General features: G+C 37.7%; 1 protein-coding gene across 3 annotated transcripts; it reads right to left on the reverse strand.

Moving 5' to 3' along the window:
- Nucleotides 1-52,069: 52,069 nt before the first annotated feature.
- Nucleotides 52,070-216,549, reverse strand: NEK7 (NIMA related kinase 7). Of its 3 annotated transcripts, XM_028120167.2 has the most exons (11): nucleotides 216,260-216,549; nucleotides 178,227-178,294; nucleotides 147,080-147,164; nucleotides 126,685-126,825; nucleotides 112,817-112,879; nucleotides 111,128-111,238; nucleotides 94,055-94,163; nucleotides 93,061-93,168; nucleotides 78,000-78,094; nucleotides 73,735-73,848; nucleotides 52,070-55,101 (listed from the first exon to the last, which is right to left on the reverse strand). In XM_028120167.2, the coding sequence occupies exons 3-11, from the start codon at nucleotides 147,134-147,136 to the stop codon at nucleotides 54,991-54,993; spliced, it is 909 nt and encodes a 302-aa protein (XP_027975968.1). In that variant the 5' UTR covers nucleotides 147,137-147,164; nucleotides 178,227-178,294; nucleotides 216,260-216,549; the 3' UTR covers nucleotides 52,070-54,990. The 3 variants fall into 3 exon arrangements, with proteins under 3 accessions (XP_027975968.1, XP_027975967.1, XP_027975969.1); XM_028120166.2 differs by lacking the exon at nucleotides 178,227-178,294; XM_028120168.2 differs by lacking the exons at nucleotides 111,128-111,238; nucleotides 178,227-178,294.
- Nucleotides 216,550-288,358: the final 71,809 nt, after the last annotated feature.

Raw genomic sequence — 288,358 nt, forward strand, 5'->3', positions numbered from 1 at the left:
TTGTCCTTTTTTAATATTTTTCATTTTTACTTTGATTCCTGCAAGCAATTTGCAGTTTATCAGTAACTTGAAGCCAAAATAATCTCTCTTGCTAAACTAGGAAAAGTTCAAACCATCCCAGTGAAAAGCAAAGAGATAGAGAAAGAGATGTCAGTTCAGTTCAGGCTGTTCTTGTGCATCAGATTAAAAGAATGGGCCATTCCTCTCCTTTGCAGAAAAGAGAAAGATGGTGCTAAGCAGAGGGCAATAGAAATTGCTGGGATAATTTCGCGGGTCCTCCTAAATTAAGATTATATAATGATTTAAAGTTTGTTTCCTGAAAAATTTTGAATGAGAACTCAGATGAACTCATTGTCATAAGTAAATGGCAAAGTTTATTTCAAGCCAAATACAGATCAGTTATTTTGGGGCTTTTCCATAATTTAAGAAAACTTTGTACATTCTTCCTCTCCATTACTATGGAAAATCATGTCAGTTTAGGTAGTAAAATTAAAAATCATTAGAGATGCTTGTCTTGCACATATTAAGTAAGAAATTGTCCTAAAATTTTCAATTCTCAATCATTCTCATGAGTTGGCTCATCTTTTCCCAAATAGAATCTGAGAGAGTTAATTAAAAAATACAATCAGCTAAGAGAAATAAACAGCTGAAAAAAGCTGGTTGGAGAGAAAATGAGGGTAGAGAAATAGATGAAATTGGTATCATGAGTAATACGTGCTGTGAATCACGCATGTTCATATACACTTTCCAGTATTACACTGGGAATTTGATTCCGAGCTCCCTAGCATCCAAAGCAAAGCTGCAACAGTTAAAATCTACCAGGCCATGCCACGGGATTGATTTTCCAAGGACTAAGATAAATTCCTTCCCTGAATCTTCATAGAAAGGGACACTAGATACATGGTAACATTTTCCACCATGTTTGGTACAGTGCCAGAATTCCATTCAGTAAAAGAACTCTTCACAAGGGCAAGTTCATGTCATCCCATCTGTAGCTTTCTAATAAACTAGATGGATTCAAGGACGAATTTTTAACTACCATGAATTAATAGACGGCATAACCTTTAGGCAAGCCACACAATGTCGCAACCAAACTTCTTAGCAATGGAAAAGAGTCATCTCAAGGGTTTTGTTTTGTTTTGTTTTCCCAAACTGAAACCTGAGTGCAGGCATTCCCTTTACCAATTAATAGGAAATCCATGGGCTTTGACGATCATCCAAAGAGCAAGCAGGATTTTCAGCATCTTCTTTTTTAAAAAAAATGCAGGCTCCTGACCCAGATATGTGGAAGAAATGGCCACTCAGTTTCCACAGGTACCATCTAGCCTTATTGGATCAATTCTTAAAGATTTGCATGATGCATCTCTGGCTGATAAATTACAACTGATTGTAGGTACCCACCATGCAAAGACCATGTCAGATAACTTAAGTCTGCAGATATGAGAAACAAAAATATGGTATTTTTAATAGTCTTTTCTAACCTCTCAGCACTTGGGAATTTTTCCTCCTATGTCCCCTAGGCAGTTGAGCCTTGCCTACTACAGCATTTATTACACAGTATAATAAATAAATGCCTGTTCATTTTTCTGTTTGTATCCCAGGCAGGAACTATGTATGCTTTATTCACTTCTGTATCCCCTCATGGCTTTGTCACATTGTAGGCACTCCTTAAGTATCTGTCAAATGAATGAATAAATATCTCCTGGGCTAATTACAAAGATTAGAGTGAAATAATATGAAAATGCGTGGCACATAGTAGGAATTCAATAAATGTTTCTTTTCCTCAGTTTTAAGCAAAGGAAACTCAGACAATTTTCCAACAAGAAGTTTTCCAAAGAGTCTAGGGGGAGGAGGGGCAGAATTGTCATCAAACTTCTCTCTCATTTCACTATATTTTGCCTCAAAGTTTATCATGCCAGCATTGTATAGAGCTTTGGATTCAGATCTTGGTTTCCAAAACTGGCTCAGTCAATATAGAGAACTGCATTGTTTAATTCTGCATTTTGTCATCTGTAAGATGTAAATGACATAGATACTTACTTATTTGAGTTATTATCCGAGAAAAACATGAGATGCTGCATTTACAGTGCTTGGCACACAGTATGTCCTAAATGAATGTTGATCATCATTGTCTCTGTCCCCATTTGGCACAACTGTCTCTACTTCTGTGGTCTCTCAGGCTGCCCTCCATCAGTCCCTGGACTAAGTATAGCATAGCCATTCCATCATGAGTGCAGACATAGTCCAAAGGTCCAATCCATAGCTCTTAGAGGTGGGAGCTTATATGTTTAGGAAGGGGACTGGGAAGCCTGAAGAGATGAAAATATCTGGGCTTCTACTCATAAAGACAGGCTAAGAGCAAACAAAGGATACAAGAGTTGGAAAAAGGATAGCTCTAGTGAGTTTCCTCTACACATCTGAGCCTTCCACAGACTCACTTTGCGCTTTATTCTCTGCCCCTCTTCTTGAAGAATACACAAAGGATGAAAACCCTCCTGTTTTTCCTAAAAAACCACGCACCCACACATAAGTGGTATTTCTATACAAAATTAGTGCCATGGACTTATTCACGCTCTTTTGTTAAAAGAATAAAGCATATATGTTAGAGCAAAGCATTTACAGTACTAACAAAATTCTGGCTTGAATAATCAATTTTCAGAAATATATTCATTCCATAAAGCAAGATACACTGAACCATTTGATCCCTGTTGTATTCATCTATTATCAGTCATGAAATCTGTGTCATACGGCTGCAACAAAGTATTTCTGAATGAAACAGAATGTTCTGGGGCATACGCTGGATGGAGAGACTAGAAGGCAGCTATGCTCACCACTATACCACCAACTTCAGCCAGATGGAGAAATCGGATTCATCCTCACATTTAAAAGATGGAGTCAAAGTCCCCAGTAGAGTGGGGCAGGGGCCACTCGAGTACTTGTGGGCAAGAGCAGTGACTATCCTCACAGGATCCAGCATAGTGCTTGCCACGTAGTTGGTCCTGCCTCTATATTTGTTATTTAACTAAACTGGTAATGAGGGAACAATGGACCTAGAAAAATGGAAATACATTGAGGACTCAAATTCAAACTCCTCATTTTATGCATGAAGAAGCTAAAATTTTTTGAGGTGACTTGCCTGAACTCACATTGTTAGGAAAGGCAGTCTTATGCATACAGTCTTTTGACCCCCACTTGGTGGAATAAAAGCGGACCTTCCACCTGGAACACATTCTTACCAAGAGATAGAGTCCTCCTAGTCTATGCTGGGCTTATCATCCTGTGTAGGAAAGTCTTTCCATGTTTCAGACTCAACATGTGCTCCTTGGTTCTACTTAAGTGTGTGTCTCCTATGGCACCTGGCCAACCCCACTGCTTTATCTGTCTTTTGTGGGGATGAGGTCCTTTTGCAGCAGCACAAGAGCAGTGTAAGCAGGCCAACAGCCCTACATAGGCAGCTGGGAGGGACCTGCTGCTCATGGGCAATCGATGTCTACTACCGATCATGCTCTGTCTCTTCTCTAGGTGAGTAAAGTGTTGTTCTATCTAGTGCTCGACTGCACTGTATTTTCCTTGGCAATTGTGATTCCAAGATGCAGTGGGCACAAGTGCTCAGACTTCTACTTCAGACAGTAGACAAGAGCTGCCACCTGCTCTGCACACATAACTTACTGGTTTGCAGAATCCGGTATGGTCGGTAGCTCCCTATGGTCATTTCCTCCCAGTATTTATGCCTCTGTGCAGTCTCTTCCTTATTAGTATGAGCTGGGCCCGGTGACTTGTTTCTAACTCATAAAATACTGCAAAAGTGATGGCATGTCGCTACTGAGATTGGTTTGCAAAAAGACTCTGGCTTCTGTTTTACCCACCTTGCTCTCCCTCTCTTGCTCTCTCACTTGACTCTGCTAGAAGCCAACTGGCATGTTGTGAGTTCCCTATGGAGAGATTTACGTGGAAACAGCCAGAGAGAACAGCCAGTGAGAAACTGAGGCCCTCAATTCAACAATTCATAAGGAATTGAATCTTGCCAACAACACACAAGTGACCTTAGAAGCAGATCTTCCCTAAGTCAGGACTTCAAATGAGACCACAGCCCAGGTCAAGACTTTGATTATAGCTATGGGAAAGACGATGAGAACAAGAACCCAGGCAAGATATGTGTGGACTCCTGATGGGCAAAAACCATGAGATCCTAAGTTTTTAATTTTTAAGTCAGTAAGTTTTGGAGTAGTTTGTTATACCACCATAGATGACTAGAACATCAGTATTAGGATTGGATCTGAGTGTTTTTCTGCTTCAACATCGACAAATTTGCTGATGATATTTAAAAACAAAAAACTATCTTCTGAACATATTATCCCAGTTATTTCTATTTTTCTGCGTATTTTCCATTTATTTTAAAACTTCCTCTTTATAAAGTCAGTCTATGTATTTTACTACCAAGAGAGTTTTTTTTTCTTTTACTTCTGTTGGCAAAGTTCAAGACCAGTCCTGTACTCTCAATTATAGACAATGGAAGCAAGGCACAGGATGCCAAAATGTGTATCCAGGGACCATTTTGTTAGATACATGTCAGATACATCTAGTTTAGAACTCCATAAAGACTCAAACAAGCTGAAAAACAAGAAATAGAAAAGATCTAACATTTCACCCATACGGTATATACCTCCTTCCTCATTTCCCATTGAAGCTGTGCTCTTCCTTAGGTTTTCACCAGACCTTACATTTAGTCGGGTAGTTTGAGGCTTCCAGGAAGGGATTCTGGGTTTCCTTTTATTGATTTGGTATCTAACCTTGGGCAAGTCTGTTAGCCTTGCTGTAACTCTTTTTTTTTCCTTCTCACAAGTAAAAATAATATATCTTGGGAGAGAATTTATAAATCTTTGGAGAAAAATTATTGCTGAAAAAAAATCTGTTCAATTATCTTGCTAATTATATTATATTATTACAAAAACTCATGACATTGTAGTACTATGGTTATAGTCATATTCAATTGCTACATCAATTGACAGCCCCTACTAAATTTTTTGAAAAGGTGAGAAGCTTCTTTTCCCTGTGTGTTCTGTATACTATTTACCACATTTTAACACAAAATGTATAAAAGCAGATTTTATCATTGACCATAATATATCAGTAAATTACATCAATTAAGAAGTTAGGATGTGTGATCATGATACATTTTTGACCAAGGTTGGCCCAGCCAAAAAATTAGCATATTATTTTAATATTAATAAATAATAGTTGGGTTTTAGAATACTTGTTGTTCAGATAATTCCAAAATGACCCACTCCCTTCATTTATCATATTTTTTTGAAAAGTAAAGAAGTGGGGAATAAATGAAGTTTATTGTTGGAAAAGGAGATAAGAATAGATTTTAATTTGATTTTAGATACTTCAAAAAAGCAGTTCTTGAAAAAGATCACCTCAGTTCATATAACCAATGTATTGACGTACAATATATCTGATTACGTGGAATGTAATCACAACACAATCTTATTTTCTCTTCCTCTGCCCCTTTAAAATGTATTCAGTGGAAATAGTTTTTTCTCTGTTCTCACTTGTGGCTTTTCTGGTCTATCTTGAGAAACAGAACATCCTACAATCACAAGTCAAAAGCACAGTCTTGTTTAAGGCAAAAGTGTCCAGGCTCTGGTAATAATCATAACTTCATACTTGATATAAAGGAAAACTTTCCTCTTTCCAGGGTCCTAGATGTGGGTTTGGGTCCTACTGTGGGCCTGCCATTACTATAGAGGAAGGACGTATGGTTCTTCCCTCTTTCTTGCTACCTCATTCCTACTAGTTGTTTCTGATCCATCCAGGGGCCAAGGAAGGGGGTGGAGAAGTAAAGGGGAGGCAGGATGTTCCTGACTGGGACTGTTAGAAGCTGCCTTGGTGCTCCCGGGGCTACTGTTGTCAAAGCTGACTTTCTCCCACAGTTCTTCTGAGTCCCCCTTGCTTTCCTAAGGCACAAGGCCCTGGTGCCAGAAGAGCACAGATTGACCCGTTTGACTGGCTGCTCCTGACATTCACTATGTTTCACCCCTTCTGAGTCCCACACTGGGAAAGCCCTTTGAGGTAGGTTCTCCTTCAAAAGGGACCTAACAATCAGGTTAAGGGTCCCCCATCTAGTCCCTGATATTCTCTCAGATTTAACCTGCTATGGGAAGATCATGTTTGCGCTCCCAGAGGCAGCCCTCAAATCTGGGATCACAGGTCCTTAGCGGGAGTCAGGCACCATTGTGCTGCCCATGACTGCAAAAGACACGTCCCACACTCTCCAAGTGGTCCCTTGAATTCCCCTCACTAAGCTTGGTAAGCAGAGGGAAATGTCTCCTACTTTCCCCTTTGTCAGAAGACCTCAGAGCTCAGTTCCCTCTGAACAAGTTTTCTTTATAAAATCTTCATCAACCAAAACATTTTTACTCCCCTGGAATGGATGTGGGCCAAGACTTGTGAAGCTGTTTTTTAACCCAGTTCCTTAGAAGAAGTTACATACTCACTTTGGAAAAATCGTATATTGTAATTTGCTTCTTCATCAAAATTTCCAACTTAACATTCCTGATAGAATGAGCTGAACTCTAATGAAAAACTGGAGTGGTAAGTAGATCCATGATTCTATAAAACTCAGATGTTCTCATGTGTCCTTGGACATTGGAAGCTGCTCTACTGAGAACACACACATTGAAAAAGACATAAGGTTAGTTCATACTTCTTTGAGCCGATTACAGGATAAACATAAAAATGCCCCCTTCTGACACTTTAGACACCCAGGTTCAGCCTCGGTCAAAATCTTATGGCTAAGTTATAAATTGCAGGAAAGCATTATTCTTGAAGCATTGACACAGCTTAAAAGAGAGCTGCTGAGCAGGGCAGTGGGAAAATAAGGAACACATCCAAAGCCATGCAAGAGCAAACTGTGACACGTATCTAACATTGGATTTTTAAGATTATAATGAATGTTTTATAGGCATCATATGTTGGCAGTCTCATTGCTAAAAAATACATCATTCGGGACATCATTTTAAGGCTGATTTAGGTAATCGTAAATGGGCTCTTGAGTGTTCCCATTATCCTGCTTAATAAACCACCTCAAAACTCAGTGGTTTAGACCATGAGCATTCATTGAATCATAACTCTAAGCAAGGCTGGGCTGGGGAAGGAGTTTCTTCTTCTGGTCTAAGTTGTGGTCACTCATGTGGCTGTAGTCATCCAGTGGTTATAACTGGAAATACAAGATGGCCTCATTCACATGTCTGTCACCTTGGCTAGGGTGGTTGGAACAGCTGGAAATATGCTGGCTATCTCTCTCTGTCTGCATGATCTCTGAAGCAGAGTGGCCAGAACTCCTTGTGTGGGAGCCTAAGGTTCCAAGAGAATATAGCTGGAAGCCACCAGGTCTCTGAAGGCCTCCACACAAAACTGGCACATTCTATGAGTGAACACAAGTCATAATGCCAGCTCAGATTCCAGGGGATGGGAAATGGACTTTACTTCTAGACGGGAAGAACTGCAGAGGATTATAGCCGTCTTTATTCACCAGTTTTTAAAGAAAACAGTGGACTTTGTTATCTGTGGAAAATACTAGCATCAGTGTTGATGAATACTCTCTCTAAAATGCTGGCCAACTGATGATCTCAGAAATCAATTTCAGCAGCATTTTTCAGTAAAAAGGAGAGAGATGTCATACAAACAGATGGTGATAGTATGTGTGAGACCTAAGGAAAAAAATAAAATACATACATAAGGGATAGTTAATACTGGAAGAGGCAAACAGTGCATTTCTAGCCATCTCCAACTCTGCTTTTCTCACACATTATCATTATCATCAAATATCCCAAGCTCCATCACCCTAGTAACAATATCTCACTAAGTCCTTAATCTCTCATTAATCCATCCTTCTATTCATCTGTCCACTGTGCTAGACCTCAGTGATATAAAAACAAACCACACACAGCCATTTCCTTCAAGAAACCCACAATTCTATAATTACAACAAAAGTTTAGGAGTGATGTAACAGAGATAAAGAGGGCTCTGCAGGGCCGTGGTGTTAGATTAGAGTCCATAATCCAGTCTTTTGAGAGATGAGTAGGAGTCTGCTGGGCACATAAAACACATACAAAGTCAGGGAGGCAAGAAAAAATTTTAGTGCTTAGTAGTTCAGTGTGAAGGGAGGACATAGTATGTATAGGAAATAAATTGATGATAAGGCTAGAGATATAAACGGGATTTCATATGTCATTCTAGGAGACTGTATTTTAACCCGTGTAAGTAAGGAGGCACTGAACAGGAGAGGCCCCTCCAAGCAACCTAGTTCTTGAGGTCATTTTCTTTCTTTCTTCTTCCTGAGCACCACCCGTCCTGGCGTCTCCCCCCTCAGTGAATAACACTACAGACAGATGCTGTATTAAATGGTTCTCAATGCTATCAGTTGTCATTTAACTACTGCTCTCTAAAATCTTTTCCTAATTCTCAGTTTTAGATGATGGGGACGCTCTGGCTATTTATGCACAGTGATCTAATGTGTGGGTTTACCTGGAGGCAGTTGTTACAATTATTAATGTCCTACATAGAACTGGAATCAGTGGAATGGAGGCAGAAAAAGTGAAAGGAGCAGATAAAATAGAGAGAAGGAGAGGGAAATGTGACATGCCTTAATGTCAAAGGCATAAAAATCAATTCCTTTGTTCTTCTCAGTGAAATACAGAGTTGGTTGTTTAACACCCCAGCAGAACAAACATAATGTGTGCAGTAAGAGTTAGTGAAGGGGTAATTGAGGAGGGCAATTCATAAAGACTCAAGTGTAATTTACATTAATTAACACAAGCCATATCCGTTGTCTACCAACTATATCCCTGGCACATTAACAGACACGAGCCCTATGTATAGTGACAAATGAAATAGACTTGTTTCTGTTCTCTTGGTGCTTACCATTCTTCTCCCAATTGGCGTTTGATGGAAACCTTGGAATTCATTGTCAAGACCTGATTTTCTTACTAACAAAGTGAGAGGTAAGGAATGGCACTTTTCATAGGGAACTTGAGAATTAACAAAATCTCCTCCTAACCTTGGGTTGGCTGAGATGTTAAGACTTACACATTGTCACTACCTGGGGCTTTTCCTTTGTCTGGAATAGAAGACAATGACTTGACTAGGAGAAGGGAAAGTCAAGAAAACTATTATTGAAGGCTGGGATGGAATAAGGCTGAGGACTAAGGCTTCTCTTCTGTGCCCTATAGGAAAGAAAACTCTCTCCGAGTGTTACGTTATTGCAGACCTAAACCTAAAGTATACAATGGCAAGATGAATAGGGTTGTTAAGGAGGTACTGCCCTCTAGCACACATTATTCAATGGAAATTAAATACTATAAAGTTTCTCAGTCTAAGAAGTCTACAATTCTTCCCACTTCAAATGGAATTTAGAATCTAGTTTCAGTTTATTCTTTGGAACTCAGTCCCTCATTTAGGTACAGCTCATTGCCAAGACCTGTCTGCCCAGCGATTAAAGATTAACTTTAGGGTAATGGTTCTAGAAAGCATCTTCCATTTCTAACCAAACTGCAGGAACCACACAATTGGAAGCTCAATTCTGATGTTTTGTAAACATAGATCTTGGGGATACTAGTTGGTTGAGAGCTTGAAGTGTAGGGCATCAATCAGTGGAATGTATTGAAGGACAGAGATGATCCTTGAAAACCACCCTCCTGGATCTTGATATCTAAATCAACATATGGGACTTACCGGTCCCCTCAGAATTCTTCAGAATTCTCACATGTAGGCTTCTCACCACCTTTAGTTTATCCAACTCTGCTTGGATGTGATCAGAGGGACATGTAGCTGCTTTTCAACCAGGCATTAAATATGAATAATCTATTCATTTTGGAAAGTTTGGGAACACAATGAGAATTTAATGACTCTGCTAAGATCAATTAAAATAAGACATTTTATAAGATTTTCATTTCTACTCCCAAGCTCTTTAATCTAGCCAATTTAGTATAGGACTCCACGCTGGAAGCCAAACTTGTAATTTGGAGGTAAGATGGGCTTTTCAATTTAAAGTCCCCCACCTTCCCCCTTTTTTTATTACAGGCAAATGCAACATGCTGTTTTAAGATTCTCTGGATTATAAACATTTATGTCCAATCCTCTTTTAAAATTATTTTCTTTTCCAAACTTTAAGAGGCTAGACCTATTAAAAAGTTTAAAATTTCCTAACTCTTAGTTTAGGAGGAAGAACAAAAATGGTTTCTACTATTCAACCTTTTGCATGTACAAATTCAAGGTTCTGTTTTTACAGAAGAACCTTTTTCCAAATTTATTTCCAGCTACTTTTGTTTTCCTTGAGGGACCTTTGAAACACTATATTGCTACTTTTCATGTTTTTTATTTGCCCCGTGGAACAATAAAAGCTCAAAGGTTCATAAATATGCATTCTGTAAATGTATTATGCTGACAAAGTGTTGCTCAGATAGCTGTTTTTGCCTTTGGGGAGTGAACAAGTTTACAGCATGCTTAAAGAGAGAAAAGAAAAAAGAAGAACAGAGGAAATGGGAAGAAGAGGAAGAGAGAAAACTGGACATAAACAAAAAAGAGGGGAAAGAAGTGAGGGGGAAATTAAAGAGCTACAACAACAGATGAGGGGAAGTGAATGAAAAATGCAAAAGCGAATTAAAGACCAAAGTGCAACCATATTTTATAAACGTTTTATAATGTCGAGGAAGAGAAAGAGATCTGTTTTTCTAGCAAAGATCTGAAGTTGTTTTTTTTTTTCCCCCTCAAAAGGATTTGAACTGAGCAACATGCCATACCTATATCTCATTTGTGTCAGGCTTTTCTTAAAATAAAATTTGAACACAAGGTTTTTGTCCTTATTAATTCTAATTCCCTCTGGAATGAATCTAGTTCTGCTTCATTCAACTCAAATTAGATAAACCATAGGTCTGATGATTATCAATATGCAAGGAGTGGAAAGAGGAACACATTTCAATGACAGAAGTGAGAACACCTAAATACACTAATCTCTAGTGAACTGTGCTAATGAGCGTTAAGTGCAGATATTGGTGAACTAAAGCTCTGATTTGGATTAAGTTAGTCAGGTGTAGAAATGATTATTGGTTAATCCTATGTTATCAGTTTCTGCTCTCATTAAGAATTAACTGTGCAATTTAGAAATTCTTTGCATTTTTGAAATAAAAAATTTTTATACAAAAAATTAATTAAGACTGGAAAGAAACGTGAACAAAATGACATTTTTAACTTAAAGGGGAAAACATGTCTAAGAAATAGTAAAATTACTGGGGAAGAAAGTGACAAAATATTTCACTGGGCAGTCTCTAGCCCATCAGTAATTATTACCAACAGTTTTATGCCACAGACATTTTTATCACTGAAAATAATCAGTGAAAATATTGAAAAGTAGCTAGTAATCTTAATTTAGATTTTAAAAGATGAGCAGTTTATTTAAAATTTTTTCACCCTCAGAACTAACCACCTATCATTTATCTACTTCACATCCTACTCCACCATGGGATTCTCACCAATGATGGCTGGGTAGAAGCTCCTTCCCAATCTAATGCCTTCAACGTGTTGCTTCCTCCAAGATTTCCTCAAAATCCCACAATTATGTAGTCAAAATAGTTCTTCGATAGTTTACAAAAGTTATTATTTTATTTGTGTTTCTTTTCATTTATTCAGTGGATATTGAGGGACTGGCATCATACTTGGCTGTTCTCTGAGGAGTTTCTCATCACAGAGAGATGACACACTAAATATACAGGATGTGCGAAGTGCTCTGAGAGAGAAAGAGAGATCCAAAATGCAACCGGAAGTGCTTACTTCTGCCTGGGAGGAACATAAAGATGATGATATCTGAACTAGGCCTTAATGGTTCATCAGGCAGAGAAATGCGGTAGAGGCATGAACAAAGGCACCAAGACATAGAATATGTTCAAGGACGTGTGTAGGACAGAAGGCAGTTAGTAATATGCTTAAAAGAATGAGGAGCAAGAGAGACAAGGCTGGTAAGGATATTTGGGAAAACCCCTATAAGCCAGGCTGAAAGTGGGCTTATCCTGTGGCTTTCAAAATTCTGATCACCACGCAAAAAAGAAATTCTTAATATATGCAGCCCAGTATATACACGCAGTAAGTAAAGTAAAAGTTTCACAAAACAGAATGACAGAGGAGAGGTGGTTTGGAAAATGAAAGAACTGGAATCAGGATGTCTGGGAAGCACAGTGGGGAAAATGGCTGGAGGAAAAGAGCTAGAGTTAAAATAGTAAAAACAAGCAGAGTGTGTCTTAATGTCAGATTTGAAGAATTAATTCATACTAAGGGTTGGTGATTTGTTACATTGCTACTCCCGGGATTATTTCCATTTCAAAGTAGGCCTTTAAGAAAGAGAGTTGTTAAGACAAAGGAGTAACTCCTCAATAAGTGAAATAACTTGGGAGCACATCCTCCTGGATCTACTCAAAATTACTTCCTTAGGGGAGCCCAGGTGTATGATCTGGGCTTGAGCTATGCACAGTTGGGGGGGGAGTAGCTGGTACTGGAAATAGGTATTTAGAAGTAGGATGAAACCATGGTGATGCATGGTTTTCCCTCCCACCCGCACCCCCCCACCTCCCATCACCCCCCGGGGTTTTCTCTAAAGAATCCATCTCTCCTGTGTTGGGGCAGAGGTCCCCTCTGACAAATTGTGAGTGTGAGTAATCTGTCGTCTCAATATTTTCAAACTGGGTGTGGAGTGAGGACTTGACACACCGAAGGAGGAAGACGCCATCCTAGCATCTGTGTGTCAATTCTTTATCACCTTGTAAAAACTGTATAAATCCCATTAAAAGAATATGAAGAAAAAGATAGTCATTGTCTCTAACATCTCAATTATTTCCTCTTTTTTTTTTGAGTGGTAGTCAGAGGATATGTACAATTTGAATTCCTCTTTTCGCCACCTTAAACATTTCCGAGTTGCTCTATGAGCTTCATAGAATTGAAGCCAGAGGCATTTTCCAGTTTCCATTTACAAAGCATTTATGAATGTCCCCCATTTTTCTCAAACTCAGCTTTAAATGCACACATCCGTGCAAACCCCAATTTCCAAAGGAAGGAATAGATTTGAAATGGGAGACATACAATGTGATTCACCTAAAGTCTCTCAGAAAATCGGTTCTAGAATTCAACGTTGTATTCATATCACATCTTTCCAACTATAGTTCAAGGTTGAGCATTTCCTGCATGGCAGGTAGACGGAGATTTCAAACTAATGCTAAAGTCTATACGGACTAAATACAGTGGAAATTAATTCTTTATTATACTATTTCATCTCGTCTAAATGAGTATTTCGATCAAATGCAAATCCTCCTTGTCAAGCAAACAGCTCTTTTCTCTTCAGGATGCCAGTTTCTTCTTCAAAGGCCTTTTGTTTTACGGGGTCTTCGATATTTCTCCATTTCATCCACATCCCATCCCCTAAGCCCAAATCACATTCCTTAACAGATGAGCCTTTTATTATAATTTTTTTCTTCTCTCTTACTTTGATTTCATCCCCTTTTACCTTTTTTCATGCTTTCTGAAGAGAGCCATCCTCTTCTGAAGCAATTTCATCACATCACTGAGGCTTCTTTAAGGAAACTTTAAAAGCCAGCTTTCATGTGCTCCCCATCGACTGACCTCTAAGAACCCAACCAAATCAGCTACCGCTGTGGTTAAAAACAAATCAAAATAGGCCCCCAAGCATATCTTATTTATTTTTTATATTTATTTATTTATGTGTTTTGCTTTGCATTTAGAAGTCGATTCCAAGAATTTTTCTTGATTCTAGGACAGTCCCGGGTATGGATATTGAAAGAAAATGTTACTAAATGAAGAAAAGAAAAGGAAAAAAAAGTAAACTGTCACCCAGGATTCTATCAGCCAGGAACGTCTGTTAACAAGGATGTGCACATTTCTCAGTACACTGATAATCCATTACCATAATGATGGGTCTGAGCTACTGCAAGTTTGCAGAAGACTGTCTGAGTAGTCAAAGATCATTACGTGCAACACAGTTTCACAAAGATGTTCTAAATTCCTTGAAAATTAGTTTTCCCTAGATCCTGTAGGTGAGAAATGTATATACTTTTATTGCCCACATATTCAGACACTTTTGTAAAAATCCAAAAATAGCAACAAAGAAAACATACCATGTATTGTGTGTGTATGGATTTACCCATTGACTCATTCGTAAACTAAATGATTATGTTTATGTTAGTTTCATGTAAAGCTGTCTATGCTCAAAGCTTTAAATGTAAAGCTCTCCATCCTTAGTTCACCCTTATAATCTCATCTCTAGCACCAATAGTTTATTCTATTCCCATAAACGTAGCAGGTTCTCTCTTATCTTCCACTGCCTACACCTTTATCAGCTCTGCCTGGAGCCCTGTTCTGCCACTTCTCCTTCTCTTGTAGGTTTTGCAGACAGATTTCTACTTCTCCTTCATACTTCTGTCTCAACTAGGTTGCTTCATTAATACAATTTAAGTTTATATATTTTATGTTTATATATATATATATTTTTAACGGTATATGCATATATGCTATCCTCAGCCTGTTGGAACTGAGATAGGTTTTACTGGGCTTCCTCTGTTATTCTTTTCCACTATGTATTTATATAATTATATAATATATGTCCCACTGCATATTCATATAGTGATAGTGGCATTTTGAACTTCCCATTTACAAAGCATTTACCCATTCCCACCTCGGCCCACCATTTTCTCATGAGTCTCATTGACTCATCAGTTATAGGTATAACTTAGGTTTAAAAAAAAAATTCACACGAATCAGCAAAACTTATCCAGAGAATTGACATTGGTCTGCCATCAAAAGATTGCTGAATGAATGTAGTTTTAGATATTTTAAGTAAAATTAAAGTTTTGTGTTGTACAGATTTTTTTAATTTTTCCTCATATAAATTATTTTTTTCATTAATCAACAATCAGTGTTAATTGGATTAGATCAGAGGACTTCTGCTATATTATTATTAAGAAAATGAGAACCAAATAGCTTAAGGCGCTTGTCCAAGGATGTCATCTAGCATAAATGGGGCCAAAGCTCAGCCTCAAATCTCTATGGATCCAAAGCCAAAAGCTCTTTCTATTATGCCGCACTTTCTCTTGGTTTATAAAAAGAACTTTGGCCAAGACTTACAGTTGCATGAACATAACTATTTCATCTTAATTCCTCTAAAAACACATTGATTTCTATAGGATTAATTCATGTGAACAAAATAAACCTAAGACCAATTTTCCAAAAGATAGCCCTCATTTACCACGGAAAATTAAATTACTCTTAAAAAAAAAGAAGGAAAGAAACCAACTGTTCTCCAGGTGCAATTGAATTTTCCCATTTGGCCGTTTCTTTCTCATTTAGAAAATGTAAGCAGTCAATACGGAGCATAACTAAGCCCAACTATTGACCTCAACAGGTCGATATGGATGTTCAATACTAGTCAGACATAGCTCAGTTGTCAAATTTGCACTTGAGGAAAAGATTACTGTTTCAGTTCTTATTACTTATTCCAGGAACCAACTGATTCCCTATGGTCTTCTATGTAACCTATCTGTCATATTCAAAGCAAAGCTGCCTTCAAATGCAATATTGACCTTAGAGAGCAATCCTGTAGGACAGAGAAATTGTTCCTGGTCTGAGTATTTGTGCTTCAGCCACAGACTTATCCTAATCCTTGTCAATCACCTTGCTTTAGGGGAACCAGATACATGCAATATACCAACCAGGCTACACAGCGGGGGGCATGAGCCACAATAACGTAATCCTACATTTCCTACACTTACTATTTAATGAAATTTGACTATGCCTTTCATTCCAAAAGTCAGCAAATAATTGTAATATTCAAATGAAAAGACTATAGAAACGATTTAGATAGACCAATGAAAATGCATGCTCATCTTCGGGAAGAAGGAGGATGAAATTTCCTCTTCTACAGACATTAAATCTCTGGTGTGTAGCTCTGAGAAGAAGGCACCATGCCTCTCCCTTTCCCCAATTCACAAGCACAAACATGCACACAGGTACTCACTCAGGAAAACAACATCAAGGTGATGTATCTGCGCATGCTAAATAACACAGCGCAAATTACATGTTTTAAGAGAGAGTCATGACAGAAAACTATGCACGACAATGTGACTTACTCTACAAACTGTAATAGAAGAATTAAGTTTATTGTGCCAAATTTTGGAGAAGAAGACAGGCAAGTTTGGGAAAGCATTCACGATGGAAAGAAAATATGGGTTCCAAGATTTGTGTCCCCAGAGATCATCTCTTCCCGTAGCCCTGCACGTAAAACTATCTGTCCTAAGTCTGCCTTCATCCTGGATCTCTCAGACACATCTGATGCTCGCTGGCTGCTCCCTCCCTTCCCAACAGAATGGGGAAAAAAAAAAACAGGGAATGCCTCCCCAAATAAATCTCCCTAATCTCAGGGTCTAAGTGTGACACTGGTTAGCTATTTCCACTTTCACAGGATAGTTATGTAAAAATTAATAATAAAATAATCTCCTTGACGAGTTCAGCTGTGATTATATGAAAGAATATCTGGCAACTAATCGATAAAGTGAAAACATGTCAGTTAATGCTCGTTAATGCCAGTTCATGAAGCCACAGTGCCATATGCTGGGTTTTTACTGGGCATCTAGTGTGTGCTGGTAATGAGATAGGACACAGCTCCAGGCTCAAAGAGCTCCATGTCTAATGCAAGTGACACACATATAAATGTAGCATGATAGCGCAAAATAGGGGCATAAACAAGGTGGGAAAGTCAGGACACACTTCAAGGAGGAAGAAAGGATCAAAATTAGGTCTTAAAGAATAAGCAGAAATTTGTCAATTGGAGAATAGATAAGAAGCACAGAGACAATTATTTGAAAAGACTTAGAGTAATGAAAAGGTTTGGTAAGGTAAGAAACAGCGGAATAATGGTGAGGACTGACTGGTAAGAGAGAAGGTATAGGAAAGGGTGGGGAGAGAGAGGAAGGAAAAAAGGAGGGAAGGAAGGAAGGGAGGGAGGGATGAAGGAAGGAAGGAAGGAAGGAGGGGGGAGGGAGGGAGGAAGGGAGGGAGGGAGGGAGGGAGGAAGGCAGGAAGGAAGGAAGGAAGGAAGGAAGGGAGGAGGGGGGAGGGAGGGAGGGAGGGAGGGAGGGAGGAAGGAGAAGGGAGCGGAAAGAGTTGAGGCTTAGTCTGAAAGACCATATATACCACATTGAGGAATTGAGTTAGACATTTATCCCAGAGCTTAGGACAATGCAGCAGAAGTTTATAAGCTTGGGAAAAGGGGAGACATTATCAGATATGTTTGCTGAAGAGAGATCCTAGCACCATGTTTGGCACTAACAGGCACTTCATATGTAGGTGATGATGGAAAAGGAATATGAAGCCTGTATGGGAGGGGAAATGCCCTGAAGAGAGACTAGTTTTACAGTTATTGAACTACAGGTGGCAAAAATAAGGGCATCCTATAGGCAGGAACTGGGCAAACTAGCAGGAAGGCCTGACCCAGCAGCACATGTTAAAAAGTGTCACTGACCCGACTAGTTTACAGGTTCAATGTTAAGGAGAGAGGAAAGAGAACTCCTGGATTTCATGTTTGTGGGTGGCGTTACTTATAATGGAGAGAAGAAAGATAACAGAAGGATCAAATTTCCATGAGAAAATTTGTCACTAACCCTTTTATAATGCTATATGTATTTGTGAAATATCTTCAACGTGCCTCCCTGTAAGGTTTAAATTCCATGGATGCCATGACATACCGCTTGGTACAGACTAAGTGCTCAGTTCTATTTATAGAAGAAAGAAGGAAGGGATCGAGGGTGGGGGGAAGGAAGGAGAGAGTTGAGAGATGGTAGTAGAGGTGGGTCTAGAGTTCAGGAGAGAAGTGCACAGGTCAGCAAATAGGATCATTCTCATAAAACCCAGGCTTGATTTGAAAGCTATTGAATTAGTGCTGTTGAGTAAATGCAGCTTTAACTCCTCCATTCCAATACAGATTTTTGAAAATCAACAAATTTATTCCTGGCTGAAGGGCATTTTTACATGTGCATATATATTTCCAGTGAAGTTGCATCTCCACGATTAATTTTTTTAAAGATTTATTTATTTATGAGAGAGAGAGAGAGAGCAGAGAGAGGAGGAGAGAGAGAATCTCAAGCAGACTCCCTGCTAAACGCAGAGCTCAATGAGGGGCTCGATCCCACCACCCTGGGATCATGACCTGAGCTGAAACCAAGAGTTGGATGCCTATTGGATTGAGCCACCCAGGTCCCCTACAGGATTAAGTTTTAAAGTACTATCTGTAACTGAAATAGATTCTACCTCAATTTTAAAGCATCTTGAAAATGTAGTGACCAATTAATGTTTCCTTGCCTTCCCATATGGAGGACTGCAATGTCCTCAGTAACACATTTTCACTGTCCCATTTCAAATGATAAGATATAAGTATTCAGTAAACTGCCGACATTCTAACAGACACAGTCTGAGAAATGAATCCCTGAAACTAAGGGTTTCAGGATCTCCAACAAATGCACCCATACCATACTTAAGCAACAAACCTCACTTGGCTAATTTGCTGCTTAAATATTGAGCTCATCTCTGATCATTTTGACACTGTCTTTACCAAGAATGTTTTAGAATAAGGATAGAAATTATTAGCATATCATAAGAAGAAACAAAGAAGGAAAAATTACACCGGGTAAGAAACACTCTGAATGTTTTTTTAGTGTGTAGAGTCAAATATTATTTTACACTTAACTCAATTTTGTCTTTAATATAGGCCTGACTTAATATGATACGACTGACGTACTCTCCTTATTTCATCTATTGTAATGTTCTTCAATCACCCGAGCATTCCTTAATCAAAAGAAGAGTTCCTTGCCACCCTTGGATATCAAAGGAGAAGGTTTCTATAGCTATCACCGAACCAAAGAATGATTTTTTGAAGAACCTAAGGTGCAACATTGAAAAATCCTTTCGGGATACATCTGAAAAATGCCACATGTGTGTTTCCTCCAAGTATCTGGTGCAATCCATCAAAAGACTAATAAAAACACAGGCCCACACTCACTTGATACACGTATTCATTTCTCCTATTCTCTCCCGTTTTCTGTGTGGCTGCAGATCGACTAATCTTACTCATGCGGAGTATAGCAGAACTGGGTAAAAATGCCAGCCCTGATTAACGAGTCAGGTGAGGAAATGACCTCTGAAATGCTTTCATTTCAATAAACCTTTTATGCTAAGGAGCCAGGCCAGGGGAGGAGAGACATCGTCATGGTAGAGCAAAAGATATGTAACACACGAACAATAGTTATGATTTCCCGCATTGAGGCATGTCCTATCTGTGGCCATAATGTTACTAGGGGAAAGTTATTTAATTACTTTGTTCTGGAAACCCCAGCCTTTTTGGTTCAAAAGAAGGCATTTATAAAGACTACTTGGAATTAAGATAATTAGCACATACCTCATTATTCAAAAGCTCAATCCTGTGAGAATAAATAATTATAAAATTCGATTCAGAAATGACTAGACCTTTTTTTTTTAACTGTGGCTGGTGAACAGTCTTTTTTTTTTTTTTTTTCTTTTTAAGATGGAAACCTACCCATTTGAAAACAGAAGTTGTTAACTTGCTCCTTGAATTTAACATCTGGTAACATTTTCATCTTTTGCAAACTAGTAAAATGTTATAGTATTTTTGACAGTGAGAGTTCAGTGCCAGAAGAAATTTTATCAGTACAAAGAGACTACAAAATAGGTTTCTTACTGGGCCACAGGGTTTCTTAATCCTTATCTTACAACATAAAAAAAGCACTGCGGGGAAGGTGCTATGTGCCCATAATTTCTCTAGGAATTAATTTAGGGAGAACTTAATGGCAAAGAATGGAATACAACTATTCCCCTAGATTGCATTAATGCGTGGAGTGAAGTCTGCTGTTGTTTGAATCTTTTAGTGCTTGAAAGATTTTACGAGCACTGCCACTTCGGGGTAATCATTTCTCCCTCTTATTCTATCAATCGCATCTATCTTTTATTGGAACACATTTGTCATTCAGTGATTTGGTTTTGAAAACCAACTTAACTTCTATTACTGTGTGCTATCCAAAGACAAACATATTACATATGCCCAGCAAACTTTTAATATGGAAAAATGAGGGGCGCACCTGGGAGGCTCAGTCGGTTAAGCATCTGCCTTCCGCTCAGATCATGGTCCCAGGGTCCTGGGATCGAGCCCCGCATTGGGTTCCCTGCTCCGCGGGGAGCCTGCTTCTCCCTCTGCCTGCAGCTCCCCCTGCTCGTTCTCTCTCTCTCTCTCTGTGTCAAATAAATAAATAAAATCTTTTAAAAAAGAAAAATAAACACACGCGGGGACCATTGAGCAGAAAGCCATCTGAGAGTGCTCAGCTCCGTGCACACCGTGAATGAGTAGGAATGAGTGACAGCCCACAGAGCTGGTCGCAGAGGGGTGCCGGTGAAGGAAGCACGTGCTATGGATAGAAGCATCAGGATGTAGATTCTGGTTCTGGCACTTACAGAGACTTGCTCCAGTCCTTTAAACTCTCTGAACCTTAATTTTCTCATCTGGAAACTGGGGAAATAAGATGTAGTCATTAACATAATTTGTGAAAAGCAACTGGCAGAGCGCCTGGCAATAACGTTCACCAACAGACGTTATTTGCATTGTTCCTGTAGGGGGCGCTGTCTGAAGCATAAATTGACAGGAACTATTTTAAAATACAGACCTGTACCCCTGAAACAAATAATGTTATATGTTAATAATAAAAAATGTTTTAAATATCAGCCTCCTTATGATTTTGAGCAGAAAGAAGCTAGAAATGCATGGGTGAGCACACACACAGTGAGTTTATATTTGACCATAGTCATATAACATAAAAGTGAAACATTTGTCTATTCAATTTTTCAAAGCCTCTGTATACAAATAAATTATTCAGCAAGGACTTGGAAGCACAAATTATTTCTCTGAGGACAAGGAGGGTTATACCCAATAAATGTTCTGATTAAAACGTTCTGGCTAGGTCTGATTTTTCTGTGGTATTATAGAAACAACTTAGAGGGCAGAAAGAGAATTAACACCTTTTCAAAAGCAAAACAAAACAAAAATCATTAAAAATCTTGGTTACAGATAAAATATTTCTGTAACCCAAATGTTCTATGCAGTACTCAAATGAAAATGAAGGAAGAAATTCATCTGAACAGGTCTTACCTACAAAGAAAAACATCATTTGTTTGTTATTAAAATAACATAATTGCCAATATTGTTTGAACATTTACTATGTGTCTGGCATATGCTAAGTGCTTTTTATGAGTTATCTTATTGAATCTTTACAACTCTGAAAGGAAAAATGAAAGCTTAAAAAAGTTAATAATTTATCCAAAATCTTACAACTACAAAGAGAAATAAAGACCCTGGCCCCTACTCAAGGTGTGTCTGATTACAAAACACCTCAGCCTGAGGTGTGTCGCTAAAATCACAGTATTTTTTAAAGTTATGTGAGATTAGAACAACTCAGATAGCTCCAAAAACAAAAACAAAAAATTTCCTTCAGAAATATCTAGCATTTTCCCGGGAAAGAGAAGACAATATCTGTACATCCTTGTGATTAATGTACCACAAAGATGCATGTTAAATATATGAAAAATGAAAAACTTAAAAATGTGCCGTTAGGTTTGTATTTACAATAGACAACAATTACAGGAACGAAGTGTGCCAAGAACTCATGTCACTAAGTTGGAAAATGGGAATAGATAAGGTTAAACTTATCTTCAGAATGTTGTAACAAAAACAAGACAGCTTGCATGGAAAGCTTTATCAAAACCATAGATCTATAAGGATAAATCCCCCTTTCATGTTACATCAATAAGAATGAAACTTCCCGGGGTGCCTGGGTGAAGTCCGTTAAGCATCTGCCTTCACCTCCGGTCATGATCCTGGGGTCCCAGAATCAAGCCCTGCATTGGGCTTCACACTCAGCGGGAAGTGTGTTTCTCCCTCTCCCTCTGCCACTCCCCCACTTGCGCTCTCTCACTCTCACCTCTCTCTCTGTCAGATAAATAAATAAAATCTTAAAAAAAAAAAAATGAAGGGTGCCTGGGTGGCTCAGTCCTTAAGCGGCTGCCTTCTGCTCAGGTCGTGATCCCGGGGTCCTGGGATCGAGCCCTGCATCGGGCTCCCTGCTCCGCAGGAAGCCTGCTTCTCCCTCTCCCACTCCCCCTGCCTGTGTTCCCTCCCTCGCTGTGTCTCTCTCTGTGTCTCAAATAAATAAATAAAATCTTAAAAATAAATTAATTAATTAATTTAAAAAAAGAATGAAACTTCACTCACTGATTTCACAACACAAAAAAGAAAACTGTTTGTATGTCAAACCTGAGCGAGGGAAGGGAATGCAAAAATAACATTTTAGGCTGGGAAATTGAGGAATCCCTGCACCTGGGCTGTCCTTCATCAATAACCTCATCTTACAGGAGAAGAAGCAGAGCATCATGGTAAACGGCTTGGGAGGGACTCCCAGCTCAGCTCAGTACATGTGTCACTTTTGGCAAGTTACTTACCCTCCTTGTGTGTCAGTCTCATAATTTATAAAATGGAGAAAATAATAGTATCCACCTCATGGGGTTTTACTAAGGATTAAGTGATTCGTAAAGCACTTAGAACAATACTCAGCCCAGGGTAGATTAGTTTTCTGTTAAAAAAATTTTTGAGTTGCATATCTAAATAAGAAATATTTGAACTCTCGCTAATAATAACTAAAATGGATTGACTGCTTGTCATGCGCCAAGTGTTAAAATAAGCCCCTCGTATAGGTTAATTTTTTTAATTCTTATAATACGTTTTTGAGGTAGGTACTGCTCAGATAAATGAGATAACAGGGTCTCACGGCTGATAAACTGTAGAACTCAGAGTCAACCCAGGCCATCTGGCTCCACAGTCCCCATTTTTAATTAGAAAACATAATTATTCTCCCAAATACAGGAAGGAAATCTCATCATTAAAGGCAGAGGGGATTGGTTAATGATAAGTATCAAATGAGTTCTTAAACTGGCTTATTTTTACAATTAATCAAAATAAACTGAGACAACATCTTACATTGTCTTTAACTTAAAAGGAATATGTGTGTTCTTAATTTGTCAGAGATCATTTATGTGAGTCCAAAATATATATCCAAACCCTTGCACTTCCACTATTGATTTAGTTCACTATAAACAGACAGAAAGAAAGTAGCCACATAGATTAACTGTGACCTAATTATGTTAGCCTTGTTCCCTACAGGAACTTTCCATCTTAATTATTAGCTCTATATTGGACTAAAAACAAACCCTTTTATCCTTTGTTATCCTCAAGCTGTGCTCTTGGAAATCCACAGATAATAGCTATCATTTACTGAAATCTATCATGTTCCATGTGCTACACTAGCCCAAGGCTCCCCAAACAAGGTTTAGGTAAAAATATTCTATGGGATGTAATTAGGTGATCCACAAGAAAAAAAAGAAGTCCCAAACAAATAACTTGATATGTTTACCTGTTAGCCAGGTTTCCTTTTTTTAATGCACATTTTCTCAGAGCTATTAATATATTTGCCAGCATGTGTATTGTGAACCTCCAAGAAGGGGATTTAGTAAAGTAGTTTTTCCTACATTTATATGACCATAGAGACTTTAGTTGTTAGAGCTCAGATTTATATCTCCTGAAAGTAGGTGATCTCCAGAACACACTTGAGTATAATGGCACTTTAATATTATCTCTGTTTTACACATTACAATTTTCAAAGATAGGTAGTATTATCTCCTTTATGCAACTGAAACTATAGCTAGAGATGTCAAATTACTTGGCTGAGGTTGTATTTATAATGAGGCTGTGACAGGATTCGAACTCAGGTCTAACATGGTACAAATGGTTCTGCTCTTTCCACGTCCCCATACTGCTTCCCCCACAAAGAAATGGAGCAACACGCTCCGGAAGGTCAGCTGCCTCCACGCTCCCCATCTTTCTTCCTCCCAGAACTTCCGGTTACCACCAGCATGAACCTGACATTTGCATGAAGAGAAAGAAAACTTGTTTCCTTGATTCTTTCCTCCTCCTCTTCCTCACCCTCTAGGGGAAAATATGCCCCATAGATGTGAAATATGTCAGAAATATGACTCTGAGATGGAAGATTTTAGAAAAAGTGAAATTTTGATCCACCAGAGCATGAGTTCAAAAATCCCTTTCAAAGACCACGAGGAGCCCCCAAGCCTTCCCTCTGGAGAAATTCAGACCTTTTGTTGCCTGGTTGAATTATAACAGTCAGACCTTGCTATTAGTGGGGAGGTTGGGATGAGGCAGAATGCAATCTAATGTCACTTAGGAGCTCATAAATCATACATTTACCTTTCGTAGCTGCAAGAATCTTATTTATCCCTATGGATATAGCATGTCCTTCCTTTGGATAAATAGAAGTAGTCCTTCTTTTTCCTCTAGCACATCAAGACTTCTTCTAATGAAATTGGACCCCTATTTCACACCACTCAAAAATAACTCAAAACGGATAACACTTAAACATAAGACCTGATAACATAAAACTCCTAGAAGAAGAAAATATTGGTCTTGGCATTGGATTTTGGATATGACACTAAAAGCACAAACAGCAAAAGCAAAAATCATCAAATGGGACTACTTCAAAGTCAAAAGTTCCTGCACAGCAAAAGAAAAAATCAACAAAATGAGAAGACAACCCATGGAATGAGAGAAAATTTTTGCAAACCATATGTTGGATAAGGGGTTAATATCCAAAATATATAAAGAACTCAATTTAATAACAACAAAAAAAAAATACCAGTAAAAAGTGGGCAGAAGGACAAAATATAGATTTTTCCGGAGAAGACATCCAAATGAGCAACAGACACATGAAAAGATGCTCAACATCACTAATCATCAGGAAAGGTAAATAAAAACCACAATGAGATATCACCTCACACTTGTTAGAATGGCTATCATCACAAAGAAAAGGGACGGCAGATGCCAGGGAGGATGAAGGGAAAGGGAACTCAAATACACTGTTGGTGGGAATGTAAATTAGTTCAACCACCGGGGAAAACAATGTGCAGTTCCTCAAAACATTAAAAATAGGTCTATCATACAATCTAGCAATTTTGTTTTGGGGTATATACCCACAGGAAATGAAAATAGGATTTCAATGAGAAATATGCATTTCCATGTTTATCTCAACATTATGCACAGTAGCCAAGAGATGGAAACAACCCAAATACCCATCAATGGATGAATGGATAAGAAAGATGTGGTACATACACATAAGGCAGTATTATTCAGACATGAGAAAGGAGGATATCCTCCCATCTGCAACAATGCGGATGGACCTTGAGCTAAATGAGGTAAGTCAGACAGAGAAAGACAAATATTGTATGATCTCACTTACATGTAGAATCTAAAAATGTTAAACGTATAAAAACAGAGAGCAAAATGGTTACTGAGGGTTGGAAGGCAGGGATAAGAGTCATGGTGTTTAAGGGGACAAACTTGTAACGAGTAGTACAGAAGGCATAGAGATCTAATGCATGGTATAATATAAATATAGACAGTAATATTAAACTATAATGATGTAATGTGATAAATATTTTAACATCAGCAATGATATTACAATATATAAGTGCATCAAAATAGCATGGTGTACCTTAAACTTGCACAATGCTACATGTTAAATTTATTCAAGTTTTAGAAAGACTTTTTCTAATATGCTCATAAGTGGACTGTTTATTGCATATACAAGAATCACATAACCGGGGCGCCTGGGTGGCTCAGTCGGTTGAGCGTCTGCCTTCGGCTCAGGTCATCATCCCAGGGTCCTGGGATCGAGCCCGGCATCAGGCTCCCTGCTCGACGGGGAGTCTGCTTCTCCCTCTCCCTCTGCCCCTCCCCCCTGCTTGTTCTCTCTCTTCCTCCCTTTCTCTTAAATAAATAAATAAAATCTTAGTAAAAAAAGAATCACATAATCATTTCTTTCACGCTAATATCATCCAAACTTTTCTTCTTTCTACTACTTTCATCCACTCATTTAATACTATATTAGCAATGAATTTGTTGAGCTTGCACTGTGTACTTTACATATTTTTTCTAATCCTCACAACTCAGCAAGATATATAAAAGAAAAGAATTTATTTTTTTTAAGATTTATTTATTTGACAGACAGAGACACAGCGAGAGAGGGAACACAAGCAGGGGGAGTGGGAGAGGGAGAAGCAGGCTTCCCGCGGAGCAAGGAGCCTGATGCGGGATTTGATCACAGGACCCTGGGATCGTGACCTGAGCTGAAGGCAGACACTTAACAGCCACCCAGGCGCCCAAAAGAAAGGAATTTCTTAACCCTCTGAGTAAATTAGGATTTAACTTACTTGTGAAAAAAAATTTTTAATATTTAATACTTGTCTCTTCTACTCCAATTCTTGATTTTTGTGGTTGTTTATTACAGGAAAAAAAAAACTTATAAAAAATACTTCAACAATTTGTAAAAATGAACAACGCAGATTATTTTCATTAACGAAGCAAACCTCATGGTCATTTCCATGCATACAAGTAGTAGTATTCATTTCTAGGTAACTGGTATAAGGGCGTGGAATTATTCAGAGTCTGAACCACCCCCACAGTCCTAATTAAAAAGTATGCATCCCCTTCCGCTCCCTCTCGAGTTTTCATTGATGTATTTACTTCAGTCAAATCAGTGCAGTCCTTTCTAAACTGCAAGGTAACAAGAACCAGACCCTAATCATTATGTAATAAAATAAATCATTTTCCCTTCTGTTTAGTTCTTGTCCCATGTGTCTGACATGGCTTCGCCATATAAGAAGGTGACATTTCTTGTTTTCCACCACTGATCTGTCCTCAGCTTCTGAAATTTTTGAGAGCAAAGCCTCTTGAAATTAGATTGGGAGTAAAGGCTGGGAAAACATTTAAGCAACCAAACTAAGCACAGATCCGTTTCTCAAACTGCTCACTTTCAGGTTGTCATCTAAATATCTACAGCTTATAATACACAAAAAAATTAGGAAACAGAGTTTGTGCTCCCTTAAAAGTAAACACAAAATATTTTAGAATTTGTCCAACAAAAAACAGTCCTATATTTGGGTGTTTGCACAGTAGTCAATCATTGTGTGAATATAATTAAAGGAGTACTTTCCATAAACACTATTGTCAACACCTATACATTTTGGTAACTAATAAACATTGCCCAAAGATACTTCTTTTTTCATTTGCTGATGTCAGCTTTGGGGAATAAAAAGATGTCAGAATAGTGTTTGAACTTGCTAAAGTGGGTGGAGAGGGAAAGGGCTGGATTCAGCCACAGTTTGATGAAAGGTTGGAGTATGCGTTCTGGATTGTTCAGTTAAAAGAATAAATAAAAATAATAGGGTAAATGGCAGAAGGTAGAAATGAGAAGTACAGAAAGAAGCCATGAATTTCAACAAGGGATGTTGACAACTCCCACTAAAGCTCCATATTTAGTGAATAAATTCTTCTACTCTTAGGATTTATAAATCTTCAGGCAAAAATTTATTTTAAATAAATTCATGTCCAAATATATATATTTATTAACTAATAGTAATTATTTTTTATTTACCCAAGAAGACATGTGAGCCATTCATGGTAATCTCACTTTCAGTACATAACTGGTATGTTTCCTTTTTTTTTTTTTAAAGATTTTATTTATTTATTTATTTGACACAGAGAGACACAGCGAGAGACGGAACACAAGCAAGGGGAGTGGGAGAGGGAGAAGCAGGCTCCCCACTGAGCAGGGAGCCTGATGCAGGGCTCGATCCCAGGACCCTGGGATCATGACCTGAGCCGAAGGCAGACGCTTAATGACTGAGCCTCCCAGGCACCCCATAACTGGTATGTTTTCAAACCCAGGAGAGGTTTGTTGACATTATAACAACAGATTTGCAGAGGCGGATAGAATACTTTCCTATCAACAACACTCCCCAGGGCACACAAACCACAAGAGTAAAATACTTTTCTTAGGGAAAAAAAAATTCTGAAGATTGAGAATTTTCAAATGAAAACATGAGATATTCCTGCTTTCTTCATTGGGAGAGATCCAGGAAAAAAAAAAAAAAGAAGAAAGAAAGAAAGAAATAGATAAAGGGTAGCGGAGGTGATGGGTGAGCAGTCAGAAAGGCAACTTTTGCTTTTTCATAGGATTTAGTAAAATTGCCAGGATGTCTACTCTAATTTTTCCTTCTTCTTCCTTTCACTTTTGAGTGAGATGGCATGCAGTGGTTGCAGGCATTTTTAGGGGAAGTTGAGGTGTTAATTACATTTAAAAGTTAAAAGTTAATTACATTTAATTTGGGGTATCAGTCTGCATCAAATCAGGAGATAAAAATTACGGCAGTTTAAAGTGAGAAGACTTAATATAAAGAATTATTAAGAATCCAAGTGGATTGGAGTGAAAAGAGATTGGCCAGTAAGAAAGAAAATTCTAAAAAATATAGGAATGGTGGATACAAGGAACCACCACTACCCCTAGGGCTGAGATAGAATGCCCAAGGAAGAACCTTCCACAACTGAAGTCCAGACATTGCTGGAAAGGGCCTGGTCGTGGCGCCCTGAATGGCAGAGAAGTCACCATGGTGCCACGTTGGCAGAACTTAAAAGAAACCAACCCTCAAGTGAGCCAGGGAAGGCTGTGTATGGGAAAGAATCTTGCTGGAAGCACTCCACTATGAAACCACCCTCAGGGAGGGAAGCCATTAACTGCTGGGCGAGAATACTGGGGAAGCCTCTTACTGCCAGGTGTCTCTGGTCACTGTGCATGCGGAAGAGCTCCAGGAGCCTGATGGGCAGAGACCTTTGCTCCACAAGAGCTGAGCCCTGAGGAAACTGCCCAGAGAGCATACCAGAAACAGGAAACAAAACCCTCTCTTCCTATAATGTCTCTCCAGCACCCTCTACTGATGAAATTTAATGTTGTTCCCGCTGACATCGGAAAAATAGAAACAAAGGGCCCAGATCCATTTTTATAAAGCCGGCAATTAATTTGGAGCTGAGAAGCAATAACTCGGTAACTAGCACAGTCAACCCCTTTGGCTGTTCAGCTTCTATATGCACTCTCATTTGCCCACATATTTGAATTCCTGTGTATCAACAAAACAACTCTCTATTTCCACGTAAAGCAAGATGTCTTATACATAAAGATGTTCTCACTCCTTCCTCAAAATAAGAACCACGGTCCCAACAGTCATAGTATCCATTGCTGCCTCTATTAATTATTGCTCATATTCAGTCCCTGTCCCAGTGCAAATTCCATTACCTAAAAACTAAACTATAAAATTAACATTCTGCAACCTGTATATAAAGTCAAAATGGAAAGGAGAAAAAAGAAAAAACAATGCTAGGTGCCCACACGTGCACACGCACACGTAGAGGAAATCTGGAAATCTCCGACAGCCCTTGTTTTTGTACTTGTCCATGAGGCCCTAGTTGCCATCTTTGGATTCTTTCTTCCGAATCTACTCTATATTTCCCTTGCCTTCAGCCAGAACCTCAGCTGTTCTGTGTTCATTACCTGGTGCAGTGATGCAAACCTTCCTTCCATAAAGGCCTGAGCACTTAGTTGCCCCGCCTTTTTTTGGTTGCTCTGATCCTCCATGACCCCCGACTCTTGGGTGTGGAAGTACCGAAGGCATCCCAGAGTCCCCTGTGGATTCCAGAGTGCCCTCAATCCCCCATTCTGTAGCAGCCACCTAAGTTGTCCTGGATAAACAGGTATAATCACTTTAGCTAGAAAATGAACCCCTTCTTGTGTGCCTGTTAGTTCAATGCAACAGGAGCCCCACATGGCCGCGCATCTGTTTCACCTTCCAGTTCAGTGGCAGAATTGCTGTGTCCCCCGCCCCCCATGGAAGCATTTCCCTTTTGTGGACTAGGAGCTCTAAAGCAGCCGAGCTCAGGTTGCCTTCCTAACTATCTGCTCCAAACTGGCAGCTCTATGAATGACTCCTTAGATGAGTTGAAGTAGCACATTCAGATGTGGCATCCAGTGCCTCCAAAATTCAAAAAGGCTTCTGTTTGTCATAGACGGCCCAAGGTCCAGCAACTTGTTTTTCACTTTGGAGAGAATATCTTGGCAAGCTCCAGACTATCACACTCTTGGTAACTTTAACTGAGGTGGTAAGAGCCTGAACTTTGGTGGGGTTTCCACCCTCTCATTCACAGCTGTTGTAGTAAGGCATTTCAAGTGTTTACTAATTCCTGCTCATCAAGTTCAATCAATAAAATGGTGTCAATACAGTGGCCCAGGTGGTATTTTGTGGAGTGACTAGATATACTTATGTGGTTTTCAGTCACTTCCATGTTTAGTTGGCTGTCTGCCAATCATTTTTTTTTTTAAGATTTTATTTATTCATTTGAGAGAGCAAGAATGAGAGAGAGAGAGCACATGAGAGTGGGGAGGGTCAGAGGGAGAAGCAGACTCCCTGCTGAGCAGGGAGCCCGATGCGGGACTCGATCCAGGGACTCCAGGATCATGACCTGAGCCGAAGGCGGTCGCTTAACCAACTAAGCCACCCAGGCGCCCCTGTCTGCCAATCATTCTTATAAAAATGACTCTCAGGACTCACTGTGCCTATTCAGTAACTGTTGTGACACAAGGGTGCATGGCCAAATACCACACAAAATGGGAATTGTGGCAACCAGTATTGGAAGTGAGTGAGCCAAGAGAGGTGAAGAAGACACAAGGTGTAAAACACAAAAGGCAAGCTCATCTGTGGAGAAGTAGAGGATTCAGCTCTCATAAATTACTTAGTCACAATAGAAGTTCTCTCTATTATTTGATAATGAAGCATATACAATTATAAAGCACCATGCAAAGTTTTTTTTCTTTTTGATGATATTAAAATGAAATAGAATCTGTAAGAATCCTTTTGTTCATAGGGCACAAGCCTGTAGCAGTATATACATACAGCAAAACATTATCTGTGAAATCCCACGTTCTACGCCTGTCATCTAACAATGATAAAGAAGTTTTACTAACGATGTAAGAAAAAAGACCAAATTATCTTTCTATTTTCTCAATTAGAATTGTGACAAATGTTTGTCATTTGAAGAGGAAAATCAAGAGTATCCAAGCAGCTAATTAATAAAAATAGTCTGGTTTTTCTGGATTTGTTGATGTCGGTGGTATTTGTCAACATTTTAAAATTTTGTATTTCCAAAAGGGCCAGTATCCTTATTTCCCCATGGAGTAATAGAATCCATACTGCCAATTCCAGAAAACATCAGGAGTTTGCCGGATGTTTGAACTCTGTTATTACAGAGCTGAATTATATCAACATCTTAAAGAGGAAAATGGGATGGAGACACCTGCAAATGGCAAAGCCTGCCAGCGGTGAAGGATGACTTGAGGAGCTAAAGTTTACTATATTGCGTACATATTTGGGGCAGAATTTGATACAAGATTGTGTAGCTATGTTGCCTGGACTGGTTTTTACATTTTTAAAATATTTCAACTATCTTTTTGTTATTAATTGTAAAATTGGCACGTATGTAAAAAAATATACGTTTGAAATTTGTCCTCCCAAATCACACAAATTTGTTTTATGGTAAAAAGATGTTCCCTCTGGAAATGTTTTTTGAAAAATTCCTAGGCTTCTCTTTGCCAAATAAAACTATTAAAATTTCAAAAAAAATAAAAGAGAATTTTGTGTTTCTTGTATGTTCTTCATTCAATTCTGGATACATATTCACTTTTGTGTTTAACTCTATATTGATAACTTTATACATTTCTATTTCAGTTTCCCCAAAGTATACAAGCTTCAGGCCCATCTAAACTTGTATGGACCCCTGAGATGAGACGAAGACGGGTCTTGTAACTTGCCAAATTAAATGTGATGTTTTAGTACTCCCATACATTTATTTTATTTTTAATTTTTTTATTCATTGGAGAGAGAGAGAGAGAGAGAGAGAGCAAGCAGGAGCAGGAGCGGGGGTAGGGACAGAGGGAGAAGCAGGCTTCCCGCGGAGCAGGGAGCCCGACCCGGGGCTCGATCCCAGGACCCCGGGATCATGACCTGAGCCGAAGGCAGACGCTTAATGACTGAGCCACCCAGGCGCCCCCCATACATTTAAAATCAAGCATTATCTAGATAGGTATTTACATACTAATGCTTTAAAAAAAAAATCCTAAAGCTACAGAAAAAAAAAAAAACCTAAAGTAAAAGAAGCAAATTTAAACTTCTAATTGTTATGGAAATACAATGCTCCATCAACAAAACTATACTCTGCACTGAGACCAACTCACAAAAACAAGATCTTAGATCTTGTTACAGTGCTGTATTTATTAACAAGAGAATTTAAACTTCATTAAAATCTAAACTAAAAAAACTTGGGTTTTCAAGCCTCACCTCAGGGCCCCCATAAACAGCCGTGTGCCATTTAGTTATAGATTTGCGTATCTATTATATTTTTTCCAGTAGGTGGCAGTAAAGAGTCTTGCTCTAAATCAATTAGTATATTATAACAATTTCTGACAGATGAAAAGAGAATGTCTTGAGGACAGGGATACCTTTTTTTTTTATATTGACAAAGGTGCTTATATCGGCTTGCAGTCATGCCAGACTGTTTCAGTTATATGAAAATTCTAACCTAAAACTCAGATGCAAATTTAACTCTATGACCTGGGAACTTGGAAAGCTACTCAAAGTTGGGGATTATTCTACCTCGGAACACCTGGGAGGAGGAGGGGCGGGGACACAATTGGCAATAATGTTAGTGTTTCTGCAGAAAGAATCTTGTAGCTTCCCTAGTTGGGGGGGGCGTGTATTTTTCTGGATCAAGTTAATAACTCTTGGAAAAGACTAATCTGTTAAATTCTGATGGTTGATAGCTCTCAACCAACACATTGACTGAATAAGATTAAAAATATTCAAGACTATGTGATCTAACTGTGATATCAGTTTGGACCTGCTATTGGTTTTACTTAAAGCTCTCATCTTCCTTTTCACATATATCTGATTATATATACACATAGAACGATAGGGCCAGGAGATATATGGCTTAGAAACCCAGAATTTTCATATGTTAATAATGAATGCATGGTCCTATAAAAATCAGTGTTTGTATAGTATTATTGTAAGCAATGGAGTAAGTACTGAGAGAACAGAAGAGTTAAAAACCAAAGCTGACAAACAGCAGGAATGGCTCGCAGGTTGAGACTTAAGAGGCACAGTGCAGCTGAGAGCTTTGAAAAATAGCATCAAGTGGAAACAGTAACAAAATGATTTTGAATAGCGTAAAGGCTTACACATCAACCTTAACTAAAAGACCATGAATGGATATGCTGGCTCAGTTATTCTTTTAACTGGAGATTAATACAAGTTCCTCCATTATTTTAGCTGCAGAAGATACCGACATATTTGATACAGCATTTGTGGGCCTGCAAGACTTGACAGATTAGACTAAAAAGTCTCATTTCAAACTAAAAAGCATTATAATCCACATTGAAGATATTTGACAGGGGAGCACCTTTTTGTGAAGTCATTTTTCTTGTGTCTTAAAATTTAAGAATGGTACAAATTAGACTGTTTGTACTTAATTTTCGTCTTTGACTGGGAAACTTTAAAAGTTTAAAGAATCTATTTGCCATTGATTCAGTCTGTCAGTCAATAAAATAGACTTACTTCAGGGAATTTTCTGTCTCTCCCTGCTCTTTTATGATTCTACACCACGCAGGATTTTTAAACATCAAAAATATATATTTTTCCTGAATAATCCACCCATTCCATTACTGTACTCTCATTATGCATACACAGTGTGAATTTTTGTTATTGTCTTTTTAGGATGTGGGGGGGCGTGTGTGTGTTGGGGTTTTGGAGAGGGTTCTTTTCTTTTCTTTGGGTTATTTATTTGAAACAAGTGCTTTAGCCACATGTGAGATTTTACTAAGTCAGCCTGACTTTGTGGTCATGAATAAACATCGCCTTCCAAAGACTACTACCTATTAAAGTGTGACCCCATCTCTCCCAACAAATAAAAAGTTATCCAATGTAAAATTACCTTAGATATGCTTACTTCATGAGTGTTCAGCAACCACAGGGCAGTGAAGTTAGAAATATGAATGCAAGTGGCAAAGTGTGTGCCATTGAACAGGGAAGGATCACGGATAAAACAGGAAAATAAAGATATTTGCAAAATCTTTGAGATAGAGAATGATTTAATGAAGGGCTACTTACTAAAGGCAGCTGAGAGAGGGCTGGATCAAGGGGTTGCTCAGAATGCCAGAGGTCCAGAAAGGATTGTCTTAAAGATATTTATCAGGATAGGAGAGTTGTCAACATCTGCTCAGTATGCAAATAACTGGACTATATGATACTTAAGGTTCTTTGTTTTGTTTTGTTTTAATTAAGGAGCTCCTTGGAATGCAAAATGGTCTACCTTAAAAGAAAAAGACATAAGGAGAGAGAAGTGGAGGAAAGTAGAGTGAGAGGAGAGCAGAGGATAGGAAAGAAGAGAGATCTGTAGCATGGACAGCAAATAGAACAAGTTATAGAGAGTGATGGGTCTATAAATTCTTGATTAATGTGCTAAATTGGGCTGAAACCAAGACCTGGCTTATAAATTATCTTCTTCTATTATCTTGAGATCGGCAACTAAGATCCACAAATGAAAGACACATCCTGAGATAAACACCAACAATTGGAGACAGATACCACTTGAAGGACATGCTAAGAGCTTCAGAACTAGCCCTACCGCAGTCAACGCTCTTCGCAGCTCCCACCCTCATCTCTGGAATTCATAAGTGAATGGTTGAGGAAAGAAGGAAAGAACCACCTGAGTTACGGGCATTCCGTCTGGTAGAGAATTCTGAGGCAGACAGGTGCTTCTCTTTTCCTCTCCCCCAAAGCACAAGAAAGCGATTGGTGAAAATTAGGATGTCTGCAAGAAGAAGAGATTGGCATTCTTTGTTGATTGGACTCATGATGGGTTTTGTTCATCTGTGCCCTGCACTTACTTGAGTGAAGAAAATAAGAAGAGGGAATCAGAGAGAGAAAGAGTGGAGGGGGAGGCTGGGCCAGCAGCTGATTAGCAGCCGGCGTTTTCTAGACAGTTCCGTGAAGTGATCTTCCCATGGGTCAAATGGACAAGAACAGCGTCAGGTCTTACAGGATCCCCACCCTATCCATGAGGACTGTCGAGTCAGTGAAGAGAGCACCATAGCAGGGGACTCTGAGGTAGACCACCAGAGGCAGGCACTAGCTGGGAGTGTGGGGAAGCGGCATCAAACCCCCAAGGCTGTAAAATGTGGCAGTTGGTTTGCTCTGACAGGCCCCTGAGAAAGTCACTATTTGGATGCTTGTCACCAGAAGCACATTTTTCATGAAGTTAATAAAGCTTAAGCTTCCAAAGTCTGTGAAGGGGGCTGAACACTATATTAACAGAATCATGTGGGGCTCTTTTGTTTTGTTGTGTCGTGTTATTTGTTTTTGCCAAACTTACAAAAGTGGGATATTTCTGCAAGAAAATGTAAGGTTCATGAGCTAAATAAATGTTGGGATTAGGAGGAGAGAGCAGTGGAGGATGATGACATTTCTAGCTAAGAAGACTGCAAGAGATGTTGGCATTATTAAATGCTACAGAGATAAAAGGTAGAATGCTGGGCTTGGGAATATGATTAACGAGTTCACATTTGGATATGTTGACAAGTTTCTTTCATGTCAACTCATTTTCATTTATTGCTTTCCTCAGTCCTTGGTCCTACATCACCCCCATTGCTAATCTTTACTTATTAAACAGACCCTCAGGGACTCATGCTCAAAACTTAAGCAGAGAGTGGCCGGGGGTGGGGGGGAGTGCTGGGGGACGGGGGGCGGGGGCGGCATGACCGTAAACACTGGCTCAGTGTGCTAGACGTGCTAAGGTTCCACCTGAGTATTTAGAAGTCTCATCTGAGTGGTTGGTTCTGGACTTAGTAATATATAGTAAAAGTCTGCGAAGGGGGGCAAGTTGACTGTGATCTGCTTGACCTATCTTAAAAGCAAACAAGTCTCTAGCTTAACCCGTAATATAACAGCTACTGGGCAGAGGGCTTGTGTTACCCTCACAACCAAACTGTGAATTAGGGATTTTTAATTCCCTATTTTAGAGATGAAGAAAATGAGGCTCAGAGAAATGACCCAAACCAAATAGTTAAAGGTGGCAGAGAAAGAAGAAAAAGCCCAGCTTGTCCAATTCCAAAACCATGCTCTTTCCATGATAGCCTGTTAGAAATGTTTAGCTGATGCTAAAAAGGATGACATCCATATATTAGTAACACTTTGAGAGTATGGGTAACCATTTGAATCATGTGCTTAATTTTTCTGATTAACCCTCGTTCTATAATAGTAACTCCTAACTATAAAAGTTTTACTCTGATTTTCCCATTGAACCTATTCATAAAGCCCAAAGCATTTTGATAACACCTTCGGCATAGCACAATCATTAAAGAATGTACGTAAATTATTTTAAAGACATAATAGATCTCCAAGGACATTCTCATAGATTAAATGTCAGAGATGAAATATTGCATTTCAATTTCATAGGTCTTCTGGAGTAGATGTGAAGACAGTAATTGAGAGTCCTGTAAAGTGCAATTTATGATACTGTGATTCTGGAAATAACAATTTAACAAAACGTGAGAGCTGACCCCATAGGGTTGACTCTGTTTCAGACCCTGTCTCCTGATGATATCCCAAGCAATGAGATTACATTTGTAAATTTAAGGGGATTGACACCAATGAGCTTCATCGCCGCCAAAGTCTCCATGCTTTAGAAAAGGGTATAATCTGTAGTGGAGTATTTGGCAAACCACTTGATCGCATTTCAAAACAAAAGGATTCTTTGGAGACATTGATGCTAAAAAAAAAAAAAAAAAAAAATGTGTCTGTAATAAGGGGAGGTTGACTTTGGCTCATGGGCTGGTCTTCGGGATGCCAATCACCAGCATGGCACCTTAGATATAAATGGGTGAAATTATCAAAGAAGAAATAAGGTCCATTCCAGCCTCCTACCCCGGAAGGCAATAGATGAATGCCTGTTTGCTCAACTTCTCTGTATTCAGAAATACATACACAAAGCCCAGTAGTCTCTGGGCAGCAGGTGATCTGTAAATTCCCTCGTCTGTTTGGTTCTGCTCTAAGAGCAGCCTTTTTGAGCTCTGTGATATTGCTGTTTCACAATTTCCTATACTGCTTCTTAGCTCTTCAAAGAATAAGGAAATCAATAAAGTTTCTTCTGTTTGTTTATTGCAATTTGGTATACAGTCACTTCAAAACCTCCTTTCCATGCTGGCTCTAAGAGCTGAGGGAGGGTGGACGGGTAGAAAAGCATTTCTTTCTTCAGGAGCTTCGTTATTTCTTTCCCTATTCCCTGTGGCTGAGTACAGGATGATTTAGCAACATAGCGCAGTGAGGGGGATGTCATGATGGGCTCTGACATTGCCTGCCTGGGATGAAGGCGAGGGCCTGAATCGCCGTGATCGCTGATCACACGGGAGAGAGGGTGTGCAAGCATCTCGACAACTGGACTGGTTTGCCAGCAAATCTTTGGCTCTCTTTTGGATTTGGGAAGATTGCATTTCTAGCAGTAACTTTTTATTTTTATATGTTGTCAGGTTATTCAACCAAATAAACAATCATTTTTTATTGTTGCTGAGTACTCTGCCAGCCTATGGCTAGCAGAAGCTTTAGAATAAAAGAACCACCAGAGCAAATGGCTACTGCTTATAAAACTAACCCCCCCCCCTTTTTTTTTCCTGTAGGGTTAGGTCTTATGCCTAAGTCCCACTTGCCATTTTAATTTTAAAAATGTAAAATCTCATCCTCTGCGGAATTCTTTCTTTGGAAATAAATAAATATACTTGACTTTAACCTGATGTTAATTTTTCATGAAGAATGGGGCAGGAGGGAGAAATCATGGCCTTGCACCAGTAAATAAAAAATGAAGAGGGAGATGTTCTCCCAGAGAGAGACATGGCACTTCCTGCCAAAAAATCTGCTCCAATATTCAGTGTTGGTGGCTAGCAATATAAGGTTCTGTATAGTTGTGGGGATGGAGGCCGACTTACTATGCACCTTGTCTCTAGCTACAAAAAGAAGACAGAAAAGGTTTTCTCCCTTACCAATATTTCACCCTAGTCATGTATAATTCATAATTATATAACCTGTTTATGCTTTAACCAGCACCTAAACGTTTTCCTGAACTTCATCTTAATTCCTTAGCTAAGGTCTTCCAAAGCTTCACCCCCTATCTCCGTGATTAGCACTTCTCCTAGGCAGGTACCCCAGGCTTCTATTCAATAAAATAGTCAAGATTTCTGTCCTCCTGTCTCTGGACCTTTGTGTAGTTCAATTAAAATTAATGGTGTTTCTTCTGCCCAAAATCGTATTCATTTCTCAAAATGCCCCATAACCCTTGAGGCTCAGTTCAGATGCTCTTTTTCATGAAGCATTCCCTGACCTTCTTAACAAGTTTCAATGATTATTTCCTCCTACACTTCTAAAGCTTTTCATATGGCCCACTTTAATAGCACACACATTCTTCTTTTTAATGTATATGATCAATGTATGATATCTCCCGTGGTTGAAAATAGATCCCTTGCCAATGATGCCGTGCCTTACCCATTTTGGAAATGTCTATAATGTCTAGAACTAACTTGTTCATAATGGGTCCTCAAAAAGTGTTGAATTTCATCTTATAAGCAACTTACTTACCCAAGTATGTCACAGATTTAAAAAAAAAATGTGGGGGAAATACTGAACAGAGGGAGACTCTGTTTTAAAATTTACGTTTTACTATAATCCAGGCATGGTGAGGCCAACAGATTAGGCGATTCCTGTCATTGGAAAGATAATTTGCTACTCAAAGTTCCCAAGAGAAGGAGGCACTCTCCTGCAGGCCATCCCCCCGCTGTACCCCCTTTTTTCAAAAACTGAAGCATACCGTATACAGAAAAGAGCACTCATCCTGCATGTATCCAGCTCTATGAATTACCACAGGGTATATGCAAGGGCCACACACGGAAGCGCTGGGGGCAGTGAGGGGTGAGGTTGGAATCCTGAGCAAGAAACTTATTCATGGCTTTTTCAGTAAAAATTGGAAGAGGCAGGGTAAACAGCTAAGCAGATTTAAGATTGGCTAGTTTCGGTAATTTCAGTAGGTGTAGGGGTTGTCCCCAGTTGCCTGATATCCAACGAGGAGATGATTCGAGCAGGGAATGGTGACCCCAGAGTGTAAGAACCTGACAAGGATGTTTGGGGGGTTATGGGCTCTGGATTGGTTAGTTTGCATATGAAAGTCACCCTAGCTGATGAGTCATTTGTTATCTCTAAAAACTGGCTGGCAATAAAAGAGCAGTCTATCCAGGGACAGCAAGACTCCAGATGTCAAAGTGTTGGAAATACAGAAACTGAAAAGGCACGACTCATTCAAGGTCTTCCTGCCCACTGGAAGCTACTTCTTCCTCACAGACACCAATTGCCTATCTCCATACCTCTCCATCTGCTTGTGAATAAATATAGTTCAAAACACCATCAGGAAAATATGTGTTTTCCCAAAGAATTTTGGTTAACTTAGATTTAGCCTTTTAGGTATCATGATATTCCTCTTATTTCAAAACTGAAGCATACTGTATACAGAAAAGAGCACTCATCCTGCCTGTATCAAGCTCTATGAATTACCACAAGTAATGACATTTCTTTTTACTCCAATCATTTCATGAGACCCTTTTTGAAATACATCACACATTTTCTTAGAGTGTTGCATGGTGCTTAGTGGGGGAGAGTCTAGTCCTATAATGTCTGGGTTCAAATCCTGGCTCTGCCGCTTCCCACCTGTTACCATCAGGCATGACACTTAACCTTTCTGTTCACCTTTATCAATTTCCTCATATATAAAATGGGGATAATAACACCAGCGGCCTTGTAGGATTGCTGTGAGGAATAAATGTGCTTAGGACAGTCTCTGGCATATAATCGATCCTCAGCAGTAATATTTGCTTTTATTATTACTGAGAAGTAGTACATAGAACAACGATCTAACTTTTCTTCACAATACGCAATGATGATAGACTCAAAAGAGGTCTCCAGTTGTAACCGACTGCCCTTCTCTGATAGCTACGCTCTTGGAATTCTACTCTTGGCTTTCTGTAGGCTTTATGTCTTTTTAATAAATCTGGCTGTTTGCCAAAATCCATTTTTGTTTCTTCTCATTTCTATATCCTTAGTACCAAGAACAGAGCTTAGAATTTAATACCTACCCAACAAATATTTTTGAAAATAAACTGTCTTTCCTTGTTTTTGCCATTATACTTGTGTCCAGCACCAAACAATAACATTTGCTGCTTGCAATTTGCTAAGGGCAGGAAAACTGAATATCCCAAAGTGGAAAGGTCCTCACATGAGCCTCAGCTTGTATACAGACATGTCCAAATACAACCAAAAATCTATTTTTCCAGTAGAAGAAAAAAAATCTCACTGTCAGAAAAGGATGAATCAAACACAACAAATTGATCTATTTATTAAGCTTGACAGCACCTTTTTGTGTTTGTAACTTGATTCTGACCATGATCCAGTCTCATAGACTCATGTCAGTGTTCTACAGAGCTAAAAATAAATACCAACAACGCTATTTACTTGAAACCCTGTACAATAGATGCCAACAACACAGTCCTTTCACCACGTATAGCCCAAAATGGGGTGAGGGGGCATTCTCTCTTTCCTCCACTTCTCTCCCATTTTGTCACACATCCCTTTGAAGCTCTGGCCCTTGGAGGATTCTCCCCTATCCTCATTTATTGGTGATAGTGACCCTTAATGGTAGACCAGTGACCTGGTGGAGTAATGATGAACAGCGGCAGAGGTACACAGAAAAAGAGGGAGCAAGACTCGTCAAAGCAAGGGATTCTTAGGAAGATTGGCAGAAATGCCCATTGGAAGTGGTGGTGTTCAGCTGAGGTGGTAAGTGTTGCTTAACTAATGGTTAGAAGTAGCTGACTGGATTTGGTGATGAAAATTAATGAGGTAGTTACAGGAATGTTTTTCATCTGACAAACACTGTGGTAGGCTCCCAAGGATGTCCATGCCCTAGTCCTTGGAACTTGTGAATGTGTTATGTTACATGGTAAAAGAGACTTTGCACATGTGAGTAAGATTAAGGAGCTTGAGATAGGGAGATTTTCTTGGATTATCCAGGTGGGCCCAATCTAATCACAAGTCCTTAAAAACAGGCTTTCCCAGCTGCAGAGAGATGGCAGCATGAGAAGGACTCTATGTGCCATTTTGGGCTTTTAAAGATGGAGGAAGGAGCCACCCACCAAAAAAAGCAGGCAGCCACTAAAGAAAAAAAAAGAAGGAATCAGATTCTCCCCTAGAGCCTCCAGAATAACACAACACACTGAGACCTCAATTTTAGACCCATGACATTCACATGAGACTGCTGATCTATAGGACTATAAGATAATACATTTGTATTATATAAGCCACCAAGTTCGAGGTCATTTGCAGCAAACAATAAATGAATATAGTCTTTATGGAGTTCCATCGTGGACCAGCATCAAACTAAATACTACAGCAACAAGTGTACAAAGTATATTCAATTTCTGCCCTAATGAGGCTAGGGTCTAGTATTTGCAGGGTTCTAAACCCACTGATAAGTACAAATAAGTATAAGGTAGAGAGGGAGCATCTTGTTAAGGCACTTCTACCATATTACTATCTATATTAAGTGTGCAAACCATGTTCTGAATTATAAGAATAGACAATTTCTGAATCAGTCTTTCCTACCTATAAATTGTGCTCTTGACAAAAATTTATTGTATTTGTGAAAATAACTTCAGAATGTTTTACTACTGAGATAAAGTAGTACTCAAAAACTTTTTTTTTTTTTTTTTTAGAGATTTATTTGAGAGAGAGAGAGCACAAGCAGGGGGAGCAGCAGAAGGGAAGGAGAAGCAGACTCCTCACTGATCAGGGAGCCCAATGTGGGGCTTGATCCCAGGACCCCAGAATTATGACCTGAGCCCAAGGCAGCCACTTAATCGACTGAGCCGCCCAGGCATCCCTCAAAAACTAATTTTAAAAATGGTAAACAATTCTATAATATTGTTTAGTAAAAACTGCCAGAGGCAATGGGTGGGATGAATAGCCAACAATTAACTTGGCAGAGGTAATAACAACAAGTGACGTGTGGAATTAAATACAGATGACGGCCAATATTTGTCTAGTAAACTGTTTATTCGTAAACCACTACAAAAAATACAACTGCATATATACATATAATACATTAATTGACTTCAGGTTACAAACAGCTTAAGAAAGGAAGCACATCTTTTCATTATTTGACCTCAACTTTATGTTTTCCATTGGATTTAATGCAAAATATTAAAGTGGATGATATTTCCTGAGACATAAAATACCTTCTTTTTTGGTTGTCACCAATAACTCACAGGAATGAAAGGAAGGTTACAATGAACAAAGATACTACTGCCTATTCATCTGTTAGCTGGAGAGACCAAAAAAAATAGAAATATCTGGTTATTTTTGATTTAACTTCTTGCTGGAGATTAGCATTCTCAACCATACCATGTCTCATTGTAGAAATGCATCCTGATTTATCCAAAGATAAATTTGAAAAGAGACAAAGGTCCTTATAGATGGTAAACTTAAGAGAATGAGCCTTCTGACTTTAATAAAAGACAATTTTGTTTCAAGGACAAGTACAGGAACCATTCTATATCAGCTCTCACTCTGATAATTTCTATAGACACTCTCTTCATGTAGGAATCCAACTTAATTTCGAATTTCCACCATTCCATGATGCCTCTCTGGTGTCCATGAGGATGTCTCAACCTCAACATTATTGACATTTCGGGTAGGACAATTCTTTATTGTTAAGGGCTGTCCTGTGCATTACAATATTTAGCAGCATCTCTGGAATTTACCCACTCAATGCCAGTAGTATCTCCTCCCCACTTGCACCCCCCACTCCTAGTTTTGACAATCAAAAATGTCTTTGGGACACTGCCAGTGCCCGCTGGGGGGGGGGGGGGGGGCAAAACCTTTGCAGGTGAGAATCACCAGCCTAAGTGATGACTAGTAATTAATGTAAACTAAAATAACAGAAAAATATCTTTGAAGGTATGAAGTCACTTCGTAATTCATGGTTGTACTTCCTGTTATTGACTTAGTGAAGAAAAGAGCTTCCATTAGCAGAGCATGGGGGGATTTTCTCAGGGTTAACTTCCTAACATATTGATCATTAATGTAGCACAGACTGATTTTTTATTGCAATGATCAAAGTCCTTTATCTTCATAGCCAGCACTAAAATAAAACTTTAAAAATACTATAATTTCTAGGGGGAAAATACCCTAATATTCTGTTAGCCACTCTCCCAAATCATTTTGTAGAACCCATTTTAGTTCAATCAAAAGACAGCCATATATGACTTACACAGATAAAAACTGTAATTACATGAATATTGTATACATCCAGAATGACGATTCAAAACATTGCCAAACAGTAGATACAGAGAGACTTAGAAAGAATGACCAAGTTTAGTCCCTTGTAATGACATAGGTGGATGATTCAATTATGTGGGATGCCAAATCACGTAAGATGTCAAAGATACAGGAAATTCTGTTTTTATTTTTATAAATTTACTTACAAAGTTCTTGGTATCCAGGGAGGGAACAGTATGGGGCGGGGGGAGGAAAAAGCATTTCTAAAGGAACTGCTGAATTATATATCATTTCTATGCCTTCTATAACCAGAGCAACTTTGGGGTTTATTTACAACACATAAAGACAAGGGTTTTGAACAGTGGCTTGTGCTTGGTGTTTTAAAAGAAATAATATTAAAGAATCTCTAGGTTCTTTAAAAGGGAAATAACATATCCTGAAAAGGAAAAGTATCATCATATAAAATTTGAGTCTCTAAAGTTTCAGTCTCTAAAGACAAACCATTGAATCAACCCGCATAAAAAGCAAGAACTGACTGATCTGTGTAGTTCAACCGGGTATTCCTGTGAAACACTATGGAGAAAATGTCTTTGGCTTATTTGAGCACATGTATATTCAAGAGAAAGGATAAAGTATATGAAGCTCAAGATAAGCTGACATAGTACTACCATTTGCATATCTAGCTGTCCTATATTCACTGCAATAAGATTAGTATCTAGATTTGTTTTCCTTACTGGAGTCTCACAGAACAATTTTGGGGAAGATGTCTTTTATTTGAAATTTTATTGAAAGAAATTAGATTCCTAGATTGATGACTTAGCAGAGATACAAGTCAATATATATATATTGACTATATGTATATATATATATCCTTATTCACACTTTGCCATCGAATATACACAAAAAGGAGAACACGGTTTCTGTAATGATGTGGATCAAATTTGTTTGCTCATTTTACATCGCCAGCCTTAGACTTGGAATTCTACATTTCAAGGAATCGTGTGGTGTGTTTAAAGAACACTAACCCCACTTCTAAAGAGCAAATACTTTTTGAATTCCTCATTTTTCATTTACCAGGTGAATTCCTGTGGTTTAACCTACGGAAAGACCAGATCTCAGAGCACAATGCGTGCACGCACGCACACACACACACACGCACACACGCACGCACACACACGCCAGCTACATGTTCTTTCTGCCCTTAGGAGATTGAAATTTGATTTCCCAAGCTAGTGGACAGGTTGGCAATTGAAATCAAACTGCTCTCTGCTTCTCAAAACACTAGGCATGAGGGTCGTTTCTTCTGATTGGTTATCCCTGGAGAGAAGTAAAGAGCAGAGGGAGAAAATATTGTGGCCAAATGCACCTGAGCTAGCTGCTGGATCAATGGTCAGTATCAGCGGGGCTCTATTTAATGAAGCTTACACCAGTGTCACCGCCTTGCTGACAACAGTGGGTCGCTCTGGTGCCAACGCAGAAGAAGCGGAATCCATTGGAAGACAAAATAATTGCTTCATTTTGTGGTACAAAGATATAAATCTGATTTTTGTGTACATAAGAGCTAGCTTTAAATCCTTAACTGGAAGAGAGCCTTGCACAGAACACAGAGGAAAACATGACAGAAAGAGATTGTGCAAGGCTGTCTGGTCCACAGAACTCCGGGAGAATCGCTAAGAGAGCTTTATAGTCAAGTTGCTCTCAGACTCTGTCCACAAACACCCACCCAAAAGCATGCTGTCTCCGTTACAGAGAGAAAATCGTTGTTTTCGTTTGTGCTTTTCTGTGATAAAGTGTTTTGACAAGTCAATAGAAGCAGGTAAAAACCCCACTGATGTGGTTTACACCTAATTTATCTCATTATTGCCTCATTATTACGGGGGAGCCTCAGCAGGGCACCTCTCCCAAATGCTGTATCTGGCACACACTTGAGAGTAAAAAGGAAAAAAGAAGTGACGGTCCTAACTCAGAATATCCGTGTCATGTTTAAATTTTCTTGAATTTCCCTGAACAGGCTTTGTGCTAGCAGGTAAAATTATGAGGCAGTTATGTCCTTTTAAAGACTTGTTTCTAAGTGTTGGTGAGATTAAAATTAAGGCATGATTTCTCTGAAATGTTAACACAACACAGCCTAAATTAAGGAATTCAGATGATATCTATAGCATGCATGCCTATTTCAGGTTTCTACATCATAATCCACCTTATTGCTAATAAAAAATGCATTCTGCTTGTTTTTAGGCAGTAGGATAAATCCATTCTTCACTAGATAACTGGCAAATGGCTAAAACAGACCTGTCTTCAAAGCAACCCCATTAAAATAAGTAAAATAGTAGAGAATTATACCTATTTTTACAATCTTAGTGGAATAGAATGTGAACTCACGAAGGCACAATCAACACTTTAGAGCCATTGTCCTTTTAAATGAACCAATTCCCTGAAACTTTTATCAACTTCCCAATATTTTTTCCCAAATCCCCCTTTTTCTTGTCTTCCTAAATTTTTTTCATGCATTGATTTTCCCCACAAACATTTGCTTTGAGTGTATCATGAACTGGCGATGATTTTCTCCCACCACTTCCAGGCTCTGTGACCTTGGACAAGTCAACATTTTGAGCTTAATTTGAGAATTTGTTAAAGTTGAAGATAATATTGACAACTACTTAAGTAATTGAGACAATTAAAAAAATTAAATAAGGGATGTGTCTGAGTATTACACTTGGCAATTAGAATATCCCCACTGAAAACAAGTTAAATGTAAATACACTCCATTTTTTAACCTCTTTGATCACCATTAACAGAGATCTTCATGGAACGATAAAGAAGTGCCTTATTGAGCTTTCTTCTCAATTCCCTGTTCCACTAGCTCAGTGTTAAAGCTACCACTTCTCCACCCCCCGGTCATTCATTAATCAAGTGCTGCATCCAACACACATATGTAAGCAGGCTTTCCTCCCTCCCAGGAGGCCACAAATAAGAGAAGGACAATAAAGAATAGAATAAATGTCTTAACTCATCTATATTTTAGCTCTTTCATGCAACTCTGGGTTTTCACCGAAGATTCCTCTGTAGTCAACATGACAACATGAGACTTTGAGCAGAAGAACTAAAATAAAATCTGATTCAGTGACCTTGGGAAAACCCTTTATCTTGTCAGGGCCTCAGTTTTCTCAACTGCTAAATGGGGGCAATGACATCAAACTTGCTGGAATATTTTTAGAAATACATATAAATGAGTCCATGTATGTAAATATTCATTCCACGAGTATTTATTGGGTACTTACTATGTTCTAGGTGTTTTGCTAAGCACTGAGGATGTAGCAATCATCATGACAGACGTTGCCTCAGCTAATTAGGGAGCTTATAACTTTGCATGAAAAGCAGACTTATAATAATGACAGAATATTTCATTATAAGAGTGGCACATGCTATAAAAGAGAAACATGGTATGTTAACAGAGTATATGCCAATGGTTAGGAGTATCAGGAAAGGTTGGGTAAAACAAGGATTTGATTTCAGCCTCATTTTTAATACTTGATAAGAGCAAGGTATATAAGAAATGAATTTTATTTTTCTGGATCCAGGACTTATATAACCATTAAAATGGAGAAATGTCTCCTGATTTCTCAATTTACTTCATTTTTGTTAAAAAATGCATTATGGCATGCCTGCGTGGCTCAGTTAAGCTTCCGACTCTGATTTCCTCTCCGATCATGATCTCAGGGTCATGAGAACAAGCCACACATCAGACTCTGCACGAGGCGGGGAGTCTGCTTCTCCCCCTCTCTCCCTCTGCCCCTCCCCCCACTCATGGGTGTACACGTGCCCTCTCTCTCTCAAATAAATAAATTTTTTAAAAAATAAGAAATAAAATTAAAAAATTTAAAAATGCATTGTTTAAATTGTCGATAGCATCAAATACATGCATGATGATTGAGGTAGTTCAACATACATTTCAGGCTGTTGAGGATATATAAGTAAATGATAAAGAAAAATATAAACATTGGCCAATAATATATATTCCTTATGCATTAACCAGGCAAATTTGATTCGCAGAAGCTTTCAATATGTCATGCGTTCATACATTTATCTATTGAAAAAGTATTAAGTGCCTCTCTGCCAGGTACTTCATCCCATCTTTAGGCAAAACAGCAGAGACATCTATTCCGTACACACTATTAATTACAAAGGAAAAAACAATAACTTTATAATTAAGGTCGTCAGCTTAAGTGACGAAAGTTTGCACCAACAGTAATGGGCAAATTGGCATTCTTGCTTCCTGGCGTGTTGTATGCAGATAAACTCGGCCTTGCTTCAGTAATATTCTATTACATGAGAAAACATCAGGCAAACCCGTATTGAAGGTCATTCGACAAAATAACTGGCTTGTACTTTTAAAAAATGCCAAGGTTATGAAAGATAAAGAACAGACTGAGGAACTGTTCTCCATTGAAGGTGACTACAGAGGCATGACAACTAAGTGCAACCCTTACTGCTTAGATCCTGGATGAAAATTAAAAAAAATAAATTTTGCTATAAAGAGCAACTGTTCGAAATTTAAATGTGATTTGTAAGTTAGATAATAGTAATGAATACTGCTTTCCTGATTATTATGGTTTTACTGTGGTTATATAGGAGAGGGTCTTTTTTAGGAAAGTGACAAATATTTGGGGGTAATAGGCATCTTGTTTGCAGCTTACTTTCAGTTGGCTCAGAAAAAAAGCTATATAGAGATTTAAAAAGAAACTATAAAGCAAATGTGGCAAAATATTAATATCTGAGAAATCTGGGTGAAGAATTCTAAATTTGTACTAATCTTGCAATTTTTTTTGTAAGTTTGAAATTATTTGTAAATTAAGTTAAAAAAAAGAGGTACAGACTCAGCATAAAGTAAAAGTTATTTTAAGTAGGAAAAAATGTCCATGCTTTTGTACTGAACAAAAGAAAAATATAAAGAGGTATAAGAACTATATTGGCTTAACTGTCTTTGTTGCCCACGCTCATACGGTAACCAAAGTTAGCTTAGTTTGTGTTCTTCCTCACCTTTCTCCATGTTCAAATAAATGTACACAAACATATATACCTTATAGTTTGTTTTTAAAGATTGATTTATTTATTTGAGAGAGAGAGACAGAGACAGAGAGCATGCACACCAGAGGAAGGGCAGAGAGAGAAGGAGAGAATCTCAAGCAGACACCCCGCTGAGCACGGAGCCCGACGGAGGGCTCAATCCCAGTACCCTGAGATGGTGACCCAAGGCAAAATTAAGAGTCAGTCGCTTAGCCAAACTTTCCTCTTTCATATATCAAGTTCACATAATACTTCTTTGTGTATTTGATCTTCTTATTTTGTTCCACCATTCTATTCCCTTGTTCCTCTGCCAAAACCATACTGCTTATTTAAAGTACCTTTATGGTAAATTTTAATATTTGATAAGTCAAGAGCAGCATATTTTTTTAATGTTCTTGACTATTCTTATAGATTCATTTTTCCATATGAAATTTGACATCATTTTATCTGGTTCCAAAACATGTGAGATTCAAATAGACACTACATTACTAATATTATAGAGTACTTGATTTTTATATGAAACTTCCCATCTGGAACACAACCTCTTTCTCCATTTGTTCAGTATTTGCTTTGTGTTCTTCAACAAGATTTTATAATTTCCTTCATATACATTCTATGTGTTTCTTGCTCAATTATTTCTAAGTATTTTTATCATTCCTATTATGAATTTTTATATTACTGATTACATTACTATATTACTTTATTATTACCCATTACCAATTATTGCAAATACAGAGAAAATATACATCTCTAAATCTACCTTGCATTCCTCCATCCCAACTCACCCACTCTCACCTGTTGCTTCTGTTAGAGCCCCGCTAACTTCCCACAGGCCAGCAGGCTCTTCCCCTTGTTTGTTCTTTGGCTGACTCCTTTTCATCCTTTAGGTCATTTTACTTCAATGTCCTCTCCTCAGTCTCTCTTTTCCTCCATAGCACCCATAACAATTCGCATTTATATATTTCTATTTCTGTAGATGTGTCTCTTCCTGACTTGATTTTAAACCCATGAAAACAGGAAACATTTTGCTCAAGACTATATATAGGATCTAACATTATGAGGCTACACGGTAAACATTTGTGGGCTTAGTGGATAAATCCTTTCTTTCTTATCATCTTATATACTCCCTGTCCAATATCTTCAGTTTCTTCTCCACATGCTACCTCTCCTAATCTTCAAACCATTTTAAGTTCACTTTATCTTAAAACTTGAGCCATGACTCCTGGTCACCTTCTATTTTTCCTTCATCTGCCAACATCATTCCTACTTTTACCCGCATTTGTTTTCCACTCCAGTCTCCTACTGAACCTGTATCACCATGACCTCAGGAAGTCCAGGAGCCAGGTGTCAATCCCTATTATCTTCAGCTTCGTCATTTATGGCAACTGGTAACTTAAAATTTTTCTTCTAGTTTAGCTTGTGTTTGCTTCTCTTATCCCCTTACTTGCCCTCGCCTCTCCTGATTTCTGCTGGTTTGACGTCTCTGCACAGTCCCCCTGAAGCGCCCAACTCCACTTACAGCATTAAAATGTCCATTTATTAATTCAACAAAAATAAGTTGAGTGACTACCAATAGGGCATTGTGTTAAGTGTTGTGCATCACATTGAACAACACAGCAAGTACTTGTCCATCTAGAGTTTAGGTTCTAGTAGGGAGATCGAAAGTAAACAAAGAATCACGCAAGTAATCATTTGGCTACATACAGTTGGGTTAAGTGCCAAAAGGAAAAGTACAGGATGCGGTCTGGGTGGCTCCTGAAAAGGTACATTTAACGTCGGTCATGAAAGATTGATAGGAATTTTTTTTTTTTTTCCTAAACGGGAGAGCTATTTAAGCTTTATTGGACCTAAGGTGAGAAAGAACTTGGGATCTTTAAGAAACCATGCAGTGGCGCTAGAATGGAGAGAACAAAGCAAAAATAGATGAAGCTAGAGCCAGAGAAGACACACGTGTGTTTTTTTCTACACTACAATACTACACTGTAATAGTTCTGTTGAACAAGCACCCACTTGGTAGCGGGCATCACATTCAGTCCTTTATAAAAGGTATTGTAATTCTCTTTAGAGTTAGGAATTTATACTCCTCTTTACATTAGAAAAAGGACTAGAGAAATTAAATAATTTATCCATAGGATTATGCTTCTAGAAAGGAGTGGAAAAGATTATCTTTATGCATTGTAACACGGTGAAAATAATTTACTTTTTTATTTTTTTTAAGATTTTATTTATTTATTTGACAGAGAGAGACACAGTGAGAGAGGGAACACAAGCAGGGGGAGTGGGAGAGGGAGAAGCAGGCTTCCCGCGGAGCAGGGAGCCCGATGCCGGGCTCGATCCCAGGACCCTGGGATCATGACCTGAGCCGAAGGCAGACGCTTAACGACTGAGCCACCCAGGCGCCCCAATAATTTACTTTTAAAAAACCCCTGGTCACAAAGCCAATCTTTAAAATTTCCTTTTACTTTATTTTTACCTCCTAAGGTTTAAAATTAGAATTAGAGACCCAAGTGAACAAGAAATGGGTAAGAAAACCAGAAAGAAACTCCTTCAAGTAAACCTCTCAAAGACAAGATACACATTGCAAACTTTTGCATCTTTCTCTAATAATTAATCTGATGAGTCTGTTTTAGTTTGTCATTAATTGTATTAGAGACCTACATGTAATTAAAAATAGATAATGTAACTCCGTGGAAGTTTTTTGATTAAGGGTTTTATTGCAGTTGTCATCCTTTTGTACCAATTCAGTGGTAAATATAGCTGCACCAATTAATAATACATTAAACATATCTGCCCAGTATTGACTTTTTATACTAACAAACATACTTTTGAAATAAAATTTGTAACTAGTCAAACACTTTCTTGTGGTTAAAATTTACTATTACTATACGTGTGTGTGTGTGTGTACATACACACAGTCAGACTAAAGGTTCTTTCATACAAATCACAGGTTATAAAATTAGCTTTTCTTCACCACAATCTATTTGGAATGTGATCCTGATGTGAAAGGTAACCCATCATTCTACCATCAGCCTGGAGGATTTTACCCCTAAAAATCTTTTAGCCTCAACATTTCCAGCTGTAGAAAGTAATCTTTACTTTTTATGTGAAAAGAGCATTCAAACTATTTCTAATATTGTTAGCAGTGTATTACGGTGATAGGAATGGAATCTGTTGCCTAAACTTTGGACTTATAATTTGAGAGGACTTCTCTTATTCAAAGACAGAAAATGATGTGCTGAAGAGCAGGAACATGTGAAGAGGTACCTTAGTTTAATGCATATTTATTAAACTACTTAGCATCTGTCAGAGCTCCATTATCACCCTCAACTGTTTGAAGTCTTAGGCCTCTCCCAAAATGGTAAAGTCATGGAAATGAACAAGAACTGTTTCTTCTGTAGGTTAAATGTTAAGTGAAATAAACAATGGCCGACTTTAGGAGGGGAAAAAAATCACAGATACACAAAAATTTTATTGTACCCATTTTTTAATTTTATACTTTTATTTATATTAGGGTATTATACAATTTTCAAATCTAACAACAGAATCTTCTTAGTATGTGTATCTGAAGCATAACAAAATAAAAGTATTTCACAAAAGAAGTCCATATTACAGTACTATTGAAATATGAGGCATAGGATAATTACGCATTTGTGGGTTATAACATAATACATTCATTTTAAAGAAAAAACATTTAATATGAATAACATTTTGGTTAAAATAAATATCATGTAAATGTTAACAGCAACACCTGAAGTATATTGATACAAGAAAGGTGTTTTGTAATAGGTATTATGTAAAATGGTAAAGCATTCATGAAATGGCTGTAATATCTTACTAAATTTACAATCATTGCACATTGTTGAGCACTTTATATAGGAATACCCTTCATCCACCATTCCTAAACCTCAGCATACAAAACAAAGTTACCCCACATTTTCTTCTGGGGAACTGGTACCAATGTCTAAATAAGGTTTAGAATCCCATGTACCTTTCATTTTACTGTTTCCCAATTCAATTCAAATGTTTTACTTAATCAGTACAAAATTTACTTATAAACAGAAATAGAGAGAGAATATTTCATAGGTGAATATAAAAAATTAAAACTTCTAATCATCTTCATAATTCTTTGAAATGATCTCATTCAAAATTAAAACTTGTTGTTTACACAGTGGTTTCCTCAGGAAAAAATATGAACACTTAGACAGGAAAAAGATACAATACCCAAAACAAGAAGTTTCCACATGTATAAAATAATAACGGATTTCCCTGATCACTAAATTCTTCTCAGCTATTTCCTTCTAGCAGAGAGATTCACTGAAAAGAAAAGCTTAAATCTTTGCTTAATAGTCACTGTGAGGGGTTAAGCAAATGAATTTTAGATTCATGTATTTTTAAAGATTGCAAGAAAAAGGGAGATTATCTGTTCCAACTACAGAACAATTTCCTCTCAATTATATTATAATAAGATGAACATGATACTAATGGTCAACAAGAACAATTCTACTTGTTCATACTTCTGGAGACAAATCTATGCGTGCTCAGTGTAAAAGTTGTAAGTAACTGGAATCTGGTAAAAACAATGTATCCGGCCCTCATTTAAAGGACCACCCAGGTGCCCTCTGTCTATCCCAAGATAAAATTACCCTTCAGACACCATAACTGATTACATTCTGGAAGAAAAAAAAGTTTATACTTTTTCCCTTATAAAGTTTTACAAATGACTTGTAAGTACTCAAATGAGTGTAAGAAAAATACTTATATGAGAAGACAAAACCAGCAGTTACATCAGCCAAAGGTAAGTATTCTCCAAACATGAGGTTTTCACGTTGGCAGGATTATCCATCCCAGGGTTTTATAGGGTGGCGCGGCTTCCTTGAACGGTGACTGCCACTCGGCCTTTTGGCTTTCACAATTCTGTGAAGAAGTGGTCACCACTAACATGAAGGCATTCAGGGAAAACATCTCCACGACAGCATTTACTAAACTCGGCCTATTTCCTTAAACTAAATGAAGTGTTACCATCTCTGTCATCTTCATGCATGAATACAGTACTTTGCCTAAAAGCTTCTCAACAGAAATGTTAATCTTATAAAAATTCTGGCTGTGGTAATGGCCAGTTTTCATTGCTTTAAACATATTCTAAAATTACAACCTGTCAAATGCATTGAAACTGTGTCAACATTCACAGGTACAGTGCAACACACATCCTTTCTTCCTCTCTAACAAGACAAAATACACACATACAGGGTGGCCCAAGTTTTAAAAAGTTAAAAAAAAATGTTTTTAATCCAGGAAAAGTGTTGGTATACTAAATATTTTTAAAGGGTACTATGTTCTCAGAAACTCTGAAACATAATGGATAAAATGCACATACAATATAAATAAGAAAGTAACTTGAAGAATACAAAAAAATTTCTGAAGGGGACCAATTGGAACTTCAATAAAATCTATGAATAAAAACATGCTTACACGATAGTGTACAATTATGAAGAGAGAATTTAAATTTATAAACAACTTGAAATATAGTACTGCAAGATTATTCAAAGATTTTTCAAAAGTACAAACAATAATAAAAACACACAAAAAAAAGCCTCGGGCAATGTGCAACTTTCAAAATTACTATCACACCAGCCAAACAAATCCTTAACCACTTTTTAAATGGATTCATTTATACCATTGTAATGCAAAGAGACTATCAGAGATATTAAAACAAAACAAAATAAAGCAAAGAACTCTTCAGTGTCTGACTCACATTTTGTCCCCCAATTTTTTCACATTTAAGAGTTGCATTTTGAATGTATAAGCTAAGAATTTTAAGTGTTTCTCAAATAGTTTATGTCTACATTTACCTTATTATATTTGAAAGCTACAATGCTAAGAACTAAAACACATACTTCAAACTTTTAAAAATAAAATAATCACAAAAGTTCACAATTGTGTTAATCTCAAATGTCCATAAATGACAAAAAAGCAAACAAGTCACATGTTCAGATACTTTTCCTCAGGTGACAAGTCTATCTTGATGAGTGCCAAGCTACACCTTCAATATTTGGCACTGAGAGTCTATCTGAACACAATTTATCAGCAAAAAAACCCAAAAAAACAAAAAACAAAAACTAAATAATTCTAAAAACCTTTAGCCATTAAAAACCATTAAGTTTCATTTACTCTCCTAACATGCAATCTGACTATCCAAAGTCATTTGGGGTTTGCAAGAAGGCGACTTAAACTGGTACAAAATGAAGCTTATATGAAAACTGGTTAAGGATTCAAAGCACATTAGCTCTGAAAGATTCATCTTAACACCCAGACAAAAACGGGGAGGTATGATTTGCACAAAAATACTTTAAATTATTTTGGTTATGTTCTTCATGATCTTCCACATATTTAGCTGCTTGCGGTGCACGCGTGCATCCTCTTGGCTACGTCATAAACATAGGTGATGTCTGGTCGCTTCTCTGGATCTGGGTTGATGCACATATTCACTAACTGTCGTAGCTACAGAGAAAGAAAATACAAAATGCTTTAAAAAACCATTTCAGTTAGCTATTACCAATACTCTGACTAAATAGAGATTTACAAGGAAAGTACATTTTGTGCCTAAATACTCCATATGTGGAATTTGGGAGTCAAAACAAATGAGCAAAGGAAAAAAAAAAGACAAACCAAGAAACAAACTCTTAACTACAGAGAATACTGTTGGCGGGGGGATGGGCAAAATCAGTGAGGGTCCGGATCAAGGAGTGCACTTATGATGAGCATTGAGTAAGGTATAGAATTGTTGAATCACTACATTGTACACCTGAAACTGACTGTATGTTAACTATACTGGAATTAGAATGAAAAAACTTAAAAAAAAAAAAATATATATGACTACTGTCAACAATTTTACAATTAGTTGAAAAGTCTAAGAAGTATGTATAGTCACTGGTTGAGTATTAATGTCAAGCAAAAAGTAGTGTCTACAGTAAGAGGCTTTAAAATGATTTTACTATTTTTCAAAGAAGTTTATCAGAAGACAGTAGTCATGAAGGACAACAGGTTTTTAGCTCTGAGGCTCTAAATTAACTGTAGGTATGTTATACATATTTATTTGATCTAGAATGTACTACATTAGCCTTGATTATAAGTTTAAATTTTCATAATTATATACAATATATCTATAGATCTAAATTTATATGAGGCATAGGGTAGATTAGCTCTCATATGCACTTATCATAAACCATTTTATATAAATATAAAATGTTTTTATTAGTTTCTTATTAAAGAAAAAGCACTCTTCTAAACTTAGAATAATAAATTATAAGCAAGATAAATTACGAATAGTATTCTAATACTTAACTGCATGAAGCAGTATTAGCATCTTCACTTTATAGATGAAAGAGCTGAAGTTTACTTATTTACATTACAGAAAATAAGCACACTTCAATAAATTAAAAAAGAAAAAAATCCTTCCATCTAGTCCTAGAGCCACTGAGTAGAAGTATATGGAATTTCATTTTCAATTCCAACTGCCATCAGTTTATGATACTATGTGTCTTCGTAACACTGTATGTGGTCGTTCACAGATGATAAGCCAAATAAAGAGGAAGAGCCAGATTCTTTGGCTTTGTATGCATGTCTTGAGGAATAATTTAGATATTTTGAAAACTTGCATTAATTCTTTCTGGCCAGTTATTAGCATGTAGTAAATGTTAATGGTAATATTACACCCACTGAGAGGGTCTGAGGATTTCAAATTATATTCCTTGCAATGCAGCAGACAACAGCATTAAACATCCTTAAGGGGTACAACAATACACAAGGCATTTTATTATGGCGATCTAAGAGAAATTTAAATCAGAAAGAGGTTGGCATTTTACCCATTAAAATAAAAACAAATACATCCAATTATACACAATACAGAAAACAGGAGGAAAAGCATTTATAATACTTGTATTTAAAAAGATAATGTATTCTAACAGGTCACCCAGTTGTCAGATATTTTGTTTAGAGATAAAAATGACAAAAGCAGCAGAGAAGATGATAGAAAAAGATAACTGTGGTACAAAAATTCATTCTATTTAACCAGGATACACATAGATGTAATGGCAATTTTTGACTGAATAAAACTACCACATCCTTCAAACCGGTCCAGAAGCCTCATCTTTCCAGCCTAATAGGTCAGAATTGGGTGAAATTTCCAACCTACTGTAGCAAAGGGTCCTCAAGTTCTCCTGTCCAGAAAAGAAAGTGCCCAAGAGGGGCACCTGGGTGGCTCAGTAGTTAAGCATCTGCCTTCAGCTCAGGTCATGGTCCCTGGGTCCTGGGATCGAGCCCAGCCCCAAGCCCAGCATCGAGCCCTGCATCGAGCTCAGCATCGAGCCCCGCCATCGAGCCCCACGTTGGGTTCCCTGCTCAACGGGAAGCCTGCTTCTCCCTCCCCCCACTCCCCCTGCTTGTGTTCCCTCTCTCACTGTGTCTCTGTCAAATAAATAAATAAAATCTTAAAAAATAATAAATAAAATTTTTTAAAAAAGAAAGTGCCCAAGATTAAAGATAGCTGGATATAAATTTAGTTGAAGAGGACAAAGATTCTCCGGTTCTCCAAAGTGGAAGATGAGAACCAGATGTAGTAAAGAATACAGTAAATGGGGAGGGAGTGGAGAGGGCGCCTGAGCCGTTGCTTTATTACCCCTCCTTCCGGACAGCCTTCCTAAGGACTGACAGGAGAGTCAGAAACACTACAGTAGACAGAGCCAGAGCAATACCGCCCTTGCTTTTCCTCTTTCTTATGTGGTTCGATCTTCATCTGAAGTGTAGTTCATTGTGTCATAAAGATTTATCTTTTCCAGAGAAGTTTCTAACAAGTCACGTAGTATAAAATCATATACGATATAAAATATGCATACCTCAGTATATTTATGAATCAAATGTTGATAAATTTTTTCCTAAATTATCTAATAAGCAAATTAATAAACTATGAAAATAAGATCCTTTAAAATTAAAATATGCTTTTAGTAGCGATTCTCACTCATCTAGAGTAGAGCACTGTGCTGGCATCTGGGGACACTGAGGGTAAATCAGGGTAAAGAACCAGCCCAGAAAGGAAGGCCTATTGTCCAGGATGGGGTGTGAGAGAATGACTCATTTTCCTTCCTGACAATCTGACCCCTCTTTCCTTTCTACCTCTCCCTTCTCCATTCATTCAGTCATTCAATAAAATCTTATTGAGCATTTATTATGTGCCAGACACTTTATTACAATGGTAGTAAGGATAAAGCAATAAATGAAATATACATGGCACCTGCCTTTGGACAGCTTACAATCTAGTGGGGGAAGAAGAACTGGCAAAGAAGTAAATGTGAGACTGAGGGAGACTGAGGAAATCATATAACTAATTCTATTATAAACTACAAAGTGAGAGGTATCTCAAGAGATATTTGTGAGATAGTTAGAGGCAAAAAGACTGTAGATGGCTGCCCAGAAGAGACAATCATTACTTTCCTCTTTTTCCTTCCATCTACCTAACTCCGAGTTGTTCCATCTCATTCACTGAGGACATCCAGCTAACAGCATTCTTCATCCCAAGTACAACAACCACACCTTTGGTCACTGTGACGCCCATTTGGATCCTCTATCCGAAACAAACTTTTTGATTACATGGCCTTAATCTTCACTTTCATTCCATTTTAGTCTCTGCCTCCCAGGGGTACAGCCTAAGTCTTACAATGTCCTATGTCATGTAAGAAATGTGGGCACAAGCTCCTGCCCTTCCAGGGCTCACACCTGTCCCCCAGTATGGTTGTGCTTTGATCTGAGACCATTTCCAATACCTTTCCTCCTCGTCAATCATCTGCTTCTGGATTTACGTCATTCATTTCCAGGCTAGACCTCATAGCACAATCCTTTAACCACTTCTTTGGCAGCACCATTAATAATCCTTTGTCTTTTCACAATATCAACCCTGACAATTGTTTTGTTTGCTTCTCTACCAGGATGTGAAGGACTGCTGGAGAAAACTGCAGACTCCGTATAGTCTGGAGTCACCAGATTCATGGTTCCAACTGTAGTTAGACCTTAAAAGCTGTTCTGTAATCCAAATGTTTTGCCTGATAAACTCCATTTCCCACAATGGCTAATTTCAACCTTCACTAATCTGTAGTCACCGTCCTCAATTCTTTTTCACCTCCTACTTCACAGAGAAAAATCAACAGTTAGGTTTAAGCTTTCCTCAGTATCTCAACCTAACCTATCAATATCTGATCCATATCATCTCTGTTCTAGCATCAGAAGAATACTGTTTTCCTACTACTCTCAATTCTATCACTGGGATCTCTTCCAAGAAATTATACATTATACACCATTATACATTAGGACCTGAAATATAGTTTGCTACGAATGAGTATTCAATGAGTGAATATTCTGTCTATTATTACTCTTCCATATTTTCAACCTCTCCTCATTTGCTGATTTCTTCATCATAGTCTGTAAGTATAGTCAAGTTTCTCTTCCTAACCACTGCCCCATCTAATGTATTTACTCTACAGCCAAATTTCTTCGGGGTGGAAAAACAAAAAAACAAAACAACCCACTATCCTTACTATATCAACTTCCTTAATCTACTTATCTAAGCCAACTATAATCACTTTTTCATCTCCTCCACCCCCCAAGAGTACTCCATTGAAATCACTCTGGCAAAGCTTAGCAGCATTTCCAATTTGCTAAATCTAACAAACTCTTTTCTGTCTACCACTTACTCAACCTTTCTGCCTGGCTGATGCTTCTGATCACAGCCTTGCTGGGAGTTGCCTCCTCCTCTGGCTCCAAGACTCCATATTGGTTCTCTCATTTCTCTGACTTTTCCTTCCTTTGGAGGTTTAGCTTCCTCTGGCTGTCCCTCTACTGTCAGCGTGCTCCGAGGTTCATTTCTTTCCTTAGCTCTTTTATCTTCTCTCTCTCCCCCTTTCTATCCTATACAACTTTTACTTACTCCCATGGCTTTAATAACTGCCCACACAACACGCTGAGGAACACACACCCATATGTATCTTCAGGCCAGACCTCTTCATGGGCTCTATTCATATATTTCTGCCTGGCTTCTGAGCATATCTATCTATGAATACCTCATATTAAACATGTTCGGAACTGAGATCTTATTAATTTCCTCCCCAAACCAGTTCTATCTTGGCAGTGCCTCCAATTTCTCAAGCCAGAAATCTAAAATTCATAGGAGACACTTCTTCATACTTCCTCCCCCTGGCCCAACAATCATCAACCAAGTCTTACTGTTTCCTGACTGTATTTCTTCTTGCCTTAGGCTCCACTGCTTACACTCAAGGGATAATCTTCCCACTGACAGTTTTACCTCCAGTTTCTTCCAATCTCCCTATCACTGCCTGTAAACACCAAGTTGACCACACTTCAACATTAAACATTTCAATGTCTCCCCACTGCCCTCTACAAAGTCTAACCATTAGCATGGTTTATTATGGGCTTCTAACATCTGGCTCTTGCTTACCTTTCCAGCCTCATATTTAGCCCCAAACCCCTCCTCCCTCCAGCCCCACTCTACACTCTAACCATAACAAAGCGTTCAGTTCTGTGCTCACCAAACTGTTTTATGCCCTGAATCTTTGTGTATGTTGCTTCTCTGCTTACAAAGCCTGCCTCAAAATCTCCTACTCTCTTGCCTGTCACCTACTCATTCTCTAAAGCCTTTCTTAATAACTCTGTCGCCATGCAGAACTTATATATATATATATATATATATATATATATATATATATAAAGCTCCATGCCCAGCGTGGAGCCCAACCTGGGGCTTGAACTCCTGACCCTGAGATCAAACCTGAGTTGAGATCATGAGCCAGATGCTTAATCAATTGAGCCATCCAGGTCTCTCAGAACTCAATATTTTCTATTTGCCCTCCATCATACCCTTCACATACTTTTTTTTTTTTTTAGGTACAGCTGACATTAACATTATATTAGTTTCAGGTGTTCACGTGCTTTAATTAAAGCCTTTATAACACTTTATTGTACTTCATTTAATATCTGTGTTCTCCTATTAAACTGAAAGACCTGGAGGATGGATATTATATGAACAGTAAGTGCTCACTGACATGTTAAATGAAAAGAATGAATGGGTAACTTCTGAGTGAGGGAAAATGGAATGGTTTTGTGGTTGCGGCAGCTGAGCGAAGGTCCAAAGCATGAACATAATTTTGATATATAAAAGGGTAGGGAAGATTCTAAGCAGAGGTAACAGACTGAACAAAGGTGCTGAGCTAAAGAAAGTGTGAGATGTGTGAAGCAACGGCTAGTATTTCTGCATGACTGGGGAGCAAGCAACAGGGATGAAAATGATAAACTGAGGCTAAATAAAGGAAAGGCTTAAGGAGTTTAGAATCTATTGCTATAGGCCACAGGAAGTCAGTACTTAAGCCAGGAGGGAGAGGTCATTAAAGGTGCACTTCAGTCCGTATTTTCTTGGAATAGAGCAAAAAGAGAGCAATGCCAGCAGAACGCTCAATAATGTTTCTGTAAGATTTCAGGCAAGAAATATTGTTCATCAGAAGTTTTCACCAGGGAATGTGAAAGAATGTTGTGTCCACTAACAGAAGTAGGTGACAAAGAAGAGAGAGTGACTTTGCAGGGGCAACAGGGCCACTAAGTTTTGAAGGTATCACATTTGAGGTATGAACATATTGCAGTTCGGGTGGAACTGTGAATTCCTGAATTTGGGGTTTAATTCTGAATCTATATCTAAATAACTGAATTCTATATATTAAACAATTTTTGTGATTCTTCCTATATCAAGATCATGAAGATAAAGGAGACAGCTTTAGTGAAACGTTATTACCTATACTGAACATAATTTTGCACCATTATCGTTCTCTTAAATATTCATGTGTTAATTTGGTCTTAAAGGCAGGTATCATTCTGGACTTTAAAAAATCCTGTATTTATATAGGATTTAATATTTTACAAAATCTTCCATATCCTTTTAAGTACTGTAATCTCTCATAACAATCTCAATTTACAGAGAGAAAAAAAAACAAACCTAAGAACCAATTAAAAAATTGATGGTGAAACCTGAACTGGAACCCAAGTCATTTGATTTTTAATGCAGGCCTTTTCCATTTCCCATTGTTGAGAGCTTGCCCACTTTTATCTAACTTGGCCTTTTGGTTTGAATTCCTCATGACAACTAATGCAGATCTGCATGCATAATGATTTCTAATTGGTTGAATTTCAAATCATTACCACTATAGAGGGATATCACTTAGTCTGAGGTATTATCTGAGTTCCCATCAAGAGAGATGAGTTACTAGGTATCGATAGAAAATACTAGTTATGTGGTGGCCATCACAGAGTAGAGAAGCTAGCGTCTCAGGTACTTTATTCAAATACTCAAGAGGTTGGTCTGACTTCCATCCAATGAACACAATCATGAGATGCCTCAGCTTTAATCAACGGTGTCAAAGCTGACTGGCTGTTTGTTTTCTCTTAAGCAAATGAGAAGAATAGAATCCATCATTCTAAATCCTTGTCAAAGAATATTTAACGGTGTGTTGAATACTGAAAAATCTGAATGTTCAAAGAGTACTGAAAGGTGTGCTACATAGCTCCTATGAAACTCCTGCTAAGAAAATGAAAATTTAAGGAAGACCCTGTATAGGATAAGATTCATCTTTATAACTTTGGATAATCTTAGCTCTACCCTTTAATCAAATTAGGCCACGAGAAGCTAAATCATGGGAGCACAATGGTTTATCCAGCTGCCAAATCGCCTTTCCAAAACCATGCTTTAATGTTTGCTTTTGACTTTTATCAAATACCATGTAGGTATTTTCTGTATAGTTGCTACTAAAAATACTGCCTGGTACATTACTCACAGATCCTTACAGGAGATGTTTCTATTATAATTTAGTGGGAGAAAACTTTGTCTTCTCTGAGGAACTGGTATATTTCCTCCCTAAAAACAGAAACAGCCCTTTGAGCCCTGACAGAAAGGAAGCAATAACTAGATGAACAGCTCAACCATGGCAACTCTGCTGGTCAGTAAGATAGGTGTGCCTCCATTCTCTTTAATCCTTGGTTCTGAATTTGTACTTCCATTTCTATTTTAATAACTTGTTAAGTCATGTCTTTTTTTTTATTTTACTTTTTAATTTTTTTTTAAAGATCTTATTTGAGAGAGCGAGCACAAGTGGGCGGAGGGGCAGAGGGAGAGGGAGAAGCAGACTCCCTGCTCAGCAGAGCCTGACATGGCGCTTGATCCCAGGATGTCCTGGGATCATGACCTGAACCAAAGGCAGACGCTTAACTGACTGAGCCACCCAGGTGCCCCAAGTCATGTCATTTACTGTAAGTTATCTCAAATCCTTTTTGAAAAAAAGGCAGAGTGGAACACAAAATGGGAGATTTACATAGACCTGCATTCTTAAATGGATGCAGTTTTCCTTGATATATATGAGATAACTACTGGTTGTTCTAAAGATACATCTAAATAGACTTGTTAACGTAGTGGAGGAAAAATCAGCTACAACAGTCTTTGGCAATGTAAAGGGAAAAAAATCACAACATGTTACAAACAGCCATGGACTAAGTTTGATGTCTTTAATAATTTGGTTTAAAATTGCAAATTTATATGGATCTATGAATGGTCTCTTGTCATACCAGATAACAACAATTCACGTTATATAAATAAGGTCACATCTCATCCTGTCTTCTTTGAACGTATACAAAAGTACAGTTTCACTTTACATGGTAGAGTTATTTGTGCTCCTGCTATCATGAATAGGAGGATAAAACTGTCACCTACTTATCAGAAACCAGAAACATTGAGACAGAATAGAGAGTTTAAAAGTCATTAAGCAGAGGAAGAGGAAAAACTCTTACCTTTGCCAGACAGTTTCCAAATTTTAAGTTGTTAAATAACTACCCTATAACAGGTTCATTTGGTTACTCATAGTTTCATTTTTCACAGCCAGGAGACACATCTAGAGGCCACGTTACTTAGATGGAGATGCTCGATACAACCAGTAGTTAGTTTTCTTAGGTTTCCAGTGAAAAACTGGAATACAGTCCCCTGAACATTTTCATGTTCTATATGGTAAGAGCTTTATGCTCTATAAGGTAACTCTGGGGCTTTGACTATATGTTATTTCTAGTACCAGAGCAGAGAGAAAACCATTTCCGAAAAGCTGGTATTTATTGAGTTCTTATCATGAATCAGGCACGATTCTATACATCTGCACATGGCTTAATGATTCAGTCTTAATAACAACTCTTTGAGGTAAGCACTACTACTATGACATTTTACAGAGGAGTAACATTCCCAAGGTCACAAAGGTAGTAAAGAGAACAGCTTGAAATTGAACTGAAGTAGTCTAGCTTCAGAGTCTGGGCTTTTAAAGTTACTGTGTTATACTGCCTGCGAAAAATCCTAATGTGGTCTGCAGGTTCCCTCACAGCCACCTCTGCACAAAGTGGGAGACCTTCCAGATAGACAAAGACAGTTTTAGACTATTTGATTCTCAAAAGAATGCTAGCTCTAACATTGGCTTATCTAGTTTCTAAATTAATCAATCTGCCCTCATATTTCATAGGCCAACTTTGATCAAAAAGCAAACCCAAAAATTTTCTCTAGCATTCTACAAAACTCACAATGAGATACAGGCCTACTTTATCCGTAAGAGATACATTTAAATGATAACACAAAAATATTAAGATTAGTATTATGCTTCGAGTGACAATTTTAATGTTATTTCTAATCTGACTCATTGATTAAAGTGACAGTAACTCCCTCCAAACAAATAAAATGTAGTTGAATTTTAACATGGATGGTTCCTTTATGCCAGATTATAAACTTAGATAGTGACTTGATAAATTATAAAAAATGTCTCTAATTTTTCTATCAGAAAGTCAGACATTAAATAATCAGAATGTGGTAATTATCTTAGCGATTTCCCTCAATGTTAGTCTTTATATTTTAAAAAAAAATTCCTATAAGCCTCTGGAAGAAAAGAAGTTAAAAACCTTTAACATTTAACTAATAGTCTGCAAAAATTCTAAGTACTATTATTATTAACCATGTTTGAGGAAAACATGTTCATACAATCACTTTAAGAATTTCCTATACATTCTTGTATGTCAGGCTTTAATTCTAATAACATCATTAGGCAACTTGCTCAAAAAAAAATCTTTGTGTTTGAATTGAGGGAATTCATTTTTCATTTATTCCTTCAAATTAGAGAAATAATGCCAAAATCAGTAGATATTACAACTTTGATAAAAAATAAATAGAAGTAAAGAAACATTTCATGGCTTACATTATGTCAAAAAAATTAGTTTGCGTTACTTAACACATGTTTATAAAAATATGTACTTTGTTTTTTTTTTAAATGTTTTATATAACAAGATAAAAATAGGCAAAACAGAGATCTGAATATGCAAAAGCCTTTACAAAATCAGAGAAGACAAAAACTGCTTAATTCAGATGCTTAAGGGATATTTAAAAAGCAATACAGAAACATTTAAATGAGAAAAAGCGTACAGTAAAAATAAAATGAATTCTCTATAACCTTTCTAAAGGATTATGAAATCACAGTCATACGGAAATTAATATTTGTTTTCAGTAAAGTGGAGAAAATACTAATATACTAATATAGACTGATCTATATATTTCCAAAGAAATATCAAAGCATGTGGGTTAACACCAGAAATATTAAAAAGAAGAGAGTGTGAACAGTCATTGTTGTCAGGGCGATAACCCAATTATGTATCAAGTTCAGTCACGTACAGGTAATAACAATAGGGCTCTTTGTGCATTATAGCTTTAGGTCACTAACACAATTCTCAACAGAATAATAAAGACTGGTGCTATTGGTACTGTTTCTTTTTCACCCCCATCTTAATCCCTCTGAGACCAATTATGTTATATCAGCCTCCCAGATATACCCAATTTCCATCTATCCAAGGACACATTTTAGCACCCCAAAGTGGGTCTAATACATTAAAGTACACTATATTTTGGAGCTTTAGATATTTATACAAAATGATTAGGCGTATCCAACTTGTACACCAAAGCGTCACTAGTGATTGACTTGGGGGTAGAGGGAAAAGGGGGGAAAAAAAGCAATCTTACACAGATATAAGGTAATGTAATGTCTGTATTTCACAACTGAAGATCATTCAGTGTGTCTTTTGAAAACTGTGAAAGTCTTACAGAAAGTTACATGGTTTTATAGGATCCCACAGGATATGTGAAATATAGGGCACCGTTTTGGATTCGTGTCTTCAAGGAGCAAGTCCCCAGTGTCACTTCAGAAGCATAAGTGAACAAAGGGCCTACTTAAATATATTTTTTAAACAAAAATGGAACATTCAAAGCTTAAGATCTAATCTTATATGGCAACTCTAAGTAAGGTGGTCAATTGACATTATAAGTGATGAGAATACCTAACTTACTAAACCCATTTTTAAGAAGGAAAATCAAATATTATTAACAGTGTTTGAAATAACATCCAATGTTAAGTTAATCTTAATAAATAACGGCACAGTTACATATTTATTATAAACAGTCTCATCTCACTTAGCACTGGATTACATGATTATAAGGAGTACAGAAATATTTGTGAAAACTAAAGATTTAGTTGCCAAACATTAATTGTGCCATTTAATTTAACATCTCTCATTTAAATATTCTTGGGATAGTGTATTAGGAAGAATCTTCCAGTACCAATTTAAATAACATTGGTTAATTTCAACTAACAACTCCAGGGAATTTATATAGTTCTATTAAAATTTGTGAATCTAGCAACTATAAAATAGAACTATTTAGACTGCTCAAATGAATAAAAAAGCTTACTAAAGCTTAGTTTAACTTCAAAATATGCAAAAATAATCTGTACCTGACACTTTCAGTTTTTCCCTTATATACACGAAGTAGTTCTTTTATGACTAAAACAAAGGTCATGTTTTTGTTACTGACTCAAATTTCATGATAAGCTTCTTTAAACATATTCTGAATTTTTCTTTCTTTTAAATATTTTATTTTTATTTATTTGAGAGAGAGAGAGTGATAGAGCACATGAGGTGGGGGGAGGGGCAGTGGCAGAGGGAGAAACAGGCTCCCCGCTGAGCAGGGAGCCAGACCTGATCCTAAGGCAGACACTTAACTGACTGAGTCACCCAGGTGCCCCAAACATACTCTGAATTTAAATATAAACAAAAATTATTTATAAATGTTAGGTAGGTGCCTGGGTGATTCAGTCTGACTCTTGATTTCAGCTTGAGTCATGATCTCAGGATCCTGGGATCCAGCCCCACATCTGTTTGTCCCTCTCCCTCTGCTCTTCCCCCGCTCATGCTCTTGCTCTCTAATAAATAAATAAAATCTTTAAAAAAAGTGTTAGGTAAAAAATTCAGTTATAATTTCTAAATTGTTCATTTAGCAGTCCCCTTTTTTTATTATGTGATGTTAATCACCATACATTACATCATTAGTTTTTGTAGTGTTCCATGTTTCATTATTTGCATATAACACCCAGTGCTCCACGCAGAACGTGCCCTCTTTAATACCCATCACCAGGCTAACCCATCCTCCCACTCCCCTCCCCTCTAGAACCCTCAGTTTGTTTTTCAGAGTCCATCGTCTCTCATGGTTTGTCTCCCCCTCCGACTCCCCCCCTTCATTCTTTGCCTCTTGCTATCTTTAAGGGTAACCTTTTGGAAAATAAATTATATCTTACTAGTAAAACTGTGACAAGCTAAACATTTTTTGATTAGCAGATTATGGATCAACATATGTGCTATCTTACTGGACACATATGCAGTGTCTACATACTCTAATATGTAAGAAAAATGCTACCCTTCTGCAAATAGCTTCCTCATTCTTTCCTTTCATTATTACATGAGCCCCCAGTTATCGCAAGGCAGAGGGATGGAGAGTCCCAGTAAACATGGTGGGTGAGAACAGAGAAAAGAAAGATGAAGGACTGCTAAGTCTAACAGTGGAAAGAAATCATGAAACGCTCACTCACACATTACCTGAGAGTTTACTTCAGGTGGTGTGATCTTGTAGTGTAAGCAGTGGGATGCTGTGAGGTGGAGGCGTGCTGGAGTCTATGAGTGGCTCTGGCACTACCCGGTTCTCTATTTGCTCATGTGTGAAATGGGAAGAACACCAATGCCCTTATTTCTTTAATGGCAAAGTTCTTACGTGGCTTTAAAAAAAACAACTGTGATTTCTAAACTTGAAAAAGAAATCAGTATTCCAATTTTATTTAAAACCATGTAAATATATTTATACTCTACAAGAACCTAAAAATATCTGAAGTCCATTTAGTTCAACGAAAAATTTATTTTTTTATTTATTTTATTTTTTAAAAATTTTATTTATTTATTTGACAGAGACAGCGAGAGAGGGAACACAAGTAGGGGGAGTGGGAGAGGGAGAAGCAGGCTTCCTGCGGAGCAGGGAGCCCGATGCAGGGCTCGATCCCAGGACCCTGGGATCCTGACCTGAGCTGAAGGCAGACGCTTAACGACTGAGCCACCCAGGCGCCCCATGAAAAATTTTTTATTATTATTTTGTTATTCATATATCATCAAGCATAGAAAAAGCACTGTGCTCTTTAATCCTTATATTTAAAACACTCTGGAAAAATCAATACTTTTCTTGTCCCAAGAGTAATGAAAATGGTGCTAGAAATTCTTTTTTAAGAAGTCATATTTCTTCTTTTTTTTAAAGATTTTATTTATTTGAGAGAGAGAGCAAGCTGGAGAGAGAGACAGAGCACAAGCAGGGGGAGTGGCAGGCAGAAGGAGAAGCAGATTCCCTGCTGAGCAGGGAGCCCAATGTGGGACTTGATCCCAAGACCCTGGGATCAATGACCTGAACCGAAGGCAGACGCTTAACCAACTGAGCCACCCAGCCGCCCCTAGTGCTAGAAATTCTTAATTAATGCATTTAAGGAAAGCAGCGGGCTACACCACTAAACTATTTCTGGGAAGGCAGAAAGATAGAACAAAACCCTCCCCTCTTGCCTTCCATTTCTCTTTAAAAAAAGGGGGGGGGTTAAAGTAAAAAGTTTGTTATTTGTGAGGTAAAAGTTTATGAGAGTTCATTTATTCTCCATTAGTTCTTTGATTAGATGTGACCTTTTAGGTTGATATTTAAGAAGATAATTCTGTACTTGAGAAGTAGTCCCAGTCATTGATTTTTAATAAAAACAGATACCTTTCTATCTGTGAGCTGGAAATATAAAGTGACAAAATGAACACATTTAATGCACAAGAGAAGCATTAAACAATTAGAAAATTGATTACTGGCTCAATAATTCTATTTCCCAAATTACATTTTGGTTTCTGCAGGAATAAAATGAAGATGACCTACTGAATTAGCAAGTTCTCAAAAATATAATTAGAAGACAAGCACAGATATTGTGTCCTACAAAAGTTTTTGTTATTTACAGTGAACTTAAAATGACCCCTAAACAGATATGTATCTGCTATAGCAATCAGTTCAGATCAACAAGCACTGCTCTAATAAGCTGACTTCATTAAAGAGCTTTTAACCCTCTCACCAATGCTCTATAGGTGCTGAATTTCTTTTTCACACAAAGCATTGTTTTTTCAAATCCTGTTTCTCTCTATTTTCTCAAACCAAGATCACCCTATTCTCCCCTACTTATTTCCATTTTTCACTTCCATCTACAAACCCTTGACTCAACTTTTCAGAGTTTCCATTCAAACTTCCCTGTTCAAATCTAAAATGAAGACAAATCTGCCAAAAACCACCACCAAGGTACAGTTCTGTTCAATGTTTCTCATGTCTTCTCTATTTAAATTAGGAATTTTTTTACAATACATAAAAGGTATTGAAAGAGAATCTATATTCTGCATGATGTTAATGCTCAAATTTTCAAAAAATATGTTGACTAAAAAGGACCCAGTATAGAGTTGCATTCTGTACTTTCTAAATAATTGTCAATATAACTATATAATGGGTTTTTTTTTTCAACTTAAGAGTCATGAGATAATTTAGTGAACAACAGTGAAAATGCATACTTTTTTTTTAAAGCTTTTATTTATTTATTTGACACAGAGAGAGAGAGAGAGAGCGAGCACAAGCGGGGGTGGGGGTGGCAGGCAGAGAGAGAGGGAGAAGCAGGCTCCTCAATGAGCAGGCAGCCTGATGCGGGGCTTGATCCCAGGACTCGGGGATCATGACCTGAGCCGAAGGCAGATGCTTAAATGACTGAGCCACCCAGGCGCCCTGAAAATGCATACTTTTGATGACCACTCCTGTGACTCTCAAAGAAATTAAATACTGAAACTGAAGGAAAAAATCTGTTGGTCTTATTTTCCAGTAAATGGACACTGGGCATTCCAGAAATGACACTGCTTGCTGATAAGAATGGAAAGTCATATAGTGGGTAATATCATTAAAATAAAATTATCACAGCTTCTGGCCTTTTTGGGTAATTTTCTACCTTTACTGAATGGAGCGTTCTTTGGAGAAGTTTCCCTCATTCATGCAATTCCCAAATAATTGGTGCATTTGTTTTTTTCATTTATTACTTTAATCTCACTCTTTCACTTCCTCATTCCCTCAATCAATCACTGAACCTTTTTAATATGCCAGGCCCTAGAGATACACAGATAAAAAGCAGTTACTGTTCCTCAGGGGCAGGAGCGAGACAGGGGTGAGAGAGAGGTGTGTGTGTGTGTGTGTGTGTGTGTGTGTAAAGAAACAAGCGCCACGCAGTGTACTGCCGAGGTGGGGGGGGGGGGTACGGGGAGAGAAGAAAGGAGGGCAGGATAACTTCACGCAGAAGACGATGCCCAAGCTTTTCTTCGAAGAGAGAAGTTTGCCTGGTAAAGAACAGGGGAAGGGATGTTTCAGAAAGAGGAAACAGCGTCCATAAATTCATGGAAATTCACGGAAATTTTAGTAGAACCTATACTGGTAGAATGAGGGAAAGAAGAGGGTCTCCTGAGATACGTAAGTCTGGAGAGATAAGCTTGGATCAGATTACAAGGGGCCTTTTGAGTCATAATTCCTGGAACATAGTAAATGTTCAATAAACGTCGGCTTCACAGATGTTAATTTCACAATCACTAATGATACCAATTTTAATTAAACTTAAGAGCTATCTAAGGAAAAATACCTATCTTTTCAACTCAAGATCTTTAGGTTTAAGGACAGTAGTTCCCCACTGATATATGGATGAGATCATTACTGGAAAAAGAAAGAATACTGAACACCCAAAGATACTGTCATAAACAAAAATATTTTACTAAGCTACAAAATATACGTATCTTGGTATCATTCATGTACAGCTGACATATTTCAATCTAGAATCCTAGTAATTTGTACATAATAACAATAATAGCATAATTCACAAGGAAAGATTTGACATACAGGCTTATTTCTCCAAAGGACACTATTTCTCATTTTTGGTCTGTAACGTTTAAGTGTATCTATGTTTTTTAGGATATAAGAAATAAAAAAACTCCCAAGCTTTTAAACTCTGAGTTCTTCTAACTGGAATGACTATACCTAGAAATAAATCTTATAGAGTTCCTTATTCCTATTGATCAAGGCTGGCGGGGGGCATAGCCACTATGTTCGTGAAATGTTCCCTTCTAAACCTCTTTGGGCTGGAGCCTTAAAAATTTAGCAGTAGCTAACTCAATTTGATAAGCTTTCAAACAGATATTTAGTGGAACATTAATTCGCTTAAATTTTTTCATTCTTCAAACAGTTACAAAGACTGCCACCATTTTAGCTGTAAAATCGACACTTAGTGAAAGTTTGCTATTTAAAAACTTTATACCTCACTTTTCATTGTTTCCTATCTTCTGCCATGCTAAAAAATTAAATGGCAATTTGAACTTTGAAAAGATTGAAAAAGCTTACTATGTAAGAAAATATTTAAGATACCCTTAAAGTATGGCAGCATCAAATCTATTCAGGTTTCTGCTTCCATAAATTCTGGATAATTATTTTACAAACAGAGTTCCTGCTTAAGGAGAGAAAATATTTATTAGCACATCTGCATTACAAAGCTCTTGTTCTGAGAACTTTTCTACATAACTGAACAGATTAAAGTTAACATTATTAGTCTGTATTTTTCATACCTCGTTTCTTTCGTAAGATTGAGTTTCCATGTTTACCCAGTTGTATAGCCTTCTATTTCCCCACAGTACAAGGACAGATTTTTACCAATGTGAGGAGCTGCTCCTCACATTGGTAAAAATCCTGTCTTTTTTGGAGAGTAAGCCATAGAACATGTTTTGCTTTGTATCTCTTTTCGAAACTGGTAACTCTATAGAGTGAAGTAAAAAGTGGAATCTTCTTTTCCTCTCCCAACTCTAAGACCTTCTATCTGGGCCAGACTTTGATATTTGCCCCTTGGCTGAGAATCCGCATATCCAACTTCACACTTAGCTGCAGTGAAGTAGCCCTGCAGGCAGGCCGACTTCAGCGAACCACTAGTGGTATCATCATTAAAATCCTGCTGAAGGTCACCATGGTAACCGCCTGCTGAGGCTCCGCTGCTGCACTCGGCATCTCCTAATCAGCTACCATGTGAAATGCAAATTCAGACAGTCTGAAAATTAGTCAAGAAGAATGGGGGATGAGGATGCAGATATGTGAAATATTCATGCGCTGCACGGAAAAAAGAAGACAGCATGAATGACACAACAAAGAGCGGCCCCTGACATTCTTGCCATCATTTTGCATTATTGTTCACACCCGACTGTATTTCCAGGCCTGGAGTTCTGAAGTTGGTTTTGTGAAATGCCATATTTATATTCTATACCCAAAATAGTAATTAAAAATGGCTAACATAATAGCATTAACATCAAATAAAGATAATACTTCTAAATTATTGTCATTGCCTTATGAGAGTTTAATTACCTGAACACAAACGCTATGAAACAAACAACAACAAAAAACCCAGGCACCACTGATTATTAGTATCAAAACCACAAGAAAAAAAGGTACTTATAACATTCTAGGGCCTCAAGTGCTTTACATATGGTAAAAATTCTTTAGAGATATTTATTATTCAAGTTATACTGACTCAGTTTTCCTTACATAAGACTCAAACTGATTGCTATTCATTTCAAGATAGAAAGAGCGACAAGACTACCTAATAACTGAATGTTATAATTGTTTTATATTTTTCCTTTGCTCCTTGCCATCTCCCTTGGGTAAAAAATCTGTTGCTCGTGAGAGGGTGAGACGTCCTAATTCAAGACAGTGTTTTCTCTGGGTAGATTCCCCAGTAAGCTTTCCAAAAAGAGTTATGTGAACACATTTAGTTAACCCAAGATACTGTTCTGCCTGCCTCCACCTTAAATACCGGCAAAATCATGATGTACTGGGCTAAAATGGGAGACGTGTTGTTCAATAAAAAACCGTATGTTGGGTAGAGCCAAAACAACTCATTTTAATGGGTTACCACAGCAAGCAAGGATTCAGACTCAGATTTTAATACAGGAGAGTCTTCCAAAATTTTCAATCCCATCAATATATGTTTTAACATGTATGCTAATGATAACCTCAAAACATTTCCCACAGGAATCGGATTACAACAGTGAGGTGGTGAGGGGGCAGGCGTGGTCAAGGGAGGGAGGCTAAACCTGAAAGTACGAGCTTGAGAGACACACAGCTAAGAGATGCATGTTTCACACTTTGGAAAACACGGATGAGAGGGAAGTTCTGCAAAGCAGAAAGTTATAATGGTTGTTCTGAGGCTGTGAGAATGAGGAGTGGCCTTATTAAGAAGGGCAGACATGCTGGTCAATTCGAGCTGGGGTCTGAGCATGAATTTTGCCCTTTGCCGTGTTCAGGAGGCTGCAAAGTCAGCTCTCCGTCTCCTCACACCTAGGAAGTGACCAATTTCACACCACATGCTGTGCTGTGCTCCACTCCACATTAGGAACTGCAGAGTCAACTCTTTAAACAGTAAGTCTCCAAGAGAAGGAAAACAGAATGAAAAGTGCTATTTCTGCCACCATACTCGTCATTTGTGTTTCTGGACAGGAAAAAAAAAAACTCTTAATAAAATGCAAACGTTAGCAAAATGAACAACAGACAAACACATGGACTGAAAAATGACTTACTTCCTCTGAATAGTGATCTGAAGGAAGAGGTGGGTAGTCACACTGTTCTATCTTCTTACACAGCGAGTACAAATTCATTTTGTCACCATAGAAAGGACTCTGTAACGCAGCCATCTGTAAAATGCTCCCAGTGAAACTGATATAGTTACATGGTAACTTTTAAAGGTGATTTCATCAAGTAAGTATATTACACTCGGGTAGAAAATAATTACAAATACTTTAAATAAAGTTATCTTGGCATTTTGATTGTTATGAGTATTCCTTTCTGAGAATTATTCAGTAAGTTCTAAAAATCTTACTTCAATTTTTGGGTTTTTTTTTCAATACTTAAAATTCCCTAAAAGGGAGAAATGGTTAGCACATATTTACATATACATATACATATATGTATATGTAAATGTATATGACACAAAGTAACATTAAGAAAAAGAACACAGAGTGAGGTAAAACTCTTTGTGAATATAATGCCATAAAAACAAGTAATATATCTCATGACTAAACAGACATTGGTGGTATATATCAACCATGCAATGGTCAAAATATCACTAAAATGAAACAGAAATTGAAAATGAATTATAATCTAAGCCATGGTTTAGGGAGTAGAATGTAGAGCATTTTATACAACATGACTGTTTCTGTAGGGAAAGGTTATTTTGAGATTAAAAAAAAAAAAAGTCTTCTCAATCTGAATGTTATAACTGACCCTCAAGTGTTTTACAATGAACTAGAACTTCTTTTCTTTTGATAATGCCTCAAAAACACTAAATATGTTCAAAAGTCTCTGAGTCATAGCCGCTACTTCAAGGCATCCGAATGAGATTTCTATGCAGAAAAAAAAAAGACTCAAAGAATGATCAACTTTAAAAAAGACATTATTGAATTTAAATTTATTTTAAGACAAGGTTCTAACTTGACATTTAAAGTGCAAGCAAGTACTGTGGTAAGCAGGGTTACAAACTAAAAAATTCAATTTAAAATGTTCGCATCCTGTTCAAAACCTTCTAAATCTTTGAACCGCAGCAGCAAGAATACAACACGGAGTGCGAGGCTGCCCCAAAGTCAGTCACCCTTTTCTACATGTGCTAATAAGTTTGATTTTGGAAGGACAATGTGTACATTCCCCAGACAGGCAGAGTGTGTGTGAAACACGCTAGTCCATGCTGTGCTACTCAGTGAGCGTCAGTGGGGACAGGACAAGCTGAAAATGGCTCTCATCTGTCTTCTGGTGCTGCAGACAGAGTTTTAACTCCTTCAGAGCCTTAAACGAGGAGGGGATGGCACTGGAAATCAAACCTGCAAAGTAGCTTGGCATAGTTTTACTTAGCCTACATTTTATATGAAACCTGTATAAACCTACAAGAAACAATCTCAGGAGTGGCTGTTCCACATGAGGAGAGAAAAGTAAAAACAATATAAATGCCCCTAAACATGTAAAACCCTCCATCCGAGAGGAAATTTCTAGAAGAGGAGCTATCAGTAATAACATTTTTGTTTTGTTTTATTTAAAATGCAAGTACACTTTCTTTATGACAGAGTATTATAAAGGCCACCTTAAAAAATACACTGTATATATAAACTATAGTCTTTCCATGTTTGCAAAAACCCTACATAAATGTACATATATTCATTATCATATGCTAGGAGTTCATTATAGTACTTTTGTCTCAATACTGCAGAGTGTTTAAAAAAAAAAAAATCTGAATGTCCCCTAAGGAGTTAAAACAGGAATAGTATATTTTCATGCATCTCCTGCTTTGACAGATGAAAAATGTCAACTGTCCTGTTTTTATTTTCAAGCTTTTGCACTATTCATCTGGTTCATTAGTGCATCTCGATGCTGCCCCTGACAGCTGCTCGCCCTCTCCTCCCAGCAGCTGAATTTTTCAGGCTAATTTGATCCTCCACACTGAGACGATCGCTAGAATGATTGACTTGCTCCCTGACCTCCAGGGTCTGACTTTCCTGATTAGTATTCTGGGGGTGTCGGAGGGACGAAAGCCCACTGTCTGTCTTCGGGGCTGGTGGCAGCTCTCTTTTTTTTTGAACTGTAAGCCACCAACCTACAACCCTGTAAGGATGCAATTGCTGCGCTGAACAATAAAGGAAATGTGTAAAACCTACTTTTCCATGTAAAGGTCCGTGTAGCAAAAGCACAGCATCTTGATTTTAATTAGTAAAGTCTACTTTGTTGCATATCAATTAAAACTGTACTGCTAGTTTTTTTTTTTTTTGAGGTTTCAGGAATATTTGAAAGTCTAATTTTCTGAGTTTAAAATACATTTTCAAAAAAGCTTCCTACTCCTTCATTGTTAATAGTAAATTCTTGGAGGGATATAATATAGAATGTCCACGAGAGGTTGTGGCCAATTTTTTAAGGCTAAGTTGCTGGGTATTTCTATTAGCACTATATTGAAACATAACTGGAAGGAGATAGAACATAAAGATAAATTAAATCTTTACAAAAATTTTAGTTCTTCCACATGACTTGCATAGAGGAACTGAGAAAATTCACTGAGATGAAACTAATGTTATCATGATAAATACTTTAACTCAAAATTATCCACAACACATAAAACTCATGGATGTAGGAGTGTCCAAAGAAATAATTTCTATTTTGGTGATCATTTTAAATACACATAAAAATGAGACACTGCCTCTCAAAGGCAAATCCAGAATGTGAAGAATTATTTCAGTTTAGACATAAAATTCCAGTAGCCCTAAAAGAATTTGCAAACTTCTCAAAAAACATTTATTACCTTAACTGAACTTTTTCTTTTTCATTGCTAAATTTCATCTTGTTAGTGCAAGCCAATTTGCTGTTTACTTTCAGGTGTTTAAAGGAAAATGCCACTTTGATAATATTAGACTATGGCCTGAGGAACCTAATGTTACATAAATAAATATGAAATATTTAAAAATGTACAGTGACTTTTAAACATTATAGTAATTTAATATCAAATCAATTCTTTTCAGCATTGTATCAAATTAGTAACAGAATGTAATATAGTGAGCATAATCTCTTTTAATCTGGTGTGCATACCTAAAAACATGTTTTGTCATATCACTAATTCATAAAAATTAGCCTACAGATATTATTTAAGAACATTTAAAAATCTATTCTTTTAAAGTGGCCATTAGTGACTTTACTAGAAAGAACAAAATAAACAATCTCAGGTTCCTTAAATTAAGGAAATCTGTAAACCATAATATAATAATTAAAGATCATGATACACATTAAAAAAAAAAAAATAAACCTTCTAATGCTCTACTTCCAAGTAGTGGTTGGGGAATTAAAATAGCTGATCTCATGATATATTTCATTTAAGTCAGGAGGACAGGAAACACAAAATATGAGTAAGAAATACATTGGTTTCTATCTATCCACTTTAGATTTCTTTTGTATACATTAAAACATGAAAATGATTCCATGTATTATTTTCCTTCATTTTATTTTATAGTTACTCAGATGTAGACTAACCTTTAATTAGCAGCTCTGACTTAAAGCCTGTATCACTAGGAAAATTACCATTGGATTAAAAAATAAATTTACATAAGTCACTAGTTGTGAGTGCTTTTTGATACCATTACTCTATAACATGAATGTAAAATGTGCTTTTATATAATATGCCTTTTTTTCTACCCATCCAAATTACCGCACTGAAATATTTGTTAAGAGGATATACCTAGATGATTCCATTTTCCTTTGATAAATTATCACCAGTAGAACAGGGGAGAGAGAATTTCACTAAGCTTTACCAATACAACTGTTACTCATGGAAATGAAATTAAGTGGTAACCTAGAAAAATTATCTATTTACCTACTATCCTTGAAGCTAAATTACACTATGTAAGAGCAAAAGAAATATTGAAAAAGATATTTACCATGCTTTCATGTTTTAAATCCATTCCATTATACCTCTCCTGCTGTGCATGGATAAGCAAGTTATTTTACAGATGTTCAAATGTACATTTTTATAAATAAGATATACAGGATAACATCATATTAATATTAAAAACATTTTTTTAAAATAAAATTCTCAATAAAAGGAAACAATTTAAAAAATATTTAGAGGAAGTAAATATGCAGGAATGTATAGTTACCATTACAAAAGCAGTTACTAAGTCAAGAAATTAACCCTTCCTAATTAAAAAGCTAATTCTTAAACACCATCCAGAAAAAAATAAGTGTATACTATAAGGATAGAAGAAATATATTACAGTAACTAAAAATACATCAATATGTGGACTTTATCAACATTCCCTACCTCATATAGTAGACAACCAAGAGACCAGATGTCAGATTTGAAGTTGTATCCATTTTCATGTATTCTCTCTGGAGACATGTAATAAGGTGTACCCACTGCAAAGAACAAACCAAACAAAACAAGAGGAGTATAAAAAGGAAGATGCAGCTGTGGTAAGAAATTTTACACACAATATTCTAGATTAAAATATGTCACCAAAATCATTCATTAGAATCAGGAAATCGTTTTTGTGAATACTTAAAACTATTTAATTTCTTCTATTCCCTGACCCTTAAGCAGCACATCGACATCCATCCTATATTAAAAAGGGTGTGGTGAGTTTGTGGTGAGTTAAACTTTTGATCGATTCAGGGAGAATCTCAGGAGCTTAACTAAAGGAAAAACAAGGAATTCTAACAAGAAAATCTACTTAAGTGACTCACATTGACTTCATTTCTTTATTTTGAAAAAATATGACTTGCATATCCCAAGCAATTAAGCATGATCATATAATCATTTACTTAAATATAAACATTAATTTATAACAATTCGGTAGTGTGTATAAATAAACCATGTTCATTAGCTTTAACAGAAGCATTCCTTAGAACACAGCTGTAGCTCTTAAAATTAAGAGTGATATAATCCTTAACCTTCCGTATCCTTACTACCATTTTAGAAAGAATACAACAGACTTTTGTACATCAAAGGGTTATATAATAACATATGTGAAAGGTCAGTGACATTCTGGAAAAATGTCTGAGTAATACTAATGAGACTTTTTTAAAGACAAGATACTCTGGATAATTTTTATTTTTGTTTCTTTTGATATGCTTATACTTGTTTCCCTTTTTTATGGCCATTTTAGAAAAGACTAACATAATAAATGATAATGTAATAAATTAATATCTATCTTAAAATAGGCAAAGCATGTATGTTATATGTTGAAGGGTAAAAACACTTAAGTAGCTTTCAAAGTGAGTATCTTAAAATTTCATATTTAGATGGCTACTTCACTACTATTAGCCTAAGACTTTTTGCCAAATAGACAAAGTTTGAGAACAATATTTTGGAATTTTACTTGCTCAAGGCAAAACCTACCAAGAATATGCTGCTACTCACAGACAGAAGGGCGTTCTCCTTTTTCTATTAATTTTCAAGAACTCCCCAGATAGTTAGTGTAAATCTTAATGAGACTGTAACTCCCAGTACTGAACTGCGAACAGGAAGAGTCACATCAATAATCAAAGCATTATCCTCAACGGCAGGACTCAGTTTTCCAAAAGAATAAGGTTGTAACCTAATAGTTGTGTGTGAAAACTAGACTGTGCTGAAGGTGAAAACATCACGAACCGTGTATTCACAAGAAATTCCATCTATATTGGAATCCATTTTTACTAATAACGGGGACAGTCCTAGTCAGAATGTACAAAAGGGAAGTATTTATGGAAGTGAAGAAAGAACAGGCACACAGGAGGATAAAATAAATTTAAATAAAATATGAACAATTCACATAGGCAATTAGTAAGACAAACCTTAAGAAACAAATTATTTCAGTGTAGCATTTACTTTGAAGACGGGTAAATCTGCCAATCCCTGTCACGGTCAGAAAAGCCAAGAAACTTTCAGAAATGGCTAGAATTTTAAACAATCTGAACTGTTACTGGGTAAAATAAACACAAGCTGTCTAGCTTTGGGAGTTCCAACCACTTTCCCTTGTAGTTTGCATACACGACACCGATTACCAGAGGTATTTACACCCTTTCTCCATTTAAGGAATGGTGGTGGGTACAGCTGGAATAGTCAGGGGGCTCTGCACAGGCTCTTGGTTTCAGGACATAAAGCAAGTGACTGGCAGAGAGGAATGTGCAGAGAGAGGCTTCACAGAATCCACAGGGGGCAACTGAAAACACTGAGGCTTGAAGGTTCAGAGTTTACCAAAAGCAAAGGTAATTTTAACCAGTAGCTCTGGGAAACCTGCTGATACATTAGGGGTTTGATATGAGTGTGAAAGATTGATGATAGGGAAAAAGAAGAACAAATGCTAGCATTTTACAGAGATTAGCCCCAGCATAACACCTTAACTGCAACACAACTGAACTCATGGATGACCCGCAAGTGAAGGAAGCAGAGGAAAAGAATGATTAGGAATTCCACTATGCTAAACTTATAATGTAAAAAATTTTAATGTGAAGAGAAGCCTTTTCTAGTGAGCTGCTGGAGGTCATTACAAAGAGTGGCTAATGCTGCTACTGTAAACTCAGACACTGATTCTTCTTCAAATTATATATAACAAACTTCCTTATGCTAAATATGCATATTTTATTTTAATATTTAAATTATACAAATCTTGAATGTACATTAAAATGTAAATCTAAGGATGTTACTCACCTTTTTGATTGACACACTTCCAAAAGAGTCATTATGTAGGAAAAGAAGAAAGTTTGTATCCTGCACTGCAATTATTAATTGGATCAATTCATAATTAACTGCTGAGCCCAGTGTTAAGAGGGAGTTTCCACTTGCTCCCTCCTACATGATCCCTAAAGTGCACCTCCGTTGTGGACACGGGCTCTTTGGCTGACTGACACGGAGCAGAGAGGTTGAGCCACATCACATAAACGGGCTCGTCCTTCCTCTCTACCTAGTAGAGAGGTCGAAAAGTTTAAATTGCTCAGGAAAATCTGAAATACATTTAAATGCAGTGATAGGTCTTCCACATTTCAAACTTAATGGATATATAATTATTTCCTAAAAGCCTTTTTTCTTAAATCCACGACAGCTGTGTCTATTATTACTACTGCCTCAAGAATGTTGTGACTTCTTTTAACAGCTGTACAAGAAAAGGGAGAGTTGTAGAGTGATATTAGACATTAAAACAATCATGCAAATTACTATGTACTGAGGGACATGGAGACGGCAGGTTGTGTAATTTCACTAATCTTTCGAGAATTTATGGCTATAGCTAAAATGGGAATGTATTTCACTATAGCAGATATTTATGCCATTTTAACCTCCTGATATGATGAAAGTGAGTAAGAAATGGATGATAACATCTTAAAAAAACAGGGAAAGGCTGATATTAAGAGAAAATTGCTAACAACTGAAAATGCTATCTGACCTTTCTTTAAAATATACTGACAATCATTCAAATATAAACAAACTTTAATTGCATTAATCGACTTATTCTAGCTATATGAGAAAAGTTGTACACTGTGTATACTCTATTAACAACAAAAACATTCTAAAATTTATCCTGAACAAAAAGACTGATTTTCAGAAGTTCTACATTATGTTTAAGAGAGTCAAAAAATTCTGCTAACATGCTATTAAGGAATATATGACTAAATTAATTAATAACTTCCCTTTTATCGGAACAAGTCATATGCAGACTTTTTTCAACATTCAGTAGCATAATTTCTGCAAATACTTGAATTGAGAAAAACAATAGCACTACTGAGGCATCTGTTTATATGGTTAGAGTGGGTTACTGTTTTTTTGTTTCATTTTGTTTGTTTTAAACAAGGAAGGCAGAGCAAAACCAGTCAAAGGTCAAACACTGTTTCACATCTTACCTCACTAACTAAGACCACTTAACTTCTCTTTTTGTTCACTTTCCTCACCTCTAAGATGCAGGGATGAGAAAGAGGAGATGATTTCTGACATCATTTTGCTCTAAATTCTGCAGCACTCATAAAAACCCTACAAAAATCCATATGGAAAGTGAAATGGAAAGAAGTAATATATTCCTTTTTAAAACTATTACATAGGACAGCCGAGTGAAGTGTTTTAAGTCAGAGAGTACAAACAAGCAAATTCAGTTTAGAAATGTTGCTTTTTCTCTCTTAGAATTAAAGCAAACTGCAGAAAAGAAGCTTTGAACCTGCCTTGTTGGGAACATTAAAAGGACATGAGTCACCTTATACCTCAGTTTGATTTAAAAAAAAAAATACAGATACACACAACTTTGGGGAATAAGAATGAATTGTCATTCTCTCCTTCATACTCTTAAGTCAGCCCAGAAATTATGTTGGCAGACTTCAAAGAGAGAAGTCCAATGTATTTAATTTTAAGGAGTATTATCTAAGGTTAATACAGAATGGCTGAGCGGTAGACTAATATTTTTTCTGCAAAAGACAATTCTAAAATAAAATTTGTCATCTTTTAAATGCACCTGATGACATTTAAGAGCTTTAATAATGCGGAGGGAGAGAAACCCAGGAAATTGTATTGTTCTTGTTACTCGGCTCTAGGCACTGTGTTAAATGCACTGCATGTATTATCTCGCTGAACTTTTAACAAACGTTTAGCAGGTTCCTACTACAGGGCACACACTGTTCTAGGTGCTGGAGAGATAGAAATAAACAGATTAAGTCCTGACCTCATGGGGCTCATGCACTAGTGAAATGAGGACTACTATGTAGCTTCAGGAGATGTTACTACTGTTACCTTGTTTTAGTGTCCAAATCTTTTTTTTTTTTTAAAGATTTTATTTATGTATTTGACAGAGAGAGACACAGCAAGAGAGGGAACACAAGCAGGGGGAGTGGGAGAAGGAGAAGGAGGCTTCCTGCAGAGCAGGGAGCCCGATGCGGGGCTCAATCCCAGGACCCTGGGATCATGACCTGAGCCAAAGGCAGACGCTTAACGACTGAGCCACCCAGGCGCCCCTCTACTGTTACCTTGTTTTAGAGAAGAGGCTTTGGGAGTTCAGCTAATCTGCCAGAGATCACAAAATGGGTAAATTGTGGACTTGGAATCCAAACCAGGTAGTTCTGTCCCTTGCATTTACTTTTTTTTTTTAAAGATTTTATTTATTTATTTGAGAGAGAGAATGAGAGATAGAGAGCACGAGAGGGAAGAGGGTCAGAGGGAGAAGCAGACTCCCCGCTGAGCAGGGAGCCCAATGTGGGATTCGATCCGGGGACTCCAGGATCATGACCTGAGCCAAAGGCAGTCGCTTAACCAACTGAGCCACCCAGGCGCCCTGTCCCTTGCATTTAAATAGACAGTTATTCCATTAAAACTCTCCACTGTGAAATATAACTAAACAATTATAACAACAATAACAAAATTCTGTATCCTTCCAAATTAAGAAACAGAGAAATCTTCTAAAAGTCAGGATGTACATACGAAAAGCCAGGAATAAGGGCCTGGGCTCAATGGGCTCTATGTGGAAATTATGCTCTTTGCAGCTACTCTGATTGTTTTAAATACATACTCGTTACAGTGATGGGGAGGTTAAATGTGCACAGTTTAAAATTAGATAATAGCTTCTTCCTGGAGCTATTACTTAAGTCTAGAAAGGGCTGAAAGTTAAAAATAAAACAGTGCAAGTAGCCTATAGCACTCACTGAACATATGCTGCCTTTCCGGCCCCAACCCACCTTGGACTATGACGGGGAATAAACCAAAGAAAGGTGCTAGGGAAAGGTGTGGGGAAAACCAGTATGTGACCACAGGTGGCACTTGGCACCAAAAATGAAACTGTTTTAATGCCTGGTTCAGGAACACTAATTTCCCAAGTTGAAATCAGAAGCTATATCACACTTGGAAATAGTGTGGGGAACATGAATTGTATACTCAAGAGACTCCGGTGTGAAAATGCTGATATCTGGTTTGAGTGATGGCCATGCATTTAGTCTTCTGGTAATATCACAAAATCTGAGAACCATTTGTCTCACTGTGGAAGGTAAAGAGGGTTCAAACAATCTTATAAAAACAACAAAACAACGATTTCCCCCGAAGGGGTTTCAAATATTATCTAGCACAAGGATCAGTATCAGAGAGTCCTAGTTAGTGTTTTTTTTTTTTAATCTATGCCATTTTCAGGATGTACAACAAACACACGTAATAGCTAAAGTCACACATGTACATGCAAAAAGAAAATTCTCCATCTTTCCTCTTCGGGGGGACATTATGAAAACAAGTAAAATGGAAATTGAAACATTATTAATCTAACTATTCTCATTTGTTTTTCTCCTTTCCAGCAGTCAGACAGGAAACACTTCATTGTGTATAATAAATGCAACTCTGCTGCATAGACTTGTTTAAATAGCAACTAACTACCCCCAATTACTTACATACACCTTTGGAGTATATAATGTGTTTAGATTTTATAGAAGATTAGCTTTTCTAATTAAGTATTGTTAAGATTACTTTTTATCTCCTATATGCTAGTCTCTGAAGGAGTAAGCCACTCAAGAAGCAGGACTGGAACTGAGGAGAGAAGTCCCTTGAGAATTAAATAAACTTTTGTTAAACACACACACACACACACACACACACACACACACACACACACACACAAAACAAAACAAAAAAGTGCCAATAAACTAACAATAACGACAGAGGGAACTTGTCTGCAAAATTTATATTATGCCAAGTATGGTATATTCTTCCCTAAAAAGCAAATGTATATCACAATGCAATAAAACACCTATAAAGGTTTATAATAAAAATGTGAAATTTTAATGTCAAAGTATCTGTCCAAAAAAGAAAGTGCTTAGTTTAATGCAAACTTTCATTAAACCTCTTTTAAACAACTTCACCTTATGAAGTCTTTAAAGGAGGATAGAACAAACTCTCCATAAAGTCTACTTCAATAGTGGTAAGCAAAATTCTGGCCCCCATAACCTTTGCCCTCTGGTGCCATACCCGTATATGCTATGTTACCTGGCAAAAGTGACTTTGCAGATGTAAGATTATGGATTTTAAAATAGAGATTATCCTAGATTATCAGAGGGAAGGGGTAGGAGAGATTTGAAGTGTGAGAGGAATTCTACCCACCATTGTTGGCTGTTGAGATGGAAAAAACGGGTTTAAGCCACTAAATTTATGGTAATTTATTAGGACAGTAATAGAAAACAAATACAAATGTGTTAATGATTCATGCATTGCATGGGAAAGTGGAACATTCAATTCAATGTGCTGAGAACCAGTTACGTACCAAGAACTACACTAGGCAATGGGGGGCTAAAGAGAGAAGCATATATGGTTTTAAAAATGTTTGACCCCTAAAAGCTCACTGGATTATTTTGGGATGGGATGAGTTATGTTTTGGGGAGTTTTTTAGAGGGGAAGGGAAGTAGGAGAAGCCAATACATTTACCATAAGAAGAGTAAAAGAATAAATTATGGTCTTTTGTAATTTAAATGAATTCTGGCTTGTTCATTAATCGATGACACTAATCTAGGTAATCAAACTACCTTAATGTTGAATTAGAGATATAACAATAGAAAACAGTTCATGTGCTACGTGGCACTTAATCTTAGTTGGTATTTGAACCTTGATAAGTAATAGTTGTTATTATAAATTTTTTAAATTGACCAAAATAAGGTCCCTGTCACAAATACATCTGGCAGGGATTAACTACAGAGTTACTGACCAAGAGAAACATCACAAGGGATCAATACTCTGATAAACCTCATGAATTATTCTGATTTTAAAAATAATTTCTCTAAAAGAAAAATAATCCTAATCCCAATCCTAATAATAATCTCTGCTCAGAATTTCCTTTTAGAATGATGAAAATTCCCTAAGGCTATCTACGGCTACTTCTTCATTCACCACTACCACACATTCCCATTGAGAGAGTTAATTATGCTTTAGTTGCAACAGCAACAAATATATCACAAAAATAAACAAGTAGGGAAAAAATACAAAACAAACAATAGAAAAAATAAATCAGGTAATTTTTGCTTCATCTCATGGACAATGCTCCCATTTATTATTTCTGGTTCTCCTCTTCCTTAACACATGGAAGTTATGCTACCCATTGAGATAGGTAAGGTCGTCAGACTTGTTTTGGACAATAAAACATGAATGGGCAAAATCTGTGTTACAAAGAAGTAGAATGGGTTTAATTCAGAGCCAGTAAGTGATTGGCCATGTCCTCTTACCCTCATAAGATCACAAAAACTTACGTTGATATGAAGATAACTCAAGACTGAAGCTGCCTGAAATGCCAAGTCACCACATGGAGAGAGGGCAGCTACCCTACAGAGCCACACGAGGCCCACAGTGGACTTCGGGTGATCAGACAGAATACGCTTTAGTGCCATGCAACTGAGATTTTGGTATTGCTCCTTACTGCAGCATAATCTAACCCACACTTACGGATATACTCAGTTAAATCCATCCTCTGATGTGTAGCCTGTCTCTATGCATTCATCATTTAATCAATGCTTATTATCTATTATGTGCAATGCCCTCTCCTAGGTGTTTGGAACACATCAGGAAACCAAAAACACAAAGATCCCTTTCTTCATGAAGGTTAAATTTTAGTTGGAGGAGAGAGACAAAAAGTACGAAGCATAACAAATAAATTATATAGCACACTGGAAGATAATAAGTCCTAATGAGGAAAGAAAAATTATACAAAGTAAGTATCAGGAATTCTAGGGATGGAAGAGGAGCGGACGTCAGGTTCAGCATTAGAGGATCTCAGTTTCCTACTTTATAATAGCCACTCTACCTAGTTACAGAACATTGAGGAACAAGAAGAAAATGTGCTTTAAAACTGTAAATTATACAATGCTATATACATATTCGTTCTTAGCAGCAGAGGATTCCTCTGGGTCATTATTATAGGAAATAAGGGTAGTATGATATGATTTTACTAAAAATCATGTATTTGGGATACATAAAAATTATTCTGTGTATTCTGCTGTATTTTTAAATATTCAAAGGTAAAGATACTTGATCCCTTGGCAAGTTGCCTCTGGGTCAGAACATCTGCTGAAAAAAGAATTTAGAGTAAGTTAAGAAAAAAGTGTAACACAAACAATGAATCATGGAACACTACACCAAAAACTAATGATGTAATGTATGGTGATTAACATAACAATAAAAAACTTAAAGAAATAAAAAAAAAAAGTGTAACAGAAGTATATTCTGTTGTTTTGTTACGTGAGAAAAATGTACCCTGATTGCCATGTTCCTATTTCATAGGTTTTGGTCCAACTGTAGTTTTCAGTTTAGATGAGCCACTTCCTTAGAAATATTAGCCAAAGTTGCCGGTAGACAGAATGGCTGTAAAGAAAGACCTCAATATTCTAGCGGTCTATTTCCTGTTTATTTCTGAATCATGGAGCATCAAGAGCAGTCAAGTCCAGGAGAGAGGGCAAACTCTGCTCTCATATGTGAGTTCCTAGACAATGTACAGAACAGAACAAGGTAATTGCAGACAGAAATAAAAACAACAAATAAGAAAATATTAATAGAGTAGGAGAACATGCCACAAGGTACTGATATGGTGAAAAAATCAGTTTTGTTGGGAAAGTAAGCCCAGAGTAGGAAGCCACAGACCCACTCACTATCTCCTAGGTATAGTCCATTTACCTCTCTGTGCCTTAGTTCTTATGACTCTAGAATGGGAATAATCCATACCCACAGCTCACATATCTCAGGAAGAGTCTTAGGGGATGGAATGATTTGCAAATTGTACAGAACCACCATGCATGTTACTACCCACCCCCAGAAACACAGAGAACACTGTAAATGACTAATTTATGATGGATCAACTGACCTCATAACCAAACAGCAAGTCAGGAGAATGTCTGAAAGTAGACAGAAAAAGGGGAATCTGTCTTTAAGTAAATGGAACAACATGAAAATACTGTAGGGGTGCCTGGGTGGCTCAGTCAGTTAAGCATCTGCCTTCGGCTCAGGTCATGATCTCAGGGTCTTGGGATGGAGCCCACGAGGGGCTCCCTGCTCAGTGGGGAGTCTGCTTCTTCCTCTCCCTCTGCTCCTCTCCCCAGCTTATGCTCATTCACTCTCTCTCTCAAAATAAATAAATAAAATCATAAAAAAAAAAGAAAGAAAGCATTGTAAACACAGACCAGTGTTTTTCAAATTGCAGGTCATTACCAATTAATGAGTTGTAAAATAATTTAGTGGGTTGCAACTAGCATTATTTTCAGTAAAATAAAATAGAACAGACAATATAGTCGTAATGTAAAGCACTGTTACATGAAACTTTTGCTTCATTATATATGGTTATGTTCCTGTGGGGTCACAATGCTGCTAGGTCATTGTCAAGAAGTTTAAAAGCCACTTACCTAGACTGTAAAGAAATTTGAGTCAAGGGAGACAGATGTGTCCTCATTTAAATTTTAAGATATTGACATATATACATACATATATATGATTTTCTAACACACCTATAACATTTATAAGGTTGACAATATAAAAAAAAGGGCAAGATTCACAGGGATATATATAATCCTACAATTAGTCTCCCTAGCAACACCCTCTGTCCAAGTCAATACAAAAGCACTAAATGAAGATCTAACTTAATATAAATTCATGTACAAAAAAAAAAGAGGAGGGGGACAAAAACAAAGGAACTGTCTAGATCCTAGATTACAGGCAGTGACGAACTTTCTGTTCTATGGGCTAATGAGTTCATGTGGTATCTCTGCTTAGTTTTGGGTAGCACATCCTAAGAGGCTCTCAGAGACAAAGGAAGGCAACCACCGGACACAGAAGAACCTGAAAACAGCAGACAATACTGGGCATGATTATCCTGAAGGAGACGGAAGAGGCTCATGGCTGCAGTCTTCACAGCACATCGTGTTGCTCTCCAACTACTGCCTTGCAGAAGCTCGCTACGGCACTTGGAATGAGATGTGAATTTTCCCACATCTGGCTAAGACCCTTCCTTCACCCGGCTCCAGCAAACTTTCTACAGACAGAGCTGATCCTGCGTGTGCCCCTTTGTGTAAACTGCCCTTCAGTCAGCCTGAGACACTGTTCCCTAGGTCCTGTGTAGCTGGTTCTTCTGCATCCTGACCTCAAACATCACCTCCTCACCGAGGCCTTATCTGACCATTGTCCCTTGTAACATAATTCTCCTCCTAGTCATGCTCTGTCACATGGCTAACAAATAAAAAAACGAAGACATAAGATGATTACCTATTCCCTCCCCCAACAAGATAAGATCTATGAAGATGGCTGGTCTTGTTTGGGCTTGTTTCTGGTCACTAGAATAGCACATGCATAAGAAAGGTACTAAAACTAACAGAACAATAAACAGTACATAAATTCCTTCTCCTTTTCCCCCTCTTCCTTTTTCTACATCCAACACCACCTTCATGTTCACCTAAGCAAATTAAACAGCACATTACGGTGAACAAAAACACCTTTATGTTCATGTATTCTTAGAGATAATTGTATTATTAGAGATTAGGGCACAACATAGAATAGTTATTATCCACATTTCTATTTTTATAAATTTGCAACTGAAAAGTCAGAAAAGTTAGTAAATGGCTTGATCAATGTCCTACAGTACAATGGACATGTAAATCCAGATGTCTTCCATTTTCTCCAAAACATCATGCTATTTCTCACATTCAGAACAAAGCAAGAAGAAAAACATGGCTGGCACATAATGAGGGAGGGCTATATAGTCAATGACAAGAATGGAAAGTAGAAGACATCAAACTCCAGAGGACCCCAACTACTCAGCTAAGGACTTTGCATGATATTCTTTAGGCAACAGGGAACCATCAAGGATTTGGGGGAAAGTGACATAATCAGATGCTCTCTTTTAGGAAGATAACTCTGCTGGGAATATATACAGTTGATTTTTTTAAAAATACTAGAAACAAGGGAGAATATTTTCCCAGTTTAAACATAAAGTCACTATGGATTTAGGAAGAGGGAACAGAAACGAGAGAGATTGTGATTCAAAGTATGTGGTGGGAGCAGGGAGGGAGCAGAAGGAAAAGTGAAGGCCTATGAGAATCTTTTTTTCTATGCTGAGGATTTGAACATAGTTTGAACATCCAGCAACATCAGATTTTATATTTGTAATTTTTAAGCCTATTCCTTGTTGACATACTTTTAATTAAGAAAAATAGTTCTGAAAACACTACAAATGTGACCACCTGTACAACTTTATTTGCTACAGAAAATGTGAGAACTACAGATTCTATTGCATGTTGATTTGTTATCACGAAATTAAATAATACAAATAAGTAATGCAAAATGAATAGACAACTGAAAAATTCAAAGGCTTGCCAATCTTTTAAGGATTGTTAAAAATACAAAAATTTTGGAGTGTGGGTTCCTATTAATGAATCAAAATAAGTAAAAACAGTATCCTTTACTTCATTTCTGAATAGTAATGTATATTTTGGAAAAAAGAAAATAGTGTAAAATTGTAGCAAGGTGTTTTTAAAATCCTATTAATTTTTGCCTTTTTGAACTAAATTCCTAAAAACATCTTCTTTACAAAGTTAAATGAAATTGGGCTCCAAGATCAACTTCATTTAACATAAACTGAACTACATACAGATCTCACTTATTTGTAGTTTCATTAAAATTTAGACCTTTTCTGGGGATAAATCATGCCCTACAGATATTATTCTTAGTAAAATCAAAAAACAAATCACAGAATAAAATCTATAATTTTATCATATTTTCTATAAGCAAAATAAATTTGTATAGGTGCCACATTTTCAATTGCTTTTTGTAACCAACTCTTAGAAGTAACTTTACAATTTGCTCTTAAAAATAAAAATATATGACAATAACATGAGGGTAATAATTCTTTAAAAGTACCGTAAGTCTACGTCAGTTTTATATCCTTGTTATTTTATACATATTCTTGATTAGCAGACAATTCTTCCCGATCCTTCTAAATAGGTTTTCTACTGGGTCCACCTAGCCATGGTAGGCCAGAGTTCAATCTTTAATTCTTGATGTTCACTATAGTTTGCTTACTGAACTTCAGTTTCAGACCATCAAAATCTACACTTCGCAGAGAAGACAAGCAGTAATAAAAGAAATTTTCTTATTTTAATTTTTTTTTTTCAAAATAATATGGGAAAAAATACTTGTGAAAGAAATTATTTCTCTACCGATTCATCCATCACAGAAAGTGTCTCATTGCCACTTCCTCACTGGCTGCGCTACAGGGAGTGTCTTAGAATGTTTTGTAATTACGTGCATCCCCATTTATTTTATGTACCCACACACATATATACTTACCTATATAACATAAAAACCACCTGACCCTAAATAAACTGATTTAGATAAAACCTGATATTACAGAATTTCTTAATGAATTTACTCTCCATGTCAAAACACATTACCTAAACTTGAAGATGCATGTTTGTCAACCCTGTTTAGAACTTTTGTTCGGGGCAGTGGCAGGCAAGCTAAAAAAGTCCATTTCCAAAACTGTTAAGATCTTAGTTTCATTTGCTGGATAATTCAGGTGACTACAATATGCTCAGAGTGACAGTCTGCAAAGCAGCATTTAAAAAATACACGTGTGTGCATGAGCATGGGTATGTGCAGACGTGTGTGTGTGTGTGTGTGTGTGTGTGTGTCTTAAGTGTTAACAGCATTTCTAGGTAAACAAGTGACAGAAAGCTGTTAAGACATTCAGGTGAGTAACAAAGTGAAAACATGTTACTTTTACTGTGAGAAATGACAATGAGATGGAATAGTCTACGTTTTCTTTATAAAAATCTATTATTTTGCTTTGTAAGAGTTGTAACTTCCAAATAAAGCTTGTGAAAGTGCTACTAAAATTTATGCATTTCTTATAGAATTTCCTATCAAATCTTCTTAACCAGAAAAATTTGTAATGCTCTCTAAAAATAAATGTAAAGTGAAAGGGAGCAAGACAGTATTACTCAACAACAGTTGTAACTTTATTTTCTTAAAATAGTTGACAAAATTAAAACTCTGCAAAAAGGGTAAAGTATTATCTTTCTTTCACTCTTTAACCCAGGATCCAATATTTTGTCATTCAGCAGATAGTGATCAGGTGCCTACATATGTGCCAGATACTGTTCTAGACATAAAAAAATTTAAATGACAGGTTCAGGGTCACACAGAGTCTTACTAAAAAGTCGGAAAAACTTAAAAAAGTCTAGTCAAGCAATTCAGAGGCTCGTTTCACTACTGTACTATTTAGTGTAACTCACTTATTCTTCACCAGGCCATTTTAAAGTTTTTTATTTCACATTTAAACACAATTTTATAAAAAAAAAAAATTAATGGTTTTCAATGAAATTATGACACCGAAGATGCGGCACCATTAAATTAAAGTCAACTTATTTTTATCTTAATTCTTATTTTATTTTGGTTGTTACCATTTTATCTAAGTTTTATATTTACAAGAAATGTGATTTCAAGAATTTTAAGAGAAGCTCTGTCACTCTCTTTAGGTTATTTGATTTAAAAATGATTTTTTCCTAGTAATTTCTATTGTTTCTGAAGTGGACAACTTTCTCTCCATAGTTCATATAATGTTGTAATAGCTACATTCAGTTCTATCTTATTTTTTTATTTTTTATTTTTTTTAAGATTTTCTTGATTTATTTGACAGAGAGAGAGACAGTGAGAGAGAGAACACAAGCAGGGGGAGTGGGAGAGGGAGAAGCAGGCTTCCTGCTGAGCCGGGAGCCTGATGCGGGGCTCGATCCCAGGATCCTGGGACGACGACCTGAGCCAAAGGCAGATGCTCAACAACTGAGCCACCCAGGTGCCCCTCAGTTCTATTTCAGATATAAGGGACACTGCCGTATTATTAGTTCTAGAATGAATAAACTGCAAGTATCTTCTATATAATTTAGGAGAATATTTTCCTCATTAGTTGTAGACCGTCTTTAGGTTTTCCCCTCTGCAGTAATCACAACTATACGTGTTGTTTTAATAAACATTTATAAATTACTATGGTATTTTTAAATAGATCAAGTCCTCTTTCAAGATATGGTTTAATCATCATCATATCTCCGTATTATCTCAATATGGTTAAGTGAAGAATGAAAGGAATGCTCCATGGCAACTGTTAAAACCAAGTTTGTTTATTAGCATTTTTTCCCCCAAATGTCTACCTGGGGTCAAATTAAGAGAAGGAGCCAACTGTCATGTGAATGGACACATTATGTCTACTAGAAAGCGATAGGGATTGCCTCAGGATTTGATGATTTTAAAAATAGTTGCCTTTAGAATTAAGAGCTGGCATATAATTAGTACATCCCTTGTGCTGTTTTTCACCACACACATACACACATGCACACATGCACATGATAACTGAGTGAAATTATATTGTGTCTCTTACCTAAAGAATGTGCAGCTGTGGTTTTGGAGCTGAAAAACCGACCAAGCCCAAGATCCCCAAGTTTGACCACTCCAGTGGCTGTAATGAACACATTAGCTGGTTTTATATCTGTGAACAGATGAAGGAATCGGGTGAAAGATGATGTCAGCTTAGGTATTTTCAAGGGATTAAAATATTTTCATAAAAGAATTTAAAATCTATCTTAAAAATGAAAGTCAGTTTGAATTTTGACCCAATTGTTTTATTTTGAATAATTTTGATATATTATCCTCATTATTTCTGAGTTCTCAGTCCTCTGCTAGAGAAATAATCAATGCAGCATGATGGAGATTGCTACTAATTTTCATTTAAAATGCATTTTCAAATAAACTTTTGTGAAATTCAAAGCACAAAATAAATTTATTCCCATTTTATATCAACATTAAATCTTATTAAACATTCATTTATTGATACATTTATATAAAAATATAAAATCATAACTCTATTATGAACATAATTATTTATTTTGATGACCTTAGAAATCATAATTGCTTAAATAAACTGTATTGAAATTTTTCACACCCCAAAATCAGAGGATCAATTCCTAAGTGATGTCATCTTTGCATGCTCTGCCCAACTATTTGATTGACAATCAAGAATATATTAAGAGTTAATGTTAAAAATTAAGAAACAAAGTGGCCCTAATATACACTGTTCGTTTGAAAAAGGGATCTTCCTTACGCACATTCAATTGCTTTCCTGCCCCTTTTCTTTTTTTAAGTTACCAACATAATCAGTAAGATGCTCAGAAGAGGCAAGCAGAACAATAATTCTCATTCTTATTTAAAACAAGTAGGGCTTTACTTAAGGGTTTTCATCCTAGCAAATGATAATTTGGAAATAAATTAGCTGAGAATGCATGATATATGCCATAACTGGAAAGTATTTATTCTTAAATTGCCTAATAACCTGCATCATTCAAAACATTAGAAATTATTTGTGATTTTTATCCTACCTCTATGCATGACTCGTCGAGAATGCATGTGTTCCAACGCACTGCAGAGTTGAACAAAGTACTTCCAAACAGTCCTTTCAGGAATTAGCCTCTTTTGTTTCTTAAAATGCTTTTTAAAAAATTAAAAATAGGAATTATTAGGAATTAAAATATCTTAAGACTAGATTCTGACATGCAAAATGCCTTAAGTCAGAAAAACATTTACTTTTATCTATCTATTGCCAACTAAAAAGCATATGATTTTCCACAGTGAATGATTCCAAGAATTTTACCTGACATATTAGCTTAAATTTCTCACTATTATATCTGTTAGCACACGCCATATAATTCTACATCTTTGTGATGTCCAATATTTCAAAAAATTAACATCTATGTAAAATAATTTCCTATCCTAAAAGAATGATGTCAAATTTCATTTTAAGGAAACCCAGGATAAAATAGTCTGGAAACCTGAAGGTAATTATGTTCATTAAAAGACAATTCTTCTCCTGAAAGAAGGTTTCACTATAGAATTCCTTTTAAATATTGAACTACCCTGGTGATTTGAAATATCAGTTAATTTATTAAAAATTTAATAAAAGAGATTTATGTAAAAAGTTTTCATGAATATTTCCATTGCACATTATAAGAAACCTGTACTTTGAATGGATGAATCCAAACTTCATGGAAGAAAAACATTATAGGAAGGTCTGGGCAAAGAGCTGAGCACCAACAAACGAGTTGGGAAAGAGTGCGCCATCATGCGTAAGACAGCAATCACCAAAGGAACTGCAAAACCAGAGGTATATATTTATGCCTATTTTCCTACATTACATTTGCTAGGAGAATATATTTCCTTCAAGAACAAAGTTCTTAGTTTCCTAAAATTTGTAACAATTATATAAAAATTATTTTTCTAAAACTGCAATTGGTTTCCTATTTAACAATATTTATAAGTGACCAACATGAAATACTACACTTAAACAAGTTTTTATGACATTTTCTGATAATTTTAACTTCTTAAATATACAAATAGTTATTAACAGATGTCAACATTTAAATGTGTACTGTAGTGCATTTTTTTCTGGAAATGTTTTTGTAAGTTCAACTGATTTGATTTGTTATTGAAAATGGAGAAACTGTAATTTGGATGACTCCAAAACAAGTTTCTCTGTCAATTTTTTACCCCTGTGACCAGTTGAAAGGAAAAACAACACAGGGAAATCTGATGATATCCCTACTTCATACTTAGCATAAGATTATATCCACTGTCTCATATGTACTCAATATACCAAAAGGATAAATCTTTAAGGAAAAGCCAATAACTTTAGGTTAATGTTTATTATAACACATACTATAGAAATGAACTTAGTAATTTCAATGGCTATTAACATCAGTAGCAAAAAGCAAATAACAATTAGATGACCAGGTAATTAAAACGCAAATCAGGGTATTACTAAAATGCTGAAAACCTCCCATATCATGTTTCAATATTAAGTATTTTTAATTGCAGACTGTGTCAACATGACTTTTCATTCTAAGGGGGCCGTGCTGTAAAATCAGTTCTATACACATAATTTTCTTACAGATTTGGAATGAGTCCAAATAAAGCCTGTCTATGTGCTCTCCCTGACGCTAGATTAGCATATCAGAAGACTGTTTGATGTCAACAGGAAGATGAGGACCAGGTTTCTTTTCATTCAAAAATAAATACACTGCATCATGTAAGCATCAGACCATGAAAGGAAAATTTTATGCTTTAATATAGATTCTGGAATCATCATAATCATAATTAATTTGGCTGCTTACTTTTTAAAGTCTCATTATCTAAAAAATAAATCATATATATAGGAAAAAGGCAAATGAAAAAACTGGCCCTCAAAAATGCACATTAGGGAAAATGTTACCAGACCAAGACGGTCTGATCATTTTCACGTTTTTATATTCTTTGAGAATGTCTCTTTGAACAACAAATTGAAGATGAAGACAATAAATTGACATCAATATAATGCTACCTAGACAGAATGACCTGGCAAAAACATAAGTGTCCAAATTAGTAACAGGTTTCTGAAGAATAATTTTATGAATTTGATTTGCTCATAAAAGAAATTAGAGGGAGTTTCATTATGTCACTGGTATCTCACAATATGTTTTATCTGTTTCACCACATGCAGTTTTCCACCACTTCTTACGTGTAGGGTTTGTTTTTTTTTTGTTTTGTTTTGTTTAACAAAACCAATACTTATGATGAGAAAAGCCTGTCTGTTCTGATGGTGGCACTGTTGGCCATCTCTTAAAAAGAGGATGAACAGAAAAAAGGCAATGAAAATTTGAATCCTTTCTACTACTGGTAAAATTTATATTAGCATTACAGGGCAGAAACTTCCATAATGCCAAAGTGTTAAAAAAATAATCTTTTCTTGAAATTTATTGTAATATACACATATCTGTTAATTCTTTAATCAAATAGCATTACTGTTCAAAAATCCTACTTTTCTCTAAAAAAGACAGCCCTATATAACTATTTAGCACTAGATTAGAAAAAAAATCTAATGCCAACATAAATGAAAAATGCACATATATTTGTCATGCGGTAAGTTTTTAATAAAGCAAGAAATAATGTAGCCAAATTTTTTAAAGGTTAGTATCAATAAACATTTATGTGAAAAGGAAGATTGTACAATATGGCACTTTACTATATTTACGTTATGAAATAGAACTTCAAGTTTTTTTAACCTGAAAATAAAATATATAAAAATTTACAGAGAGGCAGAAATTGGTACTCAGGTATACCTGATCACTTAGCATTAACTTTTAGTTTTTTTTAAAAAATAGGCTAGTCTTTTCACTATGCAAAGCTTCAAATACTGTTTACTTTAAAAACCTATTTACTATCTCCATCAACATCATTCAAGTAAACACTGAACATTATTCAAATTCAAGAAACAGATGTATCAAATAGCTAGTCAATGTACATATAAAACATCAGAATATATTATATTCTCACTTATGTGTAAAAAGATTACCAGCACTTCTCTTAGGTGAAATTCAGCATACCTGGTAAAATACAGTCACACTGTCACTTAAGCGATGTATATACGTACGTATTAATATAAAAGAGGACAGCTAAGGCAAGTTGCTTCCATTTGAAGATGCCAGAAAATAGTCACACCTTTTAAAAAAAAAAATCATCTAACATCCTCCTCCAAATTAAATACCAAGATCAAATCCAATTATATAGTGGACAACTCAATATTTAAGGACCAGTTTTTGAACTGAACTAGATCACTTGGTTCCTGTACTCTAGACCATCACTCCAAATGGAACATATATATTACTTATTTCTTACTTCTAAGTAACATACACATTTCTTATTTCTAAGTTTTGCAATTCTAACATTCCTCCTCAAGAAATTTTGAGAAAAGCTTCAATGATATTACCTGTAATAAACTCATCCAGAGAGAAAAAATGAAAATTTTTATTATTGTTTTGCTTAAAAACATTAATTTCCATGGTATTTCAAAATATTTTTTGGTATGTTATTCTTTAATGAAGAAAGTTTCAGACAAAACATCTAGAACAACCAGGGCTGGCTTCATGAGCATGCAACCTGCGTAGTCATGCAGGGCACTATAGTTAGTTTAATGCTCTGTTGTTGCCATCCTGAAATTCTTAACAATTTTACAATGAAGGACCCACAGTTATGTAGCTGGTCCTGGGAACAATATACACAGAATCTTTTAGAAATGTACTGCTGTAGTTAAAACAAAGACAAAAGCAGCAAATGTGATCCCCAGTATGCAAGGCATTCCTGCAGAAGATTAGGAAAAAAGATAATTAAATAATGAGAAATTACGAATAAGAGCACCCGCTCCATCTCTTCCAAGTATCTAACAAGAGGAAATAAATAATTTATGTTAAATATAAGGACGTATTTCCTGCTTAGGAATGTTGTCAGATGTTTAATGTGCCACTAACATAATCTAGTTTATCACCTTTTATAAAGACCTGATTATGAGCCTTGACATAACTGGTTGTGTTACCTTGAGCATGTCACTTAACCTTGGTAGACGACAGTTTCCTCTCTATATTGAACAGAGTTTGGAGATGAGCTATAAGGTCCCCAATGCTTCTAAAATAGAATCTATGGTTCTACAATCTCAAGTACAAAAATTTAAGAAATGCCTACTTGGCACATTTTCACACATAAAGATAATGCTACTTTACTGGTATGTCCTATCGTTTAAATCACCAGTTAGTAAAAACAAAGCAAATAATAATAATAATAATACCTCAGAGATCCCCATAGGTCCAGTTAATACCATAAATGATCTTCACATGAGATGACAGGTAGTTAGAGAAACTTGCAATAGGTCAAACATTTATCATCAGAAGGGATGTTATGTTCCCAAAGATATCTCTGTAATTATACTGCATTTTCATAAGACTACATTTTGCAGTGGTTGTTTCAAAGAAAAGAGACTGGGTGATGGAAAGGATAGGATGCTTCTGAAAGTGTAACTGATGGTTCTAAGTGCGATTTGTATTATATATTCATCTTTCTGCAGAAACATCTTTCTTCTGAAGGTATTAGGAGGTCTCAACAGACTAAATCTCACAAATACTTGCTATACACAATTTTGAGAATATATAAATGTGCAAAATAGTTATGTCTCAATTAGAATTTTGGTTTTGTAATACTGATTTGCAGCATGTGAATATTTTCACTCTTGGCACTCTGAATAAAATTCAGCAATCTGAAGTCACTCTAGAAGATATGATGTGGAATGGGACTGGCAGCCATGAGACCACTGAAAATACTTATCACTGGCATCTGAGTTTATCTACTTTGATAAAAAATTTCCCATGCAAGCTCCACTTGTCTTTTTCCTTTCATGTAATGTCGGAAAACCCGCTAAGAGTATTCAGCTGTTTCTGGATTATAATTTAATAGAATATCAATATAATCTATTCATTCTCCCATTACAAATTATATGGGTTATTAAGGAAGCTGAAATATGTTTCATCTTAGGGTAGGAAGGGTAAAGATTTTTCTCTGAGCAATTAAGCCTTGGGGAAAAAAACCCTTAAGTTATTTAGCAAACAAGAAAAATAAGCTCCTATAGTCACAGTGTTTTTCCCCCAAAGAAGTTGCCTTCAGAACATTAGCACATTGATACTGAGGAAACTTAGGACATTAAAAAAAAATCAATAAAAAATAGATGAATGCATCAGAATTACTACAAGGAATAATCCCTGCATTGCTGTCACATGGATAACTTTTAAGAGAAGCTTCCATGTTATTAAAACTAATAGAGAAGATACTTGAAAATCTTTAATATGTCTTCTCTGCTGCATCAGAGTACTAGAGACAGAAAGAGTGAGACACAAAAGCAGAAAGTTAATCTTCAGGAAGACACAAGGTCACAAAGATAAACAGAAACATTTGCCTCTTTAATACATTCTTTCTGGTTCTGTTTTATGAGACATTGGTAAGATAGTTGGAAAGATATTTCAATATTCTTAATGGACAAGGGAAACACAGCAGAACAATAATGAGACAGTAAAAGTCTCTTGGCAGAAATCCATTTAGAGAAAAATAAAAAAGGACAGGAGTCTGTGTATCTCATTTTTACTTAACTGTTACAGCTCTCCCAGTACTACTGCTCGTGATGTTATAGGATTTTTAAAGGCGGCTTTAGATCAGTATTACCTTAAAATGTAAAGAGCAAGACGTCTTTTGAAAATTATCTTCTAATTATCCCAAGTTCAAAAGTTATATGTCACCTTTAGTTATGCTCACAGAATTACATAATGGCCATTAGGATATATAATTTTTAATTTACTAAAATCCCTAAGTTCTATACTACTTTACTATCAAGCTACTTAAGTATAAAAGAAAACCCAGGTGATATTTTATCAGTAACAGTGCTTTTATACAAATAATTCTGTATAGCACAACTACACATATAAACCAATATAGATATAAATCTATATGGATACACAAACACATGGTTTTTCATGCAATATGAGTAGGTAACTATGTACATATACATATGTATATAATATTCAATTCTGTATGGATATTTTTCAGATAGTGCCACTGATTTGTAACCTTAAAGTTCCAAATAATTCTAAGATCATAACATAGACAACAATCTTATATAAAAGACTCAGAGGGGAAACAGACCACATTTGGAATCACTGGCAATTCTCATAGTTGCCTGGCTTGGACGATGCAGTTTATGCCAGATGCTGAAATGGAAAGTGTAGGTGTCCTTGTAAACTATAAATCAGAGTTATCCAAGATAGATGGTACTACTGGGAAGATTTTATTGCTTTAAGGATTCAAAGGTCAAAAGTGTAAAAGACATTCCAAAATGATTTTACTTCCAGTCTAGCCTCTAAATTTGGATAAGTAAAAATAAAAATGTGTCTGCAAATGTAAAAAACAACCACATCAAAAAGGTGAACAAGATTTATAAGTTCTAATATTTGGAGGTAATAATTATCTTTAAAACACTGTTAACATTTTAGTTAATATATCAAAGCCTGTGGTATGCAGAACTGTAGGACAAACTTTACCCCCCAAAATCCCCAAGTTCTATATATAATTCCCTCCCCCTTAAGTGTAAGTTGGGTTGTGAATATGATGAATTATCATTCCTCTACCATGTTGTCTTACATGGCAGGAAGGGTTTTACTGATGTAATTAAGGCTCCAAATCAGCTGCTTTTGGGTTAACCAAAAAGGAGATTATCCTGGGTAGGCATGGCCTAACCTGGTAAGCCCTTCAAAAAAGTTAAGAGATTCAAAGCCAGAGAGACTCGACTGCTGGCCTCAAGGTAACAAACTGCCAGGCTATGGAGAGGGCCATGTGGCAGAGAACAGCAGGAGACCTCTAGGACCCAAGGATGGTCCCCAGCTGATAACCACAAAGACAGTAGGGACTTAACTCATGTAACTGCAAAGAACTGAATTCTTCTAACCAACCAGCAAACAAGGAAGAAAACCGTATCATCAGATGAAATCACAGCCCCAGCTGGCACCTTGATTTCAGTCTTCTAAGAACTTGAGCAGAGAACCCACTAACTAGTATGTGAACTCACTGACCCATACAAACGGTGACATAATAAATTTGTGTTGTTTTAAGTTGCGAACTTTGTGATAATTAGCAATAAAAGAAAAATACAATGTGAATTTCTAAACACAATAAAAAATCAACATATAAGATTAACTTTATGTGTAAAGGAAAGGAGTCTTAAGGTTTCTCCAAATTTAAAGGGAATGCCATACAAGGGGTAACAATGCAGAAAATACAAGTTGCATATTCAAGAAGACAACATATATCTAAATATATTAAGAAGATAGCTTAGATCAAGAACAAGACAAAGATGCCCACTCTCACCACTCCTATTCAACATCATAGAAGTCCTGGCCAGAGCAATCAGACAAGAGAAAGAAATAAAAGGTATCAGAATTGGAAAGGAAGACGGAAGAAGTAAAATTGTCTCTATTTGTAGATGACATGATTTTATATACACAGAAAATCCTAAAGACACAACCAAAAAAACATTAATTCTAATCAATGAATTCAGTAAAGTTGAAGGAAACAAAATTAATGTACAAAAATCAATAGTGTTTCTATATACTAACTATAAGTTATCTGAAAAAGAAATAAAGAAAATGATCCTACAGCACCAAAACCAATAAAATACTTAGGAACAAACTTAATCAAGGAGTTTTTCTACTCTAAAAATGGTAAGACATTGATGAAAGAAATCAAAGGAGGCACTAAAACAAAAGGAAAAGTATCCTGAGTTGGAAGAATTTTAAATTGTTAAAATGTCAATACTACCATAAGCCATCTATAGATTCAAGGCAATCCCTATCAGGATTCCAATGGCATTTTTTTTATGGAAGTAGAAAAATAATTCTAAAACTTGTACAGAATCACAAAAGACCCCAAATAGCAAAAGCCAAAGCAATCCTAAGAAAGAATAACAAAGTGGCAGAGGCATCATACTTCTTGATTTCAAGCTATACTATAAAGCTATAGTAATCAAAACAGTATGGCACTGTCATAAAAACAAACAGATCAATGAAGCAGAATGGAGAGCCCAGAAATAAACCCAAGCATGTACAGTCAACTAAATATTGGACAAGGGAGCTAAGAATACTCAATGGAGAAAAAATAGTCTCTTCAATAAACGGTGCTGAGAAAAGTGGACATTCACATGTAAAAGAATGAAACTAGAATGAAACCATTAAAACCATGAAGCTCCTAAACAGAAAAAAAATAGGAACAAACCTTGACATGGGTCTTGACAACAATTGTTCAGAAAGGACACCTAAAGCGTAAGCAGCAACAACAAAATAAACAAGGGTCACCATATTAAACTAAAAAGCTTCAGAAGAAATGATCAACAAAGCAAAAACACAACCTATGGAATGGGGAAAAAAAAACATAACTGCAAACCGTATATCTGATAAGGCATTAGTATCCAAAATATATAAAGAACTAGTATATCTCGATAGCAAATAGTAATAATAATAACAATAATAATGATGCAATTAAAAAACGGGCAAAGACCTAAATATACATTTTTCCAAAGAAGATAATGAATGGCCAACAGGTACATGAAAAGATGCTCAATACTAGTCATTACAGAAATGCAAATCAAAATTACAATGAGATATTGCCTCACGCCTGTCAGAATGGCCATCATCAAAAAAACAAAAGATAACAGATGCTGGCATGGAACTCTTGTACAGTGTCAGTGGGACTGTAAACCGGTACAACCACTATGGAAAACAGTATGGAGAATCCCTAAAAAATTAAAAATGGGACTACCATATGATCCAGCAATTCCACTTCCAAGAATATATCCACAAGAAATGAAAACACTAGCTCAAAAAGATATCTGGCACCCCTATGTTCACAGCAGCATTATTTACAATACCCAAGACATGGAAACCACATAAATGACCACCGACAGATGAATGGAAAAAAGAAGTTGTCGTGTATATATATATATACGTACACACACAGAGAACATTATTCAGCCATTAAAAAAAAAAAAAGGAAAACCTGTCATTTGCAGTAACAGGGATAAACCTTGAGGGCATTATGCTTAGTGAAATATGTTAGAGAAAGGCAAACGTTGTGTTGTATGATTTTTTATATGTGGAATTTAACACACAGACACAGACTCATAAAAAAAAGGTCAGATTTGTGGTCTCCAGAGACAGAGGGTGGGCAGAGGGGGGATTGGAGGAAGGTGGTCAGAGGTACAAACTTCCTGTTACAACATAAATAAGTACTAGGATGGCATGTACAACATGATGACTCCCAATAATACTACTGAATGGAAAGATGTTATAAGAGTAAATCCTAAGAGTTGTCATCGTAAGACTTTTTTATTTTATCTTTGAGATGACAGACACTAACTAAACTTACTGTGGTAATCATTTCACAATATAACCATAATACTGTTCACCTTACACTTACAGGGATATATGTTAATTATATCTCAATAAAACTAGGGGAAAAAAAGAGCCTTAACTTATTATTTGGAATTGTGCCAAACTCTTGACACAAAATAGATATCCATTTAAATCAGTAATCCATATTTCACTAAAAAAAATTTCCAAGTATAATGTTGACCTATTTTTTATTTTTATTTTATTTTTTTAAAGATTTTTATTTATTGAGAGAGAGAATATGGTAGAAAGAGAGCATGAGAGGGAAGAAGGTCAGAGGGAGAAGCAGATTCCCTGCTGAGCAGGGAGCCCAATGCGGGATTCGATCCTGGGACTCCAGGATCATGACGTGAGCCGAAGGCAGGTGCTTAACCAACTGAGCCACCCAGGCACCCCTTTGTTGACCTATTTTTTAGCCAGTGTGCTGTGATATGAAAATCTTTTGGCAGATAGCAAACTTCTACGTTTCCCCCTAAGAGATTTATTACACTGAGTTATATTGTATTTTATTGACATTTTAGCAGAATAAAGGTTTTTACAAATATAACGTTAAAGATATGCACTTTTTTCTTTTGTCTCAAACTGACTTTTTAAGAGGTAATTATAAATATAAGAAATTGTAAATAGTTCAATGAATAAACTATACATTAGAAAAATGGGCTATGAACAACAGATGTTGGCAGGGATGTAGAGAAAGGGGAACCTTCCTACACTGTTGCTGGGAATGCAAGCTGGTGCAGCCACTCTGGAAAACAGTATGGAGGTTCCTCAAACAGTTGAAAATAAAGCTACCATATGATCCAGTAACTGCACTACTGGGTATTTACTCCAAAGATACAAATGTATGGATCCGAAGGGGTACGTGCACCCTGATGTTTATAGCAGCAATGTCCACAAGAGCCAAACTGTGGAAAGAGCCAAGATGTCCATCGACAGATGAATGGATAAAGAAGATGTGGTATATATATACAATGGAATATTATGCAGCCATCAAAAGAAATGAAATCTTCCCATTTGCAATGACATGGATGGAAGTGGAGGGTATTATGCTGAGCAAAATAAGTCAATCAGAGAAAGACATATACCATATGACCTCACAGATATGAGGAATTCTTAATCTCAGGAAACAAACTGAGGGTTGCTGGAGTGGTGGGGGTTGGGAGGGATGGGGTGGCTGGGTGATAGACATTGGGGAGGGTATGTGCTACGGTGAGCGCTGTGAATTGTGCAAGACTGATGAATCACAGAGCTGTACCTCTGAAACAAATAATACATTATATGTTAAAAAAAAAAAGAAGAAGAAGATAGCAGGAGGGGAAGAATGAAGGGGGGGAAATCAGAGGGGGGGACGAACCATGAGAGACGATGGACTCTGAGAAACAAACTGAGGGTTCTAGAGGGGAGGGGGTTGGGGGGATGGGTTAGCCTGGTGATGGGTATTAAAGAGGGCATGTTCTGCATGGAGCACGGGGTGTTATATGCAAACAATGAATCATGGAACACTACATCAAAAACTAATGATGTAATGTATGGTGATTAACATAACATAATAAAAAAATAAAAAGAAAAAAATGGGCTATGAAAATTTTAAATACATTTTAGCAATATTTCTATTGATACCTAAAAAAAAGAAAACAAAGCTTTTGTTTATATTTTTCTGAGATCTGTCTCTCGTCTTCTCTACACTAAGTCTAAGTCTCTATCACCAAATTTGTTTCTTGATGTTCAAAGAGTGAAATAAACAGTATTAATAAGGCATACTGCAAAATGGAGCTTCTATTAGTCCAATTTAGGGTATGATAAAGAAAATAAGAATTATATAAATCACAACTTGATAAACTGAAATCTGTTTTTTAAGAGTCTATTTTCCTTTAAAATTCTGATTTCTGATGATAAAGAAATATATGATGAAAAATTCTAGATTTCCTTTTATCCTAAAACTCATCTGGGAAGTATTTCATCTGACCACAGCCTCAGGTATTCCTTTGTCACTAATTAGAGAAATACTGAATATTTCAACTATAAATTGCTTAATTATATTTGTCAGCTTGCTCTAAACCAATTAATTATTTACTTGTAAAAATCTCTGATGCAATGTTATCCAGAGGTTCATTTCTGGAATACAGACCAGCAGCTATATTTTCTCTTCTACCCCAATTAAGCTGAAGACTTGAGACAGTGAAATATCTGTTGGGATGCACTATGATTTACAATATTACTCACTATAAAGAAATGAATCAATTTCTTACAATTCAAGTATCTACTGCTGTCCTTTATAAAGCATTAAGTCACCATCATGTTCCTTCATAAAAGAAGTTCCTATGACTTTTTTCTTAATGTAGTCTCTTTTATAAAGAACAGCTTATAGCACAAATAAGAATGTTTAGGAAAGAATTTTTGAATTTCCTGGGGAAAAAAATACCCTTCCTGTATCAGCTCAGAACACCGTCTTCTGTCTCGCCAGCATACCACTCAATATCTTAGCAACTCCCCATAAGACCAGAATGAAACTGCAAGAAACAACCACCCATATTCACCTACTGGTCCCTGGAACAGAGAACCATAGCAGAGGTAAAAAGAATCAACCTGGAATTAAGGAAGGAAGGAAAGGAGGGAGGGAGGGAGGGAGGGAGGGAGGGAGGGAGGGAGGGAGGCAGGTAGGAAGGAGGGAAGGAGATAATCACCTTTTATGCACTCATTGACCACTTGTTTTTTAATAGAGCTACTACTATGAGCCAGGCACCTCCCTAGGAACTGAAGGTGTCTACACCTTCTACAGCAGATATCTGTTGAGCGTCTACTCTGTGCGGCCCACTGTCCTAAGCACTAGGGATTTGTGAGGTCACAAAACAAACTAAGATCTCTCCCTCTGAGAACTTATATTCTGGATCACACAGGTTTAGTAAATCTAGACAAACATCTTTACCATCAACAGGAAACTCAAGAAGGATTTAAAAAGAGGTTTCTCTTTTCTTTTTTTTTTTTCCCCTCCTTTCTCACCTCTCTTAAAAAGACTGATGGAGGGCACCTGGGTGGCTCAGTTGGTTAAGCGACTGCCTTCGGCTCAGGTCATGATCCCGGAGTTCTGGGATCGAGTCCCACATCAGGCTCCCGGCTCAGCGGGGAGCCTGCTTCTCCCTCTGACCTTCTCCCCTCTCATGCTGTTTCTCTCTCTCTCTCAAATAAATAAATAAAATCTTTAAAAAAAAATAAAGATAAAATACTTAAAACAAAAAAAAAGACTGATGGAGAAACAGACACTGGAAGATTAGTTTAAAAGCTCCCGTTCTCCAGGTGAGAGATGATGGTACTTCACATTACAGGGAGAGAAATGGAAACAGAGCTCGGTGGAATATTTGAAAGTCATTTAAGAGAAAAATAAACTGAACTTGGTGACAGACTGAAGTGGGAGGTAAGGAGAGAGAAGTGTCAAAGAAGAGTCCTGGGCTCCAGCGTGCACGACTGGGCAGACAGGTGCTGAACTCTGAGTTAGGAAATGTGGGAGGAGGGTAGTCTGGGGAAGATAATGAATTTCTTTACAGAGGTGTTGAGCTAACATGAATTCAGAATTAGAAGACAGCTCCAGACTAAAGATAAAACATTAGAAAACAAGCACACTGAAAGTAACTGAATCCACGGGCATGAATGACATCAACTACAAAGAGAGTATAAAGCAAAAACGAAAAAAAAAAAAAAAAACCCAGGACCACAACTTTTAAAAACTCCATCATGAAGGGCAAAGACAAGAGAATGACTCAGTTAAGAAGAATCAGAGTGTCCGGAAAGGCAGGAAGGAAACAAGGCACGATGGGACTCAACAAGCCAGTGGAGGAGTATTTTAAGGAGGAGGGTATGAAAAGCAGAGCCAAACGCAGCTGAGAGATCAAATGGAGTGAGCACTGGATGAAGTCCCCTGGATTTAATGACAGAGGTCATTCAAGAGCCATTTCTTGTGGTGTTGGGAACAGGGTCAGGAGTGAGTGTCTGCAAAGAAAAAACAGAACCAGGGCAGTAAGAAGGAAAAGGCAGATGGGGGTGCAAGACTTAAGTCAGGAGGTCTTCTTTCATCCCCTTACCTAAAACAGTAACACCCCTCTCTCCTCATTGTCCTTCCTTATTTATCATAAAGACATACACAAATATAACCAGATATAAAAATAGTCTACTCATGTGAAATTTCTTAGTCAAACTTTCTTTTATGGACACTGGAATAACTTTCTGTTATGGCCATTATGCTGAGACTATTCTAAGATCTATAAGTTTGACAATATAACTTTCCACCTTTAGGAGGGCTCCAAGAGGATCTGGGAAATCTGACCCAGAATCTTGTGTATCTTGATGAGGTTGACTAAGGGTACCTACAATAAAGGATAGGATCATTAAAGGCTTATACAATAATGTCTATTAGATAGGAAGGAAGAATGATATTACCAATTCTCTAAAGAACTATTTCAGTTCTATCTAAGTAAAATAAATTGCTCTATAAACATATAATTTACTAGTAATCACTTGATATCTTTTATTTTTTTAAAAAAGTTTCCTAAGTAATCTTTTACATGACAGATACCTTCAAATTTTAGTCAGAAGCCCTAAGGATACTTTGAGAGTATAGTTATCAATCTATAACTAATAATATTCATTACCAAACACAGAATCTGTTGTTCTGAATGGATCTTACTATATCCACTGGGTCAGCTGGTAAAAAAAATTCCTTGAAAATGTCAACTGATGGCAAGAGCCATTTAAATAAGGGAGCTGAGTTCATCACCACAATAAATATAAAAACACAGACAAATTTTTCCTCCCTCACTGGTCTAAGAAATCCGAATCTGCTGAAGATGCAGATCACAGGGCTTCTTCTATGAAGCACTCTGATCTTGCCTAGTTCTCTCAAGTGATGAAAGGACAGGAGTATTCTTCCAAGGCAAATGTCATGGGCTCAGGCATGCTTTGGCAATGGGCTAGGGCCCGCAATGTCTAGGTGTGGAGGAACAGTAGCAAAGAAAGTAGTCTAGACTGGAAAAGAGCAAAAAACTCTGGAAGAGAATCAAAACCCCAAATCATCAATCTCTCAATCAGGGGCAAGACTTGATAACTGAAACTGTTTGTTCTTTATCTGCCTTCATCTGGTATTTGCCCAATGAAGATTTGCTTTCTTTGCTTCCTACTATAAGTATTTAAACAACTCTTGCACTTAAAGTTTAAGCCAAAAATTCTATATTAGTTGTCTCTCTTATAAGGACGATTTACATTTGCTTTTATATGTCTCATCTTGATGGTTATTTTATAAATTTTGCATTTGTGTGTTTGCATTTCTTTTTAAAATTAAAACCACAAATTTTTTTATTATTATTATTATTTTAGTGTTCATTAATTTGCAAAGACGGTACTAGTGTTGGGAAGTCCCTAAAACAGACAATCAGATAATGGATTAGAAGTGAGTCACTCTCACCATGGGACTTTAAACAGAGTCAGCTCGATAGCATTCTGTGATAATAAAAATATTACCTCCCTGTCATGTAGTATTTTTATAATTTAGCAAGCAATCTCAAAACTGCCTCCATCTTATGGATGAGGCAACTAAGCCTAAGAGAAGTTAAGTGGCAGGAGAGCTACCCGGCTGACACCATGCTCGCACCAGAGAGCAGGGTTCCTAGCTACTGCCAGAGAACCAGTGAGCACCTTGATCAGAAAATCTGTGAAGGCTTAGTGATGGAAGACAAAGTGTGCATGCACCAACATCTCTTTCGGGAGAAGGTCAAGGGTTTTCATCTGACTTTTCAAAGGAGTTCTGCGATATAAAAATCTTTAAGTGCCACTAAAGGAAAACACATGAAATTTTGCATCAGCTAAACCCTAATTTCAAACATCAGTTCTTCTATTTACTAGTAATGATGGTTATCTTCTCTAAGTGTCAAATTTAGCCCCAGAATCCTTTTAAACAGTAAATAAGGTAATGTATATAAAACATCTAACATTGTTTTTAAGAACGCCTTACAATAACTCCATGTAGCAGAGATTACTAGTTGTGCTCCTGTATCTGTTGAGAGACTGAATTTACAGACAATGCCCAGATCATATAAAAACAGAACTTTGATCCACAACCTTCAGCAACCTGACCAGAAAACCAAACTTTTGTCCATAACAAACAACCCAGGACGCCAGCCCACTATGTCTGGTGTGCAGGAAGCCAGATTGCTGTCTCTAGCGACAATCTAAGAAGCTAAGCAATAACTCTGTAGCAATCAGCCCCAAATGCCCAGGACTTGATGAATATCTGACAGCTTCCCTAATTTCTGTCCCTGCTTCCAACTTAGGACCAATCAGAAAAAGCCAGGTGAGATGCCCCACTTCTAAGTAGCTCATGTAAAGCTTCTTTGTGCCAACAGCCTCTAATCAGGTCATACCTAAAGGCTTATTTTTCCCATTATAAAGATTTCCTATTCCTCTGCCTGCCTGTGAATCTCTGTCAAAATGTTAATGACAATGCTTGACTCCCTTGCTATAGCAAGCTCAGAGTAAAGAGCCTTGCTTTTCTCATTTAGTTGGTCTTCACTGATTTCCACCCTGTTCAACATGTTTTCCTGAGTATCAGAAGTTCAGCTGGCACATGACCAGCCAAATGAAGACTATATATTCCAGCCTCCCTTGCAGCTACACATGTTCATAAGACTAAATTCTGGCCAAAGTGATGAAGCTAAGAATGTTGTGTGGCAGTATCCAGGAACGTGCCTCAAGATACAGCCACCAAGTGCCCTGTGTCCCTTCCTGCCTCAGAGAGGTGACTTGATCAACTGCAAATAGGCTTGGCTTCTGAGAATTTGATAGATCAGAGCTGCCATATCAGCTCCAGAATTTTATGTAACAGAGAAATATAATTAATAACAATAATAATACATCAGTAGCTTCCATTTGTATAGCCTTATTATGTATGAGACAGGTCTTAGGTCTTAATAAATGTCAAATAATTAATCATTTACAACAATCCTATGAAGTAGGTTCTATTATTATTTTGTTTTTGAGAAACTGTCATACACAGAAGTAACGTGCCTAAGGACAAGCAGTTTTTAGAACACTCTAATTTGGGGGTTTCTATAACTTGTAGCTGAACTGAAACCCAATTAATATGCTGTTGGAAAAGAAAGTTAAATAAACTTTAAAGTGGTTGAATTAGCGTTTGATGTGCAAGGTCTGAATGCAAAGCCCATTTTATTCTTTGATGAATCCCTCCCAGGAACAGGTCAGGATTCTCTAGAATCTCCTTCTGTCCCCCTCTGCCTGATGTCCAGAGATACAGGATCAAGGGTGGTCTGCTCAGAAAAATCAAGTTGCAAAATTTGAACTTCAGCTTATAGAAGACAAATCTGTTGGTCTATTTCCAAGTTGGTTTCAGAGTGTCCACACATCTCAGCTGAGCAGAGTGAGCTTTACCAGGTAAACCAGCTTCATAATAATAATTATCACTACTATCTATCATTCATTACATATTTACCATATTTTAAAGCATTTCACCGAGGTCTTTAAAATATCTAATATACCTGTATGTTTAAAGAGCAATTCTATCAGAAAAAAATAAATACTTAGTTTAAAAAAAGCAAAACAAAACCTTACCTTTATCATTCTGGACAGATCACCAGCATCAGCTAATTCCAAAACTATGTTAAGTTCATTATCTTCAATGAATGATGCATAATATTTAATTACATTTGGATGATTGAGTTGCTGATGGAAAAACACACACACACACACACACACACACACACACACACACAAAAACAGACACCAGAAAGTTTTCTTATTGTAAATTCCCAGGAATCACTTATAGTTTCTTAACTTAAAAATAAACTTAGTTACTGCGTTTCATTTTTAAGTTACAGAAATCTTAACATGACAGTGTATTCTTCTTTAGTGAATTTTAAAACAAGTATTGAAATACCAGATACCAATTAATTTTATTTTAATACTCTCTATTAGAAAGAGAGTAAATTACACACTTAAAATTTTTTAAAGTATGTATTGCTATGTCCAATAAATATATTAACATAAATGACTGGCAGAATTACAGCACCAATTGCTAAAAATTATATCCTTCAAAATGGGAACTGTCATTAAGGGCACTCAATGGTAAATAAAGTATTCCTTTTACTCCTATTTTGAAGTTGGCCTGATCTTCATATAACTGCAGCCAGTGGTTTAAAAACAAAACAAAATAAAAGGACATCTAATATATTCTATCTAAACATAGTTTTTACATCAAATATTATAAAACATACTGAGTTTACCTATGGGGTTGATGCGTTAAGTGATCCTAAGAAAAATTTCACCTTATAGAAATATATGCATCAGTCTCTACACACTGACAATCCTTTTGTACAATTTGCTTTCTGTTCAATCTTTAAACAAGTTAACATAAGACAAATAGTTTCTCAAAGAAAATTATTCAAGAATTCTCCCAGAGGGTATATACATGATTTTCTTCTTTTCTTTCTACTTACAGGTTTTTCTTCCACATCTTCTATGATAATATATTATTTCTCTAATAACTATTTATATATATTTTTAAAGCAGTTACTTCATGGCCCAGAAAATAACTACAACTAACAGAACAGACGGAAAGCATGATTCACTTTGATCTTACTCTTATCTTTTTTGATAAATTGGATTCATTTTAGGCACAAAAATGTATGGCATATAAAACATCTAAGTCTTATCTAACGGTTAAAAATATAACATAAGCTACAGCACTCCTCAAAGGAAATTTTACTAGAATAAAAGCAGTGCAGAGATAACTGAAATTTCAGTCATATTCTTTGAGTGGATGAAAAACTGAAAAGCTAATTCTGACATACTCTTTACATCAGACTTTCTAAATCTGGAAAAAATATACAGAAATATTGTAAAAAGCATGTGCCCATTTAGATCAGTCCACATTCTCAATATATTACATCTTGAGATAACACTAATATTCATTTATGTTACTTAAGCTTTAGAATATGTCTAATTGGGACAGTCAAGAAAAAATTTCTTCAATGTTCTTTGCCAATTTTATCTGTCTCCTAGTTTGAAAGGCAGGGGAGGGGAGCTAACCCTACCAAATGATCTGATTAAATTATTTTACAATGAATTCAAAAAATAACTACATTCTTCCATATACTGAGATACATATTTGTATAATGTTGCTTAAAACCAGTGTGACATATGTTTTAAAAATCTTTTTGCTTGTAAGTGTAATATTTTCATAGATCACTTTTATCAACACGCTCATCTATATTCAAAATAGTCAACAGTTCATTTATTTACCTTAAGGAGATCTATTTCTTTGATACAATCAGCACGTGCTTTGGCATCCATTAAATCAAATATCTAAAAAGAGAATCCAGAATTATTTAATAAAATAATAATCTATGGTTCAAGACACCATGTAAATGCATTATAATAGTTTACATATAGTTATACACATACTAAGAAATTTTCTTCTCAATTAGCTTTTTAGGAGCTGTGAAGAACTATAGGTATTTTATCTCATGTTACCTCTCGAGTTTACATTTTTCCTTCCAAAGGCAGTCAGTATTAAAAATGAGAAAAGAGGGACTCTGGGTGGCTCAGTAAGTTAAATGTCTGCCTTCAGCTCAGGTCATGATCTAGGGGTCCTGGGATTGAGCCCTGGGTTGGGCTCCCTGCTCAGTGAGGAGCCTGCTTCTCCCTCTCCCTCTGCCCCTACCCCTACTCCTGCTTTTTCTCTCTCAAATAAATAAATAAAATCTTTTTAAAAAATGAGAAAAGAGAACTGCTAGATATTTCAAGTCTTAGGTTCAAATGAAACAGAATGGATACTGCGGTCATAATATAATAAAATGAGAGCTAATATATATTTAACAATTAATATGTGCTAAACATATTGCATTAACTACCTCATTTAATTGTTATTTAATCCTTAGGAAGACAACATTAGTATTCCCATTTTACAGATGAGACAAAGCAGGTTTAGAAAGCTTAAGAAACTGACAAAATTTCACACAGCTAATTAATGGAGCAGCCAGAATTCACTCTCAGAGTTATCCAACTATAGCCCAAGCTCTGAACCATTATCTATACAATCAAATCATGTCTAAAAGGTCTAATGTACACCTTGACGGGGATGATAGCTGACTTCAAGGAGATAAAAACTGGTTCTTTGGACAAAGGAGAGAGAGAATCTCACCCTTATTAAGGATAAAACACAGATACACATACAACATATAAAGATACAGTCTTAGCTGTGGAATTAAAATTTCATAAGGGAGGGGGGGTAATTAGGAAAAAAATACCTAAAAAGGTTCCTTAGGGTGATAATGAAGAAAAAGGTTGAGAAATATTGGTCTAATGTGAAAAATATTTAAAAAAAGATAATGTAATCAAAAGGATATTTAGGGTGTCTCTGAAAACAACTCAATGTATAGAAAATAAACAATAAATAAAAAATCAATATGCTAAATATCATAGAAAATATCTAGATAAGTCACTACTATGAGCTGATTAAAACCCTAGTCACAGAACAAAACAACTTTAATGACATTTATAGTCATCAATTGACCAAGTCTTCCTGATTCAGACAGCCAATATGTTCCAGGAAAAGTAGCTGTGTAACTTGAAAGGAGGGCATGACCCAAGTCTTTTTGACTCAAGAAGAAATTACTGAACACCCACCAGAGGGTGTAGCCTCTTTACATACAGATGTTGCTATAATCTTCCCCATATTCTTATAAAGTAGGTAGTACTGGCTCCAATTTAGAATGAGGGCTCAGGCTCAGAGAAGCTAAGCATATGCTTATGGTCATAAAATTAGTTAAGTGACAGAACAAGGACTTGGATCCAGATCATTCTAGCTCCAGAGTCTGCATTGTCTTCAATGTCCCAGGCTGTAGTGAAGTCTAACACATATACAACTAGCTAATAAGTACTAAGATACATGTATGTGCAAAGTGTAGTATGAGAAACCTAAAGAAGGAATCACCGTGTGAGGAGTAGGTAAAGCTGAACTTTGAAGAAATTGTAAAATTCTTCTAGCCAGAAACAACAGATACCTAAGGCATAAAAGGAAATACAGAATATGGAGATATAATTACAATGTGTGATATGCAACTTTTGCTCAATAACATTCTTAATATCCAAATATAGATGTAGTTCTAATCTTCCCCTTATTAAAAAAATAAGAGTATAAATAAAAGTTTTAAAAATTTTAAAAATAAAAAAAATCCACAAACTCACTTCCTTAAAGAATTTTAGCTTTAAAAAAAAGAATTTTAGCATTTGCTCACTCCCTTCCATTTCTTGTACAAATGTATGTGTGTCAGAAAGTGAAAATAGCAGCAGGGTGCAATATGGTATATGCGTTTTCACCTAACACTACAGCAAAATACTCCTCCTATTTCTATGCAATCTTCAACTTTATTTTATTTATTTATTTTTCTAATGAAAATTTTGAGTATCATTTATGTTTTTCAAGTTTTAATGTGAAACAGCTGAGAACTGCATAATGTTAAGAAAAAAATACAGAATACTATCCTATTTAATGGGCTTAAAAAAAAAAGACTGATTGATTTATTTGAGAGACAGAGTACATGGGTGTGTGCGAAAGGGGGGAGGGGCAGAAGGCGAGAGAATCTCAAGCAGACTCCCAGCTGAACATGGAACCTGATGCAGGGCTCAATCCCAAGACCCCGAGATCACCACCTAAGCCAAAACCAAGAGTTGGACCCACACTCGACTAAGCCACCCAGGCACCCTTCCCTTTACTGGTTTACAAAGAGAGTGAGATAAACAAGGTGGCATCAAATTTCCTCCCACTTCATTCAAATACTAGAAAAGGAAATGTGTGTGCTAGTACATGTATTAAGAGTATGGCTTCACTTTTCCCCATTAGTAGTACTTCTAACCAATTTGACCATAATCAACTTGCATTGACTACTATGATTTCAGAACCAAATGAGAAAGTGAGAAGGAAGGAAGGAAGGAAGGAAGGAAGGAAGGAAGGAAGGAAGGAAGGAAGGAAGGAAGGAAGGAAGAAGGAAGGAAGAAGGAAGGAAAGAAGGAAAGAAGGGAGGAAGGCAGGGAAAGAAAGAGAGAGAGAGAGAGAGAGAGGAAAGAAAGAAAGAAAGAAAGAAAAGAAAGAAAGAAAGAAAGAAAGAAAGAAAGAAAGAAAGAAAGAAAGAAAGAAAGAAAGAAAGAAAAAGAAAGAAGGAAAGAAAGAAAGAAAGAAAGAAAGAAAGAAAGAAAGAAAGAAAGAAAGAAAGAAAGAAAGAAAAAGAAAGAAAGAAAGAAAAGAAAAGAAAAAAGAAAGAAAGCAGGCTATGAGCGACAAATAACTATCACAAAGGTTACATAAAATATCTACTAAGAAATTTTTTGCAAACAGCAAGCCCTCATATATATATCAAACTTTGGTACTATGTTAGCTACAAATGGATACTAATTGTAGGGGTGAAAAAAAGAACAGCAATGACTAGCATTAAAGCACAAACAGTGTAACACTATCTACTGAAGGAAAAACCTCATATAAACACAAACCTCTTCAAGAGCATCAGTTTTATTCTATACGGAGATGATTAACATAAATGTTAATCACGTTCATGTTCTTGCTTTCTTTTATTCATAAAACCACGCTGTCAACTTGTTACTCGATTTTGTTATAGATACAAGTAAGAAAACAAGCTTGCATGCTGTGAGATGCAGAATGCAGACTGGAACACAGGACACAAACACACATTCTAGTAAGTACTGCTGTACAAAGTGATGTGAGAACCTCGACGACGAGGTGCAGTATGGCTGACAGGGATTAGATATGCAGGCTTTATAGATGCAGGAAAGTATAATACACTTCAGAAAGATTTCTTATAGAAATAAGTAAAATCAAAAGATCATTACTTTAAAGGAGTAAGTCTTACACCTAGCAATTTCATACAGAAAAGCCACTCATTCCTCAAATTGCCAAATGATGCTGGAAAAATTGACATTACTAATGTAATATGTTAAATAATAACAACTATTAATGTAAACAAAATTTTGAGCTTGATATTACAGTTATGAAATACACACACACACTCAATTTATGCTTAAAAATCAAAGTGGCAAGAGAAATAACGGATTCCCTCTAACTCATGAATGTTGATGCCATTCTCAGGACCTACTAGTCACAATGGACTTGAGATAATTCAAAGAAATGCAGGGAAGTACAAAATTTTAAGTGTCTTTTACCTTGAAGGAATTCCTGAAAACTTTTTAAGAAGAAAAAGAAAGGATAATTCTGGTACTAGTGACTAAAATGAAGAAAATCACAAACTTGGACACGTATAAATTTAATCTCCCAATAATCAATGTCTCTATGATGGGAAAAATATTTAAAAAGCAAAAGCTAGTGAATGAGATGAGAAAAAGATGTGTACAAGAGCTCTAGGAAACCCTAACTAGACACAAAATACTAAGATAGAAGTGTGCTCCATATTCCCGGGTGCCCAGGTGGCTCAGTTGGTTAAGCGTCTGCCTTCAGCTCAGGTCATGATCCCAGAGTCCTGGGACCAAGCCCTGCATTAGGCTCCTTGTTCAGCAGGGAGTCAGCTTCTGCTTCTCCCTCTGTTCCCTATGCTCATACTCTCACTCTTTTGCTCATGCTTTCTCTCTCGAATAAATAAATAAAATATTTAAAAAAAAAAATCTAACTCAAGTAATTTAGTATTACAAATTAACTTTTATTTTTAACTGAATTCTCAATAATAGCAAAATCTCTCCTTTGTTACTGAGAGATAAGTACTGTTGGCACATTTGAGGCAAAACTAAATTCTGAACCAAATACATTTATAAATACATTTAATTTGGAATTCAGCAGTATCTTATCTTTTTTTCTTAGCCAGCAAGTTAAGACAAAATAAAAACTGGATCTGTAGATTAAATCATTCCCAGACACAGATTCAAGACTGATTTCATGAGCAAGAAAAGACAACACATAAGGAAAAAAAAAAATTGGGATTTTGTAAAAACATTTTTCTTAGAATATTTACAAGCTTATCTTCAGAAGGCATCTTTCTGGGTTCTACCAAAGTTTCTTTGGGTTTTTAAACTTACTGTATACTTGGTAAGAGCAAAGTTAATAACAGAATTTAGGCAAGTGTTGGCTAATAAGTTCTTGGTACTTTCTGAATCATTTTAAAAGTTTTCTTTTGTCATCTCTAAATTCTTCCAAAAAATTACTCATGACTAATGAAACTTAAAGGATATCTTTAAGAGGAAAAAGAGGACTTTAAGTAACTTAATAGAAATGTCCTTGAAAAGGCATAGGTCAGTCTGTTAGAAGAAAAAAACACTTAAAATGTAGCAATGATAGTACTTAAAAATGTATACTAGAAAGTTTGAAATGAAAATCTTAAACAAATTATCTCCTGGGCGTCCCCAACTTTATAGAGCCTGAATAAATGAACTGAGCAACCTGTCCCTAAATTGAGTCCCTGTATTCCATGTGACAAACCTCAGTCCCCCCTGGATTATGCCATTCTTCATCCCAGTGTTCTTGCCCCTCTTGACCCGGTGCCCAAATGATGCTTCCATCCCTTTATTCCAACTGACCAATGCCTGGAGAGATGGTCCCGTAACCATTGTTGGAGTGAGAGGAGAAGAGCTTTAAGAAATGTTTTTGCTATCAGCCTGCAAATTTCTGGTTCTCCTACTTGCTGACTGGTAGGCAGACTTTCCCTTACAGAGCCTCTCTCTTTTATTTGAAGGGATAGAGGATGGGTGAGGGGGGTGGAAAATCCATAGGAGAAGGGCTGTGATATCTTCTAGATATAAATCACAATCACTGAACAAGTTACGTCCAAATAACTAAAGTCTCTACCACCAGCACTTCTACTGACTAAATCCAGAGGCACTCTAAAGGGTGGAAAGATTGGGCTGGGGTGGGCTGGGGGGCAAAACTTAAGCAAGGTGAGTACAGGAAAGTTCTACATGAGTGCCAGAAACCTTGCTCCCTTTACAACGCCAAGGCCTGCAATCTAGCTTCTGTCCGCCTTCCTCTCTTAATACATCATGTTTGAACTGCAAATGAAAAGACAGGCCTCGATTTCTTTCTTGTAGATTCCTTAAGGTCCTGGCAAATGATGGTATGGAGCACAGGTATCAGTGTGTGGCACTCATTATTCTTTGACTTTTAAAAAACTTTTGTTTCCAAGGAAATGCCTTTTAACTCAACAGGCTAGAGGTAATCCGACTTCAAGTACATCAGGGAGCCCTGTTCAACAGGCTTCCCTGTAATTAAAAAAAAGAAAAAAGAAAAAAAAATCTCTAAAAATTATCACAGGAAATGCACTTTCATTCAGATTTTATGAGCGCTTAAAGCTCAGCAAAGCCTAGTCAGGGCTTCTACCGATTAAGAAGCCACCCTACAGAGGTATATTGGAAGCTGTGGGTGAGAATGCAGCTAGAGAGAAGCAAAAGATCCAAAATTAAAACTGTGAGACATAACCCAAAAAGAGTAAGGGAAGAGGAGTGATTCAAGGGGATGGAAAAGAGAAGCGATTGAAGGCAACAGAAGAGGGGTACCAGAGAGGGAGGAGAATCAAGCACATGGAATCCCAGAGAACACAACAGGCAAGCCTTAAGAAGCTGCAGGCACGTGCTGAAGCAATAGGTTGTATAGTGGTGTCAGTGAGAAAGTCAGATGATGACATCACAAGCAGAGATGGGAGGCTGATGTGGGAGAAACGGGCAAATGGTGAAAATGTCTCAAAGGAAAACAGAAAAGGAATACTCCTTCCAGAGCACAGGTAGAGTTAAGAGAAGAAGAATCAGAACAGTTATGTGATCGTGAAAACACAATGGACACAAAGACTGTTTCTGTCAAAGAGGAGATGGCCTTCTCTATTGAATGTGAATGCATTCGGGAGAGGCTGAGGCTTCAAGGTAGTAGTTTTTAACTCCCACTGTGGACATTATAACCACGTATCTGCTGATATGGGGTTCTTCTTATACTGTGGTTAAAATATATGCAAGTGAGAAGTGTAAGAGAGTGCACGTCCAAGCAAACTACAACAAGAACTCCAAGACATAGCCTGAATCCTTCTGTGCTATTGGACACGGAACAATATTACGTTTGAATACAGAAATGAAGAAATACACAGTGGAGATTAACCATGACTGGGGATTAGCAACACAGGGAGAGATTATAAAGTAGAGGCATCTGCATTGCTCAAATCGCTGACAAAGGTCCAACAAAGTGAAAAAATTCTGAAATCAGACCTTAAATAAGAGGTCTAGAGAATATGGAATAATGTGTGCCTGGTAATCAAGATGAGGTCAAAGAACAAGTTTCACTAGAAAGAGGAAATAGGAGGAAAAAAAAGAAAGAAAGAAAGAGGGAATAGGAGAGAATTGGGAATTTAATCAGAGAGGGAATTTTGAGAGTTTGAGGTAGAATCAGTAAAGTGTAGGGGATGTCCCAATGATGGACTGAGACAGTTGACTCAGTACCATGGAGTGAGGCATGTGAGAAACTATGAGGCCTGGTCTCAAGAGAGTCAACATGGTACCAAGCAATGGGCAGAGGAAAAATGAGAACAAGGGGCTAAAAACATTAAAAAAGAAAGAAAGAAAAACTACTTTAGACAGGCAGACAATGGACCAAGATGGGAAGAAAGCATTTAACTTGATGACACTAGTTTCAAAGATGGAGGAATGACAGATGGTTGAGTGTAGAATGTGGTCTGAAGTGGTAGGGAAAGCAAGCCCTAATGAAGATGATTCCACTGTATCGTAAGTTGGGAAAGAGAAGCATGTGACATTGGAGAAGGTTGTGAGGAAAGAGTAAATGTCAAAGGAAAAGCAAGACTCATTGAAAGAACAAGAACTAAAGAACTATTTGTGGAAAAAAGGTCAAACGTACCAGCTCTTAAAACCTGCCCCCTATGTGAAAGCTATCATATGACTCTATTTGCTTTTATACGTTCTTTTAGCTTTAATGTTTACAAAGTTTTAGAAATCTCTTATTTTGTAATTTTTGTTTATATTGACAATAATATTATTTATTTAAAAGCTAAACATTTTTCAATGAATAATGTTTGGTCTTATTACTGCTGTGTACTGAAGAGGGTGAATCCATGTTCTACACAACAGTCTGTGCAGTCTTTAAAAAATATATCAGACTTTATCATCACCTGCTTAAGCTCCTCCAATAGCTATTCATTACCCTTAGAACAACATATAACATATAAATAGTATATAGACTTCTCTTCATGGCCTACAAGCAAAACTCTCAAATTCTGGTTCCTGCCACTCTCTGTAACCCCATGTTACTTCTCTTCCTCACTCCATTTATGGGGGTCACAACAATGTGTTTTTAGTATATTCTAGGTCAATCCTATTGTTCAAGGCTGTTTTCTATACCTGTTCTTCCTGCTGTTCAGACGGGTGACTCCTTTTCCTCCACTTCAGCTTAAATTTCACATCTGCAGAGAAGTCTTTGCTATTTTTAAATAATCTATCTAAAAAGTCCTCCCCCCCAACCTAATCTGTCTCTCCTGTCACATGATAGTCACTTCCTTCTTGGCTATAATTATTGGACTTATTGTCTATCCCCCCCACCAAAAATGTTGAACTCAATTGTTGTATCTCAGTGTCCAGTACACTGTCTGCCACACAGTAGGTCCTCAGTAAATATTAAATGAGCATATCAAAAATCTTCAACAGCATAAATAAAAAGTTACTTCAACTATATCTATTCACTGAGCTAGGCCACTAGAAGAGTTCACCATTTAAAATTTTTAAGATAAACCCATACAAACAAAACGTATTAGCATAATAATAACCCTGAGGCACCATAAGATGCTAAAGAAAAAAACAATGTGAAACATCAAAAAAGGAAAATGGACTAAATTATTTCATCGATGTCCTTTGTCTCATTTAAATATTTTAATGTTGATAACCCATTTATGCCATGTGTGGTAATTCATTATAACCCTAAAATGTTGTTAACTTTTAAAATGTCCTATTCTCTAGACCTTCAATAAAACTAAAAATTTTCGCTATTTCTTATATGCCTAAGAAATACCGAAAATAAAATTCAAGTACAACAAATAAAATTAAGAAGCTTTCATTTCAAAGATAAAAGCCTGTGTCTCTTCAACAAACTAACATCAATTACTAAATTATTCTCCAATTAAAAAAGTATATATATAATGTATAGATTATTATTACAAGTGCTTCCTACTATTCATTTGTCCAAATAACTATTGGAAGGTCTAAGGAAAGGAAATCTATAGAGATTAAATAATGAAGCTGATAAAAACTGCAGGATAAATTCAGTAATCACAGTGAACACTAAAATAGAGACTGGATATACAGTTGTAGAGATTATGAATGTATTCTAATCTGTATGCATTATGGAAGAAGCTATCATTGCTCACAAATTTCTAAATGCATGCAATCTCAATTTCTAATACAGGAATACATGCAGAATCTAGAAACTAAAATCAACATATGTAAAAAAAAGCAAGTTAAACTCAATATACTTTAAAAAGTGATTTTCTTGATGAATGTTTTATTATAATAATCAAATATAAGTAAAGGAATAAACATCAAAGAATATTTGTCCCTTCAGAAAGTTGTTTTGAGATAACCTGTGTATCAAAAGGGTGAATTTGAACAAAATACATTATCACCTTATCTTTGTTAGTACTATACAAAAGTACTTTCCATTCCAATAAATGTCTCTGATAATGAATGTCCCATAGGAAAACAGTATTATCTGGAAATATAACTTAAGACTAGACAAAGAAAACTAAGGATCAAAATATTTCACCTTCTATCAGAAAATGAGGGTAACAAAGATCAAAGAACTGAGACACAGTGACACCCAAAACTCATATTATAGTACCATGTCATAAGACTGATAAAATAAAAATCAATTACATAGCTAATTACATAGCTCTAATCAATGAACTAAGCATAAGAAAATAGCGATTACATGTACCAGATCAAAACAATTCTTTGACAGTCTTCCAACACAAAGAACTGAGCTTCTGAGACCCATATCACATCCTTTGTGAAGACATCCCAATCTCCCTCTCACCCATGTTCCTGGAGACTGCTCTCATTCCAGTGCCTATCTTGTGATTTCAGACGTGTCTCTGTTGCACTTGTAGTGGAATCCCATGAGTCCTGTTACTTGTTTACCTTAGTATTCCCAAAGCCTTCCACACTGACCACTGAACATAAGGTGATCCATATTATTAACACAAGGTGGAATGAGTAAATGAGCAGTAAGAAGGGAAGCGTCAAAGAAGGGCAGCAGGGAGAGACAGAAGCAAAAGTGGTTCAGGGGATTTCAAAAATGTCCCATCAGTTAAGAAACCATCTTAATTTTGGAAAACGAATCATGATGAGATGTGGGTACATTTTCAAAAAGATTGGTTAATGTTGCTATATACTGTAGGCTCTCAGATCTCTTTATGAGATCATGCATTCAGGACACACACTCTTTTTTCCACACACAGCTAACAGGCAAACCTATAGGAAAGTCACTAGAGCTTAGGACACTGTTGTTTTTGTTTTTTTTTTTTTAAAGGTCTTGAAAAAGTGAAACTTGATGGTGTGGGACAAAGTCAAGAAATGCCTTGAAAACTAAGCTGAGGAATCTGGATGGTAATTCTAAGGTATCTCTTTAATGATATGTAAGCAGACAAATGAACTGTAAAAGCAGCACTTCAACCGATGAACCCAAGCACAGTATTCAGGAAAGATTCCAGAAGAGCCGGGAACAGTAATACAGATCTTCAGACAAGAAACAAGATGCATGAATATATGTTAAGAAAAAAAAAAAAAAAAGAAGATAGCAGGAGGGGAAGAATGAAGGGGACTAAGTCGGAGGGGGAGACGAACCATGAGAGAGGATGGACTCTGAAAAACAAACTGAGGGTTCCAGAGGGGAGGGGGTGGGAGGGATGGGGTGGCTGGGTGATAGACATTGGGGAAGGTATGTGCTATGGTGAGCACTGTGAATTGTGAAAGACTGATCAATCACAGACCTGTATCTCTGAAACAAATAATACGTTATATATTAAAAAAAAAAAAAGCAGTAGGAAGGGAAAAATGAAGGGGGGGGAATAGAAGGGGGAGACAAACCATGAGAGACTATGGACTCTGAGAAACTATCTGAGGGTTCCAGAGGGGAGGGGGGTGGGGGGATGGGTTAGCCTGGTGATGGGTATTAAAGAGGGCACGTTCTGCGTGGAGCACTGGGTGTTATGCACAAACAATGAATCATGGAACACTACATCAAAAACTAATGATGTAATGTATGGTGATTAATATAACAATAAAAATCTAAAGAAAAAAAATAAGTGCCTATAAAAAAAAAAGAAACAAGATGCATGAGGAAATCCAGTATTTGATTCTTTATGAATTTTTTGAAGAAGGGCTAAGGTTCTTCAGAAAGGAAGACAGTCTGGTTAACAATATTTTTAAACGTTTTCATTTTAAGCTACAGAGTTTTTTTTAAGGAAGAAGCACAGGATTTATTATTCAGCACAAGTGTAATACATCACAAAAATCAGTAACATATCTGAAATGCAAACACATTCTCCTCACAAAGGTTTAAGGCACCATTCCCTAATTAAATAAGCTATGAATATCTTTATAACAGCATCTCTCTTTTCTATAAAGAAGCTACGTTTAAACTGGAAGATGCCACAATATTAACGGTTTATAAAGCAGAGAAGAATGGTCTAATTCATGAGGACAAACTGACTCCACACAGCAGGAGACGGTTATCTGAGGCTTACCACGGTGCAAAATGGGAGCAGTTAGAAGGGCATCTAATACTGAATGGAAATAGGATTGCCCAAATTAACTCATGTCCTTTCAAATTTCCAATCAAAAGGAAGAAAAACTCAGATGGTGTGGAGCCCTGTCTCTTTCTCTACACTCAGAATCAGTTGTAAGGTGGAGAAGGAAGCTGAGAAGCCTGGAGACCTCCAAGTAATTTCTCAATCCATCTAGCCTCTGGCATTCGCCACCTGTGGCCAATAAGCAGCTGACTTCTTTCTGGTCCATTCTGTGAGCTTGGTTTGTAATTTTACTTTTAAAAGAATGAATTTTGAAGATTATTACTCTACTTGAGGATCCATAGTGAATCCTTACTTTCCTATTCTTCAAATTCCTGTTCCTGGTTTCAGTGCTCTCCAGAATCTGGTCTCACATTGAGAGCCTGGCCTATGTTCCGATTCCATCAAAGGCTCAAACTGACATCTCCATTCTGTAAACTCCTATTTAAATCAGGAATCCATGCCACAAGGCTTAACATTTAATTGTTCTACAAAGACTCTTTTTCCTCTCAAATGCAGGAATAATATGACTAGCTTCCTTTTTATTCCCTTCAGTGCCTAGTAATGCAGAGGAGAAATTTCATAAATACATTTTAAAAATGGAGCAGAGTTCTTTTGTAAGGGAATCATCCTTCCAAAAGTCATCTGCTTCATGAACATTAATATCTGCATTCTATATTACATTTTCTCAAGCTGTAAGTGGCATATTAAACGAGAGAAGACTGCTACTCTTATATGCTGCTGGTGAGAAAGTCAACCGGTGCAACTATGGAAAATAACTTGCTATTAAACTTGTCGAACCAACCATGCACATCCCCTGTGGCTCATCATTTCCATTCTTAGGCCCAGACAAAAGAGAAATGCTTACATGTCACATAAGATGCTTGCAAGACACATAAGACTAGCACAGCAATACCGCTTATAATAGTAAACAACTTATAAACAATCCAAACAGCAAGCAACATGTAACAAGAGCAACTGAATACGATACAGCAGTGGAAAGGTTAATACACAGCCACATCCACCATCACGTGATGACACTGATGTAAAGTTCCAAAATGCAAAGGAAACAATATATTTAGAAATTTACACAGATGTGGGGAAAACTATAAAGAAAAGCAAAGGAATGTTAAACACAGAATTTTAGACATGGCTACCTCTGAGGCAAGGTAGTGGTAGATATAAATCAAAAATTTTTTTAATGTTTTATTTCTTAAGCTGGGGGGTGGACATGAGGCCATAACGTCTTTTCTTTTATAAACATTTAATATTTCCTTAAAAAGGTAAGTGAAAACTGTCCATCTCTGTAATGGCTATTGCAAGTTCACTGATCCTTTGAGAAGTCACAAAAAAAAAAAAAATTGAGGGAACTTTGGTCTCATAGGTCACTACAGAGAAATGATATCAGGGTTACAGAGTAAAATAGGAAGTCTGTGGGCAGGTGTGAACAATAACTACCTTATCTGAAAAACGGGAAGCAAAACTGTGTGATGTCAAACATACTCTGAGACAGAAAAACAAGTACTTTCTAGACCAGGGGGCAAGTGAAATTAGACTTTCTAGACTCACCAGGGCAAATGAAACTTTCAGGGCTGTTGCAAGTACACTGCAGGGTAGCTCAGTGGGACTAGTCCACTAGGGTTAGGGTAGGACTTGGTAAGAGGAGCTAGAATAAGATAAATGAATCTGAGGGAAACAAAAGTCAGGATTGGAGAGCAAAGCTGATTCTAGAATGATACAAAAACAAGATGGAAATTTCAAATAGGTCATCAATCCTCTGATTTAATCAATCGACTTCATTCTTTTTTTAATTTTCCAATAAATAAAATTAACTTCATTGTTCCTTCATTTATTGCCAGTGTGGTTCTCCACATTAATTTAATAACCCATCCTAACCTTGACTGCCACTTACTAACTCTAGGCAATACATTTTGTAAAGTCTATTTTCCTTTTGTGAGACCTATAGCTGAAGCTGAGAGTTACCTGTCTAGTGAGGAGCAAGTGGTGAGAACTCAAATCTGCCTGTTAGAGTTGTAAACGCTTTTCTAGGATCATTCCAGTCACTACTAAATCTGGGTGAACAAAACCAGCGAAATTTTTAAAGCCTAGAAGTAATATTAAAATTAAAAACTAATTTCCACTGTGTACTACACTCAATTCAAGCTTTTAAAGTATAATTTTTATTCCTTTCTATTATTTCTTTCTTTCTAATTTTTATTCATTCTCAACTTAAGACTGTCATTATCTAATCATTCAGGACATACTTTCCTCTATTATTCATATGGTATAATTTTACATTGATTTACATAATTAAAATCATCTTACCTGCACTTTTTTTAAAGCTACTGGTACTCCATCCAAGAGACAGGCTGCTCTATAAACTTCACTAAATTGCCCGCGACCAATTTTCTTTTCTATTCGAAAGTTGGCTAATGTATTATAGCCCATATCCGGTCGTAAAGCCTTCTGTAATTAAAAAAGTCAAAATAAGTTTTCAATCACACAATATTCACACAATCATTGATTGTTTTCACATAAGTAGGTGATACCTATGGTAAGCCTGCAGACATCTATTCTATTTAACAAATATCATATTGAGCCATTCATGCTAGGCACTGTTCTATACACTGGGAATAGAGTAGCGAACTAAACAGATGATAATCCCTACCCTCAAAAGAAAAATTCTGGCAGGGAAGAAAAATAACAAACAGGGTAAACATGAAAAATATATATACAGTATGTGAGCTAGGAAGGGCTAAAAATAAAATAAATCAAGGAAGAAGGACATGAAATGTCAGGGAATGAGGAAGACTTTGAAATTTTAGATAGGAACTCTATAAAATTATCTTCATAGAACATAAACTTTTCCCACTCAATCTAGTACTCCTTTGATATTTGTTTTCTTTTTCAAAGAATCTTTAACTTGAAATAGAATGTGTGTACACACACACACACACACACACACACACACACACACACACAGTCCAACCTGCCAACTAATGTATGAAAATCTTCTGAACTTCTTGAGAGTTATTTAACTTCTACAAAGAACATTTCCAGTGGCAGGGAATATACTACCACATCGTTATTTTTTTTTTAAGGCCTTATTTTTTTAGAGCAGTGCTGGGTTCCAGCAAAACTGTGAGGAAGCCCTTGCCCCATATATGCATGGCTTGTCCCATCCCCCACCATAATGGTACTTTTGTTACAATTCATGAACCTACACTGACTGACACATCATTATCACCCAAAGTTCCTCGCTTTACATTAGGGTTCACCCTTGGTGTTGTACATTCTATGGCTTTGGACAAATGTATAATGACATATATCCATCATTCATTATAGGATCATACAGTGTATATTCAGGGCCCTAAAATCCTCTCTGCATCTCCTATTCATCCCTCCCTCCCCAAGTTAACACCCCCACACACACCTTCCAGGCAGCAACTGATCCTTTTTTACAGTCTCCATAGCTTTGCTTTTTCCAGAATGTCATATAGTGGAAGTCATTCAGTCTGTGGCCTTTTCAGATTAGCTTCTTTCACTTAGTACATAATTATATTTTTTTAATTTAAAAGATTTTATTTATTTGACAGAGAGAGATCCCACAAGCAGGGGGAGCAGCAGGCAGAGGGAGAAGCAGGCTCCCCGCTGAGGAAGAAGCCCGATGTGGGACTCAATCCCAGGACCCTGGGATCATGACCTGAGCCGAAGGCAGACGCTTAACGGACTGAGCCACCCAGGCACCCCCATAATTACATTTTTAAACAATATTTTGCTGTTACTCATGAAAAAAAAGTCACCTTTTTTAACTAACACTTTTTAGTACTTATTGTGTACTAGCTGCTAGGACAATAGAGATGAACCAGAAATGTTTTCTGCTCTGAAAGAGCTTACCCAAGTATATGGAAGAGGCTCTTAACTGCTCTGAGAGAATTAATTACAGGGTATTGGGAAGGGAGCACAATTGTCATTCCTATTTTGAGACAAAGCCCAACTCCTTATACATTTTATCCATTTACTAGTCCTTTTGTTTATTTGTTTATTCACGGACTCTTTCAGTCATTAAGTCAGTCACAGGGTAAACATTAACTGAATATCCACTACAGTCAGCCACTGTCTGTTGCTGAAGTTACAACACGTACCCAACAAACACTGCCTTTCAGGCTCCTCAGGACACTCATGATCTATGCCAGCACCTCCACCTATATAACAACCTATAACAAAAGAGTCTAGTTATCAAATGCCCTTATATCTTCCCTTTTTTGGCTAAATAGGCATAGGCTTTTCGAGGTCCCTGGATTATTGGTAAGGACATGCTTCCAAGTCTTCATCATTCTCTTCACATCCTTCTGGACCTTCTCTATTCTCTGAGCCATCTTGGAGTACACATGACATTCTTGTGGAGTCTGACTAGTGCACCCTCTAATGAGAATGAACATTAAATGCCTATTAATGCAATCAAAGACAGCACTAGTTGGTAAACACACTAAATTGAACTTGAACTCTTAGTCCTTCAAATAAACCTCTGTTAAGACTGACGACCCCATGACTTATGCAGAAGGCTATTTTGACATAGGGGTAGTACTTTCCATCAACCCCAATACTTTCAATATTGTTGATTTTACTACATCTATCATGCTAGCAAAAACTCTAAAATCCTGCTGAAGTTTCACTGTAATTCAAATACAATGTTTTACAAAAAGAGAAAAAAAGTAGCAATGATTTCTGTTGCTGTACACTGATTTTCTTTCTTCTGGAAGTCCAAATTATTGTCAAGAAAAATACCATTCTTCCTTTAATACATGCAAAATAACCAGAATACAAGAAATTTCACAAATTCATTTCATAAATATAACACAATAACTGGTATAACAGAATAACAGCAGCAACTACCTTCTATAATAATAGTAGGTTCCATTTTCGTATCTACAACTTAACAATTCCCATATATTAGGACTTTATATGCCATCTAATTCAATTCTCATGACAATCCTATACATGTCATCAAACCAAACCTATGTCTAGTTGATTCCCAAGCATAGTCTTTGCTACCCTACCATGCTTACTAAACAAAATCATCTACAATATGATCCAATATTATGGGATCCTACATGATGATTCATAAATATTTTCAATTTCAGATCTTTTGATTTTAAAAAGCAGAAATAAAAACATGTTAAGAATGAAAACAAAAATATACACCATAATAAGAAAAATTAAATTATCAAATACAGGGAGACAACCAGACATGCTGTTCATTTATAAGATTTCTTTTTGTAGTCACTGAGATTAATTTGTAATTAAGTGCCACTGTGACAACACGGTACCTATTTAAGAAAGGAAACTTAAAGTACCACTTCTTAGATATAGTCAATAGATAGTAGCAACTTTTCTTAGTTTTTTAACAGTAAATAAAAGTTTAATTTAAAGAGGAGAGTTTTTTTTTAACTGCTATGCTTTCCTAAGAAATTTTTTCTTTAAATATTGACACACTAGGATAGTCTGCAACATCAAAGAAAGAAAGAACTTCTTCTGCTATATATGTACATACCATTTTTTCTCCTGATGACAACTTGCCAATCTCAACAGTAAAATACAACTTCATCATTAGGAACACTATCATACAATCCATATACTTTAAATTTGACTGGGAATTCCATCTTCTGTCTACACAATAACTGACAAATATTAGCGTGAACTGCTAAGACAGTGTGACAACCGCATGCTGAGAGCAAAGTCTCACTAATGTGTTTTGGCATGCAGGTTTGTAATCACACATTTACATATGCAATGACCTACATTTGCATGTCAGATCACACACTGTCTTGGTTTATTAAGACTGGGCACCTCCCTGTGCTTGGCGGCCAGAGTGGCGAGAGAGGGCCAGAGGGCGGTGTTTTCTGGCAGTTGAGGGATGAACTGCCACCAAGGATTAGGTTGATATGGCCTGAGCATTAGACACTTCATTAGACGTAATCTGTTTAACAGTGGGCAGTGTATGTAAACTTCACAGCCCATTTGCGGCACCTTTTTCCCCCTATGGCCTTTCTTCAAAGGGCAGTGTGGGTGAGTGACAGCTTGTCTCATCTGCTCCCATGTCCTGTCACCCAGTGTAGACATGGAGAGCTGACATGAGGAGCATAGCTGCACATCTCCAACTACTCCTGGGTCTCTTTGCCACACTGCAATTTGTATAAAAATAAGCTTGTAGAGTAGGAGATCTCCTTTAGGAGATCATCAGACAGGTAATACATATACTTCAGTAATGATTCTATTATATTGTATTCAATGCCATACCTCATTTTCATGAATTATATCCTATTGTAGGTAGCACTGTATTAGGTGCTTTAAATAAAAAGATGAATCAAATGAGTGCCCACTCAAGTAAAGAACTATTTTTAGGAAAGAGCTATATTCTCTTTTTTGAATGATGTCCAGTTCCCCATATTTTTTTTTTTTAGCTTAGCATTTGAGTTATATTGGGAATAAATAACCCAGCAAAATAATGAGATTCAAATCAGTATGAAATATGGACCAAATAAAATCAGTTAAATTGCTTTTTCCCTGGTTGCAATTTGGTGTATAAATTGCATCTGTCTCCTACAATCCCTTAATGACCAGGATATTTTTCTGAGCTGCACAAAATGGCTTTTGGATTTGATATGAGTCACTTAAAGGATCTTCAATTTTTATAAAAACAAAAAAACCTCCTCTGTTTCTTCCACTGAAATAAAGATAATAATCCCTTCCCTAAGACACAGGGCCAAGTCATTTTTATACCGAGCCTGGGCTTCATCCACCAGCCAAACCAAGTGTTCCCCAAGTGCGCCGTGAGCTTTGGCCTCTCCATGCAAAGCATGTGCTTGTCCCCACGCCTTCTAAATAACTTTGCTCTTCACACCTGGCAAACCACAACTCATCTTTGAGATTCCACTGCCAGCCTTCTAAGGAATCATCTTTGGCTTGTGGGCAGCTTGACCGGCTCATGCCTCTGTGCTTCTGTAGCAACTGACAGCAGGCATTCAAGTCTATACACAGCTGTGCAAACTCAGGCACTGAGCTAGGCTCTGGATCTCACTGGATTTAATTATTTGTTTATACATATATGTATATGTATAAATACATATATGTATTTTTCCCTTCACATAATTGAGTTTCTCAAAGGCAGAAACCAAGTTTTATCTTTGTATCCAGATGCCATGAAGGCAGTCTGACGTGAACTAGATAATAACTATTTACTAAATAAGTGAATGTAACTGAAAGAACTTGATGTAAAAGGCTTTAAATACTTACTGCATGATTATAACTATTGAGAGGCTCTGAGTAGAATCAGTTAGAAAAGCAGTACAGCGCAGTGCAAAAAAACTTCTGTCCCACAAAGCAAGACAATTGTCTCTGCCTCTTACAGTTTCCCAACAGGTGAACTAGAGAATTCCCCTACTCCTCACTATTAAAGGACACTTCGGTAATAATCCACAGTCTGGGTTAGAGTGATATGGGAAGCACTAAACACTGTGTTTCAAATCAATCTTGCCCCAAAGCCTGACTAGGCATGGTATTACAAAAGAATCCACGGAGTTCCCAAATAGCCCCTTAGAGAAGGCAGAGGTTCTGTTGTTAATCAGTAAGACCTGGGCTCAAATCCCAGCTCTGATGCTCGGTATCTTTTTGAGCTGGCAAGCTACCCAAACCTTGTTTCCTACTTCTGTAAAATAGGGGTAAGCCTACCCAAAGAATTGTGTCTGAGTGAGATTATGATTATGAAGTACCTAGGACAGAGCCAAGCACAGAGCACGTACCCAGTATCAGAGAAGACTTTCCGTTCCCCAAGAGTGCCAGCAGGGACAAGGTTCTACCAACTCACTCTCGTAACAGGGCTCCTGTGTTTGAAAAGCCTCCTTTAATGTCCTCTTGTTTGTCTCTATCTGTTGCTAGACTTCCCAATGCCAAGAGCACACTTACTAGGAGTTCTCAGTTATCACCCAACCCTGGGCTCTGCCTTCCAACTGGGATACCTCATTTATCATGTGGATTATCTGCCTGATTCGCAAATGAAGCTAGCCTAACCCCTTGGGTATGAGGCTACTTGGGTAACAATACAGTGGATCTAACTACAGTTATTCTGCCACTGTCCTTTTAATAATTTTTGAGAGGAGGGCATTTAGTACAAAAAACCACCATGTTTGCAATTTGGTTATCTGGTTAGAACATGCTTAAAATGAAGTTTAAAACTGCAGGCACAGTAAAGAGGAGACTAACTGGTTCAAAGCCCATAAACCCTAGGAGTTTGAAACTGCCTGGCTTCATGACAAAACTGAGAAAGGGCATGGCTAATTCAGTACACAGCATCTTCTAGAATTACTGAAATAAAGACTACATACCCCACAGAAGTATTTTCAAACAGATTAATTTTTGGAAGAAGTTTTAAAAGATAACTAATTAACATGGATAACATAAGTATAAGCCTATGTAAGTTGTTTCTCAATGTTACTTTATCTCATAACTATTAACCATAAGACACCTGTAACTCTTGACTTAAAGGGCATAATTAAAACTGTTCTTGGAAGTATTTTTTTACATTTTTGTGGTAAATTATGTTTAGCCTCATAACATTTATGAATCTATACTAACAGGTTATATTATAAAAGTATTCTGAAATATCAAAACATAAAATAAGTATTCAGAATCATAGATAACAACTAAGAAATCAAATCCTAGAGTGAAACAAGCTTTATATAACACCTTAAATGTTCTGGGTTCTTACTAATGCATCTCTTGTTGATCTGAATGCACTCTAATCATGTAATACCAGATCTTGCTAACTAATTGGGATTAACTTCTACATGTCAGTCTGTGTTTACTGCTTCCTTCATATAAAACTTTCCTTTTTAAAATAAAATTCATTCTGTTGTGCCAGTGGTTCTTATTCTCACAGGTGCAGACTCTTTAAAAGATGATTTCCTAGGACTAAATTAATTTCTTTAATTTGCTTTAAATTTGAAGGGAAGGACACTTAATGAGCAATAAGATCATTCAGGATAACATTATGATGACAATTCTCTCTCGGGAAATTAGAAGAGTCAGAGCATGGACTCAATGAACTCCCCAGGGAGAAAATTATATCCTGATAATTCCTAGTGGTATTGTTATCAATGATCTAATATACAAGCGAGTATTAATTACAATATTTAACATCATTAATAAGGTTTTCATTGTTATTGCAAATTTATCTCTTACTGGTGGTTTTCATATTACCAATTATGCAAGTTAAATTGCTTTATATTATATATTAATGTTACTGGATTTCGCCAAAATTTAAAAGTAACAACTCCAAAATGCCCTTCAATTTTACTTAGCAATAAAGTTCATGCTCTGGTCTCAAAAATGATACTCCTCATCACCAAATTACTCAAAACTAGAATAGTCTTTTAACAATATTTAACACAGCTCTGTCAAATATTATTTTCTACACACTTCCTATAAACCTCACTGGAAACCAGAAAAAAACAGAACAACAACACAAAAAAACACCACATGTGCCAGCAAAGTCTAATGATCCATGCTTTTTCATGTTTGAACAATTATCTCCCTAAAATTTCTTGAACTATTTCAAAGGTAACCAATTCCTAAAGATACTAAGTGTTGGAGATTTGCACCAGTTTGAGCAATATGCCATTAATCATTACAACTGGCTTTTTATCAAAGGAGAGAAATTCATTATAGCAAAAGAAAAATGAGTGACCAAATATAACTAATTAACTAGTTAAACATTTTTAAGACCCTAGTATTTGTATCATTTAATCATCATTAGTTATACTATGTAACATAATAATTACTATATCTAAATTATGTAACCAAAAATACTAACTTTCCCACCTTATCATGAGCAGAATAGTTGATCAATGACAAAGATACTCCCACTCTTCCCATGAGCACCACCAGCTATACCTTGAAAAATTAAATATGGCAAGGAAAAGTCTCTGAGAGAACACAGAGATAGAAACAGGGAGAAATCGAGGGAAGAGGCTTTCTAAAGTTTATTCATTTATTCCACAAGTATTAACAGAGGAGGGGATATAAACAAATGAATACATAATACAAAAACAAAAAAAAAGAAACTAAACATATACATGATAGTTCTAATATTTATTCCACATACTTAAGTACCATGCAAAGAAATATATAATGGAAAATGAGCGGATGGTTATTTTAGATTGGGTAATTCAGGGATGACCTTACAATTTACATTGTAATTAAAAGATCACAAGGAAAGGAAGCAGCAGAAAGAAGAGCTGGAGAAAATGCCTCAAGAATGATGGTGTGAAAAGTACAGTGTGGCTGTCAAGGGGGACAATGGTAAGGAACGAGGCTCAAGAGGTAAGTAAGCACTGACAAAATTACAGAGCGCTCTGATGGCTAGAGTAAGGAGTTTGAGGTTTACCCAGGAAGCACTGTGCTCTGATCTACTATACCTGTTACAAAGGTAACTCTCAGTGCTGTGTGGAAAAGGAACTAGGAAGGAGGATGAGTAAAGCTAGAGTGGAAGCTGGGGGTCTGGACATAGGTAATGGACTTGACCTGGGAATTACAGTGAGATATGACAGCAGCTGGAATCAGGATATGATCTTGACATAGTCAAAGGAACTGCTGATGAACTGAATATGAGAAGTGAGGAATAGAGAGAAATCAAGGATAAATCATAGATTTTTGGCTTGAGCACACAGACGGATCTTGATGCCATTTACTGGTATAAACAAGGTGAAAACAGAGGCAGTTTGGGCAGAACATAGGCAATAAAAATGTAATAAAGATTATAACATGCTATATAAACAATCAGTGGGCAGAGAAATCTGTGGACCAAGTAATTACTGGCAGAAAGTTGTCACTATCATAGTCACAGTGGACATGGTCATCATCACCATCAACTAATGAGTGCTATGTGCTAAGCACCATACTGAAAGAAAGCTCCCTATCAACTCTATGGAGTAAAAAATATTATTCTTCTCATTCATTGATAACTAAGTTTTATAGATGTTAAATAACTTGCTCTCCATCACATAGCTAGAAAGTGGGAGATGCAAGAATTCATCCTAGACAATGTCTTCAGAGCTCATGTTCTCAACCACCACACTACACAGCCAGTCCTTCTGTTTCCTTCTAGCAACTCTACAGATAAATGCTGGTGTGTTCCACAGGGTCCTATCCTTGGCCTTCTCTTCTCACTTTACTCATTCACTCTGGGCAATTTAATTCACTGTTCAATCTCACCCATTTATTGGTTCTGGAAGTTAATGTGAGTTGATTCCAGGTATCCCCCACACCCTCTACTGGACACCCTATCATACCTCTTCTAGAAACTCCTCCTCCAGCCCCTTGTTCTGCCTTGATCTACATCCCCTTGATCTATACCTAATGAGATCCAGTCAAGAAAGAAAAAGAAAAGATGCGTAATTAAATTTATCCTACATAAATGTGCCTGATAAAAGAGGTCCTCATCAAAATTTCTAAATGTTAAGAAATATTTGCTCTACGAATACTTAGTGAGAAAGTTGTTTGAAACATAACCATAGTCACATGAAAAAGTCATAATATTTACATAATAATGATATAAAGGAAGACAAAATATAAAGATATCCTAAATGTAATGACAATTTTTTAAAATTTTGATTCCAGTGTACTTAACATACAATGTTCTATTCATTTCAGATGTACAAAACAGTGATTCAACAATTCCATATATTACTCAGTGCTCATCAAGGTAAGTTACTCTTAACCCCCTTTACCTATTTCACCCATCCCCCCACACTCTTCCCCTCTGATAACCATCTGTTTTTGTTATCTATAGTTAAGAGTCTGTTTTTTCGTTTGTCTTCCCCCCCCCTTTGTTTCTTAAAAACCATATATGATTGAAATCCTATGGTATTTGTTTTTCTCTGACTTATTTCACGGAGCATTAAACTTCCTAAATCCATCCATATTGTTGCAAATAGCAGGATATCATTCCTTTTTATCACTGAATAATATTCCATTGTACATATAAACCACCTCTTCTTTATCCATTCATCTACCAATGGGCACTTAGGTTGCTTCCACAATTTGGTTATTGTAAATAATGCCACAATAAACATAGGGGTGCATGACTCCCATTAAATTAGTGTTTTTGTATCCTCTGGGTAAATACACCAGTTTGCATTCCCACCAACAGTGCAAGAGGGTTCCTATTTCTCCACGCTCTTGCCAACTCTTGTTGTTTATGATCTTGATTTTAGCCATTTTGACAGGTGTGAGGTTTTGTGGTTTTGATTCGCATTTCCCCGATGATGAGTGATGCTGAGCCTCTTTTCATGTGTCTGTTGGCTATCTGTATGTCTTCTTTGGAGAAATGTCTGTTCATGTCTTCTGCCGATTTTTTAACTGAATTATTAGTTTTTTGGGGTCTTTCTGTATCCCTCAGGTATGGGTGAATTGTATAAGTTCTTTATATATTTTCAATACTAACTCTTTATCAGACATGTCATTTGCAAATATCTGTTTCCATTCAAGTAGGTTGTCTTTTGGTTGCTATTTCCTTTGCTGTGCAGAAGCTTTTTATTTTGATGTAGTCCCAATAGTTTATTTTTGCTTTTGTTTCCCTTTCCTCAGGAGACATATCTAGAAAAATGTTGCTATGCCTAATGTCACAGAAATTACTGCCTGTGTTCTCTTCTAGGATTTTAATAGCTTCAGGCCTCACATTAAGGCCCTTAATCCATTTTGAGTTTATTTTTGTGTATGGTGTAAGAAAGTGGTCCAGTTTCATTCTTTTGCACATTGCTGTCCAGTTTTCCCAACACCATCTGTTGAAGAGACTTTTTCCCATTGCATGTTATTGCCTCCTTTGTCAAAGATTAATTGATGATATAATTGGGGGTTTATTTCTGTGTTTTCTATCCTTTTCCATGGATCTATGTGTCTGTTTTTGTGCCAGTACCATTCTGTTTTGATTACTATAGATTTGTAATATAATTTGCAGTCTGGAATTGTGATACCTCCAGTTTTGTTCTTTTTCAAGATTCCTTTGGATATTCGAGGTCTTTTGTGATTGTTCTACTTCTATGAAAAATGCTGTTGGTATTTTGATAGGGACTGAATTAAAACTGTAGATGTAGTATAGACATTTTAACAATACTTGGTCTTCCAATTCATGAGCATGAGTGTCTTTCCATTTCTTTGTGTTGTCTTCAATTTCTTTCATCAATGTTTAATAGTTCTCAGAGTACAGGTCTTTCACCTCTTTGGTTAAGATTATTCCTAGGTATCTTATTATTTTTGGTGCAACTGTAAATAGGGTTGTTATCCTAATTTCTCTCTCTGCTGCCTCATTATTAGTGTATAGAAATGCAACAGATTTCTGTATATAGATTTTGTATCCTGCGACCTCACTGAATTCATTTAACAGTTCTAATAGTTTTTTGGTGGGTTTTCTATATGTGGTATCATGTCATCTGCAAATAGTCAAAGTTTCACTTCTTCTTTAGCAATCTGGATGCCTTTACTTCCTTTCTCTTGTCTGACTGCTGTGGTTATGACTTTCAGTACCACTTGGAATAAAAATGGTGGGAGTAGACATACTTGTCTTGTTCCTGACCCTAAGGGAAAGCTGTTTTACACCAATGAGCATGATGCTTTCTCTGCATCTACTGAAAGGATCATATGGTTTTTATCCTTTCTCTTATTGCTGTGATATATCACATTGATTGATTTGCAAATATTGAACTTGCATCCCAGGAATAAATCCCACTTGATCGTGGTGAATGATTTTTTTAATGTATTGTTAAATTTGGTTTGCTAATATTTTGTTGAAGAAGTCTGCATCTATGTTCATCAGAAATATTGGCCTGTAGCTCTCTTTTTTGTTGTGTCTTTATGTGGTTTTGAAATCAGGGTAATGCTGGCCTCATAGAATAAATCTGGAAGTGTTCCTTTCTCTTTTATTTTTTGGAATAATTTGAAAAGAACAGGTATTAACTCTTCTTTAAATGTTTGGTAGAATTTGCTGGTAAAGCTGTTTGGTCCTGGACTTTTGTGTGTTAGGAGTTTTTGATTACTAATTCAATTTCTTTGCTGGTAATCAATCTGTTTAAATTTTCTATTTCTTCTTGTTAAGTTTTGGTAGGTTATACATTCTAGGAATTTATCCATTTCTTCTAGATTGTCCAGTTTGTTGGCACATAATTTTTCATAATATTCTCTTACAATCCTTTGTATTTCTGTGCTGTTGGTTATTTCTCTTCTCTCATTCCTGATTTTGTTTGACTCCTCTCTCTTTTGCTTTCTTTCTTTCTTTCTTTTTTTAAATGAGTCTGGCTAGAAGTTTATCAATTTTGTTGATCTTTTCAAAGAAACTTTTTTTTTAGTTTCTATACCATTTCTTTATTATTTCCTTCCTTCTGCTGGATTTGGGTTTTGTCTGTTCTTCTTTTGCTAGCTCCTTTAGGGGTAAGGGTAGGTTGTTTGAGATTTTTCTTGCTTCTTGAGGTAGGCCTTTAGAGATTAGTTTATTTAGAGATTAATTCATTTATCCAACAAACATTACTGACTAGCCATTACCTACTATCACCAACATAAAATTTGATCCACAAAAGTGAACAGTGAACTGCTGATATAGTCTATTATTTTTCTTAATTGAAGTATAATTGATGTACAATGTTATATTAGTTTCAGGTTTATAACATATTAATTCAACAATTCTATAAGTTACTTAATGTTCACCACAGTAAGTATAGTCACCATCTGTCACCATACATTATTACACTATTATTGGCCATATTCCCTATTCTATACTTTTCATCTCTGTGACTTATTTTATATAACTAGAAATTTGTACCTCTTTAGTCCCTTCACCTATTTTGTCCATCCCCTCACCCACTTCCCCTCTGGCAACCACCATTTTGTTCTTTGTTTTTAAGAGTCTGTTTTTTTCTTTATTGTTTGTTCACTTGTTCTGTTTTTCAGATTCCAATACAAGTGAAATCATATGGTATTTTTCTTTCTCTACTGGACTTACTTCATTTAGCATAATACCCTATAAGTCCGTCCACATCGTCAGCAATGGCAAGATCACACTGCATCTTTTTTATCCATTCACCTATCAATGGACACTTGGGTTGTTTTCATATCTTGGCTATTGTAAATAATGCTGCAATAAACATAGGGATACATATATCTTTTCAAAGTATAATCTTATTTATTGGAAGCACATGAGTATAAGGAACTACCCAATAATCATTATTTTTTCTGAGAGTACTCTTTTTGTTGTCTTCCAAATTATATATTTCCTCTACTATAACACTTTCCCTAGTATCTCTATCATGAAATGTAGTTCATATAACATTATAATGAGCTTTTATGCTCACTATGTTCCATTAGTGACTAAATATCCTTGAATACCATTACCTCGCTACCTTAGACTTGGAGATGAAAAATAGCACAGTATAAGCAAGACATGACTGAATCTGAGTCCAAAATAAAAAATGACACATTTTTTAGTTGGAGAAGTAAAAGGAGACCAGATGATGCAAGACCTTCTAAGTCATACAAGGAAATGCAGGATTCACCCTAAGAACAATAAAAAAGCAGCCCTTTAAGGAGAGTGAGATAATGAAACATACACTTTCAAAGGATATTTCACACTACAATGTAAAGAATGGATTAAAAATGGTAAAATGAAAGGTAAAGAGCTCAGTTACACAAAGTTTCTGCAATAATCCAGGAAAGGTGAAAATAACCTAAATGTAGAGAATTAGCAGATCTGATAGCTTTTTAGGAAATAAAATCAAGAGAACATGGAAATTGCCTAAACATAAGATTATGAGATTCTCTTGTTTGTAATTCAGACAACCAGATGGATGATGGTAATAATCACAAGCAAAAGTGCAATCTTGGGCAAAATAACAAATTTCATCTTGAAGACTAAGAGCTTGAGGTACCTATAAAAATATCAAGGGTCGTAGTGATTAAGATCAAACTGGCCAGGAAATGTGTGAGGAGCTTTCTCTGTGAAAGCTAAAGAATCAAAGGCTTGGAGTCAGACAACCCAGCTGGGTCAAATCCCAGCTCTACCACTTACTAGCTATGTTACTGTGGGCAAATCTGTTAATTAGTCTGAGCCTCAGTCTCTTATTTGTAAAGTGTGAAAAATAATGCTTTGTATGTTATCTGTTAGAAATAAATGAGGAAATGTATTCAAAATGTTTAGCACAAGGTAGGTGTATTTTAAGAATTCAATCATCAGTAGGTGCCAACAGTAGCGGCCAAAAGCAGGATGAAGATGGTAAGACAGTGAGCCAGGTGGTCAACTTTTCAACTAATGCAAGGAGTGATGAGGAGGGTAGACGATAACAGCTATCAGAAAGGTGAAAATCATTAGATGGGAAGCAGGAGCCTCAGTACAGCAGGTTTCACCCCTTCCCACCCCCAAGACAAAGTAGTGATCAGAAAGAGGTACTGTGGATGGAGAAGGCTACTGTTGCTTCCTCCTGATCCTCATGGTTTATGGCTATTAGAGAACAAGTAGCCTCTACTTGAAAGGGTTATGGGGTAAAAGCAGTGTCCTTGGGGGAAAGAGGTACATTCCAGTTAAAAACAAAGAAGTGAAAAAAAAAGTTCAGTAAGAAATGAGGGATGTAAGTGGTTACTCGTACAATGAAAGAGAAATTCTGTAGATATTTGTATATTTTAATATTCACATTCAAAAAGGTGGTGCTTGGAAAGAGAACTGATTGATTTCACACCAAGTTTATATTCATTCAACAAATATTTGCTGAATGTCTACTATGTGCCTGGGTGCCATTCTAGGGACTAGGGATAAAGTTTATACTCTAGGAGAACAATGATAACGAACAAAATAAAGAGTGCAAAGGTGATAAATTCTATGGAGGAAAAAATATGGCAGCAAAGGCATACTGTGTTGGGGTGAAATTTCAATTTTCATTGAATGATCAAAGTATATGATATTTAAATATATACTTGAAGATGAGTGAGCAAGCTGATGAGAAACTACTAGAAGGTTTTAAACAGACATCATTTGACTATAATGTTATATTTTATATTTAAATTTTGTATAATTTTGTAATGGCTTCTGTGTTGAGAGTAGAGTGAAGAGAGGCAAGGGTGGAAGCAGAGACCAAGTGGGAGGCCATCACAATAAGGTATGTGAAAAATCAAAATAATTTTGACCAGGGTGGTAGCACAGAGTAAAAAGTATTCTGATTCTAAATATATTTTAAAGCTAGAGCCTATGGATCTATTAACAGATTAGATATTAGATGACAGGAATGGGAGGGAGTCAGGAATGTCTCTAAAAATTTTAGCCTAGCAACCGAAAAAATGGACTTTCCATTACTTGTGATAGAGAAGACTATAGAGGGGCGCTTGGGTGGCTCAGTCAATTAAGCATCTGCCTTTGGCTCAGGTCATGATCCTGGGGTCTTGGGATCGAGCCTCATGTCGGGTTCCTTGATCATAAGGGAGCCTGCTTCTCCCTCTCCCCCTGGCTCATGCTCTCTGTCAAATAAATAAAATCTTAAAAAGAGAGAGAAAGAGAGAAGACTGTGGATAGAACAGTTTTTTTTTTTTAAGATTTTATTTATTTGAGAGAGAGAGAGAGAGAGAGAGAGAGCACAGTGTGGGGGAGGGACGGAGGGAGAAGGAGAAGCAGGCTCCCAGCTGAGCAAGAAGCCCCATGTGGGACTTGATCCCAGGACCCCAGGATCATGACCTGAGCCGAAGGCAGATACTTAACCACCTGCGCCACCCAGGAGCCCCGTTAGAACAGTTTTAGGAGGAATATTTAAAGGTCAGTGTCAGACATGTTATGTTTGAGACATGCAAATCTGATGTCAAGTATGCAAGTGGATACATGAGTTTGGAATTCAGGGCAGAGGTCTGGATTGAGATATAAATTTGAGAGTCCCCAGCACATAGATCATATTCAGAATCCTGAATTGTTTAGAGATTCAGGAGGTGAGGAGACATCAGCAAAGGAGGGACCACTAAGACAAGAGAAAAAGAAAGTTCTTAGAAGCTAAGCAATGAACAGGCTTCAAAGAAGAAAGGATGATCAACTCTATCAAATGCAGCTGATGAGTCAGGAAGGTGAGGCCTGAGCCCAGACAGCTGGACTGAGCAACACGGGAAGTACAATCCTGGCAAGAGCAGTTTCAGTGGCATAGTCAGGGAGAATGCTGAATTGGAGCACATTTCAGAGAGTGAAAGGAGAAATGAGACAAAACTACAAATAAATCTTTCTAGGAATTTTGCAATAAAAGGCAGCAGAGAAATAGGTCAACAGCTGGAGAGAAGAAGGACTTCAAAGGCTGTTTTTTGAGTTTGTTTGGTTCGGTTGTTGTTTGATGGAAGAAATACCAGCACAATAGTATGTAATGGGGAGGACTCAGTAGAGAAAGCTGAAATAAGCACGGGATGAAGATGGGATCTGGGGCTCACGAGAGCGCTGGCCTTTGAGGACAGCTGGCTTAGTTCGTCTGGTAACAGAAAAGGCAGGTCATAAGAGTACAAGGTTCTGGGAGGAGGATATCTGTGGGCGATCTCTTCTGATTGTTCCAGTTTTTTTAAGGGAAGTAGGAAGCAAGGGCATTAGCTGAGAGTGAGGGTGGGGGGAAAAGTATTGGGGGCTGAGGAGAAAGAAGATGAAGTAGTCACTGAGGAGGCAGGGGAACAAAGGCACTCAGGGTATGGCTGCTGACATACATAATCTAAGGGTTACTTGAGGTCCATGGTCATGAACTTAAACTATGGCAAGAGTCTTCTTTCCTCAAAACAGCTGCTGCTTATTCTCCTGTTACCTTTATCAATAATGTCATTCAATGAACTAAAATGTCAAAAGGAGAACAATACATATAAACAATACATATGAACAAAACATATAAACAATACATATAAATAAATATACATATAAAATGTATAAAATACATATAGAACAAAACATATAATACATATAAACACATAAACATTATATATATATATATATACACATATAAACAATACATATAAAATTCCCCAAAAAAGCTCTACTCGATGCTATAGGATAGGTGCTTTGGCAAAATCAATTTATCAGAAGAAGCTACATGATGACACTTATTTCACAAAAAAAGGAATCCTATAAGATAAGCTAAAGACAGGGGAAGGTAATACAATTATCATGTGCAAAAGTCCTATCCACTCAACAGTCAACTGGGAGCTGAGTCACTCTGGCCCATAATGCACCTGGATTACTAGCCTGACATGCTATGAGGTAAACCTCATCTCATCTCTTCGTGCTCCTTTCCCAGAGGAAGGACAAGGACAAGCGGATTGTAGTTTGGGCTGCCATGAAGCTTTAAGGAATGGTCTACCTTACTGCCTGGACTGGAAAACAGCAAGACAAGATTTTCATACCTTCCAAGCTGTCTATTTGTCTACCTGTAAATGTGGGATGCCCTCTTTCACAGGTAGCCAAAGTGTTACACTAGTTATCTACAAATTTACAAGCAATAATTATAATCTAAGCCCTGAAGATTATTACAATTAAAATAAATCCTCCTTCTAATCACTCCCAGAAATCATTAGAACTGTATTGATAATAATTGTTTTATATTTACATTTATGATAAACTTGTGAATGTACCAGAGCCCTCTTCAATGACCATAAATCAAAATTCTCACAAAATGTTAGTTGTAAACTTCCCTTGTTTAAAATTAGTCTCATAGTAGAAAGCAAACATTTTACTATTTATCCATCACTATCTTGTACACAGTCTGCATTTTTTAAAAACATTAAGCCAAACCCATTGTTCCACAAACAAGAGTCCTAAAGCAGTAAGAATATATAGAATAAAAATCTAGTCAAAATATCCTTGCAGTACCTTCTAGGCTTTAATGGAGGGAATTAAAGAAGGAAGGGAAGGGGAAAAAATGGAAGCTGATAGAACAAATTTTCCCTAAGCTCAAGAGAATAACAGTAATACAAAAACACATTTGAAAAGATACATAAATCTCACAATCTAAAACCTCAAAAAAAGAAAGAAAGAAACTCCTATACTAAAAATGAGACCATACATTATGCATTATGGGGTTAGAGTATTCATCTCGGAACAAGGAAAGGAAAGATATGCCAAGAATATACATCACTCATCATTATAACAGGGCATAATTGGTATTTGACACTTGGAAAGCTGACTTCCCTAGATTTCTGTTTATGTCCACACTATTATTAGCATTACAAAAGTGAAAGAAGTCACTTGGCTATGAATGTTGCCATATCACAGCCCCGTTATTCAGGTCAACGGTGTGGAACAAAACAAAAGAAGGTTGTCAACCCCGAGCAGACACTGTCCTTTCCCAGCCCTTTAAAATAATGCTATTGGGGTGCCTGGATGGCTCAGTCGTTAAGCGTCTGCCTTCGGCTCAGGTCATGATCCCAGGGTCCTGGGATCGAGCCCTGCATTGGGGGTCCCTGCTCCGCGGGGAGCCTGCTTCTCCCCCTCCCTCTCCCCCTGCTTGTGTTCCCTCTCTCGCTGTGTCTCTCTCTGTCAAATAAATAAAATCGTTTTAAAAGATAAATAAATAAATAAATAAATAAATAAATAAAATAACACTACTGAGAACAGTAACATTTTTCAAAGACCTAATAAGCAATAACGTCTATAAGCTCTTGTCAGGTAATCTTTCTTTCACAATCTCACACTATCAGTCTGAATGCAGAGACGGGGGGAAAGGCTTCTCCCTTCCCGCACTTGCCACAGGCAGCTAGAACCTAGGATGACACTTGCCCGTTTCCAACAGGGAAAGCGGTCCAGCCACACAGGAACAGCAGCAGGGGGCATAAACGAAAGGGACCAGTGTGAAAAGAGATGCAGAACCACGTACATGATCTTGAAATTTATGCTGCGTGGCAGCCTTGTGTCTCATAGGAAAACAGGTACTTTCATTTTTGCCTCCTACTGCCACTCCGACCTTTCCTGGCTGGTGACTCAGTAGGAGGCAAAAATGAAAGTGCTTTTTTTCCCGCCTTTGAAACTAGGGCTGTTCCAAACTGTGGATTTCAAAATCATAACATGATTTTTTCCATAACAGGAAAACACCTAGTTTTCCAAAGTACTTCTTCTACTGTCTTCACTAGAAACAGTAAACTATGAAACAACAATGTTTGCCTAGAGGTGTAAGATTGGCACTAAGATGTGTTTATATCTATCTGATTGTTAGAAGCTGCTTAGTATAATCTCGGTAATTTATGACCAGGACATAAAATATAGACAGATTTTAAAAAACAACCATCTTGAAATTAAAATACTGGACACTGTATATTAACTAACTGGTATTAATTCAAAACTTAAAAAACTTAGGTAAAGGGCTAATTTAAACATCTTCATTTGAACGAGTCTCTGGTTGGCTTCAATTACCTATTCTTATTGAGGCCCTGCTCCATGTGAGGAAGTACAGTACCCAAGTAAGTAAGAGATAGTCCTCTTCCTCAAGGAGAGTTTAACCCAGAAGAGATAGGAAAATATCCACATAAAATAACACAAAGGTGTCAGAAATACCATAAGACATACAAAGAATGTGTATCATCAGGTTTCCAAGAAAAAATACTATGTTCAGAAAATCAGAAAAAGCTTCATGATAGAAATGGCATTTTAGGTGGTGCTTGAAAGTGGGACAGGATTTCAAAAGTTGGAGAGAAAAATGAGGGTGCAAAGTGAACAAAAATCACAGAGGCAGAAAAGGTAGTTTATGTGTAGGCAGTATTTTCTGAACTGTGTTTTAGATACCAATTCTGAAAGAAGTCAATAGATGCACTTAAAAAAAGGAGGGGAAGGGGGCCCCACAGTCAGATAAGGGTACACTGTTATTTTAAACACTATACCCTATGTTCTCCTCTTGGAAATTTAAAATGCACATTAGAATAAGAAAGGCTCTGAGCAAGGACAGTCATAAAGTAACTGTTAGCCCAAGTCCCCCCAACCTATAGAACTCATTTGAAAGAACACCCATCAGTTCAATTTCAGAATTACTATCTAAGCAAAATTGAGATAAGGTAAGCAGAGTAAATTTGAGACATATTACAGAATGCCTCATACACAAAACTGAGAAATGTGGTCTTTATGAATGACAACAAAATGAGGTTTTGACCCTACATGGGGGTGTTTGTTATTCAAACATATCATTACATACTGAGCTTAATGGGAAGCTCTGTATGAAACATTTTTTTTTTTTACTTCATTTTATTTTACAAAAAAACAAGCAACCACCTAACAGGAGAAACATACTACTAGTCAGAGAACATGAGAAAAGCAGCAATAATGGAAGGCAGTTGTGGATAAGGCAGGATCAGCCAGCCAAAGCAAAGACAGGTACCAAATAGACAGGCACCCCCACAAGCTGGACACAGCCTTACGTGCGTTCTTTTTTCCCTAAGTCTAATATTAACTCTCAAAGCCTACAGGCCATTCAATTACAGTCAAAATCTAAAGCTGCCTTTTTTTTAAATATTTGTACCTGAGAACTAAGTTTTCTAAAACACAATTTAAAAATATACACAATTCTGACTACAACTTGAAAATTCATAATTAGCATTTTTTGGCTTTTATTTCTTAAAGGAACTTTTACACACACACACACACACACACACACACACACACACACACGGACTCACGCCAGCCATCATGAGAAGAAATTACCTGTGGTTGGAACTGGGGAACAGGTGGCCCTTGCATTCCTTGTGATTGCTCATCCATTGTCTGAAGCAACAGGAACTTTAGAACTCTGCAAAAATATAAAGTTTAAATTTAAATAATGTAATCATTACCAAGTCATGTTGCTCATCATATGCCTGAGGCTTGCATTCAAATATCAGATTTACCTAGTGGTTCAAAAAGCACGCATTAAGATATCCCATATTCTTCTGTCATTTGCTAAATCCAAGCTCTGTTTAGCTAAAACAAAAGGTATTCACTGTCTCAACTAAGTCCATTTCTCCAAAGTAGTATTAGGTGCTTAGAAAATCCTATTTTATGAGATGAAATTCTCTCTTCTCCATTATACCTTACAGACGAAACAGGCTTCCCCTTCCCCATGCCAATGTGCAAAGATAATTACCATAAGCTTCCCATAAATGTAGCAAATGTTCTATAACTCTAAAATGCACTTCTTCATATTCTAAAAATGTTAGTACTTTTGTTATGTATGTCCAACTATAATTCTTACTGTAGTTTTTAGGTTTAAACTTAAAAGGCCAGTCCTCCTATGAGGGTGTTTACATTTTTATGCATACTTTGCTTATAATTAAAAACATTCAGCCATCAACTCAGTTAACATAAGCTGAAGACTAATTCTATGTCACCTACTGCACAAGGCTCAAGAAGTGAACCTCAAACAAGACACAGCTATTGCCCCACCGAACAACACTTTTTCTACACGTCAATTACTTCTCAGTTCCTCACAAGTGTTAATTTTTAACTAAAATATAATGTGTGGGTTGAAAAACTAGGATCCTTTTAAATGGGATTAACAGAGAAACTAAAACACATCTTCACTTCATTATACTTTTAGAAAACAGTTAAAAAATGACATGGGTATTTGTATTGTAAATATTCCCTTCCATTCTGTAACTTGTCTTTTTAAAAACCTTTCTAATGGCGTCTTTCAATTAACTAATGAACAGAATTCATAAATTTAATAAGGTCTAATCAATCATTCCTTTACAATATCTTTGTGTACTATTTAAGAATTATTTCTGTACTCCAATTTCTCATACATTATCTTATAACATAAGCTTTGTTGTTTTACCTTTCAAGTTTAGATCCATAATTGACCTGGAATTAAATTTTTGTATGACAAGGTAAAGTCAACATTTAGGTTTTTTTCTATATGGATATCCAACTGACTTCAAATCATATATTGAAATGATCAGGCTTTACCCCACTCCCCACAATACTACTATGTCATCCTTGCCATATATCAAATGACAACATGTACATAAACACACACATACCCCCACACACACTGCAAACTTGCTGAACTCACTTATCAGTTCAAGTAGATTTTGGGGGATTCTTGCCTTATTTTAATGACTAGAACTTCCAGTACAATGAACCTAAGTAGAGAGTAGACATCCTTTTATTGTTCCTATCAGGAAGAAAGTGTTGGGAAGGAAAAATTTCCCTTCACTGTTTAAGACTCTTCTAGCTGCTATAAGAATTAAATTGACATGACAATAACAGGAGAAAAGTTTGATAACATATATCAAAAGTAACAGGAGAAAAGTTTGATAACATATATCAAAAGTAAAAGGAGAAAAGTTTGATAACATATATACCTTCTATATATAAATATATATATATAAAAGCAACTCAGGAAAACTGAGCAACTCCCCAAAACGGTCAAAGCTATCAACATAAATACCATCTTCAGCCAAAGACAAAAGATGTTGGGAGTCAGTTATGGGAGGTTACCAGGAAAAGCACAGTAAACAAGAGTAAGGTTATTATTCAGATTAACTCATTGCCATCTCTATTAGTAATAGTTTCTAGAAATTGAGTCAAACCCTCTTCCTGGTACAGCAAGGGAGACACCTTACAAACGGAGATTTTTTCCTTACAAATACAACTATCTCATACAAAAGGGTAACCTATTCTCAGGTTCCAGAGCTTCTCCTGTGTTTGCAGCATCTTAAAAATAACCGGCTTAAAATAATCAATATGCCAGGGCGCCTGGGTGGCTCAGTCGCTAAGCATCTGCCTTCATGAAGCTCAGGTCATGATCCCAGGGTTCTGGGATTGAGCCCTGCATCAGGCTCCCTGCTCCGCGGGAAGCCTGCTTCTCCCTCTCACACTCCCCCTACTTGTGTTTCTCTCTCTCTCTGTCAATAAATAAATAAAATCTTAAAAAAAAAAAAATTAATCAACATGCCAAAGAGGCATATCTTAGAAAAATATGCTCCCTTACAAAAGCATTCTTCACATGAATGAAAGATGTATATTTTTTAAAGATGTCTTAATTTATCAGGTTGAGATAGTGCCCTTCTTACTTTGCTAAGAGATTTTGTAAAGAATAGATGTTAAATTTTAACTCAAATGCTTTTTCTACATCTGAGAGAATTATATAGTTTTTTTGTTTGTTAAAATGTTCAAGTATGGTGATTCATTTTTGAATGTTAAGCCGGTATTCATTTCTGGGATGAACCTCATTTGGTCATAACATGTAACTGTATCTTCTATTTTTGGATTGGATTTTATATAGTGTTAGATCCAAGGAGAGGAGGATATGGAAGGAGAAAGAGAACTCTAGTAATGAATTAGAATATCTTTTACTGTGAAATCCAAATAATTAAAACCAGCATTTCACATCTAGTGTTGCACAGTTTCACAAAACATTCCATGAAAAAAAGGGTTTCCAGGTCAAAGACCTCTGTGAAATATTACTCGCTATATAAATCACTCTTAGAGCATCATAATAAATACCAGCATACTAAAGGATCCAAGCAGGCCTGCAGCTGATAAAAAACAAATTCATTTAAAGCCTCACTTATATTTAACTTATTTAACCATAAAATGCTTTCTTTATGTAACATTTTCTAATATCCCACAACTTGACTAATACTAAGAACATATGAGAAGTTTGTGCTAGATTATAATAAAGTGGGTTTATCATACCTATTGACAAATGACAATGTCTGAGTCAATAAAATTATGAAGGAAGGAAGCCAAAGTAAAACAAAACAAAACAAAAAAACAAAAAAAACCTAAAAAACTCAAAGAAACCAGATGAGTAATTTAACCTAACACTCTGAATAACAGGGAACTCACTTCTGCAGTATCCCTGACAAACGTCAAAAAGCCTCTGCTTGGAAAATTAACATCTGTATGAAATTCTCATATTTCATGTAAGCTTAATAAGTACGATGAATAAAAAGTGAAATTTTCTTTGCATAATATCTAACATGGTTCCATGTGTCACTAGATTCTTCATGCTATTACAAAATAAGAATATGTCAAGGGTTATATATTGATTTCATACCACTATCATATTTTCAAAGACCAATAATATTCATATTTTACCTTTCTACTAACCTCCTCCTAAACAAAATAAAAACACACTTTAATATACAAAATGTTAAATATGTATTCAATCTTCTAGATTATAAGTTCCATGTTGCAGGGACCTATAAGTGTCATCCACAGCTGTATCCCCAGTGCTTAGGTCAATACTTGGCACAACATAGGTGCTGAACCAATATCTACTTAATTAATTAATGCATGTATGTCTGTCATAAAAACATCAAATAATTATTGTTACAGTTTAATAAGTCTAAAGTCAATGTTAAGAAAAATCATGATCAAATTCAACAAATCTGGCAACCTTCAATCAAAAAAGGTTCCCAAAGAAGGTGCTGCCTAAATTGGGTTTTAAATAATGAAGAGGGAAGGTTAACAAGGTTTAGATGAGCCAAGCAAGAGAGGAATTCTGGGAAAAGGAAAAAACACGTCAAAATACTCAAAAGCAGAGCACAACACCTTATAAAGAGCTTCAATTAAAGTTGGCAGGTAGTAGGAGATAGGGGATGGAGAGCAGGTTACCTTAACAACACAGAGAGGTGTCAGTTCATGAAAAAAATTATGGTATTTACTTTATTCAGTTGGTACCAGAGAGTTAATGTTGGGTTTCAAGCAGTTAAGAGAGAGGATTTCACTATTTGTGAAAGACAGTCTTTCTTGCCACATGACAGAGTAGAGGAATTCACAACCGTAAGCAAGATCAGTTAAGAAGCTATGGCAACAGTCAAGAGATGATAAAGCCCTTCACTAAGGTCCTCTTTTGTTTTTTTTAAGATTTTATTTATTTATTTGAGAGAGAGAGAATGAGCGGTGAGGAGGAGCAGAGGGGGAGAGAGAGAGAGAGAAGCAGACTCCCTACTGAGCAGGAAGCCTGACATGGGGCTTGATCCTAGGACCCAGAGATCATGACCTGAGCCAAAGGCAGACACTTGATGGGACTGAGCCACCCAGGTGCACCCCATGGTCCTCTTGACCTAACCCAGCTTTCACACAACTATCTCACTTTCCCAAAATGTTCTATGATCTCTTATTCTTCTCGCTTTTCTCCTACACTGTAGCTATTCTAAGTTCCTTTTTCCATTTAACATTTATATTTGAGCGCTCTAAGACAAAGCTTTTTTGGGGGGTGCCTGGGTGGCTCAGTTAGTTGAGCATCCGACTCTTGGTTTAGGCTCAGGTCATGATCTCATGGGACAGGGGACTAAGCCCCACCTCACACTCTGTGCTCAGTGCAGAGTCTACTTAAAGATTCTCACCCTCTGCCCCTCCCCCAACTCATGTGTGCATGCACTCTCTCTCCACACCCCTCTAAAATAAATAATCTTTTTTAAAAAAATATATTTTTTTAAACCTACTATCTCTGCTGAAGTCATACCATCCAGTCCCATGACTTTGAATACCATCTCCATATGATTACTCTGAAATCTGTATCTCTACCACAGGTGTATGGTCTGAGCTCTGAGCTATCAACACCAATATCCAACTGTCCATCTGATATTTCCACCTTGATCGAGGATTCCAACTCCCATCCTTCCAAAAAAATAAAATAAAATAATGCTTTTCCTCTTATATTCTTTATCTCTTTATATATATCACCATCTCCTCAGCTGGTCCGGCCCCAAAATTCTCAAGCTTCTGGGTCTCTGGACCTCTTTATCTGAGGACCCCAAAGACTTTTTGTTCATGTGAGTCATGCTTTATCAGTATTTCACATAATTGAAATTAAAACTAAAAAAATCATTAAAATACATACTAATTCATTTACAAATAATAGCAATAACACTATTACATGTTTATGCATATTTTTATAAAAAATAACTACATTTTTAAAAATGAGAAGAGAGGGACTGTCTTACATTTTCAAGTTTCTTTAATGTCTGTCTTCAGAGAAGCAGTCTGTTCAAATACATTGTTTTGGCAGAAGTATATTTCAAAAAATCTGGTCCTACACAAATGTATAGTTGAAAAATAGAGGAATATTTTAATAACCCATATGGATATCACTGTGGATATTCTCCTTTGATAATACACCAAACTTGACAGGTGGCAAATTCTTAAAGGTTAACTGCCATGTAGACTCTCAAATCAATGAAATTTATACTCTGTAAATGTTAAAATCCAATGGTTTCTCTTGCTCTTTGAATAGATCTTTTACTCATGCTTGATTTTGTAACACCATGCATTGGTCATCTAGAAAATTTTAGTTCACTGGGTTACTCAGATCATCTAAATGTTGACCATTTCATTATACGAATCAAAAAAAAAAAAATAAAAAGTTCCTCAATACCACAACTAATCTCATCAGAAAAGTCTTTAAGTACCAGGAAGATGTCAAAGTCATAGTGATGAATATAACTTCTCCAAAATTCCAATTTTTACTTTATAAGTTTGAATCTTGTCATTAGTGACAAATAATGTCAACTGTTTTTCTTTAGATGACTGGAACTTAATTTTCAAGAAAATGTCTACAAAACACCCAAGTCTGAAGAACCAAAGTTTGTCTTTCAGTCATTCTTTCAAGTAAAAATGGTGCTCCATGAAAATAGCAGCTGCTTGGCTTACTCTTGAAAGAACTGCACAAATGCTTCTCCTTGATACAACTTTGATTTGCTGCAGTAGTACTAAATTAAGTATACTTCCCATTTCATCACATATATTAAAAGACATGTATTCAAAGGTCGAGATTTGATTTAAAAAATAATAATACTCTTTAACTGCTTCACCAAAGACATTTAAAAGTGAAAGTCGCATTTTTATTATAATTCAGAGCATGTAAAGAACACAAAGACTAGTACAGTCTAGTGTGTGCACTGATTCAAGCTAAGACATCAGTGGCTTTATAAATAATGTCTTAGTATTACAAAAACTGTCTAATCTTGCAGACCACTTGAAAGAGCCTCAAGGTCCTTACCCAACCCTCCACCCCCACCATCCCCAGAAATCTGGAGATCACACTTTCAGGAAGAGATGGTCTAATCAAAAACCTAAAAGTCATTCTTTATTCTTATCCCCCCCCGTCACTTCCCAGTTCCCCATATCTAACACATCAGTAAGTGCCATTTGTTCTATTTCCAAAATATACCTCAGATTTGTCTATGGTCTTCCAGCACCGCAAATAAGACCCTACAAGGTATCATTTTATCTCCACCAGGAACTACTACAATAGCCTACTAATTGGTCTTCTTTTCTGCCATTTTCCTCACAGTGATATTTTGAAAACATAAATCAACTCATGACACTTAGACTAAAATCCCAACTCCTTACCAAACACTACAAGGCCCTGTAAATAACCTCCTGCCCACCCCTTCTACATTTGCTCATCCCAGCCTCTCTCACTGCCTATCTTCCATCAACGTTGAACCCCCTTCCCCCCCTTCTCTCTTCTTAAACCTGCAAAGTCCTTCCTAGCATCAGGGCCTTTGTATTTACTGTCCTCTAGGCCCAGAATCCCTGAAAACTGGCTCAAAATCAGGCCTACCCTAACAACCCTCTCATATCATCACTCATTCTACTGAGCAATTATAATAATTATAAATTATAATTATAAAATATTATAAAATTATAATCTATAATTATCTTTTTTTTTTACTTATTATCTATCTCCTCTGCTATAATGCAAGTAAACATGAAGACAGGAACTTGTCATTGTATTTCCTGCTATATTCCCCACAAGTCCCTGGCAAAAAAAATGGGCACTTAAGAAACATCTGCTGAATGAATGAAAAATGAATAGAAATGAAGAATATAGTACATATTTTAGACTGTTAGGACTTGTGACTGATCAGATGTGTTTGGTAACAGAAAAGGAAGTTAAAGATGACACCAAAAGTCATTTTTAGCATGAGGTGGAAGGGACTATATATGGTGGTAGCACCATCCAAACTAGACAGCGAGGAGAAACCAGAATAGGGTGGGTGTTAGGACAAGCAAGACACAGGATGAGGATGGTATAGGAAAAACTAATTGTGAAGTATTAGGACAGAGACTGTAAATATAAAGTATTCAACACATAATTTTGCCAAGTAGAATCTCCGGAGAAGGAGAGTTCAATACATTGTCCTGTAATTCTCATACCAATTAGTTATTAAGCGAAGGCTTTTCAATGTGTTTGAAAACAGTTCTCTTAAGCATATTACAGGTCCCAAAATCTTTCAAAAACTACAAATATTTTCACATATATCTACAAACTCAGTGTACATTAAAGTCTTCCACTACCCTTGTGTGTAGTTACATATTTTGCAGAAAATAAAACTACAAAACTAGGAAACTGAATTTCAGATGTAAAAGCTCAATGAGAAAATTATTTAGTTTTAAAAACTGTAACTGTCAGTGTACTAAATTTCATAATTCATATGACCCTGGTGAGAAAATTATTAAATAAAATATACTGTATATATTACAAAATAATCTATCCCTCACTGACACTATATCAGATAACTATCTTAATTTGCTGAAACAGCATTTATAGCACCATTCCCTAAATAAAAACTTTTCTTAGTTCCCATTTTAACAAATTTATAAAATTTATAAATTCCTGAAATAATTATAAGCAAATTAAATCATGCTAAGTGCATACTTTTTTCCCTAATATTTGAATTGAATAACCACATTTATTTTTTTTTAAGATTTTACTTATTTATTTGGGAGAGAGAGAGAGAGCCAGCATGAGGGACAGAGGGAGAGGGAGAAGCAGACTCCCTGCTGAGCAGGGAGCCTGATGTGGGGCTGGATCCCAGGACCCTGGGATCATGACCTGAGCTGAAGGCATACGCTTAATGGACTGAGCCACCCAGAAGCCCCTGAATAACCACATTTAATGTATTAATTTTAGCCAAAATCCTAATCAAAATGAGAAGCTTTATTTTATGTCTACAGACATCTTCAATGAATTTCACCTTTAAAAATTTAGTATTTTTTACAAAAGTTGACTTAAAATAAACCAACATATATTTCTCAACATTAACTTGATTCTTTGTTAATTATAAATGTACTATTAAAACTTATGTAATAGAATAAAAAGGATGAGATTCCTTATATACTTGTAAGAAAATCATTTGGTGCATTTTATTTGTGATCATAATTCTCAAAAAAATTATGACTAGCTATTAGACAGAAAAAAATTTCAAGTTATAGTTAATATTAAAGAATGCTTAGCTGAAAAAAATTTCCTTCATTCTACAACAAAATTACTTAACAGTAAAGTCATAAAGTCAACAAAGCCAAACTTGCAACCTTTTGAATTCACCTTCTAAATTTAAAGCTTAAAGATGCTATTCATTAAAAAAGACTGTTTCCAAATATTCAGATAATCATGCTATCCAGTTTCTCTGCAACCGATTCTTGACACCGTGTGAAATCTTAAATATGAAATTATGTATATACCAATCTGAAGAGGGATTTTAGATAAAGCTTTAAAGTTTTTTTCTTGATTTTTTAAATTCTAAAGAGTTGAAGTACACTAATCCAAATTTATTTGTTTTCCTTTTCTTGAAATAAAATTTTCCTTCAGTCATCAAGGTTATTTATAAAATCTCCAGTATTCTTTCTAGTTATATGTGACATTTAAATATTCTATGAGAAAATGTTAGTAAGATATATTTCATTGACCAAAACAGCTAGAAGTTATAAATAACAAAAGAGAGGGTCAATTGTATTAAAATAGCAATACCACTCTAATTCAAAAGAATCCAATTGGTTTAAGTGTATTTGATTCCTAAAAAATAAAAGAATACCATGGAAATTTTAGGGGACTGATACTTGGCAAAGTCTAAATACTCAAATCCAGAATTAAATATTTTTATTTGCCCCAAAGTCACCATTCAACAGTAATATTCCTAACCTCACCCTTGTGTCTCCATTTAACTGAATATTTCCCATAATCAAGCAAGTGACATTTACGTATCAGGCAACACAAAGAAAATTAGGTAGAAGTACTTAGCATCAATAGTTCATTCATACATTTCTGTGTTATCATGAATAAGTTTTTAAGAGCTACTAAGATAACCATCAGATGTTTGAAGAGAATGATGAACGCTTCTAGAGCGTTACAACCTCAACATTTATAATTAAAAACATTAAAGTAACCTAGCACCCAATCTTGGCTTCTAAATGCCATTCTTCACTTAGAGGAGTCGGGGCTCCTGGAGAAATGGTTGATTCCAGTGCCAGGGCTGGGAAAGTACAAGCTGAGCCTAAACCTCATGTTGTGCCAGAAAATACAGTAGTGTGTAAAGAACAGTGTGGACATGTGACAAGGACACAGAAGCTAGCATGAATGGATTCCTACTGGCCACATTTGGAACAATCGGAGAGTAATAGATGATACCCCACTGAATAAAGAATCTGTGAATCCATAAAGATATAAATTAATAAATGTGAAAAGTGGGAAGCTATTCCTTACAAGATAATGTTACCTCACAGAGAAAGATGGAAAGAATGATGGAATTTAAAAAAATCACTATTTGCCAGTGATCAGGGAAATAACTGACTCAGGTAAGAGTCATCAATGGATCCTAAAATAGAGGAACAAGTTATTTTCAGTGTCTGAAAGTATCTAACCGCCCACCAGACACATACACAATAATTAAAAAAATAATAATTACAAAAGGATAAGGAATAATTCTATAGTAGAGAACCTAACATCACCAATAATGGAACATACAGGCATCATGTGTTTCCAAATATGATACACTTAGAAGAAAACATAATTTCTGTGATATTCCTGCCAAAAATGCAAACCTTGAATTTAAACATAAGGTAACACCAAATAAACCTAAATCAGGTACACCTATAAAGTAACTGGCATGTACTCTCCCAAACTGTCAATGCTCTAAAAGGCAGAGAAGCACTGAGGAACTGTTCCAGACTCGAAGAGGCCAAAGAGACACAAGTGGATGCAAGACACAATCCAAGATTTTCAATTCCTATAAAAAGCACATTATTGGGACAATCTAAACAATGAAATTTCAATAAGGTCTGTATAGTAGTAGTAATACTATAATAATTTCAGTGTCCTGATTTTTAAAATTTTACAGTAGATATATGACTGAATGTCCTTGTTTTAAGAAAATACACAATGAGGTACTTAGGGGTAACAAGGGCATCATGCCTACAACTGATCTCAAATGTCTCATTTTTATATTTTTATATTGTTATATATATATATATATATATGCAACAAAACAAATGTAATTAAATCTTAATATTGGGGGAATCAAGATGAAGATTATATGGAAATTCTTTGTTCTATTTTTATAATTTTCCTATAAATCTGAAATTATATCAAAATTAAAAGTTCAAAAAACAAATTGAAAGATACAATATGAAAAAGAACATTAAATTATCTATATCAGTGTTAACAACAACAAAAAAAACAGATACATACCTTTATCAGAAAACTTCACATCTTTTAATTAGAACTGCTGTATTACTACCAGAAAATGTTACTTAGAGAACTCTTCAGCCACTACTATACTTCAATAATTTATTATTTCTCAATTTTGGAAACTCACTCTTTCTGTAAACTTGTCCTAAGATAGTCTCTTAAAATATTATTTACACTAGTTTTGCTACCAAAAAAGTTCCTATAAATACTAAATATCTCAAACTAATGAAAAATAAATACATGTGTATACATATATCATAACTCAAAATGGTTCATTTTCTGGAATGGCCCAACATTTCAAGATTTAAAACTACACAATCTGTGAAAGAGATCAGTGTACAGGAATTTCATATTTCACCCTTTTGTAACAATGATCAACCATATTGTTTCTTATCTAATACTTTTCTGTGTTATTAAACTCTTAAAACTATTTCCTGCTACTTGTTACAAAACACTTAAGTATTCTCAACAAAGGAACAAGTTAAAAATGGCATTCCAAGTATAAAATAATAAAATCACAGCACTGGGAAAGAAGTAGAAGATCTAATTCCAGTTTAAATCTAACCCTACAGTCTCCCTCAGAAAGCAGAGTGTTCTGTCTTAATTCTGTTAACAGTCTAATAGGCACAAAGAAATGTACATTACAAATAAACATAAGACATTTTGAATATCACTGATAAAGAAATACAAATTTAAGCAACAATGAAATATTATAAAATCGATAGCCTATCAAAATGACATGTATTTTTAAATTATATGTAATGCTTATATGAGTGTAATAACCTTCCTAGAAAATAATATGACAACAAACATTAAGAATCTTTCATACATTTTTACTCAGTACTCTGAATCCCACAACTCTATCCTAAAGACATTAATCAGTGACTGAATTTTGGATTACATTCAAGAATGTATATTAGAAAAGCACTTATCATAGAAGAAAATTAGAAACAACATAAAGATCCAACAATATAAAAATGGCTAGATAAATTGCAGTGCATATGTAAAATGGAACACTAGACTTACAAAATATTTATTAAAATTTTTTAATGATATTTAAAGATGTACCCAGTATAGGGACGCCTGGGTGGCTCCGTCAGTAAAGCATCTGCCTTTGGCTCAGGTCATGATCCCGGGGTCCTGGGATTGAGCCTGGAGTCAGTCTCCCTGCTCAGCGGGGAGTCTGCTTCTCCCTCTCCCTCTACCCCTCCCCCCACCCTACTTGTGCTCTCTCGCTGTCTCTCAAATAAAATCTTAAAAAAAAAAAGTTCTAAAAAAAAGATGTACTCATAGGTACTCAAAGGATACTTTTCTTATCACTACCAATTAGTTAATTGGTAACTAAGCTTTCTATCTTGCCAAAATATAAACTAAATAACAGTAGGAAAGGGGTGCCTGGGTGGCTCAGTTGGTTAAGCAACTGCCTTTGGCTCAGGTCATGATCCCAGGGTCCTGGGAATCAAGCCTCACATCAGGCTCCCTGCTCAGCAGGAGCCTGCTTCTCCTTCTCCCACTCTCCCTGCTGTGCTCACTTTCTCTCTCTCTGTCAAATAAATAAAATCTTTATAATAAATAAATGTAGGAAATTGTCTATTTATATATCACTGTACTCCCACAGTGACTGGCACAGAGTTAAACATGAAGAAAATATATATTTGCCAATGATTCTAATAGGAATTCATAATATACAAATAAAAAATTGCAAGTTGTATAATAAAATGTATAAAATTATCTTAACACTGTTTTTAAGAAAAGCACGTTTGGGGGCGCTTGGATGGCTCAGTCAGTTAAGCATCTTACTTCCGCTCAGCTCATGATCTTGGGGTCCTGGGATCAAGCTCTGAGTTGCGGGGGAGTTAAGGGGGGGGTCCACGCTCAGCAGGGAATCTTCTTCTCTCTCTCTCTCTCCCTCTGCCCCTCTCCCCTACTCATGCGTGCATGCACTTTCTCTCTACCCCCCTTTCAAATAAATATTCTTTAAAATAAACAAACAAACAAATAAATAGAAAAGCATGTTTGTATACCCATATGGGTATGAGAAAGGATATGGGCAATCTTTGCTTTCATAAAGGCAAAATGATAATCCAGACTAAACTTCCCTCTGAAAACAATTAGTTACACAAAATAAATGTTTTTTAATCTTCTTTAATACATCATAAAGCTATGGAAGAAGTAAAGAATTAAAAGACCAGTATCTGAGGGATGAAGAAAACCAGAAGTGAGTACAACATTTAAGTGTTTTTTTTCCACCTAAGTGTTATACTGATTGTGAAGGGGTGCTTATGATGCTGAGATCCTGTACTGTATTTCTTCAGCCTCTTGGCTGAGAAACAGAAATTGTAGTCCATGGCTCCACAAAGGGAGGTGTTCACCACATTTGGGTTGGGACCTTGAAAGCCTTAACCCTAGTACACAAACCTCAGCATTAAATCATCTGAAATCCTGAAACTGAAGTGATCTCTGAGAGTCAGTACCCCTAGGCATCTTGCAGAAACAAATAAAAATACATTCTGGAGAAAGAAAGTATCTTAGCCTTCAAATTATTTCTACAAACAATTCTGCACATATTAATATGCAACACATAACAAAAAAATAACCAGGTGCTCAAGCAAACAAGACCACATGAATAAAAATCAGCAGAAACGAGTCAGAATGAAAATGATCTCAGATAAAAGGCTGAAGAATAAAAGATGAAGGCAACAGGGCAAATTTAAATATTTTTTTTAAAGATTTTATTTATTTATTTGAGAGAGAATGAAAGAGAGAGAGAGCACATGAGAGGGGGGAGGTTCAGAGGGAGAAGCAGATTCCCCGCTGAGCGGGGAGCCCGATGCGGGACTCGATCCTGGGACTCCAGGATCATGACCTGAGCCGAAGGCAGTCGCTTAACCGACTGAGCCACCCAGGCGCCCCGCAAATTTAAATATTATCTGCATGAAACAACAGATGAAAGCGACTATAGAGTTAAATCTGGAAGTGAAAACTTTAAAACTGATATATAAATAGAAGGGCTACATGGAGTTAAAAGTGTTCTAAGGTTCCTATTAGAATGTCTGGGACTGGGCGACTGGGTGGCTCAGTCAGTTAAGTATGTCTGACTCTCGATTTTGGCTCAGGTCATGAGCTCACGGTTGTGAGATCGAGCCCCGCACTGAGCTCCATGGTGGACACAGAACCTCCTTAAGATTCTCTCTCTCCCTGTCTCTCTGTCCCCCTCCTCCCTCTCTCCCGCTCTTAAAAAAAAAAAAAAAAAAAGTCTGGGACAAGGAAAAGTACAAATTAGCATTTATCCTTACCCTTAATTTATTTTTCTAGTTTACAGATCTCTTTAAATATTATTTTGGCACTTCTTTTTTGTGGTATAATTTATATACAGTAAAACTGCCACTTTTCATGTGCAATGTCTCTAAGTTTTGACAATGGTAGTCATGTAACTACCACCAGATGCAAAATTAGAACAGTTCCATCAGCCCATATAATTCCCTTGTGTCCCTTTATAGTCCAATCCTCCTCCAATTCCTGCAACTACTGATCTGTATTCTATCCCTACAGTTCTTCCTTTTCTAGGATAGCATATAAATGAGAGCCATATAGAATACAGCCTTTTGAGTCTGGCTTCTCTCACTTAGCATGATGTACTTGAGACCCATCTATGTTGCTGCATGCAGCTTGTCTGTTTATATTGCTGAGTACTACTCCACTGCATGGATGTACCACAGTCTACTGATTCACTCTCCAGGTGAAGTACATCTGTGTTGTTTCTAGTTTTGAACATTTACAAATAAAGTCACTATAAACATTTGCATACAGGTTCACACATAAGTTTCCATTTCACATGGGTGAGTATCTAGGAATGGGATTGCTGGATAATATTAGATTTCAGTAAATTAGGTATGCATGTGAAATAGGTCTATTTGGTAGGACAAGGAATAGGAAAATGACAGCACCTCAGATCATCTTGCATCTCACATACCCTCCTTGTGGTCTCAGTGATGTTCTCCTTACTAATTCTTTCATTGTTTATTACTCTAGTAAGATTATCACAAAATACTAGATACTGTATTTGTCTACTGGATTTGTATTTTTGTCAAGTTATCAAGTGAAGAGGAAGGAAATAAGAGATAGGATTTCTAATAAAAATTATAGTAAACCAAGAAGTGAATAAATCTTTCAATTTTGTGAAAAAATAGACATTACTTCCCCGACTACTCAATAATTAGAATAGGTCTAAAATAAAATAGGTAATTATATGCTGGAAGAATAAAAATGCTGTATTTTCATTGCAAAATTAAGGCCATTATGAGGACAGCTGTTTATGGATTCCTACTCCTACTCCTATAAAATGCATATGGTTAACTGGTCAGTAGGAATGGAATATTGAAAAAAGTAGAATGCAGATAACCAGAGAAATCTGTAAACTGTTAAAATATAAGCTTTTTTGATTTGGGATAATTTGTGTGTAATGTTTTTTCAAGACACTGAAATGAGGAAAAGTTCATAGCACTTGGCAAACATCTTTTTCTTCGAACTAAATCTTTTTGGAGCTGTTGCTATACTTTAGGCATGTTCCCTAAAAGAGCTGAAAGAAGGATTCTACATTAAAATGCAAATAAGTATCCAATGAAATATCATTTGAAAGTTGACTGACATTGAAGCATCCCTGAAGTAACAAAATAAAGGTTGAGATAAGCAGGACTAATGTTTTTATTATGGTTCCTGCTGACACCTGCTGGTTCAATTTTATCTTCCTCCTTAATATAACACATTGATGTGTTAAAAGTCTCAGATATGAAGCTTTGTACCACATAAAACAGAATCCTCAGATTCATCAAGGGACCACCAACTCAAAAACTAAATGAGCACACATCAGTCAACTAATCGCTTCCCATATCCACTGACTTACTGAAATCAGTGTGGTGGCTTTACTGTAACTCACTTCCCAATGAATTTAATTCTTTAATTAAACTATTACCTAATATTTTGATTCTGCATTCTTTAATTCTGAGATTTAATTCTAAGATTAAAGTTACACTTTTTACCTAAACTGCAAAAGCTAGTGGATCACATTATTAGAACTCAAAAATGCCAAAAAGGGGATGTCTTTAAAAATACACAGGTAAATACGATCCAGCAATTGCACTACTGGGTATTTACCGCAAAGATATAAATGTAGGGATTCAAAGGGGTATGTGCACCCCGATGTTTATAGCAGCAATGTCCACAACAGCCAAACTGTGGAAAGAGCCAAGATGTCCATCGACAGATGAATGGATAAAGATGTGGTATATAGATACAATGGAATATTATGCAGCCATCAAAAGGAATGAAATCTTGCCATTTGCAATGATGTGGGTGGAACTGGAGGGTTTTATGCTGAGCGAAATAAGTCAATCAGAGAAAGACATGTATCATATGACCTCACTAATATGAGGAATTCTTAATCTCAGGAAACAAACTGAGGGTTGCTGGAGTGGTGGGGGGGTGGGAGGGATGGGGTGGCTGGGTGATAGACATTCGGGAGGGTATGTGCTATGATGAGCACTGTGAAGTGTGCAAGACTGTTGAATCACAGATCTGTACCTCTGAAGCAAATAATACATTATATGTTTAAAAAAAAAAAAAGAAGAAGAAGATAGCAAGAGGGGAAGAATGAAGGGGGTGGAAATCGGAGGGGGAGATGAACCATGAGAGACTATGGACTCTGAAAAACGAACTGAGGATTCTAGGGGCGGGGGATGGGTTAGCCTGGTGATGGGTATTAAAGAGGGCACGTTCTGCGTGGAGCACTGGGTGTTATATGCAAACAATGAATCATGGAACACTACATCAAAAACTAATGATGTAATGTATGGTGATTAACATAATAAAAAAAAATACACAGGTAATTTTTTGGTTTGCTTTAGCAAACCCAAAATGCTATACTTGTAAAACAGTAATACATGGCACTTACTAGGGCCTCAAAATTTTACTCTCTCCACACCCACCTCCTTTCCCCTAAACTCATTATAAAATAATACGGAAGAGAAGTGGTACTTTCTTCCTCCTTGAAACTTCAGTGTTTCACATTCTTAACATTAAAAAAATAAATAAATGTCTCTTTAAGAAAAAGAAATACTATATAATAGTAAGCCACCTTTTTACTTATCTTTTTACTTGTTCTTACTGTTTCTCTACTTCAGCACACCTAATAAGAAATAGACTCCATATACCACTATTAAATAGAGACCGTACCTAAGGATATATAGGAGCAAGCCAAAAACAAAATGTGCAGGGGAGGCTGAGTAAATACTTTTCCTTTATTTCTTAATTATGCATTAATATATTTTTCCCATAGTAAATAATTATTTAAACCTAAATATTATTTTCTAATATATGATTTTGAATAAAATTAATCTTGAGTACATGCTACGAACCAGCCAACGCTGGTTGGCCATCAGGATCATGTGTGGAGGTTTATGGTTGTTTTATTTGGCTGCTTGCCCCCCCCACCCACCCAATCCCATCCTCTGATTCTGAATGGACAGGTCTTGAGTGAAACTTATACTTCTCCGTTAAAAACCAAATAAATAAAATGGCAGATAATGGTGATGCACAACTAGATTTGAGAACTACACAGTATTTGAATGTAACAGGTAGTGGGTTCAGTCAATATGCAATTTAGCTCTTTGTGTCCAGCAGTGTCACTGTGGCTGAAAATGATGAGTGATGGCTGCCAAACCGCCCCCCTGCACTGGCCCTGCTGATAAGGCTGTTTGAGACTCAGGCAAAGCACATGAAGGAAGCAGCTCATGCTCAACTTCTTTCTGAGTCTAAACGGGATCCAAACAGAAACAAGCAACAGTGTTTTTATTGAAGGACACTGACTGGTAACTTAGTGGAAGGAGGAGAAAAGGGGAACAGCAGCAGCAGCAGGAGTTCTGGATGATCCCAATGGGTTCCTGCTGTTGTCAATACTGTCCTTCTTATTTGTTACGTATTTTTAAAAAAGGAAAACTGAGGCAGAACACAAACACCTCAGGCACATACAGAAGTCTCTTATGAATATCTCCTCCTCCTTTTTTTAAAACTGATCTGAAGTCCTCCACTAGTTTCCAATTCATATATAAACTGATTTACTCCCCAAATTAGAATATTGGAACAGTTATTTCAGACAATATCTATAAATGAGCTTATTTTTAAAATAATAAAGATATAGGTCTAAGCTATTGAACTTAAAAAAAAATTAAGCATCTTAATATTTGCCAGTTTGAGAGATATGTGCCTAAGTACATTACAGCACAGCAAAAAATAAATATTAAGACATGCTCTCATCTCTAGAGTTCTCTATTGTATCATCAAAATATAAAGACTACTACTCTTCTGAAAAGGATCTACGCAAAAACAAATTCAACCTCTGTCACTTTCCGACCCACGGATTACACTAATGCCTCTTTTTCTGAGCTCTTGTTATTAGCAGCCCCTGCTTTAGGCATTCTTCTATTATTTCTGCCACTACTGTTCTTGCCATAGTATTTTACTGACTAGGAAGTGTTTTCATATACATAATGTTACTTACCTACCCCTTTCAATCCCCTCTTTAAAAACGGGTTTTGCCCTCCAAAATCCAGTAAAATGACTGAGTCAACAACAGGATCATGTTCCCTTCTTTTGTAGAGTTAGCAATGTCCCACAGACAGAAATCCCTGCTTCTCTTGGGTGTTAAAGAAACAGAGTTCTTAAGTGTTTGTCTAAAACACTGCTTCTCAAACTTTTCCATGAGCTTGAGGAGAAAGCCTACTCCTGGAAGTTGGGAATGTGGCTAGAAGTCCACGTAAAGGAGAAATCCATTCAGAGTCTACTTTCTCTTTTTAAAAGATGAGGAACAGTTTTCATTCCCCTCTTCATTATATAAAACATTTTCCCCCAAAAAATCTGCAAGTGTAACTGATGCCCCAGGAAGAGGGTTTCAAGCGCCAGGCTCATGAGGCACAGCCCTAAGTGAACAAGACCTGTAATAATGGACACTCTAACCCGAATCTCAGCATTACAGAATCTAAAGGGATGTGATACATCATCTATTTCAATCCCCTTCAATTTTATATAATAATTTTAATTGCAAAGATTAACAGACTTCAGAAATTACTGGCAGGAGGGGGAAAAGGGTTACAAATGCCATGTGAGAGTTTGAAAATTTCATCTTAAGTATTTTATTTTAAAAGCACTTGTAATTCCAATTTGTCAGTTCTAGCTTAAGAAAAAGAAGTATCGAGAAGGCTTTTTTACCAACAAATTTCTGTCTCTATTTTTTTTCTTGAGCCTCCTCATCCTTGACCCGAGAGTCTGTTTGGATGAGGGGGAGCTCGGAGGGCATGGCAGGAACCCTGCCATTGCAGGGACTCCTGGGGAGCCCATGCAGTGCATGGAAGGAAGAACACGGGAGCTGAGCACCGCCTGCCTCTGAGGCTGTGCGCACAGCACTACAGAGGTGCTACAGTCATCTGCCTCCAACCCAAAAATAACACCTTCCAGAGTAGTAAGTTTCCACACTGAGGGCTGGGGCGAATGAGTCAATGATTGACAGGGGATTGCTAAAGAGAAGAGAGTGAAGCGAGGAGAGAGCCAGGCCATCCCTCTCCAGTCACCCTTGTGAACAAAGACTGGGTCACATTTTTTTCATATTCCTGACAACACCTACAATGGCACTAAAACTCTAATATGATGACTGATGCCTGTGAGCACTGAAATCCTCAACCAGTGTAACTAATGTGGAACCCTAGTGCTGCTGAGGCCACGTCTGAGTTATTTCTGGTTTGGAAAGATACGTGGCTGAAGTACCTCTGACTTTTTAGGTACGGCCAAAAAGAGTCAGCAGATTGGATGCCCTAAGATGAACGATTGTAATAAACTGTCCTCAGACATGAAATTTTAGCTTGGTGCTAGATCCAAACTACTGTGTTGTGATTGCCACAGAGTTTATAAAAAGCCTTTTGTTGAACAAAGGGCTCCCCAATTCTGATGGCTTTGTCTCAAACCAGTTGCAATATATGACCTATTTTGAAATAAAGCTTAAATGTGACTTTTCAAGTGTTTCTTGTTAATGCTCACTGTGTGACAAGGCACACCTCCCACCCCTTACTGCTTCCTCGACACTTAACACATCTCCAGTGCAGAAACCCTGAATGTCTCTCAGTGTCACCTGCATTCTCCCGACAGACCATCAACAGAGTGAGTTTCCAGAGAGAGAAGAAATGGGAGCAGAAAAGCAATTTTAAAAATCAAGTGAGGACAACAAGAGAGAAGACAGAGAAAAAAAATGCATTTTTAAGCTATAGGCGATTCCTTAGAATATTAATGATGGATTCTATAAAAAGAATGAATCTCTTAAGTTTGATCATCTAAAACAGAGATCAACAAACTTTTTGTATAAAGGGCCAGATGGTAAACATCTTAGGCTTCACAGGCCACAGAATCTCTGCTGCACTCACTCAACTCCATAACGGTAAAGCAACCACAGAGAATATACAAAGGAAGAGGAGTGGCTGTGTTTCAATACAACTCTATTTACAAAAAAAGGTAGTGGCCACATTTGGCCCATAGGCCACAGTTTGTCAACCTTTATTCTGAAGTAACGTTTGTTACATTTTGGCCCAGTGAAAATCTGGGGCCTCAGAAATACTGTATGGACCCTTGTTATCTGAAACCCTCTGTACTGAGCTTAGGGCTTGCCCATTTCCAACATAAACTCCTGGTTTTTCAAATGGAATTAATAAAATGAGTCGCTATAAAACAAAAGACAGACCTATTAAATTCATACTGATGTAAGACTAAAATATTTTGTGGTTATCCTAAATACTTCATAAATTTAGATATGCCCCATGGAATGATTTCCAGTGGGGCTCATTAATTTACACTTCTGTTATTCCCTCCTTACCACAATGCACACAAATATAAACCTCTCCCACTAAAAAATCCACAAATTAATAAAATTATATATGGAACATACCCCACACATCACATACCACAAGCATCACTATCAAAAATTCTATGGATCCCAACAACCCAATATGATTAAGTACAAAATCGGGGGAAGGCACCCAGTTAGTCTATTATCACAAATAATTCAAGAAACCAAAGAGAAAGCAGTTGATAAGATAAAAAGCAAAGCAGAGATTTTGGCAGTCTTATGGTGCTGGGAAGGCAAAAGTGGGAACAGAAAGCACGAAGGAGCAGAGGTCTGGGTAAACACCCTAGACATTCAGCCAGGACCCCTTAAGATAGACCAGCTTCCCCTTGATTAAGATAAAAGGCAGTATGCCCACCAGGAAAAAAACTGAATCCTCTCTGGAGATGGTGACACCATTCAGAGTCTCTACAAGTTTTCATACACACCTGATATGCAATTAAAAAAAAATCACCAGGCTAGCCAAGAAATCATACATAGAACCTAAAAAAAGGGTGGGGTGGGACACAGACAACAGAAACAGTCTACAAAGTGAACCAGATTTTAGAACCATCAGAGACAAACTTTAAAATAATTTTGATTAATATGTTCTATAGATTAGCTGGAAATAAGGAGAATTTCATCCAAAAACAGAAATTTATAAAAAGAGACAAATGTACTATCCACGACAGAAACAAACAAAAGTCCTGATTTAACACTGGCTCAAACAGATCAAAGATGAGTAGCAATCTCCAGGGTGTTCACTAATAGAATAGTGAAAGAATATATAACTAGCAAGGTAACAGGGCAGGGGGTAGAATAACAACGACAAAATCAGAACAGTTAAAAAAGGAAAGCAAAACGGGAGGGCAAAATAGGAACAAAGAACTGGAAGAGCAGAAAATAAATAATAGGCTTAAGTCCAAATCTACCAGTAATGACATTAAATGTAAGTAAACTATAAGCTCCAAGTATAAGACAAAAATGATCATATTTTTTAAAATTCTAAATGCTTCTAAGATAAGTCTTACATGGTGGAACACAGGAAGATATTTTAAAAGAATGTAAAAGAAATACTATGTGAACACTGGCCCAAAGAAAGCTAGTGTAACTAACTTCATATTAGACAAAGTAGTTGTTAAGACAAAAGGCATTGTTAAAAATAAGGAATATTTCATAAAAATAAAAGATACAATAAGACAATAAGACACAATTCTACATTTGAATAACACTGCCTAAAACTATAAAGCAGAAACTGATAGAACTAAAAGGAAAAAAGACAATTCTACAATCAAGAGTTACAGGTTTTAAAATATCTCTCCAAGCAACAAACAGAAAAGCAGACCAAAAAACTAAATAGCATATGTTGGAAAGAGTTAAACTGCCCAATAACTAATTAATAGCATTAAGTGAATGCACTGGAAAAGAACAAAGTCTGAAAAATCGATATCCAGCATCTGCAGTGGATGCTGTGGTGTGCCCTCCAGAGAGCTTTTGAGGACTGAGGCACTCCTTCTCCAAGCTGCAGGGAGTAATGGCTGCTCGGGGCTCACAGCTGAGTCCCTCTCTAGGCAGCTACATCCAATGACTGGTCACTGTGAGGGTACAAAGATCCAGACCCCTTGCATCAATCTGAGACTATCCTGAAAGGCTATGCTAGCTCCTGAATGGTCCCATGGGACTGGCTGAAGCCTTTGTTGCAAACCCCACTGCAATTCAGCTCCTTCTGCCCAGTCCTGTTTCCTTCCCAGCTCTGGAACAAGAGTCTTTTGCTGATATTTCGGGGGGGGGGGGGGGTTGACAAGAAATTTTGCTTATGTTTGGAAAACTAGGTCACATGATCAATCTTAGCTGAAATATAGGCTGGGAGATGACTAATTTGCTTTTTAGCATCTGTGGCAGAAGTATGCAAGGGAGAGGCTGGGAATGGATGTGTGGTTGGTCAGTCTATGGTGTCTGCCTCAGTGACCATGGGTGCCACAGCTAACCTGAATAAGCCTCAGTGTCCTCTTGGGGATAACAGTAGCACCCACTAGGTGGGACTTGGATTTTTCATGTATTATTAAATTTTTCACATCTAGAACAATATCTTATAAATGTATTTATTCAGAATTAATAAATGAAGATCATTATGAGAATACATGAATAATGCATTTAAGGCACTGAGTCCAGCACTTGACATTTAGTAACTACAAATGATATCTACTTTTGTTTTCAATGTATGCAGTGATTAAGTGTATCAATTTATCATACAAGCATAAATAGAAATTTTCACAATTTGATTATGTCATATTTTGTCACTTAATGTGTAATTGAAGGTTGTTTTCCTGACAATTAACATTTCTAAAAGAATAGTTTTAATTAATATGGTATCTGCCTTACTATACAGATATAGAGATACATGAGTGCTGTTTCTGTCCTTCCCCCTTTCTCCCTGCCTGCAATGTGGATGTGATGCCTCACACTGAAGCAGCCATGTTGTTCCATGAGAAAGACAAAGAATCAGAGAGATACCAGCCCTGACCTCGATGGACATTACACCAAAGCGAGCAGCCATCTACACTTCCAGATTTCTCATTATCTAAGAAAAATAAGCCCCTTTTTTGTGTGTGTGCCATTGTTGTTACTTGAAGCTAAATGGATTCCTAAGAGATTTGTCACACAGCTAGTGAGTAAGTAACAGAGATTCAAAACTAGGTCTGTCTCCAAAGCATAAAACTGGATAATTTTTCTAGGAAAGCTTATTCCAAACTGTAAATACATATAAATGCTTGTTTCAAAGATAGCTATAATTTGTAAAAAATCAAGAAGATAAATCATCCAAGCATTCTGTTCTCTTGTCATTTTTCTTACTTGATTGTTGCACTGAATAAACTTATATGACCCTTTCCTGACTTTTAAGGATAGCTTTTCACACACTATCTTGTGAACAATAATGCCCTTGAGCTGTTTCAGAAGCATTAAGCTTTAGAATTAATAATATTAAACTTCTTCCAATTTTCCTAGAATATGGGGGTGCATAAGAGTCTGGAGTAATTTTAATTGGCAAGTTATTAACTTTTAATCTTCATATTAAGACCTAAATCTGAGAAGATAAATCCTTCTGGAAACAAGCAGTAACAGAAGGTACATCAGTAGATACCTTTTCATTAAAAGAAGTATCTCTGGTAACTGAAAAATTACTTTTCCTCCTTAAATATGGTAGATTAATAAATGTCTTCTTCAAATAAAAAACATTCATATTCAGGTTAAATTTAAAAATCAAATTAAAATTTGATTTTAAAAAGACAATTCTTGCCCTCTTTCAGTTTACAACAATAAGGGAAATATTTTTAGTGGTTAAAATTAGTAATTGTCTCGAATCCTCTAGAATAAGCATCCATAACACATTCCTGTTAAATCATATATACACGACCAAACCCAAGGACAGTCAATAGGGTTGATTCCACAAATACATATCCAATGCTTTGACTGCACTAGGTCCTATGAGGAGATCAAGAGGCCCTGTCCTTTCAGTTTAGTGAGAAATACAAACATGTCAATTACTGCAAATGTATGCACAAGTGCTCCTGGAAGCACAGAGGCCTTTAAGTTGAATAGAAATAGGAATGGTGACGGTATTACCAGAGCCAAGGAGGCTTCCCACTGACCTCCAATCATTGTGTCTTTCCTTCTTCCCACTACTCTCCACTGACTATCTTTACCAATAGCAAATAGCAAATCACTATCTCAGGCCCAGCCTCTCCTATAAACAGCTCCACCTGGATTTCCTATAGACACCACAAACTCAATATCCAAAAGTGAGCTAAACATCTTCCCCCACAAACTGCCTCCAACTATTTTCTACTTCAACTGGTAAACACTACCATCCACCTGGTCACTATGAGGGAACCTGGAGTATCTTTCATTCAACCCTGTCTCCCCCACATCCAATCACAAATGATTATTATTAATTACCAAGTGATAACAGTAAGAGCAAAAATAAATGGAAAATAAAGACTATAAAACTCACAAAACTAAAAGCTGATTCTTAAAAAAAAATTAAGAAAGACAAACTTATGGCAAGATTGATCAAGAAAAAAGAATGCAAAGATAAATAAGAAGACTCTCAGGGGGCATAACTACAAATCCAGTAGAATAAGAAATGTGGGGAGAAGGAGAGAAGAATACAATAGTAAGAAGAATTATTTATGTCAATAAATCTAAAAGCCTTAGATGAAATGGACAATTACCTAAAAAACATGTGTGTGTTTGTATGTCTACAAAACTAATTCTAAAATATGAAAGAAAAAGAAACCAAAAATGGCCAAGAGATTTTTGAAAAACACCACCAAGGTAAAAGGCCTTTTTCCAAACAGATATCAAGACTCATTGAAAGTACCACTGAAGCAGGAAAAAACAAGACCAACAGAACAGAAAAATAGCCCAGAAACAGAACTGCTCATGTATGAAAACTTTGTGTCTGACGGAACAGGCATTATTACACTTTAAGTGAAAGAAATATAGACCATTCAGTAAGTGGTATGGAGGCAAATGGTTATCAATTACTGTAAATAAGAAAAAAATACACTTACATGCTACATACATAAGAATTATCACCTTGCAGGGGAATAAAAACCTAAATGTCAAAATTACAACTTTAAATTTTTTTGAAGAAAATAGACAATTGTCTTCATGGCATCAAAGTAGAAAGAAATATACTTCAGGATAAAAGGTATGACCATTAGACACTGATAAATCCAGTCTATTCATCAAGAAAGACAACCAAAAAAGTGCAAAAAGAAGTCACAGACCAGAAAAAAAAAAAAAAAAAGACTCGTAATATATACAACCAACTTAGAATTAGCATCTAGGATTTGTAAGGAATTCAATAAACAAAAGATAACCCAATTTTTTCAAGATTGGCAAAAGACACAGAAAGGTAATTTTCCAAAGAGCATTTGAAAAAATATTCAATCTCAGTACAAATCAAGGATATGCAAGTTAAATTAATAGAATACCATTTTGTATCCATCATCAGGCTAAAAACTTTACATTCTGGCAAAATAAAACCAAGCTACAGAGCAACTGGAACTCATATACTGTTAAGTGGAGGGCAATGTCCCCATGACCACCCCAGCTCCCCTTCTGGGTGATGTATTCCAAAGAAACTCCCACATGTGCACAAAAGATATACAAGAATGTTTAGGGCAACAATGTTTATAACAGCAACTGTTGGAAAGAGCATTGGCTTTTGCCAGCCCCTACCCACCCCACCAACCCTAGAGGAGAGTAACAGCTTGGGACTGCCTCACGGGTTAGGTTCCCAGCTTGAGGGCTCCTAATCCAAGTTAAAATAAAAGTGACTTGCGAACTTGAATGTTGATCTCTGTTGGTGTTTCAAACACTTTAAAAATATAAAAGTGATATTGTGAGATACATCAAAGAAAATAACAGCTAATGCACCAAAGAAAATACTATATAAAATCTACGACTACCCCTTTACTATTTACCTAATAGAAAACACAGCAAAATCCTTCTGTGGACTTAGAAAAGTCAATACTCTAGTAAGTGCCACTTATTGCCAATAAAATAAAAATTATCATCCTTCTCTTCTTGGACCAACCTCCTAATATATGGTGGAATTAAAGAACAAAATAAAATATTTCCAGGAAGAAAAAGACTAAATTTCTAAATTTATAATTATGATAATGATTAGTCATTTAGAAAAACTGTGTTTTAATTCTAGCATTTAATAAAACAGCACATTCAATTAAGTATGAATTTTGTTAAATCTTAAGCCATCTAAAAGCATTAAAGGAAACTAATGGCATAAAAACTCCACAGGGTACAGATTTAGGAAGGTGGAGGCATGCTGAAATTTGAGGAGTCTCTAAGAGTCTATTATATTTGTTACAACAGACTGAAAACTGACAACACGTTTCCATATGACTACCCTAAAATGAACTAAATTACAGGTTTTCACAATGGATTCTGATGGCAATTCTGATATTAGGGATTTGGGGTATTTTTTATACATTTTCAGGGGAAAAAAACAATGCTCAAGGAATATTTTCATCAGAACATTTCATCTGTTTCATTTGTTTCAAGTATAATATCAGCACTTCTGGAAATAATATGACTAAGAGTATAGGAAAGAATTATTCATGGTATTTGGAATGGTTAATTTCATGTATCAAGTTGAATGGGTCATGGGGTGCCCAGATACTGTAACCAGTGTTAAGCATTATTTCCGAGTGTGTCTGTGAGGGTGTTTCTGGATGAGATTAAGATTTGAATGGGTAGACTTGAATTAAGTAGACTGTCCTCCCCAGTGTGGGTGGGCCTCAGCCAATCCTTTGAGGACCTGAATAAAACAAAAAGGCTGAGCAAGGAAGAATTCACCCCTTCTACCTAATGACTGAGCTGGAACGTTGGCTTTCTCCTAACCCTGGACTGGGGCTTACACCATGGCTCTACTAGTTCTCAAGCCTTCAGACTTACACTACAAGTTATACCATTGGCACTCCTGGTTCTCAGACCCTAGAGCTTGTACTAGAACATACAAAATGGGTTCTGGTTCTAGGGTCTAGGACTCCGACCAGAACTACACCACCAGCTTTCCTGGGCCTCCAGCCTACAGATGGCAGATTTCAGAACTTCCCAATCTCCATAATCATGTGAAGCAATTCATTACAATAAATCGTGTGTGTGTGTGTGTGTGTGTGTGTGTGTGTGTGTGTGTGTGTGTGTGTGTGTGTGTAGAGCTAGAAATACAGATAGTTGCATAGGTTGAGGTTACCACATACAGAGAGAGAAGTACATGTGCATGTGTGTAGGTGTATCCTATTGTATCTGTTTCTCTGGAGAACCCTAAAACAATATTGTATTCTTGAATTAATATTTGTTTGCAGAGCAATACAAATCAAATAATTAAGTAAACACAAAATAATGATCCCTTTTTTTAAATCATTGAAACCTAAAGTTTTAACTTTTAAATCAGTTAGTATACAAATTCTTTATTCATTCTGACAGCTTCTTAAAATCAATTAAATGCTGTTCAATTTATAATTTTTAAAGGCCTATCATCAGAGCTTAGTAGCTATTCTGAGTATAATTCTAAAAATACAATGCAGCCTCACAAGGAATGATAAAATAATTTGAAGTTGTTGACTCTAAAACAATAAATATTTTGAAATATTTTGAAACATAAAATTAGCCTTCATCTTAAAAGCCCTTAACATTAATCTGAATGTTTAAAGAGGTCTGTAAGTGGGTCATGAGATATTTGCTCCCAGGCTGAAAATCTGTATACAAGTTGTTCCCTGGAAAGAATTTTCAACCAAAAGTTATAAAAACCAAAAGAAGGATTAATAATGGAAAGTCTGACCTAACATCAGCCTGACTGCTATGATGATATTCTACTCAGCAGTAGAATGATCCTCAGTTCTCAGAGTTTGAATGATCCTTAGTTCTTTCAACTTGAGAGATGCCAATAATCTACTTTTCCTCTCAATTGTGCTTTATGTATAACTAATCAAATTATAAGATGTTGGTTCATACAATCAGGGATTTACTATATCACAACTAACAAAAATAACAAAAAGTTTAAATGTCTATCATTTTTCATTCTCTTTTCCAATGCAATACTAGAACCAGTTAAATCTTAATTCAAAATATGTGTTAAGCCACATTTAAACTAAATTTTAACACTGATATATTTCCTAAGCAAATCGTTAATTTAGGACTTTGAGAAAAGACTCAAGAGAGTAATAATTTCACTGAAATATCACTGGCATACAAAACTTATTTATAATCTACAAATGATTATTTTCTACTCATTCAAGTAAACTTGGTTCAGGGTAGTAAAAAGAAAACATGAGAGTCAACAGACATGGATCCAAGATCTGGTTCCACTACTTACACATATAACCTGCCACATGTCACTGAACCTCAGTGAGCATCAGTTTCTTCTTTGTGCAAAATGGAGATGGTGACACTTCCGTGACCTACTTCACAGATGACTCGATAACATAAATTATAAATATATTTTAATAGCTCTGAAAGCAGAGCTCAAATGTAAGAGATTACTGTACTATGACATGTGTGTTATTTGAAAAATACCTATTTGTATATTTTAGATATTAACTAAAAAATAACATCAAGAAAGCCAGTCTGTCATGGATCCCACATGTCCCTGTATGGTCTCACTGAGTACACCAAACTACAAGGTGCGCTGACCTTGAGCCCCTTCTGTATCTAGTGACCAAGGTAACCACAGTGTAACTTCAGCATAACTGCTCATTTCCTAGGTGACCATTGACACATTTGGTTGCTACTTGCTACAAAAGGTGCTGAGCCCTTAGTCCTATGTTTCTCATCTGCAACTCAACTCCCTGAAAGCACAGCCACCATCCAGGTGCATCACGTCTCACCACGGTACTTGGGAGCAGGAAAACCAGCATTACCTGGACGGATGCTCTAGCTGTTTGTGTATTTTAAAAACTGTCTTGCTCTTATAGCTAAGTCTCACTGCCTACTTTCACACCTATGAAGCTGTGGCAAACCAACCTGCTTGCTTACTTAGTCATTTTCTTTGGGATCTTGTTACTTCATGCGTTCTCTATGTGGTTTGGGTTCTTCCTGAAATATCTTGGCGCAAGCAGTATGCTGAGATATGAGATAGACAATAATTTTTTGGAACTCCTCCAAAAGGGTCCAGCTAGAAGACAATGTGGATATAACTATTAAAACAGGAGTCTCCTGAAAAGAAATGGATGGAATCAGCACCAAAGAAATTTGGTCCAGAAACTGAACTATGGGAGCCCCAAATCATACAACTGGTTAAACCAAAGCAGTCTGGTTGAAACCAAAAATGCCTCTACAGATCCAAATTTCTCCATGGAAACTACCAAGGTAAGTGGCAACCTTAGAACACATTACTCCTTCAGTACCTCCACTACCTAACCTTGTGCCCTTGCACCCTGATTTACCAGACTCTGAAGAAAAGGGGGACCAGAGACGGACCCATTCCCAAGGGAAGACTGCAGGGGAAGAAAAGACAGGGTGGGAGACAGAAGTTTTTCTGGCTTTTTTGGATACTGATGCTTAAGTAGGTATCTCGTCAGCTTCTCTTGAAGGGCAGAAGCCACACACTCAATTGGCTGAAATTGCAAACAGAATAAAAGTAGGAGTTCCTGGAACAAGGCAGGTGGGGACATTTGGATCCTTGTTGTGTACTGCTGCCGCTGTTCCTCTCATTGCTGAATGCACACTTGCTATGGATGTCTGGCGTACTGTAGTTGTACTGTAAATGCGCATGAAACCCAGGCGGGCTTTTCTCAGCATGGAAGATGTGCTTGTTGGAAGGGATCGTAGGACAAGTGCATAACAGATTCTCTAGTCAGGCAGTCCTCTTCCATGTTACACAACAAAAACAATATGGAATTCCAGAAGGAAAAAAAAAAAAAGAAATCACCATTTTGATTCAAAACCTCAAGGCAGTAAGAATTTTGAGAGATGTGATATTTCAATAAAATCACCTTGTGTGGCCTTGTGAAAAAGACTAATGGGAGCTGGAGGCCTACAGTGGATTGCCAGCAACTGAGTTCAGTTGTGCCCCTGTTGCTCTGGTTGTTTCCAATACTGTGACTGTGACTGAATCAACTGCACAAACTGAGGACACTGAGTATGCCTTCTTGGCCACTGTTAATGCCTCTCTCTCTCTCTCTCTCTCTCTCTGCCAGTGCCTCTTTCCTAATCCCTTTGGTACTATAAGATCAGTATCAGTTTACCTTCACCTGCAGGTTCCCCAAGACAGTTTTACTATGTAGCCTCAGGGGTACTTGAATTCCCTTGCTGTTTCCACCAATGCAGTGTGGAAGAAACTCTTTCCCTTCAGGAAAGACTTGGTTCCACTACATTCGTGGTATCATGCTGACAGGCTCAAATAAAGAGCAGGTGGCAATGGCTTTAGAACAAAAACTGACTCACATGAAAGCCCAGGGGTGGTTCATTAATCCTGATAAGACACAGGGACTTGCAAATTCCAAGGCAAATTCTTGGGAGCAATGTGGGCTACCCTGAGTCAGTAAAGGAAAAATTACTCATCCTCTGGCCTCCAGCTACCAAAAAGGAGGCCTGGCAGTAAGCTGGACTGCAGGGACTAGAGACAACATGCGCCCCAACTAGGCTATCCTACTAGGGTTACACAGAACTTCTGGTTCCATAAAGCAGTACAAGTACTGTTCCCCGGCAGGAGAGTTCATGCCCTATGGCAAATGGTCAGGAACTGATCCTTAGCTTTAGCCAATGAGACTATGCAAGCTCTAGAAGATCAGTAGGTCAGTTTAAACTCTTCTTGCACAAGCCACAATGGGTAACACTCTAGCCTTAAACTATACCCTGGCGGAGCAGAATATGTATAAATTAATACCACTAGACAGCAGAACAATCCACATATCCCACAAGAAAGGAATTTAAATGATTACCTGAAATAAGACCTATCAGTACTCTCTGGGGCTTTATTCAATTGGCTGAATCCAGAATCCTGTGGTACCTGATGGGAGATGAAAACTGCAGGTTGGCATCATCCAACTGATAATCATCCTTATTAAGTGTTGCATGAGATCATGTGAATGGATTTGGTCTCAGGATATTTAATCTGAATTGCTGATGGTGTGGCATACTCATGTGAAATTTGACTTCAGCCTATGTTTAGGGCCAAACGGTAGACTGTTAGAAAAGGCTATCTATCATGGGTCCTAAGAGACCCTATACAACCTCCTTACCAAATTCACCAAACTACAAGTACACCAACCAATCCTCTGTCCTTCGGCCATATCTGTAGCTAGTCATGTAGGGCAGGCAACCATAGCATGACTGCAGGGGGTTGCTTGCTCCCTACCTGATCCCCAGTTAGGGGGACAGGCTTGCTTACCACTTTCTTCCAATGGTGTTGCACCTTTAGCCCTGGGCTCTGACACTCTGACCCAGCTAGCTCAATGAAAGCACAGCAACCATCCAGACCCATCTTACTACTCCATGGGACTTGTGGACAAGAGAATCAGCGTGATTATGCCGACGCTCCTACTGTTTGCTGTGCTACAATGAACTGTTTTGCTCTCATCTCTGAGTCTCACTGTCTACTTTCAGGCCTACAGAGCTGCGGCAAGACATCCTCCTTGCTTGCTTTGTCATTTACTTTTCTTGGTACTCCTTGCCAACCTGCAGGATGGCCAGGAATAACAATACTAAACAACAACACAGTAACAACTTGTTCTATACACAGTAGGCCAGCATTTCAAACCATTAAAAGAAACTTAAAAGTAAGAGAAAGTTCAACAAGTCAGCATATTTACTTTGATGGATTTAATTTTTGATTTCACCAAACATCACAATCGATAATGCCTTAACATCACCTGAATGCATTACCAAACAGAAAATTAAGTAAGCAGAAAGATAGTATGTCAATAGCTAAGGAAATCATTTCAATTCTATCCTTTCACAAGTAAAAATAATTTCCACTAATCATTTTACTGTTCTAAACACACTTATCACAAACTTTTTTTATTTTTTTTGCAATTTTTAATGCTAATCTTTATTTACTGCTAACTGTGCAAATGACACCAATTCAATACTGTGCAGTAAAACAGTTACATAAATCCAATACCAAACAATAGCATATGGGATAAATCTAAAGCAGAGCACCATGTGCCTTCAAAACTGATTAATATCACAGAACATAACTCAGTTCGGACAATTAAGAAACCTGAAAAGCTCTCTCATTTAATATTTAATTATCCAGAAGCAATTGTTCTTGGTTTTGTTTTTTATTTCCTAGAAAAAAGTGAAAGTTATTCCAATTTTGCACGGTTTAATATGATGTGTGACATCTGAACCAAGGAAGTAGTTTGTATGATTTATTCCTCTTATCAACTGGAACCATCAGCTAATACAAAGTTGACAAGCTGGCTGACAGGAAAACAGCTGAATGTAATGCAATATGCTCAACATGGAGCTAGCTGTACATCCATCTCAATTTCTTTATCCACAACCCAACAAGTTTAAATACAATGAACATTAGAAAGGTGATCTAGTAACATAAATCTTCCAGCTAGTTAATCTTGCAGCATAGATTATCTCTTTCCTGCACTGCACTCCTTTGAGATAAGGTCATCTGCTAGGGCCAAGATACTGTGTACATGTTTTTAAAAAGAAAATGCTATCGATTTTCATTTTCACTTTCAATATTTCAGTATGCACCCACTGGTACAGCCTCAGGAAACTGAAATCAAAATTACATCTGGAAGACGACCAGCAACCAATCACCAAACTGAGTAAGTCCTTCTTTTAACAAAATCCAGCTTTATATATTTACACATAATTTTCTTATGCAAACTCTGTTCAAACAAATAACAATACTACCTTTCTCCTTTCCCTGGCCCCTTTCATCCATTGTTATTCCCTCACCAATATGTAGTTAAGACTTAAATACCTATCATACAATGTGCAGAAAACAATTGCAGTTCAGACTATATGAGGAAAGTATCTGTTTTCTTACTAAATTCAACAACTTTCAGCTTTCTAAGGCCGTTTCCCTGGGTGACACTTGAGTTAGCATGAATGCGTTGGTCTCAATTTTTAAGAATACAAGAAAAATACATAAATTAACCTATACTTCACGTGTGTTGCTCACAGGTATGTTTTGTACTCAGTACAACACTCTCATTAGATTAGTGAGAAAAATTTCAGAATAATAGTCTTTAATGTTTAAATCAGTTTGGGCACATTAAGAAAAAGAAAAGGCACATTTAAAAACGAAAAAATCTCTTTGAGGCATGCTCCTATTATATCTATAGTATCAAACTTATTCCCACCACTCCAGGAGATGTCAAAAGGTCACTCTACAAAACAGTAAACAATAATAAAAGTAGCTTCTAAATCCATCATACCCTGGGGGGATGGGGAGAGAAATGTTTTCCAAGAAAGGAAACATAAAAATCAGCCACAGTGTTCAAGTTTTGTGGAGAACCTGATCAGTAAGGTAAAGCCAAAATCATACATGCTAAAAACCCAGAATTAGTTGTTAGGAAGGCAATTTAGCTGTCACCTTAACACATTTAATGCATAGAGGGCCACAAAATTAGGATATATAAAAATAAAACAATCACAGCTCATTTGGAGGAAGGCCCTGGTAAATTTATTTTTAAGTCAAAATGCACAATGGGAAGCAAGTCAGTATAATTATAGATCAAATCTCCTAATATAATATATCTTTTTCAATTTTTGCCAATTCACATACCACACCACCTTTTTCTTATATTGTCTTCAGACCCACTCAGTTTGTGTTTTAATTTCATTGACACTGACATCTTGTTGTTATCACTGTTGCCATATTGTTGTGTTGTGCCGTGTGTATACATGCTTTAAAGTTGGTAAAGCTACTTTAAACACAAACCAAATTTAAGAATTCTTAAGTCCACCATTAGTCACAAATCATCTAGATTTCTGAATGATCTAGAACAATAATGCAACAGCTCTATAAATATCCAAGTGATAAGGGAAATCTGTGTCCTAAGATGGCCAACCCAGCCAGCAAGGGAGTCCCAGCCCCTGCCCCGGGGCTCTTCCAGGTTCTTCTCTCTGCTCCGCTTCCCATGCGCACCAACCCGGGTTCTTCTCCCTGCCCCGCTTCGCGCACATGCCAAGAGTGCCCAGTATGCAGAAGAAGTGTATAAATTACCCCCTTTGTTTGTGCTTGGGTCCCAAACCTTTGGAGATCACTCTCCTCGGAGCCTGCCGGCGTTAAATAAACCTCCTATCCTCCAAGATCTCCGAGTGCCACTTGGTTCTTCCATCAGGCGATCCAGTCCAAGTTCTGTAACATTTGCTTGCCTGACCGGGAAACCCAACTGCGCTGGCCCATTGTTGCCATGGTTTGGGGGCAACGGCGGGGCGGTGCCCAACGAGAGATCGTAACGGAGAAGGCGCGCCCTGTTTCGGCAGTCTTCCACCCCGGTCGCCTCAGGCAGGCCCCACTCTACTGTTCCTGCCCGACTCGAGGAGACTTGGCAGGCGAGGACCTGGTCCCAGTGTCGGATTCCGGTAAGGCCTGGGGCCCCAGGACCCAGATAGGCCCACCCATTGGGGTGGAAGGGGAGCCTGATCACCTCCCAGAGACCTCTTAGAGGTCTCACAGGTAGGGATTCCCAGGGGAGCGAATGTAATAACTTCTGGAGTGAATGTGTGAGTGAATGTGTAGTCTGACCTGGCTTGCTCAAGCGGACTGATTCTGTGACTCCACGGGCAGGCACCCTTAAGGTCCCCAGAAGTCTACAGAGTCTGAGTGGGCCCGTCTGCGATTCCGTGGTGAACAGCATACAGTCTATGGTGGCATCAGAATAGCTTCCAATTGTAAGTCACGACGCTGAGACCACTACGGCTAAACCTCACCTAAGCTCCTTCGGGACATGGCCAGATGGGCATCTGATTGGCCTCTGCACCTCAGGAGACAACCCCCCCTTTTGTCTGTCTCTGTGCCACCGCACATAGGGACATCACCATGGGGTCAGGGCAGAGTAAACATACGGTTCTAGAGACCATGATCAAAAATTTCAAGAAGGGGTTTTTGGGGGACTATGGAGTCAGGATGAACCCCGGCAAGTTGAGAACCCTTTGTGAACTGGAATGGCCCACCTTTGATGTCGGGTGGCCTTCAGAAGGGACTCTGGATGTCCCAAAGATTTGTTGAGTATGGCGAGTCATAACAGGAGAAACAGGACACCCCGACCAGTTTCCGTACATTGACTCCTGGCTAGGAATTGCTCAGACCCTTCTCCCCTGGGTGCGATTCACTTGCAATAGGCAGGGACAGGCCAGGGTCTTAATCTCCTCATCCAAGCGGCCTAAAGAAAAGCAGCAAAAGCCCCAGTCGCTACAAATCCTAGCCGGAGATCCCAAGGAGGAACCGATCCTGCCCCCACCGTTAAGTACCCCCAAGACGGTCTACACCTGGCCCTTCAGCTCCAGACACTCCGCTGCCATCGGTTTCACCGGCATCCCACAGGCCCAGAAGATCCATCGGCGCCCCCAGGCCCAAAGATCCACTTTCTCCAGGACCAGCAGACAGGGTGCGCCCCAGGCCGGGTGCAAGTGCACTCCAAATGCCGGTCTGAGAGACGCGGGAACCCGAGAGGCACGATAAAGACGGGACGGTCCAACCCAGCTGTTCCATTATGTATTATCAGCCCTTCTCCACCACCGACCTCCTCAACTGGAAACATAACACCCCATCCTACTCTGCGAAACCACAGACTATGGTCGACCTCATAGAATCCCTCTTCAAGATACATCGGCCAACCTGGGAAGACTGCCAACAGTTACTCCGCACCCTGTTTAACACAGAGGAAAGGAAGAGAATAGTGAAAGGTGCACGGCAGTACCTGGAAGAGCACGCACCAGCAGGAGTCATCAACCCTGCTGCCTGGGCTAATACGACCACACCTGAAGAGCGCCCAGCATGGGACTTCACCACAACCGCGGGACAGGCCCACATCCGCTGGTACCAGGAGGCCCTCCTCCGGGGAATGCAGGCAGGAGCTAAGAAACCCATGAACATGACTAAGGTATCCTCAGTCACTAAACAACCAGGGGAGTTCCCCGGGGACTACTATGAAAGACTATGTGAAGCCTACAGAATATATACTCCATTTGACCCCAAAACACAGGAAAGCCAACAGATGGTAAACACCACCTTCATGGCTCAGGCTGCCCCAGACATCAGAAAAAAACTTCAGAAACTAGAGGGTTTCTCTGGGATGAACATCACCCAGCTAAGAGAGATTGCCAGTAAGGTCTACATGAACAGGGAAGTTGCAGCCGAAAGGGAAGACGACAAAAAGACAAAAAAGACAGTCAGCCTCCTCACCGCCACCCTGAAAGAAAAGGACAATACAAAGGCAGGGAGACCCTGACCACCAAAAGGGGGGAGACCCAGAACCCCCTTGGCAAGGGATCAATGTGCCTACTGTAAGGAGAAAGGGCATTGGAAAAATGAATGTCCCCACCGGGGAAAGGCACAGAAGCCCAGCTGCTACAAGGAAGAACCCCAACAGGGGGACCTCATAGGCCTTGCGGGAATGGACTCAGACTGAGGGGGACTGGGCTCTTTCCTCCTCGGCCCCCGTGAGCCCACGGTCAGAATGAAGGTAGGGGGCCAACCAGTGACTTTTATGGTTGCTACTGGGGCCAAGCACTCCGTTGTCACCTCCCCAGTGGCCCCTTTCAGCAAAAGGACTGCAACCATCCTTGGTGCCACCAGGACGCAGGCAATACAACAGCCTTTTTGGCAGGCTCGCCAGTGTGAACTCGGGGGCCACAAGATCTGACATGAATTCCTTTATCTGCCTGATTGCCCCATCCCTCTCCTGGGCCGAGACATACTCTCCAACCTTAGGGCTCAGATAACCTTTGAGCCCACTGGACACACTAGTCTCCAACTGAACCCAAGGCAAGAGGAGACAGGGTCTCTGGTACTAGCAATTACCTTGCCAAGGGAAGAAGAATGGAGGCTATTCTATGCCCAGGCCCAACTGAGCAGCCCACCAGAGTTCAGACTCACCTTCCCTTCAGTATGGGCTGAAAACAACCCACTTCGACTAGTCCGGAATCGGGCCCCTATCATTGTTGAACTGATCCCAGGAGCCCAACCTCAGAGGCAAAGGCAATGCCACCTTCCATAAGAAGCTAAGATAGGCATCCAAGAACATCTGACCAAACTCAAAGAAGCAGATATTCTAGTCGAGTGCCAGTTGGCCTGGAATACCCCACTTCTGCCAGTCAAGAAGCTCGACGGGGGCTGTTCAAGTCTTGAACTGATGAGTTCAAGACCTGCGGGCCATCAACAAGGTAACCATCTCTCTGCACCCAGTGGTCCTGAATAGATGTACACCTTCCTCGGCCAAATCCCAGGGTCGGCCAGGTGGTTCACTTGCCTAGATCTGAAGGATACCTTCTTCTGCCTCTGCTTAGCTCCCCAGAGCCAGCCACTGTTTGCCTTTGAATGGTCTGAACCTGATACTGGGTGCCAGATGCAACTGACTTGGACACACCTCCCACAGGGGTTTAAAAACTCACCAACCCTCTTTGGGGAAGCGCTGGCCGCATACCTCGCCAGCTTCCCAAGAGAGGCCACACGGTGCACCTTCCTCCAGTATGTGGATGACCTCCTCCTCACCAATGACACACAAGAAGACTGCACAAAAGGCACAAAGGCCCTCCCACAGCTCCTGTCAGACTCGGGATAACGAGCCTCATGGAAGGAGGCACAAATCTGCCAACAGCAGGTCTGATACCTTGGTTTCCTCCTCACCGAAAGGAAAAGAGAACTAGGGCCAGAGAGGAATAGGGTCATCATCTCCCTGCCATAGGCCCAGACAAAAAGGGGCCTATGAGATCTCCTGGGGTCTGCAGGATTCTGCCGCACCTGGATCCCTGGGTTCTCGGCAATAGCAAGACCCGTTTATGATCTCTTAGGGGGACCAGATCGAGAACCCCCTGCCTGGACTGAGGAAGCAGAAGCTGCTTTCACAGAGATAAAGACCGCCCTTGGACGGGCTCGAGCCCTGCGCTGACCAGATATAGAGAAACCCTTCAATTTCTTTGTACATGAAAAAGAAAAGATAGCGCTCGGGGTACTCACCCAGACTGTTGGGCCCTGGCAACGGCCAGTTCCATATCTGTTAAAGAAGCTGGACTCCGTGGCAGCAGGATGGCCACCGTGCCTCAGGGCGCTGGCAGCCACAGGCCTACTCATCAAGGAGGCAGACAAACTTACCCTGGGGCAAGAACTTAATGTCAAGGTCCCTCATACAGTTGTGTCCCTCATAAACGCACAGGGACACCGCTTCCTTTCCAACTCTCGGCTAGCATAATACCAAGGGCTCCTCTGTGAAAACCCGTGGGTCACCCTCAAAACAGTAAAGACAGTAAAGCCAGGAAATTTCTCCCCATGGAAGAGGGGGAACCAGACCATGACTGTTCTGAGGTAGCTGGTGAGGTCTACGCGAGCCGTCCAGATCTGCGGGATCTAGCCATAAAGAATCCAGAGCTCACACTGTTCAGAGATGGCAGCAGTTACCTACAAGAGGGTGCCCAGAAAGCGGGTTATGCAGTAACCACAACTTTACTTCTAGTAAAGTCCTAGAAGCTAAGGCATTACCAGCTGGATAAGTCAGCTCAACGGGCTGAGTTATACGCCTTAGTCCAAGCCCTCACCCTTGGTGAAGGCAAGCGAGTCAACGTCTATACTGACTCTCAGTACACCTTCACTACTGTACATATGCATGGGGCCATCTACAAGGAAAGGGGCCTCCTAACCATCACAGGAAAAACTATCAAGAACAAGGAGGAGATACTGAGACTCCTCGAAGCCATATGGCTTCCAAAGGAAGTAGCAATCCTGCATTGTAAGGGACGCCAGAAAGGAGATGACCCCATAGCGTGGGGAAATCGTCTAGCAGATGAGGCAGCCAAGACCACAGCCAGTGAGGACATGGACAGAGCCCCTTCCCTCACCATGGCCCTAACACCCCTGGAAGAAGTCCCTCCGCCCAGTTACAGTAAAAAGGAAAAGGAATGGGCCATGGCAGAGGGAGCCGCCCTGACTGAAAAGGGATGGTGGATGCTGCCAGATGGGCGCATCTTTGTTCCAACAGCAACTGGAGGGCATCTAGTCAAGGAATACCACCAACTCACTCATCTGGGGAAAACTGCATTAGAGGCCCTTCCTAAGAAGCACTACTACATCAGTCAGCTGCCAACACTATGCCGAGCAACGACTGAACGGTGTGTAACGTGCTAAAAATAATGCTCGGTCCGCACCATGGCCCCTGCCAGGTGTCCAGAGGATGGGAGCAACCCCCTTCGAAGATCTAGAGGTAGACTTCACAGATGTGCAGCCGAGCAGGGGGTTCAGATATCTCCTAGTAATAGTATGCACGTACTCTGGGTGGGTCAAAGCCTTTCTGACTAGGACAGAGCAAAGCCGGGAAGTAGCTAAAGTCCTCTTGTGGGAGATCGTGCCCCAGTTCGGCCTGCCATTAACAATCCATAGTGACAATAGACCCGCATTTGTGGCAGACATTGTACAGGTCTTAACCAAATCTCTCAGTAACACCTGGAGACTCCACACCGCTTACTGGCCCCAAAGTTCAGGGAAAGTAGAGCAAATGAATCACACCCTCAAGGGAACCTTAGCAAAGTTTTGTCAGGAGACTAACCTCCCATAGCCAGATCTGCTACCCCTAGCTCTTCTGCGTGCTCGCTGCATGCCTGGAACATTAGGTTTCTCCCCATTCGAATTAATATGGACAGCTTCCCCCGTGCTTGGGAAGCCTTCCAGGAAACTTACATCAGGTTGGAGATAAAGGGATAAAGGAGCAGCTTCAGGCCCTGGGGGCCACCCTAAATAAATTACAAAAGTACACCACTGAGAGGGTCCCAATCTCCTTCGGGTCTCAGGTACACTCCTTCCAGACATGGGACTCAGTTTGGGTCAAAGACTGGAAGAAAGGTCCCCTCAAACTGCAGTGGACAGGGCCCCATACTGTTGTTCTAACCACCCCTACTGCCCTCAAGGTCTCAGGTGTCACCCCGTGGGTCCACAACTCAAGAGTAAAGAAAGCTCATCATTCAGATGAGGGGCCACACCAGTGGAGAGTCCAGCCAGACTTCACAAACCCACTCCAGCTTCACCTTTGATAAGCTCCCACCAACCGATGGACACCTGCTCACCGTGGTCCCTCTCATTGGCATGATTTCCCTCATCCTGGGAGTCGGACTCTACACTGTTACCCCTCCTGACTGGACTTTCCCCCAGAGGCTTACTATTGTCATTGCTTATTGGGTGTCCCTAGTGTGTATTACTGCACTTACTTGTCCACAGGTTTCATCTTCTGTCAGGTTAGCCACGATGGCTCCCTCTACCTAAGGTCATAGACCCCACTTTCACTGGCCCTCTGCTATCTACTCCGGGGCGCATTTCACCATGGTTTTCCTGGCCCCAGTCAGTCCCGGTCTTCTGCTGCCTGGTGTGCTGTTCTTCCACACTGCCTCTAGCTTGCCTGGCCAGGCAAGGGGGCCAAACTCTCGTATCACCATTACTGGCAAATGGGCTTTCCAGCTTATCCCCCTCAATCCCACACCAGCACCCTCACTGACTTCTTCCACCTGGGATGGGCACACACCAAAGGTTGACCTCCATTTTGATGGATGCCAGCTTCTTGACGCCTCCTGGGAACCTCATAGACGGTGTTCCTACCATGGTCCCCACTCAGGTTACCAGCTGGTAGATATCTACATCTGTGGGGGCCCTACGCCTCAACAGCCAAACACCTGCCCTCAGTTCTGCTCACAAGCCTGGGGATGTGAGTCATAGGTGGTGACTTGGCTGGGAATGGAACGATGGTCCACCAGGTGGCACCTCAAACAGTGCAGTGACATCCAGATTTCCTTGTCACACAACACCACCCCAACCTCTTGCCCTAATGATCACTGTATACCGCTCACTCTCTCAGTCTTAGAACCCAATGCCACATCATGGGCTACAGGAATCATTCTCCTGTTGGGACAATATCACCCTATGGGGACCAAATCCATGGCCAAGTTTATGATTAAGTCCATGTTCACTCCAAGCATTACAGTCAACCCCCAGAGTCAGATAGAAAATAACTCGCCCTGGTGTATCCCTGGGTGGGTCCCCCATCCACATGCAGCAAGCATCTATAGCGCAACTGTTAGGTATGATTAACACCTTCCACCAAGCACTTAACCACTCAAATCCACCCCTAGCGTCTGACTGCTGGATCTGTATGAAGCTCAGTCCTGTCCAATACCTAGGTGTCATCCTCAGCCAATCCACCGTGTCACCTCCCACCTCTGCACGGGGGACCTCAGATTATCCCTTTCTGGCTCCAGTACCGCTGTATGGCAATTCTTCCTCTCCCATCACGGGCCACAGTTGGATCTGTGCGCCTAACAACACTTTTCTGGCTTGTGATCAAGATGTATACACCTGCATCACCCCACGCTATCAATCATGCACACTTGTCAGTCTCTTACCCAATCTTTCAGTCCCCCCCGGGAGCGATGCCCCACTCATATGGAGACCTCCTAGCCGCCCTCAACGCTCCCCCATGGCCATCCCCCTTATCGTGAGCCTGCTGGCTGCATCAGGTGTTGCCCTCGGCGCCACTGGCGTCGGGATGTCTCAGGTTCAGTACCAGGGGCTAATTCAACAACTCACGGTGGATTTTTCCACCCTCACTCAGTCGGCCCTGGCCCTGCAGTATCAACTCGATTCACTGGCCTCAGTGGTCCTCCAAAACAGGCGCAGGCTCGACTTGCTCAAGGCCATACAAGGGGGGCTCTGCCGCTTCTAACAGGAGGAATGTTGTTTCTACACTAATGAGTCAGGGATGGTCCAAGAAACTCTGACCCAATTACAGGAACGAGTACCTCACCAGTGGGAAACACTCCAGCGGACAACTTGGTGGGATACCCTCTCACAATGGTTCCCTTGGTTCACCCTCCTCTTCGGCCCCCTCCTATTGCTTCTCCTCATAGTAGCATTTGGTCCTTGTTAGACTCCAGTTGCTCCTTACTCACTATCGCCCCTTAGAAGATGAAAATGATGCCCTCTAAACTAGGTGTTTAAAGGGGCATCAAAGGCGGGGGGGGGGGGATGATAAGGGAAATCTGTCCTAAGATGGCCAACCCAGCCAGCCCCGGGGCTCTTCCAGGTTCTTCTTTCCACTCTGCTTCCCACGTGCGCCAATCCGGGTCGTTCTCCCTGCCCCGCTTCACGCACATGCCAAGAGTGCCCAGTATGAAGAAGTAGAAGTGTATAAATTGCCCCCTTCGTTTGTGCTCAGGGCTCAGACCTTTGGAGACCACTCTCTTCTGAGCCTGCTAGTGTTAAATAAACCTCCTATCCTCCAAGATCTGAGTGACACTTGGTTCTTCCATCGGGTGATCCAGTCCAGGTTCCATAACACAAGCAGTTTAACTATTTAAAATGGAAAATATATTCTGAATTTTCCAAAAATAACCATGTAAAATTGGTCTCTCAGTCAAACAGGTTGAGGGGAAGTCAGTCAAGCCTATTAATTGATGAAATGAAGTTCAGAATTGCACAGTGTTTTATCCACTCATTCAAAAAATACCACTTGGTTAGATGGTCAGAAACCAATTACTATAAGGAATTCTGATGCCTAAGTAAGTAAAACATTATGCACATTTATCTATAATGTATCTACCATTTGGAAAACTGCCCAATGAATAAAGTCAAAGCCTTGCATACTACTAGAGTACTTACTATACTGTGGATAATCAAGGAATATTAAGCAGCATCAATACATTTTTTAAAAACTAAAATCTGGCATGTGTATATCTCATTTAAAAAAATCATTTTAAAAAAAGCTATTGTTAATTAAGCATCAAACTGTTAAATGGAACAGGTACCACCAATACACACAACATCAAAATAAGTCCAAGAGAGGCCTCTAAACTCCCAGATTTCTATTGGTGATGTCCTCTTACAAAAAAAAAAAAATACAAGAGAGAAAAAAAATTTTATGTTTTCTTCACATGATTTTTGAACTACTTAAGGGTTCCTGATGACATTAGACTATTTAAAATGCCTTCTGAAGTCATTTGCTATGTTAATCTTATTAACACTGTGTCTCCAATGCTTAGAACATGTTAGACACACAGCAGGCACCCAAGTATTTGCTGAATGAATGAAAAATGTAAGGCCTACCTAATCTTGCTTTGTCTTAGTGAACTTAAAAAACAGTGGTTAAAAACTATTTTTTTTAAAGATTTTATTAATTTAATTTTTGAGAGAGAGAGCGCGAGAGCGTATGGGGAGAGGCAGAGGGAGAAGCAGACTCCCTGCTGAGCAAGGAGCCCAATGTGGAACTCGATCTCAGGACCCTGTTTCATGACCTGAGCTGAAGGCAGATGCTTAACCAACTGAGCCACTAAAAACTGCCTCTTAATGCTAATTTAGAGTTTAAAAAAAAAGCATCAGGAATTTTGTTTCCTGAGTTGACCACTACACATGTTTAGGACATCATTAACTGTAAATGTTTATTTGCTGTAAGTCAGAAGTACTTCAGAGTATAATGTTTAGAAGGCTAGCATGTAAAATAATCAATTCACTGCAATTAATTACCTTAGAATACCTTTCACTATAACTTCCACTATGTCATTCTTTTGTTTAAAAATTTCTAATTGCTCTCAACTATCTTTAGAATAAAGTCCAAATTCCTTAGCCGGGATTGCAAGCTTCTATTTATTCAACAGGAAGGTAGTGACTTCCTTCTTTGAAGCTGGCAGGTATGAAGGATAAAAAGATGAACAACAAATGAATCTTTCCATTGAATAGTTTATAACCTAGTGAAGAAGTATTCAGAAGCATCTGGCAGAGATAAGGCAGTAAAAGTCGAGAAAAGTCTCAAGTTTCAGGCTATTAGGTACAATCTCAAGATTGGTTCTCAGATGGAGAGTTACAGAGCTGGTTTTTCATTTTACAAATACCATTTTGGCATCTATAAGGGAAATGAATCAGAGCCTCATGTCCCACTATTTTTGCCAAGCTGGCCCATTTTTGAGCTTTAGAAATCCTAATTTCGTCTATTGCAATGGCTTCCCCTCAAAGCCCAGCACAAATCCCCATGCTCCCATGGGACCTTCATGGAGTTCATTCAAATCAAAAGAGAATTCCCCTTCCTTTGACGTCCCAGTAGCAGCCCTCTACTAGGGCATACTTCTGAGCCTGTAAGGACCGTCCTTATACTGTTAATGACACTATCAGTCCAAATTATAAAGTCCTTGATAACAAGGGCTGTGGTAGATTCCTCTGAATCTCCCACTATATTTAGCACAGTTCCTTTTCCACAATACGCCTTCACAAGGTACAATGAATAACTGTTGATTATCAGTTGGATTATATCTACTGAAACATTATAGAGTGTGTGAAAGTCCCTAAGTAGATGGTAGCAAAGAACAAAGAGTTTTTAAAAATCTGAAAACAGAAGTACTATATTCAAAAAATAACCCTGAAGTCCTTGCATTCTTCTTTTCCAGATGACTTAGTTACTCGTAATGCATATAGCAATCAAAGCCATAGGTCTATCAGCAAGAATACCAACTAGAAAACCAGCCTTAAGTCTTAATTCAGGATTATAATCTTGGGCTATAATAAGAAAGCAGACATACACAAATATCTCTCTCTCTCTCTCTCTCTCTCTCTCACACACACACACGCACACACATTTACTCATACGCATTTCCTTTCTTTCCAGTTCAAAGCCTAAGAGATTAAAACAGCCTTGTCCACTTAGAAATAGACGCCAAACTAACCTACTTATTATTTAATATACAATTAAACAAAAGAGAAACATCCAGAATGGTGAAACCGTTAATGTATGTCCAACAATACCTCCCTAACTGAAAGCTGACCATGAGATTATATACATATCTAATTCTTCTGCGATTTACAGTTTTGTAGGCAAAAATCTTAATTACAGTCAAGTATATAGAAGTATATTATACTGATACCCTCTATTGACTTCTCTCTGTTGCCTATCTTTTCATTATTTCACTCTTTATTTCCATCAAACAGAGATAAACGTAAAGAACACCTACCCATATTTTGTTTAATATGTCAGACACATAAAGACGTTTTTAAATTGCACATTTTATCATTTTTTATATTAAAACATAAAACCCAGTGTCCCAATTATTTCATTAATTGACAGTTTAACAAGGTCTCTACTTCAATTCAAGCACTTACCCTGTCACATGTTATCTTTAAGAAACTGATTTGCTTTATACTGTTAAATGTTAAAATATAGTTTAAATTCAATTTGTGGATTAGTTCACCATCCAGGTAGAATTTTCCAAATAATCATTTCTTCCATTATGGCACTGAATGAACTCTAAGAATCATACAACCCTGCTAATTTAGAACTTTATTTTTGTTGTTACTTCTTTGGTAATCTTATCGATATTATTGAGGAGAATCTCACAAACACAAATAATACAAGGGGAAAAACACCAGACTATGACACAGAGGATACAACTCTTAACCCACTTTTACCAAGAACTTTCTTTGTGATGTATGACCAATCCCTCAGAGCCGTAGTTACCTCAAATATCATATGAAGGTACTGGATTATATGATCTCCAAAATCCCTTCCAGTCTCAAAAGTCCACTCAATCCTAATTTCTACTGAAATAAACAAATAAGTCATGTTGTATAAATGCAGAGGTTTTTTTATTCAAGTGGAAGAGCAGCTATAGATTAGTTACTACTCCAGAGCAGAGCCTCCTAGCAATATACGATTAATTCCCAAGAGATCCCTTAATTAAAATCTTCATGGAAGACAGCACTATCGGATAACAGTAAATAAATGATCAATTAATTCGAAAAATCAAATACCAAGAAGGAAAAAGGTTTGATTTGCTTTGAATGACATATCAAGTATATAGCTGACCTCACAAAAAAAAAAAAAATTAAGTTAATGGGGGTGCCTGGGTGGCTCAGTCGCTAAGCATCTGCCTTAGGCTCAGGTCATGGTCCCAGGTTCCTGGGATGGAGCCCCATGTTGGGCTCCCTGCTCAGCGGGGAGCCTGCTTCTCCCTCTCCCTCTGCTGTTCCCCCTGCTTCTGCGTGCTCTCTCTCTCTCTGTCTCTGTGTCAAATAAATAAAGCCTTTAAAAAAATTAATTTAATGCTTCTGGGTTTGTTGTTTTCTGAACTATTTAAACATGATGCAAAGCTCTAAGATTCCAATTTATAATTATTTATCTCCTCAAAGTAGCCTGGGAATTACCATGCGCTTCAAGTTAATGGAAAACTATATATAAAATAGGTGACATTCTCAGTTTCGTAACTTATCCCCTTTTAACCTTTCCCGCACAGATAGTTCTCTCATATTAAAAGTCAATCACGGGGCACCTAGGTGGCTTGGGCTTGGGTCATGATCTCGAGGTCGTGGGATCCAGCCCCACATCAGGCTCCCTGCTCAGCAGACAGTCCACTTCTCCTTCTCCCTCTGCATCTCTCCTCTGCTGGTGCTCTCTCTCTCTCTCTGTCTCTCAAACGAATAAATAAAATCTTAAAAAAAATAATTTAAAAAAAGTCAGTCATGTTGTAAGTGTATGTTTAAAGCATCATTACATGAAGTTTTTATACAATTTTTCCTATTACAAATCAACATTGAAAAACATGTGAGTTATAAGCCCATTTTCACACTTTTACTTTTAGTAAACGATTGTATGAATATAAATTAATAAGCCTGAGAATTTGTTTTCTGAAAGTGAAAATTATATGTCCTCTTGAAAATACCTCATGTGGATTCTCATTCGATAAGCAAAAGCTACATGTCATCTGACTATCTTCCTAAAAGATTATGATAATTACCAAAAATTACTACAAAGTCATAATTATCAACAAGAAAATGCTGGTACCCAAAGGGGAAAAATATGTTGGGTAACAACAAAAATTATGAATTCTAGCCCCGCCTCTATCATCACCCAGCTAATGCAAGCTTAGAAAATCCATTTGCCTTCTTAGTGCCCTTCCTATGCCATCTGTCAAGTGAGGAAAAGCCTGCCCATCCCTCAAGCAAACTGTTACCAAAAAGATAACTCATTCAAACCTCTTCTGTCATACTTTCATCTAGCTATACAGTTAAAACAACAGGTTTCAGTGTACATCCTGAATAAATTACACTTTACAATGAGTAACAAAATGTTAGCAACACAAATACTGATTCTGAATTATTGCATAATTGTACTGTACATTAATTATCTCTCTGTAATGCAAAGGCTTCTAAATATTTTATTTATTGAGAGAGAAAAAGAGAAAGCGTGCCTGTGTGCAGGAGGTGGGGGAGCACATGGGCAGAAGAACAGGACAGGGAGAGAGAAGCTCCAGCAGAAGATACGGTGCTGAGCACAGAGACCGCCCACGGCTGGGCTCAATCTCAGAGCCCTGACACCATGACCTGAGCCAAAACCAAGTGTGGGACATTCAACCCACTGAGCCACCCAGGCGTCCCTATAATGCAAAGGCTTTTAAACGTTAGTTAAAACTGCATTCTTATTTGTAACTGAAGACCCAAAAGAAAAAAAAGTAAAAAAAAATCTTCATGTTTCCCTATTGCCATGATTTTGTTTCCAAATTCTATGTTTACATGTACTCTTCCAGCAAAATGAGTACCAATATGCTTTACTGACATCTTACACACTTACAATTTTGTACATTTAAAAAAGTTTGCACAGGTATCTTCTTAAAACTTCACAGTGGAGTGAATGGGAAAGATGAGAAAACTCAAAAGAGAAAAGTTATAGGACTTACCCAAGATTCCATAAGAAGAAAAAACTAGCACTCAAGATTCCCTGACTCCTCTAAAGCAGTACCACATCCAGGCTATTTTGTGTGTTTACACACAGACACCCGCACACATATACATGCCAAGCCCTGTATAACTGCAGCTGCTTCTTGGAAATTGAAAAATTGCAGAAATCTGCATATGAATGAAATTTTCCCAAGCCCTGCAAAGCCACATTTCAAGGCTAGGGTTTCATGGGCTGCAAGGCAGTCCTAAGGCCATAGAAAAACGGTTTGGCTCAAAACCCAACCACATCCTGAAGAATTCTGAACCAGCCTCAGGTCCCAAATCCCTTGATTTTCCTACATGAACAGAGAGCTCTATCATTACAAGAGTCCTCCTCATGCATCCCACTTTACCAAGGATAATACTTCTGACCAGGATAACCCTTGGGTTTTTCCCAGTTTTGCTGAGCAGTAATTGACACACATCACTGTAGAAGTTTAAGACGTACAGTATGATGAATATACACATATTGTGAAATGATAAAATGATCATCACAATAGGTTCAGCAAGCATCCATGATCTCATACAGACACAATAAAAAGCAAAAAAAGAAGAAAAAGGGGGAAAAAAGTTCTCCTTGTGATTAGAACTCTTAGGATTTACTCTTTTAATAACTTTCCTATATAATGCTAACCATAGTCAGGTTGCACATTACATCCCTAATATTTATCTTATAACTGGAAGTTGGTAACTTTTGACCAACTTCCTCCAATTCCCCCTCTCCTCACCCTCCTCTGCCTCTGGTCACCCCAAGTCTGATGATCTCTTTTTCTATGTATTTGGTTGTTTTTGGTTTTGGTTTTGGTTTTAGATTCCACATATAAGTGAGGTCATACCATATTTGTCTTTCTCTGACTTACTTCACTGAGTATAATGCCCTCAAGGTCCATCCACACTGTCACAAATGGAAACTAAAACCACAGTAAGATATCACCTCATGCCTCTTAGAACAGCCATCATCAATTAGGACAGGCATCATCAAAAAGACAAGATAAAAAAGGCTGGCAGGGACGTGTAATAGTGGGAACCCCTGTGCACTGGGCACTATGAGTGGGATTATAAACTGGTACAGCCACTATGGAAAATCCTCAAAAATTAAAATGGAGGATGGAGGATCCTCAAAAAAATAAAAACAGAACTACCATATGATCCAGCAACTGCACTTCTGGGAATATATCCAAAGGAAATGAAAACCCTAACTTGAAAAGATATCTGTACCCCCCATGTTCATAGCAGCATCTGAATTTATAAATATAATTTGTATAATTATTACATATATAATTAGATGATATTTAATGGAGTATTACTCAGCCATAAAAAAACCAGAATAATCCTTTTTTAAATAGTATTTATAATACCCCTTTACTTTTCAAGAATCTTTATAAATTTCCTGTCACTTAACCGTTAGACCAAATTTAAAACAACCTTAAGTCAAAGCTTGCTGGGTAAATAAAACAAACATTAAGGCCCATCCTGAAAAGTATCTCAGTTTCAAAAAAAACACGTTTTATGTTTTAAAAAGTATATGGCTTACCCTTTTAAAAATATTTTACATGAAGAAAAATATCATTTTTAAATCCATTTTAAACTAAAGGTTACATAAGGATATGCTTCCAAATATTTTCATTTAACAGCTACAGAATGCTTAAAATGCAAGGTTCTATATCAAAATGGGTGACAAAAAATACATAAAAATCAACTTATTTCCTACCCTCAAAGAGCTTAAAATATAGCAGATAAGAAGTAATAAGGACAAATTTCCATGCAATTGCAATAAATTATGATATTGACTATTCCATACCAAACGATATTCCCAATTTTCTAAGAGCCTTTTTTATATAAAAGGGTGGGGGATTAGGTATCAAATGATATCAAATGATTTTCTGCTCTACTAAGTTTATCATACAAGTTTTCTTACTGAACCAAATGAGGTAATGAACCACGTAACTGTATCTTTTCTGTTAAACCATCTTTAAATGCTCAGATAAAAATTTCTTAGTCATTGGGGTGCCTGGGTGGCTCAGTCTTTAAGCATCTGCCTTCGGCTCAGGTCATGATCTCAGGGTCCTGGGATCAAGCCCTGCATCAGGCTCTCTGTTCAGTGGGAAGCCTGCTTCTCCCTCTCCCACTCCCACTGCTTGTGTTCCCTCTCTCGCTGTGTCTCTCTCTGTTGAATAAATAAATAAAAATCTTAAAAAAAAAATTCTTAGTCATGATTAATGACTCTAACTGTTTCATTAGTCTTAATTTTATTACAGATTTGTACAGCAATATTCATAAGTGTTTTCCAAACTCTGTTCCTTAGAACACCAGAATCCCATAAATTGTTCATTGATAATCCATGACCAAAACAAAACAAAACAAAACAAAAAAAGAGGAACCTGTAAAATACTGGGCTAAACTGCTCAGGGATCCTAATACGCTACAGTGCCCTATGAATCTCCAAAACAGTTCCTTATGCAGATTTTTCCAAACTTGTCTAGCCACAAAATTCTTCCATAGGACTTCTATTAATATCTAGGACAACTCTAGTAATCTGTTGAACATAGCTTAGTCAATAGTTGACCTAAACATTCTCCTTCAGTATAATTTTTGGTATTAAGAATATACTTATACTAATACAAGGGCATGGATAGGAAGATTCCCAGTCATTTAATTTTAAAAAGTAAAAATTTAAAAGGCAACTCGTGTAACGTTAATTCCTCCATAGTTATTGGTCTATTAAGTTGTTACATTTTCAGTCAATTTAAAAAAACTGTTCTTTATCTTATTTAGTTCTTTTCTTCATTTAATTCTACTTTGGAATTCGTACTGTTACTCTTCTGTCTTTTCTGTGGTGTTTTCCCTATAAATCTTGACCCACCCTTTTTTACTTTTAATCCTTCTAGGTTTATTTGTGCTAAGTATACCTTTAAAAAACAGCAAATAGTTGAGGATTATTTTTTAGTATGAGTCTTTTAAAAGGGAAATTTAATATACTACATGTAAATTGTTTTACTGATCCTTGTCTTTTAAAACCTTGTTGTTTCCTTGCTGGTTGTTTTTTTTTCCCCCATCTCTTGCCATAATCTTTAATCTTGTCTAGTTATTTAGGAAACAAATACATATCCTCTCCTATTTTAAATTTTACTAATGGTGACTTCCCAGATTTTTTTATAGTTTTCTTTAACCACTTTTTGGGTGATTATCAAAGGAAAAATGAAATTCATGTTAGGATACACAATCTGATGCAGATTGGTCAAGGACTGATCCCGCCATGACACCTGCCCCTCATATTCTATCCCCGAGTTCTCAGATTATAAATCATAACCACAGCCTATCTTTCTGAGTTATTTCCGGCACTCCGGTTAATTTGTTTCAATGCTTATTCCCAGTGCTTTTGGACAAAGATGTCCTTTTCCCTAATTTGACTTTTCTCATTTGACTTTTTCTCATTTAAAAAAAAAATTTTTTTTAAGCACACATGCAATACATTTTCTCTAACTCCTGAAAATCTAAAAATATCCTTCCATCTTCCTCACACATGAACCATAATTTCGCTGCGTATACAATTTTTTGGCCACAACCCTTTGTTTTGTTCTTTGCAGACCTCTGAAGCAATTGTTCCATTACTTCTTGCACTTTGTGTTGCTGTGTTCAAAGTGTTCAAAGAGAATACTTTTATCCTTTCCAATTTCTTGGATAAAGACACTGGTTCCAGTGACTTTTGTCAACTACGGTTAAGAAGTGTGTATGTATTTGCTACTGCTTAATCTAGTATCAGCTTGAATAAATCAGGCTAGCAATGTGAATAGGATATTCTTTTATCTGCTTTTTTCATTTCTACACCAAATACCTCTTTTGCTCTATGATCAATAAGCAATTCTGCTGATTCTCTTGCTCAGGTTTCCTTTAATGATTAGTCCCTTGGTTATTTAAATCAATAATCATTCATTTGCAGCTGGCACATAACCTGCCTCCTCTACACTGATGATTTATGAACCAGTAGCTCCAGAATCTCATTTCCAACTCTACTGGATCTTTCTGCCTGAATGCCAAAACAGATGTGTCTAAAATCTTGAAGATCGCCAACGTGTTCTACACTGTATTTCCTTTCTTAGTGAATGGCATTGCCACCCAGTCATCCCATACAGTTCCTAGGTCATACCAGACCCTCTTACTCCCTTCACCTCCGTGTAGGTCCTCCATTCTACCTCCCAAACATCTCTCTGCTTATCCTAGACCCTCATGATTCTTGCTACTATTATAATCTATTAACTATTTTGCCTGACGTTGTGATAATATAATTTCTACTCTATACACTCACCTAAAATGAAAATCTAATTATGGCATATTCCTGCTTAAAACCGTTTAACAAATGACACACTTTTCTTAGCCTTGCTTCTTGTTTACCAGTGCTTTCCTTCTTATAAATCCTGTAGTCTGGTCTTAAAACCATTTATACTTCCTCCAAATTCTAGGCTATTTCATACCTATGTGCCTCTGACAAAGGTTGCACTATCTTACTGAGAGCACCCTTCCCAGCTAGTCTGCCTGGCCAACCTTGCTTCATCAGCAGTGGCCCTTTTGCCTGGGGTGGCTCAGTCAGGTAAGTATCTGCCTTTGGCTCAGGTCATTATCTCAGGGTCCTGGGATCAAGTCCCGTGTCGGGCTCCCTGTTTGGTGGAGAGTCTGCTTCTCCCTCTCCCTCTGCCCCCCAACTCGTGTTCTGTCTCATGCTCTAGTAATTTTTAAAAATCTTTAAAAAATATAATAATCGGGGCTCCTGGGTGGCTCAGTCAGTTAGGCGGCTGCCTTCGGCTCAGGTCATGATCCCAGGTTCCTGGGATCGAGTCCCGCATCGGGCTCCCTGCTTGGCAGGGAGCCTGCTTCTCCCTCTCCCTCTGCCTGCCTCTCTGCCTACTTGTGCTCTCTATCTCTCTGTCAAATAAATAAATAAGATCTTAAATAGTCATCATCATCATCATCATCAGTGGCCCTTTGTAAAATACCTTCTGAAATATTTGTCTTAATGTATTCTAGTGAATCAGTTATCTGTCCATCTGAGGTCCTAATCATCAACTACACTAGCAACTACTACTTAAGGGCAGAATCTATTTCTTCCTCATTTTTCTTTTATCTCCAGTACATATTAAGGTCTAATAAGTACTTGTTGAATAATCAAATTTAGAAAATAAGTTATCAAAAATACAGGTCTAACAATCAGGACCTAATTAATTCAAATTTACATGAGCATCTACTTCTGAATAATTAAAAACTAGCTATCCTCCCTAGGTCTCAGTTTACTTCCCTCTAAAGGAGGTTCATAATAAGTACATAGCACGTGATGATAGAGCAAGGTCTCAAATCCTTACCTTAGAGTAACAAATGGGAACTTTTCTATGGCAAACAAATAGTTGGAAGAATAAAATATTAACGCTTCTCACAAGTAAGTGGTATACAAATGCAAGATAGTATTATCTTTTCCGTTTATCTTTACAGAAGAATCTCCCTAAGACGATGTTAAAGACCTAGTCAGCCATTTCCAAGAACTTTACCCAAAAAGCTTTTCATAGACTGTTTGTTTAGTTTAACTGTTGGCAAACGAGGCCATTGAAAATACAATAAATTTTCCCTTATATTTCTGCCATGTCATTCAGTTACTCACATAGCAACAACTAACCCCTGGCAAAAGCACATGATTACTAAGCTAACCATTCAGTTGTAACACTAGAAAAATCATGGCAACCGAACAATATCATCCATGGCAAAAGACTGACATACATAAAGAGCTGTGATAAATAGGTTGGACCCATCTTCCCAACCTGATTATAAAAAACATCCTACTGAATTCCTTGTACTAAATAATTCATAGTAATGAATTCTGTCATAACAAAGCTGATAAGGCCCTATGGGCTAGTAGTTGGAAATGCTTTCATTTCTGTGAATTATTTATTGTGAGGTCATTTGTTTTAATAGACTTTGGTCTGTACCAAGTACTCACTAACCAAAAACTCAACACAAAAAAAATTAAAAACATTTCTCATTTAAATAAAGGGAAATTTTAATAGATTTTTTCAGAATTAACACATCCTTATTTTAAAAAGCTTATTAATTGCTGTTTATTCATGTTTTTTTAACATACCTACTCTATTAGACACTGTTCCTTGCACTTATTCCTGAATTTCAAAAATCCTCTTTTCTTTACATACTACAATTTATAGGAACCATAAATAGTTTGAAAAAGATCTATCAATTATTTCTTTTGATGGTCCTACAAACTAAACAGCTAAACTGACACCTAAAACTAAGTAGCAAAATAATGACCCCAACGCAGGTCCTCTGATGCCCTCTCCAGGGAACTTTTTCACTCAACCCTCACCCAGACCCTCACAACGTTCTAGAGATCTGAGTCAGTCATAACAACAGAGTCCGTCTAATGGATAATTAGGTTAGTAGGACATAATCAATGTTTAACAAAGCTAGTGTGTTATTTTATTCTGGGAAAACTCCTGCCTTTTCCCTCTTCCTGCCCACCCTCCTCTCCACTCAAAAACAAACAAACAAACAAACAAGCAAAAAACTGTATCTCTGAATTTTCTTCATCTCTTTTTCACTGTGCACAGACTTCCAATGCAAACCAAATTAAGAGAAAATTAAGAAAGGAAGAGAAAAAGCAAGTATGTAAAAGCCATTCACTCATAGGTTACACAAAACTGTCCTAACTTTTATTTTTTTTTAAGATTTTATGTATTTAATTAATTGACAGAGAGAGAGAGAGAGAGACAGTGATAGAGGGAACACAAGCAGGGGGAGTGGGAGAAGCAGAAGCAGGCTTCCCGCCGAGCAGGGAGCCCGATGCGGGGCTCGATCCCAGGACCCTGAATTTTAAGCTGATCTGGTTAAGATTTCTTTTTTGTTTTTCATCAGCATTAGGTACTATGACAACTTTATCTATAACTAAAGCAAAACGTACTCCCTTGTATCTTAGAGTACTTCAACTCTCACTTTCCCTAGCCAACAAGTAGCAATTTATACCATTTGATAGCCATGTGATTTGCAGGTACTCTGCATGGGAGGATCTATATGATTATCTAAACACTAAAATGACATGTAAAGGCCAGCTGCAAACACATTTTGTAAATATATGAGAAGGCTTCTAAACCCATACTGGGACAAAGTTTGTTCTTCCTAACTCTCATGATCATACTACTACTGCTTATTAAAGACTATAAAGAGAGTCAAAATTGCAAAAGAATTAGAAAATATGCCAATAAAAAAGGAAGACTATACTTCTTCACGTTTAGTGCGAGCCATCTACATATACCCCTGCCCTCAATGAGGCAAGAAATACCATGGCATAAATAAAATGTCCTAAGAATCTTCAAGAAAGTTAAGTCTCTAATTTATTTCAGGCTTTTTAGTAAAAAGCCACAGCTACTCAAAGGTGGGGGTGAGTGGGGTAGGGAGAAAAAGGTGCTAGAACTGGAGATAAATGACACTATCATCTACTCGGGCCCCCTACCAAAACTGTGGGATCTCCTCGACTCCTCCTTTTATCTACTCCACTGGGTCAAGTTTGTCTACTACAGCTGCTGGGAATACAAAAAGGACTCAGGCCATTTGGATCCCTCAAGTTATTCCCAGGAGAGACAGAAAGAAGCAGACTTTTACAGCCCACGGAAGCAAGTATTCTGACAGACACCATCCCAGGGAACTGCTACAAGAGCTGGCAAGAGAGATGCCTAAGCAGGCTGTCAGGTCGGCAAGGCTTTGCAAAGGAGGCACTGGAAGTGGGTTCTAACGAATGTGTGGGAGCTACGCAGGCAAAAAAGAGGGCGGACACCCCTGACTAGAGCAGGGAGTGACAAAGGAACCACAAGTAGCGCAGCAAGACCAGGAGCATCAGAGAGAGCAGAGCAAGAGCCAAGACCCAAATCATAGTTTTAAGAGACTAAGGGATTGGAAATTATTCCAAAGATAGTAAGTGAAGGAGTTAAGCAAGGGAAAAAAAATAAAAAACAAAACAAAACAAAACAACAACAAAAAAACCTAGAAGTGGGTAGAATGTATTGAGGGTGGTTCTTTAAAAAAATAAGAAAATAAATTTAAAAAAAAGCATAAACAGATTGAATAAGGACATAAATACATAAATAAATTTAACCCCATACTAAATTTTAAAAGGGACAAAAAGAAAGCAGATACTACAGTAGGCTCTGAAAAGAATAAAATAACACTTTTTCTTGGTAAATTTAAAGTATACTGTACTATCACCAAAGCCTGGATTTTCAAGTCTAAACTTATTTTCTTCATACATCCCTTAACACATTTTCTTAATACATTTTTTAACAAATCTACCTAAGGCTGCCTTATAATAACCTTGATTCAATTCTGACACTAGTTTCTGATCTCTGGTCACCTAAAAGCTGGTAAAAAGGTATCAAAGACCTATAGCTTTTATTGCTATTACAACCAAAATTTGAAAACATAAAGGTACAAATAACTTTACAATCATATTACAGGAGAGGAGGGGGCCAATCTTTGTATTGTATGTGGGGCTTTCATAATGCAATATCTGGGTATTTTTCCAGGCTCATTTCCTACGTGCTTCTTCATTAATTCATGAATATACACTGTATCTTTGGCCCACTTGGCACAGGCCTTCTTTTAAGTACTTTAAATGTTTTTTTTTAAATAATTTTTGACATTGTGGTTGTTCTTTTAAACTTCAGCAATGAAAGCTATGAAAAGATACTAAATAAAATACATCTATTTTGAAGCAGAACAACCTTTCTCTAGGTCAGCATTTGATGGCCACAAATCAAAGAATAACCTTCATCAATTCCCAATTAGTAGTTATTCTTAAGAGAGGAGTAATTTCCAGTAATAAGCTAGTTACTTCTTTATTTAACTCAGTTCAGTGTTTTCCTCATGAGGGGCCTGTCAGAACACCAAAACGGGATTCATTTGGCAAATACAGTCAGCACTTTTTTGGGCAGAGAGACGTTGCTACCCCTTTATAAAAAGCCAGGCCACTGAACTTGAACAAGGAATGGGTTTGCCTCTAAGCAAGGGAAATATAAGGATACTTAGTAAACAGCTTAGTAAATCAGCCTCAAATCAATTTAATCTGACTGCTGGTCCTGTTTTAACCTCACGTATTAATTCTAAGAAGTTAGTTCTTTGCTCCTTGTTGCCCGAGCCTCTAACTTGTACCTAATTGCCAAACTTACCTCTGCCTTGACTCCATAACTCTTCTCGTTTCCACCAACTTCATGGCTGGCATCTCTATCCATTTTTCCTAGTCCTGGTTCCCATGTCATGCTATTCTGAGATCTGCCAGAACTTAAAATTCAGAATTCAGATACCAAACCCAGACTCTCAAACTAGATCTCTAAATATCCCAACACTTAACCACTTACTGATCAACCTTTATCTATATCACATAGTAAGACCGTCCTCATACTATGCCCTATGGGCCCTGCAGAGACATGCACCTCACCGTCATCACAGACTTCCCTGAAACCAACTGCTCAATTGTTCTGGACATTCTTTCACTCTAGGATCTGCCCAGACCTTCTGCCCCATATCTTCACTGGGAGGCAGTCACCTGTCATTCCCTGAATGGCTAGTTCTGACAAAAGTGGTCCTAGGCCCTGCAGGAAACACTAGTATGTACAGGACATGATTCACACCTTCCAGAAACTTATATTCCAGGAAGGAAGTTAAGTCAAGTAACTACAGGGAGAGTCAACAGGTACTAGAGGCTTAGAAGAAGCAGAAGGATATCTATTAGGGCAAACCCTTAAGGGATGAAGATTATTTTAATATAGTGAGATTGAATAGCTGAAGCAAAGAGAATAGGAATTAAAAGTGAGAAAAGCATAAAGATAAAGCAGTGAAGCCAGAAAGGGTACAAAATTTAACCAAAAAAAAAAAAAAAAAAAGGTAAGTGGTCAGACACGACTAAAATATAGAAAAGTATAAAGAAGTAAATCTAGAAAGATAGGTCAGGGTCAGGCTGAAAGCAGAGGTTCCAATGCAGAGCCATTAAAAATAATTGAGCCAGCTAATATGATGCAGCATTTGGTCATTCTTGTGCTCCTATGTTCTGTGATTAATAAAAACTGAAATATTTTTAAAAACATAAAGCTAGATCTTTGTTTATTTTCTTTATTACTCACTCCCAGCTACCTAGCAACAACCCCCAAATTTCTTTCTTCAACCCATGAATTGGTGGAACCCAGTAGGAAAATGGGGAGAACAATAAAGAACAAATGGAAAAAGAAGAACCATAAAGTGAACAGAATCACAGAATCATTCATCTTACAAATGCTGGAGATCCCCAGAGATCAAATGGTCTGTCCCTCAGCTTTCAGGCATGTATGTCTTCCAAGTTCACAGAAACCTCATCTCATTGTGAAACTAAGTTTAACATCAAACCCCTTCCAATCCACTGGATCATCTTCCAAACAGCATATGCATACCCCACAAAGTTCACAATAAAAATAAAAATGGGCATTCATGTCTTACTGTGGAAATACTGACATTCAAAAGATGACAACCCAACACATGAACAAAAAAGGCCTAGGAATGGTAGTAGCACTGCCTTATCCAGGACCACACACCCAACATATATCCTAAGTCATCATCATCAGGGCTTCGTTACAGTCCAGGCTCCATTTTATTATCTGAACAATTCATCACATTACCAATGCTCTCTCCTAGGCCAGACACTCAACTCTTAAACTGAGTTCTGCAAATATTAATTTAGCTTACACTAAGTGCTGAACTCTGTGCTTGGCATTTGAAAAGATATAAAAATGAACCGGGACTTAATCCAGGACTTCAATACCTTCTTTATCAAGCTGCCTCTTCTTCTTATATGAAAAAAGATGGGGATAGAAATGGTCATAAACAACAAGGGCCTGGACTGATTTGATGAACTCCAAATTAAGAAAAAGGCATTAAAAAACACTGGTAGAAAGTAGTTTTTAAACGACCAAGCATACCTTAAATGAACGAATGAATGTGATTGACCAAGGAGGTTTTCTTGAATAAAGAACACAACTTGCATGCAAAGATCTGTATCTAATGACAAGGAGGGAAGTTAGAAGCAACTCAAGTACCAGAGACACTTGTTATCAATGGAAATAAGATAGTCATGGAAAAAGGAACATGTTACTCATCATGATGTTCTTGAATTCTTTCCAGCATGGCTAGATATGCAAGGCATCAAAGCTTGGTGCAGCCAAGCCCAGAAACAAGATTGAGAACTACAGGTAGAAGTAAGGTAATGGTGACTAGAAGCAAAATCTCTAGGTGCAGGCAAAGGGCTTTTAGCCTTAAGCAAAAAGCAAACCATCTCAGAGGTAAGGGAAGTGGTAAGCTGTCACACCTAGCTGAGAGAAATACTGCAGAAATGCCAAAAATGGTGACAACTGCATACACTATAAGCAGTACACTAACAAGGGACCATTTGTTGGGATAGAACGAAAACTAACACTTAGATGTAGTATTTTCCTTTACTCGTTCGAAGTGGAATTTTCTCTTCTGTTATTACTTCAGTTGTTGTTTATAAGATATTTATACTTTATCTAAATGATTTTAATTGATTTATAACCATCATTTCAATAACACCTATGCCCTGTTTGAGCTAAGACACAGGTTACACATGCTGGAAGAATCTAATTATTAGATATAAACTGTTCCAAAGGGCTGCACACCCCAGGCCAAAAATGTTAGCAGTAGGAATGGGCTCTCATTATAAATAAATATTTTTTATTATGTTCAGTTAGCCAGCATATAGTACATCATAAGTTTTTGTTGGAGTGTTCAATGATTTATTAGTTGTGTATAACACCCAGTGCTCATCCCAACACATGCCCTCCTAAATATTTTTTTAATTAAAAAGTATTTTTTTAAAAGACCAGGTGTCATTTCTTAGTATGGCCTGAGGAACACCTGCATTAGGATCACCTGCAGTACTTATTTTAAATGTAGGTTCCAACCCAGACCAGTGGCTTTCCAAATCTGTGTTTATTATAAAAATCATCTGGGGTACTTGTGTTTTATTTTTTTAAAGATTTAATTTTTAAGCAATCTCTACACCCAACATGGGGCTCAAACTTACAACCCTGAAAGCAAGAGTTACATGCTCTACTGACTATCCACCCAGGCACCCTAGGGTACTTGTTTTTAAATGTCAATGCTCATACTTACCACATCAGAATCTCTGACACAGACATTCTGAGGACCACAGTTTGAGAAACACAGTAATAGGACAAATGCTTTGAAAATACAACCTATCTTGGTGGTAGCAAAAAAGCTACCCATATATTCTTGAACAGCTATACAAATTTTGTAAATCATCTTCAATGTACAAATAGATGTAACTATTTCAAGGAATCATGAAATAAATCCTTTAGGATTCATGTGATTAATCTCCAATCATTCTGCTTTGTAAAGCAGAATTTTCACTGAAACAGGGAACGTATATAATAAACAAATTGAGAACCAACTTCTAAGAGAGGGGCATGGCTACAGAAGTAAAGGAAACAGAGCCAATCATGATCTTTGACTCACAGCAAGAAGAGAAGGTATTAGAGGGAGAAACTGGTCAGTGGCATTGCCGAACATTTCAGGCATATATACATGAAGCAATGGGGGCACACAAGTTATTTTCAATATACCAAAATGACAAACAACATGAAGCCTGGCTCTTATGAGTCAAGGTGTCTAACATAATGAAATATGTATTTATAAAATATTGACCATACAACCAATCATGAACTTTCTAGCCTTTACTGTCTTATGAACTGCCTCTAACTAAGTGCTCCTTCCTGGGACTGGCCTCCATAATGGTAATTTCTTGTCCCACTTGGATCCTCTTAAATAGTGAGGAAATAGCAATCCACCCTACTGTTCATCATTTTAGAGGCAAAAGAAATACTTCACCCCTGCACAATCAGGTACTCAAATATTTGCTGACTTAAATCAAGGCCCTGATATGGGAACAGAGGTACACTGTCATCACTCCATCAGCAAGTCTTTATTGAGCATGTACCATGAACACAGCAAGATTCTGCTAATTCAGGAGAAGTGAAAAAGAGAAGAAAAAAATCACTGTGCCGACCATCAAAAACATTACAAAGGTAACACAAGGCAATATTGACTGTTATGGAATCTAGCAGAGTGTGTATTAGGAAGTTTACATCCTTGGGTTTTAGTTTATTCTTATTATAAGAATAAGTTTATTTTTATTACTCTCATAATAAATGAAAAGGTCAGTTTAGATAATTTATAAGTTTCCTTCCAGTTCTGAAAATAACTGATTTAGTGAATCATACACTTAGGTTTCCTAAGGGAAACTACAAGATGATAATAGTGAATGGAAAACTTGAGTTTGGAACAGCTGTTTTGTGGTAGCAATAGAATACTAACTACAGGGGTGCCTGGGTGGTTCAATTGGTTGAGAGGCTGACTCTTGATTTTGGATCAAGTCATGATCTCAGGGTTGTGAGACAGAGCCCCACATCGAACCCCGTATCAGGCCTGCATCCGCTGCAACAGGCTCCACACTCAGCAGGGAGTCTGCTTAAGATTCTCTCCTTCTCCCTCTGCCCCTCCCCCATTTATGTGCACACGAGCGCTCTCTTTTTATACTAATAAAAAAAGATTTTATTTATTTACTTGACAGAGAGAGAGATAGCAAGAGAGGGAACACAAGCAGGGGGAGTGGGAGAGGGAGAAGCAGGCCTCCCACTGAGCAGGGAGCCCAATGCGGGGCTCGATCCCAAGACCATGGGCTCATGACCTGAGCCAAAGGTAGACACTTAACAACCAAGCCACCCAGGTGCCCCAAATAAGTCAAATCTTTAAAAAAAAAAAATACTAACAGCAGATTACATATGTACAGGATACCTGGGCGCCTTTATCTCTTAAATATAATTTCTGCACAATCCTAAAATTCTGTTCAGAACAGAAAGATCAGAAATCTATAATCTGTATGCTAAAGAATCTGAAAGAAAAAGCACAGATTTAGCTTATTAAACTTTAAGTGTAAGAGTGCTGTCCTTGAAAGAGGAGAGATGCATACAGAGACACACAGGAAGACTGCCATGTGACAGAGGCAGAGACTGAAGTGATATATGTCTAAAGCCAAGGAACATCAAGGAATGCCACCAACACCAGCAGAGAAAGCATGGAATACATTCTCCCCAGAGCCTTCAAAGACAGCATGGCCATGTGGATATCTTGATTTCTAATTTCTGGCCTTTGGAACTACGAAAGAATAAAATTATGTTGTATTAAGCCACTCAGTGTGTGGTAATTTGTTGGGGCAGCCCTAGGAAACTAATAGAGGGGTTAAGAGCCAGTGCCCAGAGCATCCATTTCCTGAACCACGACAGTCAGAGTATGGTTCTGGGGACACCAAAATGGCAGCATCTTCCTTATTGTGGCCGTGACTTCATCAGGACAGCGACTGTGTACTCTCACACTGGCAGCTTTATGATCATGGATGAGGCAGCAACTGCCTCGGTGGCCTGGTATTGGGAAACTCTGCAGAAGATGGAACTCCACCCCCACCCCGTGCCCCACAACCCTCAAATACTGTTAAATACAGTGTAATAAATTCCTTTATAAAAACAAAGAATGATTACAGGATAGGAGAACTGCTTAATAAAATACAACTCTTTATCAACAGCTAGTATTTTAAACACTCAAGGTCATAAAATGATAAAGCGAAGTTGAAAACAACATTCCATTCAACAATGAAAATATCAAATGTAGAAACTGTATTAAAACTTTACTTTAGATATACGTTGAAGATGTTAAAAAATGCCAGTTTTTACTGAATACATTCCCTGCCACTATACTATCCTTAATGTGTTCTAACACCAAAGACTATAAAGAAAACAAAAGTTAATAAGAAACTGAGAATAAAACATCAGTTTTTTCCCATAAATTCAATCCATCAATAAGCATTCTTCCTGTCTATCTTTCAACTTACTTGTATTTGTTAAATAACAAACCATGCCTGGAAATAAATTGTTTGGATAAGGTCATGCCATCTGCCTTAAAAAAATTACCTACTGGGCCTGGGTGGCTCAGTCAGTTAAGCATCTGCCTTCGGCTCAGGTCATGATCCCAGGGTCCCGGGATCAAGTCCCACGTCGGGCTCCCCGCTCTGGGGGGAGCCTGCTTCTCCCTTTCCTCCCCACTTGTGCTCTCTCTCTATCTCTGTCTCTCTCTCTCAAATAAATAAAATCTAAAAAAGAAAAATTTTTTAAAAATTACCTACTGTCCAGTTCTGGGAGTCTTTATGACAGTATGCAAACATATCACATTATTTTACTATATGGTCTACCAGTTATATATAAAAAGCAATGGAAGATTTACAATTCCTTACCTTTTAGGAGTACAATAACTTTTCTAAACAAATCTATTCAATTTTCCCAATCATAATGTAATAGAGGATATGTGGCTTTGTTATGGTTACAACCACAACAAAAATTACATTAATCTGCCAGGTAAATATGAGAATATGAGGAAAATATTCTAATGATTAAAAAAAAGCAAAACTGTAAGACTATTAGAAATAATATTTTTAGTTTTGCCATTTTTACTTAGTATTTAAGGATCTTTTTACAACTCCCATTTTTTACTGTTCAAAATATAAACCCCCCAAGCCTCTTGTGTTTTTCCTGTCTGAGGAACCAAGGATTAATGCCTTCTCCCCATATTCCAAAAAACATAAAAACACGAACTCAAACAATGGGAACCACTAAATTACGAATATGGAAATCACAGGGCAAAGAGAAAGAAGAATTCAAGCAGAGAAGGTAGAAATGGCATAGAGCTAGGTAGGAGCCTGATCAGACAAAGCTGGGCCCCGGCAGAATGGGCAACAGGGCCTGTCATCAGAAAACCTGAGAACAGCAGATGCGTTTCCTACCGCTGAACGTCCTATAAACAGTAATAGGTGAAATGAAACTAACACTTAGAGCCTACTGTGGTATTTTTACAAAGATGTTTTCATTTATTCCTCAAAGCAATCTTACCTGAGTTGAGAAAACTATAGTCCCAACAAATCAAGCAACACAACCAAGGAGACAAACCTGGGCTTAGTCTTTTTCATGATAAACACAGAAAATGGTATTTGTGCACAGGGTCTGATAAAGAGGCTCGTTGTAGCTGGTGGCAACTAGCCTGGTAGCTGTGAATGCCCCAAGCGCTACCTGACCACGCTGAGAGACAAATATTCTGGCACACCCAGAACCCACTCCTGGCCAGGGCTAGGAAACTCTACTGAGTGATGTCAAAACTGCTGCATTTTCCATTCCATTCTCAGGTTCCTCAGTAGCTGCACCCAGGTAAGCCTACAGCCAATTCTTCAAACAAAGGAAGGAGGTAACCCACACATCCCCAGGCTACACACACCCTGACTGCAGGCCCTCCCACAAACACAAGCCCTTTCCAGTATTTTTTTTTTAAACTGGGGGGAAAAGTCTTCTTTTTCTTTAAAAAGTCTGCCCACCCTCTTGCTCATGACAGAAACTTCTAAAAGTAACAAAAGGCAGTCATTCCAATAGGTTTAAAATTAAAACTATGAGTTAAAGAAACACACCAAAATACATTTATATTAATGTTATTTGTCAATCAAGCAAAGATTAAATATATGACATCAGATTTCATCTTGGTTTAGTGAGGAAGAAGCTAGACAGGTACACATTCATTCAACGTCACAGGATGGGTGTGGGACCCCCAAGGAGCAAAGAATGGTAGAAAACCTTGAAAAGGTAGATAAATCTAAAAGAGGTTCATATACTTATGAAGTCTCTGAGATGAAACACAAAACTGGGGTATGAATAAGTGGCATTATTCTTAGGGGACTGGGAAAGATCAAGAGATTGTCACAAATGTCTAAAACCAAAAAAGGCCAGGGACACCGGGGTTGCTCAGTTGGTTAAGCCTCCAACTCTTGATCTCAGCTCAGGTCTTGATCTCAGTTTGGGTCTTGATCTCAGGTTGTGAGTTCAAGAAACAAAAAAGGCTATAAAATACTGCTGTGGAAAATCCACATCAAGTCAAGCATCAATGGCCCAGAATCATATTTAGATCTCTGGTATTATCTTCTAGAGCTGGGGTGGACCTCCAACCTATTTGTATAAATAAAGCTTTATTGGAACACAGCCATGACCACCTGTTCGGGTATTGGCCATGACTACAATGATAGAGACTATATGGCTCACAAAGCCAGAAATACTTACTATCTGGCCCTTTACAGAGAAAGTTTACAAACCCCTGTTCTATACAAAAGCAGCCTGGAATGAAAAAGTTACCTTCAACTACTTACTTACACTGATTATCAACAAAAGACCAGTGACAAGATTTACCAAAAGGTCTACTTCCATTAAGTAACAGAAAACATTTATTTCCAAACTTTTACAGACCAATTAAGTAAGTTCCATTCATTTATACACTATTTTGATTAACACCTTGGATAGCTATTACAAAACAACTCATTGTAAGCACATTATATAAACAGTATAGCAGAGCAATTATTTTGACAAAGGTTAAGAAAAGTTTGCTTGCACAAGAAAATTAAGAAATGCTTCATGATCATCTGTCCTTCTCATTCCCACTGTTCACTAAAAACCATGAAATACATTCTTTCAGTGTTTTCATCAGAATGAAAAAAATATTTTATATAGATATATAACATATCATACAGAGATAATCAAGCTATTAGTCACCAAAAGAGGAATCAGCAATTTAGAAGTTTTATAACTCTAAGAATGAATCATTCTACAGTTTTACATATATTTAAAAATTCTCAACTGCCATTATATCCTGCACGTAAAACCATTTCATTACGATTATATAACCAAATGTCACTCACCTATATTCCCTATAAAAATGAGGGGAGGAGGAATTAAATTGAAATAATCAAAAGGATGAAGAAACACTTCTTAAAACATCTAGCTATATATTTATGTAACTGTCAATAAAGTAATTGTTGATAAAGCAATTCAGAGCAAACAATAATCACATATGTCATTTCCAAGACACCCTCAAGTATTATACTAAGTATCCTACCATGTTTTATGCATACTGTACTAACTATCTGAAGGGACAAATATTTTAACTGAAGGAAACCAGGAATGTGGACAGAGTGCAGCTTTGTGTAACTGCAGCTACACTGCAAATTTTTTAAATACCAAAGCCTATTTAAAAAAAAAAATCAAAGGAAACAAAACCTGAAAGGAATTTTGCAACTTATTATCTAATTTAGCAACTTCTTTTCCAAAGTTGCATGTACGTTATCACTATTCTCTCCTGCCCAAATACGCTGAATGGTGGCTCCGTTGGTAACACTACAGAGATACATTTTAAAACATGAGACAGTTTGGTTCCAGAAACTCAGTAAAAGTCTCTAATGATATCTCAGACCACATCTTTAAGTGAAAAAAAAGAAATCTACATTTCAGTAAAGGCATAACAGATGAGAAGAAAAGAATACTTAAATTATGGCGATAAATCAGAGCCCCAAACTGTCTACTGGAAGGAAGGTGAAGGGGAGGGAAGTATGAGGTTAAATACTTACTTACACAAATTAAAACTGCGCTTTCGATCATTTAAAACGACAATTTTGATTTTTATTATTTGGGTATGTTATTATACTGGCCTTAAATCTCCCCTCCCCCACCAGTATGATGCCATCATACCAGACGTGCTTTCCTCCTTGGAGTAAGTACTGTTTTATTGGGCTGGAAAAGAGCTCTTGAAATTGTCCAGACAGGAAAATGTCTAACTGGGAAAAGGAATGGAGGGTGCTTACAGGTACGATCTTCATAAATAAACCTAAATAGTAGTTTCAAGTATAGAATAAATCTACACTCAAGTTACGCTCTTTACTTTTTAAATTGATAAAGATTTTTAACGGTGGCAAGACTCCCAAGTATTGTGGAAAAACTTAACAATTTAGTTTCTGAGATTCCTTGGTTTTCGTTTACAGAAAATGTCAGGGTAAAACTCCATCCACCTGGACATTTAGTTTGCTGACCACCTTCGTTTCTTATCAACTATAAAGCTTCAAATACAGTGATGAGTTCAAGATGTAGCTCAATTATGAAACGAGACGTGCATGAGGAGTCAGAAGAAACTGGAACCTCCTCCCCTTTATTTTTACGTATTTCTCATTCCTCACACTGGAGTCCTCCACCAGCCATCCTTCGAGGAGAAACTTTCTCTCCCTCCTCCAAGCCCCGGGCCGAAGTAGGAAGTACCCGCCCTCCCGAGCAGGGAACCGCGGTGCCCTCGCCGCTCATTGGCTGCGGAGGCCGTCAGTGCTGCAGAGGGCGGGGCCTCCCGGCTGAGAGCAAAATCTCAGGCCCGCACCTCGCCGAGGGTCCGGAGAATCCCCACCCCAGAAAAAGCAGCCAGCCTCCACTAGGGGTTCCTTCTCCTCCTTTTTATTTTGCGGGCCTTCCTCTCAACGTCCCCATATAGTTTCTGACCGTTTGACTCCTCCACGCGGCAATTTTTCAAAGCTCCAACATCTCTTCCCCACCCCAGCAAGCTCCAGTCTAGGACCAAACAGAAAGATGCTGCGGTGTGAGGAGTGAAGCAAGCTGTGGACTGGATCTCCCGAGGGTAGCAGAAGATTCCTTCCTCTGGAAATGATATAATTGCTTAAGTTTTGTTAACTGTTTTAGGTGCACTGGCCTTCGCCAAGTATTGAAGCCAAAAATACTCGGTGTCCATTCAATAAGAGTTGCCACAAAGTATTACAGGGTTAGTCGAATCTCTTGTTGAATCATCCACCGTTTTCAGTGTTTTGTCCGGTTGCCCCTAATACTATGCCATTCTTCGACCACACCCGCAACAGCTCAAGCTCCTATACAGATTTACCACGCACGCATTCTGTACTTTATCCTGTAAAGCAACCTGACAAGACACACTGCTGCTGTCTACAGGGAGTGTGCATACTTCTTCAAACTACAAACTCTTTGGAGGAAGATTTAGAAACAATGGTGCTAGTTATGATAGATACACAAGGCTCTACAAACTATGCGCATTCGATTTTTCAACAGCATCCTTATGATCAGTAGTCAGAGGAGGAAAACCATTTCGTTTTTGTAATGCTTTCAGACTTTCAGTTCCGTCACCAGAACTGCTCAAGGATGGGAGATAACCTACTGTAAAATAAGTATATTTTTAGTATTTACCCCTGATAAGGACTACAGCTATGAGAGAACACGATTTTTGTGTTTGACACATCATCTCCCGAGGCCTGCAGTACACAGGAAAGAGGCAACAAGAGTTCTTTAGATCTCACTGCAGCTTCCTCTGGGTTGTGTTGCTTCCTGACACTATCCTAGGGCAATGTGGTGTTCTCATTTTTCTTTTTTGCGGTCCTCTTCGACTTTGGCCTCAATTCTCGGTGTATTTATTTTCCATTGCCACCATCACCATCTCTATTGCCTTTCAATCTCTCTCACATTTGCTAATCCTGACAGGGTACCACGAGAGCCCATTCTCCAACAGGTCGGCCATCCTCCCTGTACTTCTCAAGTCACTTCAGCTTCTCCCTTAGCTTCACGGCTCCCACCACCCACTCTCTCCAGTGAACTTCACTCCTGTGAAGTCTGGCTGCTGCCGAATCCTGACAGCTGGGCCTAACCAATCCGCGAGTGATAAATAACCGACACCGCCAATGAGCAGCAGCCGGGGGGTGGGAGGCGGGACTTCGGCTAAGTTCCTCGGGTCCTGAAACCAAGACCTGTTGCCGCCGCCGCGGTGGCCGCGGAGTTTCTTAGTTACCGCGGCGCCCACGGCGGCCTCGGGCCGCCAAAGCCCTTACCAGGCACCAAATTCCTGCCGCCCGCTCCCGCCACTGCCAACGAACCGGACCGAAACCCCCACCCAGCTCCAGCGCGGCGCGCCCCGCCCCACTTTCCCCGGCGCGGGGATCCCGGAGGCCGCCCCGCGCCCTCCCGGCCTCCCCTTCTCCGCCCGGCTCCCGCAGGCAGCCCCGCCCGGGAGCCCGAGACCCCCGCAGCCACTCACCAGGAAGTTGGGAGTTTTCCGTTCTCCTGCCCGCGAGGGACCCGGGGCGGGCGGGCGGGCGGCTCGGCCAGGCGGCGCCGCGGAAAGGCCCGCTGGGCCGGGGGCTGTGGCTGCGAGGCCGAGAGCCGATCGCCACCTCCCGCCGCGCAGCCCCCGCGGACGCTGCAGGCGCGGGCCCCCACCCTGCGCACGGCGAGGCGCGTCCCGAGTGCGAGCCTAACAGCGGCCCATCCTCCCGCGACTCCCGCTCCTCCTACCGCGGCCGCCGCTGTCAGGAGTGTAAACATCCCGGCATCCCCGAGGAGAGGGGCGGGGCGGGCGTCGGCCCCTCCCCGCTCCCGGAGCCCCGCGCCGCGGGTCCCGCACGGCGCTGTGCGAGTGCACGGAGCCCCGTCACCTCCCCGATGCGGCCGAAGCCGCTCTGGGGGATCCCTCAGGCGTGCGGCTCCCTGTTGTTAGATCCAGCGCGGCGTGGAGTGCGTCGATCTGCCCCCTGAGCCGCATTCCCCTCCTTTGGGCCAACTTTCCTCTAGGCTGGGGTGGGCTGCTTTTTGAGAACTTGTCTTTTCCTCACTTGCATTTGAATGCCCCCACTTTCAAGCTGTAAGCTCAACTGGTGACGTCCCCTTTCTTCTGGATCACAGCTTTTTGATCCCATCCTCTCTTACTAGGTGGTTTGAACTACCTCTGCTCTAAGCACACCTTACATTAAAGTAAGAGTCCTAACGTAGATAAAATGGCTTTTAGGACATTTCTGAAAAGTGAACGACTTGGTTTGGTATTGGGAATCGTTGGGAAGTGGGGGGTGGATACCCCAGACCCCTAGGACAGGAACTGCAAAAGACTGCTGCTTGAGTAACTGGACACGTATTACTGGAGATCACTGCTAGGAGGCAGTATGGAGTCAAACACGCCTTCATTCTAATCTTAGTTCAGTGATTATTAACTCTGGCCCGGCAGCAAGTTATTTCACCTCTCCCGAGTATTAGTCTCTTTGTCTGTAAAACAAGAATGGTAATAATACTCATCTCTAGGACTAAGGTTAGAATTAAATGAGATAAGCAAGGTGCTTAAATACAAGAACCTAGCTTATAAGTACTCATTAAGTAGTTGTTACTGCCCCTAGGTCTTTCACTTGTTTGACTTACCTACCAAAGGGATTCAAGCCAAGAATGTGTAGATTATAGCTCAAAGACTTCAGAAGTTAAAACTATGGAATTAAGATTTAGAAGGTTTATTTTTAGCAAGAAAAAAAAAGATCTCAAGAGGAGATGTTGATTCTGTTGGCTCAAGAAGTAGTAATAAATGTACTACTTACAGCTCTAAGGAATGAAGGTACAACTGTTACCAAGATACAAAGTCCTTGCTATCATGGAGCTTACATTGTAGTAGAAAGGCAATAATCATCATCATAAGCCAGTAAATAGATACTATGTCAGATGGTGATTCATACAAAAATAAAGCAGGGTAAGGAGACAGGACAGGGAGCATGCTGTTTGAAATGTATTTATCTGGGAAGGCCTCTCTGACATTTGAGCAGAGACCTGAAGGAAGTGAGAAAATGAGCCATGTGTCTGTCTAGAAGTAAAGCATTCAACACAAAAGGAACAGCAATGCAAAGACCCTGAGTGGAAGTGGGCTTGGCATGTGTGAGGAATAGCCAAGAGAGAAGTGTAGCTAAAATCCAGCAAACAAAGGGAGTGCACTAGCAGATGTGATCAGAAGAGGGGATGGGGTACAGGAAGGGGACGAATGTAGAACCTTGTTAAGTTTTAGAAGTTATTCTGGATTAAATGGAGAGTCCTTGGAGGAGTGACCAAATCAGACTTGGTTTAGGATACAATAGCAGCACTGTGGAGAATAGACTGCAAGTTAAGAACAACTAGAATAGGAGACTATTCTTTAAAATTTTTATTGTTATGTTAATCACCATACATTACATCATTAACATTTGATGTAGTGTTCCATGATTCATTGTTTGTGCATAACACCCAGTGCTCCATGCAGAACATGCCCTCTTTAATACCCATCACCAGGCTAACCCATCCCCCCCAACCCCCTCCCCTCTAGAACCCTCAGTTTGTTTCTCAGAGTCCATCGTCTCTCATGGTTCATCTCCCCCTCTGATTCCCCCCCTTCATGAAGAGGAGACTATTCTAATAGTCAGGTGAAAGATATTGATAACCTAGAACATTGTGCATATAGTGGAGGTAATAAGAATGGTCAGAATGCAGATATATTTCTAAGATTTGCCAGTGGGTTGGATGTGGGGTAAGAAAGGAGGCAAAGATGAAGCCAATGAAGTTGGTATTGGAACTAGATCATTCTGTCACATCACAACAAATTAAAATCCATCCATCAAATAAGAAAAGTGTCACCTGAGTCATACACAAGCCCACCTTGCAGGAGAAAGAACCAGATATTCCCAGAGTGAAGACATTTCAACCTGAAATGGTACAAGAAGTATGATTAAAGGTTTTGGGGGGTTTTGTTTATATTTTACTATCTTTTGCACCACCTTTTTAAAAAATGTAGATAGATTGATAGATAATAAAACATCCCAGTTTAAAGAAATTTCAGATTCATCTATAGACCAGATATTTCATTGGTGTGAGGAAAACTTACATACCTTATGAACACTGATAGGCAGATAAATCAAAATGAGCTCCCGAAGCCTAGTAGCCACAAAGCCTTTGTCTAGGAAATATCCCATTAGTGGCTCTATGGTGCCCAAAGGATTGAAATCATCTGTATGTGTCCTCTTCTTTCACCTTAAAGGACAACAGAGCTACAGCTATATAGTAGTAAAGTGTTTTAAAAGTTGGTAAGACCGTCAGAACTGAATACACTGCACTTTCTCATGTGACTTTTTATTGCCCTGTGTGGACATAAGGGAGGGTTGCCCCAGCCACTGGCCCTTGGCCTGGAGCAAATGCTAATGGAAAAACTGAGATGTGGCCAAAGAGGCTCCTCTGGCCCTGGGGATCATTAGAGCAGAGCCCAGCTTTAACTGCTTTTCTATTCATCTCCCGCCAAACTTGCTCCAAAAATGCTGTCTGGCTCCATGAAATGCATTAATTACAGTCTTTTCTAGGAGCTGTGTTTATACCTAATTACCACACAATACATACCATTAACCAGCAGGTTAACTTTGCTGTAAATGATATTTGATTATGTCACTTAAAGCCCATCAGCTTACACCAAGGCTTCCTATTTTATTATTCATACAGCTTCACTGGCCCCACACAATTTAAAATAAAAATTAAACATAGAATTGATTACCAAAACCATTTTTATCCATAGGCTAAACCAGACCAGATGTTATATACCATGTTCATTGTAAATGCAACTTCTCTGTAAGGAGAGAAGCTTGCTAGGAAAAAAAAAAAAAAGTATTTTCCCGATGAAAGATGGTGAAGTAATATTAAAAATAATTTTCCTTTGAAGAAGATCCTAGCCACTGGGCTAGACCAGAAATGTCTAGTCTTCTTGACTCACAAACATAGTGCTGGCAACAGGTGTACTTAAAAAGCTACTAGTGATATTGGCAGTCACTGAACTTGGCAACTAAATGGTGATGAGGCTTAGTCAAGCTGTTGAAATGTCTGGACTGAAGTGGGCCAAGAGGAGGAAGTCAAAGTGCAGACTGCAGACAACCCAAAGGAGATCACTTTTCTCTAGTCCTGGCTGTGGTCGCCGTACAGTGTCAGAAAATAAATCTTTATCTTTCTTTGAAAACACTCATGAAAAATATTAGAAAGCTACTTTTTCACTCTGACATTCCCTTGCATTTAATTTTTAGTGGATCGCATAGATGAGCTTCCTATGAAAACAATAAAATTAGCCTTCATTTTATTTTCACACCAAATCCCTAGAACTCAAATTCACAGAAAGACAATTCTGCTGTCCCTAGCATCTAGTTATGGTATTTTGAGAATTCATAGGGTTTGAATTTGAGGGTTCATAGTTTAAAATTGTGGCATACTGATGGTGGCTTTTTCCTGGCTATTTTTGTAGTAGTTACAAAATGGGGGAAACATTTTCAATACACTATATACATATTTTTTAAATATATACTCTTAAAATGGAGGGAAATGTGGTAGTTTATACTGCTTGCAAAATAGGGAAGAAACAGTCCCACTGGTAGTTCATGTTTATATTACAATTTCCTTTGTTTAACAGAATCCAGTTAAATTTATGCATTTTGTCTCTTTACTATAAAAGCCAAAAGGCCAATATGCAATGGGCCAAAAGTCAAAGCAATGAAGGAAATATATTCAAAAATCACTTCCCTTTTCACACTTGTACACTCTACCCTTGATGTGGAGCCAAACAGTGAGTCCATTTCACAGGACACAGTCTCCTCAACAATGGTAGCATTTTCACAGAGCGTTCACGAGCTCCTCTTTATTCTCTATGTTCATAGAGAATTGTGGTGATACAGTAATCAAATTCTAAAGATAATGTTTAAAAGTACAGGTTTCTCTGGAATATTTTGTGCGCATGCATCTACCTGAGAAGGGGATGTTACAAATGCCCTGGGATTTCACAAAACTGAATGGATAGGTCTCAAAGAGGTCTACCTAATTTCTGCCTCCCTCTACATCTTCTGACTCATCAAGTCCTCTTTTGTGCTGTTCACTTAATCTTGGGATGCACCAAATCCATTCAGGTTGGAACAACTGGAACAATTTTCTATTTACTAAATAGGAAAAAAAAAACGGCAAATAATAAGTATTTCTGTTTACTTTTAGTATTCCCGCATGGTTAAATTAAGAGAGTACTCTCAGGCTATAGGTCCAAAAGCACATCCTAACAATGTCAACACAAGAAGTGAAAAGTTGCAGTCACTACTGTGTTCACCTTTCTAACCCTCTTTGCTCATATTCAGCCTTTCTTGCTTAAAACATACATCTCTTCATCTTTTTTTTCCAACTGTTCTATTTAATGTCCTAAGTGTACTTTAAAATACTTCAGTAATTATGTCTTAAGCAGTTCAATTGCACTGTTAATGTTCAATCTATTTGAAAATACAGGATGTGAGTAAAACCAGATTTGGAATCTTGCCACATCAAACTCAAAGATATACTCAAAGCCAGCTCTTACTGTCTTTATGACAATAAGCCTAGTTAATCATAAGCAGCCTCGATATCCTCCATAATTCTGCTACTGAATTCACTGTTGGGTGAAATTCAAATTATGGAGATATTTTATTTCTTTAATCACTCTGTCATATCAACTTTTCCAACTAAAAGTTAGCATTATGTAGAGGAAGGAGTACCTAGAACATTACTTTGCAGAATAAAACAGGATCATTTCCAAAGCTTGAGAATTTGGGGGCAAAAATCAGAGATGTGCTTAAAAATTGATGAAGTGCCTATTCTCAAAGTCAGGGCAAAAAACTTTAAATTCATAAAACATTCAGGTACTAAAGAAGGCAAGCCAATATTTACCTATGGATTTATGGGCTAATCCATTCTTTGAAACTGTGGGAGAGGACTAACAGTGGACTGTCACCCATGGAAACTGCAAACAGTCCTAACTGGACAATATTGGTACATTTGCTCATCAGTGTCATTTAATTATTTATTTATTTGAGAGAAAGAGGGAGAGAGCAGGCAGCGGTGAGAGGCAGAGGGACAGGGAGAGAGAATCCCAAGCAGACTCCATGCTGAGCACAGAACCCCTGACTCGGGGCTCAATCTCACAACCCCGAGATCATGACCTGAGGTGAAATCAAGAGTCAGACGCTTAACCAACTGAGCCACCCAGGTGCCTCTCATCAGTGTCATTTATTGTTATATAGCGAATAGGTTCATGTAATCTGAACTTTTAAATTATTTTTAAGTTATTTATATATAAATATATGATTATTTTTGAATATAAGTTAATTATTTTTGAAGTTATTTCAAAAGCTTATTTTAAAGTTGTATATACATTTCAAATTTATTTAAAGGTTTTATATATGTAAATAACTTTTTAAAATAATTTTAAAGTATATAAATACACACACACACACACACACACACACACAATGTATAGTTTGGGCAACCAAAGTATGCAACTATTTAAAATTCTGTTGTTGGGCGCCTGGGTGGCTCCGTTGGTTAAGCGACTGCCTTCGGCTCAGGTCATGATCCTGGAGTCCCGGGATCGAGTCCCGCATCGGGCTCCCTGCTCGGCAGGGAGTCTGCTTCTCCCTCTGACCCTCCTCCCTCTCATGCTCTCTATCTCTCATTGTCTCTGTCTCAAATAAATAAATAAAATCTTTAAAAAAAAATAAAAAAATAAAATTCTGTTGTTTTTCTTTGTTCTTTCCTTGCTCAAATTGAAAGATAAAAATTATCACCTTTTTTCTGAAGACAAATGCATAATAAAAGTATTCCTTATTTCTAAATTAAATAAAATTAATACTTTATCAGGTCTACATCCTATAACTCTTAAGTAGGCAAGCATATTTTACTCTCTACAAGAGGAAGTTTGTAGAAATAGCATAATGTAAATTAGAGATGACTGGGGAAAAAAACATAAAAATGACTTATGTCGAGATTTAGTTTCAATTTCCTACATAATTTTTTAAATACATTGCTGTAGTCATTACATAACCAAGCCTTTATTTCTAATACCTAGCTAGTGATATTTTAGGCTATTGTACTGTTCTAAAATCTAAATATGTAAAGAGATTATATTAAGTCAGAACAATCAATATCATCTGAATCTTTGCTCCTGATTGTTTAGCCCCTAAAAGCTAGAATCTACTTTTATCATTTCAGAATCTAATATTTTAATTCCTTGGATGGAATTAAATTGAATATCCTATGGATATTCTGTGTATCTCCCTATTTCACGATTCTTTAAAGTTATTTGTACATAAACTATACAAAAATCAAAACCAATACTCCATCACCATACGGAGATAACCAGCTGCGATATTAAAAGATTTTCACACCTATGATGAGGCAGCAGCTCATGAACAGGTTCTGGGACCAGTACAGCTTTGGGATAGAATTTCATCAGTATTCCACCTCTGGGTTCTACCTGGGATGATAGAGTGTGATGTGATGCAAAGGAAAAGATGGTGGGTCTGAGGTAAGAAATGAAATATAACAAAACACATGCAGGTTTTCCTGTTATCACATCTCAAGATGGCAAAGGGAGAATGAAACTCCTGTTTTAATAGACTCACTCTTCTCCTTCTCTAGTAAGGACACAGTACTAAAGCGTCCTAAAGTGAAACATGAAAAACTTACAAAAGATACAGCATAGAATTAACTGTAAGAAGGAATTCCTAACCTTGCAGAAATAGATTCTCAAATACCATTCTCTAATAAAATTTTAAAATGGAATTTAGCTCATCTCTCTGGCTGGTTTAAATATAGCCTGCACAGACACAAGAAGATGGGCTAGAATCACATATGCTTACCTATTAGTTGACATGAATCATAATAAGCTTACATAGTAGCTAATTAGCAGTCCAGTTCCAGGAAAACGTGGAAGCAAGTCAAAGTTTGTCCTTATTTCACTCTTACTGCCCTCGGTAATGCCCACTTACTATCATAGATTAATCATACATTTTCAGTTTCGCCGTTTTAAGAGTACTAAGCGTTAGTGCATATCTCTGTGTTTCTTTTTCAATCTGAATCTTGTGATTAGTATGTAGGCTTCTATTCCCTGGGTTCCTAAATGTGTTTTTATCTTTGCTCAAGTATATATGCTTTTGGAAAGAAGTTACACCTTAATGAGCACCTTGTGGGGATGATTAGACACTCTGAAGAGAACAAAGGATAAGATGCTCTGTGAGGGAATAACAAGAGGGGATGCCCTTTAGATTGGATAGTCCAGGAATGCCTCCCTGAGGAAGTGACATTTAAATGGCAGCTAAAGGATATAAAGGGGCCAGCAAGGCGGAGCACCGGCACTAAGGTCCAAAGGCAGCCACATCTGTTTTCCCTCCCTTCTACATGGAAGAAAAGCACGCAGGAGCTTACAGGCCTGCATTACAAAGATGTCAGCTCAGTGGCTTCATTTTTATTAACTGAGAAATGGATTACTATTGATATAATAAAGTTTCCATCTGTGAAAAGGAAAATTGGAAAATTTTTCTACCAAGAAAGCCTCGGAATTAAGCCAACGCTTTATGAAGGATACGTAACTATTCTATGCCACCCGTTTTCTTGCTTTTCTTCCTCTCTCCCTTCTCCCCCCTTCCCTCTACAATCTTCTTCCCTGCATGCTTCCTTCCTGCCTTTCTTCTTTCCTTCCCCAGACTTATTTATTAAATGTCTTCCATGCATTAAAACTCTAGTGGCTTCCGCAAATACACCATTTTCATTGTTTGTCACCTTTTTTTTTTTTTAATATTTAACCTCTGTGAGTTGGAATGCCTCTCTTAGAATCAAGGAACTAGGATACAATGATGTAAGCAGTAAATCTCTGTCTTAAAAAAAGCAGAATATTTTTATTGAAATCTGAGTATAAAATACAAATTATAAGTAAATTATATGCAAGGATAAGTGAGGAAGTCACTGAATCAAATCTTTCATATTTCTTTGCAAGTTCTATTTAGAACTATTTACTTTACAATTCAAAATTTGCTATTTTCATTGTTTTAATAATTTTAGAAATCTGAAAATAATGGGAAAATCATTTTTATTATTATTATTATGTTATGTTAATCACCATACAGCATTAGTTTTTGATGTAGTGTTCATGATTCACCTGGTCACTGGCCGTTATGAATAAAGCACTTATCACCACCAAGTGGCTGAGTAGCTTAATTGCAGGAGAGAGTATGCAAGAATGAAAGAGTTGCCAAGGAAACTCTTAAGCATTAAGAAAACTCTTTCAGGTAATAGCAAGTAGAGAGTGGTGAGACTGGTTATGTTCTCCATATTTCCAATAAAGGAACTGAGAAAGAATAATAAGTGCCTGGAAAAGGTGAGGAAAAAGAAAAAAGTATTCCTTTATATATTTTGTGATTGTATTATCTTGGAAAAGAGTCCCATAAAAACGTGTGTGCACACACATATGCACACACACTTACACACACACACACACATACACACACATACTCATAAGCCCAATCAGATGGATGTGAAATGCATGCATTTGGTAATCATAGATGTCCAAGGAAAGATACAACTCAGTGGTCTCAACCTTGGCTCTGCCAAACCTCACCTGCACAAATTCGGCTTCAGTTAGTTTGAGAAGTCGTTGATAATTCATATTTTAAGAAGCTCTCTAAGTGATCTTAATGTTCAGCCTGGGTTAAGAACCATGAGTAACTGATATTTATTGAGTTCCTACTATGGCTAAAGCTCCATATGAAGTACCCTCGGAGGATATAAAGGGTTAAGGAATATAAAGTTAAGTACTCTGAGGGATATAAAGAACTCACAACAATATGATCGTGAACCACCATAAACTCTACCACTATCATGCTAAGTATTTGTGAGACCGGTATTAGATTAGTAGTATCATCTTTAGGTATTGGCAGGATGCGTATCAACCTTCCATGTACACACACGCACATACTCAAATGGCACATTAAAAAGACACATATGAAAAAATTGAGAGTCTCATTATTTGTTTCATTGTGCTACACGAATAGTACCCTCTACCAGAGTTTCTCGAAATGTGGTCTGCATTAAAATCATGTGGAGAGCTTTTTAAAAATATCATTGTCCTACCGCAGGACTGCAGAATCTCAGAGAGTAGGCCTAGGGATTCTAGAAATCTGCATTTTTAATAAGCTCCCTGGTGATTCTAATTCACAGAAAAGTTCCAAACCCCTGGTATAAACCAGCATTTTTTTTCCTTCTGGGGATAGCATTTGCCTGTGTGAATGTGCTCTTGGGGGTTAGGGGTAGAGAATGATATTATAACTAGGTATTGAAATAAATTTTGCCTGTAATCAAAAACATTGCCTTAAGTCTTAATTACCAAATGTATTAATGACACATCCTTAACAGTCATTGTCAGGTGCAGGGCCATAGGTTAAATAGGTTGTTGACTATGTACAGTCCCCACATCCTAGCTGTTATCTTCACTGCTTCCCTCTACTACAGAAGAGAACTCCATGAGTGAGTGGTGGTGTCATAAAGATAACTTTGGATACACTCTAATTTTTAAGAAAATGCTTGATATCCTCAGTATTCTAACTATTGTTGGTAACACATTATTTGCTCAAACAGTATTCTCATCACAGTGAACTCATATAGGAATATTTGGGGATATTTTAAATATTCAAGGGAATCACAGCAATTTTGGAGACATTTGTCAGACATCTTATGAACTACTAACTCCAGGTAGTTCACTGTTTGGACATCAAATAAAGCTACATTCCTTTTCATGACAGCATATCTTTGTGCAACTAAGTTTTGGGAGTCTGCTGAGGTTAAAAAGCAAGTAGCACGAGAAAATCACTATAGAACCAAAAATGATGAGAGGGTGTCCAATCTGATACTGAGGTTTAAGAAGCTATGCACTGCCCAACACACAAGCACATCTTATTAATAAGCAAGTGAATGTTCAAGAATGAAATCAAAATAGCATTTGTTCTTTCAAATTGTTATGTATTCTTTTTCAAATGGCTACTAAGTTGTTAGGGCATGAGTTCTAAGTTGTTTAGATTTAACTACTTGGTGAACTAAACTGCTAGGTTTTGTTTGTTTGTCTGTTTGCTTTGCCAAGGGCTTCAGAAAAAAAAATTACTGCTACATGAACTGAGAAAGTTTGGAAATCTCTGCTTATGGTATATCTGATTGCAACATACCAGTGAATTGCAGCATTAGAGCTGAGAATTAGTGCTCTTGATGGTCTGAATTTTAATATACCTGCATTTACTTTGTTTCCATCTCAACTCATCTATTTATTCAATCAGTATTTATTGAAAACTCACCATAAAGTACAAAGTATCCAGGGGCATGTACTGATGAATGATACAAGACTTCCCTTCTAAGTATCCTTTTTATCTTCCTACACAAATATACTTTCTACAAAATGAACTATTTAGTTATAAGATTATTCTTCTGTGCAACATATGTAAAAATACCATATCCCTGAAGAAAGAATTAGAGCAACTATTAATTCTACCATGTTACCATTCCACCTTCCCCAAATTATGCAGATTTATCAATAATTCAAGAAAACTTCACGTGCCATGTACTTGACAATTTGAAGCTGTCAGAGCAATAGCTTTAGACAAAGTAGCAAGGTGACATTTGTGGCTAAGGAACTGGAAGGCAGACTCAGCATTCACTAACATGATCATTACCCTTCAAGGGTGAAAGATTAGTCACTTCACCTTTAAAAGAGATTGTACCGGATGTGCTGGGCAGCAAGGAAGGAGAATTTTAACTTTAGAACAATCTGATCCCACAGGATAAACACTCTTGGAAAAGTTCTACTAGTTATTTTTTTCTTTTTCTTTTTTTAAAACAAATAATACTACTAGTATTTTAAATAAGGAGACCCCAAATGCCAGAGTAAAGTGATAAAAATGTAGTACTAGAAAATGTCTAGGTGTTTATCTAAATAATTATTTTATATTTTACCTCATAGCCAGAACTACTATGCCATTGCCAGTGCATGCCAAGGGGCACTGAAAAAATTCAGGCCCTCAACTATTTTAAAGTTCTGCATGATTCCCAAATTTATTATGATTTCTTTTAGTGAGACAGATTTGGACTTAGAGTAAAGCATTGTGAAAAAAACTTAAATTTTTAAAACATTCTCTCCTATTTCTTCCACTATTCCCTAACTAGACTTTGAATTATTGAATTACCAAGAAAATGGCAAAAGAGGGGTGGCTTAGTCAGTTAAGCATCTGCCTTCAGCTCAGGTCATGATCTGGAAATCCTAGGATCGAGCCCTGCAGCCTGCTCTCTGCTCAGCGGCGAGCCTACTTCTCCCTCTGCCCCTCCCCCTGCTCATGCTCTCTCTTTCCCTCTTTCTCTGGCAAATAAATAAATAAAATCTTAAAAAAAAAAAAAGAAAAAGAAAATGGCAGAAGAAGGAGAAGAAGAAGGGGGAGGAGGAGAAATATGTAAATATAATTACAAAAGAACAGGAATAAGCAAAATTTACAATAGTTATTCAAGTTGAACACTGAACCTGACTACAAAATTTGCTCTTCTGCCAAAGGATTTCCACCAATAAAAATAGCCATCCTTCTCTGGCTTAGAGGAAAGAAAACAACCTCATTTTACATAAGTCTTTGTTGAAAACACTCACTACATTGAACGGAAGACCGTCACCTACTGAGGCCGCCAATAACTAAGGGGGGGAAATAATAAGCAGTCTTTATCACAGGTCTCTTTTGCTCCCCATGTGTGTCCCAAATATGTTATTTCACCATTCCCAGGTTTCTTTGTTCTTTCCCCATTCGTCCATCAGGTGGAAACATGGTTCCTCCTTCACTAACCACGAACTGATGGATTATCTATTTTGTCAATTTGAAGATAAATTAAACATAGTCATTTACATAGGCAATTCTAACTGCTAATCATTTAGAATGTTTATAATCATTTTACCCTATACAACTTCCTAAGGTCGACTGGTACTCTCTTCAATTGAGTGACATGCGTGGGTAGCAGTGGTAGGTGTATTGGGTCGGGGTGGGGGTGGACATTGAGAAGGCTATTTGCAAAACTGTTACTTATATTCTGAAATACTGAGCTGGCTTGGCATTTGTGATGGGCTGAATTGCGACACTCCCACAATTCGCATGTTGAAATTCTGACCCCGAGTACTTCTGAATGGAACTGTATTTGGAGATAGGGCCTTTCGAGAGGTGATTAAATTAAAATGAAGATGTGAGGGTGGGCCTTAATCTAGTCTAACTAGTGTCCTTACAAGAAGGGGATATTTGTACACACAAAGGAGACACAAGGAATGTGGGCACACAGAGAAACGACCATGTAAAGAGGAAGCAAGAGGGCAATCATCTATAAGTCAGGGAGAGAGACCTCACAGGAAACCAACCCTGGCCGACATCTTGATCTTGAATTTCCAGCCTCCAGAACTGTGAGAAAATAAATTTCTGTGGTTTAATCCACCTAGTCTGTGGTACTCTGTTATGAGAGCCCTAGCAAACGAACATGGCATCTTAGACAATAACAAGAGTATATTTTAAATCTTACGCTATTAATCATCCATGTTTTAGTCTATCATAGAAGATAGGTTCCAAAAAACAGAGGAGATTCAGGTTTTTAAGGAAACAAAATGGATCATGGTTTTTTAATAATTATAAAAATCTTCAATATTCTCCATCGATAATAAGGCTGGATAGAATTTTGGAAGAGAAATAAAAATGATTCTAAGTTTACTTTTGTTTTAAAACTCCATGGGGTGCCTGGGTGGCTCAGTCTGTTAAGCGTCTGCCTTCGGCTCAGGTCGTGGTCCCGGGGTCCTGGGATCAAGCCCCACATCGAGCCTCCTGCTCCGCGGGAAGCCTGCTTCTCCCTCTCCCACTCCCCCTGCTTGTGTTCCCTCTTTTGCTGTGTCTCTCTCTGTCAAATAAATAAATAAAATCTTAAAAAAAAAAAAAACTCCACGAGACAAACAGTGCTCTGCAAATTCCAGTGGTATGTGATTTTCTCAACTCATTTAACAAGTGTAGCGTTTTTTGAGGTATGCCCAATTTATAGTGAAGGGTAGTTATTAAATTTGAGCTTAGCTGGCCTTTTACCTATGTCTAGTTAAATTTTATAGTACGTTCTGATGGCTCTTTTTAATTTCATAGCTTTCTCTGATTTTCTATTTGCACAACATGTGCAAGTTCATATAAATCCGGTGCTCACTTCGGCAGCACATTATACTAAAAAATGTTCATATAAATCCTATCAGTTTTGGTGGTATGTTCCCATGAAAATGAGATACACTTAGAAAAACATTGCTAGAGCTCTTTGTCTGTGGAGTCCTTACATCTATCTCAATAAAAATCATTAAATTCAAAGAGTTTGTATTTTGTAAACAACGAAAATGTAATTGAAGTTCTTAAAAATGTTAAGGTGACATTAAGATGGTTATGAAGCACTGAGATTCCCAAAAGAAGATAAATGCTTTCTCATATCTCTAACTAAATATTGGTCCTTAATGTGAGTTTAGTAAAATCTGGAGTCAAAAACTGTAATTCCCAAGGGTTTTATGTTAATATGTTTCTGCTGAGAATTCACTAGAGTCCACAGGACCACTCTGCTTAGTAACTACTTTCTCCGTCCCTATAAATTCTACAGTTGACAGCTAGTTTAAAACCTAGGCTGTCTCTCTGAATCACTCATTGGGAAGGACAGTAAACAAGTAGAAAGAGTTAAGTTGGTAAAGTTTTTCTTCTCATATTTTTGAGGGTTATATTGGTCGAAATGGTTAAGGGTGCTAATACTAATTGTGCTCTTATTGAAAGAGGTTATGCTCTTTTTTCCTTTTTAACTAAACGAGGCTTCTTTCTCCAAAACCTACCTTTCAGCCATTCATCATCGTGACAGCATTGCGAGAACTGCGAGAATTGATCACACACTCTCCCCTGAGGCAGGTGGTAATACAGCTCATTAATTTGGTAAGACAGATTGAAGAGTGATGTGACTTCCTCGTTCCCCAAGTCAGTCAGCTGATGCCCACTGTCCTCATTGAGTGGTAGATTATAACCAGGTAAAAGAAATGTTTTAAAAAGTCATTAAAAGAGCAATTTAAAACAATATGGTATGCTGGGGATAGCATTATGACACATTTCTTATCGAGATGGCATTATACAGAACAGATTAGAGACAGGGCTGCAAATTTCAATGGAAATAACTGAGATTAACTCCTATTGTTATTCAAAGGGTGAAACTGGCACCCAGCAATTAGATTTCTAGAGCTATTAATTGAGTTTCAGTTATGCATAAGAGTATACAACATCTTCATAGAGTAATTTTCAGATCCTGCTCTCCCACTTACATACATGTCATATATTCTTTTGTGTTTTGTTTGTTTTTTAAGATTTTACTTATTTATTTGTCAGACAGACAGAGAGAGAGGACAAGCAGAGGGTGCGGCAGGCAGAGGGAGAAGCAGGCTCTCCAGTGAGCAAGAAGCTGAATGCAGGACTCAATCCCAGGACCCTGGGATCATGTCCTGAGCCAAAGGTAGACGCTTAACCGACTGAGCCACCCAGACATCCCTATATGTCATATACTCTATACTATTTTTGAGTTGCCAGAAAAAAAAACTGTTTTTAGGATTTGACTGATATTTCTTATTACATAAAATTATTTAGAAACACAATTCTGAACTATATTTTGCCCAGCAAAATGCAGCAGCACTATTCTACTTGTAATTTATAAAATTCCTTTCAGAATAGCACATGGGCTATTACTTTTACCATTAAGAATGTGTAGGGTCAAAAAAAAAAAGAATGTGTAGAGTCGTTGGTCAATATTTTAGTTGCAAACCCCTTAGTTCATGAACCATCTATACCCATATTTGGGACTCACATCAGGCAAATCAAAGAATAGGAACCTAAAAATAAGGGTCATGTTAGGATTTAACAAAGCTAAGAGGTAGACACATGTATATTCACTCTTTGCTCGAGATTAGTCTTTTTTTTTTTTTAAGATTTATTTATTTATTTATTTGACAGAGAGAGACACAGCGAGAGAGGGAATACAAGCAGGGGGAGTGGGAGAGGGAGAAGGAGGCTTCCCGCCGAGCAGGGAGCTCGATGCAGGGCTCGATCCCAGGACCCCGGGACCATGACCTGAGCCGAAGGCAGATGCCCAATGACTGAGCCACACAGGCACCCCTGCTCGAGATTAGTCTTAATAAAAATAAAAAATTTAGCAGGACATTTTGTCCAAAAGAATGTTGAAATCACTTCATTATTTTTATTGTATTTATTATGTATGGTTTTTACTTCTGTTTTAGTCAGTTGGGGTTGCTATAACAAAGTACCATGGACTAGGAGAAACAAAAATTTATTTCTCCGTTCTGACAGCTGGAAGTCCTATCAGGGTGTCAGCATGGTAGGTTCTGGTGAGAGCTCTCTTCCATGTGACAGACTGCCAACTTCCTGTTATATCCTCACATGGCTGGTAAGAGAGAACTCGGGGCTCTTCATGCCCTTCAAAAGGTACCAATCCCATCATGAAGGCTATACCCCCGTGACCTCTTTCCAAATCTAATTATCCCCCTCAAAGACTCCTCTGAATACCATCACATTGGGTATTGGGCTTCAACAGGTGAATTTGGGGAGGGGGCGGGGAGACATAAACATTCAGCCCATATCAACTCCTCATTGTAAATTCTGCTACTTTTACTGATAAGGAAAATGTAGTAATTTTTTAATTATTATTTAGAATTTTTTTTAATTCTTAAATTTTTTTTAATTAACTTATAATGTATTATTTGTTTCAGGGGTACAGGTCTGTGATTCATCAGTCTTACACAATTTACAGTGCTTGCCATAGTACATACCCTCCCCAATGTCCATTACCCAGCCACCCCATCCCTCCCACCCCTCACCACTCCAGCAACCCTCAGTTTGTTTCCTGAGATAAGAGTCTCTTATGGTTTGTCTCCCTCTCTGGATTCATCTTGTTTCATTTTTCCCTCCCTTCCCCTATGATCTTCTGTCTTCTTTCTCAAATTCCTCATATCAGAGAGATCATATGATACTTGTCTTTCTCTGATTGACTTATTTCGCTTAGCATAATACCCTCTAGTTCCATCCACATCATTGCAAATGGCAAGATTTCATTTTTTTTGATGGCTGCATAATATTCCATTGTGTGTGTGTGTGTGTATATATATATATATATATATATATATATATATATATATATACACCATTTCTTCTTTATCCATTCATCTGTTGGTGGACATCTAGGCTCCTTCCATAGTTTGGCTATTGTGGACATTGCTGCTATAAATGTTGGGGTGCATGTGCCTGTTCGGATCACTACATTTGTATCTTTGGGGTAAATACCCAGTAGCGCTATTGCTGGGTCGTAGGGTTGCTCTATTGTCAACTTTTTGAGGAACTTCTGTACTGTTTTCCAGAGTGGTTGCACCAGCTTGCATTCCCACCAACAGTGTAGGAGGCTTCCCCTTTCTCTGCATCCTCATCAACATCTGTCAGTTTCCTGACTTGTTAATTTTAGCCATTCTGACTGGTGTGAGGTGGTATCTCATTGTGGGTTTGATTTGGATTTCCCTGATGCCCAGTGATGTGGAGCACTTTTTCATGTGTCTGTTGGCCATTTGGATGTCTTCTTTGGAAAAATGTCTGTTCATGTCTTCTGCCCATTTCTTGATTGGATCATTTGTTCTTTGAGTGTTGAGTTTAAGAAGTTCTTTATAGATTTTGGATACTAGCCCTTTATCTGGTATGTCATTTGCAAATATCTTCTCCCATTCTGTCAGTTGTCTTTTGGTTTTGTGGACTGTTTCTTTTGCTGTGCAAAAGCTTTTTATCTTGATGAAGTCCCAATAGTTCATTTTTGCCCTTGCTTCCCTTGCCTCTGGCGATGTGTCTAGGAAGAAGTTGCTGCGGCTGAGGTCGAAGAGGTTGCTGCCTGTGTTCTCCTCTAGGATTTTTATGGATTCCTGTCTCACATTTAAGTCTTTCATCCATTTTGAGTCTATTTTTGTGTGTGGTGTAAGGAAATGGTCCAGTTTCATTCTTCTGCATGTGGCTGTCCAATTTTCTTAACACCCTTTGTTGAAGAGACTGTCTACTTTCCAGTGGACAGTCTTTCCTGCTTTGTCGAAGATTAGTTGACCATAGAGTTGAGGGTCCATTTCTGGGCTCTCTATTCTGTTCCTTTGATCTATGTGTCTGTATTTGTGCCAGTACCATACTGTCTTGACGATGACAGCTTTGTAATAGAGCTGGAAGTCCGGAATTGTGATGCCACCAGCTTTGTTTTTCCTTTTCAACATTCCTCTGGCTATTCGGTGTCTTTTCTGGTTCCATACAAATTTTAGGATTATTTGTTCCATTTCTTTGAAAAAAGTGGATGGTATTTTGATAGGGATTGCATTAAATGTGTAGATTGCTCTAGGTGGCATAGACATTTTCACAATATTTGTTCTTCCAATCCATGAGCATGGAACATTTTTCCATTTCTTTGTGTCTTCCTCAATTTCTTTCACGAATATTCTATAGTTTTCTGAGTACAGATTCTTTGCCTCTTTGGTTAGATTTATTCCTAGGTATCTTATGGTTTTGGGTGCAATTGTAAATGGGATCGACTCAGTTTCTCTTTCTTCTGTCTTGTTGTTGGTGTATAGGAATGCCACTGATTTCTGTGCATTGATTTTATATCCTGCCACTTTACAAAATTCCTGTATGAGTTCTAGCAGTTTTGGGGTGGAGTCTTTTGGGTTTTCCACTTAAAGTATCATATCAATTGCAAAAAGTGAGAGTTTCACTTCTTCTTTGCCGATTTGGATGCCTTTTATTTCTTTTTGTTGTCTGATGGCTGTGGCTAGGACTTCTAATACTATGTTGAATAGCAGTGGTGATAGTGGACATCCCTGCTGCATTCCTGACCTCAGGGGAAAAGCTCTCAGTTTTTCCCCATTGAGAATGATATTTGCTGTGGGTTTCTCATAGATGGCTTTTATGATATTGAGGTATGTACCCTCTATCACTACACTGTGAAGAGTTTTAATCAAGAAAGATGCTGTACTTTTTCAAATGCTTTTTCTCATCTATTGAGAGGATCATATGGTTCTTGTTCTTTCTTTTATTAATGTACTGTATCACGTTGATTGATTTGCAGATGTCGAACCAACCTTGCAGCCCAGGAATAAATCCCACTTGGTCATGGTGAATAATCCTTTTAATGTACTGTTGGATCCTATTGGCTAGTATTTTGGTGAGAATTTTTGCATCCATGTTCATCAGGGATACTGTTCGGTAGTTCTTCTTTTTGATGGGGTCTTTGTCTGGTTTTGGAATCAAGGTAATGCTGGCCTCACAAAATGAGTATGGAAGTTTTCCTTCCATTCCTATTTTTTGGACCAATTTCAGAAGAATAGGTATTAATTCTTCTTTAAATGTCTGGTAGAATTCCCCTGGGAAGCCATCTGGCCCTGGGCTCTTGTTTGTTGGGAGATTTTTGATGACTGCTTCAATTTCCTTACTGGTTATGGGTCTGTTCAGGTTTTCTATTTCTTCCTGGTTCAGTTTTGATGGTTGATACACCTCTAGGAATGCATCCATTTCTTCCAGATTGTCAAATTTGCTGGCATAGAGTTGCTCATAATATGTTCTTATAATTGTTTGTATTTCTTTGGTGTTGGTTGTGATCTCTTTCATTCACGATTTTATTGATTTGGGTCCTTTCTCTTCTCTTTTTGAAAAGTCTAGCCAGGGGTTTATCCATCTTTTTAATTCTTTCAAAGAACCAGCTCCTAGTTTCGTTGATCTGTTCTACTGTTCTTTTGGTTTCTAGTTCATTGATTTCTCTTCTCCTGCTGGGTTTAGGCTTTATTTGCTGTTCTTGCTCTAGCTCCTTTAAGTGTAGGGTTAGGCTGTGTATTTGAGACCTTTCTTGTTTCTTGAGGAAGGCTCATATTGCTATATACTTTCCTGTTAGGACCGCCTTTGCTGCATCCCAAAGATTTTGAACAGTTGTGTTTTCATTTTCATTGGTTTCCATGAATTTTTTAAATTCTTCTTTAATTTCCTGGTTGACCCATTCATTCTTTAGTAGGATGCTCTTTAGCCTCCATGTATTTGAGTTCTTTCCAACTTGTATTTAGAATTTTTATACACCATTATATTTCCTTGCTAATTGATTATATTAAAACATAGTAAGTTTTTTTGTCAAAATGTTACATGCACATAATTTTTAAAAATTAAAAAGTTCAGAAAGATTGCATATGAAAAGCCATAGGGCTCTGCCCCACTTCTTTCTTCCCTCAGCCCTGTTCCACAGACAAAACCACTTTCATGCTTTTGCTTTTAGCAATTCAAGTAGTTACCACCATAATTCTAAATAATATATGCTTGATTCATCAATTTTAGGATCTATCTATTGGCTTTCTGCTCTGATAGACAAGAATTTAGGTAAATAAACTCCTCTACCTCTTCCCTAGAAAGTTCCAAATCAAGTATTCATTCATCCGTCCATTCATTCACTCAGCAATTGCTGAGTGATTATTTTCCTATTCTAGGGAGATTTCTAAGTGCCTGGCTACATCAGCTGATAAAAGAGACAAAATTACTGCCTTTCTTGAGACAGAAGATTAATGTCATAATTACATAAATTATATATAATATATATAGAAGGTAATCAGAGCTACAGAAAAAAAAGTGGTAAAGCAGAAAGGGTTAGTCTGATAGGACTGAGTGTAGGTGGGTCTTCAAGACATGAGAGAGTGGGCCACACACATACCTGGAGAAACCAGTCAGTGCTAAGGGCCAAAGCAGGTGCTTAGGAGCCTGTCACTCACATTTGGGAAATGACAAGAGACCACAGTGGCGAGAAGAGTGAGCAAGGGCAGGAGCAGAGGAAGGTGAGGTCACAGTGGGATGAGGGAGAGCAGCAGATCATGGAGGACCCAGAAGGCTCTTAAGAAGGCCTTAGATTTTACTCTGAGTCATCTATGAATTCTTCGCATGGTTGCGTGCAGACATAACAGGATCTTTCTTACATCTTGAAAGGATCTCTCTGGCTGCTGAGTTCGAATATTTTGTAAAGGGACAAAGAATGAAGCATGGGGACCAGCTGGGAAGCTATTTTAGTAATTTAGGGCAAAGACTGCAGGAGCTGGGATGAAGATGTAAGCAGTAGAGAAATTAAGAGAGGTCATTTTCTGTATCTAGTTTGAAAGTAGCACAACAGAATTTCCTCATGAATTAGATTCAGGTTGTAACAAAAAGAAACAAATGAGAATGCAATAAGTTTAGTCTCCCTTTAAATTATCCTTGTAACTTTAAATAATGTGCTTTTATGTATTGTTCTTCAGTGTGGTAAACATCTGCCATTCCCTCCAATGACCTTTTAAATATCATATTTGGGTGAAACTTATATTGTGCCTCTTTCCTTTCCAAAAAAAAGAGTCAAATTCAAAGTCCCATTTCCCTTGCATCTATGACAGAATCAGGTGACCTAGTTTCTCCTAACCAGATGCACCGATTTCATTTGAACAACACAAGGGAAAAGAAACAGGCTCCTCTGGAATTTCCATTTGTGTGGGTGTGTGGATGGCAGTGAGTGTCAGATGGTGGTGATGATAGTGGCACTGCTTTGCCAGGGATGCGTGATGGAGTTCCTGGAACAAAGTCCAATTGGTTGGGCAGCTGAGGCAGTTTCTTGCAATCTTCAGTGGACAGCACCAAGAGTTACAGACCTGTTCTGCAACATGCTTTTGGGTATTGTTCTTAGAAACAGCCTTGAGCCTGTTTGTTTTGGGGTGGTGGGAGGGGTTGTTTTTGTTTTTTGTTTTAGTTCTGCCAAACTAAACTCACTGTTAGCTTTCCCGTATAATTTTAATGATCTCCTTCCTGCTTAGTAAAGTCAAAGTCACTCTCCCTTGCTTGCATCTCACATAACACCCTTGGTGAATGCCATCAACTGAAGACATTGTCTTTTCATTCCCTGTTTTGTAAGATAAGGATGCTGATGGCCCTCTTTCCCATCAGCTTACAGTCTGCCTTCTACCTTCCAACTTCAATAATCTAAACTTGAGCTTTAAGGGAATCAAGGTTGATAACATTTATATTTGGTTTTGTCACTATACCTCAGTCTTCTATGCTTTGTCTATAAGTCAATTCCAGAAGTTAAGAATCAATGAAACTTAAATCTTTATGTAAATGTTGTTTATTTCACGTCCAATTAGCATAGCCTAACTATCCTATGTACCTTTTTTGTTTATCTCGAGCGTCTTATTGCCTTTGTTTGTTTCTTGTACTGTCAGCATTTATTTCATTCTTCAGACCATCCAGCACCTTAAATCTAGGAATATGATCAAATTTCTGGATTCTGTATTTTGTCCTAAGGACTTCTAAAGTCCTCCGTCCTCTGGTTCAAATCGGGACTAATTGTCATCTAAGCCTGCTCTACAGCTATTTTCAGATTTTCTTTCCTCACTTTTCTTTGTTACTATCACTAATTCTTGCACTCCCTGTCTCCACCCCACCTTTTTTGTTTAATTCATTTTTAAGAGCACGCACGTACTCAGATAATTTCTTAAGGAAGGTAATGTGTAGGTGATAATTTTCTAAATCCATGCATGTCTGAAAAGATGTTTTTATTTTGCCCTTCTAATGGGTTGGTCTTTTTTTTCTGGATACAGGAATGTGGATTATAAATAATTTTCCTTTGAGATTTAAAAGGTATTATTCCGTCACCTTTTCAGCATCTACAGTCTGATGTCTTGTAATTCTCATTCTTTTGAATGTGACTTTTCCCTCAGACAATAATTCTATAAGGCAGGTATTCTTTAAGGTTTTTTTTTTTTTAAAGATTTTATTTATTTATTTGTCAGAGAGAGAGAGAATGCATAAGCAGGGAGAGCGGCAGGCAGAGGGAGAAGCAGGCTCCCGGCTGAGCAACAAACTGGATGGGGAGCTCGATCCTAGGACCCCAGGATCATGACCTGACAGGCAGGTATTTTTATTGTCCCCATTTTACTGAAGGGCCAATAGGAATTGAAGAAACTGAAGGAGAGAACAGGATCTTGCTAAGATCACAAATAGAACAGCCAAAGCCAGACTTCCAACCCAGGTTGGCTGGCTCTCTAGTCTGTACTCTGAACCACCATGTTGCGTTGCTTCTCATTCACCGTATACAGTCTAGCAATTAGTATTGGTTCAGACCAGTGTGAGGACCTTGAGAGGAAAGAGAGCACTGCATATTCCAGAACTGCAAGTGAAAAAAAAGTCGAGTGTGGCTGCGGAGACAGCAGTCAGGAAACAAGACACTGGCTGGAATGTGGAGTGATTGAAAAGACATGATGAGTATTTGGTTTTTAAAGATTTATTTATTTATCTAAGAGAGAGAGTGCACGAGCCAGGGGAGGGACAGAGGGAGAGACAGGGGAAGCAGACTCCCTGCTGAATGTGGAACCCCCATGCCAGGTTCAATCTCAGGACCCCAAGATCATGACCTGAGCTGAAACCAAGAGTCAGATGCTTAACGGACTGAGCCACCCAGGAGCCCCATGATGAGTTTTCTGAATGGCATCATAGGCCAAAGAGAAGCCACAGAAAGGTTTTAAGCAGAAGACTCACAAGTTATGATCGGCAAATAATAGTAGTAATACCTCATATCAAAATTCTCTTTGACCTCTTTGTTGCCAGATCCACTGGGTACTTTTCTGTCCTGTTTGCTCAACCTTTTAGCAGCGCTTCCTCTTTCTTAAACCACAGTCATTTTCAGCTTCTATAACACATCCTTCTCCTGGTTTTTCTCCTAACTCTCTGACAGTGCCTTCGTAGTCTCCATAGCTGGCTTTTCCTCCACTAGTCGGTCTCTAAATGTGACAGTTCCATAGACTCATCCCTGTGTCCATTTCTATTACTATATTCCCACCTTCTGCAAGTTTTCTGGCAATAATAACCATCTTCTACTGATGAGTCCCAAGTTTATTTGTTTAGCCCAAACTCCTCTGCTGAGCTCCAGATTTCTGTATATAAGTGCTTACTTAACTCTATACTTGAATGTACTGGACGCATCTCAAAATTAATATACCTAAGGTGACATTTTTTATTGCTTCCTTTAAACTAGTTCCTTTCCCCATCTTCCATAATTTTCAATTACTCTCTTTTCTTTACTTCCCACATCCAATCCATCGGAAATTCTTGTCAATTAAATCTACGAGATATTTCAAGAATTCATCCACCTCTCATCACTGCTTTTACCTCAGCCCAGCCTCCCTCACCTCCCATCTATACCACTGCTAAAGCCTCCTCATTACTGTACTCTCTTTGATTCCGCTAGTGCTCCCTATAATCCATTTTTCCACACAGCAAAGAAACCTTGAAAAGGGTGAGTCATTGCATGTGACTTCCCCACCCCCAAAACTCTTTAATGGCTTTCCTTTTCATTTGGAATAAAATTCAAACTTCTTTCCATGGACCACTAGGTCCTTCAGATCACACAGCTAATACTTGAAGACCTAAATTTAGTATTTTTAAAAGGTAACTTTGGCTAATTAGGGAAAAACAGATTGAAAGTGGCCAAGAGTGGATACAAGAAGACCAGTAAAGGAAAGTTTTGCAAAAATCCTGGCTACCTATTATGATGGCCTGACTGGGGCATTAACAGTGACAATGGAGAGCAAAAACGGACAGATTGAGATATATTTATTTTTTTAAATGATATAAATGTACCATCATGAAAAAACACACACAATTAAAGATTAAAGCAGAGAAAATGGCAGAACAATATATATGGCTTGATCCCATTATGGTATTGAGTTTGAGGTAACTGAGTTATCCAAGTAAATATCGAGTAGCCAGTTGATTATTCAGGTGTGAGTACATAGGTGATAACTATTTTTGATACATAAATGTAAAGATGGTAAATGAAACCAGGAGGGTAAAGACCCGTTGCTAAGGGAAAAGAGAAGCAGGATTAGACAATGCCAGTGAATAATGCCAACACTGCAGAGCAAGGTGTGCTTTTCTGATTCATTTTAATATTGTCCACATACATGGAGTATCATAATTCTTTTAATCTTCACTAGTGTAGAAGGGGAAAAAAGGGGGGTCCTCTCCTTTTAATTCATAGTTCTTTGATTACTTTTCTAAAAATATTTTTAAATTTACTTTAGAGAGAGAGAGCAAGCAAATGGCGGGGAGGGGCAGAAGGAGAGAATCCTCAAGCAGACGCCCCCCCGAGTGCCGAGCCAATGTGTGGTTCTATCTCATGACCTGAACCAAAATCAGGAGTCATGCTTAACCAACCAAGCCACCCAGGTGCCCTGATAGTTCTTCGACTACTTATAAAATTATATATTTTTTCCATCTTTATCAATAATTGATACACATTTTCACCATAGAATCATTTGTTCCCGTCATGGTTCTTAAGTTGTTGTGTATGATTTTTATGAGCTAAGAGGGAAATACACATGGCTATAGTACCCCCAGTAAAGATCAGCTCAATCTTAGATAAATGGATACCTTTCATTTATTTATTTATTTATTTATTTTTTAAAGATTTTATTCATTTATTTGACAGAGTGAGAAACAGCGAGAGAGCAACACAAGCAGGGGGAGTGGGAGAGGGAGAAGCAGACTCCCTGCTGAGCAAGGAGCCTGATGTGGGGCTTGATCCCAGGACCCTGGGATCATGACCTGAGCCGAAAGCAGACGCTTAATGACTGAGCCACCCAGGCGCCCCAGATATCTTTTATTTAGACTTACCAATCTAAAAGGTGACACATACTACTGACAAGACAAATATGAAATGGCAAGTATGATGAACATGAAATATGAAGTGTGAAATTACACATTTATAAAGGACAGTGGGACTACTTCTGAGGCTTCCTGACTGCATCTCTTAATTGAAAAATATAATTAAGTGCTGTCTTGAAATGAGGAGACTTGACTAACTAAGCAATCTGAATCCTTGTAACTCAGAAATTCTGTGACCCATTCACAACATAATGTGATCACATCACATATAGAATCATACACTTTATAGTAAGAAAGAAACTTGGAGACCCCTGTTTCATTCATTATATTTCAAATGCATCTTTTGTACTGTATTTTGTTCCTTATGGGTTAGGAATTAATGTATTTGGTGTTGTGTATAATAAAGTACTTCATATTGCCTGACACATAATAGTCTTTTGATAAAATATTTAATAAACCCCCCAACATATTCCATTTTGTAAATATGGAATAAAACTGAGAGCCAAAAAGGGTAAGCACTTTCATAAGCTCACTCAGATAAATGAACAGCCTGTTGGTTGTTGGTTGTAAACATGACCACTGGTTCAATCTGAAAATACAGAAGTAGTTTTGGACAAAACATTTAGCCAAAAGTGACATTCTAAGAGTAGCTACCCGATAATGTGAAACTACAATAGTAAAGTGGTTTTCTTTTCTTTCTTTCTTTCTTTTTTTTTTTTTTGCCCTTTGTTGTATTATGACTGGTTCCCCTCCCCCAATTCAACCAGATAAAATTTGCCTCAAATAGATTAAAGGTAAAAACAAACAAAGACTCAACATTCAGCTTTTCAATTCCAAAAATAGGGCTTTGAAGTTTGTCAGAAACAACAGATGGGAAAGCCAGGATATAAGATTCAGAAGCAAGGGGATTAAACCATACTGTAGTGAGGAAAATCTTGATGAGGGAGTGATTTCTTGCCTCACAAAGAGGAGGAAGAGTTATTCCAGAGTGGGGAGTGGGCAGGACCCTGGGGATAAAGGGAAAGGAGGGAAAACGTTGGAGGTAGGGTGTACCTGGGGATCAGGATTCTCAGCTGCCTTCCACCCCGTGGCTGAGAATGCCGGAAGTACGTGTCGTCAGAGACCACCGGATAGATTTCCTGTCCTGAGCACGGGTGTTTATTCCTACTTCCTGCCTGGAGCTCTGGGAAGAGAGGACCTCAAAATCCCACACTAACATGGGACAGACCCAGTGAAGTGTAAACAGTGGTAGGGCAGAGCTGGGGAGAGAGAAGATGCTGAGTTTGTGTAGGGGCCAAGGGCAGGCTGCCCCCAAATGGGCCACTTTGCCATAAGATTGTTTCGAGTTAAAAGAAATGAAGACCCAGCAGATTCAGGAAAAGTCCTTCACCTCCGACAACTGCCTAAAAAGAATTTGGATAGAAGACCTGCTCCAGGAAGCAAGCTCTCACTGTAGATGACCACATGAAAACATGAAGTAGGTAGAAGAGTCAGGGAAGAACCTAGCAAGGCCTGTTTGATCAAAGCCCTCTTTGTCCCATTGTTTCTGAGTGGCCCAGCAAACATTTGTTCACCAACCATTTACTCTTTTTCATCTTCCTGAGGATTCTGTTCCTCCCCTTTGAAGTCCCAGGCCCCTCCCCCTTTTCCTTAGTTCAGGACGACATATATATTTCATTTTGTGTGACTGTCTTTGGAATTTCCATGTCTATGTGGATTCCCTGTACATACCATATTAAATTTGATTTTCTCCTGTTAATCTCTGTCATGGCAATCTGACTCTTAGTCAGCCAAGATGGAACTTGCAGGGAAAAATCCTTGCTCCTTGATAATTGTCCACAATTGTAGGACAGCCCACGTAGCTGCTGCAAGCCACCGCACCTGAACTCCAACCCTTGGGAGCCCGGAGAGTGTTGAAAGACCCGTGAGGGAAAGAGATCAGAGTCTGGATAAGGAAGTAGGGTTGCCAGAGAAAATACAGGGTGCCCAGTTACATTTGAATTTCAGATAAACAACACATAATGTTTTAGCATCAGTATGTTACATATAATACTAAAAAGAAAAGTTCTCTATTCGAAATTCAAATTTATTTGGGCACCCACATTTTTATTTACTAAATCTGGCAACTATAGTGCAAAACTAAATGCCAGGCTAATATATATCATTATTACTCTTAAAGTCAGGAGTGACCTAAATACTGGTGGCTGGAAAAATAACTGGGTCTATACTGGATTGGACAATGGATCATGTTTTGAATTAAAATTTCTGCTCACCAGAACATTTATTATTCACCTTTTCTGTGTTTTCAAATATTTAAATTTTTGCAATTGTATATTTCTGTCCCAATGACAGTAAGAGTCCATGTTTTGTAAAATGACCAATGATATTGAGATGAAAGTTCATATTCACCATTAGAAAAAACAGAACTTTCTAACTTGACTGGTTGACCCTTTTAAATTATAAAAACATAAAATCATCTTAACAATATTTTATGAGATTTGGACTCCTAACCCAGCTAGTTACTAATTACCAGAAAATACCTGACCTAAGGGTCACTGTTATTATTGAAAGTGGCTTAGAATTCATAACATAAATATTACACAATGTTTTATGTGTTGAAATGTGAGAAGTTGAATGGTCATTTGCCAACAGATTCTGTTCTGCTTGTACTTCCCGTCATTTTTTTAAAAAGTAGTTTAAAGAGTAGGAGAGTAACCAATTGAAAAGCAAGCTTTAACTCTCAACATTCCACTAGGTTTATAATATACAATAAACTTCAGGGCTACCACTTTTCACTAGCCCTGCAAATTAGCCTGTCTACATCAAGGTTGGAAACCAAGCCAAGAACGGAGTGTTAAAAGAAGTTAAAATGACCTCTATTTAATCCATAATTTCTGCAATCCAGATCTCACCACTGTTATGAGTCAAAAATGAGGAAGGTTTTAGCACTGACCAGTTCTATGAGGAATTTCCACTGTGAGGAATTTGACGGTGATGAGTGAGCTGTGCTGTCTCAGAGACTGATTTCTTTGGGGGAGTGCCAGCATTCAAAGTCCCTCCTACTTAAAGCTCATCCTAATTGAGCCTTCTGTATTTTGTGCTCTCAGTGAAGATTCGTGAAAAATTTTCACTCAGAGCTGCTTGGAGAGAGGGCATAATTTATTATTGGAGGGTTCAGTTTCTTCTTAACAGAATATTTATTTGATGGAAACATTTAACTGTCTACATTTTGATTCTACTCCACCACCCATTATAAGACACTCTGGATTTTTAAGATAGCTCTTGGGGACAGAACAAGAAAATAGTATTAATTGGACATGTACTACACCACCCATTATAAGACACTCTGGATTTTTAAGATAGCTCTTGGGGACAGAACAAGAAAGTAGTATTAATTGGACATGTAATACAACGTATAATAAATAATCAAAATTAAATAAATGTATTAACTGTAAATGTATTCTAATTTATAAATTTAATTTGCTATGTAAATTATTACTAAATTTCTACAAAAATATTACATTTTTAAATATTTTAATTTAAACTTAAATTTATTGACTTTATTCTTTTACTCAACTAGTATTTATTGAGTTCCTACTTTTGCCAAACTGCTGTCTTACCAAGACAGACAAGGAGCTTACATCCCATTAAATAAAAAAAGAAATGTCTTAGAATTGGAGACATACAGAACCTCAAGTGAGTTATTTGGAATTAGAAGCCTCAATCAGGCATTAGTGGAAATGAAGATGATTAAATCTGAATATTATATTTCCTTTTGGCTAGCTGATGAGTGTGGCTACCTATCTGTCATCATTTTTATCATTTTAGCAAAATTGTAATATGGAAGGGTTTTGTTTGTTTGCCAATCAAAGTCACTGACTCTCTTGTTTTAAAAAAAAAAAACTAGACTGAGCCCTGTGACTAATTTGGGGGCAAACTTCCATTAGCAGCTACAGAGAGAATTAAAGATGACACATTAGTCCCTGGTTTAAAATTGCTAAATACCTTCATCACTTGTCTTGGAAATATCTCAGGTAGTTTCATAGAGAAAGGGAAGTAATATGAGAACAGTTTGTGTGTTTTGATGCAGCCCCTTAAATCTTGTTATCACCTTTTCTATTAACTTCTATTCGCTTGCCAATTTCTTCATGTGAAGATTTTTTTTTTTTTTTTTTTGACAGAGAGAGACACAGCGAGAGAGGGAACACAAGCAGAGGGAGTGTGAGAGGGAGAAGCAGGCCCCCCGCGGAGCAGGGAGCGCTATGCGGGGCTCGATCCCAGGACCCTGGGACCATGACCAGAGCCGAAGGCAGACGCCTAACGACTGAGCCACCCAGGCGCCCCGCCAATTTCCTCATTTGAAAGGACTTTCAAGTTGCTGATTTTGTGAGAAATGAGGAATAGTCATTGCCCGCACTATCCTTTTTTCTACAATTAGTATTTCTAATCACATTAGACATGTTTTCAGTATCTAGAGAGGATGCCTGCTCCCTACAGCTATCATGAACCATTAACTTTAATTAAAATTTACAAGTCTAATGTTGTTACATCTGCTAAATGCATTAACTTCTATGTTAATTACCAAAATGTTAATGTTGCATTAAAATAATGTTCCCTTTTGACAGTTCATCTATAGTTTAATTATTTATTTTGTTGGGGAATATGTTCTAAAAATTGAAAAGAGAGTAGGCTATGAAGTCGAATTAGAAAAATGAGATAGAGTAGCAAAACTCTCAACAAGTCAACCTTATGGTTCAGACAGACATGGGTGAAGCATACCTGTATTGCATTTCAAGGAAATATGTCCTCTTTGTCTTACATCTGAAATATTTTTTTGAATAACATCTCCTCCTTTTTTGCAGCTAGTTTATAGTTCTAACAGTACTATTCATGCCTTATCCCTCAACTCCCGAAAGCTTACAAGGCTACACATTCCTTTATCCATATACCATTTAAAAAGAAAACTTTAGCTAAAAAAAAAAACACAAAAAGCTCTCTATTTTCTATTTAAAAATTTATCTTTTAAAATAAATTTATTTCAATAAGATATTCAGTATACATTTGAGCAAATAAAAATAACCAAAAGAAATTCTCAATGATCTACAGAGATCACTGCACTGAGCTAGTAAGTATGAACACTAGTACAGCATCTCAAACTTCAGTGAAAGGGATATTCTATAATAATAATATTCTATAATAATATAATAATGAACAACAGCATCTTCTTATTATGGGTGTACTACCAGATATATTCTTAAAATATGTAAGTCTATGCACATGAGTTAATTTTCAAATGGGACGCATCCTTCCAAAACAAGATTATATTTGAGGTTGAGCAAATCTTAACTAGTTTATAGGTTGCAGAGCCCTTGCCTCTGTTTCTTGTTTGTTTGTTTTTAAGAGAGAGCACGCCCGTGCACAGGTGTGCAAGCAGGGGAGGGGCAGGGGGAGAGAGAGAGAGAGAGAGAGAGAGAGAGAGAGAATCTTAAGCAGGCTCCAATTTCAGTGCTGAGCACGACTTGAGGCTCAATCTCACGGCTCTGAGATCATGACCTCAGCTGAAATCAAGAGTCAGACGCTTAACGAACTGAGCCACCCAGGTGCCCCACCAGTGTTTTTGATCACTGTGTGCCCAGTGCCTAGAACCCCACCTGGTGTACTGTAGGCACTCAATAAATATTTAATAGTTGGTGGAATGCCTCTGTAAATTTTTTTATTTTATAAAATATTATTGTGTACTTTTTTCTTTTGTGAGCTTTTCTGTGTGACTATATAATTTAAGTAAACATGCAAGTCTGCAGTCATCTCTTTAAAAGTTGTAGTCAGTTGTCCACAGGTGCATGTTATTTCTAAATACTTACTGTATACAGATCAAATTAAGCTGATTATTTAGGGAAAACATCCACAGAATAAAGTACTTTCTATATGAGAGTAGTAAATTAGTTCTAAAAATAACAAGCACTCTATCTAAAAGAATGAGCACTCTATATAAAACCCCAATTTTTCTTGCATTGCTGAGTAATGAACCCTTAGTTCAAGTAGGTGCTTCCCCTCAAAGTTGCCGAAAGTCTAGATGGGGAATTTCAGAGCTCCATGTAGTTCTCCAAACCTTTAGTTCACCATCTCTGAGACACACAGCTGGACTATAAGGCAGTTGTTGACAGACTAAAACTCTTGTATTTACCTCCTTATGTTTGTACATTTACAGTGACAGTTTAGAAAATGTTTCATATACATTATCTCTGATTGTGTCAAATCTTGTTCCAAAAGGGATTTGAAGCAACTCACTGAAAACATTATGTTCAAAAAAAAAAAAAACAAAAAAAACCTCTGGACCAACAAGGGGAAAATGGAATGGGTGGTTAAGGCCCAAGAGAAAAGAATACAAATAGATAAGCCACAAGTTCCTCATTGAGTTGGAATTTGGCCCTAAGCTTCCAGGATGACAAAGCAAAAGTTTACTGTGATAAATTATGCAGTTCTCAATGTCCAGAGGATAAAGCAAATAAATTCCCCAGAGTTAACAATGCTATTCTGAACCACCAGCTCTAGCCTCAGAAGAAATAGATCATGGAAGGCTGTAAATAAAGGGATCTGGAGAAATGAGGTATAGTGGTTTCTCAAACTTTTTAAGAAAATATAGTATTTTCTCTTAATTAATTTAATTTTTAGAATAAAATATATTTTTTTAATTTTCACATCTAGGTGTTTTTTTTTAAGATTTTATTTGAGAGACAGAGTGAGCATGAGCAGGGGGAGGGGCAGAGGGCAAAGCAGACTCCCCGCTGAGCAGGGAGCCCAACACGGGGCTCGATCGCAGGACCCTGAGATCATGACCTGAGCCGAAGGCAGATGCTGAACCAGCTGAGCCACCCAGGCGCCCCCAGAATAAAATCTTAAGATACATTCAATACATAAAACAAGTAAGAAAACAGCTGCTCTCATGGAACTGCAGCCCCAGGCAGAGTCTCAGCTGCTAAGCTTCCCCATCCCTTGGCCAAGAAACTCCTGGGGCATTGTGGGACAGAAGTACCATCCCCCAGTTAGGAGTTCAGACGCTGAGTCTGACTAGCTCCTCCACCACTGCCTAGATTTGTAATCTGGAAAGCTTCTTAACTTCTCTGTTACTTTTCACACTGTAAAATAAGAGTAGGAGTAGAACCTACGTCTTTCTTGAAACAGCATTGCAGACGCCTGTCACTTGGTAAGTACTCTATCAATATTTGTTAAATAGGTGAGCCAATGAAAGAAGCACAGAGGCTAATGGAAATATTTTTGTAGATCTAATGGTGAGCAGTTTAGGTTGTATTTTTCTGAAAGTCCACATTTCATATGAAGTAGAAGTCAGTTTTCTGCTGAAAGGAAGAGAGGTTGAAGGGGGGGGGGGTTATGACCTAGCCCGCCAAGACTGAGAGAGCCTAGCAACTCCAGAAAGGCAGTGTTTACAGCCCATTAGGGCAAACGTCCATGAACTCATACTGTACCAATCCTTCCTGCTGTGCTCAGTGGCCAGGGTACAAGCATTGGAGAGTGGATCCTGGGTTGAGGATTGCCAGGCAGAAGCTAAGAAGGCATAAAAGTGCAAGAAAACTGAAAATTCGGGCAAGAAAAAAATGAGGATTAAAACAAGTACTTACCTCATTAAGTTATTGTGAGGGTTAAAGAATTAATACAGTAAAGGACTTAGAATAGTGTCTGCCACACAGTAAATACTCGGGAGAGGTATTATTATTATTATTTATTATTATTTTTAATCTAAGCTAAAAAGAGAGGGAAGTGAAAACAAGGGAGAGCACCTGAAGAAAAAGAATGCAAAGGGAGAGGCCTCATTATAACAAGAGCAGTTGTAGTGGGAACAATTGAGAAAATTACCTGGAAAGATAGGAGATTCTGGCTAAAGAATGTGATTTTGAGGTAGTTTTTGATGAGAACCAAGTTTAGCACAGTGGTTTTCAATGTCACGTTGCCTACAAATCACCTGGAAGGATTGTTAAAATGTCAGGACCCTTTTTCAAAAACCGTGATTCAGTAGGACTGGGCAAGCAGCCTTAGAATCTGTATTTTATCAAGCTTCCTAGACAGTCCCAGTGCAGCCTGCCCCAAGATCACACTTGGAGAAGTCTGGGCTAGGCTATGACTCTGACTGGTTGACACTGAGTTGAAGAGCAGGTAATTAGAGATGAGGAGACCAAGGAATTGGGAGGCTTGGGTGTAGGATGACTCAGTCCAATGGTTGCTGAGGTCACTCAGGATGGAGACCAGACAGGGTGGAGAAAAGGACTGTGAGCCAGAGAGCAAAGTCATCAATGAACGGGGGACAGTATAATAAGGAGAGAAGAACAAAAGGCTCTTCATGACAGAGGAGCTGGGGGTGAGGTTAAAGGATATAACCTTGCAGCAAGAGTCCTACAGGCATAGGAGTAATTCAAAAAGACTGGAAAGTAAAGGTCTGGTATTAGCTTTGAAAAGCAAGTTAGTAAAAGAATATATAAGGAGATACTTAGAATAATAAGAGCTTCCGTTTAAGAAGGCTATGAAAAAGTCATGTACACAGGGGAGAACTTGGTTTTAGTTCAAGAGGAGGGTACATGCTATGAAGAAATTCAGGACATGGGAGAGTCATTAAATCATGGACAAAGTTCCAGAGAGCAAAATGAACAGAAGCTAAGGAGTGTAAACTGAGATTACAGAACAGGAGGCACAAAGTATTACGAGATTGAGAATTTGGAAAAATAAAGTTGGCCAGAGGGGGTTGACATTTTGGGGCAGGACAGAGGAAATAGGATGTGGGGCACACAAAGTCAAAGCATACAAACTCAGATAAACAAGGTACCTCCTCCTCACTAGGTACCAGGGTGGCTGGGGAAGAAGCTTTACAAAGGAAAGGTGGTCAAGAGTTTTTAAAATATCTTTTCTTAAATTTCTGTCTCAGGTGTGATGTGCAAGGTTCCCAAACTTTCTCAGTTTACCAGGCCTTTAGCAACTCAGTAATTATTCTCATGGCAGTCCCAGGACAAATGAAATACGTAACAGTTGTGCTTATTAAGTAATTGATCCATATTTAATCAGTCATTGTGTCCTAAAAACTTAACTCTTTGAAAATAAATTTATGTTCACATAGATTGAACAAAAAAGCAAACTTTCATATCAGTCTTTAACGATCATTTGCTAATGGAGTGTGCATGTCTATTGGCCAATGAACAACATCTCAAACTTTGGAATCAGATTGCACACCACCACCCTTATTTCCTGTCCCACTCTGATTTTCACATAGTACTTGTTTTTCATAACAGAAATAACCCAAAACCAAGCTTTGCAAGGGTATGACATCATCAAAAGAAAGGTAGCTTGAGCCGATGTTGAAAGTGTTAATGACTCAAGCTAGAGGTCATTTCTGCAGGACTGACAGATGTGTCTGTGTTCGTCTTGAAATTTTTAAATAATCCACCATACCACTCCAAATTTGATGAGATGTCCCTGAGTAACTTGGTGCACAATCTGTGGTACTATACTAAAGAATTTGGATATTATTTATATCATGGGGAGCCATCAGAGAGTTTCAGAAGAAGTAACATAGTCTTAGAAATATCAGCGTAGGGAAGAGATCAGAGGAGAGTAAGAATAGAGGCAAGGAGACAAGTTGACAGCTGGTGACAACAGTTCAGGAAACTTACTAGAAGCTAAAGCAAAGTACTGGTGGTAGCTATGGAGAGGAGCAGGGTGTGGTGTGGATGGAAAGAGCCACAGTGGTTTTGTAATTTGGCCCCTCTACTCTTCGACAATCTGCCCATCTAAAATTGTTATAACCCCTCTCCTCAAATCTGGGTTCTATGACTACTTGAAAATAGAATATGGTAGAAGTGACAGTGTGCCCGTTTCTGGGCCCAGGCCTTAAGATACTAACAGTTTCCACTTCTTGTCTGTGAGACGCTTGTTCTTAGAACTTACCTCCTGTCTTCTGGGGGCTCATTCTTTATACTGTGAGGACAGCTAATGGGCAGAGAGGCACACGTGGAGAAGAACCTAGGTTTCTCGGCCATAGCCCCAGGTGAGCTCAGCCGTAGTCAGCACCAACTTGCCAACCATCTGAGTGAGCCGTCTTTTTTTTTTTTTTTAAGATTTTATTTATTTATTTGACAGAGAGAGACACAGCGAGAGAGGGAACACAAGCAGGGGGAGAGGGAGAGGGAGAAGCAAGCTTCCTGCTGAGCAGGGAGCCCGATGCGGGGCTCAATCCCAGGACCCTGGGATCATGACCTGAGCCGAAGGCAGAGGCTTAACCATCTGAGCCACCCAGGCGCCCTGAGTGGGCCATCTTGAAGAAGACCCTCTGCTCCCACTCCAGCCACCCCAGCAGATGCTGCACAGGGCAGGGATGAGCTATCCTCTCCAAGACCTAAGTAATTTACAGCTTCAGGAGCAAATACATCCATAAGTTGCTTGTTTCAAGGTACTAAATTATGGGGTAGCTTGTTACACATCAGTAGATAACTGATACAAAACCTAAAATTTATTTAAGGCATTATATGTGCCAAACATTATTTGTGGTGTCTTATATGAATGTTTCATTTAGTCTTCTTAACAAATACTATGAATATCTGTTTTAGTTATGAGAAGACTGGAGCCTAGAACATTTCCCCAAGGTCATGCAGCTCCTTGGTGATGAACTGGGTGTAGGGAAGAGAAGGGCTGAGGGTGGGAGGGCCAATAATGGCGACCAACGTGTAAGTTTGGGGTGTTAGCAGTGTTGCTGCTGGCCATGATGAATACACTAATGTAAGAAAATATGGGAAACATAAGAAAAGGGTAAATCAGGGGGGATGATGGTACTTGTAGTTTTGGACATTTAGGTGAGGATGCCTAAGAGCATTTGACTGTCAGAGTCTAGAGTTCGAAAGAGACTTATTAGAGCCAGAGATAGAAACTTGGAAACTACTAGAATATAAATGATAATTAAAACCTTGACAGCTGGCAAAATCATCCAGGGAAAGAACGCAGATTTGGAGAATAAGAAGAGGATAATACTCTGATTGTGATAAGATTTAAGATTTGAGGAAAGGAGAAAAGAAAACAGAGAGGCAGGAGGAAAACCAATCAAAAATGAAATGAAGAAATTCAAGGGATAAGGTAATTTCAAACCAGGAGAGACTGGCCAATATTTTCAAATCCTACATAAAAGAGGAGCAAAACAACACCCGGCAAAGAAGAGATAAACTGAGTGACAGAACTTTTAGTGGAGCGGTGAGACTAGAAAACACATCACAGTGGACTGAAAAACGAATAACTGGAAACAGTGAGGAGCATCCCATAAGACTTTTTTTTTCTTGAAAATGTCAAGGAAAATACAACTGAAACGACTTATGCGAAAAGCTATCTATTGGTTCATGTAACTAAAATATCCAAGATTGTTTTTGGCTTTAGTCACTCCTGGAATCAGCAGCACCAATGATGTCACCAGGATCCAGTTTCTCTCCTTCTCTCGGCGAGTCTTCCGTGTTTGCTCCCTTCTAGGCTAGGCTCTCTCCTTGGGTGGACAGACAGCCCGTTGCAGATCCAGAACTACATATTCCCACGTCCCGAGCCCTTGGAAAAGAAGACTTACTTTCTCAATAACTTGTACATAATTCCCAAAGCTGAGTCTCATTGGCCTGACTTGGGTCACGTGTCCATCTCTGAATCAATCAGTGTTGCTTGTGTAAATCAAGGCATTGGTTAGATAAGGTTTCCATCACTAGAGGGCAGGAGGGCCTGGCTCCTCGGAGGGAAATCAGACGATGAGAAGGAAGGCTAGCAGCAAAAACAAGTGGGTCGTCACAGTGATTATGATCTGCCAGCTTAGGGAGTCTGGCTGCAGAGGCAAGAAGAAAGAGAGAACTATAGTTAGATTGGCGGTGAAAGAGAATTTTAGAACAAACAGCTTGAAACAGAGAGGCTGACTATGTCAGGAGAGGGACAGGGATGAAATAAACCCCTGAGGAAGCAAGGAGTTGATTGGATCAAGAGAACTGCCGGCAGAATTAACTTTGAACTTGGAGGAGGGCTACCACTTCCTCTTGAGACCAGACAGAAGGTGGAGAAGCAAGTTTAGGAACTTGTGCCTCAATGACCTCTGTTTTAGTGTGATTTAGCAAGAAAGGACATGGGCAGAGACTGAGAAGGAAGAGTTAGCTGGGAAAGGAATGCAATGGTGTCTGTGGGAAATGGGAGAGTTTGGACATGCAGACAGATTGTTGGGAGGTAACATTACGTTTTCAAAGAGCATAATTCCCAATTTAATTTTTTAACATTAATGCCATCAGGAATCTCAGTGAATAAAACAATATAGACATCAGCTTATACAGTAAACTTGGGATAAAATTACGCTAAACTATGAAAATACTTTTATTCACTTACTGGCTAGCATGAGGATTATTTTAGTGAAAAATCTTTGTTGGGAAATTGATTAACACATTCCCTTGGGATTCTGAAACCTCTAGGGTGGAGCTGATCTCCCGAGGACGAGGAGAGCAGTGTTTTGTTTCTTGAAGAGAGGAAGAAAATGAGAGAGAAAAAAAACAGCACACTGAGACTGTATTCTGTTCTGTGATCTTCAAATCCTTAGTGAAATTTCTAAACTTTTTAAATGGTTGGTAAGAGTAGTTTTTTGTTTTGTTTTAATGAAATTAGTGAAGAGCTATGTTTCTAACCTGGCTGATGCAAGTACAATCAAGGCAGTGCGGTGGACATGAGAGCATGGAAGCTGGAGATATCTGGGAGTAATAGGAAGGATCTAGAATTGCTCTTTGGTTAACTTTTAACTTTTCTTGGAGGGCACACTCACCAGTGAGCATACGTATTTCTCTGGTCATCTTCTTATATTTATGAAAATGATACCAGAAATGAGAAACCATATGAGTTAAATAAAATGTAAAAAAAACAAACAAACAAAAAAAAACATTTTATTTACCATGGCATATAACCATTCAGTTCATAGAAGTTATTATCGGGACTCAACTCTGTTGGCAAATGTCTTCATAATGTTCAGCCCTTTGTTTTTTCATTCCATTTTACTTGGCTTTTTCTTTCAGGGCTTGGATATATTCTATACAACAAGAAAAGAATGGTTGCAATGGTTACTGTATCAGGCACCCTTTCAGATGTATGTTGCCTTGAGGTTACAAATTACAAAATAGTAAATACGTGGGTATAAGATAGTTACAATGATTCTGTAAACAATTTCATCCACTTGAGAAAAAAGAATTTATTCCTCTCGTTCCAGCTTTGGATTTTGGAAGGTATAAGGTATTATCCAAATTCACTCCAGTGTTACTTTATCCTCATAGTAACCTGTGAGGAAGCAGGGAGGGGTGTTAGCCTAATTCTAATAGCTCCTATGATCTGATCAGGGCCACATATCCAGTAATTCATTGAGAGCGCCTCAGCCCAGGTGTTCTGCAAATAGAAGCATGCTGAGAAATACTGATCCCCATATAGCCTTCAAGCAACAAGAAATGCCCCCACTACACACACACACACACACACACACACACACACACACACACACACACACACATGCAGCAGCTTCCACTTTGTACAATTACCATTTTTTACTGTACAGTGACATAAAAATGTGATTGAGGGGATGAGAGTCTGACTCCTGGTATGGAACTAGTTCCACTTGACCCCACTGCCTCTTCAGGAAAACCATGGAATTCTTTTCTTGTAAATTCATTTATTATGAAAGAAGTAAAGGTCTATTCATATGTGTTGTCTTCATTCAATGCATTCAATATTTATTTAGCTATTGAGCTCTACAATGTGCCAGCCACTTCCTGGGCCAAGTTGATACTTCATCAAATCTAGATGGTTACAAAGAATCAGTGAGCACTGCTGGAAAAATACCAATGAGTCTGTTTCCCAGTCTGTTAGCATGTCTAGTCAAAAAACATCAGGCCTGACCTGAGCACCAAATCTTACAAGTCACCTGTGGTAGATCGCAGCTGTAGACTCAATGTTTATGTTCCCCCCTAAAATTCATATGTTGAAAACCTAAAGCCAAATGTGATAGTAGGAGGTGGGGCCTTTGGGACATGTTTAGGCTGTAAGAGCAGAGCCTTCATGAATGGGATTAGTGCCCTTAAAAAGAGGCCTGAGAAAAGTCCCTTCCCCCTTCCTTTATATGAGGTGACAGCAAAAAGATGGCTTCCTCACCAGATGCCAGATTTGCAGGACTCCCCAGCCTCCAGAACTGTGAGACATAAATTTCTCTTCATAAGCTACCCACTCTGTAGTATTTTGTAATAGCACCATGAATTAGTGAACAGAAATTCCTCCCAACCCTGTATACACACTCCCCTGCCATGTGACTTTGTCACTTCTCTTATCCAGAGGTGGAATCTATTTCTCCACCCCCTTGGATCTGGGCTACATTTGTGACTTGCTATGACCAAGAGAAGGTGGCAAAAGTGACATTGACAAATTCCAGAGCCTAGACCTTTACAGTTTCCATCTTGAGCCTCCTGGAGGGCTCCCCTAGGCTGTCATGACATAGAGAATTCCAGAATGTGAGACTATTTGGGAAAAGAGGCCCAACTGTCCCAGCTGAGAACAGAAAATGAAAGGAGTAGAATGAGTGAGCCCAGGAACAATCAGCTAACTCACAGAATTGTGAGAAATCACTGATACTATCTTGAATCACTATATTTGGAAGTGTTTACGTAGCACTAGATAACTAATAAAGAACTCTGGGGAGATGTTGGGGTATCTGTAGTGCTGCCGATCATTTTCTCTGTCTAATGGAATATTTCAGTTACTTGGTAGAGAGACCATCAATAAGAAAATGACATATTTAGATTCTTTCTACTGGGTCCATAGATTTATTGGCCTTTCTGAGAGCCACTTTCAAAGGTGCAATCAAATATTTTGCATTTGGACACAGTTCAATTATGCACTATTTTTTTCCAAATGGGAAAAATGTGTGTGACTTAGCATTGTGCTTTTTGGCAATGAAAAGGCTTTTGGGAAATGCACATAATTTCTGAAGGGCCAAGGAATGGATTCAGCCAGTCACTACGTATTCCATTTTTGTGTTACCTTCTTCCTCCTTCCAGAGGAAGGGATGCAAATGAATTATAGATTCATTTCCTTTTACATAAATTTGAGCTCATTTAAGAATCATTCTACTTTATATATCTTTAATGCAGAGCAATATTTAAAGAATCATTTTCTAGAACAGAATAAGAGAAAGCCAGTTTTAGAGAAATATTTTTTCCTAATAGTGCAGCAGAAGGCAGCCTTGCTCCTGGGCTTTGTTAAGTTACATAGATTTAATTGCCTGGAGCAGGTCTTCTAAAGTCAAGTTTACTAAAATGTGGACCTTTGGGACCAGATTTTCTGGAAACAAATGCTTTTCAAACATCTCATTTTATAATATAGTTGTATCCGGACTCTGTGGAATGTGAGTATTTTAAGAATTAGGCCATTGATTTGAAAAGAAATCGATATCAAATATACAATTCCTGAAAGTCACTCAAATTAAGGTAATTTTTTGCACATTTAAATGTTACTACCATTCCTAACTCACCCCACCCCCCACCTCCTGAGCCTTTTAGCTCTTAAAACTGTCTGGAAACCAAACCGTACTTTAAAAATTATTTTTATGGGGGAAAAATGAAAACACATTTCACTTTTCTTTATGTACGAGGGCGCACCTTCCTGTGACTCTTGTGGTTTGCCTGGGACCAGGAGTGGACTTGACCACTTCTGCTTTGTCCCTTACATAGAGAAAGAGACCAGTCACAAAGCCTTCGTTTTCTAATCCCAGGGCTTTTCTTCACGATTATCAAAATGCCTGCTCTAATGGCAACTCCAACATAAACTTGCTCTAGTCAGCAGCCCCAGCTGCTCCTTTTTTTTAACCTCACATGAGCTTAAGTATCTTTATTTAACTCTTTCACAGCACGGCTAGACCTGTTTCTCTCATCAAGAATGGGGTGGGAGCAGGGGTGGTGGGGACTTGTCAGAATAAATTACAATTTTTGGCAAGCGTCTGTGTCTCTTACCCACTTAGGAACTAGAATATTGCCTTGTAAAACAGTGCAGCCCTTCTATTATTACTTAATTATAAGGCCAAAATAAGGACACCGTTTTATAGGCTCTTTTAAGGTCTATACATAGGATTTTCATCTTGGAACATATCAAAAGAGATTAGGTTTTTCCTAGTCACCAGTGGGCTGGTTCTGATGACACCAGTTCCACAGATTGGTCAGGAACACCAGTCTTGGGGTCCAAGGGGAAGTTACACTGCACATTCTCTTTGTCTACTTTCTCTTTCCCATAAAGGAAAGATTCATACACCTCAAACCTAAGCCAGGAAATCACTATTCCCATTCTTTACAACACAACTCCATCTGGGTCCAAAAGACGGGTGCACAATGATTAATCCATGATGTTGGAGGAACGACAAGGCCCCTCAGCTCTGTGAGGCGCCTTTGTGTTGACAGCAAAGTTCTCATATCTCCTCCAAACCCTTCTCAAGGTACACACACACGGGGTCTGTCTCAGCTGGCTCCAGTGTCATCTTGAATCCCTGACCTCTACCTGGCCTTCTTAACCAAACTGTGCTGGATTATGCTGCAAAAAGGAGCAGATTCATAACCAGGAAGAAATGACATTTGGTCAAGGACATGGGATGGTTTGATATGTTTCTGTAGGTCCAGATTTGATTCTGTACTCCACTCCATCTTAACTCTTTATAATTTCTTCAAGGATCAAGAAACCCCTGGGAGAACTGGCTTTTACCACCAACACATAGATGAGACAGATGTGAACTGAAAAATACATTTGATATTTTAAAATAATAAATATTAATTGGCATGCTAATAGGTGTTCAGTGCATTATTTTCTTAAGGGTATTTATTGAGAAGACACACACTGCAGGGGCGTGGTGTGAATATGGGGTTCCTACACAAGGGCTGAATCCATGGAATAAGCCTGTCAGTTTTTGTCTAAGCTTCCTTACCAGTCTTAGGATTACATCAAGAACTAATTTATTTAATATGCTACGTACAAAAGGATGTATAGTGATCGACTACCAATGACAATAAAATTCTTTCACTTATGTTTGCACTGGATCTCAAGCTCTTTGGATTTTTTTAAAATATTTTATTTATTTATTTATTTGAGAGAGAGACAGAGAGAGAGAGTGCAGGAGCATGAGTGGGGGGAGGGACAGAGGGAGAGACAAGCAGACTCCCGCTGAGCAGGGAGCCCCATACGGTGCTTGATCCCAGGACCTAACCCGGTCAGACGCTTCACCACCTGAGCCACCCAGTACCCCAAGCTCTGTGGATTTTAGGGGGGCAGGATTGGTATTTCACTGTCTACATGCTGGGAGTAACACAGTTAGTGGTTCTTGAATGTAAAAGGATGTTCTGAAGAAAAGAGAGTACGCAGCCCTACTCTCAATTTCAAAGGGGAAAAAAACATTTTATTGACATTATAAAAATCTAACAGAAACAAAAAGAAGGGAAATTTGCACATAAAGGAGGGCAATAGAGGAGAATAAGACAGAGTTCCATCGAATTGGGTACTTAGGACATCCAGACTCATCAGCTGGGGAAGTCCCATGGAGACAGCCTGGCCGGAGTCCCGAAGGACAGGCTTTCCCTCAGGTGAGACTTGCAACTGACCGTCACCCTAAGGGCCACAGTTATATAGGGCAAATGATGGGGTCTGAAGTTAAACATTTGTTTGCCTACGTGCAGTTTGGAGCAAGCAGCATTCCTCTGTTATCATGTCTTTACATACCCAAGGAGCCTGGGCTTGCTGTGCTCGCCCAGCCTGGAGCTGGGGAGGGGATGTAAGGCAAAATGTATAGCTCTTAGCGTCCAGACCCGAAGGGCCAATTTTGACCTGGAGGCCAGCTAATGTCAACTCATCAGGCTCCCGAGGTCACTTATGTAGCACAAGTCTCACAAACACTATGCTTTAGCCTGCCTGCCTACATGCAGGTCGGGAAGGTCGGTTATGCAGGACAAGTCACAGGAACCTCCATCCATACAATAAAGGGAACCATATACCTGATTTTCCATGGCATTTCATCCAGGTCTTTGATTAAATTCGTGCATCTGTTGTACCAGTTGTGAAGTAATGGGCAAGATATTGATGAAAATAATAAAAATTATATTTATGTAAATGTCACTTTGTGCCAGGTACTGTTCTAAGCACTTTTCTGGCATTTTCTTTTAACCGTCCTAAGTATCGTATCCCATGAAGTTTTACTATCCATTTTACAGATGAAAAAACTGGGGCTCTGAGAGGCACAGTCCTTTGTCTAAGGTCACAGATAGGGGGAGCTGGTCTGTGCAGCTGGATGGGTATCTATAGACATCATTTGGCTGACTCAGATCCTTAGGGCTTGAATCACAGGTTCTATTTGGCGGACTTCTGAGTATCAACTTCTGTGACATGGGCATGGAAAGGACAACCTTAACATATAGCAGAGGAGACTTATGGTGACCTACACTCACCAACAGACACAGTCATTTCAATAATACTAACAAAAGATTCAGTGAGGTGGCTGGCTCAGCGGGGGTTAAACATAAAGGGGAGAGAACACTAGAATGTATTAGTTTTCTAATGTTGCTGTAAATAACAAATTACCACTAAGGTGGTATCTTAAACCAATACACATTTATTATCTTATAGTTCTGGAGGTCAACAGTTGGAAATGGGTCTCACTGAACTGAAACAAGATGTGTGCATTCCTTCTGGAAAGGATTTGTTTCCTGGCCTTCCCCAACTTTTAGAGGCTGCCCACATTTCTTAGCTCATGACCGCCTTTCTCCCTCTTCAAAACCAACAACAGCCAGTCCAGTCTTTCTCACCCTGCATTACTCCGATACTGACATTTCTGCTTCTTCTTTCACATTTAAAGATTCTTGTGGTTATACAGTTAACCTTGAACAATACAAGGGTTAAAGGCCCTGACATCCCCTCCCCCCACAACACACACAGCGGAAAATCTGAGTATTACTTTTCATTCTCCAAAACTTAACTACTAACTGCCTAATATTGACTGGAAGCCTTACCAATAATGTAAACAGTCAATTAACATTTATTTTTTGTGTTATATGTAGTATATACTGTATTCTTACACTAAAGTAAGCCTGAGAAAATTGTTATTAAGAAAAATCATTAGAGGGGCGCCTGGGTGGCTCAGTGGGTTAAGCACCTGTCTTCGGCTCAGGTCATGATCCCAGGGTCCTGGGATGGACCCCTACAGCGGGCTCCCTGCTCAGTGGGGAGCCTGCTTCTCCTTCTGCCTCTGCTGTTCCCCCTGCTTGTGCTCTCTTGCTCTGTCAAATAAATAAATAAAATCTTGAAAGAAAGAAAGAAAGAAAGAAAGAAAGAAAGAAAGAAAGAAAGAAAGAAGAGAAAGAAAGAAAGAAAGAAAAAGAGAGAGAGAGGGAAAGAAAGAAAGAGAGAAAGAAAGAAAGAAAGAAAGAAAGAGAGAGAAAGAAGAAAGGAAGAGAAAATTCATTTACATTATTGAATTACATTATGAGTTTGAACGCCTCGTACAGTTCACACTCATAATGTCAAGGGTCAAATGTATTAGGCTCATGTGAATAATCCGAATAATCGTCCTAATATCAAGTCACTGATTGGCGATCTTGGTTCTACCTGCAACCTTAATTCTACTTTGTCATGTAACTTAACATATTCACAGGTTCCTGCGATTAGTATCACTGGGGGATCATTGTTCTACACAGGTACATCATAGCAAAAAGTGGTCCAATGGCAGATAACAACAAGGTATTTTGCAAGAGGCTGCTAATACTGAACTACCTAAGTGTTCAATAGGAATGATGTAAATATCTTCTAAAGAAATTTTTGTCCCAGGACAGGAAGCAAAACTGAACTCACAAGTGCAGATCAAGTATTGGGGGTTTTGTTTACTCATTTGGGAACCATCCACTATGTGACAGAGGCTCAGTAACTGGTTGTAGGAGGTTTCAGAAGCTGACAGATCACTGGAGGGTCAGTAAATTTCTTAATATTTATACCTCTCCTTGGTCTCTTCTTTCTCAGTTTCTTCACAGGCCATTCAAATTGTATCTTGTGTCCTTTGTCAGTTTGTTTTAAAATTGTAAGGAGCTCCAAGGATTTAAAAAAAAAAAAAAAGTGTGGCTTGTTGAAACTAAAAACAGAGGTGTATTCTAATGGAAATGAAGACCAAACCTGTTTTGAATGGATTTGTGGGAAGCACATTGCTGCTGAGGTCTTTTGTGCGGTGTGCCTCACATTCTCAGACTTCCCAAGCCAACTGGGTGACTGATCAAAAAGAGCTCTCAGAAGCCTCCACCAAATCGCAGCCAGCAATGATGATGGTCCCAGAATATCCAAGGAGAGACAAAGTCAAAAGAGCTACAATCTAAAAATAATTCCACCGCATTCCCATCTCTAATATCGTCTCTATCTTTGAAAAGGAAGGACAAGGAAGAAAGAAGAAGGAGCTGAAAGTTTGATGAGAGAAGACAGGGAAAAAAAATGCTATGAGAAATTAGCACTTGGTGTGCTATTTTCTTAGATTTAGTTTCACTTCTTTTGATATTTTACAAAGAGGTAAAAAAAAATCATACTAAAGACTGTTTACTTACATAATAAACATCATTTTTGATACTATATAGACCACCTGGTGGTTTTCCAAGCTGCTTAAAATGAATTCATATCCTACATAGACCTCCATCCTCACCCGGAGATAACAAAAGTAACAAGTATTTGTGTGGTATTATACAGTTTACAGAGATCTATACCCTAAATTCTTTTTTAAAAATCTTTCTACCCTGAGCTAAGGCCACAGTTTAGGGGCCTGGGTGGCTCAGTCGTTAAGCATCTGCCTTTGGCTCTCGTCACGACCCCAGGGTCCTGGGATCGAGCCCCACGTCTCGGGCTCCCTGCTCAGCGGGAAGCCTGCTTCTTCCTCTCCGACTCCCCCTGCTTGTGTTCCCTCTCTCGCTGTCTTTCTCTCTCTGTCAAATAAAAAAAAAAAAAAATTAAAACCACAGTTTAATGATTTAGTTTCTGACCTGGTGACCTCATAGAAGTCCTTTCTTTTTCTCCTATTTCTCAGCCATAAAAAGGGAAGAATTTTAATACATCTTGACCATTTGAACACTACCATAAAAATATGTTGGCATGCTCTCTATTGAGATTGCAAAATAAAATACTAATATCAAATGTAAAATACTATTTTAAATCTTTTCAAGGTTGTTTGTCTTTAAAAATTACGCCTATCAAATTTTGGCTTTTTTTCTGCTCATTATGCAAAATGATAATAAATTCCCTGAACTTAATGAGTAATTTCCAGATTCCAACAGAAAGCCAAAAGAAATACTATTTTCCTTAGTGAATGCATAGGATTTTATCCCTCAGACTTCTAAAATCCAATTCATTTGCACATAGTAAAATAAGAATATAAAAGATCTTGTGGTAGTTTTCATTGGAAGCACCCAATATGCTAGACAATGAAGCTTGCTAGAGAAGGAGGCAGTATAATATAGTGGAAAGAGACTTGATTTTGGAAATCAAACAGAAATGGTTTGAATTCTGCCTTTTACTTCTGTGTTTTAATTTTTGCATCAGCACAATAGATAAAACGATCCTTGACTCCAAGAGTTTTCGTGAAGCTTAAATAAGATAATATATTTTTTAAATGCCTGGAAAATTAATCATTCTCTAAGTGTTTGATCTCCTTGTAGTCTCCCTTTAAATAGGCTTCACTGCTTGGGGTTGTCACAGGTGAGTGGGTTTCCATAAGAATTTTACAGGATAAAATGAAGCATAATAATCAAAGTCTCTTGGAACCTCATGGCCAGAAACAAACACCAGATTGTTTTAAGGAGCCCTGCCTATTCCTGATTTGAAACTCACCCAGAGTGCCTGAGACACTGGTTTTCTATGGTAATTTAGCAAGATCATATCTGATCCTCTCCACCTCAGCACCAGGCTTGGACTCTCATTGTCACTGCTTAGGAGGGGCCCACAGTTAGGTTCTTCAATGTCATGGCATCCGACTTAATGTGTCTGGGCTACTCTAGTGGTGGCCTTGAGAGAAATGCAGAAGCAAGGCTGGAACATAAGTACTCTAACTTTAAGCTCCATGTTGCTTCTTCCATAATAGCATTTTTGTTGGCTGTTTACATTTGCCCAGCATTTAAACCGTTCTTTGAAAACCAAGGTTAGGATTGCTTTCTGTCTTCTGAAAAATTTAATTCCAATTGTCCTAGAACCTGAGAATACTTAGAAATTTTCCATATTCACCTCCTATTATTTACAGAGTTATGGTACTTGGCAATAAAATGATATACATAGAGGCTGTGTCTCCATGTGGTGGCCATATAAAACCCAAACTAGCTGATATGGCACGAGAATTAAAAAAAAAAAAAGCTCCAGACTATAGCTAGAAAAGCAAGATTGTATCTAGTTTTGCACCTGTCACCATCTCTCTGATTCTGGGCTGGTTATTTGGATCTGTTTTATAATCCTTACAGTGTGTAGGTGACTATCATCTAAAGATACAACTTAGAGCTCACAAACCAATTCCATAGACTTTTGTTTGACAAAGGGAATTGCATCAAAATACATAAGGCAAAAACTCTTTTGGCTATAGGAGAAATGGACAAAAGTGTAATTTTACTAGAAAAGCCACCCTCATTGGGTGGGAGATGTTCAAACAAGGGGGTTGGCTTTAGATGATCTCCAAGGTTCCTTCCACCCCGGGAGCCTTTATTCTGGTTATGAGGTCAGCACTGATACAGTTGCCTTGCTGTGTCATCACATGGCAACCTCAACCCAACTCTGCATGTTCAGGGGCACAGAATGTGTAAGGGAGAACTTCCAGATTCACTGTGATTAAAGCACTGCTTGTAGACAAAGCCATGTCCGCAACAGCAGAATTTGGAACTTAAGACTGTCTCATGGATTTGACTGCTGATGAACAGAACTCACGATTCTGAACATATTTTTTATCTTTCCAGAGGAAGTGTTTGTGTGTTTGATTTAGGTGAAATGCGTCTCGGGCATTTGCTTTATTTCTCTTTTAATATCTATTTCTTTGCCACATTTAATGATTTAGACTGCCCTCCTACTTCCTGGCATTATTGTGCTTAAGGGTAGATTGAAAGTTACAGCAAAAGTTAAATAGTTTGGAAATGTGGTTAAGAGTGTGCTATGACTACTTTCAGCTGAAGTGTTAAAATTGCCAGTAAATCAGAAAGAAAAGAGAAGACAGAGCATTTGCCCAAAGCCCAAAGCAGAATTTCACCAACATAAATAATTTTCAGGGCTTAGGAGGCTATTAAACCTTTTCTTTACACATATTTTTAGGCTCCTTTGAGATCTCTCACTGAATTCACAGGTGTTTATGATATCTTGATGAGTCAAGCAATGTTCAATCTTAGAATCAAATTGTAAGTCCCCACCAGCTCAAAAAATCTTTAATTTTATTATCTTTACTAACAGGTCTGGCATGCAGCTTTAAGACCATAGTGTGAAACTGGATCAGACAGATGGTTGAACTAGTGGCTTATGACTTAAGTCTCAAAAATTTAGGAATGTGCTAAATCTAATTATCCAAATAATACATACACAAATTTTCATTTAAGCTTTATTTAAACAAACAATAATTGAGTCACTCCTCTCCACCAGTGCCTGGGCTAGGAGGGACTACAAATATGTGGTCCCTGTACTCATGGGGAGGTCTGAAATAGGCTTCATGTATACACTGTTTATAGTTTTCATATCATAAAATTCCTTATTTCATCTTTCATGGAATAGTGCCACCGTTCTTAAACTCTACGATCTTAAGTACAACCAGCGTACAATGCATTTAGAATTTCTTCCATGTGGTAATGAAACCCAGGGCTTTTCTGTGGTTCTGATTCTCATCACTTCCTCTGAAGATGAAGAATCAGGACCAATTCCTCCCCAATCCCACCCAAGTGTACATAGAGACCCCTAGCTCCCTTTGTAATGCTGGGGACCAATAAAATTTGAATGGCTCTAACATGTTTGAAAAAGAAAAGAGAAGATTTTCACTTGCCTTGTGTAATCCTAGCTACTCGGGTAATTATCTTAGAAAAGATGCCAGAGTTTCTGCCAGATAGTGTTTTAGGACCAGAAAAGATATGATACGGAAAATAGAGACATGTCTTCTAGCAACAAAGTATCCTTGGTTACACTGACATGAGCTAGAAGTGGTAGGTAATGTGATTTCCAAATGGGTACTTTCAGGACCCTTTGGTTCTTGAAGTTTTGCAGGGACCATTGGAGCAGTAGGTATACCTAAAACTCATTTGATTATATTTTTTAAACTGTATTTTGTTTTACTTTGTTTAAGCCCTTTACAGAGCTTAAAAAAAAATGTGAGGCAGGAGAGTATGAAAAAAGAATATAACAGAAAGCTGGCAAGTGGTCTTGGAATGATGGAATCTTTATTTGAACTACCCTTAGGTTCCTTGGTGTGTTCAGGTATGAACAGGTTGGGGAAATTCAGTACAAATAACTTTGGCTGGAAGGGGGTCTGAAGCTCAATCAAATGCCATGAGAAACCGAAAAAAAAAATGCTCCTTATTAGATCCTGAACCCATTTCAGCAACTGTGGCTACGTTTCTGAAATTACTCTTTTATGCTATAGATATCAAGAAAACATGCTAGGATTTTCTAGTATAATTACAACCAAATCTCCAGCCTCCATTGGCCCCTACCAGGCTGCCACGGGGTTAGAGCTAAAACTTTCCTGTCACAAAGAGTCACTGTCAATTTTGTAGTCAGAAAACAGAGGAAAATATGAAAACATCACAATCCATTCCTTCCTTTAATATTTTATGAACTAAATACAGGCCCATGTAGCTTGTGTCCAAAATAATCAGGGCAGAAATAGTCAATGAGTCCAATTAGAATGGCTCAGCAGATTTAATATACATTTTAAATATATTCTGCATGTGTTTCCATTTTATTTTCTTATTTATTAATTTTTTCAAATAAATCAGTGGAAGAAATTCCTTGAGTATTTGTTTTTCTGCAGGGAGAAAACAGATACATTTGGGTAAGACTGATACAAATGTATTGAGTTTCTGTGGGTAAAAAGCAGAAATCATAAAAAGGAAGGCACACTTATTGCTGCATGTCAAATTTGTTTGACCCACTAGTGAACATGCTATTCAGTATATCTAAATTATCTATGCAATAGAAAACATCAAAGCTACTTTTACCTTAAATGTTCTGAAATGGAAATACTAGCAAAATACAATAACCTGGACTAACCCAACTGTCTTGATTTCTGTTCCCGATTCTAAGCCGCTGGGAGTTACTGGATCAGTTCCCATGATCGAGCTGATTACATATCCATAATGGATAATCTTACCAAAGCGCAGAGGACACCTTGGTTAACCCTCAGTTTGTCTCCTACAGAATTCACCAGGTCAATTCTTTGAAACTGTTTCCCTTGTTAAGCCCACAGACTCACTCTTTTAAGATATTACTTTGTAAACTAATTCATTAATGACGAGATAAACTTCTTTCCTCAAATTTCCCCTTTTCCTTTGGTCTTGGAGGATAAAATGTCCCTTTTTTTAAGGCAAAGCTTCCACCTGTGCTTTTGAACTGATTTATTATAATCCCCACCAGGTCCCTGCTTGAGCAATACTTATCTACAAATTCATGCTTAGATCTTAAATCTTATGTACAAATATAGTCACATCTCTCTCATCGAAAGGTACCCTCCATTCTCTTTAAACCATTCTGACCAGGTGTCTGCACCTACCCCCATTACAACTGACCTGAGCAATGACAAACCAAGAGTCAGTTCTCAGCACAGCTCACACTTGCCCTGTCAGCAGATTTCACACAATCAACCTGTCTTAGTCTGTTCAGGATGCTGTAACAAAATCCTATAGACTAGGTGGCTTATAAACAACAGAAATTTATTCTGCATGGTTCTGGAGAATGTGAAGTCCAAGATCAAGTCACCAGCAAGGTTGGGTTTGTTGAGAACATGCTTCTTGCTCACACAGATGGTGCTTCTTGCTGTGTTATCAAATGGCAGACAGAGGGGAAGGGAGAAAACGCTCTGGGATCTCTTTTATAAGGGCACTAATCCCATTCATGAGAGCTTCACTCTTATGATCTAATCACTTCCCAGTGGTCCCACCTCCAAATACCATCACACTGGGAATCAGATGTCAACATAAGAATTTCATGGAGACACACAACATTTAGTCTATCGCACACTCCTTCTTCAATCACTTTCTCACTTAGATTTCAGACCATGCTCTTCTGGTTTTCTTCCTTACATTCTGACCACTCTTTCTCCAGGTTCAGCTCTACTTCTTGATCTTTATGCGGTGCACCACCCTGGAACCCTTCGTTATCTCCTCCACCCCTTGTGTGATGTCATCCAATCATTTGATTTTAAGAACTTACATATTGATGATCCTAAGATATATATATTTCTAAATTCTCCTCAAGCTTTAGACTTACTACATCCAACTGCTACTTAACATCTCCACTTAAGTGTATAATAGGTATTTGAAACAGTATGTCTAAAACAAAATTTTTTTATTTCCTACCTAAAACACACTCCTCCAGAAAAGTTACTTATCACTGGGTATTATTTCCTTCCCATTTGCCCAGTAGCTCTTCCATGTCCTCAGACCTCATATTCTATTTGTTCACTGTCTCTTGGCACCAAACTTGAAACTGCATCCAAAACCCAAACTCACTCATCACTTCTACCATTATTGCTCAGGTCCTAGCCACTATTAATTCCTGCCAGGATTACAAAAGCCTTCTGACTGGTTCCCTTGCTTTCTGTCTTATCTCTTAGGGTCCATTCTTCACAAAGGAGTCAAAGGCCCATTTAAAATAATATATATTTCTAATATATATATATTAGAAGTATATATAAATAATATATATATTATATATAAATAATATATATATATTATATATAAATAATATATATAATATATATATATATTCCAAGTTAATATGTAGAATAAAATCCACAGCTTTCCCCACAAGCCCACAAGACTCTACCTGATCTGGTACCCAGCCTACCTCTCCAAACTCATCTCCTACCGTTTTCCCATTTGCTGAGTTCCAGACACACAGACTTTCTTCCTTCTCCTGAAATACTCTAAATTTGTTTCTAGCTTGACTCTTTCCCATTACATTTACCCTGTTGACAGCCCTCTTATAGATCATCAATGACCTAAGAGGCCAAATTCAATTAACCTATTGCCAGATCTCAACTTATTGACTTTTCCACTGTGTTTGAAACCATTAACCAATCTGTTCATTACTGAAACTCTGTCCTCTCCTGGCTTTCTTGATACTGAGTTCTCTTGGTTTATCCATTAATTCTCCAAATATTTCATTTCAGTCCTTTGGTGGAGTCCCTTTCCTCTGTCCAAACTTCAAAGGTAGACTTTCAATCACATCAACAAAAAACTATATAAAGGGGTGTCTGGGTGGTTCAGTTGTTAAGCGTCTGCCTTCAGCTCAGGTCATGATCCCAGGGTCCTGGGATCGAGCCCTGCATCAGGCTCCCTGCTCCGCGGGAAGCCTGCTTCTCCCTCTCCCACTCCCCCTGCCTGTGTTCCCTCTCTTGCTGTGTCTCTCTCTGTCAAATACATAAAATCTTTAAAAAAAAAAACCTGTATGTAGAAAAATAGTTTGAAATAAATCACCAAAATGTTTTCTCAGGGAGGTGAGAGAGTATGTTATCTGTTTTCATTTTACTACTGTATATGTTCTATTTTTCTTTAATGAGAATAAATAACTTCTGAGGTTTTTTTAATCAGTAATACATGCACATGCTTAAAAATTAGATAGCATAGAAATATTTATAATGAAATGTGATATTCATCTGCTACCCAACCACCACACCACACTTGATTCTACTTTCCAAAAAATAACTTTTAATCATTTCTGTTTTGAGTCTTATATGTCTTTATGTCTCTAGACAATTATTTGTTGGATTAGGATACAGGCTGTTCTAACGTGGAACTCAAAAATACAGTAAAATAAACTCTGGCCTCCTTGTGGAGGATGTGGTCCCTTTCTACAGGCTTCAAAGACTTTCTGCTTCAGCTGCACTCTAGCCTCGGGAAGGTGAAGAGAGAGAAGGCAGGCATGCTTTTTTATTTTAAGAACATGATCCAAATATTTTATAATACTGCAGCTCAGCCTACTGTTGGTCATACCTAGCTGCAAGAAAATGTAGTTTTTAGCTGCGGGGCCATGTATCCAGATTTATTTTATTTTATTGTATAGAAAGGGATGATGAACATTAAAGGATAGCTCTTTTGGAATAATCAGCTTCAGATGTTATCTGTTGACTCTGCAATGTTACATGAAGATCTAGTTCATCTATAACTCCCTTCTCTTCTTCCCTCCTTTCCCAATAGAGTTATATCACTAATATTGGTCCCACTATTGGTTATCTATATTCCCTCTTTGTAAATGACCATGTTATCACCTGCATCCTTCCCTCCATTTCTCAAATTTTACTTTTATATTGTCAAGATTGATAACATTTACATTCTTTTATCTACCAGAACAAAGTCTTTGGTGTTTGCCTATAGGTTGATTCTATAAGTTGAAAAATCAATTAATAGCAGTTATAGCATTTGACAGCATAAATGATGATCACTGTTATGTCAAGTCATGTGTTTTAACATCATTCTCTTCTCTAGAACACAAGCTCATGAACATTCTCAAGGGAGGATCTTTCTGGGATCAAGTTCAAATTGATTCTCCTTTCTTATACCTTCACCATTTATTTAAAATCAAATGTTATATTTTAGTTTTCTCTACTTTCAAACCATGAATTTATTGCAAATGAGACCTGCTGAGTAGAACCCTTAAGCCTCAACCTTTCAATTCAAATAATATAATTCCTATGGTCAATAAAGATTATCATTCATCTATTAACTCAAATACAAAAATGAGTTAGCATATTACCTACTCTTCTGATTATGCATTCTTCCCGGACTACCAGTAATTTTGATTTACTGACAGAGAGCATATGTTTTGTTTTCATGACATTTAGCAAGAATATGCCATTAATCAGCTTTTTATTTTTCCTAAATCTGAAAATTCATTCCAAAAGAATTTCACAGAAACCCTTAATTACAGAAAATCATGGTTCTGCTACTAAATAATGTTCTGAATAATAAATACTGTACTTATGGGGATTCATTATTAAATCCAGCTAGGAATCACCTTTCCTAAGGCAAATAATAATAATTGCAAATAATGTCTAATTTCCATGATGGGTACTAAAAATGAGAGTGCATTAATGCTCATAAAAATAGTCAATAACAAATGTTCTGTACATGATAGTAAAATAATTCCAAAAACTCCAAATGTAGGTCAAACTGATAAGCATGAAATATCTACTACCAGAAATCTATATGTCCTTCATGATTGATCTTTTAGGACCCTGTGTCTCTTCCAGCACTATCCATGGGAGGTGGATAAGGCCAGAATGGGACAAGGTAATACAGATAATAATATTGGCTTGGTGGTCACACAATGTTGAGCTTAAATTCTGGCTCCAGGTTCAACCATCCACTAGTTTTGTGATCTTGGGCCAGTTATTTACTCTCTCTGATCCTTAGTTTCCTTATCTAAATAATGATTTAAAATACTGCTATTTTAGGTAGGTAATTACAAAAAGCTTCACAGAAGGTATCTTTTTTTCAGAGTCCCGAGTGACATAAAGGACTGGCATTCTAAGAAGTACACAAAACCTCAAACTCATAAAGGAAAAAAATATATAATTTCTTCATACACTCTGAGAAACCCAATTTGCAAGGAAAATGACAGACCTAGAGATGATTTCTACAACTAATAAAGAGCTCACATAAATCAATAAGAGAACAATCAAATACATTGAAAATGGGGTATTAAAAAAGCAATTTAGGAGAAAAATGCCTGCAGTCAGTGAGCATCTGATAAAAATGTCTAACTTCTCTTGTAATATCAACTATTATTCTCTTTGCTTGAAATTTCTTTTAGGGGGGGCACCTGGGTGGCACAGTCAGTTAAGCGACCAACTCTTGGTTTCAACTCAGGTTGTGATCTCAGCGTCCTGAGATCGAACCCTGTGTGGGGCTCTGTGCTCAGCACAGAGTCCGCTTGAGATTCTCTCTCTCTCCCTCTGCCCCTCCTGCTCATGCTGTCTCTCTCTAAAATAAGTAACTCTTTAAAAAAAATTCTTTTATGTCTTTCTTCTCTAATGTCCTGCACATTTTTAACCAAGATTATAATGTTTACTCATTTTGTTTGCCGTTGTGAATGAGATTTCTTTCTTCCATTATAACATCTCAGTGATTTTTTTACGTATATAGCAACCTACCAACATGACCATACCTGGTCTGCTGCCTGTTTCTTGAAGTTTTAGTGGAACATAGCCATGCCCCTGTATTTTCACCTTGTCTACAGCTGCTTTTAAGCTGCAACAGCAGTGTTGAGTGATTGCAATAGACTGTATGACCAGAGCCTAAAACATTTACTATCTATCCCTTTATAGAAAAAGTATGCCAACCCCTGATATATAGGAAAGCTACTAAATTGTATATATTAACTCATAAACAACTTCTCTACTGAATTTTTTTTACTATTTTAATCATTTTTATTTTTCTTGGGTTTTCTAGATTTAAAAAATCATATCACATGCCAGTTAATGATAATACTGTCTTTTCTCTCCTTTATTTAAAACTTTTACTCTTTCCCTGTCCTAACTGCATTGATGGAATTTCCAGAGAACTATCACATAATTCTGGTGGTAGTGGGCATTCTGACTTTAATAGAAATTGCTTCTAATATTCCATTGTAAATTATGATCCTGGATTATAGCTTGAAATATGTGTTCTTAACATGCTAAGAAAAGATCAATTTTTATTTTACTAGAGTTTTACATTAATCAGACTTGACGTCTAACCTTTATCAAAGGAACATTCAATATTTATGATTTTTTTTTAAACAATATTAACCCAACCCAATAGCACATTGATAAATTTCCCAGTGTGGAAAACTCAAAGACACACCATTCATATCTTCCCTGTAGGCAGGATTTGCTGCCCCGCTGTAGGAAGTGTGGGGACAACATAGCTGCCCATAACAGGGTCCTTCAGGGTCTGCCTCAACTGCACGGAGTTGCCTCCCCCATAATCACACCGTTTTTGGGGCATCCCACAGGTTTGGTGACTGAACAAAGAAAAGGTGTGAGTTCTTTGCTGAACTGACTGAGATTTAGTAAGGTCTGCTTTGCAGTTCTCCCTTTGCCTCAACCCTGCTTTCTCCTCCTTCATTTCAGAGATATTGATCCCTAATAAAGATACCTCCAAACTCCATCTCAACATACTCCGCCAGGGAACCCAACATCTATGCCTAGAGAGTTACTGAAGGGCTGAATCTGGAGTCATTACTGTGGGAAACATTTAAAACCTATATTCAATTCCTGACATGAAAAAAATTTTAATGTCCTCAGAAATTATATGCACAGTAATTCTTATACTTTTGGTATTTCTATTAGTGGTTTATAATTTTTATTTTAAAATACAATTATCTAATCCATGCAAAAGATCCTTATTAAATACAATGAAATGTGGCTAAAATTTTATGAACAGAGACATTAATTACAAAATTATTTATTGGACACAACTAAATACCTAACAATAAGGAGTTTGTAGAGTAAGTTGGGATATATCCCTGTGATGAAATATCTTATAACCATTAAAATTATATTTACAAAGATTTTTAATAAGAGAAAAGGATGAATAACTATAGAGTTTAAAAAATAAGTGATTTTGTGCTTAAAAGGAGAGTATGAAATGTGCCCCATTTGTAGAAAGCAATGAGTATGGAAACATCAAAGCATGTTCTCTGGGGGAAAGATAGGATCAGAATATAAAATTGTACATACAGAATCTAAATAATCTTTCTAAAAAAATTTTCATGGAATAATGGCTAAAAGAAAATAGCTCAACGTGTCTACAGTGGTTATCACTTAGTGAAGAAATTACAGAGGATTTAAAATTTCTTTATCATGCATTCATTTTTATAATCAGAAAAAAATACTCTTAAAGTATTTCCACTAGTTTTCTAGAAACACCCAGTTCAGCCATACATAGTATAATTTGGGGAATATCCTGAACTTTATATTAATGGCACTCACAAGGACTTAAGAAAGGACGCTTAGTAAGGCAATAGCCAAGTTGTTAAATATAAGTTGGCATTGGGGTAAGAGGTTTCGAATTTGATATTTATAAACTATACAGTTAGAAGCATTTAATATCTACAGTATACCTGAAATTATTTTTTAAAACAGCTTCATGACCAATTATATTTCATGCTTATATTAATTCTTAATTTTCCTAAATAAAAGCCTACTGTTTTATTCCAAGTATCCTCTATAAAATAAAATATATGCACTGCTAGATTAGAGTTAAGAAGTTAAATAGGTCTGCCGTTAACCAAGTTCTAAGCTTGAAGTTCTGTTTGATAAGACGTATAATTAACTGAATGTAATTCTAACACCTGTGTCAGCAGAGCCTCTGTGAGTTAGTTCCTCGGGTAATTAGTTCGTGGAATATTATCTTTGAGAGGCATTTCCTTCTTGGTTTTCTCCTTCTCTACAATGGTCAAGATAGGCCACCTTCAGTTCTTCCCAAGTGCTTATGATTCAAGACTACAGAGTGAAATGTAATTAGTGGAAAAATATATAATAGAAAAAAGTATATATATGCATATTCATACACTGTCTGTGGTCACTGAAAATTCCAATGAGAAAATGCCGTGTTTAGTAAATGTCCATGCTCTCAGATGTCTGCCATGAGAAGATACTCGATTCCTCTTGGACTTGTCCCTCTCTGAAGTCTTGGCCCCATGTGATGCTTCCAGGATTCTGTATAACACTGCCAGAAACCCAAGGGAATTGAACCGAAACCATTGGTTCAGTCACCTAGGCTGCCTTGGTGTCTGTATCCCCTAAGGTTTATTCTCCACCACATAAAACACACTTAGTCAAGGGCCACTAAAAAGAGAAGAGAAGAGAAGAGAAGAGAAGAGAAGAGAAGAGAGGAGAAGAACGCTCCAGTCCTGCTGAGACTGCCAAGTTTTCTCAATGCCTCTTCCTACATCATCATTCCTCCTGAGATGCCAAGGAAAGAAAAAATTTTTCTCTGTGAAAGCTGGGGCAAGTTTCAAAACCTGGCAAGGTCTCCCCCTAGTGACAAAGTCAATTCATGTCTTCTAAGATGCACTATTTTTGTTTTTGTTTTTGATTATTTCATAAAAATTCACCCCCACCTCCCTTTTCAGAATATGAAACCTAGACCAAATTCTTTACAAAAATGCTATGTTATGTATGTGACACTATTAATGGGAATCCTGACTGCAGAACAAATAAATATCACAATTTGAGCATTAGGGAATAACTCATAATAAACTCCAAAAGCAACCCAAAGGAGCTCTGAATTATTATTGGTTAGCTAGTTATGTGGATGAAGTAATAAATTCAGTAATACTAGAATTCTAAGATTAGTTCTCCCAACACTGTTGCTAGGTAGATGTTAGTATCCATTATTTATTTTACATGTAGTGTTTATTTACGACAGTTAAAGAAACTGAGGCTCAAATAAGTTGGTATGTTCAAGGTAATGTAGCTAGTAAAGGTGAACCTGGGATCTGAACTGTTCCCATCTGCTGTCCCAGTCTTTGAGCTCTGCCCTGCACTATGCTCACTAACATCACATGCCTCCCTAGCATCTGGCCTCCCAGAGTACCTGTACTGACTCCAGCTTGGAAATTTAGTCCAGACTTCATGCTTTTGGACATTATTCTGTTCTAACAATTCCTGTTTACCCTTTAAGCTCATCTCAGTCTTTGCTTCTTCATGGCAGCTTTCTTTAGCCCCTGGGTTCCCATTTATATAGTACTACGTACAGTCTAATATTTCCTATCACAATGCCAGTTAAATAAAAATGTTGTCTGCCTCCACCTCCCACCTCCTACACCCCTCAATTTGAGTCCCATAAAGGGAAGGACCTTGCACAGGGTAATTGATCCATAGATGTTTGCTGAATGAATGAATGGAGTGAGTGAGTGAGTAAATAAATGGATGAGCAAACCTCACTCAAACAAGCTATGTTTCTTAACATCAATTTTTCTGGCACCTCTGCCTAGCTGAAATTCTGATTCCTGTGTTTCTGATACTGATCTGATTATTTCACTCTTATTTCAATTTCTGGCTACATCCTTGCTCTAGAGTTGGCATTTTTGGAACTGGGTTGAATCCCAAGTATCATACATGTAGCTTTTTCATCCTAACTGGAAGAAAATAAACTCTTTCCCACGTTATGGTCAGTGCCATTAAACTAATAGGAAAAAAAGGAATAGAGGGTCCCCATATACAGGGGGTTACAACTCTCCCCAAAGAAAATATAAGAAGGTATATTTACTTTATAGCCCCCTACCTTTTGAGAAATCCATCTATTCTGCAGATCAAGAGAAATACAGGTAGAGGGAAGATACTTCATTTAAAAATCTGTAAAGTGTAGCTCTCTTAATTGGTTAATATCTGGTAAGTTCCTTGTCCTTAGTGAAAGACACAAGGCCAGGTGAAATTTTCTATTTAGAGTCAATATGCTACCAACTTCACTGTGTGGAGAAAAAGAGTCCCACCTTTTCACCAATTTTTTGTAAAACTATTTTGTAAATATGTAAAAGCTATAAAAACAGTACTATTAAACATAATACAAAATGGTTTTTTATTTACTTTTATTTTTTTAAAGATTTTATTTATTTATTTGTCAGAGAGAGAGGGGGAGAGCACAAGCAGGGAGTGTGGCAGGCAGAGGAAGAAGCAGGCTTCCCACTGAGCAAGGAGCCCCATGCAGGACTTGATCCCAGGACCCTGGGATCATGACCTGAGCCAAAGGCAGACGCTTAACTGACTGAGCCACCCAGGCGCCCCCAAAATGGTTACTTTTCATCCTGTTAGCATACGTATTACTTAAAAACAAAAGATCTCCAATATTTGCACCTGACTGAAAATACCTTGCAAATCTATGCTTACCTTATGCATTTTACTATCTTGTAACTATAGGCTGTGATTTGCAACAATGCTTAGAATAAGCTGACCCGGTAAGAGTACATATGTATAAAGCATGTATATGAGAATATTTGTGATGGTGATTAATTATAGAGCATGGCATCTTAGAAGCCTGCAAATGAATAACTGAATAACATATTCCATTATTAACATTCCTCTGTGAAGTGAGAGGTACAGAGAAAATGGAACAATGGTGTGCTGGGAAGTTGGGTCAGACAAGTGATAAATCAGTTGTGGAGAAATAGGGAAGGAATTATCATAAGCATTAAGCTATCATTCTAGCACTAGGAATGCAGAATAATAATAATAATATGGTAGTATCTGTAATTATAATTGTTCCTTATAAATTATAGATCAGTTCAGAAAATAACACTTTTATATTTTTAAGTAAACGTAGACAATATATCCACAACAATAATGAAAGGGTGCATAGCAAGCCTCCATGAAATATTAAATCTTAAAATATAGTTCTCTATTTATATTAACTCAAGGTAGGAATTTTTAATTATTCCTATCTTTTCCCATAAGACAAAGTATTATTATATTCAATGTCCTCAACCTGCATATAATACTTCACTTGCCCTTCATCTCTGAATGCCAGCTAGGAAGCCCCGCCAATGACACCACGAATAGGTTAAAATAACCAAGACCTGGAGAAGCACCATCAATTTCTTGGGAATGGAACAGGTAGTGTAATGCTTTTGCCCATAGCCTTACCATTTACAGGTTATCTTCTCTCTCCCCTACCAGATTCTAAACTCCTGAAAAACTGGATCTTGAATGAGATTTTCTTTGTAACAACATGGATGGACCTAGAGGGTATTATGTTAAGTGAAATAAATCAGGGAAAGACAAATACCATATGATTTCACTCATATGTGGAATTTAAGAAACAAAGCAAACGAACAAAGGAAGGGGAAAAAAGGAGAGAGGGAAGCAAACCAACAAACAGTCTCTTAACTGTAGAGAACAAGCTGATGGTTACCAGAGGGGTGGTGGTGGGGGATGGGTTAAACAGGTGATGGGGACTAAGGAGGGCACTTGTGATGAGCACTGGGTGTTGTATGGAAGTGCTGAATCACTATGTTGTACATCTGAAACAAATGTAACAGTGTATGTTAACTATACTGGATTTAAATGTTCTTTAATTAAAAAAATAAAAAGAGGAGTGCCTGGGTGGCTTGGTCAGTTAAGCACCTACCTTGGGTTCCATTCATGATCCCAGGATCCTGGGATTGAGTCCCGTGTCGGGCTCCCTGCTCAGCGGGGAACCTGCTTCTCCCTCTCCCTCTGCTGCTCCCCCTGATTGTGCTCTCTCTCTCTTGCTCTCTCTCTCAAATAAATGAATAAAATCTTTAAAAAATAAAAATAAAAAGAATTTTTAAAAGGAAATAATAATGGGGCGCCTGGGTGGCTCAGTCGGTTAAGTATTCAGCTCTTGGTTTCTGCTCAGGTCATGATCCCAGGGTCCTGAGATCGAGCCCCGCATCTGGCTCCCTGCTCAGCGGGAAGCCTGCTTCTCCCTCTCTCACTCCCCCTGCTTGTGTTCCCTCTCTCACTGTGTCTCTCTCTGTCAAATAAATAAATTAAAAAAAAATCTTAAAAAAAGGAAATAATAATAATTTTAAAAACCCAGAAATAAAACCAGAAACAGACCATAAATACAGAGAAGAAATGGGTGGTTGCCAGGAAAGAAGGTGGTGGGATGTTGGGCAAAGTGAGTAAAGGGGAGTGAGAGGTACCGGGTTTCCAGTGATGGAATGAACAGCCCAAGGATAACAGGTACAGCATAGGAAATGTAGTCAGTGGTATTGTCCTAGCATTGTCCGGTACAGAGGGCAGCTACACTTGTGCTGAGCACAGCATAATATATGGACTTGTCAAATCACTATGTTACACACCTGAAACTAATGTAACAATGCATGTCAACTACAATTTTTAAAAACTTGGATCTTATTTGGATTTCCTATAATGCTGCTGACAATGCTATATACATGGTAGATACTTGGTATTTTTTTAAAGATGTATTTATTTATTATTTTAGAGAGAGAGAGAGCTTGCAGGGGGTAGGGGGCAGAGGGAGAGGGAGAATCTGAAGCAGACTCCCCGCTGAGCTGAGCGCTGAGCCCAGTGCGGGGCCCGATCTCACAACCCTGAGATCATGACCTGAGCAGAAACCAAGAGCTGAATACTTAACAGACTGAGCCACCCAGGCGCCCCTTTGGTGATTTTTTTAAATGACCACTTTTAGAGGCATGCATATTCTGTGATACAGAACAACAGAGATTTGGAAGAATCAGAGTGAAAAAAGAAAAGGAAAATCCAGTAGCTGGTTGGCTATCAGATCACCTCTGTAGTTTTAAAAATATACAGATTCCTGGGCACAACATCAGCTCTACTGATTCCACAACTCTGAAGTAAGGCCTAGGAACCCTTATCTTTAATGCGGACCTAGGTGATTTTAATGTTTAGCTGAGCACAAGAACCACTGGTTAGGTATCTAACCTTTCTTTTCCTAGCTGGTGTGCTATAAACGAGTGAAATAAATAACACTTTCTACCTTTATATTTCTCAAAGTGTATACATATTATTTATATGTATATTAACATATATACATTTTTTTTATGATCTCAGTTGGGCAGTATATATTCAACAAATCAGTATGTTGGTAGAAAACTGATCTGGGCAACTCCCTGCATAGTCAATGAGTTTGCTCCTAGTAGATCCCTCACCCGACCCTGGCCCTCTTGTATATCATCTGTGCGCTCACACCTTTGACCTCAAATGAAAACAAGTGAAAGACACCCAACAGTCATGTGCAGATGGGCCAGTGTTTGAACCTTGGTCCTTTCACACATCCAAGCAAAGAGCAGGCTTTTCGTCTACTCCAAATCCCTCTAGTTTGTTCACAAAAGGAAAAAAGAAAGAGTGTCCCTCAACACAGACAAAAAACTTCAAACTTTTTCGGCTACAGTGATTAAAGTAAAACTTGCCAGGTTATGGACGTTATATTCCCAAAGCAGTACTACATAGACACAACTTCTAATGCATAATGCTGGCAAGAGTTGTATCTTTTTCAGTCATACAAAAACATGCCACAAAGAAGAGATGATTGACAAAGAGATCAAATTTACCTCAGCTGACATGAATTCTGGAAAAGCTCAGGTCCTGACAGGTTTTCTCCATGGGGTTGGGACAAAGCCAAAACGTGTGGCTGTTTAGGTTTTTCACTGCATAAGGACACCACATCTAAAGGAATACTAGTTGCATCATGGACTCCTTTAATCTATGATTACAGTTTTATTGACTCTAAAGATGGGCAATTTCCATATTTGTTAAGACAATTTTGGGACAGATGGCAGTAAGTGTCTCATTCTAATATGGTAAATGTATGTCATTCTACTTTGACTTAGAAAAATGGAATTAACTTAAAACTCAAAAAACCTATTGATCTAACATCATCTAAAATAACCTCTGCTGGGCGCCTGGGTGGCTCAGATGGTTAAGCGTCTGCCTTCGGCTCAGGTCGTGATCCCAGGGTCCTGGGATCGAGTCCCGCATTGGGCTCCCTGTTCCTTGGGAGCCTGCTTCTCCCTCTGCCTCTCTCTGTCTCTCATGAATAAATAAATGAAATCTTTAAAAAAATAAATAAAATAAAATAACCTCTGCTTCTAAACAAAGTGCAGGTTTTTTTGCTTATTACACTGATGTACTGGTAAATATCTCAATTTTTTAAAAAATCTCTTGTTGGGGTATGACTGGACTGGGTAAACTGATGTTTCAAACTGCAGCTTATGTCATCTGTCTGTTGTTTACTCTGCTAGAATAGAATTTCTGAGTTCTCAATTTAAATATATGTTTAAATTAGTCATTATGCTTCAAATCCTCATGTAATGACCAATACTAACTTACCAATTATAACTCACAAAGTATTATTTAGACATAAATTATATGTATAATCATTATATAATAATCATTTTATAATAATCTAATGATTGTAACAATGTTGTCATTACAGAAAATTCATCAACACAAAATTAACTGCTGCTAAAATTTAACGGCTTATCACACAAAATTTTTTCAAAATATTACAAATTTTTAAACAAAATACAAATCATGATATTATTTTTCTCCAGATATCAGAAGAAAATATAAATTTAAAAATTTTCTGAATCAGAAAACAGATCACGGAAAGCCATTAGAGAAGCAAAGTTTAAAATATGTGGAATATTGAATATATATATATATGTGGCAGAAATGGATGTAAATTTGCAGCAAAAGAACAAGTATTCATAGTTACTACTTTGAACAAAATGTAGCCTGGAAACATGCTCCCTACAGAGAGTAGAGGTTGTGAATTTCACTTCTGCTTCCATGTCAACCAAAACTTATGATTAAAAAAAATGCAAAACAAAATAAAATTTAAAAACTAAATTTTCAGGGTGCCTGGGTGGCTCAGTTGTTAAGTATCTGCCTTCGGCTCAGGTCTGATCTTGGGGTCCTGGGATCAAGCTCGGCATCGGGCTCCCTGCTCCATGGAAAGCCTGCTTCTCCCTCTCCCACTCCTCCTGCTTGTGTTCCCTCTCTCACTGTGTCTCTCTCTGTCAAATAAATAAAATCTTTAAAAAAAAAAAAACCCTAAAAATGTCATTGAACTAAATCTATTTTCTGCCAACCTGGGTACATAGACATAAAATTTGAATATTATTTAACACAAAATTTTGTTGACAATTACCTACACCAAGTAAGAAATTTAAAGTTTAAAAAATGACACTACATTATAAGTAGGAGGTTTGGGGGAACCTATAACACACAAAAACCATCCAGGTGGTTACAAGTAATCCCATATTCTAGTCACTTTATTCTATCTGAAAAGATTCTGCATTTTGTTTGTTAAAAAAACACTTTGGGGATACAAAAAAAATGATAATTTGAAGAATAAGAAGGGTGCAATTGTGGGTGGGCAGCATTTATTACAGATTTTAGTAAATATGAAGAAATGGAATTGCATGCCCATACCGATGTGCTCAGTGTTCAAAAGTGACATCCGATTTGAAAAATGTTATTAATAATGCTGCAGCAAGAGGGGCGTCTGGGTGGCTCGTTCGGTTAGGCATCGGACTCCTGATTTCTGCTCAGGTCATGATCTCAGGGTTGTGAGATCCAGCCCTGCATGGGCTCCATGCTCAATGGGGAGTCTGCTTGAGAGTCTCACTTTTCCTCTCCCTCTTCCCCTCCCCTCCAAAATAAATAAATAAATCTTTAAAAAAAAATGCTGCAGAAAGAGACTATATAAAAATGGGGGAGGGGCACCTGGGTGGCTCAGTCGGTTAAGCATCTGCCTTCCGCTCTGGTCATGATTCCAGGGTCCTGGGATCGAACCCCACATCAGGCTCCCTGTTCAGTGGGAAGTCTGCTTTTCCTTCTCTCTCTGCCACTCCCCCTGCTTATCTTCTCTTGCTCTGTCAAATAAATAAATAAAATATTTTTTAAAAAATGGGGGAAACTGTATATTGTCATTGAACTCCTACATGATTCCATTTTTGGCAAGATAATCATGGTGTTCAGAGAATCATCCAAGAGACTTTATGAACCTAGTAATGGGATTTTTTTTTCATATGGTAGAAACCATAGCAATGACTGATAATAATATATATATGATATAACATATATATATCATTTATAATATATATGCCATTTGGGGAATGAAGTACAAAACCAAAGTGTTAAAATTATAGCAGATGCAACGAATGATATTATTTTGGGTGATACAAACCTTCTCAATTAAGTATTTCTCAATTATTATATATTAATGTTAATATTTCAATTATTATAGATCAAATTTTCATGTAAGCCATGCAGCGTTTTTTAAAAAGTCATTTCCAAATGATTTCCAAAATGTAAGTATTTGGTCCAAGAACACATGGCTCCGAAAGAATTATATACATGTTAGTGGCCTATTTTTAAAAACTGCATCTACATAAAACTAATTTCAAAGGCTAAGCATACAACAGTGTCACAAGTGTGTGTGGAAAACATAACAGACTGCAAAAAAAAAAAATGCTCAGTAAAAGATTTAGGTATTATATATTACTTACAATGTACATTATGTAAATTTGATAATGAAAAATTCAGGTTAAGTTCTTTCTTGTTACCATCACATTTTATATTACCCAAGATCAATGCAACTATTTTTCAGCTCTGATGAAACTTCGGAGTACAAACACACCTTGAGATTTTTACTGACCAAGCTATGAGATGGCCAAGTTGATGCTAGCATGCCACCAAAAACTCAGCTGGAGGTAGGATGCTTTACTCTTAGAAACTATCGATATTAATAAAAATTTTCTAGAACAAGCCAAAGTTCCAGTTTCAAATATTTCCTTTTTAAAGGTTCAGGATTATCAGTCATGGTATTTGAAGTGAAATTAATGTTATGAGCAAAATTATGCAAGCATCAAAAATCAATGTACATAATTTTCTTGGCACTGTCAAAAGGATTAGTACATTTTTGAAGAAAAATGAAGCAGTAGAGGCGCCTGGGTGGCTTAGTCGTTAAGCGTCTGCCTTCGGCTCACGTCATGATCCCAGGATCCTGGGATCGAGCCCCGCATCGGGCTCCCTGCTCGGCGGGAAGCCTGCTTCTCCCTCTCCCACTCCCCCCTGCTTGTGTTCCCCTCTCGCTATGTATTTCTCTGTCAAATAAATAAAATCTTAAAAAAAGAAAAGAAAAGAAAAATGAAGCAGTAATGTTGTCTAAAAATTGTCGATAAACAAACTGCAACCTCCTGACGTTCATACTGATATTATGAATAATTCTAGTGAAAAGAGTAAAAGAACTGATTTTGGCTGCAAATTCCCTGATCAAGTGGATCTATATTCCAAAATTAAATTCCAAAATCAACTTACTTTTTCTATATTGGATATTGCAATATTACCATGAAAAGGAAGATTTATGATACTGAAAAAAATCTTGGCTTTAGCTACTATATCTATGTCAACTTTTTCCCTTGAAATCAATTAACGACCCAGTACAGTCTGTGACATTAAAAGGGCGCCTGGGTGGCTCAGTTGGTTAAGCGACTGCCTTCGGCTCAGGTCATGATCCTGGAGTCCCGGGATCGAGTCCCACATCGGGCTCCCTGCTCGGCAGGGAGTCTGCTTCTCCCTCTGACCCTCTTCCCTCTTGTGCTTTCTATCTCTCGTTCTCTCTCTCTCTCAAATAAATAAATAAAATCTTAAAAAATAAAAAATAAAAAATAAATAAAAGAACCTTAAATTTTCTCAAACCAGACACCAGTGGAGAATATAGCTTTTTCAAGTGAAAATATATTAAAAATTACTTAATGCCTAGAACATCTCAAGAAAAAACAAGATACTGCAACCAATAAACATCAAAAAAGAATTTTATTTCCAAAAGAGCAAATGGTAACTTTTTGATTTATTATATCATAGTAACTTCAAGTTCTCATTTATTGTGATTAAATATTTGTATTTTTTCTTATTTTATGTTCAATAATTTCATTTAATTTACCCGAACAGAATGACGTTACATTTGTTGTAATTGCTATTATTGAGAAATAAATAATAGGCTGATCATTAAAAGTTTTTCTAAAAGAAAGGGTACCATGTTAAAATGTATACAAAGTCTCCTTTAAGGATTAATGGAAGCCTGAGGATTAGGAAGATGGCTGCAAGCAGGTCCAAGTGCACCCTTTCTTGTGTCCTACCCTTAAAGGCAAGCCAGACAGGTTCCCCCTAGCTTAAAAGTCTCAGGAAGAGCTCTCCTTGTTCCAGCTGGGCTCATCAGCTCATCTCTGAAGCCTTGGTGTGTGGGATGAGTTGTTTGTGTGCCCAGATCCAACTCACTTGTCTAGTCTGGTCAGGAAGACGGGGTTAAGATACCATGGTTGCCAGCCTCAATCCAACTACATAGAGATGGGGGAGATAGGCAGTTCCTAAAAGGGAGGGTTGAAGGCACAAATACCAAAAGGAAGAAGGAAAATAATTCAGCAGACTCAACCACAACCACTGTCATCCCCTACCGTCACTTCACATTTTATATTTGAAGTCTGGTCTTTGAAAAATTGCTAACAGGCCAAGAACAGCCAGCAATGTTTACTTTATCAGCCCTTATACAGGGAAATGATCAACGTGTTACAGATGAACATGAGATAGGAGTCTGTAAAGAATGCAGAATGAGATGATAAATACAGAAAAGCTTGGCAAAATAAACTGGGAGAGGAATAATTTCCTTAAATATATCAGGCTAAGTGCTTTACCTGTACATAAATAAAGAGAGTCTGAAAATTTAGCCTAGAATCCCACTGAATTCATTTCTGTATATTATTTGAAATTTGTAGCATAACATTTAATGTGTTTAGTGAACATTTTATCATCCATTCTATATTGTGGTTTCAGTTACTATTTTTTTTCTTTAAAGATATATTGATTTATTTATGAGAGAGAGAGAAAAAGAGAGGAGAGAGAGCAGGGAGGGAGGGGCAGAGGGACAGTTGAGAGAGAATCCTCAAGCAGACTCCCCACTAAGCACAGAGGCCTGTACGGGGCTGGATCCCAGGACCCTGAGATCATGACCTGAGCTGACATCAAGATTCGGTGGCTTAACCGACTGAGCCACCCAGGTGCCCTGTGGTTTCAGTCACTCTTAAGGAAAGCGTTTTGCCACATTGGTAAAGCCCTAAGAACTTTCTCACTTTTTTAAGGAGATACACTTGAACTTAGTAGATCCCATCAGCAATGACAGTTGGATGACGGTGTGTGGACCAGGGAATGGTGCCTTACGAAACAGTTCCTAAATAATTTCTGTTCTTTTCTGGGTGTGCTATATTCCTCAGTGAAAACTGTTTAATATTCTGTTGTTGTCTGATCCCTGGCTCCTTGTTCAATAGGTCTTTAGAAGTTCCAACCTTGAACATATTATTTTGAATCTAGATTTTCAATTGTGTGACAGGTCCAGAGATAGAGTAGGAAAGGGAAGTAAACACTGATTCAAGTTTCTTTTACCATCAATTTATGATATCTCATTTACGGCACCTCCTTCTCTATGCCTTTGGGTTTTGCTCATATTTAAAAGAGAGTAATAATATGATTTAGCAAATATGTATTAAATTTTTTTGATTTAAATTTGACATGTGTCCCATGTCGAATGTGCAGCATAGAAAATGTGCTTTCTCTGCTAGTAGATCATTTTCCTTCTTTGGGTCTCAGTGTAGCCATAAAATATGGATTTAGGGTAGATGATCTCTAGGTTCCTCTGATCATACCACAGCATGTTATTGTAGAAGTCAAAAGAAACAGACAATGGGTGTGAAAATTATTTGAAAAGCATAAAATCTTTCATAGTGATGATACCAGAGGACTGGAGGAATATAAATATATATTTATATGATTTCTTTTAAAAAGCATATTTTATTAAAATCCCACTAATATCTAGACCTAATAGGCACTATCCAGTTGTAAGAGGAACAAAGATGGAGTCACTTATATTGGTCATGCTAAAATTGGACATTTTAGATAATCAATATTACATCAGAGAATGCACTTCCCCCACTCTCACCTTTAAAATTACCTTGTTACCATTATTAGAATTTGATTCTTAAAAAAGTGGGTCTTCCATGAATCTGCTCTCTCTTTTGTCCATGAATCAGTCTGAACTAGTTCAAACTACTGGCTTAATATCAGGCCAGTTTTTTTCTTTTTCAAGTATAGAAGTTGGTTTGAAAACAGTTTGAAAAGAAGAAAAAGGGTTATGAACACGGAAAATAAGATAGCATAAAAAATAATTTTTACACTTGTATGCATCCACAGAACCATGAAGGGAAATTATCATTCACTGAAAACATCTTCTTGCTGGCAGGTAATAATGATGGCTAATGAGACTGACATTTACACTGTTCAACAGAAAAGTAGTTTTCTAAACATGATATATAATTAACATAACTTGCACACAAATCACACACACAAAAAGCATCAAGTTATCAAGACATATGGGTGAATAATATCCTCCAAAGATTTCCATTGAATCATTTTGTGTTTTATGAGTAATTGTAAAGCTACTTTAGAGTTTTTTCCTTCATTCTTCCAAGTGAAGATAAACCAGTTCATATTGATGAAAACTGTCAGTTCTTTCATCTTGGAAGAAAGAAAAAAGGAATGTAGGGAAAGGGAAAGAGGGAGGAAGATAAAAAGAAACTGAATTGTGTGAGACTGATGAATCACAGACCTGTAGCTCTGAAACAAATAATACGTTATATGCTAAAAAAAAAAAAAAAAAAGAAGAAGAAGACAGCAGGAGGGGAAGAATGAAGAGGAGGAAATCAGAGGGGGAGATGAACCATGAGAGACGATGGACTCTGAGAAGCAAACTGAGGGTTCTAGAGGGGAAGGGGGTGGGGGGATGGGTTAGCCTGGTGATGGGTATTCAAGAGGGCACGTTCTGCGTGGAGCACTGGGTGTTATACGCAAACAATGGATCATGGAACACTACATCCAAAACTAATGATGTAATGTATGGTGATTAACATAACATCATAAAATAAAAAAAAAAGAAACAGTAACACTAGATTTTGAATAAAAGCCATTAAAAAATATGTTACCTTCCATAGATAATGTCTCACTATGTTTGGATCCTTATTGTTTTTCTTCATAAAGTGTATTTTCTGTCATTTTAAATAGTGTTCCCTTTATTTCTATTAACAATTATTTATTTATTTTCCAACTAGGTTTAGATCCTTTTTACGTTAGCAGCTGAGAGAAATACTACTAATCACAGACTTTTATATATGATGAAGGATAAGCCTCTTACAAGTCTATGTGGAATTATAAACACCACGTGTGACTGTACAGGTAAATATAGTAAAACTGTTAAGTTGGGGGGTTTATTTTGAGAATATTGAACTTTATCATTTTACAACTTTAGAAAAGACTTTAAAACAGATGGATGCAGGGGAATAATAACATGCCGAGAAAATAAATAGGAACCATGATTTACATTGTTGAACGGTGCTAGGGAAGGTTCTAATCATAACTGTGGTTGAATTCTGTGTACTTTTTCATTTCCACAGAAATCTCCACTTCTCAGGACTCACTCAAGTCAGGAATCAACTTTTCCATCAGCACTGCCTTTCCTGCAGCGATCAGTCCCCAGTTCATCCAAATCTTCCTGCCTCTCATTTCCTCAGAATTCTACATTCAGAAAAACAAATTCAACATTTCAACTTAGTGCACATTTGTTAGAATACAGCTTACTAATGGGCATTAACATTTCTTTTTCTCCAGAATTTCTCCCCTTAGGTCTTTCTTGAACCTCACCAAATTTCAAAAATAAAATTTCCTGTTAAGTGCTCTCTCTGTTCAAGAATCTGCTCTCACTCAGATCAAGGGCTTTGTCAAGTGATCCTCTCCCAGTTCAGTCTCTCTCTAGATAGTGATCTGTTCAATTCTGTCTAGTCAGGTCAGACTTCTTCACTGTTCCTCACATGTAGCATTCATGCCCACTCTTGTGTCTGTGTACTTCTTTTGTCCTGAAATATCCTCCTGCCTGGTCACATCAATCTTT

Source organism: Eumetopias jubatus, unplaced genomic scaffold (assembly GCF_037043125.1).
Source record: "Eumetopias jubatus isolate StellerSeaLion01/CBP00866 unplaced genomic scaffold, mEumJub1_p1.0 scaffold_12, whole genome shotgun sequence".
Classification (NCBI taxonomy): domain Eukaryota; kingdom Metazoa; phylum Chordata; class Mammalia; order Carnivora; family Otariidae; genus Eumetopias; species Eumetopias jubatus.

Bases quoted from the DNA above. Each gene is read 5' to 3' on its own strand.
- NEK7 (XM_028120166.2), bottom strand. From the start codon at position 147,136: ATGGATGAGCAATCACAAGGAATGCAAGGGCCACCTGTTCCCCAGTTC. The intron at 111,239-112,816 runs GTAAATAAATGA...TTTTTCCATCAG, and splicing joins AAGAAATAGATCTCCTTAAG to CAACTCAATCATCCAAATGT. The intron at 55,102-73,734 runs GTAAGTCATTTT...CTTTCTCTGTAG, and splicing joins CAGATCACTATTCAGAGGAA to CTACGACAGTTAGTGAATAT.